The following is a 237306-nucleotide window of genomic DNA, read 5'->3' on the forward strand; positions in this document are numbered from 1 at the left end:
AAAATCAAAACAGATAGTTTCGAATTTTTAAATTACAATAAAATCTTTTTAGGTATATTATGAAGTAAAGTCTCGCCATCTTGAGTGAAAAACAAATTATCAGGAATCTGAGCGTTAATGTAGGTAAAAAGAAATGTTTATGAATAGTGTTGTAAATAAGCCGGAAAATACTGTAGTCTGAAAACTTGCTGACAAGCACCAATTTCAAAAATTCTTGCTGGTACGTATTCTTAAGATCCCCTGGAACATTCATCCTTGCTAACTTATGCCTCAAGAAAAAAATGAATTAATGGGGGTGATTTTAAACACCCCAAAGCATTAAATCGTTTTAAAATTTAATAAATCGATATTTTGTCTTAAAAATGAGCTATGGTAGGTTTTTTGGGTCGCTGATCGAATGCGACGTCCAAATGGAACAAATACGTCTGGTTTAACCCCCGCTACCCCGAAAACTAGATGATGTTCTAAAATTTAATAAATCGATATTTTGCCCTAAAAATGAGCTTCAAAAATCCGGCATCCAAATGGAGAAAATACGTATGGTTTAATCCCACTTCATTTTTAAGGCAAAATATTGATTTATTAAATTTTAGAACAACAGCTACTCTTTGGGGGGAGCGGGGGTTAAAATATACACATTTGCTCCATTTAGGTGTCGGATTCGTGATCAGCGAACCAAAAAACCTACTAGAGTACATTTTTAAGGCAAAATATTTATTAAATTTTAAAACAATTTAATGCTTTTATGTATTTAAAATCATCCCTATTAATTAATTTTTTTTGAAATCTTGTCCGTTACTTTTCCAAACTTTCCGATTTATTTACTCGATTAGTATATATAGAAACATTTTTAGAGTCCTTTTTTACTTAAAATATTTTTAACTTTCAACTTAAATTTAAAAATTCACAATCGCGGGAGCTTGGTTTAAGTAGGATCCAAAAATTATTTTTTACAATAAGATAGTTTTTTTGTAAAAAGCTCATACTTTTGTCTTAAAAAAATAAAATAGGTTTGACTGTGAAAGTCAAAGTGACTGTGTCAAAATTATTCCCTACGGCTATGTTAGAGTAACAAGGACACAGCTATAATTTCCATATTCATTTGTAGGAAATTCAAATGCGAGAAAATTTTTTCCTTTTTAAAATGTGATGAAAATCTGATACAATTTATTTCGAATTTTAGACCAAAAATGGTAGGTGTTACGTCTTAATCATATTATTAAACGTTATATGAAAGTGAATGTACAATTTTTATATGTATAAAAAAAGTATGAATTTATGTAATTTTACTCAACTTTTAAAGTAATTGTATATTATTTTTGTTTTCCGAAATAAAATTTTTTTAAAGGATTCTTTGTAATTATAATTCCACTGAAAATATAGACTAATTCCCTGTAGCGAAAGTCAGCGGGGAAAGGGTGAGGGCGTACTATAAATTACGACTATCCGGCCACTTTCGTAATCGACGAATATTCGGCAAAGAGCATCGACTATCCAGCTTCTTATCATTTGCCACTGCTTACACTTGACTTTACGGGAATAATTGTCCTATTGGTAAAAAAAGCCATACACAAGACTTTCTTTTTGACATGAGTAAATTGTAATTGAGCTCTTTCACTTTAATGAACAGTCTTTATTCTTTTATACAGAAACACCGCTCTGAGCCGTACAAAAGCAAAAATCAAGAAACAATACGAAGTACACAGGACAAGTTCCAACAAACTTGCCGGCAGCGATTACAACTTGTACGCGAATAAGCGAAGTGTCGCGAAAATTGTCGAATGCCCCTAAAACCGTGATTGGATTGACCGATTAGTCGGCTTCTTTACAACAGAATAATCGGCTAGTAGGCCTCTTTAGTTCAAATGAGCTAGAATTCGATATGTAGTGTTGTTTACTAGACGGGTTCGATTCGTTGTAAACGGTTTTGGGTCGTTTTTGGGGGTATTCGGCAATTTTCGGGACGTTTTATTTATTCGAGCGAAATGCCAATTTTTAGCTTTGTACCTTTAGAATAAAAATTTACATGTGATTTCGGAAAACTAATTTACTCGAAAACTGTGCATTTTAGAGGAAACAATAGACCAATCCGAAGTTATATACGAAGCATACTTATATTTGTATAATATATTATGCGAGGTATACATACTTATGTTTGTTTTCTGCCCTCTTGTGGCGAAAATTATATGCCAGGAAAAAACTATATGTACATATCCATTAAAAATTTTACGCTCTACAACTTTGGATGAAAGGGTTTTTTCCCTAAAATTCATAGTTATTGAATAAATTCTAAAAAATTACGAAAAAACGTGGAAAATTTTATTTAAATATTGATTTCGAAATTGAGTAAAGGTTGTGAACAATCAAAATATACAGATTAATAGAAAATTTTATAAATCATACGGAATCTTCAGTAAATCATATGAATTTTCATATAATTTGAGAATAGGTAGTAGGGTAGAATAGGTATTAATTAGATAAATCGATCATTGACGTGGGATTATTAAAATCGGCCTATGCGAATGGTTTATAAAAATGAAAGTCGACGAATTTTAAAAATTCTAACTTAAAAGTGTAAAATATAAAAATAAATTTTAACTCGACTGCTAAATAATTATGTGAAGTTGGACGAAGTTTAAATCAGTTCTGAAAAGTCTAGGGCGTAGGAGTTGTTACCCGATTATTAAAATAAATACATAAATGACTTCAAAAGTAAGCATTGCTTTTATGGTAAAACGGTAGATGGATGTTTTCATAGATTTCTCCAAAACTAGTCGTTTGAAATTAAAAAAAAAAAACTATTTAAATTAAATTTAAAACCTTAATAAATTATTAAAAAAAAAACCGTTGTGCCCGACTAATTAAGGATGCATGAGCACGGTAGTGCGGACACGAATTAAAAAAATTTTTTTTTCCAATTTTGATGGTGAATTATGTTATAACTTGATAATATAAGACGAAAAGTAAGAATACAATTTTTCGATATCTGAAATAATTTTGAAAATATTGAAAATTTTGTTTAATTATTTAGCTTTTTATATTTCGAAAACCAAGGCATATATCGAAAAATTTTAATCTTATTTTTCGTCTACATTCATAAAGTTCATCCTAAAAGTTGAAAATATGATACAAATAATTTCAACCCTAAATCTAAAATTGCTCTGGTGCTCGTATTACCTTAACGCGGTCAGTTTAAAAAAAATGTTTTTTTCCCAATAAATCAATTTACTATAAACTTGTGGAAAAGAGCTAGCTGTGAAAAAACAGAATAATGTTTAATATCATAATTAACTTACTTCTGTGTACAATTAGTTAATTGAGTTTGATTTTTGGCTGAATAGTTATCTTAAAATTGTGAATATTCTTCGAGAAAATTTCAAGAAATGGCTGAAACTATTAGCAGAGCAGCTATACGATCAGAAATTAAAAGTAAGTAATTTCATTATTAGTTTAATCGTATTTCATGAAGTTTATAAAAACGCGTGGTCCATCGAATTCAAGTTTAACACCTTCGTGAATTATTATTTATGGCCAATCGCCTGAACCTCAGAGGCTGTACTTGAATTACGTAACGCTTTTAAAACGATTTTTCAACCCCTATCCCCCATACGTAACAGATTGTAACAACTTACCGAAACCTCGTTTTGTACGTAATTTTCTTCTTCTTTGAAATTTAGAGTATTATTTTATTATAAAACCTTTTTATGATTGAAAAAGGATTTTATGTGTTGAATAATCTCTTAATACCAAAAACGGCCAAGCACCACAAGCGCTCGAAGTTTAATTAAAATTTTTTTAAATCAATTTTTATACCATGTATGTATGAAATATACATAGTATATTAAGTTTAGTCCCAAGTTTGTAACGCTTAAAAATAATGATGCTAGGAAAAAAATTTTGTCATAGGTGTTCATAAAATCACCTAATTAGTCCATTTCCGGTTGTCCATCCGTCCGTCTGTGGACACGATAACTCAAAAACGAAAAAAGATATCGAGCTGAAATTTTTACAGCGTACTCAGGACGTAAAAAGTGAGGTCAAGTTCGTAAATGAGCATCATAGGTCAATTGGGTCTTGGGTTCGTAGGACCCATCTTGTAAACCGTTAGAGATAGAACAAAAGTTTAAATGTAAAAAATGTTCCTTATCAAAAATTAAACAACTTTTGTTTGAAACATTTTTTTCGTAAACATCACTGCTTACGCGTGAAGGCGCCAATTAAGCGGAAATTTTATACTTGATTATAATATGTACTATACTTGATTATCAGTGATGTATGTGTCACATGTTTGTATGTGTAATGTGATAAAGAAATCAACACTCACTATGCATGATATTTCAACAATTAACTCAGTCAATTGTTTGTTTTCACTTGTTTTAAATTAATTTTAATAATTACGTACAAGCGTTGATGGACTCCCTCCCCCGTATCATAACAAATAGTAACATTATAATTTGACCCCCTCCTCCTCATAAATTTGTTACGTAATTTAAGTATAGCCCCTCACTCGATCAATATCATTGAATCAATATCGATATTAAAAGTTTGAGAAGAATATTGAAACAAGGAAATGTTGAGGGAAAAATTATTTAAGAAAATTAAAAGTTCATATCCTCTGTTCTTAGAATACGCTCTTAAGCTATGTCCATCGAGCCACGGGAACCCTGTACTTTTTATAAACAATTATTTAAAAAATTAAAAACAAAGTGATTTGAAATAAATTTTTGTATTTGTCAGCAAAAAAATTATTATTATGATTTCACAAAAATAACAAATTTTTCTGATATGGTCACAATTTTCTAGCGACCATAGTTGATTTCAACTGGAGCAACTTGGTTGTTGGTGATTTGATTGTTATTGTTTGAGTATCCTACTGGCCCACCAATGTAAGCTGGTTGTTGAACAGCATATTGAGCAACTGGCAAGACTTGTTGAACACTTGGGTAGCTTACAAGTGGAGCTTGTGCAAAAGTGGGATATTGGATTGTTGATAAACCGTTTAATCCATTTACGTTATTAACGTTGTTTATGATATTGGAACCAAATCCATTGTTTCCAACTAGTCCAACATTGCCAATTACACCTGGATATGAACCAATAGTTTGTACTTGAGAGCTACCAATGTTGTTGATATAGTTTACTGGTCCTGACTATAAAATTAAAACAAAAACAATGAGTATATTAATTCAGAAGAAATATAGCTCAGGAAATAATTAACACTAAAGTTTCTTCCTAAGTTGCGATCTTACGGATAAATAGATGTTTAGATGTTTACGAAAATGATTCAAATAAAAGTTGTTAATTTTTTTACAAGGAATAACTTTTACATTTAAACTTTTGTTCTATCTCTAACGGTTCACAAGATGGATATTTTTTCCTTTGATTGAATGAGCCAAAAAATTACATTTTAAAATTTCATATCTCGGATAATTTTGAGGCTAGAAAGTCGGAAAAAAACGAAAAGCTTTTTTTACAATTTGTATAAAAATGATTAAAATCCCCAACTACCTACCAGAAATGGGGGCTAGGGGCGCCCCTGAGAGGTCGACTCTCTTTTACGAAGTTTTTATAACCTTATAAAGAACTGTGGGAAATTTCAAGGAAGCATTAATTTTTCCGTTTTAGATATTTAGTTTAATTGTAGTGCTATTGTAAAAATTAAAATGTAAACAAATTATTTACCTGTACTGGATAAACGGCTGATACTTGGTCATTATCTCTCAAGTAAGTAAATGAGCCTTGATTTCCGAAAGGGAAACCATTTTGGTCGTTATCTCTTAAGTAACTGAGTGGTGTTGCCACTGATAAAACGCTGCAACAAGCTACTGTTACCAACAATGAAGTACAAACTTGTTTGAATGCCATTTTTAATAAATTTTTTTGTTTATTCTTAATTATTGTTAAATAATTTAATTATTTTAATTTTGTATATAATTCGTATGTTTTGAAGTCTTTTTATACAAAAATATAAATATGATTAAATTTTAACCAAAATTTGTACGTGATTATAAACTAAAATATTCTGATTAGGAATTGATAAAAGATTGTCATCTAAAAACCGACAAGAATTTTCTTATCTGTGACAGTAAAATTCGAACCTTATCTGTTCAATCTTTGTTTTTTATTGTTTTCAAAACTTTATATTGGGTATATGGGTGAAGTATCAAATATTTTTGTTAAAGGCTAATTTATTTAAAGCGAAATTTTAGCCTTATGTGCCACAACATCAATACAAAAGAAACAATTTCGATAGTTCGATATCCGCCGTCAAAAATTCAATACATGGTTGTGATGGGATGAGTAGTGCATGGTTTATACATAAAGGAGGTGCACTCAGGCTTGCAAAACAATTGAAAAGCCGAAAAATAAATTTATCGGCGGAAATGGTGGTAAAACACATATATGGTATCACAATTGCCCTTATGGCCTATGTGTGTCCTTCGTGGATAATCAATATAACCTAACCTAATCTAACCTAGGTAAATTGACTAAAATTTGGTATGTAAAACGAATTATTAGACTCAATAATAACCGAGCTATAGCCGATCAAAATCGGACAAAGTTTCTCGAAATGTAAAAAAGTAGCTGAAAAATTAAGGTTTTTTCCTATTTACCACCTATTACTAACTATTTATTACCATGATTTCCATGTTAATTAGGTTAATCACACATCAATATCAACAGTTTAGTACAACTATAACCTGAACCAAACCAACCCCAAGAATCATCTAATTACTTCATTTTCGGTTGTCCGTCCGTCCATCCGTCAGTGAACTCAAAAATGAAAAAAGATATCAAGCTGAAATTTACACAGAGCACTCAGGGCATAAAAAGTAAGGTCGAGTTCGTAAATGAGCAACATAAGTCAATTGGGTCTTAGGTTTTTTTTTTATACCATTATATATACCTACTATGTTTAGTCCTAAGTTTGTAACGCTTAAAAATGTTGATGCTACGCACAAAATTTTGGTATTGATACAAAAAAAAGTTTGTTGTTACGATCTGATGCCAATATTGAAACAAAAAAAAGGTTTATCTAATTATTGAAACGTAGCGATTGCTGCCAAAATTGATACAATGAGAAAATTGGTTTTAAGAATTGTAACGAAATTTATAGTTAATTGATATTGTAACGTTGTATTAGGGTGAAGTGAACTAGTACTAATAAGAATGGTTGTTAACCGAGATATTCTCTCGAACTAGATTATTCTAGCCACGAGTTAACCGTACTCAATCTCATATATGTAACAAGTTCAATTCATTCATAAATGTTTACGTGGAAGCGTGAAAATTAATTAATCTGAAATATAAATCTGAATTAAGAGAAAATAATGAAATCAGTATTTAAATTTTTAATAAATTCGAGTTTTATTCTTCACTAATAAAGAGATTAAATTCAATTTCGTAACCAATATTCTTTCACAATAATTCAAAAAAAATAGTCCATACAAAAGCAAATAACAGAATTATATATACAAGTGACTTGATTCGACAAATTGTATACCGCATTCAACAAGTTCAAAAATAATGAAGTAGAAAAAAAAACAAAAAATATTACAATGAATGCATACCCCAATTTGTCAAATCAAGCGACCGTTTTAGTTTATACAAAATGATATAGTCCCTATAAAGGAGAGTTAATCATATTTTAAAAGGATTAAAAATAATCCTAAGTTTACTTAATAAACTCTATAAAATATTAAATATTAATGACATAGTCAAAAATACAAAATGATATCGTCTCTATAAAGAGAGTTAACCATATATTAAATGGATTAGAAGAATCCAAAAGTTTATTTAATAAACTTTAAAAAAAAATAAATACATATTAATGACATGGTCAAATAATATAAAATGATATCGTCTCTATAAAGAGAGTTAACCATATATTAAATGGATTAGAAGAATCCAAAAGTTTACTTAATAAACTTTAAAAAAGTATAAATATATAAATGACATAGTCTAAAATAATGAGTTAGTCATATCTAAAAGAAACAAAATGTTTCAAAAAAAATTAGCAAGGATGATTTATGCAACAACAAAAAAAATAATTAGTTACAAATTTCTCATTTAGAAAAAATAATATAACAACAAAAGGTTCATGTTAAACTATGTTCTGGAGTGTTAAATTCATCACACACCAAGAACACATGAACTTCCCAAAAAAGTTACATAAATCATTCCAATACTATATAAAATAACATTTTTATATCCTCTATCTAAGTTGCTTACAATTCAATAAAATAATCTTAATTGATTGTCATTTAGCACTTAGATTGATTTAAAAGAACAAATATCAAATTTATTAAAGAAATAAGATAAAGTTCTAAAATGAAATTAAAATATTTAAAGTTTTTTATTTCTAATATCTCACCAGAACATTTTGAATTTGAATGTTAAATTAAATGAAGTTTATTCATATCCTTGTTGTTCGAAGAAAGATGTATATATAGTTTCCTTTATTCCATGTTGTTGATTTTTTTTGGTACTGCTTACTACTCTGACTTGACTGTATATAGCGTCTAGCTTATATACATGAATTTAAATAGCTGTCTCTATAATTTATATGTTAGCTATGTATACATCTTTCCTTGTCCAACAATTATTTGTTTTTTTCCTTTTTATGAAAAATTCATACATATAAAAATATTGTAAGTATTATTAATATTTCAGAAATTAAAAAAGAAAATAGAAATTATTAATATTTTTCATAACGTATCATTATAAGGATTTTTTTAAGAAAATTAATTTAACTTATATATATTTATCTGACATCTGTGCATCGGTAAAGTAATTATTCAACTAATGATTGGAGTCTTAGCTAAAAGTGTTTTTTATTGTGTTTCAGTATAAGTATTCATAAAATTACCTAATTAGTCCATTTCCGGTTGTCCGTTCGTCCGTCTGTGAACACGATAACTCAAAAACGAAAAAATATATCAACCTGAAATTTTTACAGCGTACTCAAGACGTAAAAAGTGAGATCGAGTTCGTAAATGAGCAACATAGTTCAATTTGGTCTTGTGTCCGTAGGACCCATCTTGTAAACCGTTAGAGATAGAACAAAAGTTTAAATGTTAAAGTTATTCTTTATAAAAAAATTAATAGCTTTTATTTGAAGCATTCTTTCGTAAACAACGCTGTTTACCCGCGAGGGTGCAACTTAGGAAAAAAATTTGGTATCTATTTGATTGAATGAGCAAAAAAATTCCATTTTAAAATTAGCATATCTCGGTCAGCCTTGAAGCTAGAAAGTCGAAATGAAATACTTCAGCTAGATATTTTTTTTTTTTTTTTTTTTGATGAATATTTTTTTTTTTGTAATTTGTTAAAAAGAACTGATAAAAGTCCCTAATTACTTCTAAAAACACGGGGTTAGATACACCTCTGGGTGGTTCACAACTTAATAAACAAGAGTGAAAAATTTCAAAGGTCCATTAATTTTTTCCTTTTAAATTGTACTAATAACTGGCGTAATTTTCAAAATATTGGAATTTTTTTAAAATTATTCAGCTTTCGATATTTCGAAAACAAAGATAAATAACGAAAAATTTTATTATTAGTTTTCGGCTACATTTACGAAGATATTAAAATTCATTCATCATCAAAGTTGAAAGTAAATTTTTTCAATTTCTGAGTAATTCGGTTAGCTAACACAGCTCCTGCGCTACGAATTTTTTTTTCATTCGTTTCAAGTGAAAATTATCAAAAACTTTCAAAATAGATCGTTTTTTAAGATTTCTCCACAAGAGCAATGTATTTTATATGTATGTACAATGAACATGTTTTATACCATATGAAATATACCAAGGTATACTAAGTTTAGTCCCAAGTTTGTAACGCTTAAAAATATTGATGCTATGAACAAAATTTTGGTACAGGTGTTTATAAAATCACCTAATTAGTCCATTTCCGGTTGTCTGTCTGTCTGTCGTCTGCCCGTCTGTCATCACAATTACTCAAAAACGAAAAGAGATCTGATATTTTTATACCGTGCTTAGGACGTAAAAAGTGAGGTCGAGTTCGTAAATGAGCAAAAAAGGTCAATTACAGATCCAAAAAAATTTTGGTATAGATGTTCATAGAATCACCTTATTAGTGCATTTCCGATTGTCTGTCTGTAAGCACGATAAATCAAAAACGAAGAGAGATATCAAGCTGAAATTATAGCGTGCTTAGGACGTAAAAAGTGAGGCAAGTTCGTAAATGAGTAACATAAGTCAATTGGGTCTTGTAAACCGTTAGAGATAGAATAAAAGTTTAAACCTAAAAAATGTTCCTTATAAAGAGAGCGCATATGTTCCGTGATAGCGCATATTATGCGCAAATTGTAGTAATATATGGGAATATCAGTTATATATGTGTGACATATATGTATGTGTAATGTGACAGATTAATCAACACTGTCTAGTGTCTATACATGATACTTCAACAATTAACTCAGTTAATTGTTTGTTTTCTTAAAAATTTGCATGAATACCTAAGCTGGCATTTTAACTACATATTCTTTGAGTAGAAGGTTACCTATAAACATTGTTGTCAAGCTTAAAAACTGAGCTTTATCAAATTCTAAAATAAAAATTATTATGTTTTAATGCTTATTTATTATGTTTTTCTATTTTTAATGTTTTTAGAAATTCTGAAACATGCGAATTTAATGAACACATCCATCGATGAAGTCGTAGAACAGCTTGAAATTATGTTTGGACCTTTAGATACACGTCGCCGTCAAGTACGACATTTAATTCTGAAGTATACTCGATCAAAATTTCGAGTAGATCAGCGAAATGTAAAACAATTTTTTGAGATGTTAGAACGTAAGTTTTTTTCTCATGATGATGAAAAATTATTATTTTTTGGTAAAATAAATCAATTTCGAGGGTCAAAACATATAAAATTCCCAGCTATTTTTTACGATATTAAAAAATTCTCTCGACAGGACTGAAAAAAAAAATAGTTGGGAAAATAGAGAACTTAGACATTAATTATATCGTGTTTCAGGCGGTCAAAATTCCTGAAAATTCGTTAAAATCTGTTTAAAAGTGGGTTTTACCATAGTTTTAGCATAGGTACTGCGAATAATCTGGAAATACCTTAAGTAAGATTAAAAATTTAATTTTAGCATTGTTTTCCGTTTTAAAAATGGCCTTTTTAGCAATTTTTATACCATGCATATATGTAATATGCAAGGTATACTAAGTTTAGTCCCAAGCTTGTAACGCTTAAAAATATTTTTGCTACACACAAAATTTTGCTATAGGTGTTCATAGAATCACCTAATTAGTCCATTTTCGGTTGTCCGTACGTCCGTCCGTCTGTGGACACGGTAACTCAAAAACGAAAAAAAAATCGAGCTGAAATTTTTACAGCGTACTCAGGACGTAAAAAGTGAGGTCGAGTTCGTAAATGGGCATCATAGGTCAATTGGATATTGGGTTTGTAGGGCCTATCTTGTAAACCGTTAGAGATAGAACAAAAGTAAAAAATATTCCTTATAAAAAAATGAACAACTTTTGTTTGAAACATTTTTTCGTAAACATCACTGTTTACCCGTGAGGGCGCCAATTAGGCGGACATTTTCTAGTATGTAATATACTTGAATATCAGTTATGTATGTGTCACATGTATGTATGTGTTATGTGATAAAGAAATCAACACAGATTATGGATGGTATTTCAACAATTAACTCAGTCAACTGTTTGTTTTCACTTGTTTCAAACATTAAATTGTTAATATCTGAAAAATGGCGAGCCTTATAAAGAAGCACAAGATAATTTTTTGTAAAATTACCCAAAAAACCAAGAATAGCTTTATTTGGTTCAAAAAATTGACAATTGACAGTCAAAAATAATATTGATTTAAAAAATATTGGGTCAGTTTTTCGTATGTAAAACTCATTGATTATTGAAGAACCCGGGAAAAACTGGATTGTATATCTGGGTATCTCTGATGATTTCCTTTGATAAAAAAAAATGGTAAAGATGAGATCATAATAGATCTAGTTTCTTGACTCTTGAAATTTCAAAATAATATACAATAAAATTAAATTTAGCAATAAATTCGGATTATCTTGGATAGCGGACTATTCTTGATTCAAGCGAAAAACATGTGTCGATTTATCTAATTCTTATTAGACGAATCGTTTAGCATTTCAAAGAGAATTTTTTTTCTATCTCGACCAAAACGGCCAATTTTTAAAAATATGTTAAGGATGGTCCACATATCAAAATCTGCTTCCAACTTGGTATTGCTATAAAATTTGGCTATTGCTATGGGCCAAAATAGGCCAAATATTAGAATCCATTTCTGAGTTGATTTTAGATAATTTTAAAACTTTGAAAATATTCAAGAAAATGGGCCAGAAATTTTTACTCAGGGGTTTTTGGATTCGCTGACCACGATAACGAAGTCCGAATTTCGATAGACTCCTGCCCTCCTGCGGGAAATACCCCCGCTGCTCCAAAATAGCATGGCCCATTTTATTGATTAGTTACAGAATATTGCTATTCTGGGCTAGCGGGAGATGAATAACCCAAGGACGGGTAATATATCCACATTCTAACTACGGAATCATTATCAGCGACCACAAAAAACCCCAAAGTGTACTTTTTTGGCCCATTTTATTGAATAGTTACAGAATATTGCTATTCTGGGCTAGCGGGAGATGAATAATCCAAGGAGGGGTGATATATCCACATTCTAGCTACGGAATCGTAATCAGCGACCCCAAAAAACCCCGAGTATACTTTTTAACCCCAAATGAAGGAGGGGAGTATATCCACAATCTAACTTTAGAATCTTGATCAGCGATCCAAAAAACCCCTGAGTATACTTTTTTGGTCCATTTTGTTGAATATTTACATAATATTACTCTGTTGGGCCAGAGGGGATAACTTCCGAAGGGGGGCAGATTATATCCACATTCCAGCTCCCGAATCGTGATCAGTGAACTTAAAACCCCTGAGTATCTGTGCTTTTTTGGTCCATTTTGTTAAATATTTACAGAATATTGCTATTTTGGAAAAGCGAGTGAATTACCCCAGAAGGGGGAAAGTATATTGAATTATGACTTCGGAATAAAGATAAGGTATTCCGAAAACCCCCGTGAATACGTTTCTGACTCATTTTGTTGAATATTTTCAAAGTTTTAAAAATCACCTCGGAAAAGGATTCTAATAATTGGTCTATTTAGATGTAGTTTTTGATATAAAGATTTTTCTAAACATTTAAAAAAAAAAATTAGCCCCATAGCTCGAGGTGCAAAAAAATTTTTCAATTTACACTTTTTTTGTCTAAAATGATTCGTCTACAGTTTTCCCTTTTTTTTATCAAAAGAAATCTTCGGAGATATTGTGATATATTCCAGTTTTTCCCGGGAACGTCTTTCAAATGAGAATATGCAACGAAATCAAATCTAAAATTTTTTCCTGACGTATGCCCGTATTTGTTCCTCTGTAATGAATTTTATGATTTTCAGTTTTAATCGAGTAATTTTTATACCATGCATATATGTAATATGCAAGGTATACTAAGTCCCAAGTCTGTAACGCTTAAAAATATTGATGCCACGCACAAAATTTTGCCATAGGTGTTCATAGAATCACCTAATTAGCCCATTTTCGGTTGTCCGTCCGTCCGTCGTAAAAAACGAAAAAAGATATCGAGCTTTACAGCGTACTCAGAACGTAAAAAGTGAGGTCGAGTTCGAAAATGAGCATCATAGGTCAATTGGGTCTTGGGTCCGTAGGATCCATCTTGTAAACCGTTAGATATAGAACAAAAGTTTAAATGTAAAAAATGTTCCTTATAAAAAAATAAACAACTTTTGCTTGAAACATTTTTTCGTAAACATCACTGTTTACCCGTCAGGGCGCTAATTAGGCGGAAATTTTATAGTATGTACCATACTTGAATATCAGTTATATGTGTGTCACATGTATGTATGTGTTATGTGATAAAGAAATCAACACTGACTATGCATGGTATTTCAACAATTAACTCAATTGTTTGTTTTCACTTGTTTTTTTTAGTTTTTTTGTGTCAGCTCAATCCAAATGCACCCAAAGACCAATTACAAAATATAAAAGCCAACATTCGTGCTGAAATGGAGAAAAATGGTACAACAGAAGACTGGGCCATAATTCATTTACAATTAATAAAATTTTTTAATAGAGAATTCGGTGATCTTCCTAGGAATAATGTGCTAAGACGTGCTTTTTGCCGATAAGGAAATTTTTGTATTTTTCTATTGAAACAAATGCTGTCCCGTATGATTTATGTATTAAAATTTAATTATTTTTTATTTTACAATTGTTTCTTATTCTCATCTTGTAGAAAAGGGAATGATAAACTAAAAATTTGCAATACAAGAACGACGCCAAGTCGCCATTATTCCTCCTTAACACTCGAAAAAATTAACCAACAGTAATTTAATATCCAATTTGTAATTCCTTTCCGAAACTATTTTTTTTTTTAAATTTTATATTCCACATTTTTCACTAGAAATGGTCTTAAGCATATGAAAACTGCACTCGCGTCTGATGAATGGTTCTTACCTTGTGTTTATTGATTTTCATCTAAAAAAGCCATAAATATAATCTCACACCCCTAACCCCAATAGAAAGGGAATAAAAGAGGTAATGACCTTAATCGTAAAAATTTTTTTTTCTCAGTAGCTATTGAAGATATTTTTACGTCCAGGTTTGTTACCGCTAATATTCCCTTACTATAGGGGCTAGGGGTGTGAGATTAAGTGTATGGCTATTTTAGATGAAAAACAATAAAAACGAAGTAAGAACTCTTCATCGGTCGCGAGTGAAGTTTTCATATGTACATATGAAGTTTTCATATGTTCAGCTAGACCCTTTCATCTGTTATCCATCCTGCCCTGCTCCCTATCCACCTAACTGGCGACCTCCTTCTGATAATATGTATGTGAGGCATTTGGAATTCGATTTTTTTGTAAATTTTTGTATAGAAAACTAAATTCTAATTTTGTACCTTAAATAAATAATATTTTTCCCAAATTGCTATCTAATTTTTTTGTAATGGAAATTGAAGGCGAATGTAGTGGATATTGTTTTATAAACTAATTTTCGGAGTCTTGGCTAAAAAATCATGAAAAATGTGATGGAAACTAATTTAATTCATACTATTTTTATCTATTTCTAGTTGTTCACTATAAAAATAATTTAGAATTTATTATCTTGGCGTAATTACCATTAAAAGTGCCAAATACTCAGGAACATAGGCGTCATTACGGGGAACACGTTGGGGGGGGGGCATTTTAATTACTTCTTTACTATTCTGGACTTTTTTAATATATATCATAAAAAAACTTCTTAAAATATATCTAACACCACAAAAAAAATAGCATATAGGTATTCTAAAGAATCATGCTCCTTCAACAAATTAAATGGATACAAAATATATAGAGCCTTTACAATTTCTAACGTTAGGTATTCTCAATACACCATCGAAAAACCGTCACTTTGCAAGCATGATGGTCTGTTTTTACACCATGCATATACGTAATATGCAAGGTATACTAAGTTTAGTCCCAAGTTTGTAACGCTTAAAAATATTGATGCTATGAACAAAATTTTGATATAGGTGTTTATAAAATCGACTAATTAGTCCATTTTCGGTTGTGTATCCGTCTGTCCGTCTGTCTGCCAACAGGATAACTCAAAAATGGAAAAAGATATCAAGCTGAAATTCGGACTCAACTTGTAAACCGTTAAAGATAACAAAATTTTAAGTATAAAAAATATTCCTTATCGAAAAATAAACAACTTTTTTTTAAAACATTTTTTCGTAAACCTCACTGTTTATATGGGTATATCAGTTATATATGTGTGATATGTATGTATGTGTAATGTGATAGAGTAATCAACACTGTCTATGCATGGTATTTCAACAATTAACTCAGTCAATTGCTTGTTTTCACTTGTAAAAATATGATTTAAGTAAAACTCTTCCATGCACACTACATTTTTAAGATAAGTCTTTACTGGCCAATTGCCACAGCAACGTCTGAGAGGTCATTTTCGTCACTCAGATGTCTGAAAACCTATCTAAGGAGTAAAATTGGAGAGGATAGACTAGTAGGATTGACTTTGATGGCCATTGAAAGGCAAAAGACAGCTGAGCTGATGTCAGATGTAGGACTCGATATGTTGGTCGAAAAATTGGCTATGCATGTTAAATGAATTGATTTACATTAAGATTGGTTTTTATTATTTTTATTGTTAAATTTTAAAAAAAGCTGTATTTTTATTCTTCTTATTAATATTATAATTTTAAAGAAAAGACTTTTTATTTTAATTTTTGTTACAATTTTTAGAAAAAGTTGATGTTTTTTTTGTATTTATGTTAATTATTATGATTTTTAAGCATGGCAGATTTTTTTTGTAATTTTTATTATTATTATTTTCATTATAAATTTAAAATATTGGCAATTTTTTTAACCCCCGAACTAAAGAATATGGGTGTTCTAAGTTTGACTGATATGTGTGTGTGTGTGGGTATCTGTTAGTGTGTGTATTCTTAGCGCCTAAACGGATGAACCGTCTTTGATTTTTTAGTTTTGAATGAAAAGTAAATTAATGGGGAGTGTTCTTAGCTATGTTTGAAGTGTGGGTTTAGGGTTCTGTACTCGAAAAAACCAAAAAATACTCAAAATTTAACTTGTTTTTATTGATGTCGTTTTACTTTTTTTTGATATCCATAAATAAATACTTTTACTATCCATTTTGTCTACTATTTTTTACGCCTATGCTGAGGAACTTGCAGTGTCCTGCGAGCAAAATTTAGACAAAAGTATATTGAGATTTACTTGCTACACTACAATACTTTATCTTAATTTTCCCAAAATTGTAAAACTAGGCAATACTCAGTGTCCTGAACGTCGAGCGATGTTTTCGGTTTGCCACAGTTAGTTTACAATAAATGTATATGAAATATACCAAGTTATACTAAGTTTAGTCCCAAGTTTGTAACGCTTGTATAAAAAATTGATGCTAAGAACAAAATTTTGGTATAGATGTTCATAAAATGACCTAACTAGTCCATTTCCAGTTGTCAAAAACGAAAAGAGATATCAAGCTGAACTATCAAATCATATTTTACAGCGTGCTTAGGACATAAAAAGTGAGGTCAAGTTCTTAAATGAGCAACATTGATCAATTGGGTCTTGGGTCCGTAGGATTCATCTTGTAAACGGTTAGAGATAGAAGAAAATTTTAAATGTAAAAAATGTTCCCTATAAAAAAATAAACAACTTTTGTTCGAAACATTTTTTCGTAAACATCACTGTTTACCCGTGAGAGCGCAAATTTTGCGCAAATTGTATAGTATGTTTTATATGGCTATATCAGTTATATATGTGTGGCATGTATATATGTGTAATGTGGCAGTGTAATCAACATTGTCTATACATATTTCAACAATTAACTCAGTCAGTTGTTTGTTTTAAAATTATCCCAAAAAAGTCTATATGGTTTAAAGCGGAACTTTTTAGTTTTAACCCCGCGCCATTGGGGTGAAGGGGGCTTATATCTTAAAGTAAATCAGATAACTTTTAAAAATTTTTAAAAAGGTCAAAATTCTAAAATAACTCGAAATTTAAGATATTTTTATTAATAAACTCCTTTATGGAACACCCACTCTCCTTCGAGGGTCTAAAAGACTCTCAAAATTAAAAAGACCAATTTTTTGCAAATTAAGACTTTTAATGCTTTTAATAACCAAGTTTTTCGGGTCGTTAATCTCGAATTTTCAATCAAAATGTTTAATTTGTATTACCCCCCCTCTTTTAGTGGACATAAGACCCTCGAAATAAACAATACCTTTTTTGAAAATTTTAACGTTTAGTATTTTAACATTTGGAACAAATTTAATATTTTAACTTAAAATTCGAGATGTAATTAAGTGGTTATAAGAACATCTGTAACAAAATTTTGTTCGTAGCATCAATATTTTTAAGCGTTACAAACTTGGGACTAAACTTAGTATACTATGATATATTTCATATATACATGGTATAATAAAAATTAAATTTTTCGATATCTGCCTTGGTTTTCGAATTGCAATTGGTTTTCAATATTTTTAAAATTCTACCAGATATCGAAAAATTTTATTATTACTTTTCGTTTTATTACAAGCTTTTATTTAGTTTCACCTGTTCCGTTGTCTGCCTGTAATCAAATCTTGCAAGTCAAATTTGATCCACTTCCCGGTTTCCGATTGAGATGAAATTTTGTACGCACATTTAGTTTGGATGACAATGCATGGTAAGGTTGTAGCGTCCTGCTTTTCACATCGCTTTCACCATATTTGATATATATACATTTTTTTAGTCTTAAATTAAAAATTTTAATAAAAAATTCTTTTTAAGGGACAAGTTTTTATTGTACTAAAAAGTAGAAAATAATTTAATCTCGATGAACATTTGAGAAATTTTTCCAAAATTCCATCCTTTTTATAAGATGATTTTCGAAAATTTTAAAACTTTGAAAATATTCTACAAAATGGACCAGACAAACATTCTCGGGGATTTTCGGGGTGGCTGATCACGGTTCCGTAATCAGAATTCTGATATACTACCCCCTCCGTGGCTATTCATCTTCTACTGATCCACACCTGTAATATTATGTAAATATTCGACAAATGGATCATAAAGGTATGCTCGAGGGTTTTTGAGGTCGCTGAAATCGACGGCGAAGCTAGAAGTCGATATACAGCCCCATCTTAGGGTAGTTCACTCCCGCAGGTCCAAGACATCAATATTATGTAAAAATTTAACAAAATGGGCTTTAACAATGGGGATTTTGGAGGTCGCTGATCACGATTTCGAACTCAGAATTTCGATTCCTCTTCCTGGAGTAATATACCCTTCTCTTGTCCAAAACAGCAAGGTTCTGTAAATATTCAACAAAATGATCCAAAAAAGTATACTCGGGGATTTTTGAGGCTGTTGATTACGTATCCGAAGTCAGAATTTCGATATACTCCCCTCTCCCCTCCTGGGATAATTCGCCCCTCTGTACCAAAACAACAACATTCTGTAAAAATTCTACAAAATTATGAATTATGTCAGAGTCGAGTGGGAGTATATCGAAATTCTGACTTCCCAATCGTGATCAGCAACCTCCAAAACCGCTAGTATCATTTTTGGCCTATTTCATTGAATATTTACAGAACATTGCCGTTTTGGACCAAGAGGCGGTGATTTATCCCAGGAGTATATTTTTTTAAACATTCAGTGTTGATAACTCTGTCACATTTCACATACGTACATATCTGACATATTTAACTGATATTCTCATATAATGCGCAAGTGTTGATGCGCAATCGTTTGTTTTTTTGACGTCACGTAAATAACAAAAGATATTCACTTTGATATTCCTATATTAATACATACTATAAAATTTGCACCTAATTAACGCCCTCGTGGGTAAACAGTGATGTTTACAAAAAAATGTTTCAAACAAAAGTTTTATATTTTTTTATAAGCAACATTTTTTACATTTAAACTTTTGTTCTATCTCTAACGGCTTACAAGATGGGTCCTACGGACCCAAGACCCAATTGACCTATGATGCTCATTTACGAACTTGACCTGACTTTTTACGTCCTGAGTACGCTGTAAAAATTTCATATCGATATCTTTTTTTCGTTTTTGAGTTATCGTGACCACAGACGGACGGACGGACGGCCGGACGGACGGACGGACAACCGGAAATGGATTAATTAGGTGATTCTATGAACACCTATACCAAAATTTTGTTCGTAGCATCAATATTTTTAACCGTTACAAACTTGGGATGAAACTTAATATACTATGTATATTTCATATATACATGGTATAAAAAGTCGAGGTAAAAAAAAGCTCCATTTAAAATACTAAAATGACAGCTCTATATAGTATTTAAATCCGTGTGTTTTTTGTGACATCGAAAAATCTAAAAAGAAAATAAAGACAATCAAATAGAATAGACAAATTTCTGTATTTTCACCGAAATCTTTACAGTTTAACAAACATGAACAAATTTTTTTAAATAAATAGCAACATAACAATTATTTTACAATTAAACAAAAATCAAAAATAACAATTTTTTTACATTTAAAGATAAAGAAAAAAAATGAAAAGATAAGCCAAAAATATTTTATTCTAATATTAAATTCAAATCAAAGCAAAAGGCGACACGTGATTATCAATAGATTTTTCCAAAGAACACAAGAAAACTCGATTAAACCATAGATTACCGAATGTTCGGTCACCCGTCTGTCAATTTTTTACGTATTTTTCAAAAATTAAACTAATACGATCTGAGTCAAGTTATTTATTTTTTTTGGGAAATAATAAAATTATATTTTTTGCTGTTGTTTAGTCAACTAGGCAATTTGTATGACGTAAATGTTATAAAATGCTGTAAAAGTGTTAAAAACCAAAGTTTTTTTATGTTTTCTTTTTGGAAAGCGCCGTAAATGTTTTTTCTTTGTATAAACAGAATCTGTGATAAATTTTCTTCATGATGAAAACATTTTGAAGCTGAATCACCGATTAATTTTTGTACAATTATTGTGAGTTCTTCACAATTCTTCAAAAGTCACAATTTTAAAATGAAATAATTCAAATTTTTTCCGCAAGTGGCCCCAAAACTTTGTTTATTGCGATCAAGGGACTTTGAATCATTTACCGCAAAAAAAAAACATTCACCGTACTTGCTCGAACAGTCGGGCTACTTTAAATCTGGAGAATTTTTAACTTTGTTCAGAAAGCAAAGACACGCCTTGAAAATAGGAGACTCCAGTCTGAAACCGAAGATTTTTTCAACCCTATGGTATTATGATTTTTGGACGGATCAATTCATTTTTTAAGTCTATAAATTGAGTTTCTTTCTATTTTCAACAATTTGCTGGTAAGTTAATTTCTACTGGAGCTATTTGATTATTCGTTATCTGGTTTGTGTTGTATCCATTATTCGCTATAATGGGTTGTTGGACGCCATATTGGATAACTGATGGGTAAGAACTTATGAGTGTGCTCTGCAAAAAATTTCAAGTAATTAAAAATTTTTGATAGTACAGGAAATGCATATTTTGAGTACAATAATTTTAGCAACTTGGTGAAAATTTGTTTATTTGTAAAAATAACATGCCATAGTTACTGTAAACAGCTTGAATGAAAGCTATACATTAGCTAAAAAAATGTAAAAGTTTTTTTTTTGTTATTTAACTTTTTAGCATTACATCAATCATTTTATTATTTAAGCTAATAATATGCGCTTAAGCCTCAAATTTTAACAGTTTTTCGCGAATAACTGGTGAATCATATGTTCAATCGAAAAATGTGAGATGTTACTAATCCAAAAATACTAAAAAATACTATTAGATGTCACTAAAATCCAAAAATGTGAGGTGTCACCACAAAGGTCTTACACAAGAACATATATATATAAGTACGTGAAACATCCTATGCCGAGCTATAAGCGCCAGTGGATGAATTTGCAGCGCCGACCTAGGTAGGGTCTAGTCAACGGTCGTTGCGTACTTTGTACTGCGCATTAGGCTCTCTATGCGATTGAAAACGATTGAAATTGTTTATAATCACTTTCAATTGATTGAAAACAAAAGACAAAAAATTGAAAGCAATAGACAGCCTGACGCGCAGTAGAAAGTACGCAACGACCGAGAACTAAACTAGACTTCGCCCTGATAAGCGCCTTTTTTTCTGTTACCCTGTCCACTCAAATTTCACTCAATATATACATAGGTCCGTGAATTGTCTATTACTGATTTGACTATTGCTCATTTTGAAGACCTTTTTACGAACTTTAAAATGATTCCACTTGAGTTGCCAACGAATAAAATTCGATATTCAAAGACCCATATCTTTGAAACTATTGTGTTTGCATGAACGAAAAACATTCGAATCTCTTTGTTATTTTATCAGTTTTATCGTGATATCACACTTTTTTCGATTGAATGTACGGTTTTTGACTTATCCGTGCAAAACTGTTAAAATTCGGGTCTTCGCGAATATCAGCTTTATAAACATTATACCTTAATCCCTATCCCTATCCCTATATATTATGAATGTGAAAGTAAGGATGTTTGTTTGTTTGTTACGCTTTCACGCAAAAACTAACGAATGGATTTTAATGAAACTGTACAGCAATATAGCTCATACATCATAATAACACATGAGCTATAAATTAAAAAGATATAGATACTATTTTTTTATTATAAATTTAATCTGACATTTACTGTTTTAAATTTTTACAGAAATCTCTAATTTATGGTTTGAAATGATGATCCCAGATGGAACAGAGCTATGATCATCATTTTGAACCATAAATTTCTCTAAAAATTAAAAATAGTAAATGTGACAATTCATAGCTACCTTTTCTGATATACTCAATGAATTATGACTACTTTACAATTTAACAAATTTAAAACTGTGCATATCTTTTAGATGTGTAAAACAATCCCTTCAAGTGTTATGGAACGTTCATAATGTGAGATCAAAAGAGATGGAGGCTATGAAGCGGTGGTTTTTACTTTTAAGCCCAGTGAAGCGGGTGGGTATTAAGCTAGTATATTTCATATTACTACAAAGTATAAAAATATTTTATAGCGTATAGGCAAAAGCGGAAACATAATTAAATACAATTTTGCCTATACATCAAATGTAAATTTTAAATTGAAATCATGAAATTTTAAAAATAAATAGTTATGCAAGTATCATTGTTTTACAAAAAAAAAAACTACCTACATATAAAAATATATAGAAAATTGCTGTCAAATGAAGTTTTGGAAAATGAAAAATAGCTTTCTTCTAAAAACTTGAAAGCCGTACATTTACTTAAACGAAATTCTACAAATTTTCATTTTTAAGCATTATATAAGGTTTTTCAGTATGTTTAGTTAATATATATATTTTCAGTGAGTTTCTAAAATTTTTTAAGATTAAAGTTAATTAATTTTATTGTTTATCCAAGATAATGAGTTTTCTTAGAAACATTATACTTACGGTTGCAACAGGATATTGTAGGACACTTGCTCCAGTTAAAACATTACTGTAGTAGCTTACTGGAATTGATGGTAGTAGGGGTTGGAATATTTGTGCTCCATTGTCTCGTAAGTATACAAAAGGTACAGCCTGGAAAATGAAACAACTTCAAAAGTCAGATATTTTCTTTCAATTTTTCTTCTTTCATTTAAGGAAGTACACAAAAGGTGGCAACTTTCAGTAAAAGGTTTAGATTTTATTTTGAATGTAATTTAAATATGTTTAAATAAATGCTAAAAATATGAAGGGGGGAGGGAGTATTTTAGTAAATAATTTACTTCAAAAGTAGGCATATTTAATATTGCCGTTATTATAGAAAAACGGCTGATCGGTTATGGGATTTTTGCTAAGACGGAATATTTTGATAATTTTCACTTAGGTTTGACTGCAGAAAATGAAGAAAAAACTATTAAATTAAAGTTAAGACTTTAAGGACGATCCCAAAGAGTCACGTTTTTCTTAAAATCATCTTTTCTTTAAATCGTGTATATGCATCAAGCCCGTGCGCAGGAATTATTCGAGGGAGGCATTTAATTAGGTCAAAATGTGATAATCAGTCACTATTTTTCAATGAGTTAATTCTGCCTCTTCTTTAAGGTACAGAAAAAAAACTTTCCCAAAACTCTGCATGCATCGACCTCTACACCGCAAAGTATATTGAGCGAGGACTAAACCGTTTAGCCGATCTTTAGGTATTGTCGATCTATGGTATGTTTTGAAACGGAGAAAGGTTTAAAAGGTGCGTTTAGTAGACATTCGGATGTCACGGGAATCATCGTGTAAAATTGAATCATCTAGTTCAAAAAGTAGGGCAAGTGTTTCCATTAAAATTTTTCATTTTTTAGAGAAAGATTATTGAGATGAAAAAAAGTATTGCAATGACTCAAAATTCGATATAAAATCTTCATCAGTCTGTATATTCGAGCGTTGAGTCTGTTATGACGCGTACCTTGGCTTCCGCACATTCATCGCAGATATCACTCATAGTTCGATAACCTTACCAAGATCCACGTTTTCTGTTTGGAGTACTCGACTCAAAGGCAAAGTCAAATAATGTACTGTGAGCTCAAAAAATGTATGGATATCTGATTAGTCATGTAAGTGAGTGCATTTACAGCATTTTATTGTTAGTTCATATTTTATATGAAAACATTCTCGAAGGAAGGGGTTTCGACCCCGAAAACCCCTTCCTTGCGCACGGGCCTGATACGCATTCTCAATTCTCATTAATGGCCTTTAAAATCAGATAAATTCTTTAAATATCCCATATACGGTGTTAATTTTAGATATTTGGGCCGTTAAATTTTACATTTTTAACATAAGTATTAGTACAATAAATGACCATAGAATTTTTTTAATCTTACGAAAAAATTATTTGCTAGGTGTATTCTCTTGCGATTTTTTTGCATTGATTTCAGAAAATTATTCTAAAAAAATCTATATTGTTTAAAGGGGAACTTTTTAGTTTTAACACCCGCGCCATTGGGATAGAGGGCGTTTATATCGTAAAGTAAATCAGATCACTTTAAAAAGATTTTAAAAAGATAAAAATGCTTAAGTGACCTGAAATTTAAGATATTTTTATTAATAAACCCTTGAATACACCTTCATCTCTCTTTCGGGTGTCTGAAAGCCTCTGAAAAGGAAAAAGATTATTTTTTTGAAAATTAAGTATTTTAATGACGAATAAGAGGACTTTTGAGGTCGCTAATCTCTTTAAATTAGAATCCCACGGGATGATAACATTTTTCAGTGATAAAAAGTATCGTACATGTTAATCCAGGTAATAGATTTGTGTACCCAATGTAATTTAAATTTGTTCAATCTTTTTTGCGCGCGTGAGTAACAAATGTTCAAACTTTCAAATCTATTATATTAGTAGCGCAAATGGGTAAAAATTCGAATGACGAATAACGAATATAACCAAATTATTCGTGAATTACGAATTAAATTATCGAATGGTTATTTTTATTTGAATAAATTGCCATCAATAAAATTATTTATTGGAATACCCAATTCCCTTAATCTTTAAACATTCTTTAACGTTTACGTGTAAGAACGAAAAACGAATAATTATATTCTGTAGATATGAAATATACAGGGTAAGCCATCTTAATCTATACACCTAAATATCTCGTTAAGTTAAGTAAACCAATCAAAAAATTACTTGCACAAAAGTTTGATGGGGGGCATCATATTCTGACATCAGGTTGGACCCAGTTCTTCGAAAAGTTGTTTATGTTAAGGATCACTTTTATATTTTAAGTTTTGTTCTATTTCTAACGGTTTACAAGATGGGTCCTGCGGAACCAAGACCCAATAGGTCTATGCTGCTCATTTACCAAATAAAACGAACTTTTCACGTCTTGAGCACGGTAATAAACGTTTTGTAGTTAACCAATCAAAAAATAACTTAAACAAGAGTTGCAGAGTTGATGGGAGACATCATGTTCTGACATCAGATTGAACCTAGTTTTTCGAATTTCTTTAATAGCCAATTTAGATCCAGAACCGTAAAAGATAGAATAACACTTTAAATTATAAAGTCGATCCTCATAAAAAAACTAACAATTTTTATTTAAAACATTTTCTCGAAAAACGTTAACTTTCGGAGTACATCCGACTTAAAAATATGTCATTATTGCATTTAATCGTAAGAAAACACGCTAACTGCGGAAAAATGCTTTATCCAAAAGTTGTGTAGGGTAATAGAGAACAATGGCCTGTGTCGATGACTTTGACCTTCAATATCGATAAAATTTAAGCATATTTTCTTTCAATTAAATGCAAGAATGACATACATATTTTTAAGTCGTATTTCTTCCAAAAGATAACGTTTTTCGAACAAATGTTTTTAAGGTAGTACTATCGGCAATAGACTTTGAATTCAGAATTTAATGAAACTTGACATAGTTGTCCATTATTATATCATAATTAACCAGTTAAATTTTTAAGGGCTTTCAGAGAAATGAAAATCTGAACGTCCAGTTTTGTGAAATAAAATGAAATCTGTGATTTTCTATAAGGATCAATGTTAAAATATCTTTAAAATATCTTTTTTCCAGTTCTCTGAAGGCCCCTAAAAATTTAACTGGTTAATTATGATAAAATAATGGACAACTATGTCAAGTTACATTAAATTCTGAATGCAAAGTCTATTACCGATAGTACCTACTACCTTAAACAATTTTTTTTTTTTAATGATCAATTTTGTATTTTAAAGTTTTATTCAATCTTTTACCGTTTAGGATCTAAATTGGTTACTAAAGAAACTCGAAGAACTAAGTCCAATCTGATGTCAGAATAAGATGCCTCCCATCAACTCTGCAACTCTTGTTTAAGTTATTTTATGATTGGTTAACTGCAAAAAGTTTATAAAATTAATTAATTAGTCCGTTTCTGTTTGTCTGTCTATGAACACGATAACTCAAAAACAAAAAGAGATATCAAGCTGAAATTTTTAAACCGTGTTCAAGACGTGAAAAATGAGTTTTATTTCGTAAATGAGCAACAAAGGTCAATTGGGTCTTGTAAACCGTTAGAACAAATAAAATCCGAATAAATCATTCACCATTTGAAAAATGGTCGAATAAAATTATTCGCGAATAAAAAATTTATGAATGATTGTTTATTCGTATAATTAATTATTAATATAAAAAATTATTCGAATAATGCCAAATAATAACTCTGATTAGTAGATAGGATAATAGGTAATAAGATTATATTTAAGCTTACCTTAGCACAAACAATTACTGCAAGTAATACGACAATACTTTTTACGAAAGCCATTTTTATGAAAGAAAAACTTTTTTTATTGAAAAGTGATACAATAATGTAATGATTGAAATTTGAAAACTGGTTACCGTTAAGTTTGCAGCGATTTTTTATATAAAAAGAAATACGTGACCTTTGTTAAAAGAATTTATAAATTCGTGACATTTCATGCAAAAATTGTTGAAAATTTTTGTGCTGGATAAACAAAAAATTATCTTTCATAAAATTTTTTGAATATTTAAATATTTTCTTATTTAGTACGATTTCATAGTTGAAATGGAATGATATACAAAAATTATTTAGTTAGATGTTTCGGCCAGTCGGTAATTTACGGTGGCTCTTTGCTTGTCAGCAAAAAATTTAGTTTCCATTAAGTTCAAATTGATGAAATATAGAAATACTGGTTGTAAAAATGCATGTGATAGCTGGTTGGATTTGAAATGATGTCTAGAAAAATTTACTGGAAGCATTTTTCAGCACATAAAAAATTGCAAAAGTTATCAACAATTAAAGATGAAAAAAAGGTATTTCGTAAAATATTAATATTTAATAAAAACAAATTAAAATTAAAATTAAAATTTTGTAAAATCTTTTGACATGATCTTGTTAATGTTTTCGATTTTAACGCTAAGATGTCAGCGCCACGAGTACAAAAACCATACTTTAAAGACTCAGGTGATTTTTTCATTGAATAAAAAGGCTAAAAATACCTACTTCATTGTACATCTAAATGTGCTGTGCCATATTTGCTCCCCGAGTCTTTTATAATTGCGATAGTTTTCCTACTTTTTTTTGTATGTTTTTCTATATAAATTTCTTACAAATAATTTTTTCATACAAATTAAGGAACTACATTAAGGCTACTTATTTAGGGGAGCGGAGGGTAATGCCGTACACCTAACTTTAAACGTGTATTTCTTCGAACCTACTTAATAGAATACAATGCTTTATGTATCAAGCCATCATAAATTTAGTCTAGTTTTATATAAATAATCCATAATTGACAGTGTCCAATATGACAGTGTCAAAATCAAATTATTCTATAAAGTTATTTGTACGGAATTACCCGAGACTTGCGTCTTTCCGTACTTTGTTCGTCTAATTTCGTACATAATTTTAAGACCCTAAAAAGTCTGAAAAAAGGTATTTGTTCACATATAAAAAAAAGAATTTTAATTAACTCTGGGTAATCTTTTATTTATTCACAAAGTACACAGATATAATCGTCCGCAGAATTTGCACAAAACATGTGCCCATTTTCTTTATTCTTCTTACCATAATTCTTTATCCTTACCAAATTCATTACAAATTACACACAATTCGTTAACTCCTGATTGCCCTTCGTCATAAAATTGGCCATCGGTTTCTTCATCATCGTCACATAATAACTTTAAATCAACATCTTCAGACGATGAAGTTGAATAATTTTTAGTTGGATGGAAAGTGAGAATTATTGAGTGCTGCTTAGATCTTTTATCTTGCCATTTCTCTTGCTTTGTCTTACTGTCTGGTAATGGAGAAATAACCCCGAAAGATATTTGTGTAGAATATTTCCGCATTTGCTTTCTATCACACATAATATTTTGTTCGGTGAGCTTAGAAGTTAAAATAATCTCTTGTTCGGCATTTTCATCAAGCTGCATTGAGTTATGAATGCCTGATGCCCTAAGTTGCAGGTTATCTGGATGAATCACTGCTTTTTCTGGAGACACGAGTTCTTGTGATATTTCTGATTCTAAATTTACGACTTCTACTGGTGGAATGACTTCATGTGATATCTCTGATTCTACATTTACTGCTTCTTATGGAGAAATAATTTCATGTAATGGTTTATTGCAGGTAATACCGTACAGTGTACAGAAATTCCAGAAACCAAATTGAAATTTCAAGAATGAGTATTTACCTGAAAAAAAATCAATAAAAGAATTCTTTGATCATAATCTTATTATAAAGAAATTAAATTTAATATTAAAATCACATAACACCTATTTATACCAAAATTATTACCCTTAATAGCACAGTAACTTAAGAGGAGGCTACACTATAACAATACTGCGCTAATGATGGAAACCAAGCAAACGCACGCAGCTCAATTCCTTCAGTATAAACCATTTAAACGGTGATGTACGGAATTAGCCGCTTTACGGTATTAGCCTCCGCTCCCCTATATGATTACCAACACATATTCAATATTAATTTTTGATTAAATTTGTGCGCCCCATTATAAATAACAGGGCTTTTCCAAAAATTACGACATTAATGAAAACTTGTATTTCATAGAAGTAAAACCAGAAGACGTCGAAAAAAATCGAATACACTTTATGGTTTGATTCATTACTTATTTATCCAAATGATTTCAACATACTGCCATTGAGAGTTTGTATACTAAAGATAATTTTTACTATTTAACTTAAATTAATTTGTATAATGTTAGAAAAACGTTCAGCAAAACTGTGGAAAATTAATTTTTGAATACAAATTCAATTCTAAATTTAATTAACAATCAAGTTTTCAATTAAAAAAAAAAAAATTTTAAACAAACCTGAATATAAGACTATGCATTACTTATATGGAATATTTAAACCATTTTAACTTATATTTGCATTTTTTCAATAACAAAAAATATGAATAGAAGTTATAAGATATTATTAAGAAGTTATAAAATTATAAATAGAAGTTAGAAATCGAATCTAGATCAAAATAGTTTTAACTTTTCCTCAAATTTTTACATTTTACGTGGTGTCAACATACTGCCGACGAGAGTTTGTATATAAAGGATAATTTATATGGATTAACTTAAATTAAATAGTATGATGTTAGAAAAACGTTCAACAAAACTGTGGAAAATTAATTTTTTAACTCAAATTCATTTCTAAATTTAACATACAAACAAATTTTCAATTTAAAAAAATTAATTTTTTAACAAACCTGAATATAAAACTATGTATTACATGTATTTGTTTTTTTTTTTTTTTCAAAAAAAATAATAAATAGAAGTTAATGTAATCGAATCAAGATTAAAATAATAATAACTTCACAATCAATTTTCAGATTTTACCTTTCAGAGTATATAGATTTCAAAAATGTAAACAAAATTGTCGGCCGCACTGTGTAGTAAGGTTTCCAGAGCTTTTCTCTGAAACTATTAGAGATACAAAAAAATTGAATATTTATTATTAATTTATAGTGCCCTAAACGGAGTAAATAATAATACCTACTAATAAGAGCAGTACCACAAATGTTTCCGTAGGGGCTTAATCAAAGGATCCTCTGTGCCCAATATTAAGAGGATAAAAGATGTGTACGAAACTTTTTATAATCACACCCCCCCCCCTCCCGTTTACCTCGATAACATTAACAGGAAAAATAAGAAATTAGGCACAATATACAAATAACTTGAACCTATCGATAACGCTTTATCTCTTAAAGTTAGGGAACAAATTTTTGTACTTTAGAAATCACGTAACTTTAAATGAGCGCAAGTTGGGGTGTTAAATTGAGGCATTACTGTACAAAAGTTCAGCAGGCTGCTTTTCGTTCATTAAAATTTGTTTTAGAAAAACTCTTGGTCTCAAAAGTCTAAGATAATATTTAAACAAGTGAAAACAAACAATTGACTAAGTTAATTGTTAAAATAACATGAATAGACAGTGTTGATTACACCGCCACGTTACACATACATACATGTCACACATACATAACTGATAAACCCATTTAATACCTACATACTATACAATATGCGGTAAAAGGTAAAATTAATATATGTTGACATCAGTATCGTAGCTGAAATTTGTACGGTTTTTATATGTATTGAAATCGGTCTAAAATGGAGGCAGCCAGAACAAATTTTACGCGATATTAAAAGCAATGAAGCTCGGGCTTCATTAATCGATAATGGACTTTTTGCTAAAGCCCCTTCGAATAGAAATTCGCTTCACCTTTTGTAAATTAAATTAAATTCTTAAATAACAACTAATCGCATGTATTGAAGAATAAAAAAAGCCTAACATTATTGCCATTTTGATACTGGGTGGTAAATATTAACTGAGTTAGTTTATCACTTAGTTCGAGCGCCAAGGCAAGTGAAATTATTATTATACCTTATTTTAGCAGTTAGCTTATGTCTCCACTACCGTGCTCATACATCCTTAATTAGTCGGGCACAACGGGTTTTTTTTTTCAATAATTTATTAAGGTTTTTAACTTTTTTTAATTGTCACCGACCTAGTTTTGGAGAAATCTATGAAAATATATCATCCATTTACCGTTTTACCAAAAGATCAATGTTAAATATGCCTACTTTTGAAGTTATGTAGTGACAAATCTAATAATAATTACGAAAGTGGTAAAAGCAGCTTGATGTTCCTATTTTGGATTTAGGATTGGATATCGTGAAAAGTCGCGGACATCTCAAATGTGTTGTATTTCTTGTTACATAGGACTTTCGAAAGCCTCGAAGTGTATGAAATGTAAACAAATGAAAATGCTTTTTGCAGGTCCTATGTTGTGGCGAGAGCCTTCCGATCATGTAAATGATTGATATGTTTATATGATAAGTGTCTCCGTATACTCGAGAAGATCAGTATAAACTAAAATATCCAAAGACATCAGGATCGCGACCGATATAATGTCTCTCAAAATCCATTTTGTACACTCTTATTTAGAATTTTTTCTTCATAATCTTGGTGCGGTTAGTGATGAACAATGGAGAGAGGATAATTCATCTAGATGTGCAAACAATAGAAATAAGATTCCAAGCGCGGTGGAATCCAGCTATGAGAGCATATTTATGTTGGTTCCTGAAAAACGAAGATTCAACGCACAAAAATCAAAAGAAAGTCACTAATCAAATAAGACCTGTTTCTCTTAGTTCAAAATACTCTTTAATAGTGAAAGATTTAAAATTAATGCCATTATGTTAAAATTTGTTATACTTTTAAATTATATAAATTATTAAATTTAGACCTGTTATAATAAATTTATTTTCAGTTTCTAGTTATATCAGGCAATTGTAATCCAAAAGGAATAAAATTTTGTCAAGTAAGGGAAAAATTGTTCTCTTGTCTAATTCAAAAATTATTTTATTTATTTTAAATACTTAGACTGGATATTTGTTAGGATTGATCGATCACCGTGGACTCCAAAACCCACAGATACTATGTGTAATGATCATTTAATAGCAAAAAAAATCGGCAAATGAAAATGACAATTGGATTAACATTGTCTGCTTTGAGTGTCCTGTTTATTATTCACAGAACAATTGTGTCGAAAATTTTTCATAAAACATTACACATCGGGGATTAATCTTTTTTTATTTGAAGTTTGTGATAAAACATTTACAAACAGAAACGAATTCATATAATGGAGAAAAACCATTTTCATGTGAATTTTTTTAAAAGGTATTTACTTTGAAACGATATTTAATTGAACATAATCGAACCCATACTGGAGAATTCAAACGTTTTTACTGTGAAATTTGTGATAAAACATTTATCAATAAAATCATTTTTATTCGACATAAACCCTGGTGAAAAAAATATTTGAAGAAAGAATAAGTCTTAGTAAGTCTTAAAAACTTTTAAAAAGTTTTAGAAACTTTAAATTTATAACCCAAGATTTTGATTTTTCTGGATTTTTTGAATTCTTTATACTAAGTAAAATTAAGTTTACCAGTTGAAACCTTCCCTAAATGTTTTAATGTCCTCTGTATATGATATATTTATCAAGGTAAACTAATTTTAATCCCAAGTTTGCAACGTCTAGAAATATTGATGATACGAATAAAATTTTGGTAAAGGTGTTCATAAAATCACCTAATTAGTCAATTTTCGGTTGACCGTCCGTCAACCGGAATTCAAAAACGAAAGGAGATATCAAGCTGAAATTATTATAGCGTGCTCAGGGCATAAAAAGTAAGTTTGAGTTCGTAAATTAGCAACACCCTGGTGGAAAAAATATTTGAAGAAAGAATAAGAAATTCTGAAAAAGTCTTAGGAACTTTGAATTTGTCAACGTTTTCGGACTAGTCTAATTCAGAGTTATTCAGAGTTCTTAATACTTTTTAAAGTTTCTAAGACTTTTTCATAGTTTCCTAAGACTTATTAAGACTTATTCTTTTTTCAAATATTTTTTCCACCAGGGAAGCGCTTTAGCCAATTTGGTCATACGAGCTCTAGGCATAGAGTGTAAATAGGAAATAATTTTATTTTCTCGTGTCAAGCAGAAGTTGAATCAGAGTATTTAACATCTTTAACACCTCCTTAAGACAAGTATTTTTCTTAAACCCACCAAAAAAAATGTTTATTTTTTTATAAGGGTCATTTTTTCCATTTAAACTTTTGTTCTATTTCTAACAGTTTCAATTGACTCAATTGACCTACGTTGCTAATTTACGATCTCAAATTCACTTTTTACGTCCTGAGCAAGCTATAAAAATTTCAGCTTGATTTATCTTTCTCTTGAATTTTTTAAGTTATCGTGATCACCAACGAACAGACGGACGAACGGGCCACCGGAAATTGACTATCTAGGTGATTTTATGAACACCTTTATCAAAATATTGTTCGTATTATCAATATTTCTAAGCGTTAAAACTTTGGGATTAGTATTAGTATACCTTAATAAATATATCATATACACAAGCTATGATAACATAAGCGGGAGGTTTCAATAGTTAAACTTTTTACTTATTAGTATAAGGAATTCAAAACATCCAGAAAATTCTGAATCCCTTCACTTTAACTGAGTTCCGTCATATTTTACTTTTAATGACTAATTGAATTCGACTATCGGCAGGTAATATTGAAATATTTCCATTAATTCCTTATAATTTTTCATCCTAACATTGTCAACAATATTTTTCCTTTGAAATTTTGCCGCCCTAGTCGGTATGTTAAAAAAACCCAAACAAATCAAAACAAAAATATAAACAAGCTAAGTGTGTCATACGCGAATAAACTGGGGGTTCCGTTGTATGTGGGTACAACAAACGTAATTTGAATATTCAGTAATTTTTTATTCGCAAAATTTTAATTTAAACAATAAGATAACTTCTAAGTCTGAACTTGCCTTGGCGCTCGTACTATCTTAAGTAGTTCTAGAACTGAAATAAATGTTTTTGCAAAAAAAGAACCGACGAACAATGTATAAAATAACTTTAATAAAGTACCGACTCGAATCAATAATTTCCTTGTCAGTAAATTGATTCAAAATTAATTCATTCGCGTCGACTTCAAAAATTGTTCACCAGGAAATTATCGATTTGAGTCGGTACCTTACTAAAATTTCTTTAACATTTTTTGTCGGTTCTATTTTAAAATTTTTTTTTTTTTTCAATGATTAAATTCTTAATAAAAATGCAAATGGACATTGGTTTTTTTCTATAAAACGGGCTTCCTTGGATAACTATATTCCTACGATAGCCTGTAGCCGGGAACACATTCGTCACTCGATACCCCAGCAACTTGTCTATAAATGTTTTTATAGAAATAGATTTTTGTCTTTTATCAAAAGTATGAAATGTCAAAAAAGCTGCTTTAAAACATGATTTTTTTTATTAACTAGGGGGTTGAGGGGCTGTAAAGTTGCTAACCCCAAAATGCACATCCTTGAAACTAATAAAAAATGTAAATCAATTTTCAACCCTCTAGCTTAACATGGAGGAGTAGTAAAGGAGTGCAAAGCCTTAAAAACTGGAAAAAACATGACTTTGTGGTTTCAAAAAAATGGCAGATGGACTGAGAAGTTGACAACACCCAAAAATCATATACTTGACGATTAACCTAATCTGCAAACCCATTTTCAACTCCCATACTCAATTTAAAGAGATGGTACAGATGTTCGTAGCCATAAAAATCCAATTTCCACTAGCAATCCCCTCCACATCACTGAAATGAGCCCCCGATTTTACAATATCGTCTAGTAAGTAGCCCTCTATGGCGAATTTCATTTGAACTAAAAGGAGCTCCTGATAATGCCTAAAATATGAACAGAACAGCCCTCAGAAAAGCTGATGGGCACAACACAGCACCCAAAAATCGGCCAAATATGAATCTCAGTATGAACTCGCTCATGATCGATACAGTGTATTTCTACAAAGGAAATTTTTATGAAATTTATGATGCCCTGATCAAGATTTTGTACAGTGTATTTGTAAATTAATGAACCTGTAAATGTTTGTTTCAAATTAAACTCCATCATACATTTGACATTAAATAATTGTATTTAGATTCTCTCTTTTCTTAAGTCAAGCTTTCGTTTTTGTCGCGAAAGCGTTAATAATATCATCAATTTCCAGATGTTTAGGAAAGCCATCCCTGTCCCCAATCTTTCCTGTCCTATTTGGGCACGTAACAAAGATACTACCCCGTAAAGTGTAGAAAACAATCTCCCTGTGGTATATACGCTGGCCAGAAGAATTGCGCTACAAATGTTTATTGCATGCTTCAATGAAATGAGCACCGACTCTGGTATGGCGGAATTATTTTCACATTCTGTTTTCCATTTAGACACACAAAGTCGATATTCATTTATTATAGTAGATTTACTATCACTAATGAATCGCAGGTTCACCTGAACCACTTTTTTCACTGCCTGTATATCGATATTGAAGTACTTGACACCAACATTTGGTTCATTGATAACGATATCTAATAGATTGGTAGTAAATTGATTTTCGAAGTACTCTTCTACCGATTTTGCTAGGATTTTTTCGATTTTTGGAAACTACACGCTTTGAAACGAATTTTGAAAAAAAAAAAAAAAATATTACCCCCAAAAATTATCGGATGGTTTAGTATGAAATTAGGAACAATATACTAACTATTTAAAGCGATTCCTTGTTTTTTTTTTTAATTTTATTTTTTAATAAGTCTATTTAGGGGATGCCCATCATGCCCATATGAGTGGATTCGCCACTGTTCGGGGGCAATATCACTAAAAAATAAAAGCATGACAAGTAAATAGAATATTAATTTCTAAAAAAATGCTCTTGAAAATTTCGTATTGCACCGTTCTGAATTTTTTTTTTTAATCCACCCTTTTAAAAGAACACTAAATAAAACGAGCTGAAAAAAAATTTTGAATTTACGAGGATTTAGTTATGTCATATGCGAACCGAACTCTCGGATGTTTGCTATTTTTTTTATTGCCCTAAAAAATTTTCTGAATCCGTGTTCGTGAAAGGTGTTCGAAAATGTTTACTTTCAAAAAATTGTGATATGATAAGGATTTGGTTTTTGTCATATTGCAACAGTATCATAAAATTGTATTGTTGTCTCTGTCTTGTCTTCATGTTTAGTTATTGAGTATTGGAAGTGTTTGTGAGTTCTAGTCATTTTGATTTTCGTTAAGAAAGCGATCAGACATATTTCTATTATTGTTGAAGACCTGCAGTACTGTTAATAAATTTAAATTATATTCGTAAGAATGGAAGTTCAAGAATATCCACTTATTCCTGCTTTTCCAAGAGCACCGAGAATTTATCATTCAAGTAAAAAAAGAATTCCACACCCGCCCGTGTTGAAAATTCGAGTTGCAAGAGGAAAAATGTTGTTAAGATGGAAGATAATCCCCTACTGTCCGACACACCACCAAATAATATTTAGGTATGATATTTATATCATACGTACAGAGGGTGAAAATTATCCCAACAACGAGTGGAAACAGATTGGATCAGTTCGCACAGATTCCCATTTTATGAAGTGCAAAATTACGACCGCATCCTACTTCGGAATGGTTTACGTTGCAATTGTTCCAGTCGACGTATGTGGACGTTGGGGTAAATTCAGCCGAGTAAAAGAAGTTTTTATACCCAACATTCAAGATGCAAGTTTTTCCCGGGATCGGTGTACAAAGAGATTTCGACTTCTGTGTTAAAATTTTCAAAAATTTTGTTCATGAAAATGATACATTTTCTTAATTTCGAAAATATACCGAAGTACAACTTTGATTTTTTTAAATTCTCTATTCGTAAAATATTAAGAAAATGTATCATTTTCTAACTATTAAAATTTTGTGAAATTTGTCTTTGGCATTTTTTTGTTTTTGTGAAAATTAGTTTGCCATGAAAAAATTGGCTCTTTTAAAATATTTCAAATATTAGCGAAATTTGAAATCACTTCATCTCCGAGTAAAATGGACTATTCGAGATTTGCAGGATTGAAAGAATGTGAAAAGCCATCTTATAATTTTCTTAAAGTTTTTGTTGTTTGTTTGAAATTTTATAAATACATATTTAAATTTTTTTCTAAAATGAGCGATTTGTTTTGATCGCAAGTTTATTTGATATGAGATAGTAGTGAACTTCCGATAGTTATCTTCAAAAAAAGAATGAATTTTTTTATAAAAAAGTATGTTTCTGTATAAAAATTAAAAATGCATTCAGGATTTCAGGAATGGACTTTTGATTAAAAATCTTCACTGCTTATTTTTTTAAAATAATATTTTCGTTTCGTTTTTACTAATAATTAAGATGTGATAATCTAGCCCTACTGTTCTTCAAAATAATATTTTCGTTATAGAATTTTTTTTATCTAGTTTTTTCGTTATAAAAAAGAATGTTTAATTTTTTATTTCATTTTTAAAAAATAATTAATATAATAATTTTTTATTTATGTTTGTATTTTTTTCATTAAAAGAATAAATTTTTAATTTCTTTAATTAATATTCGTTTTACTTATTCCGATTTAGGAAAAAATAGACCGAATAAAATTTCTGCAATAGTGTCTCACTTTTGAACGCTAGAGCTAAAAACATCAGAACTCAACCAACTCCTCTATTGTCGACTAAATCAACCAAATCAACGAGTAATTACAACAATACTCCTGGTCTAATTTTGGGTCTATTTTTTCCGGATCTATTTTTCCGATTACTACGTACTACGCCAGTCAAATCCTACATTAAAATCGCAAAGCGCGATGAAAAGCTACTTTTTTGGTATGTTATTTGGACCCTGTAGGGTAGTGTGAAACAGCCTTTGGCAAGCAAAAAAAGCTTCCTGCATTGTACATGAATAAAAAAAAACTTTTTACAAAAACATAACCGACTTCAAAAGAAAAACTTTTCCAAAACTTTTAATATGCACTAAAAAAAGTAAAAAAACAATTTGTAATATAATGTAGTTAAAATTATTATTATTTTTGGAGTCGGTGTCAGCCAAGCTAATGTAGCAAACTGTTCTGTCAAAGTTGTTTCCTTGGCTGACACCGACTCCAAAAATAACAATAAGTTTAACTACATTATATGTATTATAAATTGTTTTTTTACTTTTTAGTAGTGCATATTAATTTGTTTTCGAAAAGCTTTTCTTTTGAAGTCGGTTATCTTTTTGTTAAAAGTTTTTTTTTTTTTTTTTTTTTTTTTTTTTTAGTGATTTTTAGTGAATCTGAAGTACACTAACTACTTTGTCACTAAAAAAAGAATCATCGAAATCGGTTGGCGTGATATTGAGTTATTCATCTTCTTCTCGTGCATACTTAATGCAAATTTAAAGATTTTTGCGGTTTTCTCATGTATACCGTTGTCAGAACTGGACCGAAATAAAATGGGACTCCACGGGAATCACGAGCTTTCAAATAGATAAAGAATCATCAAAATCGGTTCACTCAGTCGAAAGTTCTGAGGTAACAAACAAAAAAAAAAAAAAAACATACAGTCGAATTGATAACCTCCTCCGTTTTTGTTTGAAGTCGGTTAAAAATGAAAAATTTTCGGACTGTTTTAGTTTTTGCAGTTCAATTAAAAAACTATGAACTTTTGACATAAGATGCTAGTATCATTTTGAAAGTATACTAAATTTGAAACAATTGAAGCAGACCTACAGTTCTGTATGTCTTATAGTTTATGAGCTATGATGCTTGAAAAAGTTCTGAAATGCTAAAATTTTGAGTTTTGCTTATGCTAAACCGTTAAAGATAGAACACAAGTATAAATGTAAAAAATGTTTCTTATACCAAAATGAACAATATTTGAAAAATTTTTTTGTAAACATTATTGTTTTCTCATGCAGGGGCAAATTAAGGCAAAACTTTGGGACAAATAAAGGTAAAGTTAAGGAAAATTGGTAGGTAGCTTCAACATGCGAAATTGCCTTTTGATAAAATTGCTTTTTGGAGTATTATTTGGGCATCTAAGGGAAGTGTGAAAGTACGCAAGTAAGTTGTTCTACCTGCGTAATACGTGAAAAACTAAAAAATTTTCGTACTTTTTTCAGTTTTGCAGATAGGTACATACAAAAACTATAATTCATAATAACATGAAATTGTGGGTATTTTGTGAAAAAAAGCATACAAAATTGAGTCATTTGACATTTATAGGCACTCCCTTACAGAAAATAGTTATTAGAAAACAAAAAATTTTAATTTCCTCTTTTTTGAGGGTCTCGGCTGACGATAAGCTCCGTATTTCCGAAACGAGTTTCCAACGAACTGTTTCACTCCATGAGCCAATTATTTATTTTTTCTCACGTAATGTCCACAATTTCGTGTTAGATTTTTTGTTTTTTACGATTACAAGAAAAGTATGGTTTACAGACCCTGTTTTGCGCTTAAATGAAAGGTAATTACCTTTCTTATGAATTTTTCAAACACCATAACTCAAAAACTGTAAGACATACGGAGTTCTGGATTGACTTCAATTGTTTCAAATTTCTTATAATTTCAAAATGATAGTAGCAACTAATGTCAAAAGCCCATAGTTTTTGTAATAATCTGCGAAAATTTAAAAAAGTTCGAAAATGTTACAGCTTTTCACGTATTGCGGCAAGTAGCAATACTTTTTTTTTTCCTTGCAAAACGTACTTTCACACTCCCCTAAGATGTCCAAATAATATTCCAAAAAAACAGCTTTATAGTGCCTTTCGATCGCCACTTGTGCTTGTTGTCGAAAATTTTCAAAGTATTTTCTAGAAAACTTTTTTAATGTTTTTCATCAATTTTTCAAAAGGCTCGCATGTTGAAGCCAGATACAAATTTTCATCTCTATATCTTTTATATTTTTGGAGAAAATAGACACCAAAGTTTGTCCCTAATTTGCTCCTGCACGAGAAACAATAATGTTTACAAAAAAATTTTTTAAACAAAAGTTGTTCATTTTGGGATAAGAAACATATTTTACATTTATACTTTTATTCTATCTCTAACGGTTAAGCATAAGCAAAACTCAAAATTTTAACATTTCTGAAAAATTTTAAGCATCATATCTCAAAAACCATGGACATACAGAACTGTAGATCGGCTTGAATTGTTTCAAATTTAGTATACTTTACTGAATGATATCTTATGTCAAAAGTTCATAGTTTTTGAATTGAACTGCAAAAACTGAAAAAAGGCCGAAAATTTTTCATTTTTTCACGTACAATGCAGGAAGCACAACTTTTTTTGCTTGCAAAAGGTGATTTCACACTCTCCTAAGGGGTCCAAATAACATACTTAAAAAGTAGCTTTACATCGCTTTTTGTAATTTTAGCTGTTTTTTTTAAGACTTTGCTGGCGTATACTTGTTCAGATGTGAGATTATCTTCGATCGACTATTTACGTACAACCATGGGCCGTCTTAAAAATGTTGGGTGTCGAAGTGAGGTTTATTTTAATAAATAAAAACACAATTCCACTCGGATAGTTCAATAAATGAACCTAAAATTTTTTAATTCTTACGAAAAAATTGTTTGCTGGGTGTATTGACTTTCGGTTTTTTGCATTGGCTTCAGAAAATTATCCTAAAAATAATCGATATGGTTTAAAGAGGAACTTTTTAGTTTTAAGCCCCGCGCCCTTGGGGTGAAGGGGGTTTATATCGTAAAGTAATTCAGATAACTAAAATCAGATAAAAAAAGATTTTAAAAAGGTCGAAATGCTAAAGTAACCCGAAATTTAAGATATTTTTATTAATAAACTTCTTTATGCATCTCTGCCTCCCTTTCAGGGGTCTGAAAGACTCTCAAAATGAACAAGACCGTTTTTTGCAAATTAAGACTTAATGACGTATACGGAGTTTTTTGGATCGTTAACCCCTAAATAAAATAATTTTTTTGAAAATTTAAGCCTTTTAAGGCATCTATCTTGAATTTATCCTCTCCATTTTAACTTACGTAAGTAAACTTACGTAAGTAGACCCCCGTAATAAAAAATACCATTATTTTGCAAATTAAGATTTTTAATAACGTATAAGGGTGTTTTTTAAGTGGTTCATTAAATTTGTAGCCCCCCCCCCCCCTTTTATTTTTTAGCTCACATAAGTAGATCCCTGAAATAAAATATATCAGTTGTTTTGAAAATTTAAACCTCTGAAGCATGTAAGGGAGTTTTTCAATTTCGCCCTTTTTGAGGCATGTTAGTGATACAATTTATTTCGGGGGTCTACTTATGTAAGTTTAAAGAGAGGAGGGGTATAATAATGATAATAAATTCGTTATCAGCGACTTTAAAAACACTCTTTCATGCCTTAAAAAGGGTGAAGTACCCAAAAAATGAAATTTTTTACTTAGGGGGTCTACTTATATAGGCCAAAAAAGGAGTAGGGATAACAAATTAAAAATTTTGACTTTAAATCGTATTGGCTTTTTTTAGCATAATTTTCTGCAGCCAGCAAACAATTATTTCGTGGTAAAAATTATATTTATTCAATTATATTTATTTCAACAATTTAATGCCCATGTTTCCTAATGGTTCAACATCCTTACGAATATGTGTAACACGTTCTATAACAGTACCAGAAGGTGAAAGATTTTTATTTTTAATTCAAAATAATTAACAACTATTTATGATCAACCATGGCCCAAGATTTTCTAAATTTATTATTTGTATACTTCGCTTCCATTAAAAATGGGAATGAAGTTATTCTTTCAACTTATAATAAATTTCAGAATATAGACTTTGAACCTAATAAAAATATAAAATCAATGAAATTTCGGAGATTTCACCGTGCTACATCGATTTTGCACTTTTCAAAGGACCTAATGTACGTTGTAGATCTTGATGAGTATATCATGAAAATGTGTTTCAAAATCTAACACCCCCGAATTTTCAAATTATTGTCGAAAAACCGTTTTTCATGTACTACGTGCATTTAAACAATTGTAATTTCGTCAATCTTTTGCCGATTTTTGATTGCTAAACGCTTTTGAAAACTAGACACATTTAACTTTCGGAATATACATATTTATCTATTCTTTCTACAAATAATTAAGACATTTTATAAAAGATATCTAAGATGTACCTATGACTATCTTTTTTTTAGTTTTTACAGTTTGACATCTTTTATATGTAACAAATCCTCAAGAACAATTACTTTCTTCCAGTTATTATCAAAATAAATTCTATCTCAAGTAATAAATGTTACGGGTTATCACAATTCTATCAGCAACATTCTATCTCGATTCAAGCACATTCTATCTCGAGTAAAAAATACAACGAGTTATCAAAATCGGTTGAGAAATGTTCAAGTTACAACGCTTTTTGTCAACAAGAAAATTTGATCTCATCATGATATCGATGTCGTGCTGTATCGTTTTTCCAATTTTCCGGAGGTTGCATTGTGGGTAATGAAATTATTCAAATTTTTCTGTTTATTTTACTTTATTTTGAGTTGACTGGTGAAAATCCCATCTTTCTAGTATCTATAGAACAGAAAATCATTATTTTTGATGATTTTTCGCGCTCTCTCTTAACAAATAACAATCAAGCAATTATTTGATGGTGGACTGCACCAGCAAAGAGTAACATTCATAATAAGAGTAATCACGACTAACTGATCTAGGAAACACAAAAAACTGATCTAGGAAATTGGGGCAAAAATCGAAATTTATAAACAATCAAACACTTAAAATGCAATTAGGACAAAAATTTTAGCGGGACTTTTTGAGCAAGCTTTACACTACAAATAAGAATTTGATACATATTAAAAATCTGATTTTTTCGTAGCCTTTTGAGGGATGAATATCGTAAAAATCGTGTTTTTTCAAATTTTATTCGAAAACTGGAGGGTTTAGAGAAAAATGTCTAAGATCATTTTTTGTTACCTTTGACCCCAAATATATGATAAAATTTGGTCAATATTACTTATATTTAAAAAAAAAAATTAGTTTAAAAATAATCCTATGGTGTTACCCACCGACAAACTGCCCTTTTACTTTCTGGAGCATGTTATAAACGAGGTTCTGCTAAAATTTTCCTTGCTAAATTTAATCATGCTCAGTGAAGGATTTTTCCGGGTTTATATGCACAATTCTGACATGGCACGACATTGATATCATGATAAAATAATCCATTTTGATAACCCGTAGCATTTTTTACTCGCGATAAAATTTACTTTGATAATAACTGTAAGAAATTAATTGTTCTTGAGGATTTGTTACATAAAAAAGACGTCAAACTGTAAAGAAACATGAAAAAATGGGTAAGTCTTACATAACTTTTATAAAATGTCCTTTTTTTGTAGAAAGTATAAATTAATATGTATATTCCAAAAGCTCAATGTTTCTATTTTTCAAAACCGTTATCAATCGAAAATCGATTAAAAATTGTTGCAATTGTTTAAGTGTGCGAAGTGCATGAAAAACGGTTTTTCCGCAATAACTTGAAAATTTGGGGGTGTTAAACAATTTTAAAACACATTTTCATGATGTACTCAACAAAACCGGCCCAAATTTTAACACACAATAATTTATTGTGATTTGCTAAATTTTGTATCTATGGATATTTAGGTAATAAAATTTAAGAAATAAAAAATGTGGCACCAATAGTTGTTTATAGCAAATTATTGTTAAAAACGATTCAATAATTTCGTATTTTCGGTTTTTCTAGTTAAATTTCGATTCAGCAAAAATATTTATTGGCTCCAAAGTTATTGCGAAATAAAGGGAGGATTTTCTATAAATTTATTTTAAATAGTTATAGGTATACTTCGCTTTCATTAAAACTGGGATTGAAGTTATTCTTTAATCTTATTATGATTTATGTCGAAATAATTTTGGACCTAATAGAAATGTTTAATGAAATTTCGGAAATTTCTAATGATTTTTAGTTTAATTATTTGGCGCTGATTTAATTACAAGTGCTTTTTTCTGGTTAATCGTAAGAATAAGCATTTAAGCTAACAAAACCTTTACCTTTGTATAATATGCTCGAGATAGAGTAGACATTATCTGTTTCGCACAAAGAGCCATCGGCGGCTCTGCAAAAAGTATGTTGTGTACTATACAGTATACAGATTCACCGACACCATTCACTTAAAATATAAACTAAGCGGAAATACAAAATAATAATTTTATTACTTATTAAGGGATTAGCCTTGTTGTAAAGTTGTAAAATGTAAACACTAAATAAAATGTAAATTATTTCTACTTGTACTGTCTTGTACTAACGTCGGCAAATATGACAAACATGTTACCAACTTGGACCTTTTACTATTTTCATATGTCTAATCTCGCCATTTTCGATATATAATTTTATAATAATTTGAAAAAAACAGGTTTTTCCCAAAAATTTATTATTAACGTAAAATAAATATTTTTGTGTTTCTGGTCAAAAATTTGCAAACCGTATGATATTATTTTTTTAAACCATTCTAAACACTTTTTGACTCATGACATTTTTTACTTTCCATCACCGTTTTCGATATATAAACGTTTGAAAAATAACGCGTATATTCTCGTAACCAATAGACAGTACGGCAAATCAGTACGGTTATTTAGGCAGAGCGCTGTCACCAGAGCATTTGTTCAAGGTACAAATTCGTAAACCTTATATTCGTAAACCACAATTCAACTTATATTTAGTTAGCGGCCACCACTTTTCGAATTTCCCAATTTTTTTGTACTGGGCATTTGCCGTTTTTTATTCGTAAATTATTCGTGAAATAGCCCCAGGAAAATGACACCCCCAAATACGAATTTTCATAAACTGCTGACTGGATTCGTTTGTCCATCATATGTCCACATTTGTCCACCCTCAAATTGGCAGCTATGACCAAATTAAAAATTTTTACATCAGCACCCCCAAATGCAAGTTTTCATAAAATGCAGATGTCATCCGTTTGAAAATTATTTGTGCACGTTTGTCCACCCAAAATTTTTATTTGTCCACATTTCAATTTTTTGGGTATGAGGAAATACAAATTTTCATCAGTACCCCCAAATGCGAATTTTTGCAAAGTGAAAATGTCATTTGTTAGGCAACGGTTTGTCCACTCAATTTTTTTTTTCGCTACCCCTTTAATCTTAAATTTTGAGGGAAATTTAAATTTGACATCAGCACCTACAAATGAGAATTTGTATTTGCTATATTTACAAAATAAAAAACAGAGGTTATTCGTTTGGCAACGATTTGTCCACCCAAAATTTTTGTTTGCCAACCCGTCAAAATAAAATTATGACAAAAATAAAATTTTACTCCATTTATAATAAACGGTAAGAAACATCGGACAAGACTTTATTATATTATAAAATTGATATATTATTCTCGTAATATTTTTATTGAAAGCAGCCAATTGTAAGAATTATTTAAAAACAAGGAAAAGCTTCAGTTTCTTAATTTCACTTATTTGGCTTAATTAAGTTTTATTTATTTCTTTATTTGATTTATTTGATTATGTGAACAATTTGAATAATTATGCGATTTTTGCATGAAAGGTTTTATTGCAATGAGGAACAGGCTTAGGTGCAGTTTATTGGATTTAATTTAATATTTAGAAGGATGTAGTTTGGTAAGGATGAGGTTAAGCAAAGATCACCAAGTTACAAAAGTTACTTAAAAAGAAATTTTAAATAATATATGATCAATTTTGGGTAGGGTTGATTTGAACACTTTTGACGATTTCATCCCCTCCAGCTCCAAGGCTCCAGGAGAGGGGTCCCTGAGGGAAGTTATATCAAACCTAGGAAGTTCTTGATATAAACCCTGATACGAAGTTTCACTGCTGCCCCCTCAGCCTCTCCCTAAAAAATCCCATTTTCCTGTTTTTGGAGATGGTTTTCCCTAGGGTGTTTACCTTCTCGAATTTTCCCGGTTATGCGGCTTATACCAATCCTAGGAACACCTTAAGGCTTAGCCTTGTGCCAAGTTTAATCGAGCCGTTTTTTGAGAAAATCCTGTTTTGGCCTACAGGTATCCTTGAAAAAAGGATCATGTGGTTTTCAAATCAAATTTTTGACAAGAATCACAAAATATTCTTTATAATCATCAAGGCCCGATCAAATTATTTAGCTAGATCGGGCACTTTTATACTCATACCATATACAGAGCTTTTTAAGTTGACATGTGCTTGAAACTCGATAAATAAACTTAATCGAAGAAAATTCTTCAACCGAAAAATAATAGTTTCAAAAGGAACACATCGTATACCGACATCGAATTCGTCCTAAGTTTTCAGATTCAATCAAAACCTCAATCTGATTCATAATTGATTTTGACATACATTAGATGAACGGTTTAAATTACAAAGTTGTTCTCTATAAATACGCAAACATTTTTTGTTTGAAATATTTTTTTTAAACCGAATAGTTTAGATAGCAATTAAAAGCAAAAAATATAGCTTTTTAACCGTTTGTTCATTCGATTTGAACTAATATGGTCTCTATAGAAAAAAGAAACAACTTTTATTAGATTTATTCGAAATTTTTTTTCGAAAAGTGCCTAAATTTTGCTGAAACCATTATCCAAAATAACAATTTTGAGGCGAAAAACAATTTTGAGTAAAACTCTTTAGTCCGTTTTTGCTTAAACTGTACGGGTTTCGGAAAAATATTTCGAACAAAAAATGTTAATTTTTTTATCAATAACAACTTTCTAATTTAAAGTTCACACATTTTCACCGCTCTGGTTGGTTGCCCGGCTGCTCCCTTTTGGATTTGGATTTGGCTGCTCGAGAACGGCGAGGTTAGGTAAAAAATTTCAAGTACCAAAAAATGCTTAGAATTGCCCAAAACACAAAAGCCAATGATTTTATTAAATGGAAAATAAAGAGAATGTGGTATCCGGAAGTAGGGTACTTCTATCCCACCGTATGGGCGTTAATCCAAAAAGCATAAGTTCGCACGGATATGATTTTTTTGAGTACATTCAGACAAACTTTTTCCACTGGCTCCTATAAAAATCAACTGACGAGGAATCGAGTCAGTATTTTCGGTTTTATTTCCTCGATTAAAAATTTTGAGTGAACAAACGAATCCAATTAGTATTTTATGAAAATGCGCATTTGGGGGTGCTACTTTCACGAAGCTCAAAATTCAATTCGATGTTTAAAAATATATCTAACTTCATTTTAAAATAGATTATTAAATAAAAAAAAAAATTGAACTTAAAAATTAAATTTGGATTTTTTGTCTACAAAGGCAGGCTGATTTTCTCACGCAATATAGTGCCTTGGAAGCAAATGTCAATAACCTAATATTGCTCTTCTTCACAAAATCCACTCACGTGACTGTTACTAAATTTTGAAAAAAAAAATACATTTTTTTTTAAATTTTGATAAAGTTTATTCAAGGTAGTCACGTACGAAGTTTTATATAAAAATAAATTTCAAAATCATTTCTCGATCAATTGATCATCTCTTAATCCAATTTATAATAATTAATCATTTAAAAAAATCAAAATCATAATTAATAAATTATGGCTGTGAAAAGTGTTTCATTGTTTGCTGCAATAATAATCGCTTATTTGAGTTTTACAACACAGGTTTGTTTATTTACAATTACAAAATTGACAATGTTGCAAATTTTTAAAAAACAATTTTATATTTTTTTAATATAGGCATTTCCATTGCGATATTTACAAGATGTTGGATTTGGTTTTCCTTTTCCATATCAGGTACGAAAATTTTTACATTTAGACTTAGCACAATGAAACTAAATATCTAGTTGGAAAAAATTAATGCACCTTTGAAATTTTCCACAGTTGTTTATAAGGTTGTAAAAACTTTGCAAAAACAAGCGAAAACAAACAATTGACTGGGTTAATTGTTGAAATACCATGTATAGACAGACAGTGTTGATTACTCTATCACATTACACAAATACCTATACATGTCACACATACATAACTGATAATCCCATATTAATACATACTATAAAATTTGCACCTAATGTGTGTCCTCGTGGTAAACAGTGATGTTTACAAAAAAAAAATGTTTCAAACAAAAGTTTTTTTATAAGGAACATTTTTTACATTTGAAGTTTTGTTCTATCTCTAACGGTTTAAAAGATGAGTCCTACGGACCCCACGCAAGATTCAATTGACCTATGTTGCTCATTTACGAACTCGACCTCACTTTTTACGTCCTGAGTGCGTTGTAAATTTCAGATTGATATCTTTTTTCGTTTTTGAATTATCGCGTTAACAGACGGGCAGACGGACGGACGGACGGACAGCCGAAAATGGACTTATTAGATTCTATGAACACCTATACCAAAACTTTGTTTGTAGCATCAATATTTTAAAGCGTTATAAAACTTGGGACTAAACTTAATATACTATGTATATTTCATATATACATGGTATAAAAAGTCGATCTCTCAGGGGCGTACCTAACCCCCTTTTCGGGGGGTGGTTTGGGATTTTAATCAGTTTTTTACAAATTACAAAAAAACTATGCATTAAATAAAATAAAAATTCAATTAAAAGCTCTAGCTGAAGTATTTGCGCAGAGAAATAATTTTTATATTTAAACTTTAGTTTTATCTTTAACGGTTTACAAGATGAATCCATTTTATTTGATTGAATATGCAAAAAAATTCCATTTTAAAATTGACATATCTCGGTCAACTTTGAAGCTAGAAAGTGGAAAAAAAACAAAAATGTACACAAATACTTCAGTTAGAACTTTTAATTAACCCCCCTGGATAATAAACTACCCCTGGATATTAAACCCCCCCCCACCCGTACCTACTACCGTTAGGTACGCCCCTGAGAGGTCGACGAAGTTTTTACAAACTAATAAACAATTATAGAAAATTTCAAAGATGCATTAATATTTTCCTTAAACATAGTATATATAATGGTATACAAAAAAATAGTATGGTATAAAAATAATTTTTTAATGATAAGCTATTATTGTACTAAAAAGTAGAAAATCATTCTTATGAGTCACTGATATAAAACTTAAAACTTAAGGGGCTCCGAATCATTCTTGATATTTTAAAATGAGTGCTTCAAGCTGGTCCCTAAACAAATATTTTATATTAAAAATTTTGTTTGATTATACGTAATAAAAGATATACGGAAAATATTTTCTTTATGCGGTCCTGATTGCTTTATAAATTATCAATTCTTTAACTTTATCAAAATTTCCATTAATAATAAAATAAATAATAAATTGTTATTAATAAATAATATTTTACCTCATAAAATTAAAACTTATATTACATATTTGTTAAATAAGTATTTAATTACAAATTAATTTGTAATTTGAGAAATTTTTTTATACTTATTTATAAACAAATTCAATCCTAATAAATAAAGTAAATTTTTCCCGGAATTTATTTGTTATCAATTTGCAATTTGAGAATTATTTTATAAATATTTTTAAACAAATGCAATCACAACATAGGTAAACTAGCTAGACCCGTGAGGAATTCCGTAGTGCAGTACTCGTGGCTAAAAAAAGGCTAGACATAAGTGATACAAAACATAGATAATAATTTACTTAATTTTTATTTATAGGCAATTTTATTACAGATATGATAAACAAATTACATAATGAACCAAATTTATTGTTTAAATTATTTGTTTAGCATATTTTTGCTAAGCAGTACATTTTTAGACCGTGAGTCTACCTTTCGTCATTAGCGACTTAGCGAACACGATAAGCTTTAAAATGGTAGGTAAATCATGAATTTTGATAAAGAAATAAAAAAGAAACAGGCTAGAGAAATAAATTATCCTCGGGGTCAATTTTTTTTATACTCTGCGTTCATGTATGATGAGCACTTCAATTAAATTTAGTTTAAAAATTTTAATGCTTAAAACTATTGATATTAGAAATTTTTTTATGAAAAATATTATCCAAATTTGGTAAAATTGGTCCATTAAAATTTGATAAAATTTTGCGTGTGATAAAGCAAAAAAGATAATCCTAAAAAAACACGATTTTAAAGAATTTTTCATTAAAGTTGTTGTCTCGCTATAGACATATAGTGTGAGAAAATTATCTATTTTTTATACCATGTATATATGAAATATACATAGTATATTAAGTTCCAAGTTTGTAACGCTTAAAAGCATTGATGCTACGAGCAAAATTTTGGAAATAAAATCACCTAATTAGTAAATTTTCGGTTGTCTGTCCATCTGCCCGCATGTCTGTCAACAAGATAACTCAAAAACTCAAAAAGGAAAAATGATATCAAGCTGATATTTTTACAGAGTGCTAAGGACATAAAAAGTGAGGTCGAGTTCGAAAATGAGTAACATAGATCAATTGGGTCTTGTGTCCGTAGAACCCATCCTACCCATGTTTTAAACCCTTAGAGATAGAACAAAAGTTTAAAGGTAAATAATCTTCCTTATATAAAAATAAACAACTTTTGTTAGAAACATTTTTTTGTAAACATTACTGTTTATCCATGAGGCCGCAAATTATGTGCAAATTTTATAGTATGTATTATATGGGAATATCAGTTGCATGTGTGTGGCTATCTAAGAGTGGATATCTTTCTTTACTTACGAGTCGTCAAAAAACAAACGATAGCGTAATCAACACTGTCTATACATGGTATTTCAACAATTAACTCAGTCAATTGTTTGTTTTCACTTGTTTTGTACTTTTTATAATACAATTAACATAATAGGCTGGTTGTGTTGAAGTCAAAATTAGCCATTTCCGTCAGAAAATTTAGGCTAGTTTATTGACTATTTAAATTTGTAAAATTTGTAAGACTTTATTGTTAAAAATTATGCTTTTGAGCGACAATTTCATTGTTTTGAGGTTTTTTGACTTTTTAAGGGAAACAGTACGTCGGGCAAAAATAACAAAAGACGTCATTTGGGACTAATTGCGACCTTTTATCTTTGATTTTTAAATTGTTATAGAAGAAATTATTTACACAAATAGATTAAAAACATTTATTTGCATCGATAATTGTCTTGAAATAGAAAAATATATGAAAAACTAGAAAAATTAAAGCATGTTATATTAGATATGTTCACTTAAGGTAGTACTATCTGTAATAGATTTTGCATTCAGAATTTAATGAAACTTGGCATAGTAGTCCATTATTATATCATAATTAACCAGTTAAATTCTTAGGGGCCTTCAGGGAACTGAAAAAAAAATATATTTTAAAGATATTTTAACATTGATCCTTATGGGAAATCACATATTTTATTTTATTTCACGAAACTGGACGTTCAGATTTTCAGTTCTCTAAAGGTCCCTAAAAATTTAACCGTTTAATTATGATATAATAATGGACAACTATGCCAATTTTCATTAAATTCTGAATGTAAAGTCTATTACCGATAGTACTACTTTAATGTTTTTGAAAGATTTTTTGAAATAATTTAATTAATTAACAATTGAGACGGCCAAACGCAAAGTGGTCGACATCTCCGGTTCTTATTGGGTTGAGGTCAACTTAGATTTAAAATTAAAGCTTTTTTTCTTTCATTTGCCGCATGTTTAATCTTTATACGACTTTTCTGAGTCAAGATTTTCTATTTATATAGTAGTTGTTTATTTTCTGATTGACGGGAAGTAGCAAGATCTTTTTAAAAAGAACAGTTTTTATTTCTTACTAATGTTCATGCTCAATCGGAGTGGAAGTATAAAAAATGTCACAGGCAGTCGCAAATCTCCTATAAACAAATTAATTAATTTGTTTAAACAATTGCAAAATAGGTGAGATATAATAACAAAAAAACTATGTATTCTATGAATAAAACACCATATTTCTACCGAAATAAAATATCTATACGACCTTTTGTTGAGCAGAAATAAAATCAGAAAAAAATTGTTAATTTTTGACACTTAATTTGTTTGTAACAATTTAACGGTCAAAGATGAAAGATCGCAACTAACTCCAAACGTATTTTGTAAAAATCATAATTTTTTGGCTCCTAACTTTTTTTCGTCCGACTAACCGTTTTCCTTAAAAAGTCAAAACAATGAAAATTGGTGCTCAAAATCATAATTTTTTTTTGTCACCGTCGCGGTCGTATTCAACCTCTTCTGACGTAAAAAAAGTTTAAATTAAATGTAAACAACAACAAGTGAAAACAAACAATTGACTGAGTTAATTGTTGAAATACCATGTATAGGCAGTGTTGATAACTCTGTCACATTTCACATACATACATATCTGACATATTTAACTGATATTCTCATATAATGCGCAAGTGTTGATGCGCAATCGTTTGTTTTTTTTGACGTCATGTAAATAACAAAAGATAATCACTTTGATATTCCTATATTAATACATACTATAAAATTTGTACCTAATTAACGCCCTCGTGGGTAAACAGTGATGTTTACAAAAAAATGTTTCAAACAAAAGTTTTATATTTTTTTATAAGCAACATTTTTTACATTTAAACTTTTGTTCTATCTCTAACGGTTTACAAGATGGGACCTACGGACCCAAGACCCAATTGACCTATGATGCTCATTTACGAACTTGACCTCACTTTTTACGTCCTGAGTACGCTGTAAAAATTTCAGATCGATATCTTTCTTCGTTTTTGAGTTATCGTGACCACAGACGGACGGACGGACGGACGGACGGACAACCGGAAATGGATTAATTAGGTGATTTTATGAACACCTATACCAATTTTTTTTTTGTAGCATCAATATTTTTAGGCGTTACAAACTTGGGACTAAACTTATAATACTATGTATATTTCATATATACATGGTATAACAATAAGTAATAATAATAAATAAGTGGATAAACAAATTAAAAAAATTCATTGAGTTGAAAAAATTGCATTCGTGTCTAGAACTCGAATAGCCTAATTGGTAGGGCGCTTGACATGAATCCAAGAAGTCCGGGTTCGAGTCCTGGTTCGAGTGTATTTTTTTCAATTCTCTTTAATTAAAAAAAGTTTACTCATCTTAAAGTTTGGATCATTCACACGGTGAGCATAGAAGTAGTTGTGTTTTAACAATTATTTTAATTAAAAAAAAAAAAGAAATTAGCAATTTTCAAAAAACTTATTGAACATTCATGTATTTGTTATGAAAAAAAAAGAAAAACCCAAATTATTGATCGTTTCATTGTTGAGATATAATAAAGCAAATTTAATAACTTTATTGTTGAACAGAAAGTAGATTATTGTAGTTTGAAGAGAAACAGCTATATTAAAATAATTTTAAACTCGCGTACGTTGTATATTTTGTGTTGTTCACTATGGATAAAAATTATACATTATTTCGCTAAAATCTTATATAACCTTACCGTGCATATAATCAAAAATTTGTTTACAATATTGTAAGTTGACAACAACTTTAATTTAAATAATAATTTTATTTTTCAAACTATGATTGATTTTCCAATTAACATTACCTATTTTTCTTATTTTTGTTTAGATGGGCCATTTCTTAAATCTTAAAAATATACCTTATATTAAGAGAGTAGGGGCGAGTCGGAAAAATACCCGGAGCGGCAAAAATGTGGGGCATCGGTATAATCAGGACTCAATAAAACCAGGAGTATTCCGAAAACTGGGATTGTATGAAAAAATTCAATATAATTTATAAATGAAATAAAACACTGAAAAAACACTAAGAGGAATCTCTATATTTAAGCGAAAATTGAAGTTTAAATACACCAAATTTTACAGGGTGACATGCTTGAAACTCGACAAAGAACTTTTATCCATAAAAAGTTATCAAACGAAAAATGTTGGATGTGTAGACGCCCATTTTATGCAGACATTAAACTTAACCTAGGTTTTCAAGCTCAATGAAAAGCTTACTCTTATCCATAATTGGTAATCGATAGATTAGCACTTTCAGAAAGTTGTTATTGATTTTTAAAGTAACATTTTTTGTTCGAAACGTTATTCTGCAAACCGTACAGTTTAGACAAAAACAAACTGAAAAGTTTAACCCAAAATTATTTAAGTTTTTCTTATCAAAATTGTTATTTCGAATAATTGTTTTTGCGAAATCTAGGAACTCTTCGAAAAAAATTTTTCAATAAATCCAATAGACCATTTTAGTTAAAATTGAATGAACAAACGCACAAAAAGCTAGATTTTTGCTATCAATTACTGTCTAAACTATTCGGTTTACAAAAAATTATTTGAGTTTTTATAACGAATTAGTTTCTAATTTAAAGCATTCATCTAATGTTTGTCTGTTATGAATCAGAGTGAGATTTTAATTGAATCTGAAAACTAAAATCGAATTCAATGTCGGTATAAAATGTGTGCCTTTGAAACTAATATTTTTCGATTTGAAGCATTTTCCTTCATTAAATTTATTTATTGAGTTTCAAGCATATGTCAACTTACAAAAGTCCTTTATATGGTATGATTGTAAAGGGTGGCAAATATTATTTTTGTCTGTAGCGGCTAAATCAGTGGCGGATTTAGGCTTGCTGCCGCCCTAGGCCCCGTTCGATGCGCCGCCCTTTTTGATAGAATGAATTTCATTAATTTTGATCCAGTTTTTTATTTTAAAGTAACTTAAATATTGAAAATGGAAAGACGGGATTTATTTTTCATGAAAAATTATTTTTATAAACAAAAAATGTTCTGGCACTTTTAAATGAAAATTATAACGATTTTCAATACCCCTGAATAAAAGAAAATATTGAGACAAAAAAAAAAAGTATTAAAAAGTATTAGATTGACTAGAAAATCAATACTATTTTCTTTGTCTCTCTTTTTTTTAAAATCAGGGACATACAAATCTTCGGTATTTTTATTTCACACTAAAAACAAATTGAGAAGTCATTTCAAAATGCTTCATACACGTGAGATTAATCTCACTAAAGGAACAGAAAGTAAAGAACATTACTCGATAAAGAATATCATTGATCGATTAAAAAATTAACATCTTACCCACACAGATTGAGAAGTAGATTAATGAATTGGATTATAATATTTTCTATCGAAAATTTTTTATAAAAACTATTCTGAAACATTTTTTATAATTGATTGTCTTAACTTTTTTGTGACTCTAAAATTTTGGCATTTCAAAAATTTTGCCGCCCTTCAAATTCTGCCACCCTAGGCTCGGGCCTCACGGGGCTAGGCCTAAATCCATCACTGGGCTAAATAGCTAGATTGGGCCTGAAGTGAAAGGTTTAATTATTTGTATATGTAGTTTAAATACGTTTAAATGAATTCTGAAAATTTGAGACAGGGTTATCCGATTATTTAAATAAAAATATTTATTTAAAAAGTAAGCATATTTCACATTGGCATTATGGCAAAGCGGCTTATAGAAGGCAAAGGTTTATTTTGTAAATTTTCATCCAGATTTAATCGTAGAAAAACATAAAAAAACTATGTAATTAAAAGTTAAGAGAGAAATTAAAACAATTATAAACCGTGTTGAACACAAATTAAATGTAATCTGCATTTCGGTCAACGTTTTTCAGAATTTGGCACATGATAGTTGAAGTCATTCTAAAGAAAAGTTCCAATGGTAACAAGTCATGAAAATGACAGGATTTTTATGTTATAACTAAATTAAAGTTGGAAAATGTACTTATTTGTATAATATATGCCTATGTGTGTATAGGCAAATACATATACAGATATGTATAACTACATGCATACGTATGTTTTTAAATGTAAGGTGTTGTTTTTTAATTCTTGTTTTTTTTGAAGAATATGTTACGAAATTCAAAGAAGAAGCAGTGTTAAATGTTCAGTGGAGCAGTAATATGAAGCGTTAAGATCAATATTTGCAGCTACATATATTATATGATTTTTGACAATTAATTTACAATAATTTTTTTTATATAAATGCAATAACTTGAAGTTCTGCCATTTTTATGACTTGTGACCATGGGAACTTTTATTCAGAATGACTTAAACTATCATTCCCCAAAATTTGAAAAAGTTTAGCCAAAATGCAGATTACATATAATTTGTGCGAGGTCCATTTGACGAAATAATAAAATTTGTAGATAGAATAATAAAATGTTAGTTTTGAAACATCGTTAGTATTTCGTATAATAAGTCAGATATCAAAAAATTGTACTCTTACTTTATCTAAATTCGTTAAAGTAGTTCGGCTGTTTGAGCAAGTGCGGTGAATGTTCATTTTTTGCGGTAAATAAGAGATCACAATAACTTATGAAAGAACTCACAATAATGTTTATTGTATAAAACTTAATTGATGATTGAGCTTCAAAAAAGTTTTCAGCATAAAGAAAATTTATCACAGATTCTGTTTATTCAAAAAAAAAAAAAAAAAGTTACCCTATGGCGCTTTCCAAAAAGAAAACTTTGGTTTTGGCGATTTTACGATCTTTTTAGAGCATTTTATTACATTTACGTCATACAAATTGCCTAGTTGACTACACAACAGCCATACTACTTTAACTTATAACAAAGTTCATTATCAAAATCATGCTTCAATCTTCTTAATTCAATCCTCAAAAAATTGCTTCAATCTCCTTAATTAAATCCTCAAAAATATTTAAAATTCGGTTAAATTGTCGATTTGAGTTTATAAAAGATGATAACTCTAAATTCTAAATTTTCAAATCCGTTTAAGTTGAATATAATTTTTAGAATGATGTACCTAATGAATTAAGGGAATTATTTATCAATTCGTGCAATTATTAGTTGAAAATTTGATATGAAAATTAACCCTGAATCTAACCTGCTCCGATTTTAAGTAAATAGTCACCAAAATGCGAAAATAACATGTAGAAATGTTCAACTCACCTGTCTTGAATAAAACTTGCGTTAAAATTAACGATCGTGTTACCTTAATCTATTTTTGTTTTCAGATTAACACAGCTAGCAGTACCAATTTTATCAACAATATTAATAACATAAACAGTTTTTTACCATACCCAGCTGTTCAAAATGTCCCTGGTCTGGGTTACCCCAACGGACAACCATCGATTTTTGCTAATGGTCCTCCGATTGGATACCCAAATCAAATTGTCAACTCTCAAAGTGCACCAGTTGAGGTAAAATTATATTTAAAAAAAGGATTGTGAGATGTCCAGTCTATTAATTATAAAATTAATATTTATTTTTAACATTTTAGGTTAATTTCATTCCAAATCCTGGCTGTTATTCTGGTTGTTAACTTAAGGCCAAGGTCATACGGTCAATATTATTGAACCAATATCGATATTGAGCAAGCTATTGATCGTCTGAGGAGTATATTTAAGAAATAATAGTGCTTGAAAAATATTGAAATCTATAAAACGTCCAGTTTACCTTCTTCTGATCTTCTGTTCTGCTAAATTTAAATACTAAATAAAAGATGCTGTTGCACAGCATACTTTTTGCAGAGGCTCTTTGTGCGAAACAGATTATGTCTTCCCTATCTCTTGTATATTATACAAAGGTAAAGGTCTTTTAAACTTTGATGCTTATGCTACCGATTAGCCATAAAAAAGTACTTGTTACTAAAGCAGCGCCAAATAATTAATCTACGAATCATTAGAAATTTCCGAAATTTCTAATCATTTTAATAAGGTCCACAATTATTCTGAAATAAATCATGAATAAGTTTAATTTAAAATAAATTTAGAAAATCCGCCCTTTATTTCTCAATAACTTTGGAGCCAGTAAATACTTTTGCTGAATCGAAATTTAAATAAAAAAACCGGAAATACAAAATAATTTTTTTTCTTTTTTTTACAAAAAACTATTGGTGCCACATTTTTTATTTCTTAAATTTTATTACCTAACATTTTATTACCTTAAATTTTATTACCTATTCATGAATACAAAATTTAGCAAACCACATTAAATTATTTTGTGTTAAAATTGTGGCTGGTTTTTTCCAAAAAATATTAGAATTAGTGCGGTAAAAATAAATGCAATCGATGCGATCAAGAGCCTTAGCATAGGACAAGGGCGCGCCATTATAATTATTATCATACATATTATACCTACTACAGTAGAATCTCGATAACTTAAACCTCGGTAACATAAAAACCTCTGTTACTTCAAAAAATACTATGTTCCCTTCCCATCAGAGCCCAGAACCTCTATAACTTAAAATACGCAACCTCTATAACTTAAATAAATAATCTCTGTATAGGCCCTCAGTAACTACATAGAAACATGTACATACCTCTATATTAACTAGGGTACATAGAAACATGTACATACCTCTATATTAACCTTTACCTAACATAGACCCTTGATAACTTAAAACCTCTATAACTTAAAATATTTTGTGTTTCCCTTGGACTTTAACTTATCGAGGTTCTACTGTATATACCTACAAATATAACATACAAGATGCTACATCAGGCATGGGTAAACGTGGCTTAGAGAAGTCCCTCAGACTTCTGTATATAAAATACGAGTAAGACAGTGATAACCTAACCAGTGGCAACCCAAAATACGAGTAAGACAGAGAGACAACATTTTTTTTCTACCTATCTCAAGACTATAAGAGAAACTGAGATAGGTAGAAGACTCGTATACCCGTCTCGCTTCCATCTCTATGAGCAATGCGAACTTGGATAAAGAGACACACAATAAACAATGCTGACTTCGACGTAAAATAGCTCGCCCATGCCTGTGCTACATTGACATTAATACAACAAATCATATACCAAAGTTTAGTGTCGGCTCAAAATGTAAGCTTTAATTTTGCTTATACGTTTATAATTTTATATTAAAAGTTATTTCAGAGTTCGGAGAATTCTCTATAGTATGCTTTTCTACAAATTATGACATTTATAATATTGTAACTTAATGAGCGCCTTTTACATGATTCTTTACTAACATTTTGTTTTACGTATAAAACATACTTTTTGTTTTGCGCCTCAATTTCTGTTACGCCGGTGGCGGGTGCCTCCTTTGCCACGCCCTAGTTACGGAACTGTTCAATATCAAAATCGATCAATATCGTTTGAGCTTTGAAGAGTACATTAAAACAATAACATATGGAAAAAATATTGAATAAAAGTGGAAGGATTTAATTTTTATTGGAAATCCTTCAATATATTTGGCGGATGTTTCATACTGTGGATGTTTCATACTGTTTTTTTAACTATTAAAAAATATTAAAATTCTAATTAAAAATTAAAAATTCTAATTAAAAATATTATTCGTTAGTATCCGAAAGTATCCAATGTCACCATATTTTAAGTTAATAAAATAATATCGTTTCAATCAAAGAGTCTAAGTCAAACATAGAGAAGACGACTTCCATTACTGGAAATGTTAAAAAAGAGTGTACGAGTTTCAACGCCTTCTAGTGATTATGTTCAGTCATATACGCTCTTCACCTCCACCAATGGTGAATCCACCAATATGGCCATGATGGGCATGCCCATCACCTAAATAGACTTATGATTATGTAAAATTAAAAAAAAAAACAATGAATCACTTTAAATAGTTAGTCTATTGTTTCTAATTTCATACTGAACCAACCCCCATCTGGTAATTTTTGGAGGGAACATTTTTTGTTGTTGTTTAAAAACTCGTTTCAAAGCACGTAGAGTCCAAAAATCGAAAAAAAATTCTAGCGAAATCGAAAGAAGAGTACTTCTGGACATCAATTTACATACCAATATATTAAATTCCGTTATCAATGAACCAAATGTTGGTGTAGTACTTCAATATTGAAATCCAGGCACTGAAAAAAATGGTTCAGATGTACCGGCGATTCATTAATGATAGTGAATCTACTATTATGAATAAATACCAAATCTGGATATCCAAATGGAAAACAGAATATGAAAATAATTCCGCCATACCAGAGCCGGTAGCTCACCTCATTGAAGCTTGCGATCAAGATTTGTAGCGTAACTTTTCCAGCCAACGTAGCTATCGCAGAGAGTTTTCTACACTTCACGGGATAAAATCTTGGTTGCATGCCTCAATGGGACAAGAAAGATTATTCGGGCTTGCTTTTCTAATTATCTTTAAACCGATGATATTATCAACGCTTTCGCGAAAAAAAAACGAAAGCTTGAATTTTTTATTTAAGTAAAGAACCTAAATAAAATAATTTAATGTAAAATGTATACTGGCGTTAAATTTAATTTGAAGTTGTTAAAATTTTATTAAAATTGGTACAGTAGTTTAGAGGCTAAATGTGACACTGTGACAATTTTGCTTTAATAATACTGTGAGGCTTGTTTGACTGATAAAAATTTTGAATATTTTCTAAATATCGACTGTAAAAATTGTTAATTTTGTTCCTATAAATTGCAAAATAATTATAATTCTATTACAATACATATTTTTTTTAATTGAAAACACCTATCCAATTTTTCCTTAACAAAACACGAAAAATTAAAAAATACATGTCCAATATTTAAAAAAACCAACTGAATTTTGTTTTTACTTGACACCTTTATCTCGTTTCTAAATACATTCGAAACAAGTGAAAACAAACAATTGACTGAGTTAATTGTTGAAATACCATGCATAGTCAGCGTTGATTTCTTTATCACATTACACATACAAACATGTGACACATACATAACTGATAATCCAGTATAGTACATATTATAAAATTTCCGCCTAATTGGCGCCCTCACGGGTAAACAGTGATGTTTACGAAAAAATGTTTCAAACCAAAGTTGTTTAATTTTTGATAAGGAACATTTTTCACACTTAAACTTTTGTTCTATCTCTAACGGTTTACAAGATGGGTCCTACGGACCCAAGACCCAATTGCCCTATGATGTTCATTTACGAACTTGACCTTACTTTTTACGTCCTGAGTACGCTGTAAAAATTTCAGCTCGATATCTTTTTTCGTTTTTGAGATATCGTGTCCACAGACGGACGGACGGGCAACCGGAAATGGACTAATTAGGTGATTTTATGAACTCCTATGAGAAAATTTTTTTCCTAGCATCTTTATTTTTAAGCGTTACAAACTTTGGACTAAACTTAATATACTATGTATATTTCATATATACATGGTATAAAAATATCGGTATAGCGTATAGACAAGATTGGAAACATACTAAAATATAATTTTGCCTATACATAAATCAAAATGTATATTTTGAATTGAAATCTTTACAAATTTTAATAACAAGCAAGTGAAAACAATCAATTGACTGAGTCAATTGTTGAAATACCATGTATAGATACAAAGCAAAAGTAGTTTATTTTTTTATAAGAAACATTTTTTACATTTAAACTTGTGTTCTATCTCTAACGGTTTACAATATTGATCCTACGAACCCAAGACCCAATTGACCTATGTTGCTCATTTACGAACTTGACCTCGTAAGTGAAATATTTTGGAGTTAAGGGGGGCTGTTATGACTAATTTGCAGTTCTTTACATGTTAATGTTATAGAAATGTCAAATTAAAATTATTGAAAAACACGAATTAATTAAACTTAATGCATTAAAAATTGTGAAAATAAGAAATCAAATTGAACAAATATTATTTTTCAAATGTAAATTATCATAATTATTTATTTAAATTTGTGAGACAAGCATATAAAATTTTAAATGTAAGTCTTAAATGCAATCCATACAATTATATATGCATCCATACAATTCTATAATTAAAGTAGAGTATCGTTACCATGGAAACAAAACTCACGCACGGAGCGAATACCAAAATTTAGTTCATAGCATCAATATTTTTAAGCGTTACAAACTTGGGACTACACTTAGTATTCTTTGGTAAATTTCATATACATGATATAATAAACAGTTATGCAAGTATAATTGTTTTACAAAACAACAACTGGCTAAATATAAAGAAAAATTCACCTAGTAATCGATCTGTAATGAAGAGTTGATCTAGTTCAATTAATCCTTGCAAGTTGAGTATACAATAAAACTATTTAGGCTGAGTTTATTAATTTTTCTAGGCAACTTGTATTGCATGCTTGTTATTAATATAGTCTAGCTTTTATATTCATAAATAGTTTTCTGCAAATTTTGTAACATTTTTATCTCGCTCAACATACACACCATGGAATTAATAAGCGAAATAATATAATATTTTTTAAATGATCGCCTAGGGTTTTCTTACAAGTTATTCTGTTAAAAAAAACTGTAATTTTTGAATCTGACGTCAGTAGTCATTTTCGATAATTGCTTTTCATAAACAGTCAAATTTCAATTACTTATTCCAATTTTGTGTCACAGATCACAGATTTGTATCGCGAGCTACGATTTTCTAATTTTCGTTGCAATAAATCATTAAACAGGTTATGATTAAGAGATCATTTCAAGCTATTTTAAATGATGACTAATACTAATTTCTCAAATATCATCGACAATATGTAAATTTTGTATTCATAGGATCTTTAGCATAGAGATATGAAGATGTCAGTAAGTTCCCATGTATCCTTTTCTAATACATATACTTAATACTTATACATATAGTACAGTCAATCTGGCATTTTGACTAGAAAAAATTTCAATGGTAAATCTAAGGTTATAGATCGTTAGGGGAGCATGTAAATAACTTTAAAAAAAATTAAGAGAATTTTTCAGTTGAAGTATTTTCGAACAATCAATTCAATTTTAAATTCTACAACAATCTCAAACACAGCACGGCATAAAATGTCCGATGTGTACTCTTCAGCAAGCTGTATTTCAAAAACGGTAAATTTTACAAAAAAATTGTTTAAATAAAAGTTGAAGCTAATTTTAAGTCAAACAACTTTCTTATTTACACTTTTACAAAAAAATCATTTTTTCTTAATGACAATCGTGAAAAACCCTTTTATTGATACTTTAGCGCCACCTACTTTTTGTAATTTAGCTCGTATGACGTTGCTCCAATGACATAAAATGTAGCTGACAATGTCCTCTACACTTTTTATTTGAAAAACTTTTCCCTTAAACCAATAGATTCCGAGAAAAACGCATTCCAAAATTTTTTTTTGAATTTTCTTAAAACAGCGGAACGAAAAATTCTCTTAATTTTTTTTTAAAGTTATTTACATGCCCCCCTAACGATCTATAACCTCAGATTCACCATTGAAATTTTTTCCAGGTCCGGCCTTTTTTTCGTCTAGATTGACTGGACTAATACTAACATATAGTAAGTATATACGTACATATGATTATGACAAGGATACAGGGGAACTCACTAACAGCCTTCTCTCTCATTCATCATATCGCATCCACTAACAGGCTTGAAGATCCCTTGCGGTCTCTATGTATAATATTCTATGATATTTAGTCGCGTGATGAGAGATTTGATCACATGTTCTCCACATGCGTCAAACATTTCACCGGTTAAATATTTTTTAACTTTGTAAATCATAACTTCTGCATAATTTTATATGAATTTATGTAGAGGCTATGATTTACAAAGTTAAAGAATATTTAACCCGCGAAATATTTGACTAATGTGCAGAGCGTGTGAGCAAATCTCTCATCACGCGACTAAAGATTATCGAATAGTTAAGGCGAGCACTGACGGGTTAATCTTTTAGTCTTCATGCAACACTTTATGAAATGTTTAAATGATGTTGGAATCAAACTTTGTTTAATATATACAGTGGAATGTGGTTATTTAGGATCAAGAGACCTGCAAATTTATCCCATTTATAGATAGAGGTATTTCACTTATCCAGTGTCTCAGTTTTCCAGGTATAAATAAATAACTGTCTTATTTACAGAAGGTTCCATTAATAGAGATCAGAATACGAGTTATTTCAGTTAAAGAGATGCGATTATTAAAGAAAATAACGAATAAAATAATGAGTTTTAGAGTTTAATAATAAGTAAATTTTATTCTAAAACTGACAGGCTGACGAGTAATCTTTTAGTCTTTATGTAGCACTTTGTGAAATGCTTAGTGATTTTAGAATCAAATTTTATTTAAGACATATTTAAATTATAACATTTAAGTAAATTTTTATCTAAAAATTCTAAAATTAACTGGTAATTACTAATTAGTAATATATTTAAATTGCAAATTATCTACAAACACACTATTTCAGTGATATCTAGAACATTTTTACGATATGGAAAATAACTTTCGTTACAAATATTTAAGTTTGTAATCTAAGTAATATTTATTACTTACTATATTTGAAAATTATTTTGATAAAACTTCAGTGACGGGTGAATTGAATAAAAAATTCTGATTGAAGAATCGATTCATTTATTTGAATTCATTTAAGAGAGTCAAAAGAGGATGGGTAAAAATTGGTTTAATACATTGAGAAAGACTAGTGAGGAGACGAATATTCGCATTGGCATTGGTATGCGCGAATATTCGTGTATTTTTTAACATTTATCATCATTTTGTAGCATAAATTTCAAAATAACCCCAAACTTCAATTTTAATATGTACTTTACTCATATTTTTTAAGCACTGTTAAATTTGAATGTTGGACAAATTATAGTAAACTAACCTCAAATAAAAAGAAACTGACTTTGCTTTTCATGGACTTATAAGGTTTTTTTTAATGGACTTATATGTCGGACACTTTTACGCGAATGCAGAATTATATGTCCTATCTCGATCTGTGAAGAATTGCGCTCCCGTGGCTACCGTAAACCATGGTTACTCGTGACTAAAAATCGACAGCAAATTTCATAGAAAAGTGATGAAAAAAATCAAAAGTTATTAAATTAATATTAGGAGAACATGTTTTAAAAATAGTGCATTTAAAATATCTTTACAGTTGCTGATTCATTTCTTAATGATGTTTTCAGTATTAGGAAAACATCTATAAAAATTTTTACATTCGAATCATGTTTGCCTGATACACTTATTATTTAACTCATTTAAAATATTTTCGTTAAAATTATTTATTATTTTCTAGCCTGTTTTTTTCTAAGTATAGTAAAATTTTAGTCCGTGAGTATATTTTTCGTCGGAAGCCAACTTGATAAGTAATTGAAAATGAGGGGTGAATCATGAAATTCGACAAAAGAACAAGGAAGATAAGATATGGACCGAAAAAAACATGCTGGAGAAATAATATATAAAGATTAATTAAGTTAATGCATTAGAATTTGTAAGCGCTTCATGTGAAAGTTAACATTCGCATTCGCAAATGTACAAAATTTAACATTTGTCCCATCACTAGTAGAGACCAAGGCCGTAGTAAGCTATGGGACCCATAGAGACCACCCTGAAATAATGCATATTAAAAAATTTTCCTATAAATGTAAATATACCTTGAAGATATGTCAATTGACAATATGCTGTTTTCTGTTGTTCTCTGGTTGAGATTTTGAGCAAAAGTTGGTAAACTAATGCTTAGTTCATTACATTTGGTAAAAACTTCTACCAAAATACCCAAAATACCAAGGATGCCCAACGGAACTTTTTTCTTGTCAAAGTCTATATCATAAATATAATAAGATGGTTATTTTCGGACTTAAACTTATTACGTTTTCGAATGATATGTAAGTATATTTGAAACGCAAAACCTCAAATTTTAAATAAGAAGAGGGCAAAGTTTTATCCTGACTATAATAACATACAGTGCAACCTTAATATAACGAACCTCAATATAACGAATTCCTCGATTTAACAAATTTTTCGTAATCCCCTTGAATTGTCCATGAGAGTCAATATAAAATATACCTCTACATTACGAATATTTTTTGCGAACAGTCTCTTTATAACGAATTTTCAACTATAATAAAAAATTTAAATACCTCTAAATAACGAAATTCGTCAATTCAAAACCTTTATATAACGTATAAAGTCCCACCAATATATGACAGTTAGTATGCTCCATAGTATGTAATTCATGTCGCGAGAGGTTCCGACACTTTTTTCCTCTTTATAACGAATTTTAGACCAACTTAACCTCAATATTACAAACCTCGGTTTAATGAATTACTTGATATAACGAATATTTACTGGTTCCCTTCAGATTTGTTATATCGAGGTTGTACTGTATTACTTTATTATATTACAAATATAATAAAGTATTGCGATCGAAAAAAAATCAATATCGGGGTTTCTACGGAAATACACGTTTTGAGGGTCCCTGATTCAAAAAAAAAGTGGTTTTTAAAAAATGTTGCGTCCGTCGGTATGTCGGTATGTCTATTACCAAGCTGGAGCCTTCAATTTTCAACCGATTTTTCTCAAACTCGTTACATAGGTTTGGTCATAATTTCTGACAATTTTTTAATTTTTTCCCTAGGCCTTTTTTCAAGGGTACTTCCCTCTAGGCCAAAACAGGTATTTTGGGGTTTTCTCAAAAACGGCTCTATCGATTTCGATTAAACTTGGCACAAGGCAAGACCTTAAGGTGTTCCTAGGATTGGTATAAGCCACATATCCGGGAAAATTCGAGAAGTCACACACCCTAGGGAAAACCTTTCCAAATACAATAAAATGGGATTATCTAGGGAGAGGCTCAGGGGGCAACAATGAAACTTCGTATCAAGGTTTATATCAACAAGGTCCTAGGTTTGATATAACTCCCCTGTAAGACACCTCCCCCTGGAGCCGTGGAGCTGGAGGGGATGAAATCGTCAAAAGTAGTCAAATCAACCCTACCCAAAATTGATCAAATATTATTTAAAATGTCTTTTTAAGTAACTTTTGTAACTTGGTAATCTTTGCTTACCCTCATCCTTACCAAACTACACCCTTCTAAATATTAAATTAAATCCAATAAACTGCACCTAAGCCTGTTCCTCATTGCAATAAAACCTTTCATGCAAAAATCGCATAATTATTCAAATTGTTCACGTAATCAAATAAATCAAATAAAGAAATAAATCAAACTTATAATTAAGCCAAATAAGTGAAGTTAAGAAACTAAACCTTGCTTTTAAACCTTTTCCTTGCTTTTAAATAATTCTTACAATTGGCTGCTTTCAATAAAAATATTACGAGAATAATATATCAATTTTATAATATAATAAAGTCTTGCCCGATGTTTCGGATCAATTATTTTGTTTTTTAATAATAAAGTAAAATTTAAAATGAATCGATTACAATGACTCAAATTCTGAATCAGAATCTCTTATTCCAACACTAAATGAATAATACATTTACATTGTTGTTTACTTAAAAAATATTCGTAAAATGTATTTTATTATTATAAATATAAATTGTTATTATAAATATTCAATTATAAATTTTTGAATTTTTATAAAATCTATGCAACAGCAGGTGTGTTTATTGGATGTATTTTGTATTCTTTAAAAAAGAGGAAAAAAATTAAACAAACATTACAAAACCTTGAATATTCTCTAATTTGTTTTTTATTATGGTTCAAGAATACGAGGTTGAATTTAAATAGACATAAATAGACATAATACGTCAGATTAGTTGAATATTTAGGTTTGTGAACTATAGGCTTAGAATGTACAACAGATTTAAAAACCTGTTAGAGTTTGTTGTCTTCACTATAAAGATACAGGAGGGGTTATTATCACTTATAGAGGTTTTAAAAAATATAGCAAATGTATGGTGATAAAAGAAATGTACTGGGCGAGAGCATAGTAGGCGGAGGGAACAGCTAAATTGATCGTAGCGCTTTTATCGCTGTCAAATTTCTAATAAATCAAGAGTTTTATTTCAGATATGACTAACTTTCAATTGATGAAATGATAACATCAATTTAATTTACCCATATATTCATTAAGTAGTACCAAAAAGGCTAACCCATGATAACTCAATTTGTGTTGACAAGAGAAACGAAGGAAATCAACGGGTAATTTTAATTTTTTTTTTTTTCGCGACAATATTATAATAGGATGTGTGAGATTTAACTGAATTATTTTACTTAATTTAAACTGAAATTTTTGCGTGGATCCCTGATTAAAATTTGTAGAGAGAAAGAGAGAGAAATTATGTCACAAGGATTCTTCTCTGGGTTATTTATGTAATTCTTAAAAGCAAAAAAGGTCTTAAGTCTCTGAAAAACAGATATAATAGTTGTAATGTTTTACTAAAATATGTGACAACGGAAATTCCTTACCGCAAATGGCATACTTAATGAATAAATTCAATTATTTTACATATCAATTAAATTATAAATAACTAAAGACCTAAAAAGGCTATTAAATCAGGGTCGTCTTAATTATATTGGGAGCTGGGGAGCAAAAAATCAGCCTGCGCTCCCTTGTAAATAACAAAATTTTTCATTTAATATTTATTCCAAAATCAAGTTGTAGTTATTTTAAACATCGAATTCAATTTTGAGACTTTAAAGTTGGCAAACTTCTTAATAATATTGTCTGTTTTGAAATCTGCTTTCGATTCGATACTTATTATGGCCAAATTTGCCAATTTATCTTAGGCCATGATTGATCGTAAATAGTTTTTTACTTCAAATTTAAAAAGCAACTTTCGTCTTCTGCTACTGTCCCAGAAAGTGTTAAATATATGGGTAAGGTGGTTTAAATATTAGGAAATATCGACCTTAAATTAGCAAATTGAGTTTTTTTTTATTTATACAAAATAAAGGCAGCAATTAAAACTCATTACAGAGATCTTTCCTATCAAAATCCGATCTATTTTGTGGTGTTAACTTTTGTTTCAGATACTTGAAGTCCTTGCGCCCGGTTTTCAAGCTTCTCTTGCACCCCCAGGTAAGGCGGTCCTGATTGCAATGATTTTTACTATTTTCAATATTTGTTAATTAACATATAATTAACAATATTTATTAATGTTGTTGTAATTATAATTACAACAACATTACCTAATAAAGAGCATAATTTAATGTTTTTCATTTTTCAAATATTTATTACGAAATTTTAAATGTTTGAGTTTGTTAGCTATGTTCTCTTCCTTCGTTTATTCAACGAGTTTCGATGTTATTTTGAAATGGTGAAAACGCTCATAGATATTGTAACGTTTTTTTCGTAAGTTCAATACAGTAAAGAGACCCCTAAACTGTTAGTATCAAGCGTTCCTATTGAACTCTTCATATCCACTGACTGTTTATTGACAGACAGACTTTATTTAACTGTTTTCTAGAAAATAACATTACACTCGTCAGGTCAAGGCAACTGCCCCACCCCCCCTAAATCTGGATTTATCATTGATTTAGTTGGCTAAACATGTGTTTATGCCAAAATACTGCAGAATTTTTGAAATTTACTGGCCAAAATTTTCTGATTTGCTCCCGTTTAAACTAAAAATTTCTTTTTTACTCCTCCTTATACTAAAAGCTGAGTACGCCCATACTAATTTATCACTATTTTACTAAGAAATGCTAAGAATTTTTAGTTAATTCTTGTTTATGAATTTATTTTATTAAGAGAAATAAAATTAAATCCAACAAATATAAAAACGAATAACCGAAACAAAAAGAATTTTTATGTATCAGTTACTTCTTGTAATCATTGAAAGGCGTATCACATGATTTTGTAAATAGAGAACAAACCTAAACAAGTAACTTGCGCAGTAAATTCAAATTAGAAGCATTGCGTCAGATATGTCAATTTTAAATTTTTGAGTGATAAGAGAGAATTTTTGATGTATAATAAATTAAAACGACAAAAACTTAAAATAAAATTATTTAATTAATTTATATTCATTATTTTATAAAACAATTAGGTTTTTAAGTGAACAATGACCGAAGATAATTCAATATCATACGATGATAATTTAGATTCCGATTTAGAATCGACATCAAGTAATGAAACAACACCAACAAATGGACCAAAAGCTCGTAATGTTGTGCTTGATTTATTAGATAATGATACAGAATCTGAATCATCGATTGCCGAGCCAGTGAATATTGATAAACATGAAACATTGTTGTGTGCTGCGCGTAATGGCATTGTTGATTTGGCTCAACAATTGATTAATGCACGTGAAATACATAATATATCCTTAGATTTAGATTGTAAAGGTAAGAATATTTCGAATATAACTCAACAGTTTTCTTGAATTTTCTCTATTTTTCTGTCATATTTTTAAGTTTGGGTCATAGAAATGTTTAAAGTTATAGTGCTTAGTGATTCCAACAAGTATTAACTAGTGTTTTTGGACACCAAAACATAAATATTATAGAATGTTAAAGACGATACTTCGGTCATATTTTCCTCGAAAAAATAAAATTATGCACTGTATCGGAGGTCACCAGGGAGGGATGCAATTTAAGTTGTTTTAGAGATGTCTGTTTCCCGCTATTTTTTGATTGTTTGTAAATATATCTTTAAAAAAAAAAATGAACGTCTATTCAACGTAAACAAAACAATTTATTAAATTTGAATTTTAACGAATTTTCTTAAAAATGCTCGTAGAACGTCAGTTAAAAAATCAAATTAAAGAATTTTTTACTTACATTACAAATCCGTTATCAGAGCTTGTGAAAAATTAATATTTTTTTTTTTTTTTTCTTATTAACGAAAATAACAAATTTTCATTGTTAACAAAGTTGTTTTTTGTACCGAAAAATGAATAAATGGGTTAAGTTATTTAAAAAATAGGTTGTTAATTACGTTATTTATTATTAAATATGCTTAAAATGTACAAAAAATGATATTAATCACGAAAAATTACTATTTCAAAATTTAAGGTTATGGTTTCTATTTTTAAAGCAAAATTATAGGATCAATTCTGTAAAATTATCGTATTCTGAAAAAAATTATAGTACATAAGTAAAGTAAAATATTAAATTTTGAAAAAAAAAAAAAATGAAATTATTTATTTATATTACCGTCATTACCGACTATGATTTCTTATAACTTGTTTAAGGGGTTATATCCAGTTAGAATTTTCAAAGAATCGATTTTTACATTTCCGGAATGTATAAAAACTTAACTGAGTGTATTTGTCTTTTGAATCTTTAAATGCGTTTTTGTCAAAACAGCATTTTTAAAGTCGGTGAGCAAGATTTCTCCGAAACGGTTCGACCGATCGGTTTCGAATATTTACACAATCTTCTTAGATATTTTCCCCAGATATTAATCGGAGTAATAAGATTTCTGATAACTTATTTAAGGGGTTATATCCAGTTAGAATTTTCAAAGAATAGATTTTTACATTTCCGGAATGTGTAAAAACTTAAACTTACTTTAAATGCGTTTTTGTCAAAACAGCATTTTTAAAGTCGGTGAGCAAGATTTCTCCGAAACGGTTGGATCGATCAGTTTCGAATATTTACACAATCTTCTTAGATATTTTCCCCAGGTCTTAATCCAAGTAATTAGATATCTGAAAATTATTTTTATATTTTAGACCATTATGAAATTGGATATTTTATAGAGAATTTTGAATTTTTTTTTTTTTTGGAAGCCGCCATTTTGTCAATAATTATAATTTTGACTATTCCTTCGATTAATACCTGTATCCATCTATCGACTAAAGAAATTTACTGAATTTTTTCATTTTGGATAATCCAAACCAGAGATATGGTCTTCACCGCCAGACATCTTTTTTTGGATAACCTCCAAAAGATCCCCTATAGGAGCAGTACCATATCCAATTTTTGAAATAGTACAACGGGATCTTAACATTATAAAATGTCCTATATACGTTTTTTATATTAATGTAAAATAAATGTTCTTCCCAAAAAACGTGTTTTTTAACTCCTTAATTCACTCACAGATGATGAGACAGAGACTACTTTGCGATGTACATCCGTTAACGAAACTATAAAAGCGGGACATTTGAAAAAATTATTCGTAGATTTATCGATTATAGTGAATGCATGATGTTAAATGAATGCATGACTATGATTAGTGTATGAATAGTAATCCTGACTGCATCCATCTTCTGCACCACGCATGGCCCGATGCAAAGGTGGAGGGGGGGGCCGGGCAGCCGCCCGGAGCGGCAAATCCTTAAAATGTGATATACAGTATGCTCGATAATCGGACTCAATAAGACCGTAGCTATACCGAAAACTGTGATTGTATGGAAAATTTCATTGTAACTTATGTTATAAATAAAACAAAACACTGAAAAACATCATTGAAGTCTATATATTTCAGCGAAACTGTACATATAATACATATACCCTGTATATAGGGTGCTTTTTTTAGTAGATATAAAAAAAAAACGCTTGAAACTCGAAAAATCAGGTTTATCGATAAAAAAGCTTAAAGCACAAACTTATGTTGGGTGTGTTGGCGCACATCTTACGCAGTTATTAAACTTGACCTAGGTTTTCAAGCTCACTCTACTCCATAACTGGCAATCGATAGATGAACACTTTAAATTAGAAAGTTTTTATAGGTTAAAAAAGTAACATTTTTTCCGCAAACCGTACAGTTTAGACAAAAACGGTCTGATAAACTTTACCCAAAATTGTTTTTAACCTCCGAATCAAAAAAGGGGTGTTATAAGTTTGACCGCTATGTGCGTCTGTCTGTCTGTGGCATGGAAGTGCCTTAGCGGATGAACCGATTTGAATTTTTTTGTTTCGTTTGAAAGGTAATATAATGAGAAGTGTTATTGGCTATGTTTAGAGTGCTAGTTTAGGGTTCCGTACCCAAACAATTTATCGGGGGTTCTCAAATTTTGTAAAGTTCACTTGTTTTGTATTAAAGTTGTTACTTCCTATAATTGTTTCTGCGAAATCTAGGCACTATTCGAAAATAATTTTCCAATAAATCCAAAAAAAGTGATTTGTTTTTCTATTAAAACCATTTTAGTTCAAATTGAATGAAAAAACGCGCAAAAAGCTAGATTTTTGCTATCAATTACTTTCTAAACTATTCGGTTTATAAAAAAATGTTTCAAACAAAAAATGTTTGCGTATTTATAAAGAACAACTTTCTAATTTAAAGCATTCATTTAATTTTTGACAGTCATGAATGAGAGTGAGGTTTTAATTGAACCTGAAAACTTGGATCAAATTCCATGCCGGTATAAGATACGTGTCTCTTTGAAACTAATTTTTTTCCTTTGAAGCATTTTCCTTGATTAAATTTATCGAATTTTAAGCACATGTCAACTTAAAAAAGGCGCTCTTTATATGGTATGAGTGTGAAGAGCTGCAAAAATTATTTTTGCCCGGAACAGCCAAATAGCTAGATCGGGCCCTGACTCCACGGGTTGACCATGACATTAATGAGTTAGCACGGGTCAGCGTGTTTTTGGATTGTACGTTCACTCTGTGATCCACGAATTTATTTATTAATGTAAAAACACTATAGGAAAAAACCGTATTTTCGATAATTAAAGAAAAATTGTTAATTTTTCACCAGAAAAAATTTTTTTAATTGATTTTTTTGATTGACTTTTTTAATTGTTTTTTTCTTAACGTTCTAGGAGCATTTTTAAGAAAAGTGCAAAACCAATAATTTCTAGAGCACAGTTGAGAAGGGTTGACAGGAGACTGTCGATTAAATGATCCCACTTATGAGGCCTGTATGGAGGACAATGAAACCTTCATACATGTTTTTTGCACCTGTAGAAATCTGCAGGGCATTAGATTTAGCATGTTCGGGTCCGAAATCTTGGTACATTAATCCTGGGAGAGATTCCGGCGGAGAAGCTGTGGGCTTTCTGCGTTGTGTCTGGTCTCGACAGAATGCTATAGCTTCATCTAATTAACCCAACTGACCCAACCTACATACCGATTTTCAACTTTCTAGCAAAATTTGGGGAGACCGTACTAATTTTTAAATCCATACTAATGTCGAAAAAAAGGTTTTTTCCTACTGGAAACCATCTCCAAATTGCTGAAATCAGCCCCCGCTAAAACATATGTGTGCTGGAGGGTCATAAAACAGATTTATAACAATTTCACGGATTTAAAGCAATACCCAATTTAATCTTACGTGATTTTTTTTATATGACTTTCAAAAAATGAATGTATATGTTACAGGAAAAGTTGATCCTCCAGTAAGAGTTGACTCTTCCTAGGTAAAGTCGACTGTTACTGGTCTTTTCAGATTAAAACCGCAAACTATTGAAATTTGATCACCATTTACTAGTCAGAGTTCACTATAGCTAGGTAAAGTATACTTTCCCCTGTCTTGAGATAGTAAAAGTTTACTTTTTGCAAGGAAACGGTTTACAAGCTAATAAAAACAAAAAAGAAATGCAAAATCTTTATTAATAAGAGTACAAGAAAAAGTGTAAAATACCTAATAAAAAAGGGCTGGGGTCATACGGACACTTTCGCGTGCTTAGCGTGAGCTTCACGTTAACATAATTTCGAGTAGTTTTTTTTAGCTTTTCGCAAATTTTTTGAGAATCAGTGTATGAACGAAATCATAGGGTTAACCAAAAGCAAAAAAACAAATCCATGCTAAGTCGATCCTATTGAAGGGATGACCAATCCGTGGATCAGTGAATGAACGCAATCAAAGGGAAAAATCATTACTTTTTCCTTAAAAACTTCGATAATGTTCTGTTTACGGTTCACATAATTATTGCACTTACAAATTAATTTACGAGTAAAGGGGGGATATCGACAAGGCCTCATTTCTGCCCCAGGATAACGAAAAAATCAAAATCATACGATTTGATATTTTTTTTATATGTTCTGAAAGGAGACTGTGTGTCGTAATGAAAGAATATATTTTTAGAAAAAAAACAAGTGAAAACAGACAATTGACAGAGTTAATTGTTGAAATACCATGCATAAACAGTGTTGATTACTCTATCACATTACACATAAATACATAACAAATATAGCTGATATTCCCATATAATACATACTAAACAATTTACGCATAATTTGCGTCCTCACGGGTAAACAGTGATGTTTACGAAAAAATGTTTCAAACAAAAGTTGTTTATTTTTTGATAAGGAACTTTTTTTACATTTAAACTTTTGTTCTATCTCTAACGGTTTACAAGATGGGTTCTATGGACCCAAGACCCAATTGACCTATGTTGCTCATTTACGAACTTGGCCTCACATTTTACGTCCTGAGTACGCTGTAAAAATTTCAGCTTGATATCTCTTTTCGTTTATGAGTTATCGTGTTGGCAGACAGACGGACAGACAACCGGAAATGGACTAATTAGGTGATTCTGTGAAAATCTATACCCAAATTTTTTTTCCTAGCCTCAATATTTTTAAGCGTTACAAACTTGGGACTAAACTTAGTATACCTTGCATATTACATTTATGCATGGTATAAAAACCGACAATTAATATTTCTTGTAGGACGCCAAACTTAAGCCAAACTGTATTTTTTTTTTTTTTTTGTTCAAAATATTACATTTTCAGTAACATTTTAATTTTCAACAAACAATATATCAGTCAAAACAAACACACAATCACAACACAAAATATGTCTCTGTCGAACTTCCCAGTAAATCAACCTTTACTAATCCATAGCAGGCATAGTTAAATCGACCAAAAAAGTGCATTTACTTATTTTGAATAAACTGTTACTAATTGTCGATTTTTCCTGTAACATATACACCGATTGTCCCAGGATCTTGTGCCAACCTTGAGAGAGTGAACAGAAATTCAAATCAATAATTGAGTGTTTGAATATATGCAAGCTCCCACGGTTTTGAGACCAATTAAAAATGAGAAAGTTTTCGTACTGCACTTTACAGTTTAAACCTCAATAAAATTCTATGGCTTCGTCTACTTAAAATAGCATTTCTCGCCTTCGGGTGATAGGTTGTTCTTAAAGCAGGGCCCTTTTTGCAGTACCCTAGTACACATCACCTAGTCTTATGTTTTATTATTATTATTACCAACAATTTAGTAAAATCCTGATTTTATAATGAGCATAATTTTTTTTTTTAGGTAAAACCAAGCGAAATTTAGGATGGACACCGTTACAATTAGCCTCATATTTTGGTCATTACGATATGGTCAAAGTTTTATTAGATAATGGGGCCAACGTTAATTGTGTAAATCGAGATGGTGACACAGCTTTACATAAAGCTGCCTTTATTGGAAATACAGTATGTTATCCGTAAAGGCACAATTTCACTGAGGCAACATTGAATGACATATGGCTCGATATCTGTTGCCAAGTGTTGTCAATTATAGGCGTACAATAATGTGGCACAACAAAATTCAATTAAATATCGCATGCGGAGTTGTTTCCCCACGTTGCATGCGCTTTGTGTGGCCTTGCGGCTAAAGCGATTCTATTCAGGTCACTTCAGTTTGGTACATGGTGTACCAAACTGAAGTTGCTTGAATGGAATCGCTTTATTCGCATGCCACACTCACGTACGACAAAGCGCATACGACGTGGTGCAACAACTCCGCATGCCACATTTAATTGAATTTTGTGCCACATTGTCGCTCGCCTACAATAGGCAATAAATATCGAGCCACATGTCGTTGTGTTGTTTCAGTGGAATTGCGCCTTAAGTTCATTTTTTTTTTAACTTCCAACTGTTCCAAATCCAAATCCAAATTTATTTTTTGATAGGATCTGGTTGTATTACTCATTCAGCATAATGCTGACGTCAATATTATAAATGGTGAAGGTAGAACGCCACGTGATGTGGCGAAAACACGTGAAATAGCCGATATGATATTGGCTGCTGAACTTGCAGAAAAAATTAATAAGGAAACGCAATTGTTAGATGCAGCCAAAGAAGGAAATTTGTTATTACTTAATCAATTGGTGAATTATTTTTTATTGAAATTGGGCGAGCTATATAATCAATTTTAATCTTTGTTTTAGTTAAAGGAAGAAAATCCGCCGAATATAAATAGTGTTGACGCACAGGGTAATACGTGTTTACATTGCGCAGCATATCGAGGCCATAAAGAAGTGGCTGTTTTACTATTACAAAATGGAATTGACACAACTATTAAAAATAATAGAGGTAATAATAACATATACTTAAAACTACTATCCAAAGTATTAAAGGAAAATATTTTTAAAACACAATTTTACCAAAATTTCAAACAGCTGTATCTCTGCGAAAAATTGTTCCGCTTTTGAAGGTTTAAAAGGTGGGAAATATCCCTAAACTTTATATAAATTTTAGAAGCGTTCCAAAATTTTACAAATTATTTTACTGCCAAATTCTTAATGCCACTTGAAGTTTGTTTATTTTTCTCTAAAATAAGGTATAAAAAATTTTCGTTCGAGCTTTTTGTACCAAGATATTCATTCGCTTTCCAATCAAAATTGACACTTCTGAATTTAAAATCCTGTATGTTTTGAAATAAAACATATAGATATTTTTACCTAAATGAATAAGAAAGGAAAAGAAGAACGTATTTATTGATGAGTATTGTTTTTGGCCAGGGACAAAAAGTAAATAAGAAAATAAAAAACTGGTATGAATACTAGTTTTTTTATTTCTCAAAATTTTTATTTAATGGTATAAATAATATATATAAGGATCCATTTTTTAACGTAAATATTATAGATTTCTATCTTAGATATTGAGAGACTTATTCGACCCGCCGAGAGAGCCTACTTTTATACTCTGAGGTTCTAGAGGCTTCTGGTTAAAAGAATGTTCGAGGGAAAGGTTTTATTCTATTCTATTCGATTCTATTGTCCTTTTTCTTGTTAGAAAATCGTTTAATTTAATAAAATATATATCCAGACAGAATATTTTAATATAAATAACTTACTTTTAACAATCAAACCCTTGAAAAAACACTAAACGTGAATGGAATTAAAAGATTTAATTTCGGAAGAAGGCCCAGAAAGTTCGTGTCCGGTTCTGACTTGATAGTTCTACTGGTCGTCGAGAGATATCTAAAATTGCAGGTTAAAGGAGGTTTGACATAATCTTCGCAAATGTAAACTTTTTTTGCTTTGGCCAAATCTTTTGGTAAATAAAAATTTTTGTTTACGAACCGTTTTATAAAAAAGAATTTGGCGTTGACCATTCAGTTTTTCCAATTCTTTTGTGGTTTCAAAAACAGATCGATCTATATCGGCTACATCTTCAAAGGAATTATATGGAAGTCGAATTTCAGAAAATAAAGTTTATTGAAGCAAAATTAATTATAAAACCAAACCTGTTGTCAAAATTTCTCCAAATTGGAGAGGTAGAAATATCAATATAGCAAAGCAAATAAATTAGCGATAAATAAATAAGTAGGTACTTATCTTTTAGTATCAGAAAGAAATTATAACAATCAGTTATACGCTGGATGAAACTTCTTCTGAAATAATATTGAAAATCTCCGAAGTAATAAATGAGCCTTCAAAGTAATCTAATATATATAAATAAAATGCTAATGTTAGTACGTGAAGACAGAGTTTTCTCTATGACCACCAAATCCAATCAACTTCCCGTTGGGCCAAGGCAAATACGCCTTGGTCTCCTGGTGAAAGTAAGGTTGACTTTGGTTGCGGTAGGTGGAAGTGGGTGGTTATGGGTGGCAAAAATGTGAAAAATATATATCTGTCCTTTTCTTACTCATGTGAACTTTCGGAAATTTTCAGAACAAATTTCTGGAATGATCTACAAAGTTCCAACATGTGTGTAACGGTCAAAATCGATTTGAAATTTTCTTGAAATTTTTAGAAAGTTCTAGAAATGATCTGGAAAGTTTGTTTAAACCGACAACTATAATCATGATCAACTTTAAGTTGACCGCCGAGAGCTGTTAGAGCCATGTCTCGACGACCAGTAGAACTATCAAGCCAGAACCGGAAATGAACTTTCTGAGCCTTCTTCCGAAAAGTTAAATCTTTTAATTTCAACCAAGTTTAGTGTTTTTTCAAGGTTTTTATTGTTATAAGTAAGTTATTTACATTAAAATATTCTGTCTGGTCATAAATTTTATTAAATTGAAACGATTTTCTAACAAGAAAAATGACAATAGAAGCTAATAGAATAGAATAAAACCCTTCTCTCGAACATTCCTTTAAACAGAAGCCTCTAAAACAACCTCAGGGTATAAAAGGAGGCTCTCTCGGCGACTTGAGTCAGTCTTTCTTGAGAAACCACAGAGTTCGGATCTATAAAGAAACCAAGGCGAGAATAAATGGAAAGCATATTAATCAAATTTAATTTTTGAAAATGTTTCTAAGTTTGAAAGTGATATACACCTAAATATTCTAGAGTTTTCTGGTACTAGAAATTTCGAGATTCGAAATATACAACGTATGTTTAATGGTCGAATAAGTCTCTCATTATCTAAGATAGAAATCTATAATATTTACGTTAAAAAATGGTTTAACGTAAATATTATTTATACCATTAAACATGTGATGTATTTTAACCCGAGCAACGCCGGGTTTGGCTGCTAGCAATTTATTAATCGGAATAAATAATTTATACAAGTAACGTTGTAATGGTAAAGGCAACGGCACAGCCTTCATTAATATATGACATATCATAAAATGATAGGCCATACATACTTTTAATTACTTGCATAATTAACAGCTACCAGAAAGATGCGTCTGTTATACCATCGTACTAAAATTTTTCTCATAACATTCGAAAACTTAAACTGTCTTCTTTTAAACCACGATATATGGTTTTGTAAAAATTTTTAAAATTCTGTTTTTTGACTTGTTTTAAAAACGAAAAGTGGTAGAGTGTTAAAAGTTTTTACATTACAATAATATGTCAGGGCTTAAAAAAATATGCCAGGGCTGACAGTTTCAAGTTTTCGAAAGATATGTCCAAAAAGCTTGTACGGAAATTTTTGTGTAGCTCATTTTAGAGAAAAATAAACAAACTTTCGAGAGGTCTTAGGAAATTTGTTGAAAAATAATTTATGAACATGACAATCAGAATAAATGTATAAAATTTAAAAACTACAACTTACAATACAAAATGTTACTTATAAATATATTAAGAAGTATTTTTTTGAGTTTTAGTTAGACTTCTTCTATCCACTTCTTGTACTTTTGAAATTATTCCAATCACAAAGGGATAATATTTACAGTTTTGACAATGCATGAGATAAAGCCTGAAACATGTCAACAGTTTTATTAAAATAAAAAAATAAATTTGCAAATAAAAAATAAAAATTGTAAAAATAATTGATTTTTACCTTTTTACAAAAAAGGAGCTAATATTTTTTAATTTTAAATTACTGAAATAATTAATTTAAAAGAATGACGGTGGTTTTAAAAATTCTCTAAATAATTATTTGGTGAATCTGTCAAAATTTTAATTGTTTGAATTTTAATGAAATATTATCACATATTAAAAAAACATTGCAAATGATTCCACAAAAACTTCTCTTTCTGTTTTGTATTTTATTATGAAAATTTTATTTTTGTCTTTATTGTTTTGTCCTATTAAACGGACTTAAAATGGGAATATTCCAAAATTCGTTCCAAAAAACATATCGAAACAAATTTTATATAAATTCCTTTCTTCTACAACAGCTTCTATTTAACGGCTTTTATTGTATCTAGAAATTTGTTTCCTGACTCCATTACAACAGCTTCTATCTATCGATTTTTTTTAAAGAAAATCGAGAATGGAAAACTAAAATTGGGAAAATTTATTTTAGCTCTCACTAGTGACATGTCCTAACATGCGCTCACTATAAATACCCGCGAAATACATAGTAAATCGGTTAGTCTGATGTTAACTGGGTACGCCCATCTCTTAATTGAGGTGGAGAACCATTGTATATAGATTCATATGAACCGCAGGCTGCGCTTATCTGGTTTGCATGTGCAGATATTAAATGCAGGCCTGAAGTTCATTAAGAATAACCCCGGTTACTTAATACCATGTTAACACCTTTGACTAACCTTTTGATAATTTTTTTTATACCTTTGCTTATTAGCACAATAAAAGTTAAATAGAAAATCATGGTAATAAAGAAAAAAGTTTTTCATCTTTGAAATTTTCAATAGTTGTCCTTCTACCCTTTTTTGGTGGAGTTTTAATCAGTTTTTTACAAATTAAAAAAAAAAAACTATGCATCAAATAAAAAAAAAGTTCAAATAAAAGTTCTAGCTGATTTGATTGTGTACATTTTTCTATTTTCTAGCTTCAAAATTTACCGAGATATGCCAATTTTAAAATCGTGCATTTTTCACTCATTCAATCAAATGAAAAAGGATCCACCTTGTAAACCGTTACAGATAGAACAAATTAAATATTCTTAATGAACTTCAGGCCTGCATTTAATATCTGCACATGCAAACCAGATAAGCGCAGCCTGCGGTTCATATGAATCTATATACAATGGTTCTCCACCTCAATTAAGAGATGGGCGTACCCAGTTAACATCAGACTAACCGATTTACTATGTATTTCGCGGGTATTTATAGTGAGCGCATGTTAGGACATGTCACTAGCGAGAGCTAAAATAAATTTTCCCAATTTTAGTTTTCCATTCTCGATTTTCTTTAAAAAAAATCGATAGATAGAAGCTGTTGTAATGGAGTCAGGAAACAAATTTCTAGATACAATAAAAGCCGTTAAATAGAAGCTGTTGTAGAAGAAAGGAATTTATATAAAATTTGTTTCGATATGTTTTTTGGAACGAATTTTGGAATATTCCCATTTTAAGTCCGTTTAATAGGACAAAACAATAAAGACAAAAATAAAATTTTCATAATAAAATACAAAACAGAAAGAGAAGTTTTTGTGGAATCATTTGCAATGTTTTTTTAATATGTGATAATATTTCATTAAAATTCAAACAATTAAAATTTTGACAGATTCACCAAATAATTATTTAGAGAATTTTTAAAACCACCGTCATTCTTTTAAATTAATTATTTCAGTAATTTAAAATTAAAAAATATTAGCTCGTTTTTTGTAAAAAGGTAAAAATCAATTATTTTTACAATTTTTATTTTTTATTTGCAAATTTATTTTTTTATTTTAATAAAACTGTTGACATGTTTCAGGCTTTATCTCATGCATTGTCAAAACTGTAAATATTATCTCTTTGTGATTGAAATAATTCCAAAAGTACAAGAAGTGGATAGAAGAAAGAAGAAGTCTAACTAAAACTCAAAAAATTACTTCTTAATATATTTATAAGTAACATTTTGTATTGTAAGTTGTAGTTTTTAAATTTTATACATTTATTTTGACTGTAACGATTGCTTCTTCTGTAAAAGCCGCTTGGGTTTGTCCTTTAATTCATGGCTAAAACTTTTAACTCTCTACCACTTTTCGTTTTTAAAACATGTTAAAAAAATTATTTAATATACCAGGGCTTAAAAGAAGCCAGTTTAAGTTTTCGAAAGATAGGAGATAAATTTCCGTACGATGTCTATTTCAAAAGATACAGGATTTTAAATCAAGAAGTGTCAATTTTGTTTGGAAAAAGAATATGTCAGCCCAGAAAAGAAATTTTTTATAGCTCATTTTCAAGAAAAATAAATAAAGCTTCGAGAGTGGTCTTAACAAATTTGTTAAATAAATTGTAAAATTATGGTACGCTTCTTAACTTTCCATAAAAATCTAACATTCTTCATCCTTTTAACCTGCCGTGCAAAGCGCCAAAGCGGCAAGAAGTGATAACATTTTTTGAACAATAGAAGTATAAGACAAAACTAGAAAGTATAAGATTTAAAACGAGCGATTGCGGTGATTTTTCGCAAAGATACAGCTATTTTACTTTTTAATAAAGTTTTGTGGTAATACTTTGATTGAATTCAATAATAATATTGATAAGAGGGGTGCGGCAAATAGGTACCTAGCATCTATACCAAGGGGCTCTCCTTTAGAACAGACTGTCTCCCGTAGGCGAGACGTGTTCGGGTAAGAGATGCTATTTTTAGTAGATGAAGCTATGCATTATTGAAATTTCTATTCACTTTCTCAAGCTTAACAAGTTGAGTTATTAGTTTTTTGACAGTCCTATAAAAAAAGAATCATGTAAGACTAAATTACTAAATTGGGTATTGCTTTAAATCTGTGAAATTGTTATAAATCCGTTTCATGACCCCCTCCCCGCACATATGTCATAACGAGGGCTGATTTATGCAATTTTAACCCTCAAATGAAGCACTTCAGCGGCTATCCGATTCAGAAGCACATGGGTATGCCATACCCGTACGTCTTTGACTATTAATATCGTCCGATTAAGTGCACCGATTTAAATGAATTTTTTTTCATTTTAAAAGAACAGAGAGAAGAATAGGCAGGTTATAAGAAGATAATATACATAGAACGTTGATAAGAATAGCAGTTTTCCTAATATCGTAACAAATATCAGCAAAACGACGAAATTAATAGATACAACCTTCCTTCCAACGGTATTTAAAAAAAAGGGAATTGAATATACTTTTATAAACTTATTAAGTTATTTACTTTCAATTTAAAAAATATATTTATTTCGTTAGGAAAAGTTCAATGGTTTAAAAATGATAATGTTTAATAAAAAAATATTACAAAACTTCTTTTCCTCGACTCTCAGGTATGTTATGGGACCATTTGTAGTTATTTTTTCCCCGAAAGTACTTTGGTCCACCACGTTTCCTTTTGTCTGATGTACTTGCTATTTGTACGGACTCACTGTTTGACGATACACTTTCAACAGATTCCTTCTGAGCTTCTTGGCTTTCGTCTTCATCAATTTCGTTATGATGTTTTCAAAGACGAATTTGGCCTCGCTTTCACTCTCTGTCATCGAAAAATGTCAGCTGCGTTGTATAACGCCTTTACTTAAGACGCACGGCGAGTTTGAGAACACGTGTTCATTTTGAGCTAAATAAAACGATAAATAACTATTTGCACAAAAAATATATTCATATAAAATGACATAACATTGACGTTAAAGCAGCACTGGGTATCGTATACCTCTAGATTGAGTTCAGTTGCGTATATTTCAGTTACTATTCACGTCTTAAGCTGGCTATTGTTGAGGATCTGTGGTAGAAACTCTCTTTTTGTAGTAGGGCCCCCCCCCCCCCCCCTTAAAAAGTCATTCTTTCAATACAACGATTTAGGATGGAGAAACTTTTTAAATTTGTACCCGGGTATCCCAAACCCAGTGCTTCTCCTGAGGGTTAAGGTTAATTTTATAGAAAAAAAATCTTTTTTTTCGACGTTTTTATGGATTTAAAAATGAGGACAGTCTCCCCAAAGTCTGCTAGAAAGTTGAAAATCGGTACGTAGGTTGAGTTAGTGTGATGAACACAGTGCCTAGTTAACCCATGTTGGGAATCCTAGGCAATGGAATTCTCCGGGGCATCTAGGTGATGTAAAAATCAGCCCCTTGTGTGTGCCGCCCTTCTCATAAACTTTCTCCCATTTTTTTAGTCTTCGTAAATCAACTTGACACCCTCTTATCGTACAAATTTGCCTTTTCTCTTTTGATCTTTCCCGGGGCCCCTAGGCAGTTGCCCAATAAGTCTAATAGTTAATACGTTACTGAATGGTTATGCTTTTTGAGGGTGCCATCTACCCAGCTTCTAGAGGGCTAAAGGTGATACTGTATCTTTTCAAAAAACTGGAAATATGACTTAACTGATGGAGAGTTCTGGTGCTCATAAATTTTTTGTATTTATTTTTTTAGGTCAAACCGCACAAGATTTAGCACGTGATCAACAAATGCAACAAGTACTTAGTGTCAAACCTATCCAACAATTACAAAAAATGGCAACTCGTTTCGAAGGTCAATTATTAAAACTATCCAGATTTCTCGGTTGGAAATTAGTTTGGGTATGTGTAAATTTTTTCCAATCCAAAAAAATAAAAAATAAAATAATTTTAACGAATTTGAATTTGTTTTTTAGGTGGTTTTAGAACGTGGTGTTTTAACATATTTTAACAATCGTGCAGACGCAAGTTCTGGCGTAAAACGTAAAGATTTTAAATATTTAGATGGAGCTCGAATCACTCCATTAGTTACCGATTCCGCATCGTTTCTAGTCCAATTTAGTGATAGTACTATTCATAAGTTAAGTGTTGTAAACGATGGACAAGTGTCTGGCCAAATTAGTAGACAAGTAAGGATTAATCATTTCTTTTTTATCCTTAATCATATACACAGAGTTCTGTAAATCATTTATAATGAGTCATTAATGAGTGTAAGAGAGTACACAGGGCCGTGTACAGGAATTATCCAAGGGAGGGGTTCAAATTTTTGTTTATCATGTTAGCTCATAAAGTCAAGTAAGACAAAAAAATTTTTTTCGAGTAAAATAACACTTTATTAGGTTAAAATGTGATAATCTGTCACTATTTTTCAATAAGTTAATTCTGCTACGTATAGAAAAAAGGTATGTTTTGAGACGCCGCAAAAAATAGCGTCGTTCATTCGACGCTGTTGTCACAGGCAAAATTGGCGAACACGAATCATTTGGTAGACATTTGGAAACGCATCTATATTGCAAATATCGAAAGACTCGAGTCAATTTTTACGTCCTGTCAAAGTTTAATTTCGTCGGCCCAGATCTCACTGTAATCATTGTGCAAAATTGAATAGTTTAATTCAAAAAGTTGAGCCCCAGAGAAAGGTGAGAACAAAAGCAAAATTTGATAAAACATTGCACTGATTCAAAAATCGATCTATAATATTCTTCAAATTAATCAGTCTGTACACTTGAGCGTTCAGTCTGTTATGACGCGAATCTTGGCTTCCGCAATTCTATGTCGTATTTATCCCAGACATCTGATGATATTTTTAACGCAGACGCAGCGGGTTTTATTTTTTAAGTGTCTATCCGATAAAACTTTCACCTTAAAAGATGAGTCCTGTCATTCTGGAAACTTAAAGAGCGCGTTATAATATTTCTGGGTGCTAACATGTCAGGAAATGAAAAGCTACCTCTCCTATTAATAGTCGTGTCATTTTAGCATTTCATAGAGAATTTTTTTGTACCTCAACCTATCGAGCCAGTTTTTTTTTTAAAAATGATCAGGAAGGTCCATATATCAGAATCTACATCTAACTTTTTGCCGCTAGAAAGTTTTTGGGATCACTGAGCACGATTCTGACTTCAGAATAGTGATCAGCGATCCCAAAAATCCCCAAATGTACGTTTCTGGCCCATTTTGTTGGATATTTTCAATATTTTGAAATTTTCAAAAATCACCTATTATAATAATGGACTTTTTTTGGCCCATAACAATGGCCAAACTTTCTAGCGGCATGAAGTTAGATGTAGATTTTGATATATGGACCTTCCTGATCATTAAAAAAAAAAAACTGGCTCGATAGGTTGAGGTACATAAAAATTCTTTATTTTAGCCTTTTTTGATCTAAAGTGATTCGACTATAATCGGAAAATCTAAAACTCCAAGATATTTGAAACTTGTTAAAACTTTGCCTGTGAATTACCAAAATAATAAAAAAGCATGAATGACATCTTTTGATTCTCACCTCTATAACTTAAATAACCTGTATTCTGACCACTATTAATGGAACCCTCTGTAAATGAGACAGATATTTATTTATACCTGGATATCTGAGACACTGGGTGAATGAAATCCTTCTATAAGTGCGACAAATTTGCAGGTCTCTTGCAGGTCTTACTTAAACAGGGTTCCACTGTACTAACATGTGTACTTTGTTATTGAATTACACTATTTGATCTCATGATTACGAAATAACAATATGTTATATTTTAAATTACAGTAGAACGCCTATTATCCGAATTAATTGGAACCGGGGTCGATTCGGATAATCGAAAATTCGGATAATCGGATAAAGACTGGTAATAAAGAAAAACGAACGAATTTCTTGAAAGAATAAGTAATATTTAATTATGTATGTATGTAATTCAATGCTATTGAGTTAAAAAAAACAAACGTTCTAACGTCGCAAAACATGTAGTGTCTTGCCTCTTGCTTTCAACCATAAAATTGAAATATTTCTGGACTCCAACGAATTCCAACTTGTTACAACTTGTTTTAATTATTTATATTACGCTGATTCCGATAATTGGCCATTCGGTTAATCGGCGTTCTACTGTACGTAAATAAACAATTTCTAATGTCAGATCTTGCCTATTTTTTTATCCAATGGTCATCCTATTGTATGAATAGGGTGACCATTGCACAAAGCATCAACCAGCTAGTTTATTAAATGTTGTATTAAACGCTACGGCTGAATATCATTCAAGGCGCTAGTTGAACGTACCGTTTAGTAAAAAGACTTGGCTGTTAATTGAACGACTAATTAGGATAGTTAATTCTGACAGGTATATTTATTAAAGACGTATCTATAAAAATTGAATTTTCTTATTCCAGAAATGGGTGAATGCATTAAACGAACACGCCGAATTTAGTAGTCATTATATTAATGCTGGTGTATGGTTAGATACAACCGAAAATGTAAGTCCCGATGATGCTCCAGTTATACGTCCATTAGGCTCAATGCAAGATACATTGCATACAGCAACTGCTCATTTATCATTATTAGAAACTCAAGTGCGTGAGACTGAATCAATTGTAGATGCGCTTGAACAAATTTGCCCATCTACGGGTGGTCTTCCTGGAGCAGCTGTTATGGTATGTATATATATTGTCTTAAACACTTATGTTATAAAACCGATGTTAGGTTTTTGCGACTGTTCGAAAGTCGCTAATAATCTAAGAAATAGTTAGAGTCCGATCCAGGTTGGGGGAGAGCTAGCAACCGTCTAGAGCGGCACAAATGTGGGGCGGCAAACCCTTAAAGTATGATTGATATACAGTAATCTCAAAACTGAGATTGTATGGAAAAATTCATTATAATTATTTATAAATAAAATAAAACATAAAAATCGTTGGAATCTATGTACTTAGACGCAAATTGAGATTTTCAGAGATCTGTCGGTATAAAGTACCACGCCCTTTGTTTTAATCAAATTTTCATCCCAATCCTGCCTGCGAATGACTAAAAGTACTTTTTACTGATAAAAAAATTGCAAAAAATTGTCATTTTGTTCTCCGAGATGAGGAAAAATATATGTCCATTTTTAAACGCGAAATTTCGATTTTCTTGAGTCTAGCTTTGAACAGAGGAGTCGGATCAAAAAAGTTTTCACACAAAAGTTGTACCTAGAGCCCATACTCACCATTTCTCGCACACTAAAGGTCATGGGTCCCAGATATGGACCCCTAAGGTTCATTTAACCGTTTTTTAATGATTTTTCGAGTTTGAGATAGACTCTAAAAATAAAATATGTACCGAAAAAGACCATAAAAGTGATTTTTATGCTGGCGCATATTTTTATGTTCCGGCACCAAAATCAAAAATTTCCGGAAAAACGTAAAATTGATTTTCAGTCCCAAAAATGCAGTTATTAAAAAAAATCAAAATAAGTCTTATAGATTTAGGTCAGTTTAATCTAAAAATAAATATAAGTCTGGTCAGTACCCTTCTGAGCTAACTTTTGAGCTAAAAATTCAGTAGTCGGGGTATTGACCAAACTTACAATGGATTGTATTTTTAGGTTATAATGACTTAAATCTACAAGACCTATTTAAATTTTTTTAATAATTGTATTTCTAGGACTAAAATCTTAATTTCACGATTTGCCAGAAATGGTTGATATAATCGCCGGAAATCGCGTTATTTAAAAAAAACCAAAGCAAGGTAAAACAGCACAAAGACCACTCTCTTTCCCGGCATACATTTTATTTTTAGAGTCTACCTTCAACTCGAAAAAATCATTAAAAAAAAAAAAAAAAAAAAAAAACTTTAAAAATGGGCATAAGGGGCCATATCTGAAGTCCATGGCCTTTAAATTAACTTTAGTGGGCGGAAAATTGTGCATATGTACTTTAGGCAGAACTTTTGTCTAAAAACTTTTTTAATCACACCCCTCTGTTCAAAGCTAAACTCAAGAAAACCGAAATTTCCATGTTCAAATCAAATTTTGCGCTTATAAATGGAAATAAATTTTTTCTTCACCTCGGGGAGCAAAATGACCCAAATATGTGTAATGAACGCGCAAACAAAAGCTACTAAGTGGCTGGGCGCTAATCATAAAATTTTTACTATAACCATGAAAAAGTTAATCTCTAAAAAGTTAAAGGAAATTTTTTCCATTTTCATTTCAGCGATTTCAACACGTATGTCAAACTGCAAATCAAATGGTATCAGCATTAACACACTGTCTAAGCCTGTTGGAGCAACAAGAAGATATCCGAGAAGCGCGTCTTCGTACCGAATGTGATAAACGTCGATTACTCGAAGAATCTCTTCTACTATTAGCTCGTCAACATCACGCTTTAGAATTGAGTGTAACTAGTAACACGGAGAATGGACATAATTTCGCGCCGGATAATAATAATCAACAATTGTATGCGTTATACGATCATAGCATATCCGAGGATCAATTCTATGATGCATTTGAAGTTGGTTTGTACATATTTATTTGGTTCTTAAATCAATTGGTTATTTATTAAAAACAATTGCAAACATACACGAACATAAACGACGTTTTACGAACCATGTAAGAAAGTTTATCAAAATATTATAACAAACGTATAAGCTTTCAGCTTCATGTTTTTTATGATTCCTTTTTATATTTAAAAAAAAAGGTTTTTAGTGAAACTGTGCAAACTCACCGGCATAGAATTTCGTCAAAAGAGAATTATCAAAAATAAAAATTGACCTATGTTCAGATACGTGTATCTCCGCGGAAATGATCGTGGCATGCAGCTCATTCGACAGCATATACATTCAAAATTTGAAATGTAGCACAAAAGTTAAAAGTCGAGTCGAAAAAATGTTAAAAATTACACCGAGCTACAGTGATTTTGCACTTTTCAAAGGAGCTAGTGTACGTTTGTAGGTCTTGATGTGTACATCATGAATATGTGTTTCAAAATTGTCTAACACCCCCAAATTATTGTGGAAATTATTTTCAAGTTATTGTGGAAAACCCGTTTTTTGTGTACTCCCCGCACTTAAAACTTCAGTTTAAAAAAATGCAAAACAGTATGTCAGCGGAAAAGAATTTGGACCAAAAATAAACAATTCGATAATTTTCTAATTCGATTCCGTGTTAACTTAAAAATGATGAAATAATAGCTCTTAGTATGATCCATATTTTGATTATTCATATTTGTGTATAAGAAAAATTGTAAAGGCAATTTTAAAGCGAACTAGAAATTCTTATTGGAATTGTATTTTCGAAAATTTCCCACAATATGGATTCCTCCTTTTTTCTCTAGGGCAATTTTTCTAAGTGGGCGATATCGACCCTTGTGAGCGCTTGACGCCTACAGGAAGCGGAAAGGCTAATTTCTAAGTCAATAGTAATATATTTTCACACTTTAAAACTGTGAATTATTTCATTTTAAAATTGTGATACCAGTACTTTATGCAAGAACTCACAATAATGTTAATTGTACAAAAATTAATCGGTAGCTTCAAAATTACCATACCGCGCTTTCCAAAAAGAAAACAAAATAACTTTGATTTTCCGCTTTTTTATTACATTTACGTGATACAAATTGCCTAGTGCCTAGTGCCGTGCCTAGTGCCGTGACGGCCGTACTACTTTAAAACATAAAATATTGGGTAAAAATTGTACACATGTGACTGAAAAGTAATTGATTCTGGAAGTGGGTGGAAGACGAAATAGGTTTGAGAACCTCTGCTCTAGGGTCAAAAATAATAGAAAATATTATGGCAGTTAACAGTTGTTTGTGTAAATTTCGTTTTGGGAGCTAATAACGCTCAATAGCGCTTTTTCTAGAGAATAGAAGAAACTTGACAAAAACAAAAACTTTTGTGCTACATTTATAAAATTTAAATGAGCAGGCTGTCGAAAAAGCTGTACATGATCAAGATTGGATCACTTTTTGTGGGATTACGACAGTTTTATTGAAAATTCTGTTTTGACGAAATTCTTCCGGTGTGTGAGTTAGCAATATTGCCATTTTGAAAAAAAAAAACAGCATTGTTTTATTCGAAATTAAGTATTGCTTTTGCTCAAATCTATTAAAGGTTGTATTATATTGAAAATACCGGAAAAAAAATTAATTCAAAAACTAGCAACGACTCTGTGGCAAGATTTGCTAACGGAGAATTATTCTTTGGAATTGCGTAATAGATGGCTCAAGGTCATTATGTGTTTTTTTTTTTACACCGAAAAAGGTGTAAAATGGCGATTAATTGATTAACCATTCGCTCAATTTTTAATTTTTGTTTTGTTTAAAAGCTCCGTCCATCAAAACTCAATTGTGTTATCCCAATCAAAATATAAGTTTTTCTATTTGGCTGGCAAAATTTTCATTTTTGATCAAATTATCAAGAAAATTTGTATGAAAATATAAAGGACCCCGCACAATTAGATAGGAAAATTGCTTTCTGTGAAACTTTTTCAAACCATTCCTAAAATGTTCTTCGAATCGTTCTGATCAAAAGCTCTTACGGTCACCAAATTTTTTAACGGGTAGTTTTCGAACTACAGGCAATCAAAGCTACACATATATTATAGTTATAAAGCCCGTAGTTCGAAAACTTCTCGTTAAGAAGTTTTGTTGCCCACAAAGTTTTTGATCAGAACGATCTGAGGAACATTTTGGGGGCGGTTTGAAAAAGTTTCACAGAAAGCCATTTTCCCATACCTACACTAAAACTATAATATATTCGTAGCTTTGATCGCACGTAGCTCGAAAACTACTAAAATTTTTGCGACCGTGAATGCTTTTGATCATAATGATCCAAAGAACATTTTAGGGTGGGTTAGAAAAATTTTCACAGAAAACCATTTTCTCCTCTAATATTTTGGGGTACTTTTTGTCATGGAACAGATTGAGATAAAAATTAATCTGACAAACACGGTTAGTCAAAGTTACTTAAAAACAATCTTTTGCCTGTTTTCAGATTATTGAGAAAGCTTTAACAGCTCAAATTTTAACCCATAATTTTAAAAAAGCAAAATTTTAGTGGATTACTTAAACAGTTTAAAAATTTTTCTTTTATTGGAATTTTGAATACCTGTAACCGAGTCAACTGATATTTTTTTTATTTTTTCATTCTCTACATATTTTTGAAAAATTGGTCAACAATTTTCACTTTTCACTCAGAAAGGTCATTGGAAAGTATATCAGGTGGTAATTTGAAACTTGTGGAACATTGTAGGCCTTCTATCAATTATTTCCAAAGAAAAATTCTCCATACGCAGGGTGTTCTATTATTGGTAGCAGAAAATTATGCTAGTAAATTAAGCTTATTATATAGCTGTTTACCAAATTTCGATCTGAGGCCAAATTCGGGAGATGTGGCTATGGGAAAAGTAGAAAGTTTTGTGCATTCACAGACCTATCAAATTCAGAATATAGAGGGGACTATCATAAAACAATAATTGATTTTAAATTGATTTAATTGGGTAGAGAATACAAAAAAAGAAGTTATGTTGTCTTTATTTATAAAAAAAAACAAAAAAATAATACATATTTATAAAATTATTTCACCAATATAGAGACACTTAGATTTGGGAGGTATCTAATTATACATTAATATAGATACGGAGGGGGGGGGAATTAAATTGTGTATTAATATTAGTATCTACATACACTGCAGGCACATAATGTCTTAGGATAACACAATCAAGGCTGTTCTATCAAAGTTGTTGTGTTTTGCTATGACATTATAGTATATATAATAATATATAATTTGATACCTCCCACATCTAAGTGTCTCTATATTGGTGAAATAATTTGATAAATATGTATTAATTTTTTTTTTCTTTATAAATACGACAACAAAATATTTTTATTAGTATTCGCTACCAAATTAAATCAATTTAAAATCAATTATTGTTTTGTGATAGTCCTTTCTATATTCTAAAATGACACCTACTAATTTAATGAGTTTGATAAGTGTGTGAATTCACAAATTTTTCTATTTTTCCCATATTCATATCGGCCGAATTAGGCCTCAGATCAAGTAAAGAGCTATATAATAAGCTCAATTTACTAGTATAATTTTCTGCTGTTGATAACAAAACGTCCTGTATAAATCTTCAAAATTATAGTTAAAATAACTTCTATCTAAGAATTCTAGTCGTTAAACGCCGAACAGACAGATTAATTGACATAAGAAAATTTAAGATTTTGGATTTGGTATCACTGATTATTCTTCTTCTTCCTTTTTCTATACATTTAAAAAGTTTCTTTTTCATTCTGGTAGCTGTACGGTTTCTGAAAAAAAAGGACTTCGAGCAAATACAATTGAACAATGGTTTCACTGGAATTGGCTGGTTTTCGATATTTTATCTGCTTTAGATGTTGCTAAAAATCAATGCTAAATTTGATGGCGATGGTGCCCTAGGTCCAAGGCATCGCAAAGCGTCTTTTTTTAACTAAAGACAGAGCCGTCTTAACCATATAAGGCGCCCTTTTTACAAAAATTTGTCTTTCCTCCCAATTTTTTTAGTCTTCCTAAATCAACATGGCGCTCTTCTCGTACAAATAATCTACACTTTTAAATTTTGACGCTTTGTTAAATGTTGTCGCTCTAGGCTTCATGGACCTAAGCCCAAATCTTCCACTGTGTATTATTAAATTTAAATAGAAATTTTAACTTTTCAAATACTTCGTTACATTGCCCAAAAGTCTAACTTATTCGAAAAGCAGCCAATTTTATGTGATACTTTTCTATTTGATTTGGGTGGAATCTGTTACATAAAGTTTTATAGTATGGTTATAAAACGGGATTTAGAGATCTTAGTGAGCTTTAAATAGATTATTTAGCTTTAGCAGGTTAATAGCTTGGTATAACAATAAGGTGGCGGGTCGTCATAGCATTTGGGACAGACATTTAGGTTTTCTTAATTCTTTTAATTGCAAATCTCTCTTTTAAAGAGCCCCCACATGGTATTGTTACGATGATTAAAGATTCGAAAGGTTCAGATTCAGGGATGGCGAACCTTTATCAACAATGTGTCATTTTTTCTAAAGAAATGTTTAATGAGGCCATAGGCGTACAATTTTGTCAACGAAATTGAATATTTATGATGCCATGCGTAAACAATCTATGCCAAGTGTATCGTCAATCGATGGCAAAGTAAAAATATAGGAGATAAAACGCGAAAATTTATTTTTAATTTAAAATTTAATATATTTTACGATTAATTTACCTGAAAACAGGCGTGGTTCTAAAGTTAAATTTTGGGGGTCACAGATACTGGAATCCGGATTTATAGTGGCGAGAATCCTTTACACTTTTTTTTTTGTGTTTTCGTGTGGGACCCTTACCTAAAAATTTATTTTTCTACTATTTCTTTATTTCATCGTATGGGCACCCTTTTCCTAAAAACTTGTTAAAAATGATTTTATTTAGTTTTTGTACCCTATTTATAAAATATATCATAATATATTAAGTTTAATCCCAAGTTTGTAACGCTTAGAAACACTAATGCTACAAACAAAATTTTGATATAGGTGTTCAAATTAACTTAATTATTCCATTTCTGTTTGTCGACTCAGACTTCATCGCGTGTCTTACCACTGTCATAAACGAATATTAACTTCAGTTTTTTTTTACGTACTGATAACGATTTAAGCCTTAGTTTCGTCATTTTTCAAATAAGCATCTGTATGATAGTGAAACAAAACTAAAACTTAAGGTCATTGACGCTCAAAATTAGTTAAGTGCCAAATTTGCGGGTAGGATAAGAATAAGTAAGAAAAAAAGCAAAACGATGTTATCTCAGTTCTCAGTTACAGAGGTTAGGTTAGGTTAGGTTAGGTTATATTGGTTGTCCACGAAGGACACACTTAGGCCATAGAGCCCATTGTGATACCATATATGTGTTTTACCACCTTTTCGGTGATAATTTCATTTATCAGCTCCTCAATTTCAAAGGCTGAGTGCACCTGCTTCATGCATATACCATGCACTACACCAGCCCATCACAACTATTAATTAAATTAATTTTGTTGCGACGGCGGGAATCGAACCCGCTACCCTAAGCATACCGCGGACGGAATTAGAATTACACATATAGACATATAGAATTCCCTCGCTGCCTCAGTTATAAAGGTAACTATGACTATAAAATCCAAAGAACGAATCCCAGATATAGAGGTTTGCTTCGTCCCACTAACAGAGGTAATTCAGTGCCAAGGTGTTGGGACTTCAGCATGAGTTCCAGTTATGGAGGTTTCTCACTTATCTAGGCCCCACTTAACCAAGTTTCACTGTAATACTTCATAGTGAACTTTGTTGTGCCCAATATATTTTGTCGCGTGCCATTGATTCGCCATTCCTATTCTTATTTCACGTGATAAAAAACTAATAATTTCTCTCTATCTCCTTTTTCTTTTGCATGCAAAAACACAAAATAGCAACGACTTTATATTATGACATCATAATATATTATTGCTATCTCTATTTGATTTTTGTTAGATTCTGATGGTGAAACCACAATGATGACAGCAAAACAGCCACAATCGCCACAATCGGATACCGATACGTTAGTTGGAATCTCATCGCCGGCATCTAGTTGTAGTACGTTCATGTCCTCTGGTGGCCATATTTATCGTTGCGCCAGAGATTTTCCTCCGCCATCCAGATATACATCCAAAAGTCACAGGTAAATCATAAATTCTTATTGCATGCAAAAATATTTCTTTTTATTCAAAAGTTTTTAGGCTCCATGTGACAAGATTATTGAATAGTTTCCAACCCTAACTCGTTATGTTCCCGCGACGCTAAGTAAAAAAAACCTCAGAGCAGACTCACTGATCCACGCTCCGTGAAAACCAGGTTTTACAGCGTTTTTATTAAGAGAAAACGTTTGTTTAACTTTGTTGAACTCATTATTGTGTTTCAAACAGTAGAGATTATTTTTAAATCGTAATTACGATCGTTTTCTTCTAGGGTCTTGTCTTTTATATTATAGAATTATAATGATTGGACTGATTAAAGAAATATTTCGAAACCCCTTGACTAAAATTATTAGTTTCATTTCTTCAATATTTTAGAAATTATTTGTAGAAATTTTATTCATGAATTCCTAGAAATGGTTACCATTCAATTACCGACTTATTAACGATTCTGCTTACCTTCCCTCCTTTTTCAACTTATATCAACTATTCCCATCAAGTTAGGTGAATTTTACTGAAGTTTTGGGTACAGGAATGCCCATGCTAACTTTTAGCTTTTTATCTGTGGTTAAATTTTTATGTGCGCAGAAAAAAAGATTGATTTTGGAAAAATCAACAATGGCAATTGGCAATTTACTGGAAAACTATGCATTTTAGAGAAAAATTAGGTCAGTCCAAAGTTAATTTTTCGTAAAATTTTCGATCGACTTGTATATATATGTAATTTTTCTTACCTACCATGTTTGCTAAAAAAAACTTCATGTACAATTTTCCGTGTTTTTAGTGAGTTTTTTAATATTTCTTAAAAGCTGTGCATTTTAGGAGAAAAATACTTTGAATAAAAGTTGTTAAGTTTAAAATTTCCAACCGATCTATATTTTGATTGTTTCCAATCTTTCGCATTTTCGGAAAAATTGATATTAAAATAAAACATTCCGCAGTTTTTTGGAATTTATTCAAAAACTGTATATTTTAGGGAAACAATAGTCCAGTTCGAAATTGAAGAGCGTAAAATTGTCAATCGATATGTGATTTGTATATATAAATTTTTCCGGCTTCAAATTATCACCTCTATTAGGCGAAAAACATACATAAGTATATATACCTCGTACAATATATTATACAAACATAAGTATCTATCCCTCGTATATTTTTGCTTAAATAGCGATTTTTCCGAAAATGTCATCGCTAATACAGATTGCTTGAAAATTTTATACTTAACAACTTTTATCCAAAGTATTTTTCCCCTAAATTGCACAATTCTTAAGGAAAATTCAAAAAACCATCAAATACACGGAAAATTGTGCATTGATGTAGATTTTTAAGAAAATTTTAAAAGTAAGAAAAAGTTTTTATATTCATATCGATCGGAAATTTTACGCCCGATAACTTTGAATCTATCTATTTTTCTCTAAAATACATAGTTTTCGAGTAAATTACAAAAAAATGTGAAAAATGTGATTGCTGATTTTTCCGAAATAACCCTTTTTTTTCGCGCATATGAAAATTTTATTCTACCGGTAAATAGCCAAAAATTATCATTGCTGTACCGAAAACGGTAGATCAAATGAAATTTCATCTAACTTGATGTTTTAAAATAAAATAAAAACATTTCTCGTAAATGTTAGATAGCTTAAGATTAATTCCTATTTTTTTTTTTTTTAATTTTTTGGTTAATATTAAATTTATTTTTCTACCAGTTTGAATAATATGTCGGTGTCAATATGAGATCCTGTTGTCCTGATTTCTGAAATGAAAATTGAAAAAAAAATGGTTGTGTTGAATTTTTTGATAAATTTCTATATAGGGTGTTTTATGAAAAATTGTCAATACTTGATGTCTACATATTTTTTTTTTTAAATGTCAAAATTGTTAGACCGAGTGCTTTGTACAGCCAAGCAAAGCTCAAAGCAAAAAAAGTATGGACAACTTTTCAGAAACTCTTTTCTTAAAGTATCCCTCCCTCGAATACTGAATATCAATTGGATATCAACCATTGGCTTTTGACTTACCGAGTTGACGCTCTTGTTAGATACACTCAGGAGAGAACTGGCCATATAGGAGTTTGGTAGAATTCCCGGTGGGCCGACTGTCAAAAAACGAGAAAAGGGGTCCAAGTAATAAGTACACGAATATTGAATTCCTAATTCAAATTTCATTGAATTGCGTATAAGAGCTCTTTTCAGAGTCATGCTACGATGTTCAGAGCCAAGCAAAGGTTAACAAATATGTTTGCCAAAGATAGAAGTGCGTGACAGCTTAATTCTTTGTTAAACGAACCCGTTTACTTTTTTTTGCACTTAGGGTCAACTTTTGTATGAAATTCTGGTGGGCCGTTTCCTGCAAGTCCGCCTCAGACTACACTGTAGTTGCTGTCACGCTCGTTGAAAACAATAAGAGCACCAACTCCAAAAGTCATAGTTGGGCCGATCAAAATAACTGAAAAAAGCGATTTATGGACTTATTCAAAGGCAAAAAAAAAAAAAAATTTTAAAAAAGGAAGGTTTCGACATCTAGTATGAGACCCTACTAACGCGCAGTCTCAAAAGTGCTGAGGTTGCGATAATTAACGCTATATATACATAAAAAAGTATTTTTGGCCAATATCTTGAAAACCAGCAACTTTATGAAACAAATTTTCAAACAAAAATTGTCGGAAATTATCTTTCTTAAAAAAATGTAGAATCAAAAATTGTGATATCTTCAGCTATTTTCCCGAAAATCGAAGAAAAACGTCCAGATATATTTATATGCTAATTAACAATATCTTGAAACTAATTCATTTTATAAAAAAAAAATTCAAACATAAGCTGTTCGGAAATTTGTTTCCTGAAAATAATGTAGTGAATAACTTCGATATCTTTAGGCGTTTTCAAAACGATCAATTTTATATAAATTCTTTGTTAATTATCAATGATTTCTAAAAAACCCCTGCGTAACCAAATTGAGGACTTTTTACACATAATTCGAGGATAATGATTGAATCATTAAAAATATATGTATATATATATATATAATTTATCGTTTTGAAAACAGCTAAAGATATCGAAATTGTTCACTCTAAATTTAGGAAAAAAATTTTCCGACAACTTTTGTTTGAAAAAATTTGTTATAAAATGAATTAGTTTTAAGATATTGTTATGTATATTTGGCCATTTTTTCCGATTTTAGGGAAAATGGCTGAAGATATCAAAATTTTTACATTTTTCTTAGGGGAAAAAATTTCCGGAAATTTTTGTTCGAAACTTTTTTTCATAAAGTTAATGGTTTCCGAGATATTGGCCAAAAATAGTTTTTTCATGTATATATAACGTTAATTATCGGAACCCCAGCACTTCCGAGACTGCGCGTTAGTAGAGTCTTAAACTCGATGCCGAAACCTTCCTTTTTTATAGTTTTTTTTACCTTTAATTAAGTTAAAAACATTATTTCGAGCGGACCATAGTTTCCCGGTTCGAAAGAAAATTATTTCCACACCTTATTTATAGAATTAAAATTATTAAACAGGTTTTTCTATGACATTAGTACGTCTATAAGTGCAATATTGGGCTACATATTTGGAATTTGGACATCACGAAATTGATATCACTTCGGGAAAATTTCCATTGATATCGAATATTTCCAATTATTGAATAAAACCAAGAATGAATGATGAAGAATAGTTAACGAAAAGTTGCGCCCATATTTTAATTTTTAGACAAAATGGATACTTTTTTTCGGGATACTTTGATAATGCATCAATGAAAGATTAAAAATTATATTTCGATTCAACTTCTTGGGTATCCGCTTATTTTATAGATTTTAGTTGTTTCTCGCAGCTAGCATTTTGAGCTTTTTGTTAGTTTTTAAGCTTTTTTTGTGTTACTTATTGCTATTATTGTCTAATTTTTCATAAAGCATCCTGTATATTAGTGCCATTTTCTCATTTTTGTAATAATTAAGCTGAAAAATACTTACACTGAAAAAAAAATTCTTAATATCAACCGATATTAGGATGTCGCAACCTCATCGCGAGAGCAAATATGGCGAATGGGGCCACGAATGTGATACAACTACCGTACGGGTTTGAGTGGTGAAGTTGACAAAAACCACATGAGTTGTTTTTTATATGACATATACTGTCACAATTTTCAAATATTGTTGTTTTGAAATGCAACAAAGCTTTAAACAATCTTTTTTTTATTGGTTCTACCACTTATAAATATTATAACAAAATAGTGATGTGATTGACACAATTATTAGGTTTATTTAAAAAAAAGTTAGATTTTCGAGTCAGCTTTGAGCCGGCGCCCAATAGATTACTATTGATTTTAGTGTCTTAAGTCCACCACTGTACCAACTGGGCTTTCGATGGTTGTAACATATGTATAAGAATATGTTATATATTATAAAAATGATCAATAAGTTTATTTCAAACTCTTTGTGAGTTAGTAACAACAATTTTCATGTAGTTGACATAATCACATATAGACTAGACATGACAGGTATGTGATCATAGTAACCAAATCCTATATTTAAAGAAAACGCAAAAAAATTTTTTTTTAATTCATCGGTTCGCTTTATTTACACGGTTATATTTTCCAACTAAGTATATTTTCCATCAATAAAATGCATGACTTTAAACTAAAATCAATCTCTAACATAAGTAATGATTTTGTTTAATTTAACTTTAGTGATTTTGTATCTATGAATTCATATTTTAAATTCAATTCCATTCTATTGTAAATACAAATATTTAGCGGTAGGTACTTATTCCAATCATTAGGAAATTGTTTGAAAGTGTTTTTACTTTATTTCAATATGAAACGGCCAACTTCGGGATGAGGTTGTTATTATTTTAATTTTTTTTTTCAGTGTACGATTAGATTTTTAATAGTCAATAATTAATGGTTGTGAAAATTACCAGGTAGGGTAAACAGGGGGACTTAAATATATGGGGAATTATTTTATATATACATTCAAAGACAAAATTATTCGTCCACCCTCTATTTGCAATTTTTTTTAGTGAGTTTTGAAAGGCTGTAGCTTCGTTAAAAATAGTTGTAGTACAATAAAATCAGTGTCGATTTTCTAATTTTTTTGATAATAAACCGATTTTGATTTGAAACGGAAAATTTGTTCGTAACTGAATTTAGAAAAAAAACTCTTAAATTAGCTTGTGATTCTTCCTCATCCCTTTTTTGGAGAACTCGACTTTCTAGTTTTAAAAAAGCCTTTTTTTCATTTCGATACGACCATTATTAACAAAGGTGTCAAAAATGCTACATTAAAAATTTCTGAAAAATAATTGCAAATGTAAAGTTTGACGGTTAATTTTTTCTTTGAATTATTTTTTTACAACGAAGTTTTTACAGCGAATTCGATAAGATTAAATCTTTAAAAAAGTGTCTTATTAAATAAATAATAAAAGTTTACTAAAGAAAATTTACTTTTAAGTGGAAGGGAATTATATTGTCTTTCAAAACTCTCTTGAGTTTTCGCGTGTCTTCGAAACATGAAACGAGTCATGTTTTTCATTCTCGAATAAAAAATACACAAACATATTACTATAGCGCCTCTGGTGGGACATTAAATTTATCTATACTCAACTCGAATACATCACATTAAGACAAGGTATTTAACTAAAATCATACTTATTTTTAAAATAAAAATTACTTTATGGTTTTCATTTGTAAAACAATTCAAATAGGACCGAATTTAATAAGAAATTTAACTGTTCCGATTCAGTCGTATTCAAACCAGTAGCGTGCACAGAGGTTTTAGACAGAGTAGGCAAAAATTTTTAAAAGCTATTATATAATCAAAAATACTGCATGATGGTTTTGGTACATCGTCATGGTGAGTAAATAATGATATACGTATTTGTAACCACAAATATCCATAGATTGAATGATTTTATAGACTTCATAGATTAGAATTAAATAATAGCAGTTAAAAGATGGTAGTGTGAGTATACGGATTTTTTCCAAAGGTGAGGTACTTAAGCTTCTAAGTGTTTTTCAGATTGATCGTGTTTTTTTGCGGTCAGATCGTTTTTGTTGAATTTAACATTGACTTTATCTTTAGTTTGTATTAATTGCAAATCCGGTGTACCACCACCTTTCACGATCACTTGTTTTTTGTCATCGAAAGATAGTTTTGAAAACGCATTATTTTTTTTTTTATACACACACCATCTGAACAAGTTTGGCAGTGTATATTATCCATTTTTCTCTACTATCAACGTTAAAATGTTAAATATCTGATAATATAACCACAAACAAACCAAAACAATCAATATTCGACTCGACTCAGTATAAAAAGCAATCAGACGAAAATAATACTGCTTTATGTGCGTAGACCACTAATCATTATAAATTAAGGAGATCAACTCACACCTGATCAATCAAATACTTGTAGTGTATTTAAATGAATAAGAAACGAAACTACATCGGTAAATGTCGTAGTTTGTCGTGTTGTAAAAGACACTGTCTTAAGTCTGTCTTTCTATGCGTTCGTAAGTGTGGTATTTTATTGTATTTATACGAAAACACACACGTATGACTATGAGTGCACACATATAAACATTAAGGCAAGAAAAGTTCGTGTCTTTGTCGGGAGGCACTCAGCAGCGCTAGTGCTGCGCAATGCGGAGTTACTTAAAATTCAATGTATGCCGTATAGAATTATAGATGATACCCGATAAGATGTTGTGTTTATTGATAGTACTCGTAGATACATAATATTAGATATCAGAATAATATTATACATATTTGTTTGAATTATGTAGGGTAGGCAGTGTCTTTCTGTCTATATGGATGCACGCCACTGATTCAAACCTATTCAAAATGTAAATGCCTTGAATCGAAAGAAGTAGAAAATGAAATTAATAGAAAATAATGTTTTTGAAATTAATAGAAAATGAAAATTAAATCCAATTATTCCCATAAATTTTGATGTGTCAAACACTGATTACCTGTCTTAAATCTTTAATAGTAGCTTTTTAAGAAAATTTTCTGATTTAAAAAAAATGCATTGTCTTCCAATCCAAATATTAAATACTAGGGTACGAATCCAAATAATAATCAGAGATCTGAAAAAGTCTCAATAATTTTATGAATTATTTTAGTAATTTAGGGTATTAGGAAATTGGGGTAAATAGTTAGGTTAGATCATAATTTTATATTATTTATTTTGAATTTTTTTACAGTGATTTATTTTACAATTTTTGTGATTTTAAATAATTTTAAATATTTTTATAAATTCTCAAGAATTTAATGAAGTTTTATACATTTTATCGTTCTTTAGCGACACTTTTAAAACTTTTTTTGTTTCGTTAAAAGTACACAATATTTGAAGTTATGTTACTTTGTTATCACGTCAACACTTCAAGTTTTAGAGTCAATTGTCAAAATGCATTTTCATGAGCCCTGGTATATTCCAAAAGGATAAAAGATGATAAAATTAATTGCCTGCAAAAATTGTGTCTTTAACGAAATGTAGAATCTCAATCAGTGTATACTTTTTTTTGGAACACCCTGCATATTAAGCTAGATTTCTCGATGTAGGAAATTGAAAAACTTCTTTATTATACACTTATGTACCAGGTATCTCAAAAGTCATATAACTAAGAGATTTAAGTCACAAAACCAAGGAATTATTAACTATTTATATTTACAATATTTACAATAAAATGTTTATCTTAGTCAAACTTTTTTTGGGACACTTGGAATTTTGGTGCTAATAAAATCACAAGCTTGTAAACTAAATCATTGCGGTTATTTTGTTGTGAATTACTTAAATTATTTCTGTGTTATTTTTATTAAACCAAATCGAGTTTGCTGTTATTTAGTTAATATAAGGGGTAGTATTCTTTTGTTTTTTTATGTTTTAGTTATCCAATTATATTATTTTTAATTTATGCTTAATCCTTTGAATAGGCACTACTAGTAGTACAAAATGAGACATACGGCCTCAAGTAGATTGACAATGGCAACTTGGCAAGAAAAATTGAGCTGAAAGTATGAATGCGAAAGTTTCATAAATACATGACGAGTATAATAATATCCTGTCTCCACTTAGATATGTGATAGATACATGGCTGAGAGTAAGACTTGCATAAGGGACAAAACTCTACAAGTGACAGTAATTGCGAACAAGGCATATGCATGAGGGAAGTGTACTGAGCATTTCAAAATAATTGAGAAACTGATAATGCGCGTATTACCAGTTGAACGGTGGTATCACAATGGATTCTATCGCCTCAGTGTGTCCCTCGTGAATAGCCAATATAACCTAATCTAACCTAAAATCTCTATAAGTGATAGAAATCACTATTGTACCTATACAGGTTGTTTTATAATTGACTGAAGTACTTTCGCTTCCCGAATAAGCTGAGAAAAAAAAAGAAGAAAATGTTCTTTACCAAATTTTAATCTGAAGTCTTATTTACGAGATAATTAACCTACTCTTACATTAATAAATTAATTAAAAACTATATTCACCAAAATAAAATTTATATAATAAAACACTGCTTAAACAGAGGATGTGTTTTATCATAGTGTGAAGGAGTGATCTAAATGCAAAATTATTACAAACAAAAACTCTATTTCGGCTACTTATATCATTATAAAAACTAACCCATAAAAACAAACTTTTATTACACTCCATTTCTTTGTAAATTAAGATTTGTACGCAACTTATCGTGCGCAAATCACATACCCTAGCATGTATTTTATTTAAACGGACAGTGTAATCACAGACAAACCACACTATGTATATTGTGTTGAAGTTGCAAGTTGATACGATGTATAAAAATTTTTTTTAGAGTTTTTTTTATTGTAGTAGTTTTGCATTTAGGTCACCCCTTCATACTATGATAAAACACATGCTCTGTTTATGTAGTGTTTTATTGGATGAATTTTATTTTGATGAATGTATTTTTTATTAATTGATTAATATAAGAATAGGTTAATTATCTCGTAAATTAGGCCTCAGATCCAAGTTTGGTAAATAAAAATTTCTTCTTTTTTCCCCAGTTTATTCAGGAAACGAAAGTTCTGTAGTCAATTATAGAACACCCTGTAATAGCGAGAAACTGGTATAGTGAGAAACTTCCATAAGCGCCAAAATTATTTCGTTCACTGATTCAGATTTCATTATAATATAATCACTAAAATCGTTAAAAGTTTATTCTACATAACTTTAAAACAAACAATTTAGTTATTTTAACGATTTTTAGTGATTATATTTTAATGAAGCCAATTATTTTAATTTGTTGTTTTATAAAGACAAAATGATAAAATCTTGTTTGCCATGTATCTCGTGTAAGAGAAGTCAGGGTATCACACTCATCTGACTTTAGCCATTATGATCATACGCATTGAAGACTTAAGTATAATTTTGTATCTGTTCATTGCTCATTGTTAACTTTAAGCGGACTGTCTTTATGTATCTTGTACACAATGGGCAATTCCAGTAATGCATATTCAAAGGTTTGACCACAATTTAATATAAAGTTACCATAACTAATGACATTTGTTGATAAAATATTATTATTTTTTATTGAACTCTTCTGACTTAGCAGGTGTAACAAAAAAATAAGATTGCGTAAATTGGAGAAAAACTATTAGAGATAGAATTTTACGAAAAAGGTTTCTGAAAAAATTTTATTATTTTTTAAGTAAAGATGTACCATTTTTAATGTTATTTTTGAATTTGTTGCTATTTTAGCCTTTATACTGGAACGTCCTGTATTTTGACATGTGGCAACTAAGAACATTTCGGTTACCAAATATTTTATATTTAACGCCCTTTTTCTTTGGAAATATTAAAAGACAAAGGTCTAGGGTAATGTTCCTCAAACCATAGATGATCTGAAACTAAATATCATTGATACCATAAAAGTGGAAATGTGTCAAAATTTTATCCAAAATTTTGGTAATTAAATTCTAATTATGTGTATATATGAAGTATATCAAGGTATACTAAGTTTAGTCCGTAGTTTGTAACGATTAAAAATATTAATGCTACGAAAAAAAATTGTGGTATAGATGTTCATAAAATCACCTAATTAGTCCATTTTCAATTATCTCTCCGTTCGCCCGTCTGCCTGTCAAGGATATAACTCTAAAACGAAAAGAGATAGTAAGCTGAAATTTTTATAGCGTGCTCAGGACGTAAAAGGTGAGTTCGTAAATGAGCAACTTAGGTCGATTGGGTCTAGAGTCCGTAGGACCCCTCTTGTAAACCGTTAGAGATAGAACAAAAGTTTAAATGTAAAAAATGTTCATTATCAAAAATAAACAACTTTAGTTTGAAACATCGTAAACATCACTGTGTACCCGTGAGGGTGGAAATTAGGCGCAAATTATATAGTACGTGTTATATGGAAATATCAGTTATATGTGTGTGACATGTATGTATGTGTGGCTATCTGAGGGTGGCTATCTTATTTTACGTACATGACGTAAAAAAAACATTCGATTGTGTTATCAACACTGTCTATACATGGTATTTCAACAATTCACTCAGTCAATTATTTGTTTTCAAAGTGGTCCCATTTACATATGCATGCAAAATTTCAGCTCAATCTGAAACCGAGAAGTTAAATTCTAACATTTTTCTGTGAAATAAGTTTCAAATTTTGCCTCAATTTTCGAGATTAATTTTTTTTATTACCAAGTAGTCATCATCAGTATGAATAGCTAATTGTAATTACACTTACGGTGTATGTTACTCGTTATTAATTTGGTGACGGTTTGCACACTGGTGTAGTGCGTCCTCATTTTATACTTTCCAAGTATCTGACAAATTGTGACGTCAACCAGTCAGCTTCAGTCAGGTAAAAAGTGTTTGACCAATGAACACGGTTCACCAATCACCAGATCAGACCAGGTCAATGATATTAGAGTATTTTATCACCTAATTTTGGCACTTAAAATTAAAAATAAATCATGCAACTAAATAATTTCTCAATTTCAAAATCTATTATTAATTCTAAAAATTATATTTTAATTTTAAAATTTTTATTAAATTCAAATTTGTAATAGGTTCTTTATCCAAATTCATTGTTTTATAACCATACTTTGGAAGTTTTACACCATAGAATACACCATAGATATGTTAGAGCTGTATAGACATAGGAAACGCAATAAGTGGATTCTTGACCGCAGTGAGAGAGAGGTAGAAAGAGAAGTTGTAGATGTACCTACAAGAGAGACGTGTAAGAAAGAATAAGACAGCTATACTATCTGCCTCTACTTACTGCGATCAACCGTTTGGCGGCGACTTTGCAGCTCTATGGTGTTATCTCAGCGGTCACACATGATTTTTCTATTTTATCATATTTTATGTCAATTCTACCAAAATTTGTAATTAACAAGTGAAAACAAATAATTGACTAAGTTAATTGTTGAAATACCATGTATAGACAGTGTTGATTACGGAAAGGTTTTTTTTTTACGGCATGTGAAGTAAAAAAGGTAGCCACTCTTAGGTAGCCACGCAGATCTGATATTCCCATATAATACATACTATATAATTTGCGCCTGATTTACCCTCAAGGGTAAACAGTGATGTTTACGAAAAAATGTTTCAAACAAAAGTTGTTTATTTTTTTAAATTTTTTTTTGACAAGACTCAGTTGACCTATGTTGCTCATTTACGAACTCGACCTCACTTTTTATTCCTGAGCATGCTTGATATTTTTTTTCGTTTTTGACTTATCGTTTTGACAGACAGATAACCGAAAATGAACTAATTAGGTGATTTTGTAAACACCTTTACCAAAATTTAGTTCGTATCCTCAATATTTTTAAGCGTTACAAACTTGGGATTAAACTTAGTATACCTTGATATATTTCATATATACATGGTATAAAAACAACACCCTCAAATTCATACACGCTCGTCCAGTGGCGGATTTAGAGATTTGCCGCCCGTAGGCTATTCAATTTTTGCCGCCTCTAAATTTTGATATCTTAGTTCACAATCATATCAATTATCTATCAATAAAATTGCAACTTTATGATTTGTGCTCCATTATCCTCATTACATCAACTTTTCCGTATGGTTAGTATCATCGAGAACTATGGTACCGTGTTAGATCCTTGATTATTTTTACAGCAAAGAATTATCAAAAAACAATATTTTATGCAAAAAATATCTCAAACATGTACCAATTTTAAAGTAAGTTAAGGTATGTGTTAAAACTATACAATACTTATGTAATAGGAATAAAGCTTACACAAAAAATCTAGATTTGGCGAACGTTGATAAATATTTATTATTACACTTACAGTTACAAAACAACACAATAAATATATCCTTTCTTAATTATTTGTTAGTATTATAATTCAAGTCAAATTATAAAAGCATTACAATACTATTTTGCGACACTTTGAATTCGCAAAATCATTTATTATATCGTCGTACGAAATCTTGTTTATTAGCTCTGACTCTATGCACAAGAGAGCTAAAGATCGGAGGTAGTTCTTTACTCTCTTCAAGCAAGAGAAGCTTCTGTCACCTGAACAATTTGTCGCTGGTGTACAAAGAGCCATACGAAGTACTATAACTAATAACTAAATTTCGACTATAATATGGAATCGCTATTGCGATATTCTAAAAATTCATGATCATTACATTATAATCAAAAGCGTTTAGCAATTGTTTATGCAGAGATTTTGAGATATTTATTATTTAGCACTGTATATAGGACTATATTTCGGTTTTTGTTGAATATTTTAATTCCTCTATAATTTTTGAAATTCGTATTTTGTGTGTGTATTATAATTTTTTCTAAATTTTGTCAATCGAAATAAAAAATTTATGAACTAAATTTGCCGCCCTAGGCTCCAGCCTACTCAGCCTGCTGGTAAATCCGCCACTGCGCTCGTCGATAAAATATTTCATAATTTTTGTTAACCATCAGGAGTGGTGGTGGTACATTTAAAAATAATATCGAAAATGGAATATCCTTTATTTTAATAATGATTTTATCGATCCGTATACGTAATTAAAACATTGGTAATAATTATTTATAATATGCATTGCATGTAATTAATATGTGAAAATTAAATAGTTTGTTCTTTTTGTACAATAGTCTAATATGTCAACGTAAAATAGGGTATTCTTACTATATTTAAAAAAAAAAAAAACTTCAAAATGTTGATTTTGCTAATAAAAACCCACCAAAAATTTATTTCAGAAAAATACACACGGTTTCTTGTCAAAAACTTAAAAATTTTAAACCCTTTTTAAACTGTCTAAAACGTTGTCATCCAATTTGGTGACGTAATATCGGTATCATTATACGAAATAACACAGATAAGTTTGACAGAATGTTCATAGACAACTAATTATAATAAATATAAATATTGACTATCTATGGTTATATTATACCAATATACACTGAACTAACTGATGGTCTATGGTCCATACTGATATGACATAACATCAAGGCTTGCCCGCGTTTTAGGTCACGTGATATACAGTTTAAAATTAGGATTTTAAATTTTAATATTATAAAAGAAAAATGTGCTTTGATGACTCGAAACTAGAATATTTAAGTATATTTTTACAGAAATTTTAACTTTTTTCAAATTTCATAATTTATTTTTCACTCCGAAAGTACCCTATTGTAATTTCCGTGAGATTGTAAACTGGTTACAGAAACCACTCCAATTTGCGCTAACTTAACAGCTATTAATAAAAATCAACTCGTTGCGTTATGTTTAGTTTGAGTTAGCACGAGTTGGTATGGTTTTTGGCCCCTCTTTTAGAAGTCAAATTTACAATTTTACTAGAGTTATTTTATCGACGCCAACATTAAAAAAAAAAAAACAAAGTAAGTTTTTAAGGCACACAGTTTAATTTAAGTGACCTTATACTTCTACTTTAAATTAACTTGTATTCAGCAGAAATATAAATTCGAATCAATTAAATTTTACGACAGTGGAACTTGAATAAGTGAGACCTGGATAAATGAGAAACATCCATAACTGGAACTCATGATTAAGTCCCAACACTTTGGCACTGAATTTCCTTTGTTAGTGGAACGAAGCAAACCTCTATATTTGGAATTCGTTCTTTCGATTTTATAGTCATAGATACCTCTATAACTGACGCAGCGAGTGAATTCTATATACATTAATCTCTGCAACTGAGAACTAAGATAACATAGTTTTGCTTGTTTTCTTACTTATTCTTATTCTACCCGCAAATTCCGCACATAACTAATTTTGAGCCTCAAGTTTTAGTTTTGCTTTACTATCTAATCAATGCGTGAAAAACTGAAGTTAATATCTGTTTATAAAAGTGGGAAGACGCGCGATGAAGTCTGTGTCGAATTTAATGTGCCAAAACCTACTCTTTGTAGAATAATTCAGAATAAAGACAAAATTCAAACACAATGTTCTGAAGGACAAGGAAAACTAAAACGTGTTCGTTTATCTGAATATCTGAACTTGAACAGTGTTGGCTAACGTGGGTCAAGCAACTTTGTAACAAAAAACGTTCCGGTAAGTTTCGAAGATTAAAAAAAATGCACAAGATTTCGCGCGAAGGCTCGGTTTTCATAATTTTTGTAGCAGCAATGGTTGGTTGGAAGGGAAAAAAGAAACGGTATAATTTTCAAAGCAATTTGTGGAGAAAGTAATGCTGTTGATGTTAACAAATGTAGCCAATGGATTGAAGATCTGTCAGTTCTTCTGCGCAATTATTCTGTTGATGATATTTTTAACGCAGGCAAAGCTGGTTTATTTTATGAATGTCTACCCGATAAAACTTTTACCTTAAAGGTGAGTCCTGTCATGGCAGAAAACTTAATAAAGAACGCGTTACAATACTTATCAATACATGTTAGGAAATGAAAAGCTGTCTATCCTATTAATTGAAAAATCTAAAAATCCAAGATGTTTGGAAGGTGTTAAAACTTTGCTTGTGAATTACCAAAGGAATAAAAAAGCATGGATGACATATTTTGATTCCTAATAAAGATTAAAACTCATTATTTTATTTAATAATCTCACTTCTATAACTGAAATAACCTCTATTAATATAAACCTCTATTCTGACCTCTATTCATGTAAATCTCTGTAAATGAGACAGATATTTCTTTATACCTGTATATCCGAGACAGTGGTTAAGCGGAATACCTCTTTAAGTGAGACAAATTTGCAGGTCCCTTGATGTCTCACTTAACCAGGTTCTACTGTATTAGGCTCGAAAGCACGCTTTAAAGTTCCCAAGGTTGGCCGCGATAAAATAACTCAACTCTCAAGTATAGTTAGTTTACATTCTGGCGGAATGTATATATTACGGTGACATATACACTATTTACAGCGATCGTTTAGGGGTATAGTTTTATCACACTGTAATGGTATTATACGTTTTTACTTACACACAGTGTATAACACTGAGATGAAAAGAACAAACTTAATTGAAATTTGTTATTATTGAAGAAAATACAGTAAAACCTCGATAAGACATCGTTGTCAATCACTAAATTTAAGCAACCTCCTCCCTCTCTTGAGTAGTCGATTTGGCATGCAATTGTTACAATCAAATTAACAACTCAAAGCAACACTTTTTCCTTATTTTTATGATTTTTTAAATAATTTTATTGTATTATTATTACAAAATTTCTAAAAAGTCTTATAGAGAATTTCTATGTGTAATGAATTTTATCTAAAAGAAATTTCAAAACATTTGAGTAAGTGAAGAGCACAACATAACTGTATTAACTTTTATAGGTTGTTTATATTATCGAGGTTTGACTGTAACAGGATTGTTTTGTTGTGGATTTTAGTTCAATTTATTGTAATTTATTCAAGTTTAAAATTCATATTAATTATTCTATAAATATCTCCAGTGATGCAATCAGTGGTCATCTCATTTTAATTTCGAAAATTTACTGACAAATTTATTTAATTCGGTAAATGACTTTTCATTTCAAATTTGATTATATTTATCCAATCAATCGAATTTATTGGTAAATATATCGGTCTCTTTGTAAGAGTAGTTGTGTAAAGTTTCACATTTAACCAAAACTTTTAAATACCAATAAATACAGGGTAGGATTAACCATCAGTGCTTAAATAAGTAAGAAAAATGCATATATTTTGTTTTAAGAAACTGTCTCAAATGATTTTATTTTCAGTTTTTTAAGAAAACTTCTACCTATTTTTATCCGAAAGTTTTCGCTGTGTGTAATAAAAAGTATTTCTGAACATTTGTGGAACCGACAGTAAATTATATCTCGGAAAATAACCATTTGTTTAAGTTGTAAGTTTTTGATTTTTTTAGTTTTTAACAAAATATTTGTTGCACGGCTAATCCAGTCCTGTGTATAATTTTGTATTCTTATTGCATCAATTTTATTGTTGAGTTTATTAATGTTATTAATTGTTTTGGACGTTAATTAAAAATACCCAAGCAAATTCTAAAAAATATGAATCTTGTTTTCCATTGGTAAGTCAAGCTATAATTTTTAGTAGAGCTTTATATAAGTCGGTAAGATCGTTCGCCATTTTTATGCTAATGTCAAGTGTGTGCAAAGTGTTCTCAAATACTATTTTTAAGTAAAGATTATTTTAAATTAATAATTTATTAATATTATCAACACTACATGAAAGTTAACGTAATTTTATGGAATATATTTGATTTTTTTATGAAAATGGGTGCATGTAATTGATTATCGATAAAAAGTTTAACATCCATAGGGTAAGTCCGGGGGAGATGGCCGTAGTTTTTATAAGACGCTGTAATAATCAAACTAGTGGTTTTTTTTTCAAATAATTATATTAGATCAATCTTTAATCATTTAACCATAAAAAAACATGAAGTAATCAATTTTATTCTTTTCGTCACACTTTGAGCACATATTGTCATATTCTGTACAGTTTTCATGAACCCAAAATGAACCGATGGCACATTGCAACCAGTTCTCAACAAGTTGGGCAGTGTAATGATTTTCCCTACACCCAGCACAGTTATCTTGTTCATTTTCAGTATCATTATGTGAATCACAAAGTATTGGCTTTTCTTCATCCTCACTACTATCTTAAAGCTTACGGACAGCCTTACGCTTCTTGGGTACCAAGATCTACACATGTGGCTATCTCTCCTTAACTGACCGGGAGAGAAGACCACATCAAACTAAAAATGAAAGACTAGCCATTGATTAAAATTTTGAGGTTAGAATACAATAGATCGGTTACACTAAACCTAATAAAACATAATTAGTAAAAGAAACCATTGAATTTTGTTCACCACGAGGTAAGACGTAAAACCATTAAACAATTTTTGAACTTTTGATAACAAATAAACTATTTTTTACTGACTTTTCGATTTAATTTCAATATTATTTTGTACATGGTGCAGGTGGCTTCCACTGACAGAACCGAACTAAATAAAAACAAGCGCCGTCTATCTATTAGTTCCGAAAATAATTTGACCGGCCATCTCTCCCGTAAAGCCATCTCCCCCGGACTTACCCTATATATTATAAATGAAAAATTAAGGTTGTTTGTTCGTTTTATTGTTTGTTTGTTATGCTTTCAAGCACAAACTAATGAATGGATTTGAATGAAACTTTACAATAATATAGCTCATACATCAGAATAACACATGAGCTATAATTTATAAAGATATATTTAAAAAAAATTATATTTTTTGTTATGACATTTCATACTACAAAAATGATGATGTGGGTTGCTTCTGTTATAGACCTATATGTCTGAAAAACGAAGGTTAAATCTCATAATAATAATAATTATTATTATTTTCATTGCCTTTCATAAAACAGAGTGAAGGAGAAACAATTTATGGACGTCTGTTCTACAAAGATTCCCAGGCATACTTCTTACATTTAAAAAAAAAAATTGAAAATTGATTATTTGTTATATATACTTTTATCTATATAAAACAGTCGAAGTGTTTTACATAGATAAAACTTTTGATTTAAAAGAAATAATCATTTTTACATAATACAAAAAAAAATTTGTCTATTTAACGGTTAGTTTTAATCCTATTTTCTTTTTATTTATTTTTTTTAAACAATACTTAATGTGTTTCTAAACAAATTGATTTTTTTTTAAGAAGTATGTCTGATAATCTTGGTTGAATATATGTCCATAAATTATATCTCCTTCACCCTGTTTATTTCATATTATTTTATTTATTTTTTAATGATCTTTGCCAGTTATTTAAGGAACAAACGCGGGTAAATAGAGTAGTATTCCATAAAAATGCATCAATTTTCATGTACCGATGATATAATTAAAATTAAATCATCGTAGGTAAGTCACTTTTACTTAAAAATAATATTTGCTACATTTTATATTAGCCTAAAATTGCCGAAAGATCTTACGCATGAATATAGACCCCTATTGTGGCTAGCTCAGATGTGTCTAGATTGGAGTTCGTAAATAAATGAATGCTTTTATTTATTTATTTTTTTTTTTTGGATTTGCTTGTATATACCTATTTTTATTTTTTGTTTTAGAATTTCTTTTTTTTTTGTATTTTTTGTTTGTTTTTGTATTTAATAAATGTTTTGCTTAAAAAATTGTGGGTTTGTTTTTTTATTTGTTTTGCCTATTTTTAATTGTTTTAATTTAGTTTATTTTATTAAATAAGAAAAATATGTTTAAAGTTTTTATTTTGTATGCGGATTAATATTTCATAATTGGCCTAAAAAGGCCTAAACGTGGGAGTATTTTTATATTTTGATATAATTTTTTTTTTCAAGTTTTCACACACTTTGGTATTAAGGTATTGCCAACGGCATGTGACTAAAAAAAATTTTCTACGACAAATTTCAAATATGTAGTTTTCTACGACATACAATGCAAAAAAAATTTTTGGGTCATTGACCGTCTCTGTAGGTTGCTATAAATTTTCAAATTAGTCGATATTTAACTTGTAAAGGATAGGAACATGCTATTTAGAATACATTTTTGACCATTTTAAGTTCACGTTTTTGCTACAGAAAGTTAGGTTAGATTAGGCTAGGTTAGAGAGCTAGTTAGAGTTGTGATACCGAAAAAGGGTTGGCCCATCCCCGGCCACTACTCCATGAACCATTTGGAGCTGTTTAAGAACAGCAAGAGTGTTTTGCCGTCAACGGACTTTAGGTCGTAGAGGTCGTCAAAGAGAGGCTTAAGTAAGTCCATTTTCTCATGGCAAGAGCTAGGCAGTGACAGAGAACATTGTCTCCTCCTCCTCACCACTGTGACAACTCCTGCAGTACTCGTGGTACATTGCCAGGTCCAGGCAATTCAGAAGGCGTTCAGAATGCCTGCCGCCCAACCAGTGTCCTGTTATAGCCGCAACAACTTTGCAAATAGTGGCCCTTGGAAGAGATATAAAATTTTTGGAACGCCTACGATTTTACTCAGACCATATCTTGTAGTACCACCAGTACGTTCCTCTCTCCATCTAAGATTGTTTTTTTTAAGATATCCTCTTTGAAGAGCAATTTGCAGTTTGTAAATGGAACTCCCGGATATTTATTGATGCTTGTGTCCGGCAGCATTGTGCCATTCCTAGCAAGCTCGTCGGCTTCACAATTTTCGGGAATGTCTCTGTGTCCCGGTACCCATACCAGGTTTACAATCATTTGTTCCGCCAGCTCATTTAATGACGCACGGCAGAAAGAACTTTGCAAAAAACGACAGCAAGTTACTTTGCAAAAAGATGCAAACTAGAGATACATAGTGTCCCAAAAAATGTGTACCGACTTTGCTTGATTATAAAAACAGTATATATTTAGATGAATTACAGATTAAAAATACAAATTTAAAAAGACAGATGTAGAGTTTGTTTAGTCAGCGCAAATGTTCAAATTGATGCCCATTTTGATCCAAACATTGATGATTACGCGAAGTTATGGAATCGCAATTTTGGCGCATCATTTCAGCAGGAATTTCGTTGCATTCTCTATGAATTGCCGACTTCAATTGATATAATTATGCCGGTTTCGACAAATAAACCTTATCTTTAATGAGTCTCCGCAAAAAAAAAATCAGTGGCGTTAGGTCTGGAGTTTGCGGAGGCCATTCGATGGCACCTCTGCGCCCCATCCATCTGTTTGGCAGATTTTCAACGTGACAGGTTCTCACATTACGATGATAGTGGAGAGGTGCTCCATCTTGCTGAAAAAAATAGTCCTCTTCATCCTCAAACTGCTCACCAGTCACAGTGCTATCAGAAAAGAATATTCTAATTAAACCCCGCACTGACAATTCATACCACACTGTAACTCTTGGTAAATTTAAATGATGTTTTTCTGAAACATGAGGATTCTCTGTCCAGTAGCTGAAATTGTGGCGATTGATCAACCCGATTGTGAACCATCGGTGGATCTATCTGAAACTACCTTCTAAACTGCCTTTGCACATTCACAACCTTCTCACACTTATGGTAGCCTTTTAAAATAAATATATATTTTTCAAAGTCTTTGGGACACTCCGTATATATATATATAAACAAATTAGGGTTGCTTTGAGCCTAGATAGGATGTCATTGATCTTTTAGTTTACAAAAAAACAATAAACAAAGATAACTTTTTGATGAAGATTTAGTCTAGTCCAAAATTAAAATGTACAAGCGGCAAAGTCGTTCAATTTACTCTGTGTGCTGTGAGATACTTGGCCATTGTGTACACAAATGTGAAATATATGAAGGTATTCTTTGGATTGTTGACAGATTAAGGGTAGTTGATTTTTTGAATACAACTACTACTTGAGAGAGTGCCAGGGCAATTTTGGATAAAAGCCTTTTTTTTTATATGAAGTTGGGCTAAGTCTGAATCAATTCTGAAAATTTTAGGAGTACCTGATTATTTAAAAAAATAAATAACTTTAAAAGTAGGTATTTAACATTGGTCTTATGGGAAAACGGAAGATGGATTATATGTTTTTAAACTACTTAAATTAAAGATAAAACCTTAATAAATTTTAGAAAAAAAAACCGTTGTGTCCGACTAATTAAGGATATGTACATGTATACGAATTTAAAAAAATATATATTTTCAATTTTGATGGTGAATTTTGTTATAACTTAATATGAAAAGTAAGAATATAATTTTTCAAAATATTGAAACTTGAAAATTTAGTTTAACTATTTAGCTTTCGATATTTCAAAAACCAAAGCAGGTATCGAAAAATTTTATTCTTTTTTCGTCTACATTTATGAAGTTATAATAAAATTCGTCATCAAAGTTGAAAATAAGGTACAAATAATTTCAACCACTGGTCTAAACTTGCTTTGACGCTCGTACTGCCTTAAATTATCAGACCGTAAAAAGTGCCAAATGCCATATTTCCTGCATGGCTAATGTGCCAAATTTCGTGTAGAGTTTGTATAATAAATAAATTATTAATTTAAAAAAAGTTATTTACTTAAAATTAATATTTGAGCATATTTTGTCAATTCGACGCAGGTATAAAAATGGCGAACGATCTTACCGATATATATAGAACCCTAATGTTGATTGTACAATCGAATATATTGATCTTGAAATAAGAAAAGTATAGCAATAAATAAAAAAGCCATATAACAATGTGTGTTTTTTTTAATTAAAAACGTGAATTACATACAACATGGCTGAGGAAAACAGTGAAAAATATTCTTTTGTTTGTAACTGATTTGCTTCATTATAACATTTGCAGCCAACACATAAAAGTGTTTTTTTATTTTTTGTTATATGTTTATCTGAATGGAGGAATTCGCGCTATTATTTATGTGAAACAAAATCAATTATTAATGTTCCGTACCTATCGTAATCGAAACATGATAAAAGATGTTTTTTTTTTTAATTCCCAACACAGCAGAAAAAGAGATGTTATAAGTTAAATGTTAGTATCTGGGTTTCTGTTTGTGGCATTGTAGTTCCTAAAATTTACAGAAACGTAAACCATTGTCTTTGCTATGTTAGAAATTACAGATAAGCATATTTTTAGATTTGAATGACTTGCTGTGATCTATGGAGGACAAAGGTAAGAAAGACCCATGGAGTTTAGAGTAAAAGGAGAATCATTTCTGGATATAAAAAGTGTCCATCGAAAATCATTAAATAAGAATGGCGCTGTTGTAGCAAAAGTGCACATTTTAAAAGATGTGCTCAAAGTAATAAGAGTAGGATAGATAACTAAACAAAGTTATTAGAGAAGGAAAGAGAAGCTCAAACCCAACATCATTTTGATACACAAGCGCCATTATAGCCACTTTATTCAATGCTATTTTTTGACAAATTTTTTTATACAACAACAGGATATGATACCGCTTTTACTCTACACTCCATATAAGGACCATTTTAGTTTATCATAAAATGTCTATCGAAAAGCAGAAATTAGAGATGGCGTCCCTGTAGCAAAAGTATATTTTAAAACAAGTGAAAGCAAACAATTGACTGAGTTAATTGTTGAAATACCATGTATAGTCAGTGTTGATGCGCAATCGTTTGTTTTTTTGACGTCACGTAAATAACAAAAGATATCCACTTTTAAATAGACACACACACAACTGATATTCCTATATTAATACATACTATAAAATTTGCACCTAATTAACGCCCTCGTGGGTAAATAGTGATGTTTACAAAAAAATGTTTCAAACAAAAGTTTTTTATTTTTTTATAAGGAACATTTTTTACATTTAAACTTTTTTTCTATCTCTAACGGTTTACAAGATACGTTCTATGGACCCAAGACCCAATTGACCTATGATGCTCATTTACGAACTTGACCTCACTTTTTACGTCCTGAGTACGCTGTAAAAATTTCAGCTCGATATCTTTTTTCGTTTTTGAGTTATCGTGTCCACAGACGGACGGAAGGACGGACGGACAATCGGAAATGGATTAATTAGGTGATTCTATGAACACCTATACCAAAATTTTGTTCATAGTATCAATATTTCTAAGCGTTACAAACTTGGGACTAAGCTTAATATACCTACTATGTATATTTCATATATACATGGTATAAAAAGTGCTCAAATTAATAAAAGTAGGATAGAGATTTAAAAAAGTTATTAGAGATGGATAGAGAAACTCATATCAATCACCCTTTTGCTACACAAGCGCCATTCTGGTTAGTTTTAGAACTGTTATTTGAAGTTTTCAGTTAGACATTTTTTTACTTTAAACCCTATTTATGGTCCTCCTTACGTCTACCCTCAATACTATGATCGCATTGTCATTAACTCTTCGATATTTTCAGTTTTTGCGAGTGCCCAGCGAAATGGACTTCGATTTTATTTCGTCCTCCTTTTTTACCATATAAGTTCAATTTTTTCTAACAGAAATTATTTCGACTTCTACCATGTGACATCTTCCTTTTGCCAAGTGGTTTCACGTCCATGTAAAGGCAGGGTAGAAATATGAAATTTGTGTTTTGAGAATTTTTTTTTTTTTAAATTTGTCTTTGTGTTGCTTTAGGTTTTTATGAATATTAAAAAAAAAATAAACTATGGGCGTAGCAAGGGAGGCAATAGACCAACCCATCCCCCTTTAAAATTTTTGGCCACGCCAATGGGAGCTGGAAATGCTTGTTTTAGGAGGCTAAAAATCTTTTCTTTACGTCTTTTAAGAATTATTGCTAATGGCCCCCATATATGTATCTAAAAGTGGCAAAAGTGGAAAATGCACTCCCAGAAAATCTCTTAAGCTGTGCCGATGATGGCTACATTTGCCAGCGCACAAATTTTCAAAATCTGTAGTAGAAGTTACAAAGTATCAAAAAAAAAAAAAAATACGGTTGGCATAACTGATTTCTGAAACACAAAAGGGTTTTTTTGTACCCAATTTGACGTGAAATTCCACCGGATGGGGGATCAACGGAGATGATTTTAGAGAAAATTCATCAATGGGATAGTTACCTATAATTTATTATATAACAGAGAGCCATAAGGTATAAGTATCTTAAAATTTCGGAATCCAGGGAAAGACAAAAATTTGTGCGATTTTGGATAGGGGGTTGGGGTCACCCGTTCTCGGTAGTGGAAAAGTTTATGTTGAAAATGGCAACAGGAATCGATAAAAGCATGCTTTCTAAGCAAAAAAAGTCATTTAAGAATATTTCGAAAAGTCAATACTTTCTGAATTATTGGCAATTGAAATTCAGAGTATTTAACGTCAAGTAACTGAAAAGTTTGAAGTTTTTTGTAGACAATATGTTTAGACAGTAGTATAAAAAGCCATAAAAATGGAAGCAGTTTCAAGTCATTTGTCTGAAAATTGACGGAGTTATAATGAAAACAAAGTTCTTCGTACCTTTCATTTTATGTTTGATTCAGCACAAAAACTGATGAATTTACAACGGAACTAAAACTAATGCTTGCCGCTTTCCAATTTTCTTTTAGTATTTTTCGAAAAAAATTTTTGCATTTAAGTTGCAATATTTCAAAAAACATTAATCCGAAACTGCTAGAACTTCTTGAGCCTGTTTCCACCTAAATAAAGTTAATTGGAAAGCGACAAGCATTAATTTTATTTCCCGAGGTAAATTCATCACTTTTTGTACTGAATAAAACATAAAAAAAAAGTCCGATAAACTTAGTTTTCATCATAACTCCGTCAATTTTTATACAAATGACTCGAAACATTTTCATTTTCAAGGTTTATTATAGTACTTTAAAAAGTGTATGACATACTTTTTTCACAAAACGTCAATTTTTTCTATTATTTGACGTTAAATACTCCGAATTTCAATCCCAATAACTCGGAAAGTATTGACTTTTCGAGATATGTTTCAATGATACTTTTTGCTTAGAATTCATTCCTATATCGATATCCGTTGTCATTTTTAGCATAAATTTCCCACAAATTTTTCAAGCTCACACAAATTTTTGTTTTTAACTTCTTTAAGTAAGTCTGAAACAAAGCAGTGGCACATAAAGATTTATTGACTGTTCTTGGATTCCGAGGTCTATATCTTACAGCTCTCCACTAATAAATAATAATGATCCAGCGATTATTATATGTGAAATGGTAACACTTACAACATTAATTATTATTGATTATACGGACTCTTTAATAAATATAATATTCACGCTTCTATAAATTCTATAAATTATAAACATTGTGGTTTATTTGGGATAGTAGCTATAGTCATGAACATAAAATTTAATTTATATTTTGTACGAATTTAATAAATTTATAAATATATCCGGTTTTTCTCTTAATAATTATTATTTCTATATGTTGATAGGCAATGCACACGTCATTCCTGTTATAAATGTTGCTCTATTGTCTATTTAAATATAGTTGTTATACCATATAAAAAAAATTAAAAATATTTATACTACGAAAAAAATTTTGGTATAGGTGTTCAAAAATCACCTAATCAGTCCATTTTCGGTTGTTTGTCCGTCTGTCCGTCTTTCAGTCAACACGATAAATTAAAAACGAAAAAAGATATCAAGCAGAAATTTGCATAGCGTGCTCAGGAATAAAAAATGTGGTTGAGTTCGTAAATGAGCAACATAGGCCCACTGGGTCTTGTCAGCGTAGGAACCATCTTGTAAACCGTTAGAGATAGAAACAAATTTTAAATGTAGAAATGTTCCTTATAAAAAACGAATCAACTTTTGTTTGAAACATGTTTTCGTAAACATCACTGTTTACCCGTGAGGGCAAATCAGGCGTAAATTATATAGTATATTATTTGGGAATATCAGTTCTGTGTGGCTATCCATTTTCGGCTGTCCTTTCTTCGGTCCCTCTGTCTGTCCGTCTGACAACACGATCACTCAAAAACGAAAAATAAGATATGAAGCTGAAATTTTATAGCGTGCCCATCTTGTAAGCCTTCAGAGATAGAACAAAAATTTAAGAGTAAAAAATGTTCCTTATAAAACAACAAACATCTTTTGTTTAAAATATTTTTTCGTAACCACCACTGTTTACCTGTGAGAGCGCAAATTATATAGTATGGATTATGGGAATATCAGTTATGCGTCTATGATATATATGTGGCTCTCTCAGAGTGGCTGTCTTTTTTTTACTTACATGACGTAAAAAAAACAAACAATTGCGTCATAAAAACTGTCTATATAGGGTATTTCAATAATTAACTCAATCAATTGTTTGTTTGCACTTGTTATTTTTAATTTTTTATATCTTTTAGTCATATTTGCCTCGATAATATTATCCATGTCAATGGGGCGATCATGACCGTCAAAATTTATTTTTTGTGTTTTTTGGAAACGGAATAATATTATTATTCGTACAGTGGAATGTTGGACAATTAGAATTCTACCGTATCAGATACATACGCTTATGATGATCAGAACATCTATTTTTTTAAATATCATACCTTTTTTTTTAAGCTGTCATTTTGAATCACCTATCTGCATTGTTTTTTATCGTTGACACAAATACTGATATAAAAAAAAGTTAAAAAAAAAATATAGATATTATATCTGAAAAAATTATTTTCTCATATTTTATGTATTTCAAAAATATATGATATTTGAAAATGTATATTATTTTATATTTTGGATAGGCAACTTTATAGACACTAATGTAATACATATGATCTAAAAACATCTGTTTGAATGTCTTATCTTTTAAAAGCGTAATACTGGAGTAAAACTAAGCAAAAAAAAAAAGGCTGTTATATGGATTAAAAGTTCGGGCAGCGAAACTTTGGGGTTTTACTTTTCACATCAAAATAAGTATTTTTGAAATTTTTTACTTTCGCGGAGTGGTGCAACATGTCTAACCAACAAAATGGAAATTTTTTCAGAAATTTTATCATTTTTATTTTATATTCGCTAGAGGAGACATCGGTGCATATCTAAATTTGGTAGGTTTGTAGTCAATGTTAAGAACTACTCCTCATATTTTTTTTTGGGGAGGTTTCGTCGCTTCCCCTCCCAGGTATATATATATGTATACATACATATTGTAAAACAGTTCATTTGACTGTAACTTGAAAAATATTTGATTGATTTTAATGAAACTAATACCAATAGTAGGTTTTATTACCTAAAACTTCCGGTTAAAATCTTAGCGAAATACGTTAAATAGTTCGGCCAAAATTTATTTAGTGAATATTTATTTTATTTAGTGAATTGTTTAAATGGCTGCCATTTTATGCCATTTTGTCCTACGAGGTTTAAATTGTAGCATTTTTAATTATTTTTCGATTTTATAATAAGTGGCTTACCCGTAAAATGACTCCTTGATCCATATTTTTGCGAAAAACCGAAAATTTTACACTTTCTGGAAATAATTGTTTGGGGGGTGTATGGACTGGCTTTGGGGGGTGTTTTTTGCTGTGGCTTCAGAAAAATATTTTTAAAAGAGGTCTATATGGTTTAAAGCAAAATTTTAATTTTTAACCCCCGCACTGTTAGGGGGAAGGGGTGTATGGAATAAATGTATCTTAAAAGATTTTAAAAAGAGGTCAAAATAGTTTAAAATGCTAAAGTAACCCAAAACTTTAGATGTTTTTATTAGTATAGCCCTTTTTACAACATCCATCCCTCCCCCTTCTGCTTTCATATTTTTTGCAAATTCAAAATTTTTATGACGTTTAAAGGGGTTTTTGGGGTCGCTGATCTCGAATTTTGCACTAGATTATAAAAAAAAAGTAATATTTTTAGGGTGTGTACTTATTTGGGCCAAAAATTCGAGATCAGCGACCCCAAAAACCCCTTTATACGTCCTAAAAATTTTGAATTTGCAAAAAATATGAAAGCAGAAGGGGGAGGGGTGGATGTTGTAAAAAGGGCTATACTGTGCACTTTTAAGTCAATCCTATACAAATTATTATAAGAGGAGGCTCAAGAGGCGCTACAAAAAATTTCGTTTGCAAAATATGAGAACTGTACTCTAAGCTTGCATTCTTAAGGTAGTTCGGCTGTTGACTTGTCAACTGTGTAGTCATAATGTACAATAATGTAGTAATAAAATGTTCTAAAAATATCGTAAAATCGACAAAAACCAAAGTTTTTATGTTTTCTTTATGGAAAATGCCGTAAAGTAATTTTTTTTTACAGAAACAGAATCTGTGATAAATTTTCTTCATGATGAAAAATTTTTTGAAGCTCAATCACCGATTAATTTTTGTACAATTAACATTATTGTGAGATCTTCCATAAAATTCTGGGTTTAAAATCACAATTTTAAAATGAAATAATTTAGTAACAAAAATAAAGTTTTATTATAAAAAAAACTAATTACTTATTCATACACTGTGCCAAATTAATAAAGGGGCCAAATTTTTACAAAAAATTTCGAATTTGGAACCTTAACAGCTCATATGAAAAACTTTTACTTTCTAGTTTTATTGTTATTTTTTTTGCAAATGAGCTATAAAAAATTCCTGTATGAGCATTTTGGATCAGGATATTCGCTTTCTAAACAAAATTGGCACTTCTGGATTTAAAATTCTGTTGCATCTGAAATAATCATCGCACTGAATTTTTTTTCTTACCTATCATTGGAAAACTGAAACTGTCTTCTTTTAAGCCGTTACATATTGTTTCTTAGAAATTTTTACCACTCTCCAATTTTTCGTTTTTAAACATGTCCAAAAATATATTTTTTCTATATTTTAGGCGTTTTTTCACCTAGCAATCATTTTATAAAAAAGGCGTTGTCTTTTTATTTCGGAGGCCTACTTATGCAGCTAAAAGCGGAGGGTGTAAATTGAATCAATTTGATTATAAATTCAAGATCAGAAATTTAAAAAACCCCTTAGATCCTTTAAAAAGGCTTAAATTTTCAATAAAAAAAATTGTATTATTAATTTAGGGAGTATAGTTACATATGCTAAAAAGAGGAGGGGGTAACAAATTAAACATTTTGACTGAAAATTCCAGATTAGCGAACCCAAAAACCTTCTTTTACGTCATTACTTTCTGATTCGCTAAAGGGAGGGGGGAGGTGCATAAAGAAGTTTAAAAATATCCTAAATTTCGGGTGACTTTAGCATTTTGACCTTTTAAAATATTTTAAAAGTTATCTGATTTACTTTATGATAGGTATAAACCCCTCACCACAATGGGGCGGGGGTTAAAACAAAAAAGGTGCACTGAATTTTCTGAAATCAATGCAAAAAACCGCAAGGTAATTTTTACATAAGAATAAAAAAAATTCTAGGTTCTTTTATTGAATTATATAAGTTTCAATGAATAGTTCAGTACTTACTCATTTGAGTGTTTCGTTTTACGCATCATAGTTAAGATCGGAAATAAAGTACGCATTCTTTATTTTTATGTAAAAGTACAAAGTAGGTATATTTATCGAAAATAAAGTTGGGATACGTTATTATAAAGTCCAGTTGGCAACCAGAGCCGGATTTAAACTTCTGCCGCCCTTGGACACTGAAAAAAATGCCGCCCCAAATATTTGTTTCTGTTCTTAGAGTTATACATTTTGCATTCAGCTTGACTCATAATTATATTATAATAGTTTTTTTTACAGGCAAACACGCCTGACTTTTTGAATTGCGAATTGGTTTGATTAAATTTTCACAATCTAAACGTTGAGGTACCTAGGTCCGAGTCGATGCATAGAATAGCTAAGCTATTGGTCTATTTGCAAAAATAACTCAAAAACATTATTAATTTTTCAAAAAAAAAAAAAAAAAAAAAAAACCAAATTTAAATTTTATGATTCCAGCAAATTAAAAAGTCAAATATTACCATTTCAAATCTTCTTAGAAATGAAATAATTTAATTATTTCGATTTGACAAATATTGTGTGAGTCGAATTTCTTGAATTATCTATTAAATGATGTATGATTAATTAAAAGACTAAAAATTTCTATTGAGAAATTTTGATGACAACAAAAAATTTTTTTACACTTTCCAAATTTTGCCGCCCTAGAAAATTTGCCGCCCTGGGCACTAGCCCCGACTGCCCATAGTGTAAATCCACCGCTGGCAACCATACATACAAGTGCAAATTGTAGAGGATCAACTTTTAGAGCTTGATTAGAATTCGTTTTCAAACATCACTCATCAGCTCCGCACGAATTATTTTCCGAAATATCGTATACGTTAAAATTACGCATTCAAAACATAAGCGTTATTGGCACGTACTAGAAAAAACGTTTGGTGTGAACTAGATTTTTTTATATTATACAGTAAAACTTGGTTAAGGGGGACCTGGAAGTGAGTAATCTCCATAATTGGAACTCATGCTGAGGTCCCAACTTTTTGGCACTGAATTACCTCTGCTAGTGGGACGAAGTAAGCCTCTATATTTGGAATTCGTTCTTTCGATTATATCGTCGTAACTACCCTGTAACTGAAAACTGAGATAAAATCGTTTTGTTTGTTTACTTACTCAATGACCTTAAGTTTTTGTTTTGCTTTACTTTCATACGGATGTTTATTTGAAAATGCCGAAACGAAGGCTAAAATCGTTATCAGTACGTGAAAAACTGAAATTAATATCCGTTGATGAAAGTGGGAAGACGCGCGATGACGTCTGTGTCGAATTTAATGTGTCAAAATCTATTCTTTGTAGAATAATACAGCGTGTACGTTTAAGAATATCCTGAACTCGAACAGTGCTTGCTAACATGGGTCAAACAACTTCGTAGCAAAAACGTTCCGGGAGGTGAAACGACGATTACAGAAAAGGTACAAGATTTCGCGCGAGGACTCGGTATTCATAATTCTTGTAGCAGCAATGATATTGATAATACATTATTTTATTTAATAATCACACCTGTATAACTAAAATAACCTGTATTTTGACATCTATTCATGGAACCCTCTGTAAATGAAACAGATATTTATTTATACCTGGATACCTGAGACAGAGATACCTGGGTAAGTGGCATACCTCTATAAGTGAGACAAATTTGCAGGTCCCTTGATGTCTCACTTAACGAGGTTTCACTGTACCATTGAAGGTATAAACAGGGCCGGATTACCTCATTCAAAAAGCACATCTCTTATAGATATGTTTATCGATGTATCCCACCTCCGACAAATTCCCTTCCTATCTGTCTATTATGAGAAAAAAAATCATTATTTTATACTTCAATTTGTGTTTTACACTCCTACAAATATCCCTCCCATCGACCTCTCAATATATTTAATATTCGTAAGCTCTTCAATTCGACATGTGCTCATTTTTATATTCATGCCGTTATATTTTCTTTTATATTATCATTTTTTCCCATTTACTATCCAATTTATTGTTTTTCTCTTTATTAAGTCTAACAATTTTCTATGTAATTCTGTTTAGTCTGGTTAACAAGTTCAAATTGATGAAATATAGAAATAATGGTCTTAAAAATACGTGTGGTAGCTCGTAAGATTCGGAATGATGTCTAGAAAAAAGTCCTTGAAGCGTTTTGCAGCACATAAAAAATTGCAAAAGTTATAAACAATTAAAAATGAAAAAAAAAAATATTTCGTTTTTCGACAATATTTCATAAAATATTAATATTTAAGAAATTTTCTTAAAGATTCTTAAAGAGTAGGAAATTTTCAATAAAAAGCCGACTCCCACTCCCACTCTCGGATGTCTATCTATATTTTATACCGCGTATATGAAATATACCAAGGTATATTAAGTTTAGTCTCAAATTTGTAACGCTTAAAAATATTCATGCTATGAACAAAATTTTGGTATAGGTGTTCATAAAATCATTTAATTAGTTCATTTTCGGTTGTCTGTCTGTCTGTCGTCTGTCGAATGTCCGTCTGTCATCACGTTTACTCAAAAACGAAAAGAGATATCAAGCTGAAATTTTTACAGCGCACTCAGGACGTAAAAAGTGAGGTCGAGTTCGTAGACGAGCAACATAGGTCAATTGTTAGAGATAGAAAAAAAGTTTAAAAAGTAAAAAATGCTCCTTATCAAACAAGAAATAAACAACTTTTGTTTGAAATATTTTTTTTGTAACACTGTTTACTCACGAAGGCACACATCAGATGCAAATTTTAAAGTATGTATTAATATATTATCAGTTATATATGTGTGACATGTATAGGTATATGTTTAATGTGATACAACACTGTCTATACATGGCATTTCAACAATTACCTCAGTCAATTGTTTGTTTTCACTTGTTATTTATAACTTTAATTTTACGCTGAAAATAGGTCTTTTTGCGTCATTTTCAGATTGTTGTAATATCATCAAAAACGAGTAGTAGAGAAAAAATTCTGGTGTATTCTGAATACTTCAAAGAATTTATTACCATTGGAAAATAATATTCAAGTTAATTTTTCAACAAGCTAGACAATTGTTAACTAACAAAATTTTTTCGAATTTTCGCTTTCATTGGAAATTAAAAATAATTTTACTACTTTGCATAAAAAAATTCATAATTTTTCATTTTTCATGCACTTTAATAAATTATTATAAACAAAGTATTAAAATAAATAATTACAATTATTTTTTATTATTTTAATTATTTATTGTAATATAGTATGTACTACCAAAAACCCGATATAAATTTAATTAATAAAGTATTACAATTTTTTTAACTTTATGACGTGATCTTTTATGAAGTATATATATAAGAAGGCCTCCACAAAGTCAAAAAATTCTTCTTTTTTAATTTACAATTAAAGCGAAAAAAATTTGTTAATAAACAACTGCCTAACTTGTTGAAAAATTAACTTTAACATTAATTCTCAACGGTAATAAATTCATTAAAGTATTCAGAATGGGCCATCATTTCTTCAAATTTTTAAATTAATATTTAATATCTGAAAAAAATTATTTAGTGTGAGATACTCGTTTTTGATGATATTACAACAATATAAAAATGACGAAAAAAGACCTATTTTCAGCGTTTAATTAAAGTTATAAATCATATAGAAAGACATCCGGAAGGGGCAGTTTTTTCTTGGAAATTTTCCATTATTTAAGAATCTTTTTTTAAAATTTCTTAAATATTAATATTTTATAAAATATTGACAAGAAACGAAATACCTTTTTTTTCGCCTTTAATTGTTTATAACTTTTGAAATTTTTTATGTGCTAAAAATGCTTCTGGCACATTTTTCTAGACATCATTCCGAATCCAACAAGCTATCACACGTATTTTTAAGACCAGTATTTCTATATATTACCAATTTGAACTTGTTAACCAGACTATTTCTTAGTAAATCGTTTATTATAGATAAATAATTTAAGGTTTTTCGATCATCAACAATGTTAAATTCTTACTAATATATAAAGCTGAAGATTTTGTTTGTTTGTTTGGTTGAACGCGCTTATCTCAGAAACTTCTGATTCTAATTGAAAAATTATTTTAGTGTTGGATAGCCCATTTATTGAAAAAGATTATAAGCTATATAACATCACGCGCTAGTTTGTAGAAGTTTTCGATTTCGAAAACTACTGAATGGATTTTTAAAAAAAATTTCAATGATATAGCTCATAAATCAGAATACATTGACTATATAATTTATAAAGATAGCAGTTAACCGCCCGCATCGCTAAACGATTTAAAAGGGAAAAATTAGGTTTCATAATCAAAATAACGTGTATTTCGAATGTGTGGGGATAAACGAAATCGTCGAGCGAAGCAAGCCCGATTTTAAACTTTTATGCTGAATTTTGTTATAACTTGATGAATTTAGACGAAAAGTAATAATAAAATTTTCTACCTTGCTTAATTTTCGAAATACAGAAAACTTAACTTAACGGAAATTTCAATATTTAATGTTTCAATATTTAATGTATTCCATATCTGGCTTAGTCGAAAACTAAGCCAGATATGGAATTTTTACTTTTCGTCTAATTTTGTCAAGTTATATCATAATTCAAAATATTATTTAACCTGAAATTACTTTAACTCTGGTCAGACGCGGTTTCTAATTTTTTTTAAATTTCTTACTAAGGTCTATGTGAAAATTATCAAAATATTCCACCTTTGTTTTGTATAAGTACTTTTGAAGTCAATTATTTATTATTGAATAATTGAATAACCCCTTCTCAAATTTTCAGAATTTATTTAAACATATTTAAACTACATATTTAAGTAAAAACTACTTTCTTAGGGGCAGTTTTTCAAATCCCTTCAGTGAAGTCTCTTAAAAAAAAATCACAATTTGGATGGCTTCGTTATACTTCGGCTATCTCCGTAGATACACTACGTTTTCAATAACAGACAAATAACATGTGATAAGTACCTAATTTATTTTTATAATAATATATTTTATAAGCGACATTATATACGCAAAAAATTTGATAAGTGAGCAAATTGATAAATAAAATAAAATAAAATTGACTATCTATTCTTTATTAACGATAAATAATTTTATAACGATTCCGATTAACTTCAAATTTCGCATTCTTACTTCTTTCGTGACATAGACGTCTACTAAGAACGGATTTTACGGAATTCTGATCCCAACGGAATATATAAGCGATTTACCACTGACTGACTCATCACGAAATCTCCGAAACTATCTGTCCGATAAACTTTTGCATACTTACCTCTTTCGTGACATAGACGTCCACTAAGAACCGATTTTACGGAATTCCTATCCCAACGGATTTTTTTTCAGAAAAATTCGTTAAAAATATACAATAAATAAAAAAAAGTCCTAATACGTCAATTTTGTAAAAATTTCTGTTTAATAAAAAAAAGGTAGATTACTTTTACAAATTAAATAAATAAATAATTCAATATTTACTGAAAATAAAATACTATTTAATTACAAAAACGGGAACGCATCCCAGTATACAGTTCTTCATGGGTGATGTAGAAGTCTCTGTGTTCACTGCGTGGCACTATATTATCCCAATTAAAATTTGAAAAATCTACAATAAATATCAAATCGCAATTAAACATTCCGATAATAAAAGAAGTATAGATTCACATCCAAACGGTTAGTGTATCCAGCGAAGCGGGCAGCGGGCGGGAATCAGCTAGTAATGTATATTAACACGTAAACATATCCAACCTAACAGCATATTGTATAAAGAAAGCTTTAAATTGCGCTATTGGCCATCAAGCCATTTACTTAAACTTGCTGCCCTGCTTGAACTTTCTTACACTGAGAAAACTTTATGAAATCGTGACAACTCCGCTCGGAGTAAAAAGTAATTATGTAGCTTCTTTTAAACCAACTGCGTGAGGGAATTGAAGTTAAGTTTTAGGTGAAGTGTTGGTGAAGTTTTAAGTGCATCCAAATTTGAATTGGATTAATGCATTTGTTTTTGATAGAACAAAATAAATAGTACAATGAATAAATCTTCAATAATTTACCTTGAACTTTTTACACGTCAATCAATTTGTTTTAAAATTTATTTAAAACAAGTGAAAACAAACAATTGACTGAGTTAATTGTTGAAAAACCATGTATAGACAGTGCTGATGAAGTAATCGTTTGTTTTTTGACGTCACGTTAAAAAAAAGATATCCACTTTTAAATAGCTATACACACACTGATATTCCCATATTAATGCATACTATAAAATTTGCACTTAATAAGCGCCCTCGTGGGTAAACAGTGAAGTTTACAAAAAAATTTTCAAACAAAAGTTGTGTATTTTTTACTTACATTTTTTACATTTAAACTTTTGTTCTATCTCTAACGGTTTACAAGATGGGTCCTACGGACCCAAGACCCAATTGACCCATATTGCTCATTTACGAACTTGACCTCAGTTTTTAGGTCCTGAGTACGCTATAAAAATTTCATCTTGATATCTCTTTTCGTTTTTGAGTTATCGTGTCCACAGACGGACGGACGGACGGACAACCGGAAATGGACTAATTAGGTGATTCTATGAACACCTATACCAAAATTTTTTTCGTAGCATGAATATTTTTAGGCGTTACAAACTTTGGACTAAACTTAATATACTATGTATATTTCATATATACATGGTATAATATTGAAGGATTTTTTGCAAATTTTTACGAGTGAATGTTTGAATATTCGATAATATAAAATTTTGGCAGTTTGATAAAGACAGGAGTTATGATATCTATTTTAAATTATTGGGATTTATTCATTTATTACAGCAAATCGAATAACCTTAAAGTAACACGAATAACTTAAATGATAATTGAATGAGACAGACGATCGTTATTATTTCAACCAGTGAACCTTAGAAATTAGTATTCTTGAAAATTTTATAATATTTTATTATAATGGAAACCATGGAGGTTATAAAGAAGGAGAACGATCGCTATGTATTAAAGCATTAGCGCACCTGTCACTGAAAATTTGTAGAATTTATAGTTCATTTTTCAGCCATCAGCCGCGCTGTTGTCGGTAAGTAGTATATTAGCGCACAATAGCCCGCATTTAATGAGACAACTTAGCGATCCCAGCGCCTCACTTATTTTGTCCATATTTTGGGGACAATATTTTCTATTGCGATCGTTCTCCTTCCTTATAACCTCCATGATTGAAACACTGAACTAAAAGCAATGCCATAGGCGTATCGAAAGGGACTGGTCAGGTTAGGTTGTCAACTTAAAAATTCACCAAAACCGGAATCTCCAGTTTAAAAATTTTTTTTTATTTAAATAGCTCGAAAATTTGAGAACTTTCTAGTAATGATTTATTCCCTGGTGGAAAAAATATTTGAAAAAAGAATAAGTCTTAATAAGTCTTAGGAAACTCTGAAAAAGTCTTAGAAACTTTAAAAAAGTCTTAGAAACTTTAAAAAAGTATTAAGAACTCTGAATAACTCTGAGTTAGACTAGTCCGAAAACGTTGAGAAATTCAAAGTTCCTAAGACTTTTTCAGAATTTCTTATTCTTTCTTCAAATATTTTTCCCACCAGGGTTATTATAATCTTTTTACTGTAAAATATTTCATATCCTTTTTTCGTTAGATTATCCATTTAGTGTAGGCTGAGAATTGTTATATTACAAAAAATTGAGCCGTACGGAGAAAAATAATAGTTTTTAAGCGAAAATATTTTGTAAAAAGTCGTTTTGTAGGAAATTATTTAACAAAAAAACGGAATGGTACGAAAAACCGGGTCGGAAAATGCATTTTAATAAAAAAACAAGTGTAAACAAACGATTGATTGAGTTAATTGTGGAAATATCATTTATAGACTTCGTTCCGGGATTTTTGTTTATTCCGGCAAATAAACATTCGTGTGATAGTAAATAAAAACAAAAATTGATGGTCATTGGGGCTCAAAATTAGTTAAGTGCTTACTTTGCCGATAGAATAAGAATAAGAAAGGAAACAAACAAAACGATATTATCTCAGCTCTCAGTTACAGAAGTTAATTCATATAAAATTCACTCGCTGCCTCAGTTATAGAGGTAACTATGGCGATAAAATCGAAAGAACGAATCCCAGATATAGAGGTTTGCTTCGTCCCACTAACAGAGGTAATTAATTGCCAAAGAGTTGGGACCTGAGGATGAGTTCTAGTTATAAAGGTTTCTCACTTATCTAGGTTCCACTTAACCAAGTTTCACTGTATGGCTCAATATGACCAAGGTGGTAAATTCCGAGTTTCAAATTTTTTGAAAAATTTTTTTTTAATTTCGGCTTTGCAAACCAATTTTAATCATCGTTTATTTTATCTTTAATTGATATCTAAGCGGACAAAGCTGAAAATGAATAATTACATGAATTTAATTATATCCTGTTTTCACAACTTCAGTACCTTAAAAAGAACTATTATTAAAATTTTTTCTTCGAATTAAAGAAATAAATGTATGCTTGACATGGATTATTTATTTAATAAAAAAAGAAAATGATTTTTGCCATTTAATTGACTTTTAAAGACGTTTCCGGAAATGACGAAGCGTTCCCGGAAAGACGATATGTCTGGTATCCTGTGATTTTAAAAATAATTCATAATTAATTCTTGAAATATTTATTAACACAGCCATAAATATTGTTTTAATGTTTTACATAACAAATTAACATTTAAAGAAACATTTAAAACGATCATGTCCAGGACCGTTCCCGGAATGACGTTTTTACAGTTAAAAGTAAACAATACTCTCAAAAACGGTATTTTTTAGGTTCAAATAGTAAAAGGTCATAATAATCTTTAATTAATATTGTATTAAAAGTCATTTACTTTTTTTTTCTTAGAATTATTGACGTTCCCGGAATGACGCTGACAAGATGTACGATGCAAAAATCTGACATAAAATTATGCTTACCTCTTAGAATTTTGACTTTTTAATAACAAACACGTGAGGCATTCATTAGCACTTAAGTGCTTTAAATAATTGTCTAGTAACGCTATCATTAGCATTTTACTAGAAAAAGATATTTAAACAAAAATTATTGCGATCCCGGAATGACGCACAAACTGCCCGCCATACTTTAAGTCGAATTTTCGAAAAAAATGTATCAACTAAGAAATTTATAAATATCAATTTATTATACTATTAACTAAGTAACAAAGTACCTTTAAAGTGTTTTAAAAATTTTTAATATGTATTTTAACTGTTGTTGTCGGTTGTTTCGATTTCCGGACACGCTCCTTGAATGATTTTTCGGAGGTAATTTGTGGAAAAAATATATTTAATCAATAAATTAACAAAAAACATTTTGATGTGCCGCTTTAATTAATTGATTTAAATAATCTATGGAGCATTATTTTAATTAATATTAATAATTTCAATGATTTAATTCACTTCGATACGATATACCACCTTGGTGATTTTGCTCCGTATAAATATTATCAAAGATCTCTTTCGGATTAACGATGTTCCAGCATGGTATTTGCAGTTTCTATGTTAAAGCAATGGTACAATTTTTTTTTCGACAGAATTTAACGAAAAATTAAATTTAAGAATTTAATAATGCTTACTATTAATTCCCAAAGTTTCAGAAATTTTGACCGTTTAAAATGGGAAATAATTATGCCAACGTCCCAATTTCGATCAATTTACGTCAAAATTAATATCTCGAAAGTGAAAATTAATTTCTAAATTTTTTTTTTAGAATTGTATTGTATAAACATTTTTTTCTACTTTTTCTTCAATATATAATAATATCATAAAAAATAGTTGGAGAGACCGGACATTTTACATGCTTTAAATGGGACATGACCCTCAAAATCGCGAACTTTGTCTTTAAATATCTCGCGATCTAAACGGTCAAAAATTATGAAATTTTAGGAATTCATAAATAAAGCTATTATAAACCCGAGAAAAAAAATTCGGCCAAATCTGTCGAAAAGTGATTTCATGCTGGTACTACCTTAAAGTTCGAATTATTATTATTATTATTAAATTTCGATTTGTCCCAATTTCCTAGATCAATTTTTTGTATTACATAAATACGTTCATACTGATGAAGACTTCATGGTAGTCAAAATACGTATTTATATAATACAATAATTGATCTAGGAAATTGGGTCAAAATCGAAATTTAAACCTATAAATATTTGAATTTATTAAAATAAACGATTTTTGAATGGCATGGTGTTTGTATATGCGTTATCGCACATTTAAAAGGTATTTTAAATATCAAGTTCAATTGCACACATATCAAAAATAATTATGACATTGATTGAAAAAAAAAATTGATTTCAATGAAATACATACATGTTGATGGCCTTGAACTAAAGCTCACCCAACCTACATTACAAATTGCAATCGACCGAAATAAAATTTTAAGGGCAACAGGCTACAATCTACATACACAAATATATGGTACCTAACCTACCTACATACATGAGGATTGTTCTTTTTACCTTGATATCGTACACTGAATGTAAGTAAAAAAAGGATAATTACATTACAGCGTAATAAGACAATCCGTTTCTATTTACAGTCAATGTAAAATAGTGTACACACTACTTTACAAGAAGAACATCCGGGTATAAGAATATAATGTTATATCGAAACCTACTTCGTATAACGTTTACGTTTGTTAAGGATATAATAATACAATAGATGTTGACTAGTGTGTTTTTGATGTACATCTAAAGTGCGCATGACAATGCAAAATACAACCCTTTATAATATTTTATGTAGGTTATAATAGATTGAGAGCCGACCGTAAATTTAGGTGAGTGTAACCGACCCGCTGGAAAATATATGTAAACGATAGACGATAAGAATCAATTGATGTTAACTTGCCTTGCGAAAACCCGCCCGTAAATACGGGAAAAATCGTTGAAGTGTGGTTAAAAGAGACACTTTTTCGGTTACACACGACCCGGACATACCTATGTGCGTTGGATAGAATTTGTATTGTACTTGAAGGATTTACTAACTGGCCTAGTCGAAATCAGGCCGAAAAAAGACGCAGGCTCTTTAAGGCGACCATCTTGGATCGTGAATACTCTACGATGCAGCAGTCGGTAATTGGTAATATCGCTCACGTACAGTAGTTTGGTTTATACACACGAATAGTAGTCGGTAATATCGCTTACTTATCACTGTTATATACTTACAACACTTTCACTTAAAATACTCAAACTTAAAGCGTAAAGCGAAACACTTAAATATTTACTTCAAAATCGAAATACGATAAAAATGTAATTATAATTACTCGTTTTTTATTTCGCAAGAAATGAAAATATTCAAATCTGCATCGTAGAGCATGCACGATCCAAGATGGCCGCTTTATTGTCAAGAACAATAATTATCAAAGGTTTTAATATTTTTCGGCCTGATTTCGAATAGATAAGTTAGTAAATCCTTCAAGTACAATAAAAATTCTATCTAACGTGAAAAAGTGTCTCTTTTAACCACACTTCAACGCTTTTTTCCGTATTTATGGGCGGGTTTTCACAAAGCAAGTTAACATCAATTGATTCTTTGGTTTTTGGTCTATCGTTTACGTATATTTTCAAGCGGATCGATTATACTTACCTAAATACACGATCGGCTCTTGGATTATAATCTGTGCTATTTTGAATAAACTATACAGTTGGAATTAGTTATTTTGAATCAATGAATTGATTCATTTGTTGTAAATACATTCAAATTCTCGTTTTTACCACGTTTTTATTATTATCTGGACTATAAAGCTTTGACTTCGACCACTCTTTTTCGGTTTTAATTAGGCATTCTGGTTTATCGACCTTTTTTATTTCTCGCGGCATGAAAATTTTCGTACAGAATTTTGCGAGTTTCTCAAATATCTCGAGAAATTTTAAAATTAATCATAAAACACGATATTATTTTCAAATTATTGCTTTATTACAAATTAGACTGATAGATGACCTCAATTAAATCAAATGATAATTTTTTGGTTACCCTAAATTGCCCGTTAATCCAGGGAATAAAGAACAATTAAAGACCGAACTTAAATGAACCTTCTATTTGTTGTTCTAAACAAAATGTCAAAAGTCCCCATTGATGCCGCTACAAAAGTAACCCCGGGTCATTCGTCACAAATTACGATTTTGCGCGAATATTTCGTTAACGGTCGCTGTTATCGAAAAAATAGTCGTTATCAAATTTATAGATCAGGAAATTGTCTTGGTTTTTAATAAAATTCGACTTAAAAAGTTGTAACGTTGTACCGCCGTTAAGGAGTGCCCTCAGTGAAATATGTACTCCTTAACGGTATCTGGGTGTTGAATATTTATAATTAAACGCTAAAGATATAACTGAAATAAACATTTTAAAAAAATTTGATGATCAACATCAGAAATTTTGGAAGCATGAACTAGTTCCATTTCCATTAACCATTAGATTACAAGGATACCCATCGATACAATAATTTATTTTTTAAAACTTGAAAAAGGAAAAATATAAACAACAATTTATTCCTCGCAAAGCTTTGGTTTTTATCTAACGTATAAAAATGATATTTTATTTTTATATGCAATGACCGTTTGTGATACGTTTATATACTAGCAGCCAAACCCGGCGTTGCTGCGGTTAAAATATATCGCATGTTTAATGGTATAAATAATATTTAATGATCCATTTTTTAACGTAAATATTATAGATTTCTATCTTAGATATTGAGGGACATTCGAAAACACTCTAGAATATTCAAATAGTTCGTTCTTTTTCACTTGTCAAAATCACTTGAATTTGTTTCAAAACTGTTCACTCTTAATTTCAATTAATCTTCTCTCGACTGTAAACACGATGAGGCTGAAGGAAAGTCACTGGATTTTGGTTTATATATCGTCGAATATCGAAAGTTCTAGTGCCAGAATACCAGAACACTCTAGAATATTTAGGTATATATCACTTTCAAAGTTCGAAACATCTTAAAAATTTAATTTGATTAATATGCTTTTCATTTACTCTCGCTTTGGTTTCTGTTTAGATCCGAACTCTGTGGTTTCTCAAGAAATCCGACTCAAGCCGCCGAGAGAGCGTCCTTTTATGCCCTGAAATTTTTCTAGAGGCTTTTGGTTAAAAGAATGTTCAAGAGAAGGGTTTTATTCTATTCTATTAGCTTCTATTGTCCTTTTTCTTGTTAGAAAATCGTTTAATATAGTAAAATTTATATCCAGACAGAATATTTTAAGATAAATAACTTACTTTTAGATATATATTTTTTTCACATTTTTGTCACCCACCGCAACCAAACTTTCCCTTACTTTCACCAGGAGACCAAGGGGTATTAACCACCCCAAAAGAAAGTTGATTGAAGTTGGTGGTCATAGAGAGAACCCTGTATTCACGTACTAACATTAGCATTTTTTATATTTATATTTGATTAGATTACATATTAGATTTACTTATGCTTATTTCACAGATACTGTTAAGGAATGCATTCTGTACATTACAATTTTTTTAGTTGATTTTTTTTAAAAACCGTTAGTCTTACGAAAAAAAGTAACTTTATATTTTTTATAGGCAATTTTCAAATCTACAAATTAGGTAACTACTATTTTTTCGACAACAGTGACCGTTAACGAAATATTCGCGAAAAATCGTATTTTGTGGTTTTTAACCCCGGGTAACTTTTGTAGCGGCATTCGGATCGATGGGGACTTTTAGAATTTTGTTTAGAACCACAAATAGAAGGTTCTTGCAAAAATCCAGTGTTCCCGGAATTTTTCAGAAGTGAAATGTTTATATTATCTAGAAAGAGTAGGGTGGTACTTATTTTTTAAAATTATTTTTGGATCCCTACTAGTTCTCAAATTTACGACAGTCTTTAATCATATAAAAAGTAATTAGTAAAATTAATAGAAAAATTACTAGTACATATTTAGCAATAAAAACTTGATTAACAAAACAAACATTTTACACCACCTTAAAATAAAATGTTAAACTATTATGTTAATAACATCACATTCTTTCGATTAAACAAATCATAAATAACTTTCAATACTATTTTTTTTAAATTTGAGCATAGTTTGCCAACTGAAACTAAACCAGCAATTCGTAAAATAATCAACAAAAAATCAAATTTCAATTCAAAGCTTTCCTTATAAAATTGCCTTTCAGAAATACAAGATCATTAACAGCATCATCTGATAGATGTTTAGAAGCTAAGTTCTTAAGTAATTAACATAGGTCAATTAGGTCTTGGGTTGATCAACAATTTCGAAATTTTCGAAATTTTTGAAAGCCTAATAAACAGTAATGTTTGCGAAAAAATATTTCCAACAAAAGTTGTTTATTTTTTTATAAGGAATAATTTTTTTATTTAAACTTTTGTTCTATTTGTAACGGTTTACAAGATGGATCATTTTTCATTTGATTGAAACAGCAAAAAAGTTACATTTTAAAATTGATATATCTCGGACAATTTTGAAGATAGTCGAAAAAAACGAAAATGTGTACAATTAAATCAGCTTGAAGTTTTATTTGAACTTTTTTTATTTTATGCAGTTTTTTGCAATTTGCATTTCTTAAAATTTCCTTCTTGCTCATACCCCCTGGGAGGGGGCAGGACGCCTAAATTTTGGTAGGACTTTCATTTCTAGTGCCAAGATAAAGTAAATTAACAAATTTATCATTGTGGTATATATTTTGCCGTCAAACTGTCATATTTAGTCTTACTTTACTTGTACTATAAGGTCTAAATTGATTTGCACATCGTAAGTTGTAACTGAGCAAGCCGCATGTGCCGAAAGGTTCATTATTTTTATAGGTACAATGAATGCTTGTTAAGTAATTTTCGAAATTAATAGATTATGCATAGTATGAATAAAGCGATCGGATTGCGCTTCCTAGGTACCTCCGCCCTTACACCTCCGGTTAAGACGGCTTTATATTCCAAGTTGCATCTTTCATAATAATAGTAAGCCTTGATCCCAGTAAATAGGCAATCGACCTCCTTTCACAAATGTGAATGTAATCACAATAAGGGCAAAATGTCTAATGCGTTTCTCCATGCTTATCTGTCAGTAACAATTCTCGACCAGGTATTTCTACCGTAGTTTCTAAACTCATTCGACCATCTCTTACGTTGTCTCCCACAATTTCTACTTCACTTTATCTTTTTTGCTATAAACTTTGCTGAGCGCAATTGTGTTTTTGAACGTAACACCTTATTTATAATTTTATCTCTCCGGGTAATATTAAGAATACAACATTCCATTCTTCTTTGGCAGATATCCAGTTTATTGCTAATCATATGTGTTAGAGCCCATGATTGACATCCATACGTTAAAACTGGTGGAATTTCTGCCAGGCTTTGGTGCAGCGGCGTTGTATTTCTTTGTTATACTGATCTTTAAAAGATACAATTTGACCCAAGTAATCTTCTGCATAAACGATACAATTGTTTTTTACAGAAATTGGTATCATTGGACCGTTGGTGATAATTTTTGATCTTGAATAGTTTATTTTGAAGCCCGCAGGTTTTAGATGATCGTTTAGTTGATTCAGCATAATTGAAATGTTATTGGGTGAATTAGAAATAGTTGCCCGATCATCTGCGAACCTCAAGTTTGACAAAATCTCACCATTAATATTTATACCGTATTCAGTTCAGTCATTTTTTCTGAAGACATATTCTAATGTACAATTGAATAGATCTGGGTTGAGTGGATTTCCTTGTTTTACTCCCCGTTTTAACTCAAAAGAAACTCCCGACTTTTTTTGTTTCGGCATAGGCTTTTCCGAGCGAGTAAATTGTATGTATAAGTCTGATATACTTTGTACCAATACCAGCATGTTTTAGACTTTCGATGATAATATGGTGTTTTAAGCAATCAAAAGCTTTACTAAGGTTTATAAAAGCTATATGGTTAGGTTGTATTCCCAACTTCTTTCTATCACTTGGTTTATGGTAAAGATATGATCAAAAACTGAAAAGTTTTTTCTAAAACCAGCTTGATTCGATGATTGGTTTTGCGATAATTATTTACATTTCTTTTTTCACCCTTTTTATGAACCAGTTTTATTTTCGCAATAGTCCATTGTTCTGGGATATTCTCGGATTCAATGACTAAATTGAAAAGTTTCTCAAGATAGTGTACTAGAATATCGCATGCAAGTTTGATGCTTTGCGTCAATCAAATAACTAAGTCATTGAATCAGAACTATTCATTCCAGCACTACTTTTTGAATGTAACAGAATCAAAGTGAATTTTTTAATGTATAATTTTTTATTTTTTGTTTATTTGTTTTAATTTTTTGATTAGACAATTAATAAATATTTAAATGTATCGTAGTCGTCCGTAACTCAACTCTCTGAATGAATTATGTTAATTGTTAATTGTAACAGTATACCGACTGTTCACTCATAAATTAGTTAATGTGTTATGCTAATAATAATATGACGGGTATAATTTCATTGCCCTTGAGATTTATTATATTATTACAATGTACTGAAATTTTATTTTATTAAATTTAAATTTAATTGTTGATAATTTAAGTAGCTGTGTGATAGCGCTGTTCCCATCAGATTTGTTTTTAATTAAAATATTTTATGATTGGAAATAGTGTTTGAGGACTAAAATTATCCTAGAATTGGGGTGAAAAGGGTTTATATCGCAAAGTAAATCAGATAACTTTTAAAAGATTTTAAAAAGGTCAAAATGCTAAAGTAACCCGAAATTTATGATATTTTTATTAATAAACTCCTTTATGCTCCTTCCCTTCCCGAAAGGGAATTCGAGATTCAAATGAAATGCAATGCAAAAATGCAAGTGAAATGAAGGCTAAGACTTTTAATGACGTACAAGAGGGGTTTTTGTTGTTGCCCCTCTCCCCTCTTTATAAAAAATACCATATTTCTGAAAATTTAAACCTTTTCAGGCATGCAAAGAAGTGTTTAAAGTCGCTGATCTCGAAGTTATGATCAAATTGATTCAATTTTCACCCCTTCCTTTTTTTTAACTTAAATAAGTAGACTCCCGAAATAAAAAATAGTAGACCCCTCTTCTCTTTTGACTTAAGTAAATCCCCTAAATAAATTATACCACTGAAATGCATAAAAATGGCTTAAATTTTCAAAAAAAATGGTCTTTTTTTATTTTGGGGTCTACTTATGTGGACTAAGAGACGGAGAAAAATTAAAAATTTAACGAGCTACCCTAAACACACCCTTATACGTCGTTAAAAGACTTAATTTGCAAAAAAATGATATTTTTTATTTCGGAGGTCTACTTATCTAAGCTAAAAGGGTAGGGGGTGAAAATTGAATCAATTTGATCATAAATTCAAGATCAGCAACTTTAAAAACCCCTTTATATGAATTAAAAAGGCTTAAATTTCAAAAAAAAAATGGTATTATTTATTTCTGTAGGCTAAAAGAGAGGGGGTAACAAATTAAACATTTTGACTGAAAATTTGAGATCAGCAACCCAAAAAACGTCCTTATACGTCATTCTTAACTAGGAAAAAATGATCTTTTTCATTTTGAGAGTCTTTCAGATCTCTTAAAAGTAAGGGGAGGTACATAAAGGAGTTAATAATAAAAATATTTTAAATTTCGGGTTACTTTAGCATTTTGACTTTTTTTAAAATCTTTTAAAAGTTATCTGATTTACATTACGATATAAGCCCCCAATGGCGCGGGGGTTAAAACTAAAAGGTTTTGCTTTAAACCAATAAGACTTTTTTTATGATAATTTTCTGGAGCCAAAGCAAAAAATCGCAAGTCAATACCTACACCCAGCAAACAATTTTTTCCAAGGAAAAAGGTTTGTTTACTATACTATATAGAGACTTAAATGAATATATATGTCAAAAAAATTATAATTTATTTATTTTTTAAATATCAAACAATATTTTTAAAAAAATGAATGAAAATTAAATTAGATTCTTCTAAGTCAAAAACTATATATAAAAGTTCAAAATTATGTATTCATTGTTCACAACCAAGTAAGTATTTAAATTTTATTAATTAAACACATTTTTATACCATGTATATGAAATATATCATAGTATATTAAGTTCAGTCCCAAGTTTGTAACGCTTAAAAATATTGATACTACCAACCAAATTTTGGTAAAGGTGTTCATAAAATCACCAAATTAGTCCATTTTCGATTGTCTGCCCGCCTGTCTATCAACACGATAACTCAAAAATGAAAAAAAGTATCAAGCGTGCTCAGGACGTAAAAAGTGAGGTCGAGTTCGTAAATGAGCACCATAGGTCAATTGGGTCTTGGGTTCGTAGGACCCATCTTGTAAACGGTTAGAGATAGAACAAAATTTTAAATGTAAAAAAGGTTCCTTATAAAAAAATAAACAACTTTTGTTTGAAACATTTTTTCATAAACATCACTGTTTACCTTTGAGGGCGCAAATTAGGTACAAATTATATAGTATGTATTATATGGGAATATCAGTTCTGTGTGGCTATCTACTTACATGATGTAACGATTTCGTAATCAAAACTGTCTATACATAGTATTCCAAATATTAACTCAGCCAATTGTTTGTTTTCATTTGTTTATTTGTTAAAACCTACTTTATTATTTAAAGTTAATAACTTCCACAAATTAACGCTCTCAAACTTAAACTAATTTATATTTAACCACCTTTGCACCTTTGAGGCAAAAGTAGGTATACAATAGATCAAACTGATCGCGGTACAAAAGTTCTTCTAATACTTACTTCTAGCTCAAATTTTATCTAATCAAAAGGAGATTCTTGGAATGAATGTTAGGATGAAATTTAATATGCTATGAGAATATCTATTCAAAATTTTATAGTTCCAACAAAACCTGTTACTAAGAAACTTTCGTAAAAGAGATACGAAGAAAAGTACAGACAATCGACGGGCCCGTGGTGGTAGAAAATTCTAGCCCAGATTTCATCAAAATTTAATACATATATATGACCTCCTCTTGGTTGCAATATTTCCAGAAAATAGTTCGAATCTAATTTTAGATTAAATCAATGTAGCTTAAACTTGACTATGAAAAATAAAATTTTAACATATTTACCTTGAAGTTTCATCTTTACTCGTGATAAGTGCTGTCATTGCCGGGAAAATTTATCTATTGAAAATATCATGATGAGTATCAACGAGTATCATGAGTTAAATAATGAATATTGCATTTAATGAAGCAACGAAGGAAATATAGTCGAAATCGTTTATAACGACGTTAACGGGACTGACCACTATTGTCCTTATATCCAATAAACGTTAATATATAAATTTTATCTAAATAGAGTAGATAAGATTAGATTTGAGTTATAGGATAATTAAATTAAAATTTTTCTCGATATACTCGATATAAAATTGTATATTAAGAAATTCTATTTAAAAAATACAACAGACGACTTACATGTCGCTAAATATCGATATTTCGATTACAACGCATCGTCAGTAGCTCAATTTATTCATATAACACATTACAAACATTTTACACAACAAGAACTTAAAATTAAAGAACTAATAATAATAATAATAATGGGGTTTAACCTCCGTTTCTCTGACATATACGCCTATAACAGAGGCCACCCACATCATTATTTGTTAATCTTTATTTATTTAATTACAAGCATATTTACAATTACATTTTGATGTGGGTGGAGTCGGTTACTTCGTTCTTATCTAAGCGACGACAATGTGATCAATTGTACCGCCCTCATTAATCATAATTGTTCACACTGCCGCTGGATTCGAACCCGCAACCTGAGTTTTAATAGACAAACAGTCAAAGACAAACGCCTCAGACGACTCGGCCATTTAGGCTCACTAATTAAAAAACTAAAAAAAGTCTTGATAGATTTTTATTACAAGGGCGCCAATTTTTGAAACCGCATACGGGCGCAAAATTTTATAATCCGCCTCTGAGTAATGCTTCACGGTTCAGAGCGGATATTAAACTAAATCGTTTGATAAATGAAATAATATTTTGTACATCAAATTTAAAAATTATTTTTCAAATATAAAATTATTTAAAATTAAATAAACTAATTACTAATAACAAACTATAATATGATGTACAGAATGTGCAAAAACACCAATTTTGTCTTTGTAAAAAACAAACCAGATCCGCTAAAATTCGTCATTGAGCATGAATAAATTTGGCATGGAAAACTTTTGTAGAATTTCATTTAAAAAATGCCCCTGAACGTTAAAGTGCATTAATACTATTTTTAAATAAATAATGTTCCAGGTTCAATTAAAACCCCACTCTGAATTATAACTGACAAACATTAGGTGAACGCTTTAAATTATAAAGTTGTTCTTTATAAATACGTAAACATTTTTTGTTTTAAACATTTTTTTGTAAACCTAAAAAGTTTGCACAGCAATTGATAGCAAAAATTTAGATTTTTGTGCGTTTGTTCAATTAATTTGAACAAAAATGGTCTTTATAGAGAAACAAACCACTTTTGTTGGATTTATTGGAAAAATTATTTCGAAGAGTGTATTTAAGTGATTTTGCAGAAACAATTATACGAAATAACAATTTTGATACGAAAAAACAATTTTGGGTAAAAGTGTTCGGCCCGTTTTTGCCTAAACTGTACGGTTTGAAGAAAAATGTTCATCTATCGATTGCCAGATGGAGAAGAGTGAGCTTGTCATGAGCTTGAAAATCTCGATCATGTTTAATGGCTGCGTAAAATGAGCGCCTACACACCCAATATTTTTCGCTTGAAGAGTTTTTTTCGATAAAAGTTGTATTTAGAATTTCAAGCATAGGTCAACTTAAAAAAGCACTCTGTTTTATAACCCCCACTTTGTATTTATTAACCCCCCCCCTACCTCTTGTCACAGATAGTCACATTTTTTAAGGCCTCCCTTGGTATGACGTCACATATTTTATAATTTAATAGAAATAATTAAAATTAAACAGCAATTTTTTTTATTTCTAAAATTCTTAATAAAATCAACATCATTCAGAACCAAAGTATTAAGGATGTATGAGCATGACAACAATGTTTGATTTAAAGGCTCAAAATTTGTTTGTAGGTAGTCTTTTATTCAAAGAATATGTGGTTAAAATTTCAGCTTAGGTATCCGTGCAAATTTTTAAGAAAAAAGTCATTAAAAATCGATATAAAATACATTGGCTCTTATGGAGGAATCTCAAAAAACGACATATTTTGGAAGTTTTTGATAATTTTCATTTGGAATGAATGAAAACAAATTTAAAAAAAACTTTTTAATAGAAAGTAAAAATATTAGCAATGAATTAGAAAAGAAAAAAACTAAGTGTCACCGTCCATATAAGGGATGTAAGAGCAGGGTAGATTAAGGATTGAAATTATTTTTATCTTATTTTCAACTTTGATGATGAATTTTGTTATAACTTCATGAATGTAGACGAAAAATTAGAATAAAATTTTTCGATATGTGTCTTGGTTTTCGAAATATCGAAAGCTAAATAATTAAACAAAATTTTCAATTTTCGATATTTTGAAAATTAAGCCAGATATCGAAAAATTGTATTCTTACTTTTCGTCTTATATCGTCAAGTAATAATATAAATTTATCATCAAAATTGAAAATATCTATTTTTAAATTTGTGCCCCCACTACCATGCTCATACATCCTTAAAGAAAAAATTTTTTAACACAAAATTTTACCAAAATTTCTAAAAGCAACTATTCGCTCCGAGCGTGAATTTCGTTTCCATGACAACGATACACTACTTTAATTATAGAATTAATGGATGCATATATAATTGTGTGGATTGCATTGAAAACTTACATTTAAAATTTAATATTCTTGTTTCACAAATTTAAATAAATAATTACGATAATTAACATTTGAAAAATAATATTTGTACAATTTGATTTCTTATTTTCACAATTTTTAATGCATTAAGTTTAATTAATTAGTGTTTTTCAATCATTTTAATTTGACAGTTTCTATATCATTAACATGTAAAGAATTGCAAATTAGTCATAACAGCCCACTTTATCTCCAAAATTTTTCACTTAAAGCGCTGGCATCGATTTTATTATCCCTACCATGACTACGCACACAACGAATAGCTTGTTTGGAACAACTATAGCTTATATGAAAACTTCTATTTTCTAGATTTAGAATCTATTCCTCAAAATTTTGCTCTTTGCACGGAGGGATGAGAAATGTTATCACTAAATCTTATAAAAAGTTGAAAAGCATACCAAAATTTTAAAAATTGTTAAAAAAAATTGGAAACCTTGTTTATTTTTGTTGAAAATGAGCAAAAGAAACTTTATTATGCGCAAATTGTATAGTATGTATTAAATGGGAATATCAGTTATGTATGTGTGACACATATGTATGTGTAAAGTGATAGTGTAATCAACACTATCTATACGTGGTATTTCAACAATTAACTCAGTCAATTGTTTGTTTTCACTTGTTTCTGATATCATTCGAAAACTTAAACTGCCTTTTTATAATCCCTTGCATATAGTTTTGTAAAAAATTTTTCCACTCTCTCAATTTTCGTTTTTAAAAATAAATAAATTTTTGGCCCCCATATAAGGGAGTAATTTTACATATAAGGGAGTGTAATGAAAACTTGGTTTTTATGAGTTAGTCTTTTTTTTGTTTTTACGTATAAATTTTAACTTTAATATGTGACGTCACAAAGCTTTTGATTCCCCCCTACTCCTTGTCACACAATTTCATAGTTTGTTGAACCCCTCCCTTCCCCTTAACGTGTGACGTTATTAATGTATGGTTCCCTTACCGATTCGTTCTACTAACCGATTTTCATTATACACGGTTTTGACTGTATATATTTTATATACATTCGCCCACTGGCAAACTGTCGAGCTCTAGAGGGATCTAAACAAAAGCACATGTTCGTTGGAGAGTTGGAAGTAGAAATTTGAATATGATATTAATACTTGGAAAACTATAAATAGATAATTTAAAATTTTTGATATCAATGAATGCAATTTACACGATTGACAAAAGAAAAAAAAGGAATGCAATGTGTTTAGTGTTCATATATGCATGTGAGTTTCTTTGTTCCAACATAACTTCTAACTTCCTGGTTAGTACTGTAGCGGGCTTAACGTAATCAAATTTTTGTAATAAAAAATTCAACTGTCTATACTCAAACACTTATATGAATTTTTATTGTTAAGTTTTTACTACATACAAATACAATAACACAATACTTTTATTTTAATGTTATGCTGATAGATGATAAAACTTCTGTAGTTACCTTTACGAATTTGTATTGTAATCTCTTCTATTGTAATCTGTCGTGTATAGTAATTTGACTGTATCGCCTACTATGCTCCGTTTATATAGTTACAATCAATTGTTATCGTACCATCTAGCATATTCTAGAACTGTCACGTATGTTCTATTGTATATATCTTACTTGTAATTGTACCGTGCAGTGTAGCAAATTCTGTAACTGTCATGTATGTTCTATTGCATTTATTTTACTATAAAACGATATTGTTTCTTTCTTTTTGGAATTGTCTAGATTACATTTGTTTATAATATAGTAATGTGTGTGTGTGTTAATTGTTAACACCACAGTACAATTAAACTAAATTTCTAAAAGGATAAAAGGTTGTAAAAACTTCGTAAAAAAAGTCAGTTTGGGGAGTAGTTGGGGGTTTTAATCAGTTTTTACAAATTATGAAAAAATTATGCATTAAATAAAAAACAAGTTCAAATAAATGCTCTACCTGAAGTATTTAGACAAATTTTCGTGCAAAAATTTTTTTTTCGACATTCAAATTCCAAAACTTACCGAGATATGAAAAGTTTAAAATAGAATTTATTTTTTCATTCCATCAAATGAAAATTTGTTCCATCTTGTAAACCGTTAGATATAGAACAAAAGTTTAAGTGTAAAAGTTATTCCTTATAAAAAAATTAACTACTTCTGTTAACATCACTGTTTACCCGTGAGGGCGCAACTTAAGAAAAAAACTTTGAAGTCCATTTTCTCTAAAACTATTAAAAAAAAAAGTTTGTTGAAAATTTTCACGTTAACTTCAACTATGTGGTTATGTGAAACATTCTAGAAAAACCAAAAAAATTCGTGAAAATACTTTCGAAATTTTCAAATTATCGAAATTTTTGAAAGCAATTTTGAAACGCCCGCGCCCTGACGAGTAAAACGGGATGTTTAGAAAAGTATTTCAAACCAAAATTGTTCTTTTTATAAGAAGTAACTTGTACATTTAAACTTTTATTCTACCTCTAGCGGTTTACAAGATGGAACAAATTTTCATTTGATGGAATGAAAAAATAAATTCTGTTTTAAAATTTTCATATCTCGGTCAGCTTTGGAATTTGAACGTCAAAAAAAAAATTGTGCACGAAAATTTATGTAAATACTTCAGGAAAATCATAATAAACAACTGTGGAAAAAATCAACGATGCTTTTTTTTTTCTTTTTAACTCAGTCAATTATTTGTTTTCATTATACCATGTATATATGAAATATACCATAGTATATTAAGTTCAGTCCCAAGTTTGTAACGCTTAAAAATATTGATGCTACGAAAAAAATTTTGGTATAGGTGTTTATAGAATCACCTAAGTTGTCGTCCGTCTGTGAACACGATAACTCAAAAACGAAAAAAGATATCGAGCTGAAATTTTTACAGCGCACTCAGAACGTTTACTTTTTTATTAACGTATTACTATTTCTCGCCGAAAATCCGCAATTTTTTTCAAACGTCTATCTAAAGGCACTTAGGTTTTAAGACGATTATATAGGTACTATTAATGTCGAAATCCATCGAGCCTCTTGGAAGATACGAAGTAATAAACAATATACAACCAAACAAATTAACGTACAAGATACGCGCGAAAAATTTGACAGTCAATATAAATGAAATTTTTAAGCCTGTCAAAATTATAAAACAATGTTTCGAAAAGCAATGCAGTTATCGAAAAATTTTATTCTTCAATCTTCGTCTAGATTGATGAAGTTATAACAAAATTCATCATCGAAGTTACAATTAAGATAAAAATACTATCAACTCCAAATCTATCCTGCTCGTACATCCCTTATATAGTTGGAGAAGTTTCTTTCTTCTTTTATTTCAAGTGAAAATGATTAAAAACTTTCAAAATATGTCGTTTTTTGAGATTTCTCCGTAAGAGCAATGTATGAATACTCGAACTTTAACATTGAATAATAAATTAATACACTGGGGATCCCCCTGAAACTTTGATAATTGATTTAGATGTAATTCAAACACATATCAAACTAATGAAAACAAACAATTGATTGAATTACTTGTTTAAATATCCTGTATAGAAAGTGTTAAATATCAATTATTATTTTTTTTTACAAATTAGAAGAGTTCTCAAAATTGACACAATTACGACAGTTTTGGAGAAAATGAACACGAAAGTTTTGTAATAATTTGCACCCTCACGGTGTCGTTTACGAAAAAATGTTTCAAACAAAAATTGTTTATTTTTTTTATTTAAACTTTTGTTCTATATCTAACGGTTTACAAGATGAGTCCTACGGGCTCAAGACTCAATTGACCAATGTTGGTCATTTATGAACTCGAAAACCTTAACACGCTATAAAAATTTCAGCTTGATATCTCTTTTCGTTTTTGAGCTATGGTGCTCATCGACGGACGGACAACCGGAAATATACCAAAATTTTGTTCTTAGCATCAATATTTTTAAGCGTTACAAACTTGGGAATAAAATTAGTATTCCTTGATATATATAATATATATACTTGGAGTTATTCCGAATTATTCTTGGCCTTAATTTTTAACGAAAAATTCCAGAACGAACAGGATAGGCCACTTAAAAATTAAGGCTTGATTATATATATATACATGGTATAAAAATAAAGTGGCCTAACCATTTTTCGCGGCTTCCAAAAATTAAATATTTATTGGTATTATTTTTTTGTGTTTTTCTAAAAAACCACACATAAGCCATATATCAAAAACTGAAGCTGATAGATGAAGACGATTTTTATTTTTAGAGTCAGGATGCTATATGTTTACATAAAAGCTAATTAACCGTCTGGAAAAAAATGTATTTAAGAGTTTTGGTAGTCAAAAATATCAAATTTTTAACTTTATTTTTCGATTTATAAAACGCTTGTTTTTTGCGTTTTATCAAACATTAAACCGATTGTAGTGTTTTATTTCTGATAATAATAAAAGATTACTTTTTTTTGAAAAGAATTATATTTTTCCACTTAAAATCCGGTTCAAAAAATTTGCATACCTAGCACACATTATAAACACTCTGTAATAACTTTCCATCCATCCATTTACATTATATTCATATTCACCAATAAACATTGATGTATTCGCATGCGCATTACACATATCTGATTCCTTGTGTATTTTAACGATCTCCTCCACTTTGACAAGGGTTTGTGTATTTGATTTCAATAATGTACGTTTCAATTTTACAGTGTTCGTTGATTAAATCACAAGTGACTTCACTGTTATAAACCAATAAAAAACGTGTTGTGTTTTGAAAAAAATTATTTTTTTTAATAAAAAAAAATGTAAACGTTTTAAACAAAAAATAATTTAAAAAATTTAAGAAAATGAAAGTATTTATTTAATCAATAGGGTAAAACTGTAAAATATGTTACTGGATATTTGTAGGGTACGTCGCTAAAATATAATCTACTTAATGTTTTTCTCAATTTTCATTTTATTTTTTTCCTTTAATTATCATTTCCCCTCAAAGCATATTTAGTGTGCCTTTTCAAATTAAATTGCTATAGTTTCTCATTTACAAATCAAATAGATGTTTTTCTTAGATGTCATTTTATCATAATTAAAACTCTACAAAAATTATCCGCCCTAAATGTACATTTTTTTTTGTAACAAACGATAATTGTTAAATGTTTTAATTATTATTTTAGCTAGGCAACTTTCATAACATACTTAAAAATGTGTTTGCGTATATTTGTCACATAAATATGCAACAGTTTTTATTTAACCTTTTTTTTTCTGTTTTATCTCCCAAAAATCTGTGTATTCGTAATATTTTTGTTATAACCTTAAATAAGGATTTATTTGTTTTTATGTTTCTCTTCGTTTTTTCGTATGCTTTGTCAAAATTTCTTGGAAAATCTGCTACAAAGCAAAATTGCAATTTTTAGAGATTATAAACTCTGTTATTACTTATTTCTGAGCTAAAATATTTTGAAAATTAAATTTAGGGATCTATTTTTTTAGTTTCCAAAAATTATTCTGAATATTTTTTAAATGATTCAAATCCTGGAGATATGATTATTGTTTCTTGAGTAAATGTCTGAGGATAGATTTTTATAAAATTTGAAGAGATTAGACGAAAATTAAGACTAAAATATTTTCGAGACCTTGAAACTTGAAATGGGATTTGGAAGTTATTTTCGATAATTTTATAGTTTGGAAATTATGGTTTGTTTCCCTTAAAACATTTTTAAAAAGTTAAACCAAACATAAATCAAAGTTGAATATATTTGAGGCTATAACTTTCTTCTTAAGGATGTATGAGTATAACAACAATGTTTGATTTAAAGGCTTGAAATTTTTAAAAGGTAGACTTTTACTCATTGAACATTAAAATTTAGAATTTCAGCTTAAGTATCCAAGCAAATTTTAAGAAGAACATCATTGAAAATTCATTTAAAATGCATTGATTGCTCTTATGGAGAAATTTCAAAAAACGACATATTTTGAAAGTTTTTCATAATTTTCACTTTTGAAAATTTCACGGATGAAAACAAATTAAAATAAAAAGGTTTTTAATAGAAAGTAAACGTATTAGCAATGACAAAAAACAAAAAAACCAAATTTCTCCATCCATATAAGGGATGTACGAGCAGGCTAGATTTAAGGTTCGAATTATTTTTATCTTATTTTCAACTTTGACGATGTATTTTGTTATAACTTCATGAATGTAGACGAAAAATAAGAATAAAATTTTTCAATATCTTCCTTGGTTTTCGAAATATCAAAAGATAAATGATTAAACAAAATTTTCGATATTTTGAAAACTACTACAGATAACGAAAAATTGTATTCTTACTTTTCGTCTCATTATCTTCAATTTATTGCATAGTTCTCTATCAAAATCTTAAAATATATATTTTATCACCTCCGTGCAGAAAGTGTCAACTTTCGTTCCACTGTGCAAAACAAAACTGCCGCTTTCTACCTCCGCGGGGGAGAAAATAGTATACACACCACGGGAGCAAGTAAAGAATGTCTCAAATCTCATGTTTGTCACCCACGGGGCTCAACTCGGACGACAATGAACATGAGATTTGAGACATTCTTCACTTTTGCTCCCTAGATGTTTAATATACTATTTTTTTATTTGTTTCCTGAAATGACTTGATCATTCACGCTCATACATCCTTAATTCTTGAAAAGAATAACATTTTGTATGAAATCATTTTAGCTAAATAGTGTATTTCTTGAGAATGAACTAAAATTTTATTTTTAACCATAGATATCCCGAAAACTTAGCGAGGTTTTGTTCGAGTTCTATAGTAATCCTTTGTCAAAAATGCCTACATGAAACTGTAATCGTCCATGGATTTCATCTATGAAGTAGTCATAATATATTTAAAAGCATAACCTTGGAAAGAAATTATCTATTTATCGCTGAAGAAGTCTAATTTATAGATGAAATACGTTTTTTCAAAATTAACCCGATACTAGCTAAAATCAAATCCGTTTTTTGCCAATTATTTTCTCAACTTGTATGACTCATAGAAAATCCGTTCGGAGTGAAAATTATAGATTTTAATGTTTTTTTTTTTGTAAATTCTCGTTTTCTTTTCATGGTTTTATCATTTATTTACGAGTTTCATAAATATGCAAAGGTTTTAATTATGCATTTCTCAACGATGAAAATGTTTTTTTAAATGCTACAGCAATTTGCTTTGTTCTGATCATGCAGGACTTTTCCGAAGCACCTATTTTTGCATTTTCGCATAATATTCGTAAATCTAGGCGGCGGCGGATTTTCTGCGAGTCCCACATTCCGAGAAAATAAATAATGAAAATCGCGCTAAATAGTGCATTTCTTAAGAATGAAAATTCTTGAAAATGAACAAAAAAGCGGTAGATGGTATCTTTAAAAAATGGTAAATTCGGTAAAAATGTCCTAGGCACTGCTAATTAAATTATAATTTTTGCCGAATTTAAAAATTCATAATTCGCAAAATTAATGCTATAAAAGTACACAAATTTTTTAAAATTAAGGGGTAACGAGCGTCAAGCCAAGTTTAGACTTGTGGTTGAAATTTATTGTACCTTATTTTTAACTTTGATGATGAATTTTGTTTTTACTTCATGAATGTACGAAAAATAAGAATACAATTTTTCGATATTTGCTTTGGTTTTCGAAATATCGATATTTGCCTTGGTAAGCTAAATAATTACACAAAATTTTCGATATTTTGAAAATTACTCCAGATATCGGAAAATTGCATTCTTACTTTTCGTTTCATATTCTTAAGTTATAATATAATTCACCATCAAAAATTAAAAAAAAATGTTTTTGTATCCACACTATTTTGTGTTCACACTACCGTGTTCATACATTCTTAATTAGTCGGGCACAACGAGTTTTTTTTTTTTCCAATAATTTATCAAGATTTTATCTTTAAATATATTGTTTTTCAATTCCTACCAACTAGTTTTGGAGAAGTCTATGAAAACATTTCATTCATCTACCGTTTTACCATAAAACCAATGTTAAATATGCCTACTTTTGAAGTCATTTATTTATTTAAATAATCGGGCAACACCCTTCCCCCTAAAATTTTCAGAATTGATTTAGACTTAGTCCAACTTCATAAAAAAAAATGAAGCCTTTTATCTAAAATTGCCCTGGAAATCGTACATGCTTAAATTAAAAATGTACGTCGAAGTGCGAAAGTCAGTGGCTTAGCATGATTCATTCTTCAGTATTATAAAACCGCCGCCTAAATAATAAAAAACGATATATTACGAGACAAAAAAATCGATGTAATGATCGAAATACGGTACATATACCGTTTTAAGGGAAAACCTCCGTGCTGCAAATATTTCAAAAATTAGATATTTTATTTTGTTTAAAAAAAAAATATATAGATTTGCAAATATACTCGTTTGAAAATATAAGCGTTTAAAAAACTGTATCGTTAAAAAAAAACTGATTATATGTATACATATAGTTGTTTTGTGCATTATTAGCTTATTGCAAGCTTTATAGGTTAAACGGTTCAGTTGATATACATGTTTAATTATTAAGGAGGTTCGGTGTTTTAGTTACGAATTTAACTCATATTGTCGAATTCTTAGTTCAAATTCATTAAAATATTTTTCATTAATTGGTCAAGGCTAAGCTATTTCTTTCAAGTTTTTCTGAATAGATTAATTATAATGAAATTTGGAATGTGATTCTGATGTGCTTTTGTTATTTAAAATATAAAGTTTTTTAGCCGGCATATTCGTTTCTCTTCTTTGAGGTAATTCCCCCCTCTTGACCGGACCACGTGGTTTAGAAATGCTTCTATATCAGATAGGCTTGGAATGATGCTATTCACTATAGAGCTTCTATTTTTCATAGTTTCCGAGAAAACCTCTGGAAACTAAATAACACAATTTAGTGCCCTGAGGTGTTCAGAGATTTTCTTTGAACTATAAGAAAAGAAAATTGAAATTTGGAAGGAGAAGTGGTGAAAAGGGGGTCGTTTTCGGAAGAAAGCTCTGGAAACTTTTATGCGTACGCCAAACGACGAACAGAATGTTTTTGCGTTTTCGAAATCTTTATCCTTTGAAACATAAAATCCAAAATTTGGAGGGGGGCTAAAAATTATTTTCTCTTAATCGTTTACTATACAATTTAATTTATTTATTCTTTTTAAGCAATACAAACATTTATACAGAACATGTCGTAAGAAAGGGAGAGGAAAAATGAAAAAACGGAGAAGGTATGGCCGGTTTAGTTAGGAACTATCTCAGTAGAAAAAAATCAGATTGCCCTTGAATTATTTCATCTTTAAAATTTTGACTTTTCGGAAATTTTGCCACCCTTAAAATTGTGCCGCCCTAGGCAATTGCCTCACGTGCTTAAATTTATTCAACAATAACTTCGATGTATCATTTTTTGGAAAAATTGAAGTAAATAAAATTTATAAATGATATCTTGACTCCGTAAACATGTTAAATAATTTTTAAAAAAATTTACAATTCTAAATATTAAAAAGTTTTAAATTATTTATGGAAATTCCCTTGACAGTTGATCTATCTGATGAAGGGTAGCATACTGATTCTCCTTAATAAAATATATGTGTTTGTATAGTAAACTACATGCAATAGTTAACAATATCACTTCAGGGCTTATAAATATTGCAAACTTAATTATTATATTCGAGCCATTAGAGAAGCTATATTATAGTGCTCTGATGAAAACTTTATATCGTTATTAATAACGAAATTATTTACCTTTACCGGAAATTTAATTTTATAGTTGACCTTTATTTTTTAAATACTGGGTGATCAAAACTATTGTATACAACTAGGACTGCCAATTCTCCGAATTCGGACTACAGTCTCTGGTTTTTGATGCGTTACTCTGGTCTCCGGTTATTCCCGCACTGACGCTTTTGCATTACTTTGTAAACGTAGCCATTCAATTTATCTTAAAACAAGTGAAAAAAAAAACAATTGACTGAGTTAGTTGTTGAAATACCATGTATAGACAGTGTTGATTACTCTATCACATTACACATATACCTATGCATGTCACACATACATAACTGATATTCTCATATAATACATACTATACAATTTGCGCTTAATTTGCGCCCTCACGGGTAAACGAAAAAATATTTCAAACAAAAGTTGTTTATTTTTTTATAACGAACATTTTTTACATTTAAACTTTTGTTTTATCTCTAACGGCTTACAAGATGGGTCCTACGGGCCCAAGACCCAATTGACCTATTTTGCTCATATACGAATTCGACCTCACTGTTTACGTCCTCAGCACGCTATAAAAATTTCAGCTTGATATCTATTTTCGTTTTTGAGTAATCTTGATGACAGTCGGACAGACAGACAGATGACAGACGACAGACAGGCTGATAGACAGACAGACAGACAGACAGACAGACAACCGGAAATGAACTAATTAGGTGATTTTATGAACACCTTTACCAAAATTTTGTTTGTAACATTAATATTTTTAAGCGTTCCAAACTTGGGACTAAACTTAATATACCTTGGTATATTTCATATACATGGGTATAATTATAACCTCAAAAAATAAAAAACACAGACATAAACAATCAAATGACGCCATAACAACAATATGGCAAAACAATTACATGGTCTACTAAATATGTAATATATATCAAGGTATACTAAGTTTAATCCCAAGTTGGTAACGCTTAAAAATATTGATGATACAAATAAAATTTTGGTATAGTATGTTTATAAAATCACCTAATTAGTCCATTTCCGATAACGAAAAAACGAAAAAAGATTTCAAGTTGAAAATTTTAAAGCGTGCTAAGGTCGTAAAAGTGAGGCTAAGTTCGTAAATGAGCAATATATGTCAATTGGGTCTTGGGTCCGTAGAAATATTGTGCACATAAGTCCTCAACTATTGGATTGAAAAAAGTATACGAGGCACTTTCGACTTAAAATACACTCTTAAGCTATTTCCATCGAGTGACGGGACACCCTATATATATAAGCGAAATATCACTTACTGACTAACTGACTGACTAATCACGGCATCTGTAAAACTATACACACGATTGGCTTTATTGAAATATTTGAATACATAACACTATTAAATTATTATCAATTTGTTCAGTTTTTACATTCCATAGTACACTAGTTACGTAACTAGTGTACTATGGAATGTAAAAACTGGACAAATTGATAATTTAATAGTGTTATGCATTCAAATATTTCAATAAACTTGAAATAATTTTGAGTAAGACCAAAATAATAAAAAAATTAAAAATTCGAATTTTGCCATGAAAATCGTTATATGGATATAAAAAAATTCTAAACAACTTTTTCTAATAGTTTTGTTGTTGTTGATATCTTTAAACATCTCTGACGCTATAGGCAAAATATTAAGAATCGGTCTTATTTTGCCAATTTTAAGAAGGCTGAATTTTAAGTACAGATTTCGATTAAGCATCTTAAAAAATGTGACCCATCACCCTGCATGACGTGCAAAATTTCAAATCGATTTTCCTATAAATAACGAAAATATGAAGGTACCCTCATCTTAAATGCGACACACTATATAATAAATGAAACCCGTCTAATTTCAAAGTCAACAAAACAAAATTTGATCCACGCATCCCGTTTTTAAGAGGGGTATATAAGAAAGTGATACTTCTACCATACATATGTAGGACAGAACATATTCCCGTTAGAGTTAATTATTTGTCAGTATTAGAGTTTGAAATGGAGGGCGTGTTCCGTAATATTCACCAGTATACTGACCAGTACTGATGACGTCAAAACCGACTCCATACTGGTGAATCGTTCCCAAATATACTGGCCAGTGCGTGAATATTTACTCTTAAATATATATGCTTATTGTATTCGTCAATTACAAGTAAGTCTTTTTCAGACGCCATTATTACTTTTTAATGAACAATAAATAAATTTCTTTTACATACATCAGGTGAAGATATGTACATTGTCATGCCCGTTTTACCAGTACAATATGACGTAGTATACCAGTACAATATGGCTCTAATTTCTGACGTCATGAGCACTGACCAATATACTGGTGAATATTACGGAACACACCCGAAATAAAGTTCCCTTAAACTATTAAAATTGTAAAACCGTTCAATAAATTTTGTAATAGTTCCTACATTTCTTTTTTTTTCTTTTTTTTTTTTTGTTTAATTTGAATAAATTATGTAAAATATTGTTTTTTTAAAACAATTTTATAAAAAATAATTTGCACAAAATTTAAATATTTTTTACGAATCAAGTGGAAATATGGGTTTTTTTTTTGTTCGAAAGTTAGGGTTGATAACTCAAAACATTCTTGAAACTGCGGTTTAAAATAATTTAAAGGTATTTCTAACTATGTGAGATTAAAAATAGTTTTTCACGTAAAGAGTTCATACTCTTTAGAAGACATATTTGAACTTTTTATATTTCGCGTACCATGTATATGAAATATACCAAGGTATATTAAGTTTAGTCCCAAGTTTGTAACGCTTAAAAATATTGATGCTACGAAAAAAATTTTGTTATAGGTGTTCATAGAATTATCTAATTAGTCCATTTTCGGTTGTCCGTCCGTCTGTGAACACGATAATTCAAAAGCGAAAAAAGATATCAAGCTGAAATTTTTACAGCGCACTCAGAACGTAAAAAATGAGGTCGAGTTCGTAAATGAACAACATAGGTCAATTTGGTCTTGTGTCCGTAGGACCCATTTTGTAAACCATTAGAGATAGAACAAAAGTTTAAATGTTCCCTATCAAAAAATAAACAACTTTTGTTTGAAAAATTTTTTTGTAAACATCACTGTTTACTCACGAGGGCACACATAAGATGCAAATTTTATAGTATGTATTAATATGGGATTTATCAGTTATGTGTGTGTGACATGTATAGGTATATGTGTAATGTGATTTGTTTATCCTTTTTTCGTAATCTAAACGATAAATTACATCCTTTTTAGGCTCAAAAATTTTGTTTATAGCATAAATATTTTTTAGCGTTACAAACTTGGGACTAAACTTAGTATACCTTGGTATATTTCAATTGCATGGTATAATAATTTATGTAAGAGCAATGTTAAAAATGCATACTTTTTAAGTCATTTATTTAATTGAGTAATTGGGCAAACCCCCCACCCCCACCCTCCAATTTTCAGAATTGATTTAGACTTAGTCCAATTTCATATTTAAAAAAAGCTCATGTTTTTAATCCCAAATTGCCCTAGCGCTCGTACATCCTTAACGTACTTACAATAATACAAATAATATTTAGAGACTAAACTTTTTCTTTTTCTGTCCATTTTTGAACATTTTTAGTTCGCGTTACAGAAGGTAACTTTGCTAACAAAATTATATATCCTTACTTTCTTTACTAATATTATAAATGCGAAAGTAACTCTGTCTGTCTGTAAGTTACGCAATCGTACCTAAACTACTGAACCGCTGTAAATGAATTTTGGTACAGAGATAATCTAAACCCTGAGAAAGTTCATAAACTGCTTTTTGGACGATCGGATATTTTTAAATAAACCGAAGTCTGATATCGAATAAAAGGGCATGATGTCTACATTAAAAAACTGCAAGCTACATGGAGTCAGTTCAGCAGTATAAAATTATTCAGTAAATTTCATAAAATTTACTAAATAATATCTTGCTCTAAAATAAGGGTTCCGCAATAATCTTTGTACTTAAAATTGAAGTTGCCCAGCAAAGCGAATAGTTTACAGCTACTATTATTACCTATATATTCGTTGTAGTGTTGACAGTTCTACTGTACTAATACAACTACTGTTTTGAGAACTATATTTTTTCTCTTTTTAAGATATCGTGTTCTCTTTTCCTCTGATAGAAATACCTTAATAGCCGTTCTTACTAATGCTTCAACTTTCTTGTGCGTATATTTAACACTTCCTGTGACAGTAGCAGCAAGCGAAAGGTCTTTTTCAAAATAAAAATAAAATATTTACGATCAATCATGACCCAAGATATGTTGATGAATTTGGCCATAAAAACTATTGAATCGAAATTGGATTTCAAAACAGATGATATCATAAAAAACCTTACCAACTGAAAAGCCAGAAAAATTGAATTCGATATTAGCAAAAAATGCCTTACTTTATTTTAGAGTATGCATTTAAAAAAAAAAAAAGAACTTTACAAGTAAATTTTAGACAAGAGGGGCGCAAAGTGTTTTTAGCTCCCCGACGCCAAATACGGTTAGAACGGCCCTGTTCTAAACGATTTGATAGATATTGATAAATTGTGTTTTTGGTTTCACCTTAATCGTGTAAGCGCTATGCGATTAAATTTTTTTTTTAATGTCTACTAAAATAAGCGAATTCTTATTTAATACTAAATTCATCTTAGACCTTGATAAATTCTGCTGAATATTAAGAATATTATCTTTAGTCATTTTAAAAGTTGTGATATGATAAAATTTACATTCATATTTTAAAATACTTCAATATGTTTGGATACAGATATTGTTGGATTTAAAATAAACAAATAAATAAAATTAATTACCTAATTAGCAAATAATTTTTATGTTATATATAAAATTCTCGTGTCACGGTGTTTGTGGTTAAACTCCTCCGAAACGGCTTGTCCGATTCTCATGAAATTTTGTGTGCATATTGGGTAGGTCTGAGAATCGGACAAAATCTATTTTTCATCCCCCTAAATGTTAAGGGTAATCCACCCCTAATTTTTTTTTTTTTAATTTCTAGATAAATTTTTATTTTTTTATTTTTTTATGATACAGCATTAGAAAATACACACAACTCTGAATTTTCAACCCTATACGATCAACCCCTATTTTTCCATCGCGATTTTTATTCTTAATAATTTCCTTCAATTATGATTTTTTTCTCAATTCAATTTGATCTTCTGTCTTCGCGCTTCGATAATCGATCAACTATCAATCTATCAGTTATCCCTGCTAGATGTTTACCGTTGTGACCTCTCATCCAGCAAACATCACGGAGTAGGGATGAGAACGAAGTCGGTCTCCTGTCTTACTCACTATACAGTTTTCGGCCATTTATTTTTTATGCTTAGATAGCTATCAATAATTGAAATTTAAAATATATTCGTTACTTTAATAAACACTTATATCCTAAATAAAGCATACTTTTATTGTTTATAACTCTTTCGATTGTAAGTACATCCCCGAACACTTGTAGTAGATAGTTTTTTTTATTGAACTAAAAAAATGTTTCTTAGAAATAATATACATGGCAAAACAACGTTTGCCGGTTCAGCTAGTAGAATATAATTTATGAATTCATTAGAGCTCATCAAAATACACTAAACAAACAAAAATGTGACAATATTTGTTTAGAAAATTAAAATTCAATAATCTTTTTTCTTAGAATTAAGACATTATTCTGGTCTAGAAATTTGAAGAAATCGATATATGTATATTTTTTTTTTGCATTTTTTTAAATGTCTCTTAAGTTCTATATACATTTTTCAATGGCGTGAAATCATAATTTGATTGGCGGGAAACCTTATAATTTTTTAAGACTCGTCTGAAATATTAATTGGTGGAAAAAAATATTTATAAAGAAAAGCGGTTTTCCAGATAAGAATAGTTTAAGTTATTAGTTTAAGAATTTCAAGCATTGTGATTATACCCTTTACTCTATCGATTTCAAATTTGGATATGTTATAGGTACTCATATTTTAACGTGGTTACTTTTATTTTTCAAAAATCCTGTTAATTTTCACAATTTTCATTGTTGACACGTAGGTACATTTTCGTATTCCACTATACCTGGAGGTGAACACTGAAAATTGGGAAAATTAACAGGATTTCGAAAAATTAAAGTAACCAGGGCAGGTTGAATATGAGTACCGAATCGATAAAGTTAAGGGTATACTCGAAATAATTGAACCTTGGATTTAAATTTTAATTTTTAGATTTTTTAAAAATCCAAAAAAGTCAACAAAAAAAGAGTTCAAAACAAAATTTTTTAATTATATTTTTAAAATGTCAATAAATATGAAATGAAAAAATGGCTACAAAAATGTTTTTCATTTTTTTATAATCTTAATTTGAAAAATACAATTTAGGCTTCTGGATCAGAACACACCCTTAAGGTGTGAATACACCCTCGTCAGTAAATTTTTATGGAAGCCAGTGAAAAATCTTTGCTTGAGCGTACTTAATAAAGTCATATACATGCAAACTTGTGCTTTTTCTATTTAATTGGGTGGGACAGTACCCTATTTCCTAACACATCATTCACGTTGCTTTACATTAAAAAAAACTATCGTATTTTATATTATGAATAATTCGCATTTTTCGATTCTGACATTTTTTACCTAGCGTAACCGTTTTCGACATATAAGCATTTGAATAAAATAAAATGCGGGTTTTCTCCGAAATCTCTTTATTGAGGAAAATAAAGATTATTTTGTGTTTCCGGACAAAAATTTTATTTGAAATTAACTAGATGTTATATTTGGGAAGATTTTAAGTATTTTTTAACTCGTGACTATTTTTACCAAACCTCCCGTTTTCGATACTAAAACGTTTAAAAAAAAAACAAACAAAAAAAAAAAAAAAATTTGTCGAAAATTGGTTATTGACGAAAATAATGATTATTTTGTTATTCCAATCAAAAATTTGATGTGAAAACTATATGGCTTTTTATATTGAGCAATTTTAAACACTTTTTGATATTTTTTTAACTTTTTCTCGCCGATTTATATATAAGCGTTTGAAAAAAAAGATTGGTTTTGCCAAAATATGTTATTAACGTAAAATAAAGATTATTTGTGATTTTGGCCAAAAATTTGATCTGAAAACCATATGACATTATTTTTTGGACAATTATAAAGATTTTTGGCTCTTGATATTTTTTACCTTACCTCATCGTTTCGTTTTCGATAAGCGCTTAAAAAGAACGCGTCTTTAACCATTACTTTCGGCTATACATGAAAAAAGTATATTTTTATACCATGTATATAAAATATACCAAGGTATACTAAGTTTAATCCCAAGTTTGTAACACTTAAAAATATTGATGCTATGAACATAATTTTGGTATAAGTGTTCATAAAATCATTTAATTAGTCTATTTGTCTGTCTGTCTGTCGTCTGTCATCACGATTACTCAAAAACGAAAAGAGATATCAAGTTGAAATTTTTATAGCGTGCTTAGAACGTAAAAAGTGAGGTCGAGTTTGTAAATGAGCAACATAGACCAATTGGCTCTTGAACCCGTAGGACCCATTTTAAACCGTTAGAGACAGAACAAAAGTTTAAATGTAAAAAATGTTCCTTATAAAAAAATAAACAACTGTTTGAAACATTTTTTCGTCAACGTCACTGTTTACCCGTAAGAGTGTTATTAAAAAAAAATTTTTGTTTGAAACATTTTTTTTTGTAAACATCACTCTTTACCTGTTAGAGTACATATTATGCGCAAATTGTAGTATTATATGGGTAAATCAGTTATATATGTGTGAAATCAGTGCCGGATTTACCTCTGACGGGGCCCCAAGCAACCTCAGGTTTTTGGTGCCCTCATTGTAAAATACCCCACCCCCGATATTTCAAAATAACGAATAACTAGTTAATTTTGTGTAAGAGACGATGATGCTTTTAGAATTACAGCTGTTCAGACGAAGACACAAATACGAGCGACCGAAGCGCCAACTATACGCGGGAAATACAGATTTAAACTAATTTCAAATCGTTTGGGGACAATGAATGATATTGTTCACATGGATTTTTTCTTTTTTTTTAAATTTTCCATTTTTTGGGGCCCCTGTCCAAGCGGGGCCCCAAGCAATTGCTTCCTTTGTGCTTCCCGGTAAATCTGCCACTGTGTGACATGCATGTATGTGTAATGTGACAGACAGTAATCAACACTGTCTATACATGGTACTTCAACAATTAACTCAGTCAATTGTTTGTTTTCACTTGTTAACTATTTTATTTTATTTTTTCAAACGCTTATATATCGAAAACGTTGAGGTAAGGTAATATCAAGAGTCAAAAAGTGTTAAGAATTGTACAAAATAAAAAGTTATATAGTTTTCACATGAAATTTCTGACCAGATCCGCAAAATAAGGTTATTTTTGTCATAAACAAATTTTCGACCAAAAAATGTCTTTATTTTATTTTAAACTCTTACATATCTAAAGTAACATGTGAGGTTTCATGAAAATTGTCAAAATATTTATAATCGTCCAATATATATCTAATAGATTTTAAATAAAATTTTAGAACTCAAAATAATCTTTATTTTCTACAATAAAGAGTTTTCGTCAAAAATCCGCACTTTATTTTTTTTTTTTAAATGCTTATATTTCGAAACGGTGAGGTTAGATAAAAAATGTCATGGATCAAAAAATGCTGGGAATTATTTATGATATAAAATACAATAGCTTCTTTAATGTTAAGTAAAGAGAATGTGGTGCTCGGAGGTTGGGTACTTTAAGCACAAACGATATACAACCTTTTGAGACGAATTTTTTTAAAAACCGATACGAAGGAAAGTAATTTTACATTTTTTATAGGCAATTTCCTGATATACAAATTTGATTACGGCTATTTTTTACGAAAACAGTGATCGTTAACGAAATATTCGCGAAAAATCGTATTTTGTGACTTATGACCTCGGATAACTTTTGTAGCGACATTCGCATCGATGGAGTCTTTTAGAATTTTTCTTGGAATCACAAATAGAAAGTTCATGCAAAAATTCAGCTTTCCCGAAATTATTCCAAAGTTCGGTCTTTATTTATTCTTTATTCCCTGGATTATTCATAATCTAGGTTTTAAAGAATCAGTTCAAATAAATACAAACCTCAAATGATCTAGTTTTATATTAATCCAATCATCTTAGGGTTTCACCTCGTAATCTAACGGAATAAGAAGAATTTTTGAGCAAACCTTTATTTGGATAGTAAAAATGTTGTCTCAAAAGTCACGCGTGCGTCACCTTCAATATTCAAAGTCAAAGCCCACGAAAATCAGTTTTTAGTGAATATCTCGTTTCTCCAGCCTTCGAATTGTATGACTTTATTTACTGTAGAACATTTGTAGAGGATAAAATTTTCTATAAATTTTGTTTGTTTTGTTTTTTTTTTGTTTTTTTTTTGAATGCTGAATCGCTTTTGAAATAAAGGTCGCAGAAGATGGAACGCTCATCTTAACGTACTTCAGTGCTGGATCAATATTTATAAAGGTATGAAATAATTATCTAATACTAATTAACGAATAATTCAGGAAAAACCCGCATAATAGACTGGAATTCACGATTAATCCTGTCTATTATACGGATTTTTCATTTATTATTGATTAAATACTACTTAAATAATTATTTAATACCATATTTATAAAAATTGGCGGAGCACTGAAGTACGTTGGACTGAGTCCTCAATCCTCTGCGCTTTCTATTTAAAAACCGGTTCAACGTACAAAAAATTCAGACAAAATTTGTAGAAAATTTATCCTCTACAACTTTTATATTGAATATTAATACGATTAAAGGAAAAAGAAACGAGATATTCAGAAAAAACTGATTTTCGCGACCTTTGACCTTGAATATCTAAAGACCACGCGCGGAAGTATATGAATTTTGAGTCAACATTTGTACTATCAAAGTAAAGGTTTGTACAAAAATCCAGTTTATTCCGTTAGATTCCGAGGTGGACCACTTTTTTTTGACTAAGATGATCGGGCTATATATGGTTGATAACTTTTCTAGTTAGTTGTATCAAGCTAATTTAATTTCATGACAGGTTTAGAACGTTCACATCTTAGAATAAGGTCAGCTATCGATTTTCACGAAAATTAACGTTCTATATAAAATTTCTAATATACCATTGTGATCCGAAATAGTGTATATTTGTCAAATTTTTTAAACATTTATATAATATGAAAGTCCGGTTTTCATGCGTACCGAGCCCAAAAAAGGGAAAGGGATGCAAAACAGTAATTTTTGGCTTAATTAATTCAACAGTAGTTTGGCATAAGCAAACGCCAACGTTATTTTGGCGTCAACCTTAGTAGCTCAGTTGGTTGAAGCGTAACCAATTCCGTTCGTGGTATGCCAAGGGTAACGGGTTCAATTCCCGCCGCCACGACAGTGAAGGAGGTCTACTCAGCCTCTCAAAATAATTGAGGATAACTGATAAATGAAATTGGTCGGAAAAAGATGGTAAAAAACATATATGATATCACAATGGACTCTATAGTGTGTTCTTTGCAGACAATCGATATAACTTAACCTAACCTTGGCATAAACAATAATCATACTAATAATAATCATAATAAAAATAGAAAGGAGGGGTACCACAAATGAGTCCCTAGCACCTAGACCCTCGATGCCCTCGAAAACAAGACCTCTCCGGGTAAGAAGTGCTATTCGAAGCAGGTGAAGTTATATGATTTTATCGAGGCCAAGCGGCACACGGTAAGCCCACAGCTTCTCCACCGGTTTTGCTTCCAATATTGATGGATCGAGATGGAACCTAACGCCCTGCAGGTTTCTGTAGGTACAAATGACTTGTATGGAGGTTTCATCGTCCATTATAGAGACCCTCGTTCTCCGTACTGATCAGCAGTGATACCCAAGATATGAAGGTGATCGTTCAATCGATAGGGTCCTGTCAAGAGTCCCTTCACCCTTTTTAAATGTGCTCTAGTAAGTTTCACGCGCACACAGTCGAATGGCTTAGTTGTAATCAAGCAGTAAATAAGTTGAGCTTGTCGTAGTCAATCCTTAATTCAGTAAATTACAAAGCAACTTGCTGTGGGACCAACAGGCTCAGGTGAAAGGTGTATTTGAGATGAGTCTCCTAGTGCCAACGAGCCCGATACTTCATTCCTTAAAAAGCCTGAGTAGCCCGGTACTCAGATCAGTTTCACTGTGTTATTCAGTGCCAGTTCCTCGAAAAGAGTAGGCTGACTATCTGAGAATATGTTGATACGTGCCTTACTGTAACTTTTCGTTTTTCTCTTTCCCTTTGAATGATTTTTGCGCACGGACCTGATCGAGAAAATTTACAACATGCACATGACTTTTGCACGCGATAGTAATCAAGTATGAGAATAGTTTGTTATTATATTAAACGGTTGAACATAATCTAAGAGTTCAGCATCTTTCCGTAGCCAATAACTATGGCTGCATTCAAGTTGTTTATCCATTTTCAAGCACTGAATTTAATTAACGAAATTGTTTGGCTTTTAAAATCTCTCTAAAATTGTTATGAACAATTTTCACAAACAAATCGGAAAATGAAATTTTTGTATAGATTTTTTAGATCATTTAATGAAAAAAAGTATCTTGGGATTTTTTCTTAAAGGTCACCGTTTTCAAGTTGTATAGGTACTGTTTAAAGATAGGGAAAAAGTCAATAGTGGACATTTTTAAGCCTTAATTTTTTATGTTAAAAAAATATCTTATTATATGTATTTTATATAATATGAATATATATTTTAAGTCTCAAGTTTGTAATGATTATAAATATTGATGATACAAACAAAATTTTGTAAAGGTGATAACTCAAAAAAAGGAAATATCGAGTTGAAAGTTTTTAGTCTACTTAGGACTTAAAATGGTTTGTATCCCCCGATTTGTTGTATTTTAAACCGTACGCGATAGAAGAAAAGGTTAAATACAAAAAATGTTCTTTATGAAAAAATAAATAAATTTTGTTAGAAATAATTTTTCGTAACATCATAGTTTTCCCATAAGGGCGCAAACTAGGACAAAATTTTAGTTTGAATGAAAAACCATACGAGATAGAATGTTGACAATTTTTAGGTACCTAGATTCCAAAGACGAGAACAAATTATTATAGAAAATGTGTTAATTACTCTTCGGGATTTTTTCAAGGGATGTTCAAAAATTTTAGGATTTTACTTAAATTCTATTATATAAGGAAAAGTGGTATATAATGATCCTTCAGGGTAAAATGATCCCTCGTTGTTTTAAGTAGACCATTAAAGCCTTCTAGTATATTTATCGACAGATGGTGTCTGCGAGATCAAATTAATCCTTCAACAAAGACTTACGGTGATGTATAAGCTAATTTGTGTTTCGTAGCAAAAATATTAATTTTACTGCTTATGATTTATGGTTAGAGAAATTTCAACATAAAATTCTTTTTTGTTGTATTAGTTTTTGCCGGCTGGCTGTTTTTACTCTCGGATTTTGTTGACTTTTAATAATATTATTTGGTTTTCAAAAATTTTCGAAATAATTTTTTTTCGTTTTTGAGAATATTTCAACAAGATCACTACTTGCAGCTACCTGGTAACTTTCAACTCCTTATCTTTTATAGTTTTGGAGAAAATAGATACGAAAATTTTGTCATAATTAGCGCCCTCTCGGGTAGATAGTGCCGTTTACGAAAAATGTTTCAAATAAAAGTTGTCATTTTTTTACTTGGAACATTTTTAACACTCAAACTTTTATTCTACCTCTAACGGTTTACAAGGTGAACTCACTTTTTACGTCTTGAGCACGCTATAAAAATTTCAGATTGATATCTCGTTTTGTTTTTGAGTTATCGTGCTAACAGGCGGACCGACAGGCAGACGGACAGACAGACAACCGGTCATGAGCTATTTGTGATTTTATGAACAACTATACCTAAATTTTGTTCGTGGCATCAATATTTTTAAGCGTTACAAACTTGGGACTAAACTAAGTATACCTCGGTATATATGACATATATGCAAGGTATAAAAATAGATGCAGCCATGTACATCAATCGACAACTCGAGGTGTACTGTGGCCCCTGGTGTAAACATAACTGTCTATATCTTCAAGTTTTATTCGTCCTTTCATATATAAATTATTCATATAAACATCAATAATTCTACACAAATCATTCGATAATATCGACAATAGTTGTCGACATTCATTCTAACCGGATAAAACTGCCAAAATTGACATGATATTCATGTCAAAATACAACTGAAATTCATTGCCAAACAATATAGTAGGTTTTCCATTTAAAATAATAGAATTTAAAACTTTAATTAAAAATCTTATATAGAATGTTCGATTTACATCTAGGTATATAAATATCACGAGTATGATAGAATACATGCGTTAAGCAATGCATCTAATTAATAGGTATTATAGGTGTTATATGAAATTGCAAAAGTGATTTATATCGTGGCTTATCTGTTGTAGTTCGTCTATTTAACTAAGAAACTCTAACTAATTGAAGCTTCAACACTTGTATATAATACCTCACTTAGATGCTTTGCTTAATGCATGTTTTCTGTCATACTCGTGATATTTATATGCCCAGATCTAAATCGAACATTCTGTATATAAAATGCATGAAGGGTTACTCTATAAGATCTGTACAACGTGTTTCGGCCTATATCTCCGTATAGCTGCACTTCGGGCCAAAAATAGTACAGTCCTAGTAGTTAATTAAATTTCCTATATCGTTTTTATACCATGTATATATGAAATATACATAGTATTATAAGTTTAGTCCCAAGTTTGTAACGCCTAAAAATATTGATGCTACAAAAAAAAAATTGGTATAGGTGTTCATAAAATCACCTAATTAATCCATTTCCGGTTGTCCGTCCGTCCGTCCGTCCGGCCGTCCGTCTGTGGTCACGATTACTCAAAAACGAAAAGAGATATCAAGCTGAAATTTTTACAGCGTGCTTAGGACGTAAAAAGTGAGGTCAAGTTCGTAAATGAGCAACATGGGTCAATTGGGTCATGGGTCCGTAGTACCCATCTTGTAAACCGTTAGAGATAGAATAAAAGTTTAAATGTAAAAAATGTTCCTTACAAAAAAATAAACAACTTTTGTTTGAAACATTTTTTTGTAAACTTCACTGTTTACCCACGAGGGCGTTAATTAGGTACAAATTTTATAGTATGTATTAATATAGGAATATCAAAGTGAATATCTTTTGTTATTTACGTGACGTTAAAAAAACAAACGATTGCGCATCAACACTTGCGCATTATATGAGAATATCAGTTAAATATGTCAGATATGTATGTATGTGAAATGTGACAGAGTTATCAACACTGCCTATACATGGTATTTCAACAATTAACTCAGTCAATTGTTTGTTTTCACTTGTTGTAAACTAATGTTCTTTGTATCACTTATAATTTACGCCTTATGTGATTATTACGATTTATTTATTGACTTTTTGACCGATGTTTCTGCTGACAATTGTTTAAGGTAGGACGACCGTCAAGGCAAGTTTATATACTCGTGGTTGAAATTATTTGTACCTTATTTTCAACTTTGATGAATTTTGTAATAACTTCATGAATGCAGACCAAAAATAAGAATACAATTTTTCGTCTTATATTAGTCAATTTATAACATAATTCACCATCAAAATTGTAAATATATATTTTTTTTTAAATTTGTGTCAGCACTACCTTACTCGTACACCCTTAATTAGTCGGCACAACGGAATTTTTTTATTTTCAATAATTTATTAAGGTATTTCCTTTAATTTAATTAGTTTTTTTTTTTTTAATTTCCACCGACTAGTTTTGGAAAAATCAATGAAAATATATCATCTACATACCATCTACCGTATTCCCAAATGAACAATGTTAACAAACAACAAACTTTTTTTTCTAAAATTAAAATTTTTGAACTTATTACGCGTTTAATGTTGCACTGCTACTACAGATAGTAGAGAATTTTTCTTGCACGAAATAACAGGCTTTTTTTTTTTGAGAAATCCGTTTCGGCCTATATAAGAGTGCACTTTAGGCCAAAAATGATAAAATCGTTTATTGTAATTACAAAATTTTTTATCAAATTAAGTGAGTAAGTTCAATTATTTTACAGTTTTTACAATGTTTAGGTAGTAAATTGGCGTTACTTTGATTAATGAAATAGGACAGTTCAAAATTTGTTCTTAAAAGAACAAATTTGCGATTTTTTGCATTGGCTTCAGAAAATTATCCTAAAAAAAGTATCCATGGTTTAAAGCCCAAAAGGTCAAAATGCGAAAAGTAACCCGAAATATTTTTATTAATAACTTCCTTTATCCACCCCCTCCTTCCATTGGGAGGGTGTGCATAAAGGAATAAATACACAATACCATTTTTTTTGACAATTTAAGCCTTTTTAAGGCTTCTAAGAAGATTTGCTAATCCTGAGTTTATGATCAAATTGATTAAATTTTCACCCTCCCCCCTCTTTTAGCTTACATAAGTAGATCCCCGAAATAAAAAATACCATTTTTTTGCAATTTAAGACTTTTAATGTCGAAAAAGGGAACCCCTCTCTCACCCTATTTAAGTCCGTATTAGAAGACCCCCGAATTAAAAAATACCATTTCTTTTTTAAATTTCACCCTTTTTAAAACATGTAGGGGAGCTTTTTGAGTCGCTGATCTAGAATTGGTGATCAAAATGATTCAATTTTCACACCAACTTCTTTTAACTTATATAAGTAGACGTAAATAAATTAGACCACTAACATGCCTTAAAAAGGATTAAATTTTCAAGAACATGATATATTTTCTTTCGGGAATCTACTTATGTAAGCTAAAAGAGGAAGATGGGGTTACAAATTAAACATTTTGACTGAAAATTCAAGAACAGCGACTTCAAACCCCCCTCTCCTTATACGTCATTAATTAGTTAAAACTAAAAAGTTTCTCTTTAAGCCATATAGACTTTTTTAAGCATAATTTTCAGAAGCCAATTCAAAAAACCGCAAGTCAATACTCCCAGCAAACAATTTTTTCGTAAGAATAAAAAAAATTCGTTTATTGTATTTACTATTAGTCGAATCATTTTAGATGAAAAAAGTACAAAATGAAGAATTTTTATGTACTTCAACCTATCGGGCCAGTTTTTTTTTTAACTGTTCAGGAAGATCCATATATCAAAATCTACATCTTTAACTTTTTGTTGCTAGAAATTTTGACCATTGCTATGGGCCAAATAAGCCCATTATTAGAATCCATTTTTGAAAAAACCACTATCTTTCATTTTATATTTAGATTCTACCTCCAACGCGAAAAAAAATCATTTAAAAAAACGTTAAAAATGGCCATAAGGAGCCATACCTAGGACCCACCTGACCTTTAAATGATATTTGGCGGGCGAAAAATTATGTGTATGTGCTCTAACCACAACTTTTGTCTGAAAACGATTGATTTGACCCCGCTGTACAAAAGCTAAACTCACGAAAACCGAAATTTCCATGTTCAATTCAAATTTCGCGCCATATCTCCTTTTCCCCATCTCGGGCAGCAAAAATTCATGATCAGCGCACAATATTACCCCTTAAGAAAGTACATTCAGCCATTAGCCTTTTTTTTTAAATAGGCTCGTTTTGACTACCAGGAGGCTGGTTTGTTAACTTATTATTAAGAAATAAAAAAAGTTTGCTTGTTTCTTCAGTTTAAGGAGCAGTATAAAATGCTCAAATGCATGAAATACTCGATTTCATAACATCAACAACGACAGAATTTTCATCAGTAAAGATAATAGCAGAATTTTGTAAGTTTATACGGCTTTCGAACAATTTAGCAAATTTATTTTTATCGTTTTTATAAAACGCTGAGGTCGTATTACATTCAGTTAGTGCATGTCAAAACAAAATAAGCTTCTTCCATATTGGTGACGTTTGTTCAAGACTTTTATAAGAATAATATTTATGCTGTTAATAAAACACTCAATATCTTCTGCCTTTACTGATTCAATATGAATTGCCGTATGTATCATTAATGTATCAGCATCGCCTTCTGCTTGACAAGAGAAAATATTATTACATATTTCCTAATTTATTCCTTAACATTTTTATTAATCTACTATAATTTTAGAGTGTAAAAATAACACTGTAAGATTAGAGCTCGTATAGCTAAATTTGCTAAGGCACTTGGCATGAATCCAAGAGGTTCATCGCATGTTCTGATGCGAGTGTATTTTTTTTTTCAATTATCTGTAGTAATAAAAAACAAACATTGCTGTAAATGAAATGCACTATACAGAAGTAGCATAATTTTCAAACAAAATTTGATTATTTTTTTTATAAGGATCACTTTTTTCATTTAAACTTTTGTTCTATCTCTGACGGTTTACAAGATGGTTCTTTCGGATTCAAGACCCAATTTACATATGCTGCTGATTTACGAACTCGACCTCACGTTTTACATCCTAAGCATGCTATAAATATATATCAGCTTGATATCGTCAATCTTTCTTTATATAATTCATAATTTTGTAATGTAAGGGATGAAAGTGCCGTATAATATTATAGCTAAGAATATACAGTAGAACCTCGATAACTTAAACCTCGGTAACATAAAAACCTCTGTTACTTCAAAAAATACTATGTTCCCTTCCCATCAGAGCCCAAAACCTCTATAACTTAAAATACGCAACCTCTATAACTTAAATAAATAATCTCTGTATAGGTCCTCAGTAACTACATAGAAACATGTACATACCTCTATATTAACCTTTACCTAACATAGACCCTTGATAACTTAAAACCTCTATAACTTAAAATATTTTGTGTTTCCCTTGGACTTTAACTTAGCGAGGTTCTACTGTATTACTACTTTACATGAGTGATGATGTAATAATGTCTAACATTTAACTTACAAATAGAATTAATAATGCCTTGTTTCTTTTTTTTCTCGGGGCTTCTTTAACTCTAGTTCCAGCTCTGATTGCAGCTTATACAGGTTTTGTAAAAATTTGAGAAAATTCTTCTACTTCTACTTCTTTTAACATATTTAAAAAAAAAAATTATATTTAAAAAAAGTAAAAAAAAAAAACACACTTATTGCATTAAAAAGTGAATAATAATTTTAATTGTTATGTAAAATACAATGCGTGAGGTGGTCTCTACATTGATTGAATAAAAAACCTGATTTGACAGCTATAGATCACCCCACGCATTAAATTTTACAATTAAAATGACTATCCACCTTTTCTTTCAATAAAGCGTGCTTTTTAATTTTTAATTTATTTTCTTATTTTTTAGTCTCTTTTGTATACAATTGTATACTCTTTGGGTAACAAAGTAGAATATACAAAAAATATTCTGACGTGGATGGGTTTCGACCTTACTACCTGAGTAGCGAGTACCCTAACTTGAACCATACAATTCTTGACAGTATTGTTAACAACGCCGGGCCAAGGGTGGTACGGGCGTTTCAAGCCCCAGGTTGCAAGGAGCGCCAAAATGCTAAATGCGAAAACCAATTTCGCATTTTAAGTGGTGATTATTGAAATACTTGATTTTGGGATAGATTCGGCGCTCATTGTTAATATTTAAAAATACTAAAAGTAAAGTAAAAAAGATAATTGATATAAGCGTGTTAAAAATTGAAAACCTTCAACTTATCGTTGAGAAAATGCTTTTTTCGGTATTTAACTAGCTGAATTCCTAATTTGCTCGGTCTAATAAACATATAGCTTACTGGTACAACGACTATAATACAAGTCGAATACCTATTGTTTAAATAAATTACTATCATATGAATTGATAACTATTATATCCAATAACTAATTAAACAAACAAAAAAAATAACAGGATAATTTTTATTTCGTTAAAAATACACAAAATTTTAAGGAGTGTAACTTTTTTTATCTTTGGAGGCTCATTTTAAGAGCAAAGAAGTCAATTTAAAGACACCGCTTCTTCAATTTACTCTAAGACTAGAAAATTTTGTCGTGAAAATTCGAGATGATTTGTAGAAGGAAAAGTTCTCTTTTATGAAAACTGTCATGGTCTTTTAAAAGTCCTATTTTTCTCTTCCAATGTGCGTTTCATAGTCATACGTATTTTTGTTGTCAAGTTATGAGAAATTTTGTGAGAGGGGATTAAATATGCCCTAAAATTCAAGTACCTATCTCGAAATATATGGGTCAAGGGTCAAGAAATATATCCGAAATTATTTTAAAATACCAAAAAAAATTAAAGACAATTAATTTAAAAAACGAAAAATTCTCTAAAATCGAATTGAAAAGTTGTATATCTTTTTAAAGTTTTGTATATGTCGTATATGGGTTGCCGAATCAGTTGTTTAGAATTAATTGGTGGGCAGGCTTTGTACGGAAGCCTGAATGGGTCACTGTTAATTTGTGAGAAATTCGCTATACTAGCTTATTTTTTAAATGTGTACTACCCACATGTATAAAACCAACTTTTAAAAAAGTCATTAGTTCACTTTCAACAAGTGCACTTGTGACTTATGGCATTATGGAAACGAACCTTCTTGAAGACGTCGGTATTTTGCCATGTGCAGATTTCTGCTTAAACGTCATAATAAACACTTTGTAATACTTTTAAAGGTTAGAAATAAGAAATATGCAGATGAAAAAGAAAAACATCAACAATTAAAGCACAATATTTTTTAAACAATACTAAGATAATGTTTAACTAACTACATAAGAGAATTTATAAACATTATCATACTGTTATTAAATCCAAACATACAATTATTAATAATTCCAGACAGTTTCGGTAGTGTCTAATTAAAGGTTAATCATCACATACTGGCATCTTCAAAATGGTTCGTTTCCATAATGCCACAAGTCACAAGTGTACTTGTTGAAAGTGAACTAGTGACTTTTAAAAAAGTTGGTTTTTTACTTTTACTTGTGGGTAGTACACATTTAAAAAATAAGCTAGTGTAGCGCCACTTTCTCATAAATTGAAAGTGACTCATTCAGGCTTCCGTATTTTTTAGGCCATAAAACTTAAATAAAATAATAAAAAACAAATTCTCAGTCTTAAAAATTAATTGAAAATAATTTCTTAGTCTTAAATATTCTTTCGTATAACAACCTGTTTAGGATGAGTATTTTAGAAGCACTTTCAATAAATATGAAAATTTATTCATGGAAATTTGGACAAAAAAAGGAAATAAAACAATTAATTAATTGCTTTTAAAAACTGCTACGTTTATTGTTTTTAAAAGCAATAGCTTAATTGTTTTATAATCATGATTATTTGTAATATTTGACAACCTTTTATCTGACATATAATTTCACGTTGTTTTACATAACTTTTAATTTAACCTCATATCATTCCGAATGGTTCACATAACCTCTAACCGTTGAACCGCTACGCTGCGTTGCTAAATGCAAAAAGGTTATTCAAATTTTGCGTGGCTATTTAATAACGGAACGGGTTTTTAAAACAACTCAAGGTAATGTAAACCAGATTATTAACCAATCCATATGCGATATATACAGGTGTTCTATAATTGACTGCAGAACTTTTGCTTCCTGAATAAGCTGAGAAAAAAAAAAGAAAATGTTATTTACCAAATTTGCATCTGGGGCCTTATTTACGAGATAATCAATCTTATATTAATATATTCATAAAAATATATTCATCGAAATAAAATTCATCCAATAAAACATTACTTAAATAGAAGATGTGTTTTATCATAGTATGAAAGAGTGACCTAAATGCAAAATTATTACAGAAAAAAAAACTCTACTATTTGACTACTAATATTACTATAAAAATCAAATTTTATTAGACTTCCTTTCTTCGTAAATTAAGTTGGGTACGCAACTTATCGTGCGCATATCACATAGGTACGTTAAACATGTAGTTGATCGAAATGGATCATGTACTCACGGACAAACCACACTATGTATATTGCGTTGAAGTTTTAAGTTGATACGATGTATAATATTTTCTTTTTGAGTTTTCTTTTTGTGATAATTTCGCATTTAGGTCACTCCTTCACACTATGATAACAATTTAAGTAGTGTTTTATTGGATTAATTTTTTTTTATGAATGTATTTTTTTTAAATAGATTAATATAAGAGTAGGTTAATTATCTCGTAAATTAGGCCTCAGATCAAATTTGGTAAGGAACATTTTCTTATTTTTTCTCAGTTTATTCGTGAAGCGAAAGCTCTGCAGTCAATTACAGAGCACCCTGTATAAGATTTAACTAAAATTGTTCTATTCCTGCTTACAAATTGGAGGGAAAACGATTTTCTAACAAGTACACTTTTGCGTTAGGTGAATCATTGAACTGTTTTTCCAACTACGAATGGTCTTAATTTCCCAATTTCCATGATAGCCCTTCGAGTCTTAGAGTAAATTTAAGTAGTGAATCTTTAAGGACACAACTATGTCCTTGCAAAGCCCAAAAGATAGATAATAAAAGGCCCCGGCAATATTAGATAGGACAATGGCTTTCTGTGAAACTTTTTCTGACCAAAAGCTCTCACGGGCGATCAAAGCTATGAAAATTCTATAGTTTTAGTATATGACTAGAAAAATGGGCTTTTGATCAGAATGATCCAAAAAACATTTTAAAGTGAGTGAGAAAAAGTTTTACAGAAGGCCATTTTCCTATCTAATATTACTGGCCCTTTCATGCCTGCAAATATTGTGTTTTTTAATGTCACAAATGCGTCGTGTTTTTTTATTTTTTTTTTTTTAAGTTTATAAGTAAAGGTGGTCCATGATCGTTTAATTTCTTTTCTAAATTGCTATGAAAAGTGCACCGTTGAATATTTTAAAATATTAGATTCTGGAATCTAGAAAATTTTAACTCAACTCTTCAATTACATATAGCTCTTTTTTATAAACAGCTTTGGGTCTAATAAAGATTTTTGAGGAGTTCGAATTGATTCTGATTCATTATTTAATTATCTAGCGAAACTGTATAATAAAACATTGCTATCACAAAAATACCGGAAAAATGAATAATAATAATAATAACAAAAAATGAGGCACCGCAAGTGAGTCCCTAGCACCTAGACCTCCGGAAATATGAAAGAACCTTATTTGTTTATAAAAGTGGTGAAGCAAACACTGTGCAAGTAAAAAGACATTAATTTATGTTTTTTAAATAATATCAACAAATTTTCCGAAAGTTTCACAAACGAAAAAATTTCACGGAAAAACTTAGAATTGATATTAAATTTGGATTCAGGAATTCAAATACCCTTAGATAATAATTTTCTGCAATAAGTTTTTATGGGGTGGTTTTACTCCCATCCCCTAAATTTAGCCAATAGGTGAAATTTACTTAAGTTTTGGGTACAGCAATGATGCCAATTTTTAGCTATTAACACCGGTAAAATAAAAATTCCCGAATTTGTGGAATTATTTCATTTTAAAATTGTGATTTTTAACACAGTAATTTATGGACGAACTCACAATAATGTTGATTGTACAAAAATTAATCGATGATTGGGCTTCAAAAAAGTTGTCATCTTGTAAAAAATTTATCACAGAATATTTATTTTAATTTAATGCAAGCAATTGTTTCTTTTGTGAGAAATATTCACCCTTTATTTTGGCTTCCCAAATAATTTTGATACAGGGCCCCTCCAAGGCTAGCTACGCCACTGATGCAAACATAAGTATGTATGCATCGTTTAAATTTATTTAAATAGCGATTTTTCCGAAAATGTGAAAGATTGGGAGCAATCAAAATATACAAATCGGTTAGAAATTTCAAGCTTAACAACTTTTATTCAGAGATTTTTTCCCTAAAATGCACAGTTTTTAGAAAAAATTTTACCAAAAACACGGAGAATTTTTCATTGCTGTAGAAGAAAGTAAAACAAACGAAAATTTTCAATCGATCGTTAATATTATGCTCAATAACTTTGAACTGATCTATTTTTTCTCTAGAATACATAGATCTTTATTAAATTGCAAAAACTTGTGGAAAAAAGTGGAAAATCGTTGATTTTTCTGAAATCACCCTTTTATTTTACTGCGCATATGAAAAGTTTTATTCTACAGGTAAAAAGCTAAAAATTGGAGTAGGTTGGCATTGCTGTATCCAAAACTTCAGTAAATCACATGAAATTTCATCTTACTTGATGGGACTATTCACAAAAGTAAAGGATAGAGTTTGGTTCAAATATCATAAGAATTTTTTTTTAAATTATGAAAATCGTAACCGTCGAGTCAATTCCCGGTCATCGATAAGTTTAATACACTAAGAGTGCAAAAAGAATATAGAGATTAATTAGGATGTACCATACATATAAATCTTCCGGAAAAAATTATCAAAAATGGTCAAAAACGTTTTAAAATGCAAGCTTTAAAAGGAGTTTGGCGGCAAAACATGTACCAAAATGAAACTTTATAAGTTAACTTTATCTCCACGCAAGAAAGGTCTGCCGAGTCCTACCAAAACTTAATTGTTCTATCCCCCTCCCCCCAGGGAATAGGTATGAGCCGAGAGGAAATTAAAAAAAAAAAAAAAAAAACATTATTAAAAATACCAATGCATAATTGTGCACATTTTCGGAGGAAAAAAAATGGCGGGGATATGCCAATTTTAAAATGTAAATTTTATGCTCATTGAATCAAACGAAATATGATCCATCTTGTAAGCCGTTAGAGATAGAAAAAAAGTTTAAATAAAGACATTATTCCTTATAAAAAAATTAACAATTTTTGTTTGAATCATTTTTTCGTAAACATCACTGTTTACCCGTGCAGGTGCAACTTAGGGAAAAACTTTGGTGTCCATTTTCTCAAAAATTGTAAAAAAGTAGAAAATTTTCAGGTAACTTCAACTAGTGATTTGTGAAACATTCTAGAAATTTTCAAAATTTCGAAAGCCTAATAAATATTTTTAAGACGCCCTCACGGGTAAACAGTGATGTTTACGAAAAAATATTTCAAACAAAAGATGTTTATTTTATAAATAACTTATATATTTAAACTTTAGTTCTATCTTTAACGGTTTACAAGATGGATCATTTTTAATTTGATTGAATGAGCAAAAAAATTCAATTTCAAAATCGGTATATCTCGGTCAATTTTGAAGATAGAAAGTTGAAAAAAATGTGCAGAATTAAATGGACACCTAAGTCGAAAAAGAAACGAAAATGTGCACAATTAAATTAGCACAAACTTTTATCCGAACTTTTAAATTTGGATTTTTTAAATTCCCTCTTTGCTCATATCCCCTGGGAGAGGGGTAGATTTCCATTTTATGCCAAGATAAAGTTTATTAACAAAGTTTCATTGTGGTAAATATTTTGCCGCCAAACTGCCATATTTAGTCCTACTTTACCTGTATAGATTAAGTAAGGGAGCTTTATCAATGAGAGAAGGATAATTAATTAGTTTAAAATATTCATTGGTGTTATTATAATAGCGATTTCAAAAAGAACCCAAATAATGGCTCACTCAATATGATTTGATCTTTAAATTCAATCACCAAAAACAAAAAAAGATAAAAATTCACAATTAATGAATATAAAACTAATAAATTTGTATGTAAATCAGATAAAATAAAATAAATTATTTAATTTACTATTTATTAATTTTATAAAACACAAAACTTGATGATAAATTCAATAGATTCAACTGTTATTTTTAATTTGATTTTATTGTTTTTTAATTGTAAATTAAGTGTAGCTACTGAACAATTATTTATTGTTTGTTATAAAAAACAAGTGTTGTTTGTTACAAAGTATATTTAATTAATAATATGGCAACTGAACCAGATGGAAATAAAAAAATTAAGAAATATAGGTAAGATGTTCATTCATTTTTAATTTTTTATTCACCTTTTATTTTTTTATAGTATAGGAAAAATAACATATTTTGGCGGCAAAATATGTACCACAATGAAAATTTTATCTTAGCACTAGAAATGAAGATCTGCCGACTTCTACCCCCTCCCAGGGAGTATGGGCAGGGAGGAAATTTAAAAAAATTCAAATGCAGTGCAGTCATTGAAGCGTTATTGCTCCGACTTTTTTTACTGTGAACCGATTTGCATGATATTTTGGAATTAGGCTCACCTTACCCTTCACGTCAAAAGTGAAAATGATCTGAGCTCCGCCCCCACCCTGGGGTAGGTTGTCACCCCTTCTTGGTGGTGTAAAATTTTCAAAATAACCTCGGATATTGATAGAAGGTCTAATTTTAAGAAAAAAATGTTCTATAAAGTTTTTCAAAAAACCCAATACTTTTCAAGTTATTGGCAAATAAAAATTCGAAATTTTTTCACGTTTTTTGTCGGTTTTTTAATAATATCTCCAAAAATATGCCTTTTAACGAAAATTTTATGATGAACAAAAGTGTAGCTGTTAAAAAACTGAACGGTTTTTTATAAAGTGTTCTAAGTGCTATTAAGCTAGATATTAAAGATCAAAGACGTTTTTTATTTTGTCTGAAATTTAATTGATGTATTCAATGTCATCTAGCGTCGAGCAGATACATTTTATGCATTCTAATGAAATAGTTTGTAGTGCTTGAAATAAGCTTTAAAATGAGCACTGTTAAAAGTCTTTTGCATGTAAAATGAGTGAGCTGTAATGCAATAAGAGGAACATCTAATGGTTTTTTCTTTTAAATCAATGGATTTCATAAGTGCCATTTCCACCAATATTAAAATTAATCGTATTCCGTCTAGAATTAACTTTAATATAAAGATTTTGATGGATTCTAGCAGCTTGACTGCTTTAGGACACATATTTTTGCAAAATCACGATTTTAAGAAAAAAAATTTCCTAATTTCGGAGGTAAGACCCTATTTCTCTTCGATGACTGCACTAATTACAATAAACTATAAATCTAAAAAAGTTGAAATCAAAGTTCGACCTGATTTAATCGTGCACATTTTCGTTTTTTTTTTCGGTTTTCTATCTTCAAAATTGGCGAAGATTTTAAAATGCAATTTTTATTCTCATTCAGGCAAATTGAAAATGATCCATCTTGTAAACTGTTAGAGATAGATCAAAAGTTTAAGTGCAAAAGTTATTTCTTATAAAAAGTTTTGTTTTTATAAGATTTTGTTTGAATAAATTTTTTGTAAACATCAATTTTTACCCGTAAGGGCGCAACTTAAAAAACACTTTAATATCCATTTTCTCCAAAACTGTAAAAGATAGAGAGTTGAAAATTTCCAAGTAGCTTCAGTGATCTTGTGAAACATTCTCGAATAACGGAAAAAATTCTAGAAAATACTATCAGATATTTCGAAATTTTCGTAATTTTTCAAAGTCGAATAAATATTGTTGAGACTCCTCAGGGGTAAACAGTCATGTTTTTGAAAAAATATGTTAAACAAAATTTGTTTGTTTCTTTAAAATAAAAATAAATTGCTTTTACATTTAAACTTTTTTTCGGTCTTTAATGGTTTTCAACATGTTTTTTTTTTCTTTTTTCATATTCGTTATTCTAGAATGTTTCACAAGACCACTAGTTGAAGCTACTTTCAACTACCTATCTTTTAAAGTTTTGGAGAAAATGGACACCAAATTTTTTTCCTAAGTTGCGCCCTCAAGGGTAAACAGTGATGTTTACGAAAGAATGATTCAAATAAAAGTTGTTAATTTTTTATGAGGTATAACTTTTACACAAATTTTTGTTCTATCTCTAACGGTTTACAAGATGGATCATTTTTCATTTCATTGAATGAGCAAAAAAATTTCTTTTCAAAATTGGCATATCTCGTTCAATTTTAAAGGTAGAAACTCGAAGAAAATTTTATTTTTTTTCTAGTTTGCATTTTTTTAAATTTCTTTCTTGCTTATAGGCCCTGGGAGGGAGTAGGATGGCTAAATTGGCAGGACTCGGCAGAACTGCGTTTCTAGGGCCAAGATATAGTTAGTTATAAAATTTTCATTGTGGTGTATATTTTTCGCCAAACTTTCATATTTAATCTTACTTTACCTATACTATTAGTATGGTTCCTTATTTTGGTATAGGTGTTCATAAAATCAACTAATTAGTCCATTTTCCATCGGTCCGTCCATCCGCCAGCACGATCACAAAAGAACGAAAAGAGATATCGAGCTGAAATTGATATATTTGATTATTGCGTGCTCAAGAAAATCAAAGTGAGTTTGATTTCGTTAAAGAGCAACATAAGCCAATTGAGTCTTGGGTTCGTAGGACCCGTATTGTGAACCATTAAAGATAGAACAAAAATTTAAATGTAAAAAATGTTCTTTATTAAGGATGTATGAGCATGACAACAATGTTTGATTTAAAGGCTCAAAATTTTTTTATAGGTAGACTTTTGCTCAAAGAATATGTGGTTAAAATTTCAGCTTAGGTATCCGTGCAAATTTTTAAGAAAAAAGTCTTTGAAAATCGATATAAAATACATTGGATCTTATGGAGAAATCTCAAAAAACGACATATTTTGAGAGTTTTTGATAATTTTCACTTGGAATGAATGAAAACAAATTAAAAAAAAACTTTTTAATAGAAAGTAAACATATCAGCAATGACATAGAAAAGTAAAAAACCAAGTGTCTCTGTCCATATAAGGGATGTAAGAGCAGGGTAGATTTAGGGTTGAAATTATTTTTATCTTATTTTCAACTTTGATGATGAATTTTGTTACATCGTCATGAATGTAAACGAAAAATAAGAATAAAATTTTTCGATATGTGCCTTGGTTTTCGAAATATCGAAAGCTGAATAATTAAACAAAATTTTCAATTTTCAATATTTTGAAAATTACGCCGGAAATCGAAAAATTTTATTCTTACTTTTCGTCTTACATCGTCAAGTTATAAAATAAATTATCATCAAAATTTAATATATATATTTTTTAAATTTGTGCCCCCACTACCGTGCTCATACATCCTTAAAAAATAAACAACTTCTATTTGATACATTTTTTCGTAAGCATCGTTGTTTATTCGTGAGGGCGCAAATTAGAACTTGAGTAGAACACGATTTATATTTTCTTTACAAATCCCGATTTTCAGAATTTTTTTTTTAAATAATCCATTTTTGAATCATACTCCACCCTTAAGTTTCGTGGACTAGGGAGACGTTTCGTGGATTAAACGTTTGGGAGGTTTCTCCGTTTATATACGAAAAATTAAAAGGATATTAATGGATAATATTAAATTTAATGGATACAAATTTTTTGCAATGTTTATGTTTTTGAGGAGGTGGTAATACCTCCACCCCACCTCGTAAATATGCCTGGTCCACAAAACCAAAAAATGGAGTTTGGTTCAAATATTATAAGGATCTTTTTTGTTAATTATGAAAATCGGAGTTGCAAGTCAAATTTTTCCAGGTTATTTGACTTTATTGATTCTGGCAATTTGATTATAAAAGCATAAATTCCAAAATTTAAGGCTCCTTTTTTTTTTTAGATAATTCTTTGTTCTAGTTAATTTATAAAAAAGTTTTTTGATAATTCGAAGATTAATTAACTTTTTGCATATCACTAAATTTCGGCATTTTTTAATACTCTCTGGTTTTCGAGATGTGTGTCCATTCTCCGGACAAAGGTATGAATTCTCCGAACTTTTTAGCGAAAAATATAATTTTTTTTTCTGTCAAAAAAAAGTATATAAATTTTATTATTATCAAAAAATCTAAAAAAGCTCCAATCGGATTACTTTAATGTTGGAAAAATCATTTTCAAGAATCTACAAAAAAGTTTAAAATAAAATTAGTTTGTCTACCAAAATTCTTAAATAATCATTTAACTCCCTTAACAAAATTTTATAGTTATTTCAGATTCTAATTTGTGCTTCAAAAGAGCAATTTTTGCAATTTAATTAAAGAAAATTAGATTCTTTGATAGACTTTCAAAAACGTTTTAGCTTATATGGAATAATGTGCAATTACTCTAGATCTTGATAAAGATGTTCAAATATTATTTAAGAATTTTTAAGAATTTGTTTCAAGCATGAGACACCGACTCTTTTTGGGTTTTTTCAAATATTAAAATATATACCTCATAAATGGAGAATTAAATTGTATGTTTTTTCTAGTTTAGGAATCTATTGCTCAAAAATTTTTATCACCCCTCGCCGCTTTGCACGGAGGAAGGTTGAATGGGTGAGAAATGTCATCATTAATTTTTATATAAAGTTTAGAAGCGTACGCGTACTATAATTTTACAAATTGTTTTACGACAATTTTTTTAAAACAATTTAAAAGCTTGTTTACTTGTCATGCAAATGAGCTTAAAAAAGTTTCTATAGGAGCTTTTTGGACCAAGATATTCGCAAGCAAAATTTACACTTCTGCATTTAAAATCCTGAGTGATCTGAAATAATCATCGCACTGAAATTTTTCTGAAATCATTCGAAAACTGAAACTGCCTTTCTTGTTAGCCCTTGCATATTGTTTTATAAAAAAATTTTCTACTGTCCCAATTTTCGTTTTTAAAACATGTTAAAAAACCGATTTTTTCCATATTTTAGGCGTTTTATCAACTGGGCGTTCTCTAAAATCTTATCATGCTCATTAGAAAACTTGTACTTTCTAGTTTTGGAAGCTATTGCTTCAAAATTATTATATTCCCTTGCCGCTTTGTATGGAAGGTTGAAAGGCTACCCCTAAATTTTGTATATAGTTTAGAAGCACATCAAAATTTTAAAAATTATTGTTCAACAAATTCGTGAAGACCACTCAAAAGCTTGGTTATTTTTCTTGAAAATGAGGTTAAAAAAATTTCCGTATGAGACAATATATTTGCTTTCCAGGCAAAATTGACACTTCTGGATTTAAAATCCTGTATCATCTGAAATAATCATAGCCATGAAATTTTTCTGATGTTATGCGAAAACTTAAACTACTTTCTTAGAGGCCCTTGTATTGAAAAAATTTTACCATTCTAGCAATTTTTGTTTTTAAAAGAAGGCAAATAACAGAATTTTTCCATATTTTAACAACACACAAACACAATTTACAGTACAGTGTAAGAATGTTGATTAAACATTTTAATAAAAACTTATTACTTTAAAAATTTGCTTGAAATGCGAATATCTTGATTCAAAAAGCTCGAACTGGAACTTTTTATAGCTCATTTTCAAGAAAAACAAATTTTCAAGTTGTCTAAATAAATTTGTTGAAAAATAATGTTTAAAATTTTTGCATGCTTTTAAATTTCTCATCCTTCCAACTCTCGGAACAAAGTGGCAACGGGTGATAAAAATTTTTGAGTTGAAGTTTTTTAATAAGCAAAATGGGGGCCAGGTGAAAAAACTCCTAAAATACGGAAATAATCTGTTTTTTGATATGTTTTAAAAACGAAATAAAAACGACAAAATTTCATTGCGATGAGTATGTCAGATGATACAAGATTTTAAATCCAGAAGTATTAATTTTGCTTGGATAGCGAATATCTTGGTCCAAAAAGCTCATACGGAAATGTTTTACCTCATTTTCAAGAAAAATAAACAAGCTCAAGTAATCTTAAAAAGTTTGTTGTAAAATTATTTTTAAAATTTTAGTACGCTTATAAACTTTATATAAAATTTCTCACCCTTTCCGCCCTCCGTGCAAGGCGGATTTTCATTTGGGTAGTGATTACGTCCAATAAAATATAATACACAGTTGAATGACCCAATAATGATCCTGTGATATAAATATCTAAGGAATTAAAAATTTACTTTTATGTACCTACCTAATCGATAATCTGATGACGTAATATCTTGAAGGCTGTTGTTTAAAGTAAATGTGTAATATGTTAGCAGTTATATCTAATATTTCCCAGTATTCTCTATTGATATTAAAATTCTAATTAAAGGGATAAATCAGTCTAGACCACGACATTTTCAAATTATTTTACTTAAGGTAGTATAGCAGTATCGAGGGTCATAGTTAACTACTTTTTTATTTATTTATGTATTTTTATTTTTTTCAAAAAATTATAGTTCTTTTAGTAATTTTATTTTACCGTACTGTTTAAAGGATATAATTAATTAAAATTATGCAAAAATACACGGACTCTTAAAATTGTCTTGTTCAATTTTACCGGAAATGGTTTGTGTATGAAAAATTGGCACAGTTCATCTATAGTTAAACCAAGTGAAAACAAACAATTGAGTAAATTAATTGTTGAAATACTGTGTATATACAGTGTTGATTACGGAATACTTTGTTTCTTTACGTAATGTAAGTTAAGAAAGACAACCACTCTTACACAACAAAGTAATAAGAATATCTTTCGTCTCACTTCCTCAGTGGATATAGAATACCATGTGTGTTTGTACCATCTAGGCATATACATATCTGTAGTATGACAGAATACATCCGTTTAGTAATACATCTAAGCTAGAGGTATTATATACATGCATTGAACATTAGTTGGAAGACTTGGAGTGTGGGAGAGTGGGAGTTTTTTAGTTACAGATAACTAGTAAGTTCATCAAAACTCCAACTCTCTGCATGCATACAACAGAAGATCTGTCCTATCGTATCTGTAGTCTTACAACACATACATATATATGTTATTACATACATAATATATGTAATCTATAAATTTAAAATATATACAATATCTGTATACAAACTATTTAATGTTTCTAACCTAATTTGCACCCTCAGGAGTAAACAGTGATGTTATACGAAAAAATGTTTCAAACAAAAGTTGTTTATTTTTTTATACGAATCATGTTTTACACCGTGTGTCCGTACGATGGGTCGTACGGACACACGGCCCAGTTGACCTATTTTGCTCATTTATGAACTCTGCCTTACTTTTTACATTCTAGGCACGCTGTTAAAATTTCATCTTGATATCTCTTTTCGTTTTGGGCAATCGTGATCACAGACAAACAAACAGAAGGACAACCGGAAATGGGCTTTTTAGGTGATTTTATGAACACTTGTACTAAAATTTTATTCGTAGCATCAATATTTTTAAGAGTTACAAACTTGGGGGTAAATTTACTATACCTTGATGTATTTCATATAGACATGGTATCAAAACATGCTGATGTATTAATATTAAATAGCACTAAAAACGTATATTTGTTAAATTTCAACATGAGTTACCGCACAGCTTTTTTAAAATTTATTTTATTAGATTATCGCTTGTCTTTGTTTTTCTGTGAACAGTCACATTTAGGCAGACATATATATCGGGGAAAATTAATTTAGGGAAATATATATCGTCCATTCGTTCTTATTTGCGGCATACTTTACATTAAAAATATATTTTAAAAATAAAAATTTTAAACGTGTGTTTGTTTACTCAAAATATTTTTAAAAATGTGATATCACACAATTTTACATTTTAAGTAGCTCGTCTGTTTGAGAAAGTAAGCCGAATGTTCATTTTTTGTCTTGTGGTAAGTAATAGTTCAATCAAGTCCCTCGGTCACAATTAACACAGTTTTGGGGCCTATTGCGGGGCAAAATTGGGGCACCTTACCTTATGGAAGAACTCACAATAATATTAATTGTACAAAAATTAATAGGTGATTGAGCTTCAAAAAAGTTTTCATCATGTAAAAAATTTATCACAGATTCTGATTATAATTTATAGTATGTATAAATTAGATCTTTTACGATATTTTTAAAGCATTAAAAAACATTTACGTGATACAAATATTATTTTTATTCATAATTTTATTTATAACTTAAATTTAATAAATATAAATTAGTTGTTAACTTGACTAGTCATGTGACGGCCGAAGTACTATAACTTATTTCTAGTCCTAGCAAACTGCGGAATACATGCGCACGTATCGCACACACAATATTTGACATTTTTATTTATATATTATATTATGATCAATTCTGCGAGCATAAACTAGCTGTGAGCATTAAAGCATGGCTATGTATTTTGTTATTTTAGTGATTTATTAATTCGAATCCACCAACAATCCCATAATTTAAAAAAAAAATTGTTATCATATGTAACACTATCAGAGTTTTATTTATTTATTAGGTTTTTGTTAACTTAAACTTTCTTATTTTATTTTTGATAACTCTGTATTGTTTTAATTACGAGTTTGTTAGGTTGAGTTTGTAGACTGTAGAGGACTTGGTAGGGTTCTGAAATTTTTAGACCTTGCGATCACAAATGAGACACTTTTACAGAAAACGGAGATATTATAGTAATAATAATATATTAAAGTTTAAGCTAAAATTTTACTCGCAAAAATTTTTATGAGAATAAAAGATATACGATGCGCGCGTATGTATTGTGCTACGCGTTGTGTTACGACAAGAAGTAAGTTAAAGTTTTTAAGGTAATACCAGCTTAAAAATTTTACAAAAGTTGTTACTGCTCCGTGGAATTCAAATTAATCCAAGAAAATTATTATTTTTTTCTTAAAAATAGATATTAGATTCAACTTATAAATTATTTTTGCTCGGTATTTTTTGAATTAAAAAGACACAAAGATCACTAATATAAGAACCGTTTTAAATGTCCACACATATGCCAATTTGAATGTACCGGTAATGTACTTAACTACGATAAACACAAATAGATGTCAGGAAGAGTTATATTTTTTAGTTTGTCTCAGTTTTTCCTGAAATCACGGATAAAACGACGTTTTCTAAAAATGAAACCAAGCTAGATCGATTTTTCGCTCCCAAAAACCCCGCATATCAACTAGAGAAAAATTATATATTAGATTGAAAACAAAAATTCTTGCTAATTTGATTAGAGTTTTTTGGCTTCGATAGTGCTATCCGATAGGTGTGTAGTGATGATAGGGGCAATGAAATCGACGCCAACGCTTTCAATGGATATTTTTGGCATAAAAGGTGGCTGTTATGAGTTATTTTCAATTTTTTACATGTAAATTGTATAGCAAATATGTCAAATAAAAATTATTGAAAAATAATTTTTATTTGACAACAAATTAATTAAACTTGTTGCATTAGAAATTGTGAAAATAAGAAACGAAATTGTATAAATAATATTTTTTAAAAGTAAATTAACATACTTTCGTATTTAAAGTTGATAGAAAATATTATTAAATTTTCAATATAAACCGCATATACAAACTATAAAATTATATACCCATCCATATATTACAATTATGTAAATAAAACACTGCATCGTTACCATGGATATTTTCTTCATATTACATATTTCTACGAATCAATTTATTTTGAAAAACCGTATTTACTATAAACAGATTCTAAGAAATTTCAGTCGAGGCGGTACCATATCTTGTAAAAACCATATAAATATTACATCTTATATGTAATAATAATATATATTATATTATTAATAGCATATATTATCATAGTTCCTGTACAAAGGAATGTAGTCTTTCTATTTTTCAAAGTTAAAAAAAGAAACAAATTTTTATTGGCATTTTCAGGAAAATTAATATAAAATTCTTAATAAAATTCCTACTTGTTGATAGAATAAAAATGTATGCGTCAGTCAAAAACTAACAGCGTCAAAAGTGAAACTTTTTATGTAATTCAAAAACTGTCAATGAGTGTACAAAAAAATACATTGCAGCAAAGAAAAATTGACGGGAAATTATAATAAAAATGATTTATAATAAAAATCAAGAAAAATCTACAGACTATCCCGAATTAATTACTACGGAAGTTTCACTCGTACGTACTATTATTTACATATACATAAAACTATATACATATACGTACAAGTGAAACTTCCGTAGTAATTAATTCGGGATAGTTTGTAGATTTTTCTTGATTTTTATTATAAATCATTTTTATTATAATTTCCAGTCAATTTTTCTTTGCTGCAATGTATTTTTTTGTACACTCATTGACAGTTTTTGAATTACATAAAAAGTTTCACTTTTGACGCTGTTAGTTTTTGACTGACGCATACATTTTTTGTATCTTCATTGACAATAACTGAGAATAATAAAAACAATATTCAAAATATTAAATAAAAATAAATAAAGATCGACATATAAGATTTAAATGTAAGTAGATTTGAACTATCCTTGTTTAATAAAAAATTATCAAAAAAAGATAGTAGATACAAACATTTACAATTTATTTTAAATTATAAAATTAATATTCTAAACAAAGATAGCTCTAAACATATATTAAATATATATAGACATTACAGATAACATTTAATAAACTAGTGTCCCATAAAAAATAAAGATCGACATATAAGATTTAATTGTAAGTAGGTTTGAACTATCCTTGTTTAATAAAAACGCTAGTGTCCCATAAAAAGTTTCACTTTAATAATAACATTTAATAAATAAAGATCGACATATAAGATTTAAATGTAAGTAGGTTTGAACTATCCTTGTTTAATAAATAAATGGTATATGTACATTTATCAAGTCCCACGGCCTCCCTCACTCTGCTGTAGTAAATGGTAATAAGAAAGAGACAAGGAGTTTAACATTTTGTTAGCTTGTTAGCTTGTTAGCTTGTTAGCTGTACGAGTTAACTCTCATGACAAAACGCTAGTGTCCCATAAAAAGTTTCACTTTAAATAAAAATGTCCTATACAAATTCCTGATCAGATTATAGGATGTTCAGAAATTGACAATAATGAAAAAGATAGGTAATCCTCGTTTTTCGACAATTTCTGCTTTGGCTGAAGGTCTGTTTGAAACACGAGTTTATGCAGCTAGAATAAAACAAACGATTTGACAATATACGACGATTTTTAAGCAAAAATTTCCTTTCTATTGGAAGATAAAATCTGTTACACGAAAGGTTGTAATAAAAAATTTTCATTTTCAAGGCATTCAGTGATCTCTAAAATCAAAATTTTGCTCCTTGATAGCAAAATAAATTTATTTATACGCTGTTAATCAATTGTTTATTTAATAAAAATTACAAAAAAATAAAAACTCTAAATGAATATAACTTCTACGTTTAGTATAGAAATGTAAATGAAAAGTGTACTGAAGAGGGGAATAGGGTACTTTTGGTAGTGCAAAACAAATCATGAAATTTGAAAAAAGGTAAAATGTATGTAAAAATATTCTTAAATATTCTGGTTTCGAGTCATCAAAGCACATTTTTCTTTTATAACATTAAAATTAATTAAGTTATTTTTAAACTGTATATCACGTGACCTAAAACTGTATATCACGTGAACCATAGACCATCAGTTAGTTGTGTAGACAGCTTGGTATAATATATCCATAGATAATAAATATTTTATATTTATTATAATCAGATGTCTATGAATATATCTGTCAAACTTATTTGTGTTATTTCGTATAGTGATACCCATATTGATAGTTTAAAAAAGGTTTAAAATTTAATTTAAGGTTTTGGCAAGAAAGCGTGTGTATTTTTCCGAAATAAAATTTTTGGTGGCGTTTTATTAGCAAAATCAACATTTTGAAGTACTTTTTCAAATATAGTAGAATACCCTATTGTGAATACTATGGGGAAACGGGAATTGATTATGCTATTGCAAAAAAATCAAACTCTGACTAATTACATAATCACATTGATTACCAGACTATTATATAAAAACAAAATAACTTTTTCAATAACACGTTAACGTGTCTTAAACTTTCATAAACAAAATTGATAGGTGTGCGGTTTTCAGCGCCCGAACCAGGTATTGCGAGCCAGGCAAATACACGGAGTGGCAAAAATGTGGAACGACAAATCATTTAAATATGATATACCGTAATCTCGATAATTGGGACTCATTAAGACCAAGGAGGGCTATTCCGAAAACTGGAATTGTATGAAAAAATTCATTATAATTTATAAACAAAAAAACATTGAAAAAACACCATTGGAATTTATGTATTTAAGCAAAACTGTAGCATATAATAAATATATCGCGTATACTAGACATATGCTTGAAACTCGAAAAATAACTTTTATCGATAAAAATATTTCAAACGAAAAATGTCGGGCGTGTAGGCGCAGACATTAGACGTTACCTAATTTTTCCAAGATCCCTCTACTCCATAACTGGTAATCGATAGATTAACACTTTAAATTAGTTGTTATTGTTAGTTGTTTTGTTCGAAACATTTTTTCGCAACCCGTACAGTTTAGGCAAAAACGGACTGAAAAGTTTGACCCAAAATTGTTTTTTCATATCAAAATTGGTATTTCGAATAATTGTTTCTGCGAATTTCAGGCACTCTTCAAAAAAAAATTTCCAATAAATTCAAGAAAGGTGGTTCGTTTTTCTATAAAGATCATTTTAGTTCAAATTGAATTAACAAACGCACAAAAAGCTAAATTTTTGTTATCAATTACTGTCAAAACTATTCGGTTTAAAAAAAATGTTTATGTATTTTTAAAGAACAACTTTCTAAATTAAAGTGTTCGTCTAATGTTTGCTAGTTATGAAACAAAGCGAGTTTTTAATTAAACCTGAAATCTTAGATTGAATCCAATACCTGTATAATAGTATAATAAACGAACCTTTTTCTTAAAAACAAATTGTTTTCTGGGTGTTTTCACTCGTGATTTTTTGCATTGGCATCAGAAAATTATCCTAAAAAGAGTCTATATGGTTTAAAGGGGAACCTTAAATGTCAAAATGTAGGTAGCTTTATATACATGTTTTCTTCTCGACGCCAGATGTCAGCAATAGCGAAAAAAACATGGCCGCGCCCATATGAACGAGAAATATCGTTACCCCTTAAGCCATATAGACTAATTTTCTCAGCAAAAATTTTTTGGTAAGAACCAAAAACATTCTAGGTTCGTTTATTGTACGAACAATTATGCTTTTGCAACTAACATTTTTTGTTTGAAGCATTTTCTCAGTTAAACTTATTTTCTGAGTATATGTCAAGTTAAAAAACACAACGAAGAGTTTGGGATGTTGACAGATCCAGCGTCGCCAACTCTACCAACTTTAAGGTAGATCTACCAACTTTGAATATTCTTAGAAAACTACCAAATTTTTTAAACCATCTACCACTTAGATAGTTTTTGGGTTGGCAACGCTGGCCATATCTTTAAGATTTTCATGTTCCCTATTTCCTCTTATAACTTTTACCCTTCTAATTGTAACAAACGTCCTTAAATGGTTTGAAACTTTCATACATTTCACATGATCATGATACAATTCTGGGATAATTACACATGTTGACTCAGTTTTCTAATTCATTTTTTCATTTTCGATATTTTCATTAACTTTTAGATACTTCTATTTTGCTGTTAATAATTTTGCTTGCTTACAGTGGCGCATCCAGAGTTTGAATTTGGACAGTACGTTAAAAAAAAAACAAGTAAAAACAAACAATTGACTAGGTTAATTGTGGAAATACCATGTATAGACAGTGTTGATTACTGAATCGTTTGCTTTTTCACGTCATGTAATATACCATATACTTTTCGCCCTCGCCCAATACGGGTAAACAGTGATGTTTACGAAAAATGTTTGAAAATAAAGTTGTTTATGTTTTTATAAGGAACATTTTTACATTTAAACTTCCCTAATGATTTACAAGATGTTGCTCATTTGCGAATTCGGCCTCACTTTTACGTCCTGAGCATGCTATAAAATTTTCAGCTTGGTATTTTTTTTCGTTTTTGGGTTATCTTGTTGTCAAGCAGACCGACGTGTAGACAACCGAGAATGAACTAAGTAGGTGATTTTATGAACCCCTATACGAAAATTTTGTTCATAGAATCAATATTTTTAAGCGTTAAAAAGTTGGAATTAAACTCAGTATACCTTGATATATTTCTAATATACATGGTATAATAATTCGTGAGCAGTGGAGTTCCATCACTAAAGTCATATTTCATTTAATGTTTCTTACTGTCAACCCCTGTAGCTCGGTTGGTTAAGGCATAACCAATTCTGTCCGCGGTATGCCTATTAGTTGTGATGGGCTGGTGGAGTTGATAAATGAAATTATCAGCCGATAGGTGGTAAAACACATATATGGTATCACAATGGGCTCTATAGCCTGTAAAGTATGTCCTTCGTGGACAGCCAATATAACCTAACCTAACCTAACCTTATTACTGTTAGATGCTTTTTATACCATGTGTATATAAAATATATCAAGCTATACTAAGCTTAGTCCCAAATTTGTAACGCTTAAAAATATTGCTGCTACGAACAAAATATTGGTATAGTGTTCATAAAATCACCTAAATAGTGCATTTTCGGTTATCTGTACGTCTGTCTGTCTAACAACACGATAACCAAAACACGCAAAAAAAATAGCAAGCTGAAACTTTTATTGCGTGCTCAGGACGCAAAAGTGAGTACAAGTTCGTAAGTGAGCAACATAGGTCAACTGGGTCTTGGGTCCGTAGCACTCATCTTGTAAACCGTGAGAAATAGAACCAAAGTTTAGGTACAAAAAATGTCCCTTATAAAAAAATAAACAACTTTTGTTTAAAAAATTTTTTTGTAGACATTATTGTTTATCAGTGAGGGCGCAAATTTAGTTAAGAAACATTATATAGTATGTATATACACCGGTATACCTATTGTATATCGATACCTGTATACTGAGGAAGTGAGAGGAAAGATGCTTCTATAAATTTGTGTGTAAGAGTTGATATCTTTCTTTCCTTACATGACGTAAAAAATAAACCATTGCGTAATCAACACTGTCATTACGTGGTATTTTTCAACAATTAACTTAGTCAATTGTTTATTTTCACTTTTTGTTGAAATTAAATTTCGTCCTTATGAAAAACATGAAATGTCTTCAAACAAAATTTGATTTTGTGGTTTAAAGTAAGGGGTAAAGGCTGGGAAATTGACACTTCTTGCTCTTGCCGGTTTTTAATTATCTAGCTCAATTATCGGAGGTTCTATAGATATGCAAAGCCATAAAAACCGTAAAAACATAATTATTTCGACACATAAAAAGAGAAAAGGTGGGCTGGAAAGTTTATAACTCCGAAAGTTACATCCTTGACACTAAACCAACTCACATACCAGTTTTTAACCCTCTACCTAAGTTTAAATGGGCTGTGGAAGTGTGCCAAGCCTTAAAAATATCGTGAATTTGTGGTATAAAAAAGAAGAAGGAGGTTGGGAAGCTGATAACCCACAAAAATCACATCCTTGAAACTTACTCATCTCACATACCAGTTTTTAACCCTCTACTTCAGTTTTGAATGGGCTTTGGAAGTGTGCAAAGGATTAAAAATATCGTGAATTTTATGGTATAAAAAAAGAGAAGGGGTTGGGAAGCTGATAACCCACAAAAGTCACATTCTCGACAGTTACTCAACTCACGTACCGGTTTTTAACCCTCTAGCTTAGTTTGAATGGGCTGTGGAAGTGTGCAAAGCTTTAAAAATATTGTGAATTTGTAATAAAAAGCGAAGGGGGTTGGGAAGCAGATAACCACCAAAAGGCAGCACATCCTTGACATAAACCCAACTTGCATACCAATTTTCAACTATCTAGCTCAACTTGTAGTAGTTTTACAGATCTACAGACCCGTTGCAATATCCGCTTTGCATCTGGTAATCCTTTCTCTAAGCCCTGCATACCGAATTTCAGTACAAAAATATACCATATTTTCTACTTTTAGCACAGTATTTATTTGCTTGCCCTTATTTGCCCCCCCCCCCACTGATCACCTAAACTTCATTGTATCTGCATCTTTTACGTCCGCTTAATATGAAATACCTGCAATCTGAATTTTAGTTGAAAATATCCTCTTTAAATTGAATAAAATATACGTAGTCCAATTAAAGAGGAAAATTTGTTTTAATTTAATATAAATTTTTTTTTTAATTTAACATAAAATTTTTTTTTTTAATTTTTTATGAACGTTTTAAAAATATATTTTCAAAGTGCAAGCGTTCGATTTGATTTAATTAAAAAACGTTTTATATATTTTTTATAAAAAGGTTCGTGGAAAATTGTCTTTTTTTTTTTATTCAATAAAGTACATATATAGGTGTGCATTAAAAAAATGATAAAAAATATAATTTTTTATATTGCATGTAAAATATATTCAATCAAATGCAACTTACATAAACGTTCTAAACCATTGGTATTATAGACTGAGCATCGCCTATCTTTCAGTGCAGTGAGAGGCGTGCCAACATCGGAAGTAATTTATTGGGTCAGCTAGGGACATTTATTCAAAAAAATACATTTATCAAAAGATTATAAGGACATCTATCAAATAAATATACAATGAATATAGGGACATTTATCAAAAAAACATACATTGAATGTCAAATTTTCATATCCCAAATTGTTTTACATGAAACATCGTGATTTCACTGAGCTTTTTCGCTTTTTGCCTTAAAAAAATCATCATGTATCATTATACATTTTTTCTTACGAATCTACAATGACAAGTATGACAACAATACTTTGTTTTGACATTTCTAAACCGCCGCCATGTTGGATTTGGCCTAAGCAAACATCTCAGATGTTGGCACGCTTAAAATCGTTTGACGCCCACTAAACTAAATGTTCTGTAGTGTAAATTTAAAGGTTTAAATAAATGATGTTTTTTTGAAGTAAATTGTAAGATAGAATTTCATTTCCTTTTATGGTATTTCTAACGACAAAGTGCAAAGAGGTAGTTTTCGGGTAGTATAAAGTTGTAAAAAAAATTGTAGAAGCATTTGTTAACTGCTATAAATTTTCAAAGGTATTTAACATGTAAGGGATATCAATTCATACTATTTAGTAGGCATTTTTTAACATTATAGTTCGCGTTCTTGTCACTAAATTTTAATGTTAAGAAACACTCTATCTAGCGATACAAAAAAGAACTATAACCATTACCTTGCATAAATATATAATTTTCAATAATATTCAAATAAATTTTGTTAAAGAAGTAGATATATAAAACATTAAAATAATTACTTTTATTTTAATTTAGATCATTATAACGTTTAACCTGTCAGCACTCGCATTATGAGCATTTCGCTCACAATCAATTTAAACCATAAATAACTTTTATTTTTCAAATGGTATATGTGGTTGAAATTTTTTCTATCTTCATATAATTTTATCTATTTTCGAATTATGAATATTTAAGAACTTTTCAACCAATCTACAGATTTTATGTTTATATAAAAATGTAGGAAAACTGTCGCGATTATAAAAGACTAAGGGAGCAAACATGCCCAGGCACATTAAAATGTAAAATGAAGTAGGTATATCTTTTGTCTTTTCATTCAATGAACAAATCAGTTGAGTCTAACAGGTATGGTTTACATGTTAAGTCTTAAGTTTGTAACGCTTAAAAATATTGGTGCTATGAACAAAATTTTGGTATAGGTGTTCATAAAATCACCTAATTAGTCCATTTCCGATTGTCTGTCTGTCTGTCTATCCGTCGTTCTGTCATCACGATATCTCAATAACAAAAAGAGATATCAAGCTGAAATTCTGAGGACGTAAAAGGTAAGGTCGAGTTCGTAAATGAGCAACATATGCCAATTGGGTCTTGGGTTCGTAGGACCCATCTTGTAAACCGTTAGAGATAGAACAATAGTTTAAATGTAAAAAATGTTCCTTATTAAAAAATTAAAAACTTTTGTTTGAAACATTTTTTTGTAAACATCACTGTTTACTTAGGAAGGCACATATTAGATGCAAATTTTATAGTATGTATCAATATATGATTATCAGTTATATAATGTTACATGGTATGTATATGTAATGTGACAAAGTAATCACTATCTATACATGGTATTTCAACAATAAACTCAGTCAATTGTTTGTTTTCACTGGTTTACTCGTGGCTTTGACATCTTAGCGTTAAAATCCCACAGAAAGTAAATGTGCAAGCAAAACTAGATATTTGTATATAGATTAAGATATAAACATTTTGGAAGTATCTAAACACATTTTGAGAATTCTATTCTTCAACAATAATATAAAATTTAGCATTTTTTTGACTTCCAGAATCTTTTGAATTCACCGCATTATTTAAACAAATAAAATAACTGATATTTTATTCCATTAATTAGTGGAAAGGGTATTTCGAAGTTGATTTTAATTTTCTTTTTAATTAATGAACACTCAAAAAAACGATATCAGAATTACGTAAGCACCTGATACCTTATAAGTGAATTTACAAAGTTTAAACTAATTTTGCGAATGTTCAATTAAAATATAATATGCAATATGGTTTGTTATACAAAGTGTCCCATATAAATTATACACATAAAAACATAAAAGAAATGTTAGTTAATTCCACAAAATTCAAGAATGGTTTATAAATTTTTATTTTTATAAAATAGCGTTTACCGTGGAAAATTTTATGCATCGGAAAATCGTAAAAACTTAAAATTACGTTGAAAATTAGTATTTTCTGGAATATTTTTTCGTTTTTCTAGAATGTTTCACATAGCCACTAATTGAAGTTAACCTCAAATTTTACAATCACACTTTCTTTTGTTAACTTTGAAAAATAGAAAGATATAAGTTCTTTTGTACAGGAACTATGATAAATATATGCAATTATTATTACATACAAGATATAATATTCATATGGTTGTTACAAGATGTAGTACCGCCTCAGCTGAAATTTCTTAGAATCTGTTTATATTAAAGAACATACGGCTTGATAAACAATTATTTTCGCAGTATAATTTATAAATTCCCCGAAACATACGAGAGAGAAGTAGCTTATTGGGTATCAGTTTTTATTTCGTACCCTGCGATTTTCTCATAACTGGTAATATTTGTGTGAAATATGACGTTGCATTCATTCAAAAAAGGATTTAGGAAAAAAAAGATTTTCGAAATTTTTGAAAGTAATTTTGAAACGCCCTCAGAGGTAAAAAGGAATGCTTAAAAAAAATATTTTAAACAAAAATTGTTTATCTTTTTATAAGAGATAACTTTTACATTTAAATTTGCGTTTTTTCACATTTGCGGTCAATTTTGAAGCTAGAAAATCGAAAAAATGTGCACAAATACTTCAGCTAGAATTTTTTTTAAACTTTTTTTTTATTTAATGCATAGTTTTTTTGTAATTTGTAAAAAACTGATTACAACTCCCAACTACCCGTCAAAAATATGAGTTACACCCCTGACAAGCCAACTTTTTTTACGAAGTTTTTACAACCTAATAAACAACTGTGGAAATTTTCAAAGATGCATTAATTTTTTCTTTTTATATTTAGTTTAATTGTAGGTACTATTATGCTATAAACATTGTACTTGACCTGCTCCTGAAACATCCGCTTTTCGAACAGATTTTCTAGGAGATTAATGATTTTCTGAGAGATTACTTTTGGGGAGTGGTGGATGATCGTAATCTTCGGGAATGGCTCTTCTGAATAGTCTGGACATATTCTTCTTCTTCAAGCTTACCTCGCAAACAAGTGAATATGTGCCAAAGAAATTTTATAGATCCAGAGAAGTGGGTTGGGCTCTGAAGTTTTTAGACGTTGCGTTCAAAAACGGGACACTATTAAAGAAATTTTTTTGGTCTATTTTTTCCAAATCTGTCTAAGATATTACTATTAATTATTTCATCTGGTAATAGACAAGCTTCTGGTTTCATAAAAGACGAGAATTGTACAGCAATTTTTACGAATTTCTGTTTTTAAACAATTTGATCATTTTGAACACTGAAAAAGTTCAAAATTGAGCTTTTTATTAAGTAGGACCGGGTACAAAAGTAACACTCTGTACTTTCACTTTGGTTGCTGGTTAAGTGTTAGTATTTTGATGAAATAATTATATCCATATATAAATTCCGTGCATGCTCTTTACATTAGTATCTTCATTTTCCTTATAATTGTATCTTTTATATGAATCATATAGACTTAAAAAAAATTGGTAAGTTGTTACTTTTGACCACGTTAGCGGGTCGAAAGTAACACGTTGGCGGATCGAAAGTAACAGGACAAAGGGGTTTGAAATAAATATGCTATAATATAATAAATCCACTAATGACTTATAAGAAAAGTTTATATGAACAAGAAAAATACACATTTACATTAAAAAATTATATATTTTATGCAAATAAATCAACATTGTTAACTCCTGGAAATAAATTTTCTTAGTTTGAGTAATGAGATCTATTAATATTTGATAATCAAATATTCTAATCAGATTATTCAATATCAGTGTACCTACTTGTGTAAGTAACATGTCCTGTGTACCCACAGAGCTATGTTACTTTTGTACACTACCACATTTTTGGTAAAACAATAAAAATAACCTTAAAGCGGATGGTGATAGGCAAAAACGAATTAAAACACTGTACAATCAACGTAATCAAGAAATAATATGCAAACACTCAGATTTATATCAGGCTATTAATACGAAGTAAACATAAAATAAGTAAAATTTCAAAATCCTACTTTTGATTTGTAAAATCACGCTTTGTCCTCTCACAAAATCTGACATCGCCGGGCAAATAAAGGAGGTGGCATCGTCTATCATTTAAAGGCAGTGATGCGGTTTTTCGACTGTTAGATAAACCCGCTTTCCCCGTTGTTTTTAAATATGTATTTTGGTGATTTAGAAAAGAGCTTTAATGATGAATGTATCGATTTACGTTCTTATTTAACAAGGGTATGTCGAGCTGGAAAACTGCCTCAAACAATCAACACGATATTACAGATTCTAAGAAATAAAGAAATTGAAACTAACGAACTTAAAACAAAGCTCTTTATTGGTAGATTCTCTGAACACACTGTACGTTACATGCTTTTCATTAGTGAAGAGTATCAATTAAGTTACTATTAATATGGAAAACCACTTATTTGTTACTTCATTCACAGAGGAAATTCATGTTCATTTGTGGTTTTATTGAGTGGTTTTCAATATATCAAATATTACATGGAGTCACATCTCAGAATACTATTTGTTTTAAATCAATTAGATTTTCCAACCGTATCCGCTTAGAAAATGGTTTTCATTCAAATTATTTGTCACCAATTAATATCGTCCATTGTCTTATTATATATGTTATAGAAAAAGTCAATTATTAGTAAAAGTTGACTCTTCCTAGGCAGAGTAAACTCTTACTTTTACTAAAAACATTAGTAATAGTAACAGTTGATTAAAAATGAGTTAACACACTTTTCCTAAGAAGAGTTAACTATGCTTACTGTGGTTTAGTCAAAGTTGATAAAAGTAAATTAATTTATTTTATAATAATTATGCCAGATTGCTAATGTTGTAACAAATGATAGTCTACATTTCTATTTTATACCATGTAAATATGAAATATACATAGTATATTAAGTTTAGTCCCAAGTTTGTAACGCTTAAAAATATTGTTGCTACGCACAAAATTTTGGTATAGGTGTTCATAGAATCATCTAATTAGTCCATTTTCGGTTGACTGTCTGTCTGTCTGTCGTCTGTCTGCCCGCCTGTCATCACGATTACTCGAAAACGAAAAGAGATTTCAAGCTGAAATTTTTATAGCGTGCTGAGGACGTAGAAAGTGAGGTCAAATTCCATGATTCACTCCTCATTTTCAAGCTTATCATATTGGCTTAAGCCAGTTAGAATTCTAACGAAAAATATACTCACGGACTAAAATTGTACTGCTTAGGAAAAAACAGGCTAAACAAATAATAATTTTAACGAAAATCTATATTTTAAATGAGTTAAATAATAAGTGTATCAGGCAAACATGATTCGAATGTAACAATTTTTATAGATGTTTTCCTAATACTGAAAACATCATTAAGAAATGAATCAGCAACTGTAAAGACATTTCAAATGCACTATTTTTAAAACATGTTCTCCTAATATTAATTTAATAACTTTTGATTTTTTTCACCACTTTTCTACGAAATTTGCTGTCGATTTTTAGTCAAGAGTAAAGGGTGGCCATGGGTTACGACAGCCACGGGAGTGAAATTTCTCACGGTTCGAGCTAGCATATATATAATTCTGTATTCGCGTAAAAGAGTCCGCCGTATAAGTCCTTTAAAAACACACCATTAAAAGAAAATTCAGTTTTTTTATTTGAGGTTAGTTTACTATAATTGCATTTGTCCAACATTCAAAAACATTGAGTAAAGTACATATTAGTGAAGTTAGTGATACAAAATGATGATTTTTTGTCAAAAACATTCGTATGCGACCAAGATTTGTAGCGTAGCTCTTCCGGTCAGTGTAGCTACCGCAGAAAGATAGTTTTCTACACATCACAGGGTAAAATCTTGGTTGCGTGCTTAAATGGGATAGGAAAGATTATTCGGGCTTGCTTTCCTAAACATCTGGAAATCGACCATATTATCAACGCTTTCTTGAAAAACAAAAACAAAAGCATGAATTAAGAAAAACTTAAATAAAATTATTTATTGTAAAATGTATACTGGAGTTTTGATTGGAAGTTGCAAAAATTTTAAAATGTAGTCTTTTTTCTCACTCAATCAAATGAAAAAGTATCCATCTTGTAAACCATTAGAGATAGAACAAAACTTTAAATGTAAAAGTTATTCTTTATATAAAAAATAACACCTTTTATTTGAATCATTCTCTTGTAAATATCACTGTTTACTCGTGAGGGCGCAACTTAGGAAAAAAAATTGGTGTCCACATTTTCCTAAACTATAAAAAAAATATGTTGAAAATATTCAGGTAAACTTCAATCAGTGGGTTGTGAAACATTCTAGAAAAAAAAAAAAAATTCCAAAAAATACTTTCGTAATTTGCGTAATATTTTCTAAATTTTTTTGCCCATTTAATCAAATAATAAAAACCATGTTGTCATTTTATCAACCGTTAGAGATAGAACAAAACTTTAAATTTAAAAGTTATTTCTTATAAAAAGATATACAATTTTTGTTCGAAATATTTTTTTCTAAGCATTCCTTCTAACCTGTGAACCAAATTACCTTCAAAAATTTCGCAAATATTTTTTTTTCCTAAATCTTTTTTTACATTTAACCGACATTTAAAACTTAAGAAATTTTTTGTCTATGTTATCGATTTATCATTCAGTTAATGAATGCAAAGTCATATTTGACACAAATATTACCAGTTATGAGAAAATCGCGGGGTACTAAATAAGAACCGATACCCAATAAGCTACTTCTCTCGCCTATGTTTCGAGGAATTTCTTAATTATAATTCTGCGAAAATAATTATTTATCAAACCGTATGTTCTTTATTATAAACAGATTCTAAGAAATTTCAGTCGAGGCGGTACTACATCTTGTAATAAATATGAATATTATATCTTGTAAGTAATATTAATTGCATATATTATCACAGTTCCTGTACAAAAGGACGTAGGCTTTTTATTTTTCAAAGTTAACAAAAGAAACAAATTTTATTAGCAATTCTAGGAAAATTAATATAAAATTCTTTATAAAATTCCAACTTGTCGATAGAATAAAAATGTTCTATACAAATTCTTGATCAGATTACAGAGTGTCGAAAATTGGCAAAAATACAAAATTAGACAATCCTTGTTTTCCGTAAATTTCTACTTCTGCTGAAAATCTGCTTAACACAGGTTTATGGAGCTAAAATAAAAGTAATAATGCTAACATAAAGCAATTCCTTTTGGCCAATAAATAGATACACGATGGATTTTTAAGCAGAAATTTTTGTTCGATTAAGAGATCCTCGAATGTGTAACTCGAAGAGTTGTAGTGGAGCACATATCAACGTTTTCTGAGCTTGGATAATTTCGGAGGTATTTGCAATTAAAGTTGATCTGAACAGAAAGTCTCAAAATTTTATTTTTCCGCCCGCTTTCCAGGTGGACTCCTATTTATTTGATTCTCTTTATCAGCCTGTATATGTTTCCACAAAATTTTCCTTGTTTGCTTTTTCGGAGGTCTAGGAAATAAACTGTATTAAATTACTGTTTCCTTATAAATTATTTCTCCAGCATGTTTTATTCTGTCTATACCTTATCTGTCTTATTCCTTTACCAAATTCCATGATTTACTTGTCATTTTCAAGCTTATCATGTTGACTTCTGGCGCAAAATAGACTCACGGGCTAAGAATGTACCGCTTAGGAAATAACAGACTATACAAATAATTTTAACGAAAAAATATCATAAATTTAAATAAGTTTAAATAATAAGTTTATTAAGCAAACATGTATGAGCGTCTCCAAGGGAGGGGGTAGGGCCAGCTGCCCCTTTCTAGAGATTAACAAAAATGGTTCAAAGCATTAACTTTCTTTAAAAAAGTAAAATTATACTGAATTAAAAATTTCAGTTATCGAGTGAGTTTAGTATGAAATTAGAATCCATCAAGGTATATACAAATTTGAACTAACCATCTTTTATAGGTTCTGAGAAAAAGGGTACTTATTTTTTTGACCTAATTTAGACTCTTACGGGAAAACAAACTTATTTACGAAAAAATGTTTCAAACAAAATTTGTTCACTTTTTTATATTAAACAATTTTACATCTAACCTTTTATTCTTCCTCTTGCGGTTTACAAGACCCAATGGACCCATGTTGCCAGTTTACGAACTCAAACTCGCTTTTTTAGAACGTAGCACGATATAAAAAAAAATTCAGCTTGATACCTCTTTTTGCTTTTGAGTTATCGTGTTAACTAAATGGACTAATTAGGTAAATTTTATGAATACCTATATCAAAGTTTTTTTTGTAGCATTAATATTTCTAAGCGTTACAAATTTGGGATTAAACTTAATATACTCTGATATATTTCATATATAAGGTACAAAAAAAAAGTTTTAGGAAAAGACGCTCATACGCTGAAAGGGAGAAAAACGCATAAAAAAAATAAATTTTCGCAATTTTTCGCTTAATTTTAAAAATAAGTTTTATCTCCTATATTTTTACTTGTACCTACATATTTTTCTGATTCTCCCCCGCTTTGCCATCGGCGGGCAACGCCTTTGCAAACATGTTTGCAAAGTTTCTTAATAGTTTTTATAGATGTTCTTCTAATACTGAAGACATCATTAAGAAGTAACAACGACTGTAAAGATCTTCCAAATTAAACTCTTTTTAAAACATGTTCTCTTAATAGTAATTTAAACAAAATTTTATAGTTTTTTCTCCGAGATTTGTTGTTATTATTTTCTAGCCACGGATACAGAGTAGCCACAGGTGTGGAATTTCGAATGGGTCGAGCTAATAATTGCAATTAAAAAATAATTTGCTTTTCTCTCTCGAATTAATCGCATTTTTTTAAATTTCAGATCCACGTTACCTGTTCCTATGATCAACAGAAATGATTTCAGTACATGGTCCGTATTAAAAAATTGTATTGGTAAAGAATTAAGTAAAATTACAATGCCAGTGATATTTAACGAACCGTTAAGTTTCCTTCAACGTATGGTTGAATATATGGAATATGCTGATTTGTTACGTGTCGCCGCCGAACAAAGTGATCCATTGGAACGTATTAAATATGTGGCTGCATTTGCTGTTAGTGCACTAGCATCAAATTGGGAACGTTTGGGCAAACCATTTAATCCATTATTAGGTGAAACGTATGAATTAGAACGAGAAAATTTTCGTATTGTATGCGAACAAGTCAGTCATCATCCACCAATATCTGCATTTCATGCTGATAGCAAAGATTGGGTCTTTCATGGATCTGTTCACCCAAAATTGAAATTTTGGGGTAAAAGTGTTGAAATTCAGCCTAAAGGCGTTGTTACTGTTGAATTTCCAAAGTAAGTATTAATCCAATCTACATGTTCCATGTACAAGCCATGCTATAAATATATATATATATTCACTGTATCTACACTTAAAAAAAACTCGAGATTTTGTTTCGTTAAAAATACATAATATTTGTCAACTTTAGAATGTGCTACTCCAATATACTGAAAGATTTGAAGTGTTGCCATTGCAATCGGAAATTCGAGACTATTTGTAAAAGGAAAAACGAACAAACAAATTGATGTGCGTTTCATAGCTGTATGATTTTACGTTCTCAAGATATGAGCATTTTTGAAAGCGGAAACCATACAATTTTAGTTAAATCGTATACAGATTGTTCGATTTACATCTAGGCATATAAATATCACGAATATGACAGAGTAAATGCGTTAAGCAATACATCAAAGTAAGAAGTATTAATGGTGTTACATCAAATTGCAAAAGTGACTTGTAATGTGGCTTATCTGTTGTAGTTTATCTATTCAACTCTGTCATACTCGTGATATTTAAATGCCTAGATGTAAATTCTGTATATTTAATATTGCAAAATTGTTTATTACAAAAGTTTGGTATTACAACTGATACAAACAAAAAGTAACAAGAACTTAAAAAAATTAATAGTAAAATAATGAAAAAGTACTTTTTCTTAAAGGATTGGCCATGCCAGTCAGAAGGGTAATTTGCAGTATAATTTTTCCAAAATACCATTCTTTAGCCCAATCTTGTATAACTGCTTGGGAGTTTCGATACTAGACCTCTCTTTTTCTTGCTCTTCTTCTTTTGATACACCTCGCACATTGATATATTAGCATACATTTTTGCCGTTTCATTTTTAAGTCTATCGCGGCCATCATGTCCAATAGAAGTATGAGTAGTATTAATAATGTCGTTTTACGTTTAACGGCGTTTTCTTGTCTTCTAATTTTGCGTCTTCTAAGTCCATTGCAAATTTTAAAAATTGTTATTTTGTCATCAAATTGAAATGACTATCTTTCATGTCTTCAATCGTTAAAATTTTTTGTAAAAAGCGCTCTTTCTTTTCTTGATCACCATTTTTATACCTTGTATATTAAATATACCAAGGTATACTAAGTTTAGTCCCAAGTTTGTAACGCTTAAAAATATTGACACTATGAACAAAATTTTGGTGTAAGTGTTCATAAAATTACCTAATTAGTCCATTTCCAGTTGTCTGTCTGTCTATCGTCTGTCGTCTGTCCTTCTGTCATCACGATTACTCCAAAAAAAGAGGTATTAAGCTGAAATTTTAGCTTTAAATTTAATTTTATAGCGTGCTTAGGACGTAAAAAGTGAGGTCGAGTTCGTAAAAATGTTTTTTATAAAAAATAAACAACTTTTGTTTGAAATATTTTTTCGTAAACATCACTGTTTACCAGTGAGAGTGCAAATTATGCGCAAATTGTATAATATGTATAATGTGGGAATATCAATTATATATGTGTGACATGTATGTATATGTAATGTGACAGAGTAATCAACACTGTCTATACATGCTATTTCAACAATTTACTCAGTCAATTGTTTGTTTTTACTTGTTTCAAATACATTATGTATATGCGTTTCTTTGTTATTTTTAGATCTCCTTAATTTTTTAAGAATTGGGACTGATATGAGTAGTCAAAACTTTTTTTGACGGAATCATCTAGTCAAAACCACTTTTGACCAGCTTTACTTTTTAGTGACATATAACAGTCAAGTTTTGCCCAATGAAGCTGGTCAAAAGTGGTTTTGACCGACTAAGAGTTTTGAATGTAACATAAACAAAACTTATACAATGCAGTTTCGATTATCGAAAACATCAAATAATTGGAAGATTTTCGAGCGCTCACACTTTCCACATCACTCTCTACCAGTCACACTAAAAATTATATTGTTTGTTTGTATATACATCTAATCATTGTTATGATTCGAAAAAAACAAAAGCCACAATAACACGTGTTCAACCTTCAATACATATACTCAATGTCAAAAACAATGCTCGTTTTAAAACATTCTAAGTGTTACTATTATAACATAACATATGATGAGTACGCTTAGAATGTTTTAACTGTGGCATTTTTTTTGACAGTGAGTATACATTAAAATGCTGTTTTTGTTATTTAACAAGTGAAAACAAACAATTGACTGAAATACTGAGTTAATTGTTGAAATACCATGTATAGACAATGTTGATGACTCTTACACATTACACATACGTTCATGTCACACATGCATAACTGATATTCCTATATAATACATACTATACAATTTGCTCCTAATTTGCACCCTAACGGGTAAACAGTGCTGTTGACGAAAAATTGTTTAATTTTTTATAAGAAACATTTTTACATTTAAACTTTTGTTCTATCTCCCACGATTTACAAGATGGGTCTTACGGACCCAAGACCCAATTGACCTATGTTGCTCATTTACGAACTCGACCTCACTTTTTACGTCTTGAGTACGCTGTAAAAATTTCAGCTTGATATCTTTTTTCTTTTTTGAGTTATCGTGTTGACAGACGGACGAACGGACAACCGAAAATGGACTAATTAGGTGATTTTATGAACACCTATACCTAAATTTTGTTGGTAGTATCAATATTTTTGAGCGTTACAAACTTGGGACTAAACTTAGTATACCTTGGTATGTTTCATATACATGGTATAAAAATTCGTTATGTGTTATTTAAAAATGGGTATATCCACAATCTTTTCTATGAATTTCTACCAGTAGGAATTTTGTGAAGTTTCTTCTCATTATTTCTACTATTAAATATTGAATTGGTAGCAATTTTTTTCTAATTTCCTTCTCACTAGCATCTTAGTCGTAATTTTCTTTTACAATTCCTTCGTGTTAGAATTGTGAGAAAAATCCTTAACATTTTAAAGCTTATCTTGCTCGAGTGATTCGAGACGCAAAATCTTACTCGTGTCGCATTTCTAGCTATACGCATAGACTGCTTTTTTAAATAAGACGAGAGTGTGGTTACAATAATATTTGAACTATATATTCGTATTATTTTCTTTCCACAATTTCATTTTTGAATTTGATAATCAATATTTATAGCGTTTTAGAAATAAATCCTTAACGTGTTTTTATTTTTAGATGGGAAGAGGCCTTTACATGGTCAAATGTTAATTGTTGTGTGCATAATATAATTGTTGGAAGACTTTGGATGGAACAATATGGAACTATGGAAATAGTTAGTTCCAATCCAAATGGTTACAAAGCTACTCTTACATTTAAACCAGCTGGTTGGCAATCCAAAGATTTACATCGAATTGAAGGTTATATCACAGATAAATCGTAAGTGAATTATTTTGCAACACTAAAATTACAATCCATTACTCCATTTTTTGGAGTATAATGGTTAATTCCTGATTGATTATGATGATAATAATAATAATAATAACAAAAAAAGGGGTACCGCAAGTGTGTCCCTAGCACCTAGACCAAGAATTCTCTGTGCCCTCCTTGAGAACGACTTATCACCCGAAGACGAGATGTTTTTCGGTTAGAGGCGCTATTAAAATCGGATGAAGCTATAGAAGTCTGTCGAGGCCAGACGCCACGCAGAAAGTAGATTTCGTCATCCTCCATACAGGCTCTACAAGTGGGATCATTAAAGATCCCCATGTTATAAAGGTGGTAGTTTAATCGACAGGGTCTCGTCAAGAGTCCCAACAATCTTCTCAACTGTGCTCTAGTAAGTTTCAGACGTGAACAGTCGCCTAGCTATGGTTGCACGCATCTTGGAATATCGCATGCCCTGAGAAAGTCCCAGTAACCAAGATGAGCTTGTCGTTGTCATTCTTTGATTCGATAAATTACAGAGCATTTTGCTATAGGAATGACAGGCTTAGATGAAAGGGGCGGTTTAAAAGACCCCTCCCGTGCCAACGAGTATGTTACTCGGTACCTAGATCGGCCTGACTGTGCTGTTCAGTGTCAAGTGATTTAGCTCCTTAAGCATTCATAGACTATCTTTTGAAATCTTTATGCCTCAAGGACTCGAAGGGCGTCCTGACTATCTGAGAAGATGCTAATATGTGCCGCACTGTAACCTGTCGAGTTACAGATCTGGGCACGTCTCAGCCTGGTGAAGATTTCCAATTCCTTTATTCTAGGCAAGATTGATTGTGATGATTGACGATATCGCATGATTTTAATGATTGACGATATTTCACCTACTTTTGATGTTTAATGGTAACAAGCCCTTACCATCAACTGGCCTAGGAGCCCCAACTAACCTCTCTGTGACCCTCCATGGTTGGTTTGATTCTATTTTGCGTTAGCCAAAAATTTTGCTACTTTTAACAGATGTTGCCTCCAAATTGTTGTCACTAAATTTGTTCTTTTTGTAGAAAGAAGAAATTATACTTTTTATATGGAAAATGGACCGATTTTATCAAATGTACGGATATGACGTCATATGATGAATATTTACGTGATAATGCACATAAATTTAGTTTGTACAGCAAAAAGGGTGAAAGCAGTGATGGTCGAAGTAAAAGTCCTAACGATTCACCGTCAAATACACCACGTAAAGTACTTCAGAAGTTGAATAGTTTAAAAGTTGGGCCATTTAAATCAAATTCAGTGCAACAGGAGGTAAGCTTCGATACTTAATTTCGATATTAATGATCTTTTTGTTCCTAACCTAAGCTTTTTTATCTTAGGGGCTTCTTAATTGTATTCTTCCCTTGCTTAATCTTCCGAGGGAAATAATTTGTGCACGGTCTATTCAACTTTGTTAAAAATAGTATTCATAAAATAACTTTTTTTTTGGGTTATTTAGAGAAATTAAGCTCAAAAAACACAAATATCTAATTAATTTCGTGTCATTGGGCGCGTTATTTGCGAGATATTGTCAAAAATCGAGGGTCTCTCGAGTTTTTTGGGCTGATTATAAATTCGAGATAATAAAACAAAAGCGGATGAGATCAATGAAAAAGTGACAGAGATAACCAAATTTTTTTAATTTTAAATTGCACCTCGGAAATTTCAGGGTCATTTTGGGTCACTGATCACGAATCCGGGATTTAATTACTAAAATTCAAAAGCCCAATATGATATGTGTTATAATGAACTCGCTTTGTATAATTTTTTGGTCAAAATTACCTTAAATATTGTATTATATCAAATTCTGAATTGTGTTTTTTTTTTTCTAAAGAAAATTTCAGAAAGATGAAAAATATTTGTTTTTCGATTTCAATAAAACTCTTTATATAAGGTAATTGTGACCCAAAATATTTAAAGATTAGGAGCATAGCCTTTGACGTATTTCCTGAAATCGCTGAATATTCATCCAGTCTTATTCGAAATGAATTCGTATTTTTGTAATATTGGGGTCAAAATTATTAAAAATAAATTTCTTTCTTGATTTCTAGAGTGTTGATGAAAGCACAATTCCTGAACCTACGGATTGTGATGTTCCAAAAAGCGATTCCACATACTCAATTGACATTCCAAATTCTGTAACGCTGTGGCAATGTACACCGAGGCCATCTCACAGTAGCGAAGTAAGTTACCTAATAATATTAACGCAGTTCACTTATGACAATGTACGGTCAACGCCACAGAATTTGGTCCAAATAGAATTACCAAACCAATTTCAGATACTTGTATCTCCGCGAAAAATGATTCAATGTTGACCATCAAAAGCTATGATCATACTAAAGCTTGGCACCCGAACGTCCATAAATGAACTGGCGGATCAAATAAATGGAAACATGATATGCGTACCGGGACACAGAGGCATTCCAGGAGATTGTGCTTGCTATAAATGGCACATTACTGCCAGGCACAAGCATCAATAGGCATCCAGAAGTTCCGTTTGCGAAATACTATTTGTCTTTCAAAGAGGATGTCTTAAAAACATGCCAATCTTAAATGAAGGGAGCAATGTACTTGCGGTATTACAAGACAGATATGATCTGAGTACAATCGTAGGCGTTCCGAAGATCCTATTACAATCATTGCAGGAGCTGTAACAGTGGGAGGAATAAACGGTGTCTCATCTTCTCTGCCACTGCCCAGCTTTTGGTATAAGTAGACCTCTCCGACCTAAAGTCCCTTGACGCACACTCTTGCAGTTCTTAAACAGCTCCAAATGATTCATGGAGTAGTGGCCGAAGATTTTTCTATATCACAACGGATCATATCCCAGAATAGTCCCTCTAACCCAAACTAACCTATGAAATTAAAATATTATTTGTTAACGCAAGTTTAATGACATTTCGATCAATAAAAACTTTGTTTTTAAAACAAGCACATCTATTATTGCGAAAATGATTCATAGCAGGCTTACAACTACATTTTTGGAATCCCTGCCTACCAGAAGGTGATTGACTTGGCATAGTATCTCTCAAGAAACTGAACTTTCTGAAATTTCGTCGACCTAGTTTGCATCTTAATGCTGCAACTCTTGCCGTGTAAGCCAAATATCAGTAGTACCATGTTTCAACTTTTTGTCACTACACTCTTCCATTGCACTTTTTTTTGCGACAACGCAATCAAATTATACGAAACACTAACAATATTGTTGCTTGCTGATGTCAAATTGACAGTGCTGGCATTCAGCGCCAGGTGGCAGAAAGTGGAACTAAATTTAAATGTCTGAGGCAGGCAAGAAGTTAAACGTTATTGATACAAGTCAATGACGCCAAAGCACTCCTGTTGTTCTTAAAAAGCTCCAAATGGTTCCTGGAGTACTGGCCGGAGATAGGACAGTCATTTTTCGGTATCACAACGGAGGTATCACACTAAGGTCTTAGTGTGTTCCACCCTAGTACAACCATTCTAACCTAATCTAACTTAACCTTAATCTTTGCACCGAGGATTAAAATGGTGAGGACATCTGGGTCGACGAAATTCGACTTTGGCGAAAACGCATTCCCGGAGAGAAAAAGGTCGTATGACAACGATGAATAGGGCTTTTTCTAGAGAAAATAACAAGCGTGCCAATGAAAATTTCAACTCCCATGCAAAAGGATATTTGCACTTGGCGTTCAATTTTTAAAATCATAAAAATATATAGAAAAGTTTTTTCCACCCTTTTCACCCTCAACGCTAAACGGTAGGGATGCTACTAATTTTTAAACTACATTTTCAAAAAGTTGAAAAGGTAAGCTTTCGATTGAGCTATGTTCGGTAAAAATCAGATCATTTTTCGTGGAGATACATATATCTGAAATTACTACAGTTTTTCGATAATATCTGACCGAAATAATATCTATCTGGCCGAAATTCTGTGCCATTGAGTGAATCATTTCAAATTGGTAATAGTATATTATTTTTATCAAAGAATGCTTACTCAATTTATGAATTTTTTTCGCAGTATTATCAGTTTACAAACTTTGCGATGTCCCTAAATGAAATGGAAGAAGGTATGAATAAATCATTATGCCCTACAGATTCAAGATTACGTCCAGATATACGTAAACTTGAGCATGGTGATATTGATGGCGCTGCTAATGAAAAATCACGTTTAGAAGAAAAACAACGTGATGCCAAGAAAAACCGGAAAGGTAAAAAGAGCGATGACCATACAGCAAGGTAAGATTTTTATACTTTACTTTGTTAAAAAAACTAACCTAAACTATCCGTGCTTTCACTTCCAAGACCCGTTGACTACGTTTTATACTCTCCAAACTTCGGGAACAGGTTCTCAGTAAAGATCCCCTCCAGACAGGATTGGGATGAGAACCTGGTTAAGCGTAAGTGCGTCGTATTTTATACTGACGGATCTAAGTTAGAGAAGGGGGTGGGTTGTGGAATCTTCTCTGAAAATCTCGATCTACGTCTATCATTTAGGATGCCGGATCACTGTAGCGTGTATCAAGCCGAAGCGATGGCTATTCATGAGGTATGTGAATGTATAAGACTGAACACCCTTAGGTACAATGACATTGTAATCTTCACCGACAGCCAAACAGCTTTCAAATGCTTCAGCTCAATCTACCTAACCTCAAAGGTAAGTAGCACAGGATTGTCACAAATGGCACAATGCTGTCGGACACAAGCATCAATAAAACTGCAAGTTGCTCCTCAAAGGGAATATCTTAAAAAAGGCAAATCTTAGATGGAGGGAGGAACATACTTGTGGTACTATAAGACAGATATTGAGTACAATCGTAGGCGTTTCGAAAATCTTATATCACTTCCAAGGGCCTCTGTTAGTAAAGTTGTTGCGGGTATTACAGGACATTGGTGTGGCGGCAAGCATACTGAATGCCTGGGCCTGGCAGTGTATCATGACTACTGCAAGAGTTGTCACAGTGGTGAGGAGGAGGAGACAATGTCTCATTTTCTCTATCACTGCCCAGCTCTTTCCATGAGGATATGGACTTACTTGAGACAGCATCCGTGCTTTATTAAATTATTTTCTATATGTTGCTAAAAAAACTCCATTTATGTGATTTTGTTGTTACACATTGGTTTTGAGCATCCCCAGCGACCTCTTTTGTTCAACTGAATTGAAATTCGATATGTAGCAGGGCTGATTACTAGACGAATCGATGTTATAAAAAAGGGATCCATTTCAGCAACATGGAAGGGATTTTCAGGGGAAAAACCGATTTCTTTGACATTTTTATATTAATATTCAAAACAGTTCACTGTCAAATTCAAAAGCGTTTTTTGTTGCCAAATTTTTTATGCGTATGAGGTGGGAGGGGGAAATAAAAAATCGTCAAAATTAAGCTTACGTAATAAATAAGTGGCACCTATGCTACCTTAATATAATCAACAGTTAAAACATTTGAAAATTTTGAAAAAAAAAAAAAACAAAACAAAACAACTATTAGTGCCTTTTACTTACCAGAGAAAGTTATCAATTTCAAGTTATGGATAGACGGCTTATGCCTATTATATCCTTTCCATTTTTTGTATACACTCTGTAATTTACAACGTTAAAACCCAGTGTTGGGCAATAATCAATTAAAATTTTAATTGATTAAAAATTCAATTGCGATTAATTTAATTGCAATTGAAAATAATTGCAATTAAATTATTAACTGCATATTAAAAGTTAAATTATTTCAAGTGATATGTATTAATTGTATCTTGCAATTAAATGAATTGCAATTGTTTTTTTAAATAGTTTTAAAAGACAAGTAAAATTAACAATTATCCAGTGTTGGGCATTAATAAATAAAAATTTTAATTGATTAAAAATTCAATTGCGATTAATTTAATTGCAATTTAAAATTAATTTCAATTAAAGCATTACTTGCATGTTACAATTAAATTATTTCACTTTATCTGTATTAATTGTATCTTGCAATTAAATGAATTGTAATTAACTTTTTTTAATTGTTTTAAAAAACAATTAAAATTAACAATTATCCAGTGTTGGGCATTAATAAATTAAAATTTTAATTGATTAAAAGTTCAATTGCGATTAATTTAATTGCAATTTGAAATTAATTGCAATTAAAGCATTAACTGCATGTTACATTTAATTTATTTCAATTTATATGTATTAATTGTATCTTGCAATTAAATAAATTGCAATTTACTTTTTAAATTGTTTTAAAACACAATTAAAATTAACAATTATCCAGAGTTGGGCATTAATCAATTAAAATTTTAAGGATTATTTAATTGGTTAAAAATTCAATTGCGATTAATTAAATTGAAATTGAAATTAATTGCAATTAAAGCATTAACTGCATGTTACATTTAATTTATTTCAATTTATATGTATTAATTGTATCTTGCAATTAAATAAATTGCAATTTACTTTTTAAATTGTTTTAAAACACAATTAAAATTAACAATTATCCAGAGTTGGGCATTAATCAATTAAAATTTTAATGGATTATTTAATTGGTTAAAAATTCAATTGCGATTAATTTAATTGAAATTGAAATTAATTGCAATTAAAGTATTAACTGCATGTTACAATTAAATTATTTCAATTAATCTGTATTAATTGTATCTTGCAATTAAATGAATTGCAATTATCTTTTTAAATTGTTTAAAAGACAAGTAAAATAACAATTATCAAGAGTTGGGCATTAATCAATTAAAATTTTAATAGATTATTTAATTGATTAAAAATTTAATTGTAATTTAATTTAATTGTAATTGAAATTAATTGCAATTGAAATTAATTGCAATTGAAATTAATTGCAATTAATGTATTAACTGCATGTTACAAATAAATTATTTCAATTAATCTGTATTAATTGTATCTTGCAATTAAATTAATTACAATTAACTTTTTTAATTGTTTTAAAAGACAATTAAAATTAACAATTATGTTAATTACGAAACTTACGATTAACAATTGATTAAATGTTAGTTGCAAGTTTTTAAAATTACAATTAATTAATTGTTAGTTGAAGGTTTTTAAAATTACAATTAATTGCAACAAACATTATTAACAATTAATTAATTATTAATTTTTAGTTGTTAATTTGTTAAGAATTTTATTTTGCCCAACACTAGATTTTTAAAAAACCTAACTAATAATATTTCAATATTTCAGATGGTTTTGTCAAGGTCCTAATCCATACACAAAACAAGAAGATTGGTTATATCTTGGTGAATACTGGAACAGAAATTATGTTGACATTCCAGATATCTTTTAATAATTACTGAAAACCCAGAAAAATAACAATAATTAATTATAACAATAATTAATAAATCCATTTTAATTAAATTAAAACAAAAACATATATTTAGAGAAAAGTCATTTTGGCCTTGTCAAATCAAAAAATTCAAAAAAAAAAAAACAATTTGTCGCAAGTGTGTCATCCATTAAAGATTAGACGACTCAAAAATAATATAGTCTCAATTTTAGAAGTTATTGTTGGATTGAGCAGTTCTGATTCGAGGATTGAATCATTTGATTCAGTTCATACAAAATAAGTATTTTATTTGATTCATGTTCATCGATTCATGATTCGATGAAAATTAATATCTTAGTTGAAAAAATACAAAAATCTCGTTAAATTAAACTTCAATTTTCGTAATTTTTAAAGCTTTTTACCAAAGGTCAACATGATGCCTACCTTCCGAGATAATTTAACAAATCAATTAATAAAAAAACAATAAATTTATCCAATTACAGAGCACAAATTTCAAGTTTTTGGTGCTTTCAATTTGGTCAAGAAGGCAATGACTCATAAAAATATACAGCGGATGATTTTAAAAGCTATCATAAAATGATCTTTTTCCTTACTGTAAGATCCACGTTCTCGGCAAATATTCTAATTATGATAAGGAATTTTTTTTTTTTTATGAATGTAAATCAAATGAATCGATTCGTGAATCAGAATTGTTGAGTCTAACACTAAATTAGAAAAGAATTATATATATTATATAATAGAGAGTGAATTAATTATTATTAAAGATTAGTTTTTACTCAAAATAAAAAAATATGACGACGCTACTGTTGCCTCAATATTTCTTACTTTAACTTTTTTTCATTTTTGGACAAAGCTACATATATTTTTGAAATAAATTTATATTTTTCTATGTCAAAAAACAATCCCCCTTTAAAAAAAAAAAAATGGTTACCAAACTAATCTTTTACTGAGAATATTTTATTGGCATTATTCGTAAACCAATTTTGAATTAATGTTAATTTCCAAACGATTTGTCAAACAAATGACGAAAGCGTATCGATCATCAAGATACACCGGCACATATCCGCCAAATAGAATCTTTCAAAAAATTGTCGCAATTTTCGATACCTCTGGAGAAAATGGTCCGATTTTGACCGTACACAACTCACCCTGTTAAAAATGTCCGATTCATAAAGCGGAAATTTCTAATTCAACCAATCGGAATTTATATAATTCAATTGGGGAAAAATTTCCAATTCATTCCGATTCGTTCCAATTGAAACCAGTAAAACTTTGAATCGAAATTTAATAGAAATGAATCGAATGTAATTGGAAAAAAATTTTCAATTCATTCGATTAAACTCCGATTCAATCCAATAGAAGTAATCGGAAATCTCCAATTGGTTCCAATTCATGAATAGGATTGAATTAGAAATTTCATATTGGGTCCAATTTGATTGAATCGGAACGAATTGGAAATTTAAATCAGAAGTGAATCGGACTTTTTTATTAAGGCAATTGACAGCAGACAACTTATTGAAATTGTATCAAAAGTTATTATCATCCTCTACCGCTTTGCGCCGAGGGTTGAAAAAGTGAGACAAATAATTTTCCATTAATTTTTATGATCTTTAAAAGTAAATGCCGAATGAAAAAACCATTATGTAGGAAAACCGATATTACCATTGACTTGTTCTCTACTCTAAAAAAAGCGATATTCGTCGTTGTATAAAAGTGATTAACTAAAAACCATGGAGAAAATTCTAAACAGATTTCTTGAGCAATTAATTGATTTTTTAGTACAATTAAACTAAATATCTTAGGAAACAAATTAATGCATCTTTGAAATTTTCCACAGTATTTTATTACGTTGTAATAACTTCGTAAAAAAAGTCGACCTCTCAGGGTCGTACCTAATGGAGGTTTTAATTAGTTTTTTAGAAAATTACAAAAAAACTATGCATTAAATAAAAATTCCTAGACTTTGTAGCTTCAAGATTGACAGAAATATGAAAATTTTAAAATGGCATTTTTTTGCTCATTCAATCAAATGAAAAAGTACCCATCTTGTAAACCGTTAGAGGATAGAACAAAAATTTAAATACGAAAGTTATTCCTCATAAGAAAATTTACAACTTTTATTGAATCATTCTTTCGGAAACATCACTGTTTGCCAGTGAGGGCGCAATAACGTTGGTGTCCATTTCCTCCAACTTAAAAATTTTCTTCAACTTCAACTAGTGATTTTGTGAAACATTCTAGAAAACAAAAAAATATTTCAGAAAATACTTTCGAAATTTTTGAATGTAATTTGGAGACGATCTCACGGGTAAAAAAAGATGTTTAGAAAAAAAATATTTCAAAGTAAAATTTTTTTGTCTTTTTATAAGAAATAACTTTTACATTTAAAGTTTCGTTCTGACGGTTTAAAAGATATTTTCAGAAATTTTCTAGATATTTTTTCTAAAATTTTCGAAATGTATTGTAAGTATTTCCTGGAATTTTTTTTGTTTATCTAGAATGTTTCACAAAACCACTAGTTGAAATTAACCTGAAAATTTGCATCACACTTTTTTTTATAGTTTTGGAGAAAATGTACACCAATATCTTTTCCTAAGTTCCACCCTCATGGGTAAACAGTGATATTTATAAAAGAATGATTCAAATAAAAGGTGCTAATTTTTTTATAAGGAATAACTTTTACATTTAAACTTTTGTTCTATCTCTAATGTTTTACAAGATGGATACTTTTTTATTTCATTGAATGACCAAAAAATATCATTTTAAAATTTTCATATCTCGGTCAATTTTGCGAAGGTCAATACAAAGCTCTTACAACCTAATAAACAAAAGTGGAAAATTTCAAAGATGCATTAACTTTTTCTTTTTTACCATGATATTTTATTTAATTCAAACAGCGTCATGGAACTTATAAGAGAAGATTCCACATTATTTATCCTACATCCGTATCTTTCCATAATACATCAAGCGACCAATGATCAATGTTTGTAGAATATTGGAAAGAAGAAGGCCTTTATAATAAAATTTGTTAAAACCAACACAGCGATTATAAAATTGAAGATTATATGAATAAATGCGAATAAATTAATAAAAAGTAGTAAGAAAATGCCGATTCTAGACACTTGGCCCAAAAATGATGATAATAATAAGTTCTTATTAAAATTGTAGTTTCCACAAAATGGATTTCATCTCTTTTCTCCAGATCTAAAAATACTTCAAGAAGATACAGCAGTTTAAAGTCAAAAATTTTAGTTTCAAGCTTGCAATGGTAACATCGGTTTCCACAAAAAATATTTTTTTTTTATAATTCTATCTAGACAAAATTCTGTGGCCGTAGAGTGTAGTTGTATTCATCAAATGGTTGTTTGGAAAATGATGCAAAAATTTCAACAACGTGATAAGCTTATCCAAGTAGAATTATAGCGCAAAAATCTAAAAGCTACAATAGTTTTTTTTAAGTAATTTTCGTTTTTTTTCGTACTGTATTTATTTTTATCCCAGTCTGAGATGCCTTGCACTTTGAGAGGATAGCGATTTTTATTTAATTAAACTCAACTTTCCATATTTGTATTTATTTTCATTATTTTTGAAATTTTATTATGACCAAATTTTTGCAGAATTTTTCATAACAACCTCTACTTCCAAAACCATTATCTTCTCTCCTAGCGGTAAATATTTTTTTCTAACTTATCTTATTCATTTTAAAAATCGAAACAGTAAAAAATTTCATCGTTTAGAATAGAAATCGTATAATTTAGCGCTTCGATCAACCCAACGACTAAATTATAAATTCGAGATAATATTTAATATTTTTATCCATTCGAAATTCCATTTTATTTAATTTACTCGAAATACATTTCGAAAATAATTCCATTTTCAGATATTTATAATTTTCTATATAAAATATTTTATTTATATTTTTATAACTCGAATCATTTCCGAAGTATTAGAAACGCTTCAAATACATTCCGTGGTATCAGAGAGGGAATCTGAAAACTCAACCAAGAAAAGTTTTCCATTATTATTAAAACTTTTTTATTTTACAATTTCAAAGAATATTCTCGAATAATTTTGCATTTAAAAAAACTTTGAAAGTGTTATATTTTTTTTTTTTTTTGTGGTAAATTTTTTTAATTTTTTGTAACGTTAAAAAATAATAAAATAAAATTTTTATTTTTATTGGAATAATTTTTTTTTAATAATTAACGGCTGAAGAAAGCTCAAGAATAGACATTTTCATTTTAAAAAAATGCTTACATTTTGTTTCGGACAGTTTGTTTAACAACTATGATTAAATGAATAACAAATATCTTGTATCTTTGTCCAACTTATTGCTGTCTGTACGAAACAATAATGAATCGTAATTGAAATGAAAAGGTCTATTTATGTCTTTTGACAACTTAGAACATTTTTATTATTTTTATATTATATACTGAAATACTATAAGCTAGAGCCTTGTACCTCAATCCATTTCCAATTTTCCTGAAAATCAATGTCTTCAACAGATGGTATTCCTTTCCAAAACTCGATAAATATAAATAATCGTATATTTCCGCTAGGAATTTTCCTAAGTTTTCAAATAATACTTGTTTTATCAAATGTCTATTTATAGTGTGTATTACATATAAGTACAATCATGGTTGCCAACAATTGTATGAAAATTGTTTAAAAAAAACCCTATAATGTTTATTGTTCACCTTTAAAAATTCCACCCGAAAGGAGTTGGCAACATTGATGGTATAACTTAAAAATTTCCTTTTTAGAATTTCTGTCGTTGGTCCAAGTATTATTTATGGTGAGTTATTTATTGTACGGGGTATAACTGAAAGACATGGAGAAAAATTAATAACACATTTCTTGAGCCATTTATTGCTTTTTGCGGATATCCATATATATTATTCTTCTTCCGTATCTTTCCATAATACATCAAGCAATAAATTTTGTTAAAATTAACATAACAATTGCAAAGTTGAAGATTATAGGAATAAATGCGAATAAGTTAATAAAAAACTGTAAGAACTTGCCGATTCTAGTCCTCTGTCCCAAACGAGGGAGGGTCTTTTTCTGTTTAATACTGTATCCCTGATAAAAAAGTCCAATTGTATTCCGATTCAAATTTCCAATTCATTCGGATTGAATTCCAATTCAATCCAATAGAATCCATTTTGAAATTTCCAATTCGATTTCATTCATGAATTGCAACCAATTGGAAATTTTCCATTAGTTCTATTGGATTGAATCAGAATTCAATCGAAATGAATTGGAAATTTTTTTCCAATTAAACCCGATTCATTGAAATTAAATTTCGATTCAAGATTTTAATTGGTTTCAATTGGAGTGAATCGGAATAAATCGAAACTTTTTTTACAATTGAATCTTATTCATTCCGATTGGTTGAATTGGAAATTCCCGATTCATGAATCGGATTTTTTTCAGGGTACCTAAGTAACTTTGCTGAGAACCGAAGAATATTTTACTTACAAAAATATAACACTTGCTAAAACAAAAACTACGTCCTTAGGCAAGTATAAGAAAGAAAGATCTAGAAATCATTGATCTACAAGAAATCATTTTTTACATGTTTCAGTTATCCTTTTACTAATTTGATTTTTTACATCTAACAATAAGAGTATATTTGTTTTAGAATTTTGTATAAATAAAGATTTGTAATTACTATAGTAATTTGCACACTGCAAAAAACCACCTCTTAAAAATTATAAATTTGACTACGTTTATGCTTTTATAAAAAAAATGCTTGATAATAAATTTATATTTTGATTTTGTCATTGCAAGAAAAAAACACACACACAAAGTTTTCGAAAAATGAATACACTTAAAAAATCACAAATCAAAAACCGTCACAATTATTGAAGCACAAATGTTTAAAAAAAAAAATCGTTCAAATTTTCAGGTTATTTCTTGAAATACGGGCAAAGAATAGCTACGGGCTATCCAGCTACGGGCAAAGAATAAATTATTGAAAATTCTTTTTCAAATTAATTCTTAATTGGTTTTTGAAAAAATTAAAAATAATAACGCTACATTGACATGGCGATTGCAAATTGATTGCATATTTGAAGAATTAATACTGTGAAAAAATATCCCTAGAAAAAAACCCGTTGAAAATAAAATCCGCCGCAAAATACGAAAAAAATTAGTTAAATATTCAATGTTTTACCTCGTGATAACCCAGCCCAACATAGCTCAACTTTTTTCCCAGGGATCTTTCTTTTACAGAAATTTTTTCAGGAAAAGATTTTCCAGATTATTTTCTCTACTAACGGTCTCTACTTCCGAAACCCCCTATCTTGTGAAAATCTTTTAACAACTAATTAGAAGTAAAGTATCGTAATTTTACGATTACGATCATGTTTTCACTCTCCATGTCAACGTATCTTAATTTTTTAAATATAAATATAAGTTTATTAGAAAAATTTAAGCGTAGTCAAGACAAATATTATATTTAAAATCGTCAATGTTTAGTCCAATAAGTTATAATAAATGCTATGATTGCTACCTCGCGGACTGTAAATTACTGGAATAATCAGCGGATATAAATTAGGTACTTCGAATGTATAAAATTGAGTCTCCGATTGATAAAAACTTCGGGGAAAATCATTTTAGTACAGGAAAAATAGGACTGGTGGGTTTAGGACTGGGCAGATCTTTTTCTAGTGCCAAGATAAAGTTAATTAGCAAAGTTTTATTGTGGTACATATTTTGCCGCCAAACTGTCATATTTAGTCTTATTTTACCTGTACTATGATTATACGCTATGGACGTGTGATTCAATCAGCGTCTCCAAATTCAGATATGCGAGCTTACAAATGCCGGACGTATATCAAAACTCAGAGTTTACTCTCCTTCTTTTCTAGTCTCCTTGAACGTCAGATTACGAATTTTCAGTTTGCATGGGGTAGTAATCATTGCGTAAAACTAGTAAAGTATATACACTTACGAAAATAATATTATATTATAATAAATTAGAAAAATGTAATAATTTTATTTTTGAAATGTAATGAAATTCGAATTAAAGGGCAAAAAAATTTGATTTCAAAAACATAGCCAAATATTTTTATATTTGTAAAACCAGAACATTTTAAAGTTGACAAAATTGAAATTAATGGTGGTTTCTCGATAATCGGTCAAAATCACCATAAAATAAGTATGTTAGGGCTATTGGAAAAATAATTAAATAAGTAATATCAAATTAAATAAAAACGATGTTTTGTAAGGCTGTCGACAAAAGTCACTAAAACTTCAATATTGCGAGAACTAATGATCCAGTAGTCAAAATTTTGGATACGTATCGTTTGCAGGTTGGTCTTAAAACTAAATTTAGGACGGTCATATCTAAGATTTTAGTCTGAAATCTCCAGTTTTCAAGGTTTGTCTCCGGGAAAAGAGATAAATTCTCTGGATTAAGTGAAACATATTTTTTTTTTTCCAAGAAGAGTTAATCACTTTTATTATTATCAAAAAGTCTAAAACACTTCAATCGGATTAGTTAAATGTTTAGCAAAAAACAGTCGTTTTAAAGACTAAAGCGCATTGTAAAATGAAATTTAAAAAATCCCCATCAAATACAGTTTTTTCTTTTTAGCTCTCGCCAAATTGAATCGATTTTCTTGAAACGTAGTTAAGAACACTTTCTTTTTATTAAATTACCTTTCAAACAAACAAAAAATCAAAATCGGTTCATCCGTTTAGAAACTTCAGTTTTTCACGTACTGATAACGATTTGAGCCTTCGTTTCGGCATTTTTCAAATAAACTGAAACCTAGAGATCATTGAGGCTCAAAATTAGATAAGTGCGAAGTTTGCGGGTAGAATAAGAATAAGTAAACAAACAAAACGATGTTATCTCAGTTCCCAGTTACAGAGGTTAATGAATATAAAATTCACTCGCTGTCTCAGTTATAGAGGTGACTATGACGATCAAATCGGTAGAACGAATCCTAGAAGTTTACTTCGCCCTACTAACGGAGGTAATTCAGTGCCAAAGTGCTAGGACCACAGCATGAGTTCCAGTAATGAAGATTTCTCATTTATCCAGGTTCCACTTAACCAAGTTCCACTGTACTATACAAATAAATCATGAATAGTAATCCCCTTACTAAAACTTTGTTAAACCAGCCTTTTGATTCAGATTAAAAGAAAAAGATTTTGTTGAACTGTTATGTTATAGATGAAACAGTTTTTAACCTATTAGCCCTAACATGTATAAAATAATGTTCTAGGCTTTTTAAGGGCCGTATTTAGGATTAAGATGACTCTTCGTAAACGCACTTCCTTCCCATTAATTACCCTCAGAAATGCGTACAACAGTCATTTGTTACTACTTCCAAAATATTTAACCATTTTCTAAATACGGCCCTACTTCGATAGAAAAGTAAAAAATCGCTCAGATACATACAAAAAATAAATTTTCAAGTCAATTTTCTGATTGTACTTTAGAACATATGCATTATTTGACCTTTATTTTAAAAATTTTTATGATTCATGCGACGATCGATGTAAGTGTAGAATTAAAACTATATTATGCTCACGATCTTAATCAATCAAATAAAAAAAAGGGGTTCTCTATCACACATCGGCTATATTTGACTGAAAATTATATATCACTTTCGAAACTATATTCGATTAGGTTAACCGATTGGTAAACGGGAACTCTTTAATAGTGTATTCGGTTTTTTGTCCAATGTTATTTGATGTAACTTCGAGTGTTCTCGAATACTCACGAATATCAGCCGAGATTAATTTTAACCATGAATATTTCATACATCCAAATCTCCGTCGAAAATGATCGAATTTCAATTATCTACCGATCATTGTACAGCTTGTATTTTCGAGTTTTTAAAGAAAATCAAAAATATAAATTGTCGGCAACTGAGTGTGTAAGTTCGTTAATTTGTTTGCAAGATGGTTCATTTCTCCTTAAAATGCCCTTTGATACATTTTCGTACAGTCTTTTTTAACCGAGTTCTATCAATTCTAGCTAAGGGTTGGTCCATAAAGGACGTCATGCCTTAAGGGGGAGGAGGTTCGCAAAACGTGACCATTTGTGACATTGTCCGGGGGAGAGGGTTGCAATGTGACGTCCCATTTATTTAATATTGGCTTTTTTGTAATACCTGTACTTTTTTATCTTATTCCAAAATTTCATTTTAAACATGAAAAAGCTTGTTTACAACGCGATGAATAGCGTTTTAACACCCATTTGCATGAAAATCTACCTGACTATAATACAGCTGTGAATGTTACTTATGTTTAAAATTGCTTCTAGCACATTTTTCTAGGCATCATTCCAAATCCAACGAGCTATCACCCGTATTTTTACGACCATTATTTCAATATTTCACCAAAATGAATTTGTTGCTTAGACTAGTAGGTTGCTGATGAAAACTTCAGTTTAGGACAGATCGTTTACTTTTATATGACGATTTTGCCCACTCTATAGGCTCAGTTGGTTACGACGTAATCAGGGTAGCCTAGGAAAATTATTGAGAAGTTAAAATTACCAGCGGGAAAAGTTGTAAAACACATATATGGTACCACAATGAACCCTAAAGTCCAATAGTGTCCCTCGTAGACAGCCCTTTTAACCTAATCTAACCTAACCTAACCTTTTTAACGGTTTCGAGAACATTCGGCTCTAACTGAAGCAGCATCTGACACATAAAGCAAATACACTATTTTCTTTTGTAGAAAACTAAGTCAACGAATATAAAATTTTTTCGTTTTGAATATATTGTACACATAATATTTAACAGAATATTTAGAGCTTTTTAAAAACCCAAAATAGTCAAAAACAATAAAGAATTCTATTTGTAAAGTATTTATTAGTTTTTAAAAAAAAAAAATATGTCTAAAAAATAGATACAAAAAATATTTATATTTTTCAAAAAAAACTATGTATTTATTCATACTTACTTTGGTATAAAAACAGATGATACTACTGTAATAACAGTTATGTAATTTTGTTTGCATATATACATGTACTTAATTACGTGAAATATATATATATTCCGGTTAAACTTTGCTATTTTCTTTTATCCTTTGATTTCCCACTTTTTTTAAGATGAAATTGTAACGAACACATTATTTTGTTTACTATTAATTATTCAAGTAATTAATAGTATGTATGGTCTGCCATTTTCTAACATGCCATGCCATATATTAATGAATGAGTCCGATGTAGCTATTTTAGCCGCACCGGGCAAAAATAATATTTACCGCCCTTTACACTCATCTCGTGATGGGTTCTCACGCGTTTACACTCAACGCGTGAACCCATTTTAATGATTATTGCGTCAATCGATTTGTCTATTTAAAAGCTATTCAATGATACCAGCTATATATATATATACAGAGAGAGAGAGAGAGATCAGTCTATATATGTGTGTTCCTATATAGCACACAAGAGGCCAAACGCGTCAGCCGATTTTGATGTTTCAGACATCAATCGATTTGTCTTAACCTTGCGAATACTACTGAAGATATGGCAGTAATGAAAATTGAATATAGCGACCACCAGACGCCATATTGTGAAAAAACAAAAAATGAAAGTCGGCGAATTATTCAAGTGGGATATCATTGAATATCTTTTAAATAGACAAATCGATTGACGCAATAATCATTAAAATGGGTTCACGCATTTGGTCTCAAAGGACCGGAGGACCAAAGACACATGCATATACTGAAAATGAAAGTCGACAGACTATGGTAAGTGGGGTATCGTGGAATAGGTATTTAGAAATTCTAACTAAAAAGGATAAAATACAAAAATTATTATAAATATAAATATAAATATAAACTGAAAAGGAAAAAACAAGTCCAGCAGTTTACACAGCGACTTTAACAGTCGGAACCCATTATTGGGAAGAATCGAGCGGGTGTAGATTTCAATGAGTCCCGACTGTTTAAGGCGCTTTGCAAACTGCTGCACTATTTATTTCCTTTTCAGTTTATATTTAACTCAGTCGGGTCTTTTGATTTTTTAAATAATTTTTTTATGTACTCATTTACTTTATAGTTCACAGACTGAGCATCGCCTATTTATCCGTACAGTGAGAGGCGTGCCAACATCTGAGGTAATTGCATGGGCCAGCTAGGGACATTTATCAAAAAAATACATTTTTCAAAAGAATATAGGGACATTTATCAAGAAAATGAGATTTCACTTTTATTTATCAAAACATTTATCCAAAAATTGAGATTTCACAACTTTTTCGCTTTTTGACTTAAAAAAAAAATACTTATCACGTATCAATTTACATGTTTTCTTACGAATTTACAATGGATTAGTACTTTTCGTTTTCTTTCGACTTTCTAGCTTCAAAATTGACCGAGATATGCCAATTTTAAAATGAAATTTTTTTCTCTTTCAGTCAAATAAAAAATTATCCATCTTGTAAACCGTTAGAGATAGAACAAAAGTTCAAAATGTAAAAGTTATTCCTTATAAAAAAATTAAAAACTTATTTGAATCTTTCTTTCGTAAACATCACTGTTTACCCATGAGGACGCCACTTGTTTTCTAGAATGCTCCACCAAACCACTAGTTGAAGTTAACCTGAAAATTTTCAACACTTTTTTTTTATAATTTTGGAGAAAATGGACACCAAATTACAAGATAGCCTTTTTTTTTATTGAAAAAGCAATAAAATTCCATCTTAAAATTAGCATATCTCGGCCAATTTTGAAGTTAGAAAGTCAAAAATGTGTACAAATACTTCAGATAGAATTTTTATTTGAACTTTTTGTTATTTAATACATAGATTTTTGTAATTTGTAAAAACTGGCTAAAACCCCCAACTACCCACCAAAAATGAGGGTTAAGTACGCCCCTGAGAGGTCGACTTTTTTTACGAAATTTTTACAGCCTAATAAAAAACTGTGGAGAATTTCAAAGATGCATTAATTTTTTATTTTTAACCATAATATTTTATTTAATTTTGTTGTACTATATGTATTGATATTTAGTGTATCTCTATCTCCTGGACCATGAAACCAAATTATAACACACGCCTACTCCTCCCCCTTTATCTTCGATACCAGTGGCGGATCCCGACAATTGGATATGATGTGCATGCCCATCACCTAAAGACTTAGATTTAATACAAATCAATGAAACACTTTAAATAGTTAGTCTTTTGTTCCTAATTTCATACTAAACTCCCATCTGATAATTTTTGGGGGGAACATTTTTGTTTGTGTAAAAATTGTTTGAAATCATGTAGATTCCAAAAATCGAAAAGAATCGTAGCAAAATCGGTAGAAGAGTACTTTCGGAAATCAATTCATATACCCCTATCGATGAGCCAAATGTTGGTGTCAAGTACTTGAATATCGACATCCAGGCAGTAAAAAGTGCTTCAGATGTAGATACCGGCGATTCATTAACGATGGTGAGTCAACATAAATGAATACCGTTTATGGATGGCCAAATGGAAAACAAAATGTGAAAATAATTCCGCTATTCCTGAGTCGATAGCTCATCGCATTGAAGCATGCGATCAAGATTTATAGGATAACTCTTGTGGCCAGCGAAACTACCGCAGAGTGATCATTTTGTATACTTCATGGAGTAAAATCTTGGTTACATGTCTCACTGGGACAGGAGAGATTATTGCTTTTCTAAACACCAGGAAATCGATGATATTATCAACACGTTCGCGAAAAAAAAAACGAAAGCTTGAATTTGTGATTTAAGTAAAGAACCTAAATAAAATTATTTAATGTAAAATGCATACTGGCGTTTAATTTAATTTGAAGTTGTAAAAATTTCATCAAAATTGGTTCAGTAGTTTAAGAGTCTAAATGTACACTGTGATGTGTAAACAATCGCACATTTACTTTTGTAATTTTTGTGAACGAACAAACTAACATTTTACAAGTTTATTTTTGGGTGCTGTGCAGTGCCCATCACCTTTTTTGATAAACGGATCCGCTTGACACTTGTTCGATACAGTACCTAAGTCTATATTTTCATAGGAAATATGACTAAAAATAGCATTATTTTATTGATTTTCTGGAAATCTAAAAAGGATTAAAAAAAAAAAAAACAATAAAAATTTTATATAAGGATTATTTTATTAATCATTCCTACAATCAAACATCTCACACCGCAATCAAACAAATTTAAAAAGAAAAACATTTTAACACAATTTTTTTTATACATTCCTTAAAGCAATGAAGCCATATTATAAAATTTTATTCTACAGAAGCTGTAATGATTTTATTTGCCATCTGGTTTGTTTGTTTTTTTGAAAAATAAAAATTATAAAAATATATATACAATTAACTAGTTACCATCTTTCTAAACCATTCACACTACACAATTAAAATTACGGAGCTATTATCAGCCCCTTTATGAGAATTTTTTCGATTATCAAATTTTTTTTTTGAACAAAAAGCAGAAATTTCGAATGAAAATTATAATTAATTTTATATAATCACATTGTTGTGTAGTATGTTACGAATTGTTAGTTCATTATCGCACATCACAATCGGTGTAAGGTAGGCCCGTGTGCAAGGGAGGGATTTTGGAGGTCAAAACCCCTTCCATTGGGAATCGGTCCACATAAATTTTGAACTAACAATCACGTCCTGTAAATGCACACTTTTTTGAGACCCATTTTCAATAACAAATCAGATATTCATGCATATTTTGAATTCGGTACATTTCTTTTTTTGAGCTCGGTACAGTCTTTGAGTCGAATACTTCAAAAAGAAAACCTGCACCTTGGCGAGGCTATCAAACTAGCTGAGGCTGCGAAACATATTTTGATTAAAAGAAGAGGAAACGTTGGAAAAGAGTTCAGGAATATTATCAAAACCTAGACCGATGTCTGCGATGAATAAGACATAGAAGTGCGGAAGCCAAGGTTCGCGTCATAACAGACGCTCGAATATACAGACTGATTCAGAATATTCAATTTTGCACGATGCTTTCCGTGACATCTGAGTCGACGAAGTTCAACTTTGGCGAAAACGTATTGGCGGACGGAGTGCCAAAAATTCACTCGATGTTTGCAATAAAGATGCGTTTCCGAATGTCTACTAAATGCTTCGCGTTCTGGCATTTTGGCCTGTAACAACAGCGACGAATGAACGCTCCTTTTCAACCTTGTGTCGTCTCAAAACATACCTTAAATCGACAATGTCTAAAGATGGGCTAAACGGTTTAGTTCTCGACTAACAGAGGCGTTGGGAAAAAAATTTTGGTTTGTTCAAAACTAAAACTACACAACGGGGCTAAGACCTTCAACCAAACCTAAGTTCCTTAATCAAATAAAATCAATTAAGTTAAAAGTCCAAATTAATTAATCCTCTCACTCATTAAAAGTACACATTTTGTTCAAAAAAAATTTTAAATTGATAATAATTTAATCACAAAAATGGAAATTTAAAAATAATTGCACTTTTAAAACAAAAAAATGAGATTATGTTCTTTTTGTAATACATTTTCAAAAATTACAATAAAAACATAACCTAAAAAAAATGTCACGTCCTTACATCATTCAGACGTAATATAATGACAAATAAAATCATTTGGGATTCTTCTGTAGATCGTTTGTATATTTATATATATATCTATATATATATTTATATAATAAAAAAGCTTCCAATATTATAATAAAAACTTTAAATACATGACATTTAAAACGTTCTCAAAAAAAAAAAGCTTCAACATATAAAAACAAAATCACACGTCTTGGCAATTATACACACTAAGAATTAATAACTCATTTATTTTTGCTTTTTTTTTTTAAATATTCAGTAATTCTTTTGTTTGTTTAGTTTACAAATCAAAATTCACTTAAAAATTATATACATATATGACATAATATTTTTTTTGATTAGAATAACAATAATTTATAATAGACTTTTTTTGTTCATTGACTAATATATGCGCATGTGCGATAAAAATTTATAGCCATATTAACCAGGCAAGTGGCCGAAAGCTTTATAATATATTACTCAACGTCTTAGCGTTTCGAGGTGGCGAAACCATAGAATATTAAACATAGAGAGCCATGGCCCAAAATTTGCGATATGATGAATGAGAGAGAAGACTGCCAGTTAGTCCCCATGTGTCTTTATCTAATCTACATGTCATTGGCTAGATATTGTTTACATTATTGCTATTAAAGTATCAGGTATTGTTTATAAAAAAATTGTCAAATTTTTCGACAGGTATTATTTTATTATTTATTTGTGAAAACTGCGGCCACATATTGGAGAATATTCAAATCTGCCTTTTAAACATTTTTCAGAAAAAATAATACAAAACTCTATATAACCTCTTTGTACAAAACAAATATAATAGTTGCAGGCACAAAATCTCTATGCATCATATGATTATGACATATAACTATGACAAGGACACATTCATCATATCGCACCCACTTACAGGCTAGCATAAATGAGCCTCTTATATGCTAGGCTCTACATTCAATACCAACTGTAGTGGCTACCATGGTAGATGCAGCGCTCTCTAGTGGTGTAAATAAACTACTGACCAATTAAAAAGATAATTAATTAATCTATTATTTATTTAGAAACTAGGAATATATAAACGTAAAATTTATTGGAAACCATGACAAATTATAGAAGTTAATTATAAAAAATATATATAATTATGTAAAATCTTTTTTATTCACCTGGTCAACGACTGGAAAAAAAACCATGACAAAATTAAAAATTTAGGCTCTAATAAATTAAAATTTTGGGCATTCATAAAAGACCGACCTGTATAACATTGAGTTTCACCCTCCTGATCTTAGCGTTTGAGTGCTAAGAGCGTTTTTTTCTGGGAGGCTAAATCGGCTAGTAGCCGAGTTTGTAACTTGCTTTGACTACTGGCTGAGAGATTGCGGGTTCAAATCCAGGCAACGGCAGTGTGAATAAAAAATTTAATAGGGTGGTAAATTTATCACACTGTCGTCGGTTAGATAAGAACAAAGTAGCCGAATCCACGCACATCATAAAATTAATTGTATGTTCTGGTGTAGTTTAACAAATATATAAAGATTAAAAATAATGATGTGGGTGGCCTCTAATATAGACATGGTCTGAGAAACGGAGGTTAAGCTTTATTATTATTATTATATTACTTGGAGGCTAAGGGTTTATATCACGGCAATGGGCAGTTTGTCAATTAAGACTCTAAACGTTTCTTGGTCGAATTCCTATCAAAATCAACTGCAGACGCATTACATTTTCTGCCCTGGCTCCTTTCGTGTGTAACAGAGCTATCACTAAAATCACATTTCTCCCAAAATAATATTTCTTGTTGTTAAATGCTTTTTATTGAAATGCAATTTTTGTCTTTTGTCAAAAACATTAAATTTTCAGACAAAATTGCTTTAAAAAATGATTTTGGTGTACGAAAAAGGGGGAACGCTGAGAATTTTTCATCCCAAAAACCCTTGACACTAACCCAATTTATATATCAATTTTCAACCCTCAAGCTCAGTTTGGATGGGCTGTGAAGGTGTGCATGGCCATGGAAATTATATTTTCTTCTCCCATTTACTGAAATTAGCCCCAGCTACTATAATTATCGATCCACCTAGTAACTAACATTTTCTAGGAAAAAGATGACTAATAATATGGATGGTATCTTTTTAATTATCATAAAAAACGGAGATGAATTATTTTATAGCAACGTCTTCTAACAAACTTGGCACACCATGATCGTTTAAAAAAGAGTAACGTATGTTGCGGCCAATAAAAATGCAACACTATCTTAAAGCCCAGCGCCCTGGTAGGTTTGTTAATTTTTTTTGCGGATGGCTGAAAATACTATCAAATAAATGGGCTAACGACAAAATTTGGATCGTAGTCTACTCTAACAACGTGTAAAATTTGGCCAATCCAAAATAATTCTAACCTCGAAAACTTACCACTTTTTCGTGGTCTGAATAATAAAGTTAGCTCAGAAGTCAGGGTATGACCAAATTTACAATGAATGATATTTTTAGATTATACTGACCTAAATTTACAAGACCTATGTTGATTTTTTTTAAATAACTGCATTTTTTGACTAAAACCACAAATTTACGATTTTCCGGAAATGGTTGATTTTGGTGCCAGATGTGCCGCTATTCAAAAAAACCTGAACCCAGGTGAAAAAAAATCAGAACCACTATCTTTCCCGACATACATTTTATTTTTAGAGTCAACCTCCTACTCGACAAAAAATTATTAGAAAAAACTGTAAAAATGGCCATATCCTTTTTTCCTCCCCTCGGGGAGCAAAATTCGTGATCAGCGCACAAAATTATCCCTTAAAAAAGTGTTTTCAGCCAATCGCAATTTTTTTCGAAACGGGCTCGATTTTTACCAAATTTTTTTGAATTTTAACTGACCGCAAGTATGCATGGGTTAGCAAGAAATTTGAGTTTAACTCTAAATTATTCAGTATAGTTAATTACTTGTATTTCTTTGTTCGGCAAAATCTGTAATGAGCTCACGATAACTTTTCATAATTTTTCCAAACAGTTGCCTTTTTTTATTAATCCTTTAACCACTATTTTAAAAGTAGGATTTAATTTTTGGATATGATGATATTAAATAAGTTAAGGCTTGTTGATTTTGGGTTTCAAAATTGAAATCAGAAAGCTGCTTTACAAATTTTCGGCATTTAAGTTGAATGGTGAAACCAAAAACTCATCAAAAATCGCACATGCGCATTAACAACAATTAAAATAATACAAATAACATATGGTGCTAAATTTACAATAATTCATTCTCGAAAAAATTATTTTTATTCTAAAAATTGAAAAATGTTAAAAAAAAAACAACTTAAAACCACATTTAGAATTTTTCTAATAAAAAAAATTTGATTATAATTTTTGCTATTTAAAAATTATCAATCAGTCGAAAATAATAAGATTAGAATAGGAACCAAAATCCTAAACAGAATTTTTTTGAATCAACATTTTTTTTTTTGTCTATATTGCACGTATTAATGCAGGCGCATGCGCAAAATTCATGTTTTTTTAAAAATGTTTATTCAAATTATTCAATATAGTCTCGATAGACATTCTTGTAAATAATTTTCTACTCATTCAATTTTCACGACTCCCACATAATTTGATGTTTGATCAACTAAGCGTATCAGACTTTCCGTTAAATTTTTAACTATCTAATTTAAATTATTTTATTTTGAATATGTAGGCGAAAAATTGTGAATCACAGAGCCACCTTTACGACGTTGAATGACCTAATTAAAGCTGTCTTCTTTTTGATAATTCTGATAAAAAAATTTTTGCCAACAGATAAATTCAATTCAACACAAAAATTTTGATTTTTCGTAAAATACGTAAGCTTTATAAATTGCACCCAAAAAAGCATCTTTGTTTAAATATACTCAGACTGTTATTAAACGTATTACAAGGAAATTAAAAAAGCCTCATCTTGATACACACTTAGCGAGTGGCATGGCTGCCTCGACGTATTTGTTCCTCCTGATTCTTAAAACGTTCCCAACTCACGTAAAAATAGTAATAATTATCAGCAAGAAATATTATTAAGCGCAAATTTTGATGATTTTTTCAAAGACAAGCTAGAACAGAAATGGAAAGGGTTGGATTCGAACTTGATCCTTTTATGTTCCAGCTTGTCTTTTGACGACCGAGATTTTATTTTTCCTCGGACAAGGATTGAAAAATAATTTTTTGGTTTTCTTGGGAAAGCAGGACGTTTTGCCAACGTTTCGACCTCAATTGGGTCTTTTTCAGGGCTCTAAAACGATTGATTACACTTTGGTCAAAAAATCAATCAATGTAAACAATCTTTTTAAAGCCTAGAAAAAGATCCAATAGATGTCGAAACGTTGGCAAGTACAAAATCAAACTGCAGTCCCAAGAAAATCAAAAAATTATTAAGTTTCAAGGGTAGAGACAGTATTTATTGAAAAATAATATTTCTCAACTTTTGTGCTTAACTATGAATCCAATAAGTGTATTTTCAAACGAATTGAAAAACTGATGGCAAAATACTCAACAAACGTCCAAAAAGACAACTTAGTTACGTCATTTTAGCTAAGAGAAAGCATATTGCTCGGATTTCGCCTACAGTAAGGTAGGTTTATGAATATCGAAACTTTATTGTGACATATTTCACCTAGATTTTTTTTTTTTTTTTTTTTTGCTATTGTTTTCAATTGAAATATCTCTAACAATACTTGATTTTGCAAACACTTTTTTTTATATTCCACATTTTTTTTTCCCAATAAAATTATTGTCCAAAATATTTTTCAATTGCTTTCATTCGTTTTAATTGTGAATTTAGAACTTTAGTATTTTTTTAATGAATATAGATGTCTTATAAATCTAATTGATATTTATAGCGCGGCTGATTTAATGGATCCACATCTTTCAATTTATTTTGACAGATAAGTTAATTATTTTATGGATTAATGATAATTTTAAGATGAGTCTTTGAATGTTTTGACAAGCTTTGTACTTATTACAACGTTGTGTGACTTTTTCGTTAGTTTTAATATTGATAAATTGTAAGTAACCTGGCAGTCTAAATTAGAACTAATCAAAACGAGTCAATTTTTTATTTTGATAAGTACGAATTATTATCGCCAGTTGGCGGAGTTGCAACACCCAGTTATCTGATAAGTGGCAAACACAAGTATTATCATCTGATAATCTTAATTGGAACTACTCAAACCGAGTCAACTTCCCATTTTAATTAGTAAGAATTATTATCGCCAGTTGGCGGGGATGCAACTTCCAGTAATCTGATAAATAGTAAGTACAAGTATTATCAGTTGATAATCTTAATTGGAACTACTCAAAACGGATCAGCTTCCTGTTTTAATTAGTTCGAATTATTATTGCCAGTTAGCGGGATTGCAACTTCTAGTTATCAATATTGAAGATGGCGTTGATGGTTGATACTACGCTATTTTGGAAAGAGTGTGAATTCTAATCTGTAATTTGTATATAAGTTTCCCGGATCAATTTTTTGTATTATATAAAAACGTGTTTCTACTATCAAGTAGTCATATTCAGTATGAATTAGCTAATCGTAATTACTGTTATTTTGTATGTTACTCGTTGCTAATTTAATGTGGCACATCGATATTTTCATTTACCTATAATTTATACTGTGTTTGTTAAGTATCTGTCAAATTGTAATGTCAGTGAATTAGGAATTTGTGAAAATAAAAGATAATTTACGTTCATGATTTATCTATGGTTTTTAATTTAAATTCGATTTTGTAATTTATTTTAAACGTCAAAATCAGTTGATAAAAATATTCAAATATCATTACGCATAAGGATCATACGCGTTGGCCAAGCACTAGTCACCTGAATGAAGCTGATTGGTTGACGTCACTGACATTACAATTTGACAGATACTTTGAACAGTATAAATTGTAGGTACATGGAAATATCAATGTGCAGTTCGCCACCAAATTAGCAACGAGAAACATACATAATAAGAGTAATTACGATTAGCTAATGCATA

General features: G+C 30.1%; 4 protein-coding genes and 1 long non-coding RNA gene across 5 annotated transcripts; 3 read left to right on the forward strand and 2 right to left on the reverse strand.

The window, feature by feature from the left end:
* Positions 1 to 4747: 4747 nt before the first annotated feature.
* On the reverse strand, positions 4748 to 5913 carry LOC123302408. The gene is made up of 2 exons (XM_044885333.1): positions 5683 to 5913; positions 4748 to 5150 (listed from the first exon to the last, which is right to left on the reverse strand). Exons 1-2 carry the CDS (start codon positions 5863 to 5865, stop codon positions 4800 to 4802), a joined length of 534 nt encoding a protein of 177 aa, XP_044741268.1. The 5' UTR covers positions 5866 to 5913; the 3' UTR covers positions 4748 to 4799.
* Positions 5914 to 20611: 14698 nt separating this feature from the next.
* LOC123302419 lies at positions 20612 to 26936 on the reverse strand. Its single transcript, XM_044885348.1, has 3 exons — positions 26813 to 26936; positions 23039 to 23167; positions 20612 to 21051 (listed from the first exon to the last, which is right to left on the reverse strand). Exons 1-3 carry the CDS (start codon positions 26864 to 26866, stop codon positions 20911 to 20913), a joined length of 324 nt encoding a protein of 107 aa, XP_044741283.1. The 5' UTR covers positions 26867 to 26936; the 3' UTR covers positions 20612 to 20910.
* Positions 26937 to 47394: 20458 nt separating this feature from the next.
* LOC123302416 lies at positions 47395 to 57518 on the forward strand. The gene is made up of 4 exons (XM_044885344.1): positions 47395 to 47520; positions 47596 to 47652; positions 56757 to 56942; positions 57023 to 57518. The coding sequence occupies exons 1-4, from the start codon at positions 47455 to 47457 to the stop codon at positions 57062 to 57064; spliced, it is 351 nt and encodes a 116-aa protein (XP_044741279.1). The 5' UTR covers positions 47395 to 47454; the 3' UTR covers positions 57065 to 57518.
* An 11927-nt stretch (positions 57519 to 69445) lies between these two features.
* Positions 69446 to 217585, forward strand: LOC123302952 (oxysterol-binding protein-related protein 1-like). Its single transcript, XM_044886046.1, has 15 exons — positions 69446 to 69728; positions 75546 to 75706; positions 76186 to 76383; positions 76444 to 76588; positions 84183 to 84328; positions 84403 to 84615; positions 86861 to 87121; positions 88658 to 88958; positions 94965 to 95151; positions 205738 to 206217; positions 209315 to 209515; positions 210574 to 210820; positions 211600 to 211731; positions 213549 to 213766; positions 216705 to 217585. Exons 1-15 carry the CDS (start codon positions 69446 to 69448, stop codon positions 216805 to 216807), a joined length of 3276 nt encoding a protein of 1091 aa, XP_044741981.1. The 3' UTR covers positions 216808 to 217585.
* Positions 158012 to 174228, forward strand: LOC123302450. Its single transcript, XR_006535531.1, has 3 exons — positions 158012 to 158121; positions 171322 to 171324; positions 174218 to 174228. It is a non-coding gene; the product is annotated as an uncharacterized LOC123302450 (long non-coding RNA).
* Positions 217586 to 237306: the final 19721 nt, after the last annotated feature.

Source organism: Chrysoperla carnea, chromosome X (genome assembly GCF_905475395.1).
Source record: "Chrysoperla carnea chromosome X, inChrCarn1.1, whole genome shotgun sequence".
Lineage (NCBI taxonomy): Eukaryota > Metazoa > Arthropoda > Insecta > Neuroptera > Chrysopidae > Chrysoperla > Chrysoperla carnea.

Bases quoted from the DNA above. Each gene is read 5' to 3' on its own strand.
- LOC123302408 (XM_044885333.1), bottom strand. From the start codon at position 5,865: ATGGCATTCAAACAAGTTTGTACTTCATTGTTGGTAACAGTAGCTTGT. The intron at 5,151-5,682 runs GTAAATAATTTG...TTAATTTTATAG, and splicing joins CAGCCGTTTATCCAGTACAG to TCAGGACCAGTAAACTATAT.
- LOC123302419 (XM_044885348.1), bottom strand. From the start codon at position 26,866: ATGGCTTTCGTAAAAAGTATTGTCGTATTACTTGCAGTAATTGTTTGT. The intron at 23,168-26,812 runs GTAAGCTTAAAT...TTCATTTTCCAG, and splicing joins CAGTAATTGTTTGTGCTAAG to GCTGTACCTTTTGTATACTT. The intron at 21,052-23,038 runs GTAAGTATAATG...AATTTTTTGCAG, and splicing joins TACAATATCCTGTTGCAACC to AGCACACTCATAAGTTCTTA.
- LOC123302416 (XM_044885344.1), top strand. From the start codon at position 47,455: ATGGCTGTGAAAAGTGTTTCATTGTTTGCTGCAATAATAATCGCTTAT. The intron at 47,653-56,756 runs GTACGAAAATTT...TTTTGTTTTCAG, and splicing joins GTTTTCCTTTTCCATATCAG to ATTAACACAGCTAGCAGTAC. The intron at 56,943-57,022 runs GTAAAATTATAT...TTAACATTTTAG, and splicing joins CTCAAAGTGCACCAGTTGAG to GTTAATTTCATTCCAAATCC.
- LOC123302952 (XM_044886046.1), top strand. From the start codon at position 69,446: ATGACCGAAGATAATTCAATATCATACGATGATAATTTAGATTCCGAT. The intron at 88,959-94,964 runs GTTTGTACATAT...GATTTTTGTTAG, and splicing joins CTATGATGCATTTGAAGTTG to ATTCTGATGGTGAAACCACA. The intron at 213,767-216,704 runs GTAAGATTTTTA...TCAATATTTCAG, and splicing joins AGCGATGACCATACAGCAAG to ATGGTTTTGTCAAGGTCCTA.